Raw genomic sequence first — 245,330 nt, 5'->3', positions numbered from 1 at the left:
CACACAGGCACTTCATCATAGGCTATATTATTAAAGGTGGGATATTATTAAAGGGGTGATACACCTTTAAGTTAGCTTTTAGTATGTTATAGAATGGTTAATTCTAAGCAACTTTTCAATTGGGCTTCGTTTTTTTACAGTTTTTGAATTATTTACCTTCTCCTTCTGACTCTTTCCAGCTTTCAAATGGGGGTCATAGACCCTTAAAAAAACAAATACTCTGTAAGGCTACAAATGTATTGTTATTACTACTTTTTATTACTCATATTTCTATTCAGACCTCTTCTATTCTTATTCAAATCAGTGCATGGTTGCTAGGGGAAGTTGAACTAAAATTAAAGAGCTGCTGAATTAAAAGATAAATAACTACAAAATACAAATAATAAAAAATGAAAACCAATTGCAAATTGTTCCAGAATATCACTCTCTACATGATTCTAAAAGTACATTTAAAGGTGAACAGCCCCTTTAAGCACCCCAGTTTCACCAAATATAGTTTTAAAAGCTGAACATATTTTTTATGTTACATTGAATGAGGCTTATTTCAGTGTATAGATCTCCCCTTGATATTAATAGCATCTTTTTGTACAGTCTACATGGTTAACTTAAATGGCTTTGTAGATTAGGAAAATCAGGGCTGCTTTATTTTTATATAGTCTATGAACTCAATGTTCTACTGTAAATAACATTCTTATAATTGCTGAGTAGTAAAGTCATTCCTCCCTTCTTAAATATAGAGATTTGCCCTTCATTTTGTTCTCTTAACTAATGAGAACTTTCATTCATAAGCTTCATTTCCTTGCCAAAAAAACATAATGTTGTGGTTTTCCTTTGATGGCCAAGCACTTTTATTAAAACATATAACTCGCAAGGGGAAGTTTCTGTTTCTCTGATTTATATGGATTTTTTTCATTCGCTTTTTCATATTCTAGCTGTTCTGAAGATTCACTAGGCAAATCCCTTAAAGGGCATGTAAAGGCGAAAAAATAAAATCCCATTTTTACTTTCTTTAATGAAAAAGAAACCTATCTCCAATATACTTTAATTTGCGTACTGTTTTTATAAGAAACCTGACTGTATGCAGTGAAATTCTCCCTTCATTTACTGCTGTGGATAGGAATTGTAAGATGGTCCCTAACTGTTGAGCAGGGAAACAATCATACTTATGAACAGCAGGGGGAGCCCCCGCCTTACTTCCCAGCCATGCAGAACTCAAGCAACTTTGTTTATGACGATCCCTAAGCAGCCCAGACCCAATGAGCATGTGCACAGTCTTAGTCTTGCAAAGATGTTTAACAAAGTTACAAGATGGTGACCCCCTGTAGCCAACTTTGAAAGCATAAATTATTTGTTTGATTAGGCTTGTGGTGCATTAAGTTCATGTTTATATTTAGTATATAAAATACAGCATTTCTAGCCTTATTCTATTTTAGACTTTACATGCCCTTTAAACAACATAAGATTGTCAGATGAGTAAAGCCACGTCTCCTTATACACCCCTTAAATGGGTGGTTCACTTTTAAATTAACATTTAGCATGACATAGAGAGTGATATTCTGAGACCATTTGCAATTAATTTTCATTTTTTTATTATTTGTGGTTTTTGAGTTATTTAGCTTTTTATTCAGCAGATCTTCATTTTGCAATTTCGGCAATCTGGTTGCTAGGGTTCATATTGCCCTGCACTGATTTGAATAAGAGACTGGAATATATATAGGAGAGCGCCTAATTAAAAAAAGATGTGTGATAGAAAGTAGCAGAACATTTTTTTTTCAGATGGGGTCAGTGACCCCAATTGGAAAGCTGGAACGAGTCAGAAGAAGGTTTTTGAGTTATTTAGCTTTTATTTCATCAGCTCTTCAGTTTGCAGCAACCATGCATTGATGTGAACAAGAGACTGGAATAAGAATAGGAGAGATTTGAATAGAAAGATGAGTAATACAAAGAATCAATAACAATAAAATTGTAGCTTTATGGAGCATTTGTTTTTAGATGGGGTCAGCGACCCCCATTTGAAAGCTGGAAATAGTCAGAAGAAGAAGAAGGCAGATTATTCAAAACTATACAAAAGAAAAAATGAAGGTTTGAATTGAAAAGTTGCTTAGAATTAGCCATTCAAGAACATACTAAAAGTTAATTTTAAGGTGTACCACATCCCTAGTGATCCTAATGCAGTCCTGATGTGTAGAGGCAAAGCACATATGACAATGCTGAAGAAAAATTCCATTACAAAATAATGTAAAGCTTAAAATGAATATTATTAATTTACTTCCTTTACAAGAAAATTCATCCTGACCCACAAAATGCAGAGATGCAGAATCTATTAGAACGGAACGTCCTTGTACATCTATCAGTGCTTTTTCACATGCTGTCTGAAATATGTCTTTGGTGAAGGATGGAGGAGCCAGTAAAAAGTAAAACAATTAATTAATGAATTCCGGACATCACAGAGTATTAGTGAGTTCTAATGCGTCTTGGGCATCGGTAGAAATGTAATCAGCATTCAGCAACACACTCATTTAAATAGTTCATAGTTCATCATTCTACCTTATTACTTTACATTTCATTTTCTTAGTAAGAAATAATATAGTTTTAAGAATATATTCACCATGGGACTGGGGTGTCAGGGGCCCACTGGGGCTACAACATCAGGCTGCCAGGAGCTCACGCCTTTGACTCCATTTTTCTTGCCTTTTTCTGGGCGGAGTGGTTGGCATGAAGAAGCAAATAGCAGTTCTTGTATATCCTTCCATCACAAAGAAGGTCATGCCCTTAACTCCACTTCTCTTACCAGGAGGAGTGTTCATAATAAACAAGGTATTGGGGACAAATGTGTTACAAATACTTTTAAGCTGTAATTGACTCAGGATCTTGACCCCTGTTCTCAAGCCTTGTGCTAGGTGGGGTTGTTGGCATCAACAAGTAAATGGTGGTACTTCTGCATCCCACGATCTCCAAGGTGGACTTTTCTGTACCTTTCCATAACCAAACACAGGGATGTTCTAGGTTGCCCTGAGGCAGGCTTTCCTATACCCCACCACTCACACTTACTTTTAGGAGCTATGACATAGGTCAAGGGGAAGGCAGCATCACTAGTGCAGAGAGCCCAATTTTGTTCTGCACTCCCTTCCAATTTGAATTTTAGCTCTCAAATTCAACAGGAATGTCCCTTGTAACTGGTGGGGCACTGCCCTCTGTGATTCTCAACTTACCATCATGGTAGCAGCACCCCATACCAGACAGGGTCATAGTCTTGACACTCTTCCCATTACTTGTGGGTGGTTGGGTAGGACATAACTAAAATATTTTAAACTTTATATCATATTGTCCATAGACTGGCCCTTCGTGCAACACAACCTTTCACCAAATGTTTATGTAAACCAAATATGGTACTGTATAGTAGCACCCCCACAGCAACAGTAACACCAAAAAACTAAATAATTTTTAAGTAACTAAAATATCATGCAGTGTTGTCCTTCTCTGGTAAGGGTAAGTCCACACTGGGCGTTTTGGGGAGATTTGGTCACCTGGCGACTAATCGCCTTGTCTTTGCGGCGACCAATCTCCCCAAACGCCTTCCCTGACTCTGCGCGGACTAAAATTAAAAAACCCCGGCACTAATCACATGCGGTGATTCGTTTTCCGAAGTTGCCTCATGAGGAAACTTCGGGTGATTTCGGAAAACTAATCGCCAGGCGACCAAATCTCCCCAAAAGGCCCAGTGTGGCCTAACCCTAAAACTGCTGCATTTGCTTCAGAAACACTACTATTGTTTATATAAAGAAGCTGCTGTGTAGCCTTGGGGGTAGTTATTTAGTCTGAAAAAGAATAGAAGGCTCAGGTTACATAGCAGATAAGCTCTGCAGAATACAATGGGTTTAGAGTTCTGTGTAAGGACTTGTGCAAGTGTTTCTGATGCAAACACATTAGTTGTATCAGTGCAGCACAACGGTACATTATATTTTGATTACTATAAAAACACTAATTTCTTGATGTTACTGTTCCTTTAACTTTTAGTGTAACCTATTTCCATTCGATGGAAGCTAGTGGTGGGCGAATTAATTCGTTTAGCAGTCGGCGTTAACAAATTTTGGACGTGTGTCCAAAAAATTTTGTCAGCATTATTCGGACACCCAGCGTCAAAATTGAGACGGGAGCAAATTTTCGTGTTTCGCGCATTTTTGCGAATTTTTCGTCCATTACTAGTGGAAGCCAAATAAAAAACAGACATGAGTAATATATATATATATATATATATATATCTATCTATCTATCTCTATCTATCTATCTATCTATCTATTTATATAGATATATATATATATATATATATATATATATATATATATATATATATATATATATATATATATATATATAGATATATATATAACCAAAGGAATGGTGCACTCCGTAGACAACATTAATACCTGGGTGCCAGCATGGGAAACAAGCAGTGAAAAAGGATTGCGGCACTCACAGGGTTTTAGTGAAAAAACAAAAAATGTTTTATTATTAAGCCTCAACGTTTCGATCCCCCACAGGGATCTTCGTCAGGAGCAAAAACAAACAAACAACTTTTTCACTATCTATATATATATATATATATATATATATATATATATATATATATATATATATATATATATATATATATATATATATATATATGTGTATAATTATATAATTATATGTATATATATATGTGCACATTTACCCTCCTATTTATGCCTGTGTGTTATCAATGAACCTATTAATTCATTTAAAACTGTAGGCCAGCAGGCTCTGCTCAAGCCTTTTCTAGTTTGTCCTTTAGATAATGAAGCGACACTGTGTTATATCAGGGTCACCATTTCTGCTAAATGTCACATGTATCTCTGTGTCCTTGTGACCTGGTTGTGCTACTGACTGCCATGGTCCAAAATTGTGAAAGAGTGACTCAGGCTCTATAATTCGGGCTGTGGCAGAAGCTTTATTTAGTTCTAGTCTGTTTTTTCCATTAGCAGCTGTGAACTAACAACCTTAATAACATATTAAGAAGGTGTTTGATTTCAAAAGTACTAAACAAACATGTGTAACTTGTGTTCAGTCACTTGAGCTCTTGTATCTGCGGGGCCCTCACAGTGACAATCCAGGAAGTGAGCACAGAGTGAGCAGCAAATAACATATAAAACGAACCATCTCAGACACCGGCCTCTGGCTTTTTATGTATTTACGGTGCAGTATCATAAAACCAATGTAAGACGTCAGGCTGGCACAAAACTGGACCACAGTCTATTGTTTAATTTTTATTTAAAAGAGTTTCCAACACTCCTTACATTGTGCAAAAAGATCATAGCCTTACGCGTTTCATGCCTACATGGGGCAATTAATCATAGGCATATTTACCTGGACTCACTGTACAATGTGTATACCACTTTCCTCTATTTGTAAAAAGTGTTATAAGGGGTCGTATCAACCTAAAAAAAGAAACCTTGGGCTATGCTGGCATGACACGTAAAAATACCTTATTTTTATATAAAAAGCTTTTTGAGTGAGAAAACTGATGAAGGCAAGGATTTTCTCTATGAACTATGGAACAAGGGTTTCTTTACTGAGAGTGAAATTGGTTAATGGAATTCTCAAGAGCTTATTATCAGCAACTCAAAGGTGAGGCTCAAAATTAATTGAGGCGCAGGCAGGAGAGATACTGTATTCTACCTTATCAGACACAGACTGTAGATCAGGGGTGTCCAAACTTTTGGCTCGCCGGGCCACATTGGAAAAAGAAAAATTGTCTGGGGCCATACATGAAATACACAAACACGAAGTCCCCCCTCCTCCTATTTCCTCTTGAACCCAGCGTATCAAGCTTGGCCGCATTCATATGCATCCTGGGCTGCGTGTGGCCCTCCGGCCGCAGTTTGGACACCCCTGCTGTAGATCTACTCAATAAAATCTCCAAAAGTGTTTTGAAGGCCCCCACCCACCATGGTTGCAATCAGACTTCAACGAACACAGCAAGAAGCATTTCCCCATACTCATGGTAAAATGTTAAAATCTTAATCTCAATTGCTGGTGACAGGTCCCCATTAAAAATTGGCATGGCACAATGTCTGCATCTCTAGTGCTCTAGTGAAAGGCAGCTGCATCTTCTAACTAACTTACCAACTTCATGAGATAGGGCTAATGTCGGCATCTTTCTTGTCTGTGTGTCACCCTGGTCTGAGACTGCAGAATAGTTTGGGATTAGTGATGTGGGGGTCAGGGAAAACTCAATCCTAACATGCAAAACCTTAACCCACACCCAACCCTAACCTGCAAAATGTGGGACCCAAACCCAACCCATACATAAGCTTTTCCACTCTCTATGCTTCTTCTGTGCTTGCATCAGGTTCCAAGACAGGGAGCAGAGGAGGAGTGTCCTTCCCCAGTCACCAGCACCCAACCCTAACCTGCAATGGCTGCCCAAAAAGTCAACCCCAACCTTCCCTACCAGTTGTAAACCCATGGGTCACCGCAGGTTTCATGTCAACCTGAGCATCACTACCTGGGATGTTCCTGTACTGTATATACTTGCCTCTTCCATAAATAATATTGATTACATTCTGAAAAAAGAAAGACTGCCATAGCACAGACTCACAGAAAAGGAAGAGGATTGGATTTGCTTGTTTATTGAGGTTCAAATGCCAACTAATTGGTGTGAGGTTCTTTATACATAAATCTCTTGCCCTGAAGGGTGAGAAGGTTCAGTTTCCATATTTTATATCCCCGTCCCCATATAATTTCAAGGTCACATATTTACAGCACTCACACCTAATCTCTTCTAATCCCCATGACCAGATGAAATGAACGGGGAATGAGGTCAGAAGAGGCTGTCTGCAGGAAAGGTCCTTAATTGCGTTTGTTTTCAGACATTTAAACAGTTTTTAGAAAATGAGAACCGCAATAGGAGAGTATGGGGACTGATGTCAGAAGATCATATCTGCAGTAAAGGTCCTCAATGTTTGTATTTAAATATATTGAAAAGAGTTCATGTCAATATGAGACAAAATATTACCGATAAAATGTGCAACTGGCACTTTAATATTTTATGCAAGATTTGACAGATTCTTGACCCAGACATGCTTATATCATGGCACTGGTTTACATTTGCAATGTTAAATTTGAATTTTTTACAATGCACATGAACAAATCTCATTAGATATAAAACCCACATTGGATATAAAAATGTAGCGGAGATGGCCATGTATTTCTTGTATTATACCTTCTGTGCATGCTTTAACACTGAATGGCTTCCAATGAATGATCTAACACAGGGGTACCCAACCTTTTTTGGCCTGGGAACCGGTGGACCAAGGGAGGGGTTGGGGGCCGGGGGTCAGGAGGGGTCGGCATCCAATTCTGGAGAGCCTGTGTCCAATTTGACGGTCCAGTTGAAGACTGCGGCCCGGCGGTTGGGGACCCCTGATCTAACATATTTGCTTTCGCTCATTTCAGCTACTTTATTACGCTTGGAATGACTTGTCTGAGCTTCAGTTGTTTTTGTTTTTTTTTTGGCAGTGCAGAATGATTGTCATAGCATATAAGAGAGAGCTGAGATGAATGATTTACTTAAAAATCAGGCACCCACTGTACAGTATCCAGTATACCAATATCAGGTTACCATGCTCTACTAGCATTAGGAGTTCTAACACATTGGTACCTGATATGTTCCCTTCCCACATTAGTAAATTACCTTGTATCATTGTCAACAGGTCCTTGTCAAACTTGACACGATTAGTTATGGGAGAATTTATTCGCCAGGCATGGATTCTCGGAGAATTTTCACATTTCACCGCCTGGGAATGTTTTCGTGAAACTGCGGCAAAAATTTGCCTGTGAAAAACTCGACCACACCAGAAAAAAATTGGCGCGTGTCAAAATTATTCGGATGCCCATTGACTTTAACACATTTGGACAAAATAGTCACTTTTGTAAAAATCGACGCGCGTCAAAATCATTTTGATGCCCATTGACTTCAATGCGTTTCACGAATTTTTCAGGACAACGGGACAGATTCGCCCATCACTAGTCAGGATATCTAAAAATGTCCATTAAATATACTTTGACTTATAGTATTAATCTAGGAAGGAGCAGTGTCCAGCTTCTATTCTTGACTTCCCTAATTCTTTCAGATGAACCTTATGGTGTCCAGTAAAGAAGGCAACCATTTGGGACTTTTACCTCTATGCAAAGGTAAAATTAGGCTCCTTATGAAAAGCATAGTAATCTAGCATTTTGAATTAACTGAATATTAATGATAACAGTACTCAATTGACCAAGATTTGCTCCTTTTAATACAGCTCAATACCTTGCTTCTTCTTGCAGTTACTGACTGGCATTGCTTTCTACAGCCAGGTTTATTATCTACTAGGACTTTAATGTCCTTCTCCATTATGGATTTGCTTGACACAGTTCTATTAAGGGTATAAGTGGCTTGCATATTTTTACATCCCAGGTGCATGACCTTAAATTTATTGACATTGAATCTCATATGCCACTTAGCTGCCCAGATTGCCAGTTGCAAGGATGTCACATCCTGGATGGAATTAATTGGGCTGAATAGTTTTGTGATAATGTACCATTAACAACCACCCTCTGTACCCGATCCTGTAGCCAGTTTCCTATCCATGTGCAAACGACTTCATTAAGACCTTAGTTTAGAAAGCAGTCATTGTGGGGCACAGTATCAAATGCTTTGGCAACATCCAAATAGATCACATCTACTGCCCCCCCCCCACTGTCCAGCATCTTACTTACCTCATAATAAAAAGCAATCAAATTTGTCTGACATGACCTTTCCTTCATAAAGCCATGCTGATTACTACTCATAATGCCATTCACTAGGACATAATTTTGAATGTGCCTTCAAATAACTTCTCCACCATGGATGTCAATTTACTGGCCTATAATTGACAGTCTGAGACTGTAATCCCTTTTTAAATATTGGAATTACACCAGTTGATCCTCCAACCCATAGGTACCATACCAGATGAAAGAAAGCCTCATAAACAGAAGCCTGGCTAAAAATGAACTAAGCTCTCTCACTACATGAGGGTGTATTCCATCTGGCACTGGTGCCTTTTTCACATTCATTTTGAGCAAACCTTTATATACCATATCCTACCACTGACTAGATTGAGATGAGCTACCTCGGTCCCCCTATTAGGTGGGTCTTGAAACTTGGGCTCCTCTATTATATACACTGAAAGGGATTCTGTAATGATTTTTATGGTGTAGTTTTTATTTCTAAAATACACTGTTTACACTGCAAATAATTCACTTTACGGCATACAATGTTATTCCTGAACCAACAGATGTACTTATAAGTTGTAATATTGATGTGTAGGCAGCCATCTCAGTGCATTTTGCCTGGTTATGTGATTTCAGCAAGAGCCAGCACTTCACAATGGAACTGATTTCAGATAAGCTATTGTTTCTCCAACTCAATGTAACTAAAGGAGTTGTGGTGGGATTGTTGAATCTTATTCCCATACTTCTCATGGGAGCACTTTTAGCAATGCAGATGTCAGGGAGCTGTTATCCTGTTACCTTCCCATTGTTCTCCTGATGGGCTGCTGGGGGGAAAGGGGAGGGTGATATCACTACAATTTGCTGTAAAGCAGTAAGGCCAAGTGCACAAGGGGTGTTAACTCTGCTGGTGTCAACCTGCATATTTTTTTCACGCTAGGAGAAGCTGATTCAATCAGTACCTCAGCTCCATTCTGTCAAGGATTAGGTAGGGGGCACTGTAGAGACTGATGAGGCAAGGGCGAGTACTTGAGGTGGGAGCTGTATGTGCCTAGGGAACACGTAAAGGGAGGCAGGAACAGGTTGAAGAGGGTGATGAGCCAGACTGGAACAGGAGCAGAGCTGAACAGGACGGAGAAGGCGAAGATCAGGACTGGACTAGACAGGATGAAGAGGGTGAAGGTCAGGACAGGAACAGACTGGATTAGGTCTGGACGGTGCCGGCGTAGATCAGGAGCAGACTATAAGTATAAGACAGGACGGTGCAGGCGTAGCTCGGGAGCAGACTTGAGATCAGGAACAGGAGGACTGGATAGCAGGAGGAGACTGGAGCAGATAGCAGGAAAGGACTGGATAGCGGAAAGCAAGAAGAGGACTGGATAAGGCAGTGCAAGATGCAGAGCGAGAGGAGGGAAGATAAAGACAGGCACAGGGTACAGGTCAGAACAGAACAGGAAGCAGGAACCAGAAAGACAAGGTCAGGTCAAGGTCAAGGCAAGATCAGGTTTGGAGCAGGAGCAGAGCAAGATTCAGTATAGCAAGGAAAGCTGGACAGGGCAAGGTCAAGGCAAGTTTAAGCAAGGAAAGATCACTGTATAAAGCAGGACTGGAGCACAACTGGAAGGGGAAGGTAAGGCAAGGCAGATAAAGACAGGACAAGGTTCAGAGCCAGGCAGAACAAGACAGGGAAGAGTTCAGACAAGATAAGACAAAGTAAGGCAAGGCAGAAAAGGAAGGCCAGAACAGGAACCCGTAGCTTGGGACAATGCCCCACTGCTAGGATGGGAACCAATGCTCAGGCAAAGAGTGTTTGGAGGGCTGGCCCTAAATAGGGCAGAGTCAGCCCTGATTGGCTGACTGCAACCAATTAGACTGCTGCTGGGCTGGGGCTGCAGAGGCCAGGTAACATATAGTGAACAAACCTGCATTCTGCTCATCTGGTCAAATGGTTAAGGTATCGAACCAGAAACCCAAAGGTCCTTGGCTCGAATCCCAGCAGAGCCCAACAGATTCATATGAACCTCTAATGTGCAGTGGAGGTAGGATGACCTTGGCTCGTTGTAGGTGACTTGTTAATTCTAAAGGGAATAAATTGAGAACAGTTTTGATTTAATATCATTTCAAATGTGAGACATTTCTGTTCTTCCGATTAAACTGACCCTTGGTGAATGTGATAGGGACAGTAGATGGCAAGCTGTACTACGGCAGGGCCAGTGTGAATTATGCGTAATAATAATAAAAATAAAAAGATTAATTATTCATATGTAATTTTATTTTGTGCAAACTATAATGCAAACAGAACCAATCTCCACTACACCACACTGTGTCCTGATATGGAAGAGTATTTGCCTAGTGATACAAGGGGGCAGCGATGTAAGTGTATTATTAAGAGAATGACTCACTAGTCAGGAACAACAGAAATAACAGGTTGCATTTGCCCTCCTACCAACAAACATTTGTGTTTAGCGATGATCTAATGTTCGCTCTCAGCACTTCATGTCACAAGTTCAAAGCCTGCATTGTCTCTGGTATAATTCATGTCACCCTGCATCTGTTTTCACCTTTAATCATTAACTTACACAAAGCTCTTACTTATTAGAGGAATATTGGAGTGACCTGTTTTGGCCCTTTTGAGACATAAACTATTTGCATATAGATTTTAGAATTAGCATTTCAGTACAGCTTTGCACTGATCCATCTTGATGAAAGATGCCATATTTTTTTTGTTGTTGAAAGCTTACATGTCAATTACTTAGAAAAGAGAGAGTAAGAGAGAGAAGTGAAGGTTCTCAAGGGCAAGAATAGGAAAAGATGCAACACAGATGTACTTTACTGCAATGCTAAACACCAGGAAAGGACCTCAAACAATAGTAAAGGACGATGTGACTGCTAATGAGGAATCTGGACTTTGGAAGTCTCTCAATAATGAATAGCCACCAATAAAAAACAGGGAAAAATGAAGCTACTCCAGGTTTGGTTTTTGAGAGTTAGCTAATTAGATGACCAGTGTACAATCCCCCTTCACCCTATGTTCTGACTGTTTTGTTAGCAAAAGTCTATTATGTAGGGTGACCAGTCGGTCGGACAGGTTAGAAAATTTCTGTCGGCTACCGATAATATCTCTGCATGTATTGCCGATATCAGTGGGAGACTGTCAGGGGCAGAACATCGACAGATCTGTTCTTTTACTACTTTATTTGATCTCAAAGGTTAGTGGCAGGTATATCTAGACGTCTATAGGCAGCTTTAGACCTGCCCACACAGCTCTAATCCATTAAAGGAGAAGGAAAGGCATCCTGCACTTGGGTGTGCCAAATGTTAGGCACCATCAAGTGATTGTATTTATTTACTTGAAACCCTGGGCCAGTGCTCCTATCAGCAGAAAACTCCGGGCTATACCAGTTAGCACCACGGAGCGATATTCTTCCATTTCCCCCTTTCCTTCGTGCGGCTGCACAAGCCCAAGAGAAAAGCCAAACTTTGACTAAAAATTCACTATTCTGTTCTACTGCGCATGCGTCTGCCCAGGGAAATTTGAGAAAGAAGAAGCCGGCAGTGGATCTCTCCATAGTGCTCACTGGTATAACCCCACCCGGGGTTTCAAGATAGTCAATACAATGACTTGGGGGTGCCTAACATTTGGCTGCCCCAATTGCAGGATGCCTTTCCTTCTCTTTCTCCTCCTGCTTATTAGTGATGTCAATGGCCATTTTTTCGTGTGACTTTTTTATTTTTACTAGACATTATGTATGGATGGAACGTGGTGAAATATTTTATTCATCCCTACTCTTGATTCATTAAAGGGCATGTAAAGGTGAAAAAATAAAATCCCATTTTTACTTTCTTTAATGAAAAAGAAACCTATCTCCAATATACTTTAATTAAAAAATGTGTACCGTTTTTATAAGAAACCTGACTGTATGCAGTGAAATTCTCCCTTCATTTACTGCTGTGGATAGGAATTGTCAGACGGTCCCTAACTGCTGAGCAGGAAAACAATCATACTTATGAACAGCAGGGGGAGCCCCCGCCTTACTTCCCAGCCATGCAGAACTCAAGCAGCTTTGTTTATTACTATCCCTAAGCAGCCCAGACCACACTGAGCATGTGCACAGTCTTAGTCTTGCAAAGATGTTTAACAAAGTTACAAGGTGGTGACCCCCTGTAGCCAACTTTGAAAGCATAAATTATTTGTTTGATTAGGCTTGTGGTGCAGTAAGTTCATGTTTATATTTAGTATACAAAATACAGCATTTCTACCCTTATTCTATTTTAGACTTTAAGTATAACCCTTTATTTTATACCAGAGAAGCCCTGCTTTACTCTTGCAGTACATTTGCTTGTTTCACGCGTGACTTGCTGGTATTTCAAAAGAAACAGAGTTGATCCATCAATGGAACTGAGCTCCATCAACAGGACAGAGATTGGGAATGAAATGCCGTGCTGTGATCTTCCCAGATTGCTACACTGTGATTTCTGACCTGCTGACAAGCTCTGATCATGAACCAGTTTCAGTATTTAAAGGAAAACCAATACCCCCTAGGTATTTTGCTCCTAGATGGTCATTTGGAATCTCCTTTTTTTGTTTTACATTTATCTTTTTCTGCTGCCAAATGTTTGTTGAAGTTACTGAAAAATGTACTGAAGGGCACACAGTGTTCACTAGTTAAGGCTTTATTCATTCATTTTTGTCGTTACAAAAAATGCACACATTTATCATTATTTTCCCGCACAATTTGGACAAATCACGTGCGGTATATTTGAGGGTTTTTTTCTCATTTTTGCAAGTTGATTTTTCTCTGAGTTTATTAAACTAGTTGAGCTTTTACAGCCTCAAATGGAACAATGTGATTTTAAGTTTTTTTAACGGGGGTAAACATTTTGGAAAGAAACCTGCATGACATCTGTTGCAATTTGGTTTTTCCATGATCACATTTTTGAAAAATAAAAAGCTACAGGAACCGTTCTCCAGAAACCGGTTATCCAGAAAGCTCCAGCTCAGGGTAAGTAGCATTCGGAATACAGTATGTGGTACATCAGCAGATGTAGAGATATTTATGTAAGGTTCTGGTATGGGATCCGTTATTCGGAAACCGGCTATCCAAAAATCTCTGAATTACGGAAAGGCTGTAATCCATAGACTCCATTATAATCAAATAATCCAAATTTAAAATAAATATTTCCTTTTTCAACGTAATAATAAAACAGTACATGTATGGGATCCATTATCCGGAAACCCATTATCCAGAAAGCTTAGATATAAGGAAAGGCCATCTCCCATAGACACCATTTTAATAAAATAATCAAGATTTTTAAAAATGATTTTCTTTTTCTCTGTAATAATAAAACAGTACCTTGTACTTCATTTAAACCAAAATATAATCAATCCTTATTGGAAGCAAAACCAACCTATTGTGTTTATTTAATACTTACATGATCGTCTAGTAGACTTAGGGGCCCATTTACTAAGGGTCGAAGTGAATTTTCAAATGAAAAAACGTTGAATTTCAAAGTAATTTTTGGGTACTTCGACCATCGAATAGGCCAAATTCGCCTTTGACTTTGATTCGAATTGAAAATACTTCACAAAGTCTCTTTAAAAAACTTCGACTTCGCCACCATAAACCTGCCGAAATGCTATGTTAGCCCATGGGGACCTCCTAGAACCTATAGCCAGTATTTGGCTAAGTTTTGAGAAGTCAAAGAATTTTTTTGTAAAATCGTACGATCTTAAAAATCCTTCAACTTCGAATGTGGACTAACCTATTCGATGGTCGAATTTCACTTCGAAATTCGACCCTAGATAAATCTGCCCTTAAATGTATGAAGATCCAAATTACGGAAAGATCCATTATCCAGAAAACCCCAGATCCTGAGCATTCTGTATAACAGGTCCCATACTTGTACCTTAAAGTTGATCCCAACTAAGATATAATTAATTCTTATTGGAAGTAAAACCAGCCAATTGAGCTTATTTAATGATTTTAAGCAGACTTAAGTTATTGTGATCTAAGTTACAGAAATACCTCTTATCTGTAAAGCCCCAGGTCCTGAGCATTCTGGATAACAAGTCCCATACCTTTATAAGAACAATAGAATATATTATGACGATATTAGCCAAATCCTGATATTATAATAATCTTAGGCATAATGAAATGTTGTTGGTAAAATAGGCCAAATTCTTTACATTTTTCCAGTAATATTTAAAATATGTTATGGCATGGAATATATTGCTAGCTCTGGTAGTCATTTTAGAGCCCATAAACCCAACTTCACATATGGGGCAAATTTACTAACCTCCAAAAATTCACCAGCGATGGCTTCGCTCACATCGTAACACTTCGCCAGGCGTAGATTCGCCTGGTAAACGCTAATTCACTAAGATGCGATGCGTCCAGGTCACCGAACGATGGCGAAGTTTCAATAGTGTTAATTCGGCAAGCAGAGCGAAGTAACGCTAGCGTTGGCTAATTTGCATAAGGCGGGAAGTTAAAGTAGAATGGACATATATGTTGCAGCAAATACATTACACTACACAAGCACAGGGAACCTTAATAAAATAAAATAGAGTTGTTATATTGTCCTACACATGAGCCCAGTGTATAGTTTATGTACCATATGTTAGGAAATGTTTGTATGTATAATTAATCCTTATTGGAAGCAAAACCAGCCTATTGGGTTTATTTGATGTTTACATGATTTTCTAGTAGACTTAAGCTACGAAGATCCAAATTACAGAAAGATCTGTTATCCGGAAAACCCCAGGTCCCCAGCATTCTGGATACCTGTACTAAAGTACTAACCAAGGCTCTTTATCTGCCCACCAGTCATAGCTAAGTGACATGATCTTAGAAATATCTTTTTTTCCTCAGTGATAATGTCAATGTGCCTAGAGACCCAAAAAAATACTTTGAAATTCGAAGTTTTTTTTACTTCGAATCCTTCACTCGAGCTTAGTAAATGTCCCCCTTATTGTGTAGGAAAACCAGGTCAGTGGCTTAGGGAGGATTTAATATCTATGTATTTCCATTTTTCATCATTATTTTTCCTTTCATCCCTAGTTTAATGTAGGTAAGTGATCAGATTTAATTGTGTTATGCTTGCGTGTGTGTGAGTATTTGAATAAAAGAATGAGGCTTTGGGTCCAGTCACAAACACCAGTAATGTAGATACAGAAGGACATAATGTCATAGAGAAACACTGCTTCTGCTCCGGGGGATTCCTCTCTGCTCCTGCCAAGGTTCATCTTTTTCTGCTGTGTACAAGATATTAATCACGTTCATTTTGACCTTTTCTTTAAAAGGAAATGGAAAACTATAAATGTATTAATTCAGTCTATTTCATACGATAGTATTCTTATCTTGTTCCCAAAATAGCGAATTTAGCACCAGAGGTCTAGGGATTTCACAAAATAATACACATAAATATGGCCATGGTTCCTATGATAACTGCCATTATATATGTATATATATGTACATTATGCAACTGTGTATTGAAATCTTATTCAGCAACTGTTACTTTGCTATCATGGCCTAATTCCAATGTACAAACTATACTTACTTTAACTATTTACTGATACATCTGCTGTTCTACAGCCCCCACTATGTGTATTGCTCAGGACATTTACCCCCTTTTCATCCATATACAGACAACTCTGGTAACCTGGAATAAGTACAGCATATCATAATAGAAAGTTATATGGTTATAAAGTAATATGGTTATATAATAAGTATATTTGTATGTTATTCTAGTACAGTGATCCCCAACCAGTGGCTCTTAAAGGAGAAGGAAAGCATCTGAAGCAGTTTATTGCCAATAGATTAGCCACAATAGTGCAAGCTATAACACTATATTTATTCTGCAGAATGCTTTACTATACCTGAGTAAACAGCTCTAGAAGCTCTCTCTGTTTTTTTAGGATAGTAGCTGCCATATTAGCTTGGTGTGGCATCATTTCCTGCCTGAGTTACTCCCTGCTCACTTATAGCTCTAGGCTCAGATTACAGCAGGGAGGGGGAAGGCAGGGGGAGAGAGAAAGAGGAGCAAACTGAGCATGCTCAAGCCCTAGCCCTGGAGTGTTTAAGCTGAAGGCAGGAAGTCTGATACAGAAGCCCATGTGTACACAATAGAAGGAAAGAAATCCAGTGTTTCTTCTGACAGAGGACTCAGAGCAGCACTATGTTGAGGATTTACTGGTGTATTTATATAGACCTTTCTGATTAAGCTTACTTCATTTTAACTTTTCCTTCTCCTTTAAGCAACATGTTGCTCACAACCCATTGGATGTTGCTCCCAGTGGCCTCAAAGCAGGTGCTTATTTTCCTGGTTTGTAGGCAAGTTGTGGTTGCATAAAAAACAGCAGTTCTGCCTAACAGAGCCTCCTATAGGCTGCCAGTCCACATAGGGACTACTAAATAGCCAATCACATCACTTATTTGGCACCACCCAGGAACATTTTTCATGCTTGTGTTCAGGGGCGTAACTACAGAGGAAGCAGACCCTGCGGGTGCAGGGGGGCCCAGGAGATATAAGGGGCCCCATGAGGCCCTAATTAATGAGAAATTTCAACACTAATTGGAAAAACAGGACAACCTCTGGATTTGTTGGGGCCCTAAAATGTTTTTGCTGTGGGGCCCAGAAACATCTAGTTCCGCCACTGCTTGTGTTGCTCCCCTACTCTTTTTACATCTGAATGTGAAAGGTAAAACAAGGTTGGGGATCCCTGTTCTAGAGATTCACATTGACAGACATTGTTTTGGACAAAGTAGAAAAACATTATCTAAACTATAACACAAATATGTCCATGTGTAACCCCTAACCCTCCCATATCAGTTCCTGGAAACTTTAGCATCACATGACTGTACAGCACAGGCAGTCGCTATATCAATTCTGGTATTAGAAACTAGATCATCTCGATGATAAGCCTGGGAGTCAGGAGAAACCTAAGCATCTGCTGATATATCAGCAACAGCAAAATATGTTTTGAGACGAGTCTGAAAAATAAGATGTAGCAGTGCACCTTGTTGAAAACATATTTGAACGTATGAAGAGTTTATAGAAGACTTAACGCTGGCATTCCTTAAAAATCAACACAAAAATCAACACAATCCATATACTGTATACTCAATAAAACACAATTCATTGTTTGTAATGGTTTCATTCAGATTATTTGATCTATTACTATTAAACAGAAATAGTATTCACAATATGTAATGAAGGGCAAAACGTTTGCCCAATTGCAGTGGCAGCCAATAAGAAGTTTGTTTTAAAGAGCAAATCAGGGAATGCTTCCTGATTATTAGTTGTTATAAGTAACTGCACTTTGCCAAACTCTGCTTTTATGATAAAACCCCAATACAATGTACTTTATATTGTTGTGTTTTATTAGAGCCTTGAGTAAGTACTGGCATCATGGAAAAGTCTTAATATTGGTTTAGTAGATTTTGTTCTTTTTCTGATGATGTCTCACTTAGGGGCCAATTCATTAACTTCGAGTGAAGGATTCGAAGTAAAAAAACTTTGAATTTCGAAGTGTTTTTTGGGCTGCTTCGACCATCGAATGGGCTACTTCGACCTTCGACTACGAATCAAAGGATTTGAACTAAAAATCGTTCGACTATTCGACCATTCGATAGTCGAAGTACCGTCTCTTTAAGAAAAAACTTCGACCCCCGTAGTTCGCCACCTAAAAGCTACCGAACCCAATGTTAGCCTATGGGGAAGGTCCCCATAGGCTTGCCTAACTTTTTTTGGTCGAAGGATAATCCTTCGATCGTTGGATTAAAATCCTTCGAATCGTTAGATTAGAAGGATTTAATCGTTCGATCTAACGATTATTCCTTCGATCGTTCGATCTAACGATTATTCCTTCGATCGTTCGATCAAACTTTTTGCGCAAAATCCTTCGACTTCGCTATTCAAAGTCGAAGGATTTTCATTCCCCAGTCGAATATCGAGGGTTAATTAACCCTCGATATTCAACCCTTGATGCATCTGCCCCTTAGCCTTTTTACTTTCCACTAATTGTGTTAAATCACTCTCTCTTCTAGTTAGGAAATTGCCTTCAGTTTTAAATAAAATAAAAAAAATAAATAATGACAAATACCAATTAAAGATTGAAAATGATTTATTGGAGCAATGAGATCACTTTCCTTTATTCTTTACCATCTCCCTGTCCAGAAATACTGCAACAAATCAGGCTCCAGTTCTTGAAATCTCACATCCCTCCATTGTGCTGGCCTTAGACGGTGCTGGAGAACAACAAAACCAGACTATTATTGCTGCAGCCCAGCCTGCTATTAAGTGCCAATAAATCAATATTATGGGTTAAGAAATTCAGATATTCTAAAGTATTTAGGGGCCGGCAGACGATAATGGGTGGAATTTTAATGAAAAAATATTGCTTATGATTTTTCTAAGTAATACTGACAAGATTCCTATTTTTCATATGCACAACTTAAAGGAGAAGGAAAGTTGTTTCAAACTTGAGAGTGACAAATGTTAGGCACCCCCAAGTGATTGTAGTTACTTACCTGAAACCCCGGGACGGTGCTCCTATCGGCAGAAAACTGCACCGGTCCGGGGTTATACCAGTGAGCACCACGGAGCGATCTTCTTCCGGCTTCTTCTTTCTTAGAGTGAACAGACGAACTTTAACTAAAAAGGCAACTATTTTGTTCTACTGTGCATGCGTCTGCCCCGGGAATGGATCCGTGGTGCTCACTGGTATAACTCTGGGCCGGTGCAGATTTCTGCTGATAGGAGCAACAGCCTGGGGTTACAGGTAAGTCAATACAATCACTTGGGGTGCCTAACATTTGCCACCGCCAAGTACATGAAGCCTTTCCTTCTCCTTTAAAATTTTAAATTCTTTAAGGAGACCATGGACACCAAATCCGTCAGGCCAAAGAGAAGAATAAGGACCATCCAGCTGGGATATTTTTCAGGAAAGGCCTTGCTTATTTCAGAAAAAGAATTTGGGTGATAAACTGGTCCCCTGCCTGCAGTCCCATCTTGTCACACATTGGCAATTTTATGAAAGGAAAAATACAACAAAGTAAACCCAGAACTGGAGAGCAGTAAAAATGGGACATTGGTCTCCCTCCTCAATTCCACCGTGTTGTTAAAAGAAGAGCAGTTGCAACACAATAGGAAAAGTGTTATGAGACATCAAAATAAAAAATTTCGTCTTTGTACTATTTTGAATGCAATGCGGAGTTTAAATCATTTGAAAATAATACCATTCTGATTTTCTTTATATTTTTCCCACTGTCCGAACTATTTTGGAAGCCGGGTTGTACAAATAATACATAAACACTTCACGGCTTATTTTTATAGTGGGAAATGCAAAGTATAAAGCCATTGTTGTAAAGTGCAAAACCTCCATCTGTGAGAGCAAGAAGCCAAACTCTGTGTACATTTTTTGAGCTATTCTTCATTTTGAACCATTTCAGTAAAACCTTATTTGCAATTGCAAACAGAAGTCACCATATACTAACAGTATACTATCTCAATATATTCAACACATTTTTTATTTTGATTATTAGAATGCAAACATGATATGATCTAGATTGCTAATTAACTTATTTTGAATTGGTTTATGACTATAAAGCCATTTTCTAATAAATGTAAATGACCGTTTAGTAACTATGATGACATAGGCAAGTATATAAAGAGAAACAACAGTATAACAGAACATATAATGCATCACTTCAAGTTGTAGATAATTTAGGCTTGTGATTGTGTACCTCATTAGAACAAAAAAAAAAGTAATCATGTTTCAAACAAACAAAAATATTACTATATTGAGCATATAACAGATAGACCAAATGTGATATAGGGAGCATCTTCCATCAGATAGAAAACATATACAAATAACCAGCGTGCAGGGTCAAAATGGAATATTAATTGAACAAAGAGGAGAAAAAGAAAGACCCATTGGATTTCCCAAGGTTAAAACATAACTGTTATTAAATTATAAAGGTATGTCCAAAATAAACAAAAAGGTTCAAAAATATTAGGAGGGAAGTTAAACAGACTCTGTAGTCACTAGTTTGCAGACAGATAATAGAGGGTCCAATGCCTTTACATAACTTGTCAAAGTCAGTACATTGTCATCCTCTCATGGAAGTGTTGTAAAAGGGATTACGGATGGTCACTGCATCAAGTCGCAGTATTACTGGATTTCCCAGAGTTACGGAGGTTAGGTGAGGGCTATTACAAACAGGAGTTAATCTGTCTCATATGTGTAAGGGGGAGTATAACCTGGTACCCTTATGGGTGTATACATGAGCCGTATCAACAACTCCTGCCTATATTACCATAAAGAGGAAGGTTAATTTGGTTACTTTTGCTGTGGTGTAACGTAACCACATTGATAACTCATTTGCGGCACTTCCCCCTCCCCACGGAGTTAACAAAATTGCCCATATAGTCAGAGATAAGTGCAATAACTGGCGCACTGCCTATATTTCCATTTTTTCCAGCAGCAACCACCACCAGTACTACTCGCATCCACCCTCCCCAGAGGCAATTCATTTAAATCAAATTCCATCGCCCTGCCTAGCAAGTATTGAGCATCCTGCTCCTGCCATGAGGTAAGTTTAACCTTGCCTCAGGCGGCAGTGAACGGCCAGTTACAAGGGGCGGCAAAAAGCCGCCTCCTATAACTTTAAGAGCCGAATTTCCGGTTTTTAAACCAGAAATTTGGCTCTGCTTGTGCAGAAAGCGCTTCTGCGCTAGTGATGCAGCCCCTTTTGACCCGCTCCGACGCTAAACTTTTAAGCGCGGAGCGGGAGAGGGGGGCGGCATCGCGGATCACCCCTGAGCCTGCTATGCCTTCACCTAAGCATGTGGGAGACATGAAATTAAAATGGCAAGCGCTGTTTAAAATGTGTTTTAGCTAATGCTTAGGGCTAGGGCCACACGGGAAGATTTCAGGGAGATTAGTCGCCTCGAATACAACATCGCTAATGAACGGTAAGCAAATGTTAGTGTTAACACCTGCTCTGGAGTTTCCTTAAATAATTTTGTCGCAAAAAAAACGCTTTGTAAAATGTTATTACATACACTGTGCATGTTCACAAAAGCCATTTATTTATATTGTAGAGTGAATTATTATTATGCAGTGTAAACAGTGTAATTTAGAAATAAAAACGACATCATAAAAATCATGACAGAATCCATTTAACTCCTGGCAGGTAACAAAGAAAACATGCTCCTTACAGACATACAACCTTCTAAAAGAATTACTGAGAGATGAAGTATGTGAACATTTCTGAGTGAACATGGTGGGTATAGCCAGCGCTCACTCCTCATTGTTTTAATTGGGGTCTCTAGGCACCTGTAGTGCTCCCAACACATCACTAAGCACAATATTTTATTTTAATACCTTATGCATAAAGGCTTTTGTGTCTGATCAGATCATATTTGTGCCTACCAGGTTGCGCTGCAGATTTCCAGATGTCATGGGTCAAAACAAAGCTTCCGCCATCGGAATATTTTCTAATAAAACACATCTATCCATGAGCAACTAGACACTTTTCCTGGATTCTGTTGTCTTCTGCACATCACAGAATGAAGAACGTATATATACCTGCCCACTGTTCCGATAAAAACAGAACTGCAGCTGTGGATTAGCCAATACATTATTCTAATTAGCCTGCTCCAATAGATAATGATTTGAAAACAAAACAAACAAAAAAACAGCATCTGTGTCCCTTTAAATATTTATCAGCAGTGCACCTAAGTTTACAGCCAGGCAGAGAACTGTGCCAGAAAACAGTCAGACATCTATTTCCACTGTCTGGGTATCCTCAGTGTGATAAAGATTTGCAGCTGAAGTGGAAACTAAACCAAAAGAAAATACTGACTATTGGAAGCATTTTGCTAGGCTGTGAGAGCTCCCCAGCAGCAGAAAAGGCTTTTTATTTTTGTTTATGTCCTGTTTGCCTACATTAACTGGTGCTAAATCTCAGGAATTGCGCTGCAGGCAATACATATGGAGCATCATGCCAAATAATTGGGGAGAATCAAGCTTAATGCATGTACTGATAGATACGGCTGATAGAATCAAGTCAGATAATACCCATAACATTTAGATCTATTGCTTTTTTGGCCGTGTTGTTGAAGTGATTATTTGTTATGTTCCAGCCCTCTGTGTCCCACGGCTTAGCTCTGATCTCAGGAAACTATGCGGTGCTGCCTTCTGTTTGCATTCTATTCCTGTAGCTGTGAGCTATGGTGATATCATTCAGCTCCGGCTGGGATACACGTGTCAAGTTAAAGCAATGACTAATCAGGATATTTACTATAGTCTTCTAAATTTGGTAAGTCCATCTGTAACCCGCTGCGAATCATTTGATGTTTAAACCAATGCGTACAATTGGAAAGACAAAAGGGTCATCCGAAAGAACGTTACAAGGCACAAGCTGAACTTGTTTATAACCCGTCGGGGGGCTGGATACTATCACTCAGCAGAGATGATGCCTGCAGGAAAGAGAGACTGCTAATGCTTTCTGGACAGTACGTCTCATCATTATATTCAAGCTTCTGACGGCAAAGCCACGGTATTCATTTTTTTTTACAAGTATTGCAGCTGGAGGTGAGAAAAGAAAAAGAACTAACCGGCCTGTTAAAATGATTCATTAAGCACGTTATTGACAGGGGCTGAAATTGCATCAGGCTTTTACTGTACTAGGAAGAACTATTGCTAAAGTTACACATTTCTTTCCTTCTTGCTTACGCTCATTATGCATCATGAGTTATTTTTTGGCTTATCGCAAGTCCCATCGTGGGATGGTGTTTACTCAGTACCAGATGCTCAGAGCCCAGAGACAACTGTGCGATGTTTCTCTCATAGTGGATGGGAATGAATTCCCCGCACACAAGTCCCTGCTTGCTTGTTCAAGTGATTATTTCCGAGCTATGTTCAAGGACTATACTAAAGAATCGAAGGCCACGGTCATCCACCTTAAAGTGATCTCGACCACGGGCCTGCAAAACATTCTGGATTTCATCTACACTTCATGGCTGTCTCTTTCATTGAACACTTTGGAGGATACTTTGGAAGCTGCCAGTTATCTCCAGGTCCTGGATGCCATACCCTTGTGCAGTCAGTTTCTCATTAACACGTGTGACTTGGAAAGCTGCTGTTTTTCTGCCAATATTGCATCCAAGTTTTACCTGACCGACACATTGACCGAGGCTGAAAAATACATCATTAATAATCTCTGGAGGCTGTTACAGGAAGACTTGCATGACACTGAGTTGCTTGAATTAAATGTAAAATCAATGGTAAATATTATAAAGTCAAATGATATCCCTAGGGTTTCTGAGAAATGCCTTTTGACTCTAGTGCTGAACTGGCTCCAATACGATCATAGTAGACTTGCTTATGCTAAAGTGCTCTTTGACAATATTCGATATGGACTGCTGCCACTGGATAAATTACGCAAACTCTATACTCAGACTGATGTACCTCTGACAGCATCCATTAAATGTATGATTATCAAAGCAATCAATTACCATTCTGTTCCTTCAAAGCAACCCCTTTTGCAAGATAAATACAGCACCCTGAGAAATCAGAAGGGATGGATAATGCTCGTTGGAGGGACTGCGAACGGCACCTTTGTTGAAAACGTGCTTGGATTTGATGTGTACAGCCACAAATGGCGTTCAGTAACCAGCCTACCCCTCAAAGTTCAGCATCACTGCACCTGTGTAATTGGAAACTTCCTTTTTGTAGTCGGGGGAGAAACTCCAGAAAGGTCACAGAATGGTACCAAGGATTCCTCGTTATCTATAACGAATATTGTTTATCGGTATGATCCAAGGTTTGACCAATGGCTACAAGTTTCTGGTATGTTAGAGAATAGGGCCCAGTTCTCCTCTTGTATCATTGATAACTACATATTTGCAATAGGTGGCAGAGGTGATCAGCAGACAATTTTATCATCTGTGGAACTCTATGATATTAACAGAGATACGTGGACAAAGTCTAAAGATTTGCCATTTAAGATGCACGGCCACGCTAGCACTGTGCATAACAATATCATTTACATTTCAGGGGGCAAGACTGATACTCAAGTCAACAGCAGTAAGGATGTCTATTCATGGAACAGGTTAGAGGGCCAATGGAAAAAGCAAGCTCCTATGAGCATCGCAAGGTTCGGGCATCAAATGGCTACCGTGAAAGATGCGATCTTTACATTTCTTGGAATTTATGAGCCATTTTCAGACATAGAAAAGTATGATCCCAAACACAATCAATGGACCCGCCTGAGGCCGTTGCCTTTTGATCGATTTTGCTATGGCTTGGTCGTGGTGGAGCAAACGGTTCTTCTTCTTGGAGGCAAAAAGTGGCAAGACTCTCAAGAGGTGCCAACTCAGAATATTGTAGGTTATGACACAGACAATGACTGCTGGGAAGAAATATGTAGTCTGGCTTTTCCTTTTAGTGGTTTACAGTGTTCAGTTCTGCAACTGTCAGATGTAACAGAAAACGATGAGAAATGCTCTAAAGCGTATGCTCGAAAAAAAGGACAATAAGGTCAGGTAGAGAGCTTGAAAATGTACAGTATAAACTATAAAATAAAATACAGTATAAGCTATTAAATAAAAATTAATGTTTGATAATGAAGTAATTGGAAAGAGTTGCAAAAGGTTGTTGCAAATGGAAGAAAATACATCCTACAATATTTACTATTCACTTTTTCTTTTTACTTCAGCCTCTCTAAAGTTATACATTGCTAAATGCAGAATCAACACTGCTTTGCCCCCATATACAAAGTTATCTCATGTATTTGGTTTAAGGTGGCATTGCATGGGCTGACTGACCGCTAAGACTGTGGGTAGTGATGAGCAAAGTTTTTCGCCAAGTTTCCCAGCGAAAATGACGCACATAGATGCCAATGGGTGAAAAAAATTGTTGCACATCAAAAATGTTATCGCCCTATAGACGTCAATGCATTTCGGCAAAACAGGTCAGATTCACCAATCGCTTCCTGTGGGTGATTTTCATATAATATTTGAATTATATAGGGTCATTTTTACTATTATGGTTCAGAAAAATTGATTTTGCACTGTACAATTAGAGTTTGTTGAAAAATAATGAAACCATGGATGGTGGCCTTCAGAAGGTCCTGCTTCCAGGTTTACAATCTAAAGCTATTCTCAGATTTGAAAGGGCTGATTTTGATCATACTGTCTGACCACCTGGGCATGTACGGCAAGTCGGGCAAATTAGATAAAGGTGTGATCGTGCTGGACGAGGGAGTATCGGCTGTAGCAGAAATTTTCCATTGGACAGTCTAAAAGAAGTGAAGATGCAGCCCCTCCTCACGCCCTGCTCCATTGATCATTTACAATCAGTGTCGGACTGGGACACCAGGGCCCCACCCAAAAACCTTAGACCAGGGGCCACTCTCCGTAATATTATTCTTCATCTATTCAATCAACCTCTATTATCTTAGTCTCTTTTCTTTACATACTATAATCAATTATTCCATCTATTTAGCCTCTTTGTTCTCATAGAAATAGAGAATGGCCATGAAATAGGCCAAAAGTTTAGCAGCATGAGGGCCCACTGACACCTGGGCCCACCGGGAGTTTTCCTGGTATCCCAGTGGGCCAGTCCAACACGGTTTACAATGTTTTATCTTTGTACTGTATAAGATTTGGCAGAACAGATTCTGCAAAGATTAGAAATATATTTTAAAATATGCCAACATTATAATTTTGATTGGAAAAACATTGGTGGCCATATTAAATTTGTCAGAATTTGTTAACTTCTAAAAATACATGTATGGTTTATGTTATATTTATGTTATATTGTCACACATACAATGCAGGCATTGTGCTTCTGTAATATATTCCGGGGTCAGCTTAATGTTAAGACACATAAAAGACAGGCACTTTGCTTGGTTTGCAGGAAAAATGCACGCCAATAACTTTTGTATAAACTACTTACATTTTGAGGTCTCTTGGGGACAAAACCCATCCTATTGGGTTTATTAAAGGTTTAAAAAATTTTAAAAAATCTTATGGTATGAATATCCAGATTATGGTAAGATTCTTTATCTGGAAAACCCCAGTCCAGAAAACAGGTTCCATACCTGTAGTTATATGATTACTGGGCATCAAACTGTTCAGAAGATCCCTGACATTCATTTTTCGGAGTTTATCTTAGGACATCAAGATAAGACAGCTTCAAGTACAAAAATATTTTACATGCATCCGAAAATGTATGTTCCAATAATATATACATTTTCTGGGGTCAATTTACTGTTAGGGGTCTTTTAAGCCTTGAAATCTAAAGGATGCTTATTTCTGGTGTGGTGCTTTGAGATTTAAGTATTGTACTGCTGAAGGGTTTTTGATGTATAATTTCAGGAGACAAGACACCTTCCAATTTGGTTGTTATTTTATGCATACAATAATTTGTTTGATATTTTTCTCTGTAGGGTGGGCAATAGCATTCATATATCTTGAAACCAAAGTAGAATTTCCCAAATTTCAGCAAATATAATATATTGTCTATTGCATATATATATATATTGTATAATATATATGATGGTATTTATCATGAATGTGTGCTCCCTATATAGAGTAGGGATGCAGCAAATCCACTATTTTAGATTCGGCCGAACCCCCGAATCCTTCACCAAATATTCGGCTGAATACTGAACTGAATCCGAATCCTAATTTGCATATGCAAATAGGGTGAGAAGGGGGAAAACATTTTTTACTTCCTTGTTTTGTGACAAAAAGTCACGTGATTTCCCTCCCTGCCCCTAATTTGCAGGGTTCGGATTCGGTTCGTCCAGGCAGATGGATTCAGCTGAATCTGAATACTGGCTGAATCCACGAACCAAATCCTGGATTCGGTGCATCCCTAATATAGAGTATTTAAATGTATGTAGAAATTGATGTAAAAGAACTTTAACATGTTTTAAAAAAGGCATGTTCTGTTTTATTGCACAATACTGTAGAATATGATGGTGCTTCATAAATATGTGGTTTATACATATGTACCAGTCTCCTTTTGTGTATGGGTTACAGTTTTTGCCAACTGTCTCCAAAAGTAGAATGGATGATCTAACTTTTACAATGAACAACTGGAGAAATGGTGGATACTATTTCTAGAACAGACTACTTAGAGGGGATATGATAGGACAGACTGCAAACTGTATACCACATACTGTGTACATTTAAAAAACAATCGCATGTATTAAATGCATAATATTTCATCCTTTTACTATCATTACCCTTTTATTTTGTTGTTCATAACCTGCCACTTATATTCTAACAGATCGAATAATAAAACATATTTATTATCATTTACTACTCTGGGAAATTGATTTGCTACGTTTGTAGTGGGTTGGTGAGGTTCAGGTAAACATTTATTTGAAACTGTAAATGTTGTGATGGACCCAACCAGTTTCAGTGACGGCAATTGTGAGTAATTGGGGAAAACTTCCATAACTTCCTGCCTATTTGTCCAAGGGTTACAGTATATGGAAGTTGAGGGTGACTCGAATTATATTCCCATGCTAGGCCCCTACTAGGTAAGGGTAAAGGTGGCCATACACGGGCCCATACCTCAGGGTGGGCATATCGGAGAGAGATCCGCTCATTTGGCGGCATCGCCAAACGAGCGGATCTCTCAGTGTATGGCCACCTTAAGACAAAGCAATGTGGGCATAGATGTTCCTAGACCTCTTGGTTAAAAGAGAATAAAAGAATAAAGATATTTTTTATTGACTACTCAATCATATCGAATGGTATTTCATTTTTTTTGAATGTTTTATCTTCACTTAAAATTTGCATTCTTGGGCATTACTGATTCAAAGAAAATGACGTAAATCTGAGTGCTTAATATTTGATAATAACGTGGGTCTATGAGGACCTGAAGGGCGAGGTCCACATCATGCACCTTTGTGGTTCTTGTCCGCTGGGATTTTTAAACCTGCCCAGGGGCGCTCCGCCAATGAGGCGAGTTGAGGCATTCGCCAGCTGTCTGGTTTTCCCTCTGGGGTTTGCCTGTAAAGATTTCCAAATTAGGAAATCCAAACAGGACTATGAAGTCATAGTTCTGCCCCCTGATGTCAGATTCCCTTTCACGAATTGTTACCATACCCCCCCCCCTGGTGTCACACACCCGCCCCGATGTCATCAACACTGGCCCAGGTGGTGAAAAGTTTTTATTGTCCTGTGTCGGGGATTTGTGTTGCTACATTCGATGCACAATAATTACGCAACAACAATCCTGGATTTGTTTTAAATGAGTATTTATATATTTATATGTGTGTGTGTATATATATATATATATATATATATATATATATATATATATATATATATATATATATAGAGTTTCCTTTTCGTCCCGTAAAACAATAAATCTCAACGCACAAACCATGAGCACAAACCATTTTTCATGGGAAAAAAATACAAAGCTGCATAACAGTTTAATGAACAATCTGTAGTCATGCACAAAAAATGGCTATTTTATTTAATCAGTTTCCTTGTTCCCTAAATAATACAAATAATACCCTGGATCTAGTTTTTTTTTTTTCCAACAAAATTAAATATTTATTTCTGAAAACGTTTGGCTTTGATGATAGTTAAGTGAAAGACAGCCAAGGAAGGCCACTCATTCCCCTGTGCAAGTATGCAATATTTATAAAATATTTAGAATGGAATGGCTGTGTAGCAGGAAAATCAAAACATCTTCATTTTTATAACAAATATAGACAAAAGCATCATCTAAGGTTTAAATACATTCTGTGAGATGCACAGGCAAATGCTTATTGCAAAAATATAGAAGCATGTTCTGCAACGCATTCTAATGCTCTAAGCTCTTGCTTGACCTTTATATTGAGTATCAGCCGTACTCTATAGAATTAATACAGAGCAAATCACTCACTCATGCAGCTGCTTGCACAAATATGCACAAACTATATAAATGTATAACTGATATTGGCTGACACAGTAAAGTTACAGCAGATTGGACTATTCAGTTCTAAAAAGGGAAGCAGAGACTGTCCAGGGCTAAAGCAAGGTTAGTGCTTAACTGTGAGTAGATACCACTCATTATGACTAGAAACCGGCCTGTATTCATCACGTTGTGATCTCAATAAAATTAAAAATTGCTACAACAAACATGTTAAAATAGGAAGGTTGGTCAAAGACTATATCTTAAATATTCAGTTTGTGCTTTCCTACAAAGGACACTTACAATAGAAAACTTTGATTTGTGCCATACCTGAAAATGTTTGCATTGCAAATCACTTTTGATTCAGAAAGTCAGAAATAATCTAGGGACAGGAGGTGAATTGTGCCACGAAGAAATTCATAGGAGTGAAGTGCAGAAGTGATCTTTTTTTTTTGTCATGAAAGTGTACTTATCAGTGTTTGTCTGTCTGCTTGTGACTTCCTAATGAATGATTCATTGTGTATTTTGTGCCTGTGTAAAAAGTGCTTGTGTGCCTGTGTGTGAGCGCTTTTATGTTTTAGATTTGCCACCCAACTCGTAATTACCAGCTAGGGTCAGTGTCATAAATTGGCTGGTACATATGTAATTCCTTCCTAGCCTTCTCTATCTGCCCATCTAAGCCCTCCATCTCTACTTCTACCACATCCAGCTCCCTATCCTGACCCAAATAAAACCTTGATCTCGTCCCTTCCAATGCAGGCTGCTACAGGGAAGGTTGCAAACCTCAGTCTTCATAATATAGCTGTGCAGGGTGGCAAAAAGTCGACCCACACAAAACCCTGACCCCCCCTGTTCATGATCCAGCACCCGACTCAGTGGAGGTCATTTATAAACAGTGCGCAAATTTGCTGAAAAAAAAGCCAATCACTGATTGTTTGCTATGGGTTACTGCCCAGGTACAAATTTGCTCAGTGTTTTTAAATGAGCCCAAGGATGTATAGATCCACGGCTGAACCACCCCCTTCTTATTAGGGATGCACCGAATCCACTATTTTGGATTCGCCTGAACCCCCGAATCCTTTGTGAAAGATTTGGCCGAATACCAAACCAAATTCTAATTTGATTAATCATGCGAATTAGGGGTGGGAAGGGGAAACATTTTTTCCTTCCTTGTTTTGCGACAAAAAAAGTCATCTGGTTTCCCTCCCTGCCCCTAATTTGCACATGCAAATTCAATTTGGCCCAAAGGATTCAGCCAAATCCGAATCCTGCTGAAAAAGGCCAAATCCTGGATTCGGGGCATTCCCTAGTTCTTATGTCACAGAAGGGGTGGGGCTCACAGGTGCAAGCCTATATAAAGCGGCAGATGGAGTCGGAAGCTGGGCACTGCAGATTGTGTTGGAGTCAGTCCAAACCTGCCAAACCCATGGGTTCAGCAGGTTTCAGGCCGGCCCACACGTTGCTAGATATATACAGTAAAAGAATTTATTTCTGGGTATGTTTGGCTTATACAGTTCATGATTGTGTAGTGTATTTCCCTGTGCCTTTGTGTGTGCCTATATGTGCCCACATATGAGTGCTTGTGTGCATGTATCTGTGAAAGAAAGCTTGTGTGTGCCTGTATGAGAGAACTTGAGTAAGGGACATGAAGTCTGAGCTTATGTTAATACCAAGTCTATGAGTGTGTAATACTTCAACATCTCTCTTAAAAGATGTCATTGATTATTAGTAATTATGGACATCGGAGGGTTAGGGTATCTAGAGACTGCCCACGCTTATATGGCTATGGATTATGTGCGCTTTCGTGTAAAGTAAGTGCTACTGGTTAGTATGAATTCAAGTGCCTTTCTTAAATTGATAAAATCACATATTTATGAACGATTTATTCAGAAAGTACTTCTTGTTCAGTTAGGTGGGCCTGTCTCATGTAACTCGATGTATTCTTTCTACCCCTCAATGCATGGAAATGTACAAGGGTTGTGTTGAACGCTGCAAGAGAAATGAATCAACATAACCATTTTTTAGAAAGGAACTAGAGGGTGAAATAATTTCTAATTATTAAACTGAACAGCTTTTGCGCTGTAATCCTTCCAAGCCTTCCACATCTAGGAGAGGACACATAACAATACATGACAACATGCAATTCATTCTCCATGCTGACATTTTTTTTTTTTTTTTTAATATCATCAATTAGATCTGGTCACATACTTATGATTGGCACTTGGATACAAATCACATCAATTTTACCCTTCCTGGCTGATATTAACAAGAATGGAACAGAGGATGAGGACGATGCATTTGTCTTTGTCAATATTTCCATTTCTTTGTTTTTTGCGTGTTTTTTTTTCTTAAATAAGCTTCTTTATTCTTTTCTACATCATCAAAAATATAACTGCAGCATTTATATATACTTAGATACCTGTTTCAAGAAGAATAATACAAAATGTATTTTTCATGGTCGCCAAGATCCCGTTTACCCAGAAAAAATGTAAATCTGTTAATAGAAAACTTTGCCCGGAGATGAAGCCTTAAGAAAACTGCCTCCATCGTATAGTTGAACAAATCATTTCTGTACACTTTACTGACCGAATCACGGGAATAACATAAAGCTAAGCACTACCAGCGTAGAAAATATACAATGCCAGTCGAAGAGGATGGCATTGGGATTGTAGAAGAGTTACTCCACATAGATCAGACACATTAAAATATAATTTACCAGACTTTTTTCATATATTAATAGAAAATTCCATTTCTTCGGGGGTCAGGGGCATGAATGAATAAAGACGATTATACATGCGTTTCGATATAAGAGTGCATGTGCGCTAGAGACTGTATAAGTGCATCTACTTCTGAAGAGACGCTTTCCACGTCCTTTGAGTTACTCTTTTGACAGATGTCCAAAAAAAGCTCAAGGTACGAGCTCTTCCACTCCTGAAAGTCCTTCGACGTGAATCCTTGTTTTTCCAGAAGTTTGTCAATAATAGCTACTTCTCCTTCTTTGGCCTGAAACAGATAAAGATGGATATTTGTTTTACTCCTTTTCAGGGTATAAATGTATAATGGCTCAGCTTTTGAGATACGCACAAATAGTTACATTCAATAAAAACAATTAGAGAACCAACGAGGCAACATAATAGCAAAGACAAACAGAAAACCTGGGAATCCAAGCATTGATTTTTCGCTCATTACGGCTAAAACTGATGAGAAATTACAGTAGCGTTTCCCCTGTGCAAACTGCAGGTACAATGAAATTCTAAGAAGCTTAAATCAGAGTTTCACCCATAACATAATGTGTTGAACAGATGCCTATTTCTATAGGGAAAACAATATTTCTTGATAATTCCCTGCATTCACACCGTTTAACTTCCTACTACTGCTACTACTACTTACTACTGCTTATTACTACTACTCCTCCTGTCATTGTTTTTAAAAGTCAGATCATAAGGGCCACACATGGATATTTATGACATTCTTTTTTTAATTGTTTAATGCTGCACGCCTATTATTATATTGGCAAATTTAATAATTTATTTAAATATTTTTACCAAAACGTGTGCAAAGATTTTATAGTTCTAATATGGATGCCCATATAACCAAACAACCTCAAACCTTACAGTAGGGTTACCCATAGCTTTGAGGGTTTCTTCTGAGTACTACAAGATTGTCAATAACCCCAGAAATTACATTGATTTATTATACCTTTGCTTTGATACAGAAGTTTCTTATTTTTATCACACTGTTTCTGTTATCAGCATCCTATCAGCCATCTTTTATCTGGACGGGACTTTGTTTAGACATTGTACATTCTAATAAAGGCCAGACACAACCCTGGCGGTAAAACTACAGGTATATTCAGGTTAAAATATCTTTTTAGAATAAAAATAATAAAGCTCATGTCGATGGGACATGTTCTACACTTTTAGGGTCTGGCCACACGAGCAAATTCGGGGAGATTAGTCTTCGGGGCGTCAATCCCCCCGAACTGCCTTCCCCCTGCTCTCCACCGGCTAAAATTAAAATAGCCTGGGGGAAGTCACATGCGGCGCTTCGTTTTCCGAAGTCGCTCAAAGTTGCCTCACGATTTTCATTTTAGCCGGTGGTGGGCAGGGGGAAGGCAATTCGGGGAGATCGTCGCCCGAAGAAGAAGAGATTTGTCGCTGGGGCAACTAATCTCTCCGAATCTGCTCGTGTGGCCAGACATTTCAGCAGCTGAATCCTGCTCAGAAGCCTGTTTTGGTTATTTTCTGGCCAAAATCCCTTGTCGCTGGTGATAAGGTTTTTCCTTAAATTAATGGGTGGCAGAGACTATGCTGCAAGTGCCATAAGTCTATGGAAACATGTGAAGGGGTGCACAAACACTGTTGCAGCTGTACACTGAACATCACTTGCTTTATCCCATGTTATGCCATGTAAATGAATATATAGTTATAAAGCTATATAATGATTTGATAGGAATGTGTAGCCTCTCAGGTTATACACAGTATTTTGGATTTATTTTCACAGCAGACATTCAGCTTGGCCCATTCAATGGGTAATGATAGGTCGTCTTTGGGTTAAACAAAGCATTAGTCTAAAAAAAATATATTTATAATTGCTTATTTCCATGATTGCCTTAATTCAAACCTAATGACACTTTGATTGGTTTCTTGTGAAACACTTATTTGTAGCCAGTTATTTTCTACTTTAGCTCTGGACAGCCTTAATGCAAGATAATTGGTTATGGTCACAATAGCAACAGCTAAGAAGAAGTCGATCATATTTAAAAATATGGATTATTTGGATGAAATGGGAGTCTATGGGAGACGGCCTTTCCGTAATTTGGCGTTTTTCTGGATAACAGGTTTCCAGGATAACAGATCCCACCCCTGTACTATAGCTATATTCTATTGCTACCATATTATTTATAGATACTATAGATTCTATTATTGTCATGAGAAAGGGCACAATAGTTCTAATACTATAGCACCTACCTAAAAAGTATTCTCCTCATGTTACAGATGTTTTGATTGCAACAACTAAAGCCTACGGTTTAGTTGTTGTATAAAGAGTACAAAGCTCTTCCTTTAAGGAATAAATATGGCTGATTCATCCTATTATATTGCCTATTATAGTGATAGTGATAATACACAAAAGCACTGAATATCTTGTAAATTATATCCTTATGTCCTAAACGGTGAGTTCTGATGTCATCAGTTATAAACGGTGAGTTCTGATGTCATCAGTTATAAACGGTGAGTGCTGATGTCATTTTTGTCACATGACTCACTGAAATTTGTGTATTATAATAAATAAAGTACCCCCAGTTGCAAATTATGAGGATATTAGACGTTACCTCGGAGATCCATGACCTTGTGGCCTTCGGCCTCGTGTTTTTATATGGTCATGAAACTCCTCCGTAAATTATAATATCCTTATAATTTACAAGAGGGGGTACTTTATTCACTATATAATCCACAAAAGCGCTTAATATCTTGTAAATGATATCCTTATAAACGTTGAGTTCTGATGTCATCAGTTATAAACGGAGAGTTCGGATGTCCTTTCTACTCGCTGAAATTTGTAAAATATAAGGATGTTATAATATCCTTCTATATACTTCTAATATCCTCATATTTTGCAACTGGGGGTACTTTATTTATTATAATACACAAACAAGACAGCAAAAAATGTACATTAGAGAAACCACCTTGCGTGATATCACACTGTATTTGCTTGTCCAAAATCAGGGGGATTTTTAGGTGAAATCATTGTATACAAAACTCAGAGTGGAAGATATTTATTTACACCTCATCTGTGTGTTGAAATATACCATAAAGAGTAAGGCTGTGATGTACGATACTGCTGCAAAAGTACACTTCCTGCTAAACCCAAAGGAGTCCATGTGGGTAGAGTGTCGCTATTAATTAATAATACAACTGATATTATTATTGTTATTAAGAAGTGCAACATTGTTTTTCCTAAACACCAACATATTACACAGCATTGTACAATAGAAGAATGTACCCATCAAACATACAGATGATGAACAAATACTGACCAATACAGGAGGTAAAGAAGGCCCTGCTCATAAGTTCTGTATTGTACATATCCTTACTCACGCTCACTGATAAAGTCATGACATTACATGACAAAATGATATCAATAATGATATCACTATACAATACTAATACATTGTCCATCATGTCACTAGTAACATTAAGCAACATTAAGCAACATACCCTATGACATCACAACTTAACAGAGCAACTGTCAATGACGAAACAATAGAAAAACAAAAATCTAGTCATGCGGCCTTGATAAGGTACTTGTACCAACCCCTTAGACGCCATGAACAACTTACCAAAGGACAGTCATAGGATGGAACCACAGTCATAGGATGGAACCACAGTCATAGGATGGAACCACAGTCATAGGATGGCTTATAGACATCTAGCTGTAAACTACCAAGGCTTACACTCCAACCTTAATATATTCTCTCGATCATTAGCACAGTCAGACATAGTAACAGAGTAATCAGACTAAAGGTAACCAACACTAGACCCTGGAGTAAATCTCCTTATGTAGGTTACCCTTCTTACTGCTCACCATGACCACATTTTGAAAAGCAAAGCCAATGTTCTTCTTGATCCCAGAATATGGTGTAAAATGAAGATGGTCTTCTTTTAAAGTAACTAGATTTATCATGTAAATAAAAGCTGGTTTCAGCACATGTTAGGGTAGGGAGAATACATTTGTAAAAACAAATTTTGTTAATAAATTTCAATTTGTAGCTAGAACCTACAAATATCTGAGTGAATGTTTGTTTCTTCACTTCAATGAGTGAATTTCTTCACCACCCTGATGTGGTTCCATGTAAGCAGAAAGAAAGTAACAACCTTTTTTTCCAGCTGGGACGGAGTAAACTATGCTCTCCAGAACTTCAGGGATTCGCCTAGTTTGTCTTTTCTAATATCCTACCTTTAAAGTGCTTTTCAAAATTCGCAGTCTGTGGAGTTTGTCATTGACTACTGGATCACTAGATCTTTTAATAAAAGACTTCTTGTACTCCACTTTGGTTGAAAGACGCCGATCTCCGAGTGGGGACAAACTGGCCTGCTCCAGGGCCCTGTAGAGATCTTGTAATGAGTCTGCTGGCTTCTCGTCTACAGTTTCTGCTATCATGAAAACAGAAGGAATGGAGCAACATTAACTGGTGAGTATTTACAAGCCGGAGCCTCAGCCTTGTTCTGCGATATTGGGTTTACAAACAGCATACTGAGAGAGTGTATCCGACTCATACAAATGGAGGGGATTAGTTAATACTGTGTAGCAGGCAGTGCGTAGAAGTGCACCCTAAACTCTATGCTCAGGCCACATGGTGCTAATGACTTTTCTAACTTATTTTTACTATATATACATACATATATAAAAACTGTAACAATGAATGCAGCATACAGTCCCATATTTCCAGTTCCCCTCATATATGTTGACTCCTGGCATTGCATTGCTGCCCTGCTTATTGCTAAGGTTTTTAAAGGAGGCCCTTTGATATACTCCTCAGTGGCTCACCCATAAATCTAAAAATGTAAGAGTTTACAAACATATTTATTAATATAATGTGCTTCTTCCCCTTTTGCTTACAACTGCTCAATATAATAAAATACCTTCCACAAAATTGTGTGCACTTCAGCTGAACATTTATTTACATGCGCAGGATTCTGTGGAAGGAGTGATCATGTTGGGCAATTATCTGTCATTTTCTAAAACTGATGAGCCAGTCAGGGAGAGGCTCCAAAAACATGGGGCAGCTGAAGGCTTTCAGTTAATACATACAACATATTTTGGGGAAAGTTTTCATTGACTGACAACAATCTTGCTCAGGTCTGGGAGTTTTCAGTCTCTGTTGGTTATAACACAAGGGGACTAATTTATTAACAATAGGCAAATTTGCCCATGGGCATTAACCTATGACAACCAATCAGACTGTTGCATTCATTGTTCTACTTGCAGTCGGCTTTAAAGAAGAAGGAAAGGTCTTTTAACTTGGTGGTGCTAAAAGTTAGGCACCCCCAATCGATCGTATGTACTTACCTGACACCAGTGCTCCTATCAGAAGAAAACTGCATCGGCCTGGGATTCTTCCAGCGAGCACCACGGAACGATCTTCTTCAGTTTTTTTAATTTTTCTTGCGGGTGTGCATGGGCAGTAGCGTGAAAATCTGAACAAGTCGGCTATTTCATTCTACTGCACATGCGTCTGCCCCGGAAGTAGATCATTCCGTGGTGCTCGCTGGAATAACCCCCGCACCGGTGCAGTTTTTTAAATATTAACTACAAGTAAACATGCAGAACTATTTCATATATAAGAGAGAAATACATCTAAATGTTAATTTATTATTTAAGAGGGCACCATTTCTGAAGTTGAAATAAATATATGCGAAATGATCTGCTGTGCACAACACAAAATTAAATATATATTATAGACAGCTACTATGGCAAAGTAGCTCTCCTTGAGGAGGTTAAGTAAATATGCAGAAGGCTTCCCCAGATAAAAGTCACCAATAATAACCAGTGCTCTTCCCCTCCATCATTAACAGTAATCCTGATGCCAGAGGAAAAGAATCCCTTTGGTCGGGTACAGCTCAGCTTTGTAAGTGACTCAAAGCCGCTTTGCCTGAAGGCTCAATATTTGCTCTTATATACTGGGGGGGAAAACATTTGAAGTACCACATTTGAGTGAATGGCATTGTATACTATAAAAGCTGTTGACTATTGACTTTGGTTCCAGTCCCAAAAATATTATATTTAAATCAAAAACTGACCCCCTGCCATTGGCCAATGTGAGTAGAAACAGATCCTAGCCAAGGTGAACCCTCAGTCTCATGCTTCACTATAATATGTAGCCCGGGCCCAGTAAACCAGTGACCCAACACAATGTATTTGGTTCTGGGAATGTCAACAGAATGACACCTCCTCACACAAGCCGGCGTTTTCAGGTCATTACAAGCTCATGTAATATCAAGTATTGGCACAGGATCAATTCCTGTCCGTTTGAGACCTCAACGGGTAGAGGTGAAAGAATTGCAGTCATTCTGAATCCACAAATCAGTATGCACAAGGGCTTTGCAACATTCTTCCAACAAACTGCTATCCTCATTGTCACCTCTAAATATTTGATTCAGAAAAGCCTCTAGCTGCAAGAATCTGATGGCCTGACAAATAACCAAATTTCTCCTATCAGCTACGATGGGCACAAGCCTGTAAGTCAAATTGAACTAATAAAATGTGCACAAAAACACTTTAGTATTTCATTATATGATGGGAAAAGAAGCACAGGCCTATACGGCAATCAAATGTAATCGCTCTGGGCAAACAATGTGAGTGACAGAAAGGAGAACTATTTACCCCTGTGTTTAAGAGTCTGATGATTACACTTGAAATGCCAGTCATTTATTGCACGACCTTGAGATTAGGAGCAGCACAAGGGACTCGAGTGCCGGCGGAATCGGTCAGTGTCACAAGACACAAGATACAGATTAATCAATGTCTGGCGGAAGACAAACACATTAGTCAAGGAGGACATACACATTCCAGAAGTGTTTTTTTTTTCACACCTAACTAAATGACTAGGTGATTAACAACGCATACCAATTAGTAAAGCAAAATGGATTTATAATCTAATAAATCACAGAGGAGAATCTGGTGTTTGCGAGCTCAGTAATATCTCACTGGCAGGGGATGAATCTATTAAAATATATAAGACGCACGCTAAGCACGGCTGAATAGACAGGTTGTTTGATTCAAAATGTTAAAAACAATGTACACTTTTCAGCCAAAAAAAAACCCCATAATCCATATAATACTGTGCAAATGATTAAGGCAAAAGAAATCGAATTAGCAGCACCAAGGATTTATAAGAAAACAGAGCACAAGTTTCTTTCTGTTCATTGTAGGGAGAAGTGTTTAGATAAATCTAAATAAATGTGTAGGCACTATTTTAATAAAACATGTATATATTCTCTCTCTTGTGGAAGACATTGGAAGCAGCACTGAATGCTGGAAGTACATTGATAAGAGAGTACAGTATATGGAATGGATAAGCCGGTCAATCTTACATATTAAAGAAGTAATCATTTTTAAGGGGTTATAATGTTAGGGGCAAAGTTTGCTATACTTCTTATCACCTATAGCAACCAATCAGCAGGCAGCATTTACTGGTCACCTGTTTAAAAAGTAAATATCTCATTGGTTGCAATGGTTTATTGATCCTGAGCAAATGTAATTTCATATAAGGAATAGAATGTTATGGAAATGTTCTGTTCTTAGTAACTTAAGCTCGTTTGACAAAATCTCTCCCCGGTATTCCCACATACAGTAGAGGTGACCAATATCAGGCTGCTCCAATCGTGGCCCTAGGGCCCAACGATCGGATCATAATGTATGTACTATGGGCGGTCGGATCACGGGCCGCATCAATGCACAGATGCAGCTGTGATCCGACCCAGATATCGATCGGGGAAGCCCGTCGGAGGGCTCCACACATGGGCCTATAGGCTGCCGACACAGTCTGTCCGCAGCTTTTATTGGCTGTGTAAGGCCAGCTTGAGAATGGTCGCTGGCTGTGACATTAGGGGCGGGCCAAGGGACAGGTGACACTGTGGGCAGAACTGGTGATTTTGGGGACATGGCTATGATGTCACAGCCCATGTGGCTTGCGAATATTTGGACAGTTTTTAAAGCTTTAAAACCTAGGCAGAAGGTTTTGAGCCAAACTGTTCCATTAAAACCTGGGCTGTCCTGTTCAAAACTGGACAGGTTGCAACCCTATTAAAATTTTAGACAAATACAAAATTCATGTCAATTAAAACAGTCACAGGACCACTCTTAAGGTTACACACATTACATTTTCGGGGATTAGATCTCATTTAAGGCCACAATTAAATAAAAGGTACAAAATCTGCTTTTCAATAATTCACTTTAACTGCTATCTTTCATTTCTAGGCTGGAATACGGTTTTAAAAGGCAAGTTAACCCCAAATAAAAACATTTTTTTTTCCTAATAAAAGAAAACATAATTCTAAGCAACTTTGCAATATACATCCTTTACATTTTTTTCTTAGGTGATTAAGTTATTTGTATATATACTGCTATTGAAAGCAGTGTTTGCCCCTTTCTATTCTCTGCACTGGTGGCTAAGACTGTTGATACAATGTAAGACAAGGCAGCTGATTAACAGACCTGTCTTTGCTGGGGAACTAAGACTTTTGCAACATTGTTTAAAAAGTAACAACCAGGCATTAAGCAAATGTTGCTTTTAATAGCAATTGCTCTTACAAATAACTTTAAAAGAACTGAACATTTTTAATAAATTTATATATTGGAATAAGGTTTTCTTTTTTATTTTGACTTGCCCTTTATTGTGCAGGGAGAAGCAAAAGGCACATTATGGTGTTTACCGCATGAGAACAAGCGTAGTACTCAAGTTGCTGGCACTGGTTCCATAAACGCCCACACAGACTAAGTTTAGTCGCACATTAGAAACAGTTTGCCACTCATAAGAGAAACAAATACACTTCCAAGGCAGGGATCCAGGACAGAGGAACACTCTAAATTAGGAAAAGCCTAGTTCTGTAATAACAGGGGTGACAGACAGTCACCTTGCCCCAGGATCCTTAACCAGACACTAAAGTACAGGCAGCACAAAAATAACAGACATTGCATCTCTAGGCCTGGCAGAAGACTTATTAAAACATAAATCACGTGCAGGTCACCTTATATTTAAAAGAGCATTTATCAGCCTTACATCTCCCAAACTCTGCAGTCCGAGTTTGATTTTTCAACTCTGAACACACTGGATCATCATCACCTTCATTTATTTATACAGAGCCAGCAAGTTACATAGCACTTTACCATAATGTATCATGCACATTGCATATGAAATAGAAATGCAATTCTAAGCAACTTTCAAGTACAGGTATAGGACCTGTTATCCAGAACACTCGGGATTTTACGGATAAGGGCTCTTTCTGTAATTTGGATCTCCATACCTTAAGTCTACTAAAATAACATTTAAACATGAATTCAACCCAATAGGATTGTTTTGATCAATTATATCTTAGTTAGGATTAAGTACAGGATACAGTTTTATTATTACAGAAAAGACAATATATTGAATAATTTGATTAAAACCGAGTCTATGGGAGACAGCCTTCCCATAATTTGGAGATTTCTGTATAACAGGTTTCCGGATAACGGATCCCATACATATATACAGGTACTTTATATCTGTTCTCTTGGAGTAAGTCTTAAAGGGCATGTAAAGGTAAAGGCAAAAAAAATGTAATCCCATTTTACATTCTTTAATGAAAAAGAAACCTATCTTCAATATACTTTAATTAAAAACGGTGTACCGTTTTTATAAGAAACCTGACTGTATGCAGTGAAATTCTCCCTTTATTTCCTGCTGTGGAAAGGAATTGTCAGACGGTCCCTAACTGCTCTGCAGGGTAACCATCATACTTTTCAATAGCAGGAGGAGCCGCCTCCTTACTTCCCAGCCATGCAGAACTCAAGCAGCTTTGTTTGTTTCCCTGTAAAGCAGTCAACGATGGTGTAGAGATTTGTATTGGATTTTATTTTTGCCTTTTCATCCCCTTTACTGTTTCCAACTCCAGCTGCAGGGACAAAGATCATGGAGCCAGATTTAAACAGATTAACTGGGATTCTATTTGGAGGATTATTTTGCTGCAGCCACTGGTTCTGCAGAGTTGGTTTGTTTTAAACAATACAAAAACTATAAAATCCACATTAGATTACATGACAACACAGGACGCAGTGCAGTCTGTATATTCTGATTATTAATCAGTCTTGCGGTATTGGCTTCTGGCAGATATTATTTGACTTGTGCTGTTTTGATAATTTATGACGATCCCTAAGCAGCCCAGACCACACTGAGCATGTGCACAGTCTTAGTCTTGCAAAGATGATAAACAAAGTTACAAGATGGAGACCCCCTGTGGCCATCTTTGAAAGCATAAATCATTTGTTTGATTAGGTTTATGGTGCAGTAAGTTCATGTTTATGTTTAGTATACAAAATACAGCTTTTCTAGCCATATTCTATTTTAGACTTTACTTCCACTTTAAGGCAATAAGGAGTCGGAGTCCTTATTGCCTTAGAAGAATGCAGAGAATGTTACTAGCCTGATTTCAACTGAAATTGCATTACTTTTATCCCACCTTTGAGAAATGCATATTGGAAAGTTGTTTAGAATTACAATTTCTTTTATTATACTGAATACAGTTTTGAGGTTTCCCATACTATAAAGAGCTAAACGACAAGCAAGTTAACACTCACACTGGCACAGAGTGTTCTCATTTATGCAGGAACTTTCCATGCAGTAGAATAATCTGGTGAGAACTAAGGTTACTGCAACCCACTCAAATGAATTAAACAGCTACTGTTCCTGTGCTGGCCTTGTCAGCTTATCACAGCAAGTACAGATGGGCCAAACTATTTTTTTTTTGCCGGTGAAAAGCTATTGAGAAAAAAAAAAAGAAATTAATAGGGGCAGTCATCTTTCGAGTTATATTATGTGTCCTTTATTTATTGCAAAAAAAAGAACAAACCCTTTACATTTGCAACTTTGTGACGGTACAGTACTATAATACACAAAAGGCATGAATAGAAATGGTGCTTAGTGATGTCATCAGTTCTAATTGATGCTTAGTGATGTAATGTGTGTCATATGGCATATGTGATACTCCTCCTATCTGTGAAATATGACAATATTAGAAGTCACACTGTACTTTTATATGGACACGGTCCCAATGATAACTTTTAATATATTACAACTGTAATGCACATTATTCCCTATAAAATAAGCAAAGCCATTATTAACCTGTAGTATACAAACTTATAAACAGCTCTTATAACCGATGGCGTGGCCTGGACTGCCTGCAAAAAATCTTCAGAATGGGCCAAGCGCAAATACTCAGACCCTCAATAACCCCTCCTAGGGGAAGCCTGTAATTTATAGCATCTGGCGAGGGAGAACTACCTTAGAGCAGGTGCCCTTGTAGTGCAGAGCTTGTAATTGCTTTTTCTGCACTAGGTTCAGGTTGTGCTCTTCCTTCTTGTGTCAGCTTTCGCCTCCAGTGTGTGCCTTTTATAGGCTCGCACCTGCTTGGCGGTGCCACCTTCAGTGATATAGTGGGCAAGGCAGACATGGGTCTATAAAGTCATAGGCTTGCTGGGTTATGGGCCGAGTGCAGGTGGAGGGGTCGTGTGTTAGGGTTGGGTGCGGGTTGAGTTATTTCCCACCTGCAGATGAGTTTTGAGTAGGGATGCACCGAATTGTGGATTCGGTTCGGGATTCAGCCAGGATTGGGCCTTTTTCAGCAGGATTCGGCCACATACTTGTGTCTGGCCGAACTGAATCCAAATCCTAATTTGCATATGTAAATTAGCGGCGGGCGAAATCACATGACTTTGCATCACAAAACAAGCCTGTTAAAAAAAAATCCCGCCGGCCAATTAGGATATGCAAATTAGGATTCCGATTCTGTTTCGGTATTCGGCCAGATCTTTTACAAAGGATTCGGGAATTTGGCCGAATCCCAAATACTGTATTCGGTGCATCCCTAGTTTTGAGTCCCAGGAACTGTACAAAACATGTCCAAAGAAGGGATATTTTATTGTCACCACAAGACTCCATCCATCACGTTATATCCAATTCCACAAAGGCACTTTGTAAAAAAAAAAAAAGAAGGAATAAATAAAAATACATACAGACATACCCCCGTAGGAGAAGAGTGCTCATAATTGCTGGTGTTAAGCGGCGAAAAACGCAGACAGGTTTCCTTGGTGATGAAAAACCTTTGCATGGCGAAGAACGCAGCACGTAGATTAGTGAGGAAATTTACAGCAAGGAAATAAAATGCGGCTGCTGAAATATATTGTAAGGCCTGAGGCTTATCAGATGTTATAAAGAAACAAGCATTGCCATAGAAACTGACAAGAATGAAGAATACAGCACTTTTACATCAACTTAGTGAAGTGCAGAATATGTGCAGCTTGGTATCAAGTTGAACAGACTGATTCATTTACAGTAAGTAGAGAAAGTATAGTGGCAACAATGCTGCACTCCTATATAGAGTAACAAATAAAGCCATCCAAATCATCTAGATAAGTCAAATGAAGTAATTCAAACAGAGGATACAGCGCTTACTAAACAGTGATACTGGGCCATAATTGTCAAGCATTTGTCCTATAGCATTGGCTTCTAAACATCAGAGCTGACATCTCAAGGGCATGTGGCAGTTAGGGTTACTACCTTAGCATGTGGTAATCCGGGCAGGTGGTGATATCACAGGGGGCGGGTGTGTCAGCACCATCATTGGGCGGGACTATGACATAGCGATTGACCAATTGTCCCATCAATCTCGGCTAGTCCTGTCCAGTTTTCCTAATTTAGAAAACTGGGCAGGCAGTTTAAACCCGCGCAGCCATTCTGAAAACTGGGCTGTACGGGTCAAAACCAGACAGGTGGCAACCCTAAATTAAACCTAGGCAAAGGGGTTGGGTTGATGATGTTCAGGGTGTGTCAATGAAGTCAGGCTCCACAATGATTAAAGCCAGGCAGAAAGCTTTGAAATGGACAGACCCAGACCCAGGCTATGCAGTGGTGTAACTAGGGGACTGCGGGCTCAGGTGCAAAACCTGCTCCTAAACTGCCCCCACCAGAACATGGATCAGGCGCGGGAGCTTACCTTTGGGCCTCCCCACTGTGATCTCGTGACTGTGGTGGGCCCTATTGGGGGGGCAGGCTGGGTGCAGTCGCACCCATTACTCCCCCAGTAGTTACTCCACTGAGGCCAAGTAGTATTGCTACCCTAGGCACCCCAACAGCCGTCCCTCTGTCCCCTTTCTGCTCGCCAATCCCCGGTCCCACACTTGTGAATTGCCTCGCTGTCACAAACAAGCTTTCCTCATTTCAACTTTCCCTCTCCTCGTCTGTCATTTCTTATTACTACTTGTCGGTGCGGTGCCCCCCCCTCTCCAATGCACCCTAGGATGGTTCCTACCCCTTGTTCCTTGAAACAGCGGGCTGTCAGGTTCAAAATTGGAAAGATAAGTCTGTAGGCCACATTTGGTATAAGAGCAAATGTATATGTATTCCCTATGGAATATATATAAGGAGATCAGCGCCTGTGGCAACAGAAATTAGAAACAAGCATAGCGTAATACGTTCAATTAAAGGGAATATCACCCTGTGCGTATACAAAAATGATTTTTCTCGGGCAGCTATTAATTAGAAAAAGAGAAATAGATCCAGGTTAATATAAGAACAAGAGGTATCCTTCCTGTATAACAAAGGTGCAATCCGATAGTGAAGTGCCTCCACACTATGTATAAAATGCCTACTTACAAACCACTACTGTGGCGTTATGCATATCAAAAGAAATCCTTTCTGGTCCCTCCTCCAGCTCACCGCTCCTGCCAGACTCCGGATTAGAATTTAGAAATAGAATCAGTATTTGCATAATATTCTGTGGAGATAGATATTTGCAAGAGGCAAGGATTATGGGGTCAAACTGCTAGAATTACCAGCATGGCAAGGAAAGTATGATCCATCATTTAAAACCTGTGTAATGAGGAAAGATCCAACATCGGGTGCGCTGAAAGGGAAGTGAGCGCGCTGGAACGCATTGAGTGGAACGCATGGACCGGAAATAGGAGTAGGAGCCATGATACAGCACCGGAACAGACCTTTAAAAGACGAAATAGGAACCCACACGGACTATACCTCTGAGGAAGCTGACTATAACAACAGCGAAACGCGTTGGGTACGTTTGGGGTACGCTTTGGACCCAGGAGAGGCACCACAAGGGAGTCTGAAAAAATCGGCAGGACTGCCCCGAGGGAGCATACTCAAACTTTGTGGGACTGAATGCGTATTACCCAAAGAGGGTAAATGTGAGTGTATTTTTTACTTGATTTTAATTATGTTTTAATAAAAGCAGTATTACACTATCCTCGGTTCCTATTTCTAATCCGGAGTCTGGCAGGAGCGGTGAGCTGGAGGAGAGACCAGAAAGGATTTCTTTTGATATGCATAACGCCACAGTAGTGGTTTGTAAGTAGGCATTTTATACATAGTGTGGAGGCACTTCACTATCGGATTGCACCTTTGTTATACAGGAAGGATACCTCTTGTTCTTATATTCACCTGGATCTATTTCTCTTTTTCTAATTAATAGCTGCCCGAGAAAAAAAGGGGAGCGCACCTCTGAAAAATAATTTTTGTATACGCACAGGGTGATATTCCCTTTAATTGAACGTATTACGCTATGCTTGTTTCTAATTTCTGTTGCCACAGGCGCTGATCTCCTTATATATATTCCATAGGGAATACATATATATTTGCTCTGGACTTTCATTTACAGCTGAGGGACTGTGAAGGGATCGGCAAGGAATACCTAAGAGACTGACATTTTTTACCAAGTTGCATGTGTAAGCAATATATGTTTTATCACATTTGGTATAAGCAAAGGTTGACATACAACTATATAATTCAAAATCACCTTACTCTATGTATTTATTCTATTTTTTATATACTATATACACATATAGTATATATAGTAACTTAGTAACTTGGATACCTGTGCTTTGCACTACAGGCATGGGATTCATTATCCAGAAAGCTCCGAATTAGGAGAGGCCATCTCTCAGACTCCATTCAAATTCAACATTTTTACATCAGTACTTTGTACATGATCCTAACTAAGCTAAATTAATCCATATTGGCGACAAAGCAATCATACTGGGTTTAAATATTTTAATGATGTTAGCAGACATGGAAATCCACATTATGGAAAGGTCTATTATCCGGAATGCTTGAGACCTGGGGTTTTATAATAAAATAAAAGTAAAGAAACATAGGGCAGATGCTTTGCCTGTGGCACAAATAAGCTGCTGACATGTTTAACAGGGAAATCTCGGAGTGACTCTGAAAGATTGATGCTGACATTCAGTCATCTTTAACTGTCACACGTTATGTTCCCTCTGAAGACTGTCATCACCATTAACAATGCTGATATTGATCTTAGGCTTGGCACATATTTTTAGAAATAAAAATACCTTTGCAGCCACTGGAAAAATGTCTGACTCTTACAGAGTGAAATGTTGAAATGACATCACAAAAATGGGTAAAAGGAAGGATGGAATGATTTCCCGTCTTTACTAAAGACGGGAAAAAGTTGATCAGTAGAACAATGGGCAAATGTTTGATGCTGCTGAACTTAAAAAGATGGTTTATTAACATACAGTAATGTCAATAAGGTATCTGCAGAGTATAACAGTGGTGGGGCAATTTAAGAGCTTTATGGTAATAGCAAGAATATGTAGTTTCACATACTGTCAGACCACCAATAGTAACAGGAGAAAGATCTTGAAGCAATCGTCTCACCACCATTCCATCTGGGGTCCTCAAACACAGGCAGGTGTCACCTGGGGAGTTCTAACTCAACACTACTTCTCCATGACAAAGCCAACTACAGTTACCACTATCTCTTACCTTATTAATGTACTTCTTTTTAGTTCTCCAAGGGCTCTACGTTTGGTACTGAATGGTTCTGCTCTAGGCTCCCCAGCACATTCACCTCTGGTCCAGGTGGAGCCTGAAGAGAATGAACCATGTGCTTCATTCCCTCATATAACCTAGGGACAAGCATTACCTACAAAACCCCAGGCTAAATGGGAAACCACCACTAAGCAATATGGTTAAGTTAATCATTTGGGACCCCTGCATAGCCATTAAAGGGGACCCGTCACCCAAAAAAATTATTCCAAATCCTATTTTATCACATCAGTCAAGCAAAATGAACTTTAATTACACTATATAAATTATTTGAATCTTGTTTCCTTTAGTCTGGGAATTCATAATTACAGCAAGTATGCAGGAGCCATTTTGTGGACACTGTTATTAAGGCAAGCCTTGGAGCATCTCAAAAGACCTGACGTCCATCCCCATGGACTGGCCACATAACTAAATGGTTAAGAGAACTGGGGAAATGTGTGGAGAGCAGTGACATCTAGGAAGTGCTGAATGGAAAGTGAAAGTAATTGCTTGCCCCACCTCTATGTCACTGGCATAGAGGAGTGGCAGGCAATATTTGATGACAGCTGAGATTTTTAAATGAGTTTACAACAGCTATGAATGCTTTAATAAAAAAAATAATTTGGATTTCATGTTTAATTTGAAAATAACTTATTATACAGCTTTTTATGTCTGGGTGACAGGTCCACTTTAAATAATAATTTAGATTATCAATCAGGTATATTGTAACATCACCATTCAGTACAGTGCTTGAACCAATATCTGCTCCTCTATTATTGTGCCTTAAATGTGGGCTAGTATATGTGTGGCACCATTAGGTGCAAGGAACAAAGTTCAGGGCACACTGTGGCCCCTGCCTTGAGGAGATCTTCCCTTTAACCATTTCACCTACGCATGCAACGGATTTACACCTACCTAATTGCACACGGTTTGAAATATCCACGCCAACACCGACACAATTCACCCCAGCACTGATGCAATACAACTGTTAAAGGTGCACAATTTGCACAATATTCACCATGTTTTGCCACAAACGTTACACTCAGGGCCGGAACTAGGGGTAGACAGAAGAGGCCACTGCCTAGGGTGCAATGCTGTGGGGGCGCTGGGCATGCGCCTGTTCAAGATTCTTCTGCCTAAGCCTAGTCCAGATTCACTCCCCTCTGCAGCTCTCACCTACCCCCTCTGTCCCTCCACCCCTCTCCTGCCCTTAGGCTTCCCCTTCGTTGCCCTCCCCTATGTTATTTGGAGCACGGACGCATGCACGCAGTGGAGAGGTTAGCTGACCGGGTTGCCTAGGGCGCCTGTTCGGCTTGGCCCAGCCCTGACTGCACTTGCTTGTAAAAGGAGAAGCAGAGGATTCCTGCAACTCAAAATATACTTGCAAGAAGCTGCTTCTAATAGAATCCCTAAACTTTTCTTCCTCTTTTAAAGGGTTTGTTCACCTTTAAACTAATTTTAGTTAGATGTAGAGAGTGACATTTAGAGACAACTGGCAATTGAATTCCATTGTTTATTATTTGTAGTTTTTGAGTTGTTTAGCTTTTTATTCAGCATCAGCAATTTGGTTGCTAGGGTCCAAAATGACCTTGACCACCATGCATGAGACTGGAATATGAATAGGAGTGGGCCTATAGAAAGATGAGCAATAAAAGTAGCAACAATACATTTGTAGCCTTACTGAGCATGTTTTTTAGATGGGGTCAGGTGACCCATATCTGGAAAGAGTCAGAAGGCAGCAAATAATTCAAAAACTATATATAAAAAATGAAGGTCAATAGAAAAGTTCCTTAGAATTAGCCATTCAAACCAAAAGTTAATGTAAAGGTGAACCACATCTTTAAGTATTTGAAAAAACAATTGGTTATTTTATCATTAAGAACTAATGAGAGAGTTGTATTGTTTAGCTATAACCCACTCACTTTAAACACATTAATGTAATTAATTAAATAATTCTGTTCATCCCTGTGAACAGTGCTCATTGGTCGATTTGTAGGAATCCCCCAAAAATTGTAAGTGATCACAAGTCTGCCAAGTTGCCAAATTATTGGGCATCCAGAAAACGGACTCACTGAGACCAAGTACTGAAAGCTGGAACCATGTTGTCTCCGCCTGAAGGGCAGCTTCAGACTCTTTGGTTAGAAGTTCGTTATATAATCTTATGACATGTATACTTGCCAATTACAACTTTCTTCAAATAAGAAATAAACAAGCACATTTGGTAAGGAGGAATAAACAGACCTATGTGGCTAAAAGAAACTAGCCTGTGCCTCAACTTTACACTATGCACTACACTTGCCTGAAGATTACCCCTCTAAATTACAACAGCTGAATTACCAAAAATAAGTGGATGTGAGCCTCCTGTGGAGTCATCATTAGTCAGGGTTAGTAAGGGGTAGCTACATGCTGTAGTAGTCTCTCTAGGAAAGAAAGCCAGATTAGGGCTAACTATATTAAACAGCTTTGGCTCCACCGAGTAGTAATTAAAGGGAATAGATCCCAAGGGCATTGTTGCTTAGTCAGGGAACTCCACACAGGGCAACAGGGACTTAGATAGACCCCCCTGGGTTTCCCCATGAGAAATGTCACCAGAGGAGACGAGAAACTCTGGGTACACTGGTATCTCCCTCTCAGCTCTATTGGAGGGAAGAATGGTCTGAATTGTGAGTATGTATCGACTGTGACACCAAGGTTGCCTTCTGTATCATTGTGCTATTCTCCTATGTGGAAATGTTCTAATAAATCAGTTCTGCACCCATTTACAGTTGTCCAACACCCTGCCTCCAACACCAGGGCTCAACCCCTAGGAATTATGGTCTCATCTGGAGCACATTAGTGGGGTAAAGCTCACAGTTAGAGCAACAGTGCCACTCAGTTTACTATAGGCTTAAAATGTTATTTACAATAAGTCTGGAATCTGCTGTTTTATCCTGCAAGTGCCTAGGTTTTGCTTTTAAACCATATCTCAGCTACCAAATGTTGGTTGTATCACACGTTTATCAACAATACAGAAGAATTAGCCATTACGAAAGCTCAATATTGTGGGTGCACCCTGCTCCTTGCCCTGGGTTTAGGCCACTGGAAAGGAGAATAAAAAATCTTTCCAACTGAACACAAGCACAGCTATGTAAGGAGGCTCGCATTCTACTCACAGTTACTTAATGGCTAACTATCAATCAAAGCTTAAGGAACTATTTCTAAATATGAATTTACAGACAATACAAAATGCTTTAAATGCAGGCTTTGAGCCACATGTAAGGACTGATCTTGTGCACACTTCTCTTTTCAAACTGTCAGTCTTAAATTAAAAGCACTTTCTTATGCTGTGAAAAAAGATAGGCAACAAATACATTTCTCCACATAGACTCTTTAGATAAAACAGCAAAAAAAAAAAAAATGGAATACGCAGGGTAAAGGTTGAAATGAAAGCTCCGCGCAAAAGTCACTACTGAACAGTGAAAATGAAAAGGAATGGGCGTCCAAAAATTGTTATAAGAAAATAAAACGTTACAAGTATCTTCCATGGATGAAAGTTGACCTTCATTTGTAATCACCAGAGCCACAACAAGGAAATGATACATCAATCACTATTAACAGCCCCGCTCAGGGATCCTCGCACACCCATAAGGCAACAAACAAAATGTAAATCACTTCTACTGTAGTTGGACTAACTGTGCCGCAGCTTTTGTTACTCAGTAGCAACTATACCATCACTACACCCTTTTATACAACAGATGGACTTATATAGAAAACAACTTTGGTCCTAGTCACTTTTATGCCCCTAAACTGTACACAATATTGCTACAATAAAAAAATCAAGTTAAAAAAAAAAGGGTATTGAGCAAAGAAATCTTTAGACTTATGCCAACTGCAGATATAAATTGCTGGGCATAATTGTGCATCAGTCCCATGCACCTCGTGGCATTAGCAGGATGCTAGTACAGGTATGGGACCTGTTATCCAGAAAGCTCGGGACCTGGGGTTTTCGGGAGAATGAATCTTTCTGTAATTTGGGTCTTCATACCTTAAATCTACTAGAAAATCATATAAACATTACATAAACCCAATAGAATGGTTTTGCTGCCAATAAGAATTAATTATCTCTTAACTGGGATGAAGTATAATGTAGTGTTTTATAAACTTCTGTTTCTGGTCATATATTAGGTTTGTTGCATTGTATAGGTATGGGACCTGTTATCCAGAATACTTTCTGGAAAAGGAGTCTTTCTGTAATTTGTATCACCACATATAAAAATTAAATAAACCCAATAGGATATTTTTTTTAAAACGGATAATTACTTTGATTTTAATTGGAGTCTGTGGGTGATGACCTTCGCATAATCCAGAGCTTTCTGGATAAGGGGCTTCTGGATAATGGATCCCATACCCGTAAAATCTTAAGAACGAAAGATCGTAAATGCAGAATAAGGGTATAAACTTGTATACAGAGACTCCATATATCAAATACCACTCATGCCAGTCCTGGGACTGATAATTTGGTAGGACATCTGTCCAAACTTGGAGGTCCAGCTCAATGGAACTAAACATATTAAAAGAGAAGGTCTAGGAATGTATTGTCATTCATTCCCATTAATAACAGAAAACTTGCATATAGTACGTGTACAGTATGCACCACTATAAAATGACAAAACAAACTTTCCATTTTCATATTAAGAAGAGAAACCGGAAATGAGGAGAGAAAACCTCACTTCCTTTCACTAAAATGACAATCCCTTTCCAGCACAAGGGCCTCCAAATCAAGAAGCTTTGAGTTAAAGGAATTCTATATACGCAGTATATTGTATTGTATTATAGAGGTCACACAACTTGGGTAACTGACAGCAGCAAAGAGCATGTGCAGTGAATCAGCAGAAAACAAGATGGGGAGCTACTAGGGCATATTTGGAGGCACAGATCTTCACTGATAAAGGATAAATGTGGTCCTTTGGGCTGGTACAAAATCTCAAAAAATTATGTGAAGCATTTCTAGTCTATGTCTTTGTTAAGCTTTGATTTTCCTTTAAATGCCACAAACAAGACAACCCTGTCCAGTACGCCATCTAATGCACAAGTTGTGTGGGTCAGAGGTCACATAACATAACGAGTAATGGTTCTAAATACAGTATTTAAAATATAAAATGTTTTAAAATTACAGTAAACCAGCACTCTGCTAAAGGTTATGGAAAGTAATCTTCAATGCGCAAACCTTCAGTAAACCAGCTGAATTTGGACAAAGTGAAGGATGGAGAAGGACTACTAGGACATCATTAGAGATGACGATGCATCTTCATACAAAATTATATCAGTAGCGCAAAAGCACTACAATGACACATTTGGGGTTTAAGACCATTTATTGTCTATGCCACATGTTTCCATTCAGAATTAAGTCTAGTCCTAATTCATAGCTCATTTGCATTCAAGTGCTATAAGATAACTTTAATTCCCCCACCAAAACAATATAACAAAGCCCACACAAATTTCTGGAATACTGCTCTGTGATAATATGGTTGTTTATATAAAGGGCTACATCAAAATCCTATCCTTATAAACGGCTTCTCAAGCTGTATAATATTTGGAAGAGAACATGAAAAACCTACTTGCATCTTCAGCTTTCCCTGGTTGATCAGATTTTGCTTCACCTCGTGTTTCTCTTTTCGGTGAGGATTCAAGTGGCTCCAGAATACTCACTGGTGACAGTGGAGCACAGTGGCTCAATCCTCCATCTCGTGGGAGTGTAAAACTACGTGGTTTTGCCCCACTACCACTTTGTACTTGAGATTGTTTACCCTCTGCCAAAGAAAAAGGGCCATAATGATCTTGTAGATGGCACTTTTGAGCCGGAAGGGTTGACTGACGTCTGTGATCTGGAGAAACCACAGCTGGCTCCAAAAATACAGAGTCCTCTAGAGGAAGAGTCTGAAGGTAATGAAGTCCTGAGCTAGTTAGCGGGGTCTCAATTAAATCCTGCCAGGAGCGCCTTTGACTGGCCGTTTTTCGTACTGGAGAATCCGTAGTACTTCCTGCTGCTTCCTGTCGAAATTCTTCATGTGAGGACTGGGATTGTGAGGTTTCTGTGGAAGACAGCCTGTGTTTTGGCTCAACAAATGGGCTGACACAACTCATCTGCAGGAGGAAAAGAAAAACAGTTACAACTGGGAGAGTAAGGACTGTCAATAGACTCACAAAACTGATTTCAGCTATAATAAAATAATCTTGGTATAAAAATATGAAAACAGCTGTGGCTGTACTAATTTTGTGTACTCCTTGTTCAAGCGAGTTGAAAAACAGTATTGTGGGTTTGCGCTGCATATGAAAAATGCACTTATAGCAAAATGTAAAAAAGCATGGAGCAAAAAATCTAGGAAAATTCTGGAACCTAGAATGGTAAATTCATATACAGGTGTAGGATCCGTCATCGGTAAACCCGTTATCCAGTGTTCCGAATTACGAGAAGGACATCTCCCATATCCTCTATTTTAATCAAATAATTAAATTTTATTTTTTTCAATTTTTAGCAGATTTAAGGCACAGAGATCCAAATTATGGAAACACCCCTTATCCTGAAAACAGGTCCGGAGCATTCTGGATAACAGGTCACATACCTTTACCGTCCTTGAAACCATACAGACAAAATTGAAACCATAACAGAACAGACATTTAAGGAAAATACAGTATACTAGTTTATTTATTTAGTGAACTTGGGATCGGGTGGTGACTAAAGCGTGACAAAAATAAGTGGGCAATTCAAAGAATGCACCTTTGATCAAGAAAAAATGCAAATGATCCCAACTTTACCTGCTGCCATATTTCTCTCAATGTCAACCAGGAATGACCCACCTGTCATAACCATAGCTAGCTTAGGGAAGATGCAACATGTTAAGACATACCCAGGCACACCAGTGTAAGTAATAGTCGTAGGAGTAGAACAAGCACAGTCATAAATAGAAAAAGAACGCTTGGGAGCAGTTTGGGTACCATTTTTTAACCTCTACTCATTGGGTATATAACTTCAATTTATAACTTCAATAACTTTGACAAGAAGAATAGTCACCCAAAACATTGTTTTCTTTTTTAGTAGAAGAAGATAACTGAACCTTTAAGTAAAGTTACTGGACATGAATTCTGCACGGCTGTTTGATATTTACCTTTGTGATAGCATCTATTTATTTTATTGAAAATGAATAAAACAGTTATATAAAAAAAGTAAAGTTAGTGGAATTCTTCATGGCAGCCCCAACTGATCATCATCGACTATTTATATAGAGTCGACAAGGTATACAGTGCTTTGCCTTCGCTTATAACAAATGGGGAGCAAATGGTGAATAACAAACAAGGGTTTACAGACTACAATAGGATTAGATGGTCCTACTCGAGAGAGTTTACAACTAAAGGTTAGGGTACAATTGAGACATTAGAATTTTAGAAACAAATTTGTAATTTATGATACAGCAATGACTGATTAATTAAGGTACATTGAAAAAGTTTCCCTAAACAGGTGGGTCTTTGAGAGTTTGAAAGTTTGGAAAGAAGGAGAAAGTCTGACAGCTCAAGGCAGAGAGTTCCAGAGAAAAGCAGAGGCCCAAAAGAAGTCTTGTAGACGAGAATGAGTTTAAGTGATGAGAGAAAAAGGAAGGCGAAGGTCAGAAGCAGCGTGAAGGTTGTGTGAAGGAGTGTATTTTGAGAGCAGAGGGAGGGGCTTCACTGTTAAGGGCCTTGAATGTAAGTGTGAGAAGTTTGAATTTGATTCTAAAGGAGATTGGGAGCCAATGAAGGGATATGCATATAGAAGCAGCTGAGGTTGACCTGTGAGATTGATAAATGAGTCTAGCAACAGCATTTACAACAGATGGAGTTGTGAAAGGTGACTTGTTGGAATACCTGCGAGGAGTAGGTTGCAGTAATCAAGGCGGGAGATGATAAGAGACTGATGGAGAACTCCATCTGTTACACATCCTCATTGTACAAAATCATTTCTTTAGTTCCCAATACAGTTCCATGGCAATTACCTTGTATGGTATGTAAGATAGTTGTACAATGCTAACTAATGCCTCCCTTGATTTCATTAACTGTATATAAGCCCTCTTTTATGGCACATCAGATCTTCTATATAACCTCTGAAAACAATGCCTTTCAGAGCAGGCACATATATCTTTAATGCTACAAAATGTCATGTCCTTCCCCAGGAGAAGCCGTAATGAAGCTGCAGTTCCCTTTACACAGAATAAATCTGCAAATCTATAAACAAAATGGACAGCCAGGGTAGTAGGAATAAAAATACATTTTCGGAAAACAAGATACTGAACTTGAGTGATAATTTTAAATAATGTTTATGTAGTGTAATCGTTCCAACATGATCTTGTCTCTTACAGACAATTAGAAAACATTGTTTCACGAGCTTGCAGGAAAGCACAGAATGTCTTCTTTTATTTCTCAAATAATATTTGAGTGTCACGTCTGTTGCTTTTAGGAATTTACTTACTATAGGCTGCACTGTCAGTGTTTCCATGGAAACTAAGAATTTGCATATATTTACATTCTTTACTTCTGGAGTGAGGGTTGCCGATAATACTGTCCTAATAAATTCATTCATTTAAGTGAATATTTTTTCTGTTATATAATAATCTTTTTGCTAGGTTTGGGGTATTAGAGAGAGAGAGAAAAAAAATAACTTCTGTAAGTAAATGTAAAATACTGATATGAATTGCATTAGAGAATAATGGCAGATTTAGAACTTTTTAAAAATTTGGATTATTTGGATAAAATGGAGTCTATAGGAGATGGTATTTCTGTAATTCGGAGCTTTCTGGATAACAGGTTACTTAAAGGGGATGCAAGGAGTTAAATTAACCTAAAATTACCTGTGGTGTAACCTGCTCCCTGTTGGATATGTGTGCTTAAGGACCTAAGGATATTATGGGTATTTTCTAGTCTATAAAAGGGAAGGTATTCCAACAGTTCTGTCTTTTTGAACTCCTTTCTATGGAGGAGGATGGATGCTGCTTAAGAGTCTGAGGCAGGAGGCCTTAGTAAGGACTGACATGTAATTTAGATGGACACCTTTGTGGAACTGAAAAGAGAGACCTTGAGTATTGAGGCTTTAGTAAATGACGGTGTTGCTACTGTCTTTAACACACACCAAGAGTATCAGATAGGTAGGATAATTAGTAACACTGGTTTGTGCTCAGAATAATTACCGTGGGGCAGTTTGGCATTTTACACCCACCAGATTTTAGGGATTCCCAAGGGTAAGGCTAGATGTACAATATTCTGTCTGACTGTAGTAGTGAGTTATGCACTGTATGTTTTAGGCTACCACCGGGAGCCAAACACCGTTTCTAGTTCCTAAGTATTTAATGTGACACTATCATAAGTGATGTCACAAAAGTCTATGCATGCATAAACTTCATTCAAAATTAATCTACTTGATGTTGAATATTTCTGAATTGTGGATTCAATGTAGGAATGGAAAAAAATACTATCTCCAATATTAATTATAAAATGTGTACCATTTTTATAAGAAACTTGATTGTATGCAGTGGAATTCCTCCTTTGTTTTACTTGCTCTGACAGCTGTGGATAGAAACTTCAGACAGTCACTAACTGCTCTGCAGGGAAGAGCCCTCTCACCTTACTTCCCTGACCTCAAGCAGCTTTGTTTGTTTCCCTGTAGAGCAGCTTGCGACTGTGTAGAGATTTGTATCCGTAAAATGAGGGTTCAACTGTATATTAAATAAAGCCTGTTTGTACTTACTGAGGCAGGTCTTGGGTATGTGTCATACGGTGGTGGTGGGCTGTCTTGTTTTGGTGTTGATGGTGTATCAACTTCTTCCTGATCACTCTCACTCCAATAATCTAATAAGTAAACACAGTACAAATGTGTAAGGGAAGATCATTGCAACTTTCATACAATACTACTTAAAGGAGAACTAAACACTAATAACAAATATTGGCAATTTATTTATAATGAATATACTGCCCCAATCTAAAGTTTCTCCATAACAGTAATGATCTGGGCATTCAACATTGTGCTAACCGAATGCTAAAGGGGCTGATTAATACATTATGATTCAAAATGCACTGGTTTTGGAGTTTAAATGAATTGCTAACCAGCCTTATAGTGTGTCTTATTTTCTATAAATGATGTACAATGTGCGTAGGTCCCCAAGCTCAGGGGTAGATTTATAAATTTTCAAGACAGTGGTTTTGCTGAGAATCTTGGCAACCCACCCTTGCAATTCTACTCCAAACTGTGTGATCTAATTCACAATAAAACCATTTGAGGCATCTTTGTACTTTGTGTTTTGTTCTACAACTTGCTTTTGTTCTGTACAGATGCGCTGAAGTTTCAAGAGGTATGATAAGAATCATGCCAACATAGACATATGGTAATTGGAACAATTGAACTCTTTTACAGAAGTACAATTTGCTCAGTTCTGGTGCAAATATATGTTGTATAAGGGTGTACGTGTGTGTGTGTGTATAATCACACAATTTCTTTTTACCCTTCTAAATACAGAGAACACCTACAGAGACTAGGCTTAACCCGCTTTGTAGGACTGTAGATCATGTACTGTATTCATTATAAACATCATATTACTTGTTTGAAAACTTACTTATGCTGCCTTGATCCTGTTTAATCCTCTCTCGCTCTGCATAGCTAGACACTGCGAGGTTCACTCTACTGAGCCACCTGCAACAGCAAGAACAGGAATTACACAAACACTACACAATGGCTTCTTTGCCCTCTTTGATTTCAATACACTGCAAACATTTAATATGGCTGCCGAGATTGTGCCACATTGCAGACTATTACTTATGGCCAGATGTAAGCTGGGATAATTGCGGTCTAAATTAAAGTATAATTCAGCTTGATGTGCCAAAAGTACTTTAAACAAAGAATTCCCTTTTTTTTTTTAAACTAGAGAACCATGAATGAAGACATCAAACATCTGCAAAGAAAATGGGATTGTGAGTATTCAGATAAATAAAATTGCCTTTCCACAAACACATAGCCACTGGTGATTTGCAAAAGCATGTTGTGTTTTCTCATATTTTTCATCATAAGCAGAACTAAATATCAGCAAAAAAAAGGAAATAAAGAAAGACAAGGCTGAAGGCTCAAATGTTGATATATTCTTTATGATCTTACAAAGTGTAAGTACAGGTATGGGACATGTTATCTAGAATGCTTAGGACCTGGGGTTTTCTGGATAAGGGATTTTTTTGTAATTTTGAATCCCCACACCATAAAAATCATTTAAACATTAGAAAAAACCCACATTGGGTCTACCATATTGCCAATCCCAGTCATTATCCCAAGGGACATTTTTTCATGCTTGTGTTGCTCTCCAACTCTTTTTATATTTGAACGTGGCTCACAGGAAAAAAAGGTTGGGGACCTCTGTCCCCCAAAGTCTATGCAATCAATTTATTAGAGCAACAACAAAGATATTCACATACACCCAATGCTGCATTCAGCTCATCATGGTTGGTACAAGGGATGCACCGAATCCAGGATTCAGTTCAGGATTTGGCCTTTTTCAGCAGGATTCAAATTCGTCCAGTTCCTTGTGTCTGACCAAACCGAATTAGAATCCTAAGTTGCATAAGCAAATTAGGGGTGGGAAAGGAAACTTTTTGACACAAAACAAGGAAGTAAAAGAAGTATTTTCCCACGTTTTCCCTTCAGGTTCCTAATTTGCATATGCAAATTAGGATTCGGTTCAGTATTCGGCCGAAACCCAAGTAGTGGATTTAGTGCATCCCTAGTTGGTACACACTTAAAGGGAACCTCAAGACATAGTCCTCTTCTTCCATGACCTGGACTTAACAGGTGTACAACGTGCTGCCTCCAGGTAAAAGGTATTTAATGCTCATGCGCACCAGTTTCCTGCACTTTGTGGCCAATCTGTAAATAAAGGAGCAGTAGGGCACACTGGCAGAACCGAGACGGTAGCTGTAGGCAGATCAAGGGCTTTGCATTATATGGCAAAGGACAGCTGGCCGTTGGTAGTTGCACTGCAGATGTTTGCTTTATTTACCTTAAAGGAGAACTAAACCCTAAAAATAAATTTGGCTAAAAATGCCATCTTTTATATACTGAACATATTGCACCAGCCTAAAGTTTCAGCTGCTCAACAGCAGCAATGATCCAGGACTTCAAACATGTCACAGGGGGTCACCATCTTGGAAAATGTCTGACACTCACATGCTCAGTGGGCTCTGAGCAGCTGTTGAGAAGCTAAGCTGCTAATTATCAAGCAGAAAATTAGGTTGGCCTGTGATATAAGCTCATGCTACAGGGCTGATTATTAAATTCTGATGCTAGTTGCACGCATTTCTGTGCTGCCATGTAGTAATGATCTGTATTAATTACTAATCAGTCTTATATTGTGACATTTTTATTCTATGTGTACTGTATATTGTGAGTGGGTCCCTAAGCTCAGAAAGTGACAGCAGCACAGAGCACATGCAGTGAATCCGCAGAAAAGAAGATGGGGAGCTACTGGGGCATCTTTGGAGACACAGATCTTTACTGCTAAATGGATGTGGTTGCCTTGGGCTGGTACAGAAGCCCAAAACATAATATACAACATTTCTACCTACTGCTTTAGTCAAACTTTAGTTCTCCTTTAAAGCCTGACTGACCTATATGTAGTGTACATACAGCTGGTTACAAATAGGATAATAATAACAACAAATATTGATCAGCTGGGTTAATAATCATTTTTCCCTAAGCCCTTGCAATTTATTTTGCCGATAAATAAAATTACTATGCAATAATGTTGATGCCTAAGCATCCATGAAATATACTGTAGCTATTAAATCAGCAATCTCACAGAGCCACATAATGTCATTTCTATAAGGCTGAGCTGCTGAACGACTTTCAGTAAAACTGCAAGTCATGACCAGCATGTTCTAAGGAACAGAAATAAATATATCAACTGTTCAAATATTTTGGCAAGCGTGTGCATTGTCATATGACAGACTGGCAGTTGTCACTAATCTGCCAACGGGATATGATTACAGATTACATCAAGGTGATAGAATCTATGGAGAGTTCTCTGTGGACTATAAAAACGTAATACTTGTCAGTTTACTCAAAGTACACTTTGAAGTCTTGAATCTTTAAAATACAACTCTTAACAAAGATGTCATACATCAAATAGTAAGCTGCAAGGTGAACATCAATGTCATAGGCACAAAAAATAAAACAGTGGAACAAAACGTTCCTATTTTACACCTAAAAGTTTAGCTGAAGCTGTAGACTCCTAGACAATGTCAAGAATGGTTTACTTTGTATCCACGGGTGACTGACTGGTTCAGCATGTTCTACTTGCTTAATTCATGAGTCCATAAAATACAGGTGGAGTAGGCTTTAATTGTCTGAACATGGTGCATAACCTTTATAGCATTTTATTATTTATAGCGTTCTTTTCTAACAGACTTCTTTTTTTTATAACCAGTACCTCGGGAAAACGGTTTCTATGAAAACCTAAGCTTTCACCAAAAACAACTTGTTTCTGCTCTGGACAATTGTTTTGCTGTAAATTCAGAAAAAGTTTAACGGATTTTAACAAATTGAATGTCGTCATCTGCAAGAGGTCATCCGACTACAATATCTGGGAGTAGGAAATACTCGTCTTAAGATCCAGTAATGGTCCGTGATGAAGCCAAAGTGATTTATTTGTATAATGTAGACAATGTGGACTCCAACAACCAGAGAACATTGTTAAAGGATAACTAAAATTTAAATAAAGGGGTACATGTTAGAAAACCCCCAAGTGATTATCATGTGCTACCAGATACCCGGGCCAGTGCTTCTGTTTGCTAAAAACTGCATCGACCAAGGGTATTTCTGAAGAAGATCATCATTTCAATTGTTCGGGTTCTTCCGTCTTCTGTCTCTCCTGTCTTGGTAGGTACACGGGCAGTAGAGCGAAAGCCTCACTGTCTCCCAAGAAAAGAAGACAACGCCAGCAAGCTTCTACATAAATACCCTGGGCGGGTACAGTTTCTGCTAACAGGAGCACTGGGCCAGGGTATCAAGTAAGTGATTATAATCACTGGGGAGTGCTTAACATTTGGCACCCCTTCAGAGATTTTAACTTACTTCTCCTTTCATTTCAGGTAAAAGTCACAAAGAAAATTGAGAGAAGATCAATGACAAAATATTTCACAATATCAATGGGAATATCCTTCTTAAACTTCCATCAGGCAGATTTGCACTCTTTCCCATCCCCTATTACATTTAGCTAAATTCAGATGCATCTAAACATTGGTTGTCAAACTTTTTCAGTTCATGCCTTACTTGAATGCCCAACCTTTGGTCAGGTTTCCACTTGAAACAGCAACCTATGGTCAGAGCACCACTTGTCCCACCTTAAGCCTGGTCCCTGTCGGAGGTCCAACTTTTGGTCAAGGCACAAATATATGTCCACCCTACTGTCAGGGTCCCACTTGAATGCCCAACCTTAAGTTAGGGTCCTCCTTAATGATTCATTCTTTGGTCAGGGTACCCCATAATGATCCCCTTAGCTCATTAATTAAATACAGATATAAGGAAAATTGGCGTTGGAGTTATTCAGCAATAGCTTACTGAGATACTGATGACTTATCTGACCCTTACTGACCTTCAAGCTTCAGGTGTATCTATAATAACAAATAGGCATTCTTTCCAATTCTAACTCGAATTGGCCTTCAGGCTGAGCCTTCCTCCCACTGCTCCAAGCCCTCTGCAGGGGACAGCAACAGGTTATATTAATTTCTTTATGAGCTCATAAAATGAAGGCTTTCTTCATGATGAGGCTTTGAATCAATGCTCATTTCTCAGCAACAGACACCTGGCACTGAAAGCTGTGCCTTGTCGCAGAAACACATTGACATTTGCAGTGCCCATGCCAATTGCTTTCATTTATGTCTTCGGCATGTAAATCTCTTGCAAATCCCTACATTTTACAAATAACAGTAGGGTTGTATGCTCAGCAGTTTTTTCTCATAAAACCCCGCAATACGTCATCCTTTGGCTACATACACGCAAACAAACTCATCATTTGCAATATTCACACTACAACACCAAACCTTAACTCTCTGACATTATAAACTCTAATAAGTAAACAGTAAATATAATATACACTAGTAAGGAAAGACGAATGTTCAGCTAATAGACCCCCAAGCTATTCAAAAGTATTGACTAAAAATATGAAGTAAATAAAAAAATAAAAATTGAATTTCGAACTATTTTAGTGTACATCGACTAGGGAATAGTCCAAATTCAATTTGAAAAAAATTCGAAAATCTAAATTTATCATGTACCTTCTCTTTAAAACTTCGACCGACCATTTTCCATCTAAAAACTGGCAAATTGCTGTTTTAGACTATGGGGGACTTCCCAGAACCTATTTGGAGTCAATTGGTGGACTCTGAAAAATCAAAGTTTTTTTTGAAAAATACTTCGAATCTAATTCGATCGAATACGATCTTACTCCATTCAGAACAATCGAATACAGCGTATTCACCCGCAGAAAAAAAACCTGATTTTTTTTAAACAAATTTCGGTTGGTCTTTTTTTCTTTGAATTTCGAAGTTATGGGAGTTCAAAAATACTCCCATTACTACAAAGTTCGACCCTTGATAAATCTGCCCCTTAGGGGCACATTTACCAAGCTTGAGTGAAGGATTAGAATAAAAAATACTTTGAATTTCGAAGTATTTTTTTGGCTACTTCGACCATCGACTAGGACTTCGAATCGAACGATTCAAACTAAAAATCGTTCGACTATTCGACCATTCTATAGTCTAAGTACTGTCTCTTTAAAAAAAACTTCGACCCCCTACTTCGCCACCTTAAACCTACCGAGCACCAATGTTAGCCTATGGGGAAGGTCCCCATAGGCTTTCCAAGCAATTTCTGATTGAAGGAAAATCGTTTGATCAATGGATTAAAATCCTTCGAATCTTTCAATTCGAAGGATTTAATCATTTGATTGAACGATTTTTCCTTCGATCGTTCAATCAAACAAATTGTGGTAAATCCTTCGACTTCAATATTCGAAGTCGAAGGATTTAACTTCGATGGTCGAATATCGAGGGCTAATTAACCCTCGATGTTCAACCCATAGTAAATGTGCCCCTTAGTGTCAGCATTCTGTACTAGGCAGTGGCTGAAAAGACTGGAATCTTATTTATCTGTATTTATAAGGAATATATATGCATGCAAATATATGTTAGACCATCATCAGCAGTTTTTGATAATCAGGAGCATGAAATTTTCAATAGCTTTTGTTGTTTGTCAAGCTGCTCCAACACTTTAGCAAAGTCAACTTCTCTGGAGCTATTTAAAGCCAGGTGTAAAACTCATCATATAATCATCATATAATCATTATATCAGAATACGAGTGTAATTGCTGGTTGACTGTCAATCAATGTGAATCCCATTGGAAAAGCAACTACATGAGTATAATTATTCATCGTTATAGCAGGATGATGATCCTAGCTGAACAAAACAATTGCAGATGGGAAAGCCATGTTTTTTTCTGCTGAACCAAGCTGTTTTAATAACCCAGTTAACGGTTTCCAAGCTTTAATTTTCAGGGTTGTCACCGTTTCTATGATGGTCATTACTGTATTTCCAAACCACCTGTTTCCTCTTGTCAAGAAGTAAGCTCTGAAGTCTAACAGTTCTTCATATTCTATAAAATGACTTTTTCAGTCTGCAACCCTCTGAAAGAGTGGGCAGTAAAATGCCATGATCATCCATGACAACCTGAAATGGAATTTGCTCATAATACTGTGAAATGTAATAATGGCCCTATTTCTGTGATTGTCTAAATGTCGGGTTGCAAGAGGAACGCATAGGCAGCATCCCCTGGGCCCTGACTTTCACAAATTCAAAAGGGCATGTGACATATTTGGCAGACAATGTCGATATGTTGAACAACTGGAAACATGTGATGTTGGTAATGCCATTTAATATATGTGAAGCGAGTCATTATGACATACAGTAGTTAACTTGACCAATGGGGGCAACTAGACCTTTTTACCTTTTACTAATTTACTAAAAACTTTTTCGCTATCCTGCATATTTGTTTTCAGAAATCTCATGGTTGAGCATCCATTTTTCTTTGCTTGAGCAATGTTTTGTGTTAAAAAATTGTGACACCTAACCTGATTATTCCGATCCAGGCAGGTCTGATTCAGCCCACGGATGTAGCTGTATAACGGAATATACATAAAGGTGGTGCTCTTATTTAGCTGCTTATAGATGGACTGTATAAATCCAGTAAGGCACAATACGAATGGCACTCACATGTTCTGAAATTTAGACTGTAAGCCCTATGGGGCAGGGATCTCCATCCTTTTGTCTCCTTGACAATAAGCACTTAAAGGAGAAGGAAAGCTACGGAGGCATTTTATTGTCAATAGATTAGCTGCAATAGTACAAGCTAGAATGCTATATTTATTCTGTAGAATGTTTTACCATACCTGAGTAAAAAGCTCTAGAAACTCTCTGTTTGTTTAGGATAGGAGCTGCAGTATTAACATGGTGTGACATCACTTCCTGCCTGAGTCTCTCCCTGCTCTGGGCTCAGATTACAGTAGAGAAGGGAGGGGGTGGGGGGAGAGGAACAAACTGAGCATGCTCTTGCCCAGGGCAATGAGGTTTAAGCTGAAGGCAGGAAGTCTGATACAGAAGCCCATGTGTACACAATAGAAGGAAAGAAATGCAGTGTTTCTTTTGACAGGGGACTCAGAGCAGCACTACTTTGGGGGTTTACTGGTGTATTTAGATGGACCATTCTGATAAGGCTTACTTAGTTTTAACCTTTCCTTCTCCTTTAATATGTATTGGGGAAGAGGGGGTTTTCTTATTAGCTATAAAAAAAGCAAAGATCTAACTGTTTGTTAAAGGGAATGTAAATCCCTACATTCTCGTACTATGTATATATGTTGGGTGCATCTACCCCAGACAAACTGCATAATTTGTACTCAATAAATCCCCTTCATTCACCAGCACCGGATTTTGATTAAGCTGAGCTCAGGAGAAAAAATATGTTTCTCTAGCAGAGTGCAGAGTTTCTATGGAAAACAGCAATGCCATCTCTTCATTGGCTGCTAGACTGGAAGGTGTATTTAGTAATCTGAGTTTAGAAGAACTGAGCATGCTCAGTAGCGAATAGCCAAAGTAAATTCCCAAGGGATGGGGCCTAGTGCGTTAGAGGAGGAGTAGGAACACTGGGGCTCATTTATTAACGCAGCGCAGCGCTAAAAAGAGCGCAGTGGCCTTACATTTGCCCAGCGCATGCGAGTATTTAATAATGTAGTGCACGATACCTTAACAGTGCAATTTGTGCGCTAATGTAGACACAGACAGGTGCGACGTGTGAAACTGCGTATCAGCTGTCGCAGTGCTTATAATAAATTGTGCGCACAGGAAGATACCGCAAAGGTAAGGATTAGTTGTGTTCATGTATGAATGCGCTGCTTTAATTAGTTGCGTCACACATTGCGCATATTGCGTTCACTTAGACGCATCTGCATTTGTTTCTGTGCTAATATTTGTTTGGTTGCAAAGGTGTTTCGCCTACCTGATACCCTTAAAGGAACCTTGGTCAATATAAACATGTTGGGTGGAAGGCGTGGTTAATATGCACTTTACAGGGGTTGTTCATCTTTGAGTTAACTTTGAGTTAACAAACATCCCCACCAACAGCAGCACCATTGTATTTGCCAGAACCCAGTTTAGCAGTGTGGCTCTGCACACATATATAAAATTCTCTTTTAAGCAACATGAAACGCAAAAATGTGAATATACTAGCGCAGCTGGGCAGGAATGCGCATTTTGAAGAGCGTTACTATTACGCCACGAAGAGGCAGTCGTAAAAATTGTGGTGCTGTTGCCCGGGTGCAGTTTTGCACATATACAGACGCAAATCTGCGACGGCCGCAGTGCAAGCGCATTGTAGCCACGCCCACAGCCACGCCCCTAACAACCACGGCATTGTTTGCGACATAAATGCCCAATCTTTTGCGCAATGCGCATAAACAAAACCATCGCAAAAGCTCTGTGTTATGCGCAATATCACGCAAATATATTAGCGATCACGCTTGTGATGGCGCAGACAATCTTTTGCGTCCACTTATGCGCTGCGTTGCTTTAATAAATGAGCCCCAGTAAGTGATTAAGTGGATACTGCCACCTTACTACTAAACTTTTAACAACTAGAGTGGCAGGTATTTAAATATTTCAAAGAGGCTGTTCACTGATTACATTTTTTGTGGTACGTTTACATGTCCTTTAAGGGTTAATAGAAAATGTTAATCAATCAGAACCAGAAATGGCAAAATGATAAAAGATGCAAAGGGGCTGAGTAAAGATGGAGAAATGAAATCTGACTTGGTGACCATGTCAGGCAGTGGTGTAACTACCGGTGGTGTGAATGCACACAGGCCAACACAACCTTGGGGCTGCTTGGTGTCTCATTGAAGATCAACCTGCACATGCGCGTTTGTCCAAAGAAGATCACACCCACTTCCGGAGGGGCCTGGATTCACATCCTGCACCCGGGCCCGGTCAGTGGGAGCTACGTCACTGAGGTCAGGGTGTTAGTTGATAACATTGAATAAACAAAATTTGCAAAACTCAGTATCTGATGGATATTTATTCTTTATATATTTGCCAACTAGATACTGAGAACATGGGCTACAATGATTTGTTTTATGAAAACAGCAGCGGAGAAGCATCATTTGGAAAGTTGCTATATTTTAGCAAATATATATGGCAGCATCTTCCTTTTTGAAATTAAAAACCTCCTTGTCCACAAAGATATGCCATAGCCCCCCCCACTTTGGAATTACTCTAAGTAATTAATGATATGGTTAGGAGGCTTATTTCATAAAATATTCGACAGCCAATCAATAGTGATATTCAGCTCCCCAATGAAATGGCGAGTTTAATCATCAATCTTTCACCAGCTACAAAAGCAGACAGTAATAAAATAACAATTACGGGTTCTGTTTTATTTACCGGCTCATATCATCCAAGTTGTCAGCAGCAAAGTAGAAGCTCTTGATCTTGGGATGGCAGGCTTTAAATGCACTAGAAAGAAATGGGGCAAGAAGCAGCAGTGTTTGAAACAAGAATATATAAAGATAACATTACTACTAGAAACAATATGATACCATAAACTACAATTACAAGTTGTAGAGAACTCATTATCTGCAAAATAGTCTAACTGGTAAAACGTCCTTTCTAAAATGGGGGGCTTGCAAATCAATTATTTTGAAATTGCTGAATTTAGAGCATGTTCGTCAAAATCATCTGTTTCTAACCCCCACATGTCCCTGCTGGGCAACTGTCATTGCAGCAAAGTTAGACTAAACAGCATTGGCCTTCAGGTTAGAAATGGGTGACTGCACACTAATCAGGCCCTTTAATTGGGTGCTCTCAAGTCTGAACTGAAACGTGTATAAAGATATAATGGCAGAGATAAGTACAGACAATGCTTGTTCATTTAACCGTAAAGAGGATTAACACCTTCAATACAGGGGCAATGAAATAAAATAAAAAGACAAGCATCTACACTCTTGCTTTTTGCTCTTGTTTTTTTTTTTAAATAGGTGATTCAATTAAGGTTGTTTTGTTCCGTATATATTGTATTTCATTTTTTTCTTCTTCTGGTGGCATATTTCTGATTTTCTACGTCCTTTAAATATTTTTTCACAGTCTTTTTTTATGGTATCATACTGGCCTTAGATAGGGGCTGAACCTAAGGAAATGCAGGTAGAATAAGTTAAGGTGGCCATACACGGGCCGATAAAAGCTGCCGACAGACTGTGTCGGCAGCTTATTGGCCCGTGTATGGGGGCCCCCGATGGGCTTCCCCGATCGAGATCTGGCCGAAAGTCGGCCAGATCTCGATCGGATGGGTTTAAAAATCCCGTCGGATCGCGGCCGCATCTGTTCGTTGATGCGGTCCCGCGATCCGACCGCCCGTTTTCCGAATGCTAGGATCCGATCGTTGGGCCCTAGGGCCCACGATCAGATCTGCCCGATATTGCCCACCTCAAGGTGGGCATATCGGAGGGAGATCCGCTCGTTTGGCGACATCGCCAAACGAGCGGATCTATCCATGTATGGCCACCTTAAGTGCCCCCATACCATTGCACCCTAGGCACATGCCTATCCCTATTCTGAGCTTCATACTCCATTATAATATTCCTTATTGAGGTGGCCCTGTCTGCTCTTTCTCCCGAACAACAGGGCAAATTCTTAACAACATGCTCCAAAAAAAATGTATTTTTACCAAGAATAAAGAAAAGAGGGATTGCATTAGTTCATGAGACTTTTAACCTTTATTCTACATTATTATTAACACTTTTTTGAGAATGGTCATATGATTCACAAATTATTTAAGGTAAAAACAACAACTATAAAAGGACACACCTCAAAAGTCAATAGCACTATTCCTAACAAACAACAGCAGTTGTTTAAAGTGAAATAATATGTCATAAAGTGAAATAATATGTCATAGCATACAATAAAATAATATGAAATATAATATTAACATTTTTGCATAAAGTTTCTTAAAAATCTTACTGATAGCATTTAAGCTTTTAACCAAAAGCAATAAAACTCACTTTACCAATTTCAACAATGGCATCCCAGCCATGAATATCCTTGGCATCTATACTCACAATTTTTTACGGCATTCACTGGCTCGATCGATTTTAAATTCAGGCAGACTGATGAAGCCTTCAGCTTTTTCTTCCTGAGAATAAACACACATCAACAGATGAATCACTCAGATGTACCGTCACAAGAAAATTAAAGGTTATTTATTGATAAAGTCAGAAAAATACATTTATTTACACCTTTTAAACAAAAGCTGGCTTCAGAAATGCAAACGAGTCAGCAGAATCCTTTGTGGTATGAATTGAAAACTGCTAAAGGGATGAGAGCCCTATACATAAGAACCAGTTCTTTTCATTGTAGATATAACCTTTTCAGCTCAACCTACTTGATGGTCCAAGCTTTAGCCAGGGCCAACTTTCATGGCACCGACTTTAGTCAGGGCCCCCATTAAAAGTCAAAACTTTAGTCAGGGGCCTCCTTTGCTCATTAAATGAGTACAGATACAGTAAAATATGAGCAAAGGAGGCCCCTGACAAAAGTGTGGACCTTTAACGGGGACAGCGTCAGTCATAGTTTTAAGAATATCATGGACAACAATCTCCCCATATCTCACACTAACAAATCATAAAGCTGGTATTTCAGGTACATCTGTGACTGCAAATAACCATTCTCCAAAATTGTCACCCTAAGTGGCATTCAGGCTGAACCCCCCCTGCCACCTGTCCTTGTCTACCCAGAGGGGCAGCCCCACAGTTTTTGGCGCAGGGCCTAGACAAAATAAAGCTGTAATAATGAAATAAGGAAGAGTCAAACTAAAGATGAATACAAAAGTAAGCTGACATAAGAACTCCAGAACAGAGAGCTATTACTGTAAAGTGTCAGGATACAGAAAGGAAAAATATTAAATTATTGGAGGTACAGCTATTGGATCTGTTATCCGAAAAGCTCTGAATTACAGAAAGATCATCTCCTACAGACTCCATTTGATCTCCTTTTTCTCTGTAATAATATTTTTTGTAGGTGTATTAGCATGCCGCAAGACAAAAATGTAGAAAAAAATGTGTATTTGGCTGAATATTCAACCAATGACAAAATATTGGGTTACATACTAAAATAGTTCTAGACTAATTTGCATACTGCAACATCCTAAAAAAAATCAAAATCCTTCAAAAAGTGCTGGGATTTAGGCAAAGCCAAATTTTAGAATCAGTATAACCCTAGTACATTGTACCAACTGATACAAAAACACAAAAATGTAATTTACCTACAGTGTACATGTTGAATATTTTATAGCCTCGGTCTAACAAAGGGCTCCTAGACTCTTTTTTATCATCTAAAGGGATACTGTCATGGTAAAACGTTTTTTTTCAAAACACATCAGTTAATAGTGCTGCTCCAGCAGAATTCTGCACTGAAATCCATTTTTTAAAAGAGCAAACAGATTTTTTTATATTCAGTTTTGAAATCTGACATGGGGCTAGACATATTGTCAGTTTCCCAGCTGCCCCCAGTCATTTGACTTGTGCTCTGATAAACTTCAGTCACTCTTTACTGCTGTACTGCAAATTGGAGTGATATCACCACCCTCCCTCCCCCCAGCAGCCCAACAACAGAACAATGGGAAGGTAACTAAATAACAGCTCACTAACACAAGATAACAGCTCCCTGGAAAATCTAAGAACAACACTCAATAGTAAAAGTCAAGTCCCACTGAGACTGATTCAGTTAGATTAAGAAGGAGAAATAACAGCCTGACAGAAAGTAGTTCCATCCTAAAGGCACAAGGCACAAGTCACATGACTGGGGGCAGCTGGGAAACTGACAACATGTCTAGCCCCATGTCATATTTCAAAATTAAATGTAAAAAAATCAGTTTGCTCTTTTGAGAAATGGATTTCAGTGCAGAAGTCTGCTGGATCAGCACTATTAACTGATGCATTTTTAAAAAAAACATGTTTTCCCATGACAGTATCCCTTTAACATTCAGCACTTGAATGCCTGAACATTTGGAGTATGTGATATATTGTCCACTATGTGAAAGAGTAAGGCAGCATCAGTAAAAACAACTTGACTCTGGCCTCAATCACTGATTTTAACCTACTCAGCAGACATCCTTGTATGGTCAAATCAATATTTTTTAACTGTTCATTTTAGTTAGGAATGCACGAAATCCAGGATTCAGTTCGGTATTCGGCCGAATCCTTGTGCCTGGCTGAACCAAATCCTTAAAATCATGCGACTTTTTGTCACAAAACAAGGAAGTAAAATTTTTTTAGCCACACACGTTTTTTCCCTCCCCCTCACTGATTTGCATATGAAATTTAGGGTTCGGATTCGGTTCAGTATTTAGCAGAATCTTTCACAAAGGATTCTGGGCATCTGTCGAATCCCAAATAGCAGATTCGGTGCATCCCTAGTTTTAGTAGAAATTAGTCGTGTTACTTCTTACCCCACTTCTTAGGGAAACCCCAGCTCCCAATCTACCCTCATAAGACTTCCAAATCTTGTACAGTATCAACACGCAAAAATAGTATTCACTGAATTATACATTTTGTCTTACTGACATATACTGAATATATCTCCGTTTTGGTAAAGGCAAATTAGAATTCACATTTTGCTACTTTCGACAAATTAGTCATGTGGACCGCTACCTTTTTATACGCTTCGAAACATTTCATTACTATACATTTTTTAAGGTAATTACTTTGAGAAAAGCCTTAATTATGGAGAATGTAAATACAGTTCATTTACTAAAACAGAAAACAGGTGTGCCTTTATTTGAATTTAAAAAAAAAACCAGTTCTGGTACAGATGTTTATAAAAACAGAAGATATGAAAAACAAGTATGTTATTACCCATGGTGTACTATTTAATCAGTGCTATCCAACTTTGGATTTGTGGGGGTAGTTCAACCCCTGGAAAAAATGGTATAGTCCCAAGCTACTATAAGGCTTCTAACAACCATTCATTTTAATTCCCACATGTCAAAAAAGCCCACAATCGCAAATCAAAGAGTAGCGAGAGAAGGGGAGGACCCAGGTGATGTAGGATGGCTTTGACCCCCTAGTGAGTATTTGGGAATGTACACAATTTGAGATGTCCAACCTCTAGCTGTGGTTGACTGCACCCCCATAATCCCACTGACAGCCTTTGGGAGCACCCTCTGTTCTATTCTATAATGAACCCTGCACATCAAAGCTGATTAATAGGCCAGTAGGTTTACAGTTTATTACATGTGCAACGTAATAATAGTTGAGAAATTGGCACCATAGTCTCATAACTCCTATCAAACAATCAACAGATAGCTACAAAGAGCTGGTCCCAACTTTTATTACACTACCTCCCAAGGTGTCTTAGAATAAAAAAAAAAAAACAGGTATGGGACCTATTATCCAGAACACTTGGGACCTGTGGTCTTCTGGATATGGGGTCCTTCTGTAATTTGGATCTCCATGCCTTAAGTTGATTAATAAGGATTAATTATATCTTAGTTGGAATCAAGTACATGGCATGGTTTAATCTTTACAGAGGAAAAGGAAATCGTGTTTGAAAATTGGATTTGATTAAAATGCAGTCTATGGGCGATGAGCTTTTTTGCCATTTGGAGCTTTCGGGATAGCAGTCTTCTGAATAACAGATCCCATACATGTAATACAATGATGGGGAATATGCTAGCATTTAAAAAAAACAAAAAAACACACAGCTTTATAGTAAAATTTAAAAAGACGTAACAATGAATACAATTTTACCTATAAAAATATATAAATGTTTACACAGTATTACTTAAATATAATTTCAGTTGTAACATTAAAGGTAAAAGAAAGGAAAAATGATTAGGGGCTGCTAGTTATTAGGCTTCCCACAATTATTAGTTGCTTACCTGCTATCCCTAGGTTGGCACTTCACTTCTTCAAAATACGCACCAGTCTAGGGAACAGTTTGGGTACAGAAATTTCAAGTTCTGTATTGTAAAAGTTGAGAAATTTAGATTCCAGCTGGGAGTCTCCTAGAAGACCATGACGGTACAGTGCTCCACTATCTGTCCCCTGCCTGGCACTGGGTAAAAGATGTGCACTATCCCAGGGTAGCAGATAAGCGACTAGATTCTCTAGTAAGAGCCTACCAACTTTGATCCTCCCCCCAGTAATTTTACCTTTCTTTCTCCTTTAAAATCAGTTACAAACATTATAGAATTACCTCTTCATTTGTGTACCAGTAAAGCGACGTGTCCTTTAGAACAAACCAGTACTTTTTCCACTTCTGGGAGAAATAACTCTTGGCATCTTTTTTCTTCCATAGCCATCCCTCGCAATCACCACGGCCCAGGTCTTTACATGATATTCGCCTTTTGCTTTTGCCAGAAACAGGACCTTCAAGAGAGCGGTGCAGATTAGTGCAGCACATATTAACAGAAATGAAGTATAGCAGAAGCAATGATGTGCCCAACAGTTCAGAAAGGATATTTCAGTGTCAATGCAGACATATTCAATGGATACAATAACCTTTTAAAAAAATTATATTTTATATTACAGGTATGGGTCCTGTTATCCAGAATGCGCGGGACCTGGTATTACCTGGTGTTTTCCAGGTAATGTATCTTTCCATAATTTGGATCTTCATACCTTAAAGGAGAAGGAAAGCTACCGAAGCAGTTTTATTGGCAACAGAATAACCACAATAGTCGAAGCTATAGCACTATATTTATTCTGCAGAATGCTTTACCATACATGAATAAAGGGCTCTACAAGCTCTGTTTGTTTAGGATAACAGCTGCCATATTAGCTTGGTGTGACATCACTTCCTGCCTGAGTTTTACCCTGCTCACTCATAGCTCTGGGCTCGGATTACAGCAGGAAGGGTAGGAGGAGAGGGAGAGGAGCAAACTGAGCATGCTCAAGCCCATGCCCTGGAGGTTTATGCTAAATACAGGAAGTCTGATACAGAAGCCCATGTGTACACAATAGAAGGAAAGAAATGCTGTGTTTCTTTTGACAGAGGACTCAGAGCAGCATTACTTTGAGGGTTTACTGGTGTATTTATATAGACCTTTCTGGTAAAGCTTACTTAATTTTAGCCTTTCCTTCTCCTTTAAGTCTACTAGAAAATCTGGTAAACATTAAACAAACCCAATAGACTGGTTTTGCTTCCAATAACGATTAATTATATCTCCGCCTGGATCAAGTACAAGGTACTGTTTTATTATTACAGAGAAAAAGGAAATCAATTTAAAAAAATTGGATTATTTGGGATACAGTGTTTCTGTAATTCAGAGCTTTCTGGATGACAGGTTTCCAGATAATGGATCCCATATCTGCATATGATATACATACATTCACACACCTCATTCTAATTGAAAACCTGTATTTTGATGCTTTTGGTGGATGGACTTTCCTAGTTAGTAGCTTAGCACAGCAGTTATGTCTATTTTATGAATTCCCCTACCATAAACCCCATTAAGTTCGATTCCAAACTGAAGAGAGTCTGTGTGGAGGCAATATACTCCAATGTATTGTACTTTAACTAAAACTGTGTGAATGTTAAAAGGGCTGTTTTAGTGATGTTTGATGCCTTTGCAGCAATGCCATATTCCAAAGCTTTTAGCAGAAAAGTGCTATTGTTAGCTCCCACTCCATTCTCCACCTAGTGACAGAATGCAGAATCTGTAAACACATTCATATTTTTCAAGTTCTGGTTTATTTTTTAAAAAAAAATATATAAATGAATATAAGTTTTAGTAAATAGAGAAATAACTACATTGCAAGTGCAAATCCATAATTAGCCATATAGTACCAATGTCAGACACACAAAAACAGTATTTATGATATTGTCTTACTGACAGATACTGAATATACAGTAATACCATTTTTATTAAAGGCAAATTAGAATTCACTGTTTTCAACAAATTAGTCATGTGGACAGCTACCTTCTTATACGCTTCGAAACATTTCATCGCTATACATTTTTTAAGGCAATTACTTTCAGAAAAGCCTTAATTATGGAGAATGTAAATACAGTTCAGTCACTAAAACAGAAAACAGATGTGACTATATTTGAATTTAAAAAAAACAATTATGTTATATATATAAAACCATATTTTTAAGTTCTGGCTCATTTTAAAACCATATCTAAACAAATACAAGTAATTAATAGTATATAGAGAAATAACTTTAAACTGCTCAAGTGATGCAAAATAGTATAAGAAAAATTGTATTGGTACAAATGCTTCTCCTTAAAAAGTGTGTGATGTGTACTGATTTTGAAATTACATTTACTTTGGATTATAAGAGACATCAAATCAAGTCTATTTTAAGTGGCATCTAAGAAGCTGGTGACTTATGATAAAAAGAAATAACCTCCAGCTATGTCTGTCTGCCACTCCAGTAATACATTCATCAGTCTTTCTTAGTTTAACAAGCACGCTGTCAGGCTTTACTAAGAAAGGTCATGCTGTATCTTCCGATCCAAGTCATGTTATCTGCACAGTTCCTGTTTGGAACCCAGCATCAGAAAAAAAAGATGGCAACTGATTTCGGTTTGATTACATAAAACTTGCTAGTGCATATCCAACATTTACATCTATTACTGTTAATATATTGTTTAAAGCACATTTTCCCCTGGCAAATGAAAGGGGTTGGAGTTAGCTACATGCCACATTGCTGCCAGGACCTATTAAGTTCCTAGTACAGGTATAGGATGCCTTATCCGGAAACCCGATATCCAGAAAGTTCCGAATTACAGAATGGCTGTGTCCCATAGACTCCATTTTATCCAAATAATCCAGATTTTTAAAAATTATTTCCTTTTTCTCTGTAATAATGAAACAGTATCTTGTACTTGATCCCAACTAAGATATAATTAATCCTTATTGGAAGCAAAACCAGCCTATTGGGGTTATTTAATGTTTAAATGAATTTCTAGTAGACTTAAGGCATGTAGACCCAAATTATGGAAAGATCCGTTATCCGGAAAACCCCAGGTCCCGAGCATTCTGGATAACATTCGTCCTTGCATTTGATAGAAGTGGAGTAGCTCAAAATTAAGCAAATACAGTCAGTCCTATCTAACCCTTTATTTACAAGGTCAAGGGCAAAAAGACTCGGGTGTCCACCATCATTAATATTTTACTGAAAGAGCTCTCAGTAGTGATGGGCGAATTTGGGGCGTTTCAGGAAATTTGCGAAACATTTGCGAAATTGCACCGGCTAATTTTTGCAGCGCTTTCGCATATGTATTCGCCGTCTGCGAATTGCAAGAATTCCCAGCGAATTTGTGCCTGGCGAATAAATCCGACCATCACTAGCTCTCAGAAATGGTAGATACCTAACTAAATCAAGAGCAAGAAGCCCTAACTGAGCAGGATCGCTTCCTATAAGAACACAACAGCCACAGACTAGGCAGAATTAAAGGGGTGGTTCACCATTATATTAACTTTTATTATGTTCTAGAATGGCCAATTCTGAGCAAATTTTCATTTGGTCTTCATTATTTATTTTATATACTTTTTGAATTATTTTATCTTCTTCTTCTGCCTCTTTCCAGCTCTCAAGTGGGGCTCATTGACCCCATCTAAAAACAAATGCTCTGTAAGGCTGCACATTAATTGTTCTTGATAATCTTTTTATTCAGACCCTCTCCTACTCATATTCCAGTCTCTTGTTTAAATCAATGCATAGTTACGAATGTCATTTGAACCCTAGAAACCAACTACAAACTGGAGATTTTGCAGACTAAACGGCTAAATACCACAGATAATAAAAAATGAAAACCAACTGCAAATTATCTCAGAATGTCATTTTTATATCATACTAAAAGTTAACTCAAAAGTGAACAACCCCTTCAATATGTCTGTCCTAGAAAATGCAATTAGGAGACTGCATGGACAAATTAAAGGATTTTGGAATATTCTCCCACCCCCGGCACATACTTTAAACATGGTGGTTCTAGGGGGAATATTACTCAACTCTTAACTGATCCTTTGTTCACACAGGCTTTGATTCTTTCTCAAAACTGCATTTGCACCCCAGCTCAGCCATGATCACAAGCATGAGCCAAAATCTACGAAAATATTAACCAAACGTATAATCAATGTTCCTGACTAATGATCTCAATATCAAGACCTCAGGCTGCGGTAATTGAACACTTGTGGCTTGAATGCAATAAAGCAGTTCTCAGAATAACATGGAATCGTTTGGAGCTAAAGAAAGGCAACATGAGAGATATGTGATTTAACTTCATGGTGTGTTCAGGGAAATTAAACATCAAATAGAGAAAAATCAATGTTGTTTTAAGACAATCTACATACATTCTTACTGAGAAATATATCGGATGCTTCACGTACAGAGTGGAAGCCATTTTTATTGGTATATAGGCTTGAAATATTGCATAGCTCATTACTATATCGCACTTGTTATTGTTTATGCGCATGTGAAATACAGAAAGGAAGACACCCTGCTTCTGTATTGCTGTCAACTTCCTCTGCAGCCATCAAATGCTTCATTTAGACAACTGATCACTGGTTTTCAATGGGAATCTGTCAACAGTGACACAAGAGACTCAAACCTTACCATTAAGTCATCAAGTGCCAGCATGTGATGTACAAGCCCCCCTTCTCCCATGCACAACAATATGCTGGAAGTGGATTGCTCCAGCCTGGATTATGAATGTTAGGGCTGAGCACATGTTCAACCATTCACCACATTTTCAAGACATATTGACAATTGTCTAATCTAATAGGAATCCTCCAGAAAATACTTCTAAGTCAAGATAACTTTTACTTCCTCTTACCTTTATTCCTTTTCTTTGATTTGTGCTGTAATGAAGATTGCTGAAATGTCTGCAAACAGAAATACAAACAAATTATTTTAAAATACTCTATGACCTCATTTTTTGATAATAACCAATGAACAAAGGGTACTCATTTACAAAGGGTTTGCAAAATTCAACGTTCCATACGGCAGCCCTCCTTCTCTGCTCCAGTCAACTACAGATTAGTAACTTGTCCACTGAGTAGGGACCCCTGTAACTACTACTGCATAGAGGAGCAGGTCCTACTTAACAGGGCTCTCTGTAGGCCACAGACCTTATAAAAGGCTTACACATAACCAAAGATCAGAAGGGTAATCTGCTCTGAAACATAATGCTTCTTGGTGTGTGCATTAAATGTAGAGACACATGGTCAGATTTGGGGAGATTGAGTGTCGGACTGGGATGCCAGGGGGCCACCAGAAAACCTTAGACCATGGGTCCACTTTCAAAACAATTTTTCCTCTCCTCTCTCAACCTCTATTCTCCAAATCACTTTTTTCTTTTTATTCAATAATCTATAATTCTATACATTTAGCCTCTTTGTTTCCATACAGAAGTAGGTAATGACAATGAAACAGGCCAAATGGTGAGAAGGAGGGCCCACCAGGAGTTTTCCTGGTCTCCCGGTGGGCTAGTCCGACACTGGGGAGATTAATCGCCCAGTGAAAATCTCCTCTTCTTCGGGGCGACTAACCTCCTTGAAACTGCCTTCCCCTAGATTCCCGCCAGCTAGAATGAAAATCGCCAGCAGGATGGCAATCGGACCACTTCCTTTTCCAAAGTTGCCAGAAGAAGGGGAAGGCAGTTCGGGGAGATTAGTCGCCCCGAAGAAGAGGAGATTTGTCACCGGGCGACTAGTCTCCCCGAATCTGACGGTGTGTCTCTGCCCTAAAGATGGGGGAATGACAACATTTGAGAGCACTATACAAGAAAACTTGAGATCTGAGAGATCAGAGATAGGGGGTGAATAGGAACATTTGGGGTCTCATGTGACTAAGCAAAGCACTAAGGAACAGGAATATCAGTTAGAGGAGAATAGAGAGATGACAAGGTTTAGGAAAAGCAAATATATATACACAACTTTTCTCTTTGAGAAAAAGTGGCCTTCAAAGTGCAACTAGGCCCCATAAGAAAATTTTGCTTATTTTAAAGGGTATGTTCGTCTTCAAGACACTTTTTTGAGTTCAGTTATTTTCAGAGTTATCTCCAGAAATAAAGTAGGAATGCACCGAATCCACTATTTTGGATTTGGTCGAAGCCCTGAATCCTTCATGAAAGATTTGGCCAAATACCGAACCTGAATACTAATTTACATAAGCAAATTAGGGGTGGGACGGGAAACATTTTTTACTTCCTTGTTTTGTGATAAAAAGTCACAAGATTTTCCTCCCTGCCCCTAATTTGCATTTGCAAATTAGGATTCGGTTCGGCCAGGCAGAAGGATTCAGCCGAATCTGAATCCTGCTGAAAAAGGCAGAATCCTGGCCGAATCCTGGATTCGGTGCATCCCTAAAATAAAGACTGTTTTTCAATTATTATTTTCTTTACCGTTTTTTTCCCAGAAGAATGTTCCTGGTCTCTGGTGTTTGAGTCTGGCAGCTCAATAATCCAGGAGCAGTCTGAATTGTTACAATTTGCTACAGTAGTTGATACATTTCTCAGCAGCATCTGTGGAATATTAGCAACTATTGTAACAGCTGCCTTTAGAGGGGTTGTTTACCTTCCAAACACTTTTTCCAATTCAGTTGTTTTTAGATTGTTCCTCAGAAATAAAGACTTTTTTCAATTACTTTCCATTATTTATTTTTTTACTGTTTTTCCATAATCTAAGTTTAAAGTTGAATATTCGTATCTCTGGTGTCTGAGTCTGGCAGCTCAGTAATTCAGGTTCAGACTCTAAACAATTTTGCAGCATTGAGTTGATACATTTCTCAGCAGTATCTCTGGAATATTAGCAAATATTGTATCAATTCTAACAGCTGCCTGTAATGAAACCCAGAGATTCTGCTCAGCAGGGACAAAGATTAGAAATGTATCAACTAAATGTATCAATTTAGAACAGTTCACAGGGTCGGCGACCCCCACTCCCAGAGCTGCTTCAGAAGATGAAAAATGACACTTTACACTTCAATATTAGAAAAATGGTCACACATAGAAAATAGAAAGTCATTGGAAAAAGTCGTTATTTCTGGTGATCTCTCTGAAACCAACTAGTTGTTTGAAGGTGAACCACCCCTTTAATGAAACCCAGGGACTCTGCTTAGCAGGGACAGAGATAACAAATGTATCAACTAATGTATCAATTAGAACAGTTTACAGAATAGATGGCACCTCCCCATCCCACAGCTGCTTTAGAAAGACATAAGAAGGTGAAAAATGAAACTTCAATATTATAAAAATGGTCACAAATAGAAATTAGAAAGTAATTTAAAAAAGTCTATTTCTGGCAGAACCGTCTCAAAACAACTTTACTCAAAAAGTGTTGGAACGTTGTTCACTTTTAGATTAACTTTTAGTATGATGTAGAACATGAAATTCTAAGACAATTTGCAATTGGTTTTCATTTTTTTATTATTTGTAGTTTTTGAGTTATTTAACTTTTATTCAGCAGCTCTCCAGTTTGCAATTTCAGCAATCTGGTTGCTAGGATCCAAATTCCCCTAGCAACCATGCACTGATTTGAATAAGAGACTGGAATATAAATAGGAGAGGCCTGATTAGAAAGATGAAGAATAAAAAGTAGCAATAACAATACGTTTGTAGCCTTACAGAGCATTTGTTTTTAGATGGGGGTCAATGACCCCCATTTGATAGCTGAAAAGGGTCAGAAGAAGGCAAATAATGCAAAAAACTATAAAAAAAAAAAAAAAAAAGAAAAATGAAGACCAGTTTAAAAGTTGATTAGAATTAGTCATAGTATAACATACTAAAAGTTAACATAAAGGCGAACCACAACTTTAGCATAAGTTGACTTGCACCAGTCACCCTTCGAAACAAATGTCTGTGCCCTCTCTACAACGTACAGCCCCCAATCCCTCCCTGCACAGATAGGAAAGTGTGGTTAAAATCAGGAGGTAGAGAGTAAAAGATACAGGTGCTTCCCCAGTCTCCCAGTTACAGGGTTTTCTGTATTGTAGTCACACCATTGTCTCTTATGTCACATGACTTATGTGACACTTGGCACAACTAGCAGCCTTATGCCACAAAAATGAGAGCCTCCAACAACTACTGGAATGGACCTCCCTGTATAGTCAGGGATTCTGCAGATTCAGTAAGCCCTGGGTGTGTCACCAAATGGCCATGCTGGATGCACATGCCCTTTAAATGTATAACTCAATATTAAGCTGGCCATAGACGCAAAGATCCGATCGTACGAATCAACTTACGATCGGACTTTCCCATCTCCCGACCCTCCACTAACCATTCAGATCAAAGTCTTTACCATTCCGATCAAATAAGAACAGATCACCCAATGTTCTGCCCCTGACGGCAATCGTACGATACTTATGTCTGACAACACTAGTGACAGTCTCCCTCTGAAAATCATACGATCGGCAATACACGCAGAGATATTATCGGCAGCCGACAGAAATTTTCTAACCTGTCCGATCGACCAAACGACCGATCTCCGACGGACGAAAAATGTCGGGACTCTCCATACATGGTCCGAAAATCGTACGAATCCACGATTCGTACGATCGGATCTTTGCGTCTATGGCCAGCTTTAGGGCCATTCTGCATAAGATTACATAGCAGCATGTATGGTAAATAATAGATAAGGAACATAAAAATCTGAAACATTGGTTTGCTGCGAAGTAAACAACACTCCACAAAATGCCATTTGCATTTCTCAACATTTCACTCTATATTAAAAATATAAACTGGAATGTGCCATTACAGAAATAAGCTGCCTAAATTTATACCAGTGCTCAGTCTCCATGGAAACAAGCCTAGCGAAATGTACACTTGTACAGGCACAAGGCACAGGCCGTAATAAGGATGAATGAAGCAGCAAAAAGGGGGAAATGTAATAAACGGCATTATCATTTTTACTTTGCAAATAATTAATAAATGGTTTCTGCAGACACCAGGACTCATCAGTCTATGGAACAAAGGCCTGTGCGTCCTGTTTGTGACGTGCTCAATTAATGTAGCGAAAATGGCTTAATAAAGAAAGCAGGTATTTTGTGCATAAAAATGATGTTTCCTTTAAAGGGGACCCGTCGCCCAGACATAAAAAGATCTTAATTAAAAGTAATTTTCAAATTAAACATTAAATCCAAATTCTTTATTCATTAAAGCATCCATAGATGTTGTAAACTTATTTAAAAATCTCATCTGTCAATCAAATTTGCCTGCCCCTCCTCTATACCTTAGGCATAGAGGCGGGGCATAGAGGCGGGGCAGACAATTACTATCACTTCCCATTCAGCACTTCCTAGATGTCACTGCTCTCCCCACATCCCCCCCCCTCTTCACCATTTAATTGTGTAACCAGGGCATGGGGATGGATATCAGGTCCCTCATTCTGGCACAGAAACAAAATTTTGAGATGATGCAAGGCTTTCCTTAAAGGGATACTGTCATTTGAAAAACATTTTTTTTTCAAAATGAATCAGTTAATAGTGCTGCTCCAGCAGAATTCTGCACTGAAATCCATTTCTCAAAAGAGCAAACAGATTTTTTTATATTCAATTTTGAAATCTGACATGGGGCTAGACATCTTGTCAATTTCCCAGCTGCCCCAAGTCATGTGACTTGTGCTCTGATAAACTTCAATCACTCTTTACTGCTGTACTGCAACTTGGAGTGATATCATCCCCTCCCTTTCATCCACCAGCAGCCAAACAAAAGAACAATGGGAAGGTAACCAGATAGCAGCTCCCTAACACAAGATAACAGCTGCCTGATAGATCTAAGAACAACACTCAATAGTAAAAATCCATGTCCCACTGAGACACATTCAGTTACATTGAGAAGGAAAAACAGCAGCCTGCCAGAAAGCATTTCTCTCCTAAAGTGCAGGCACAAGACACATGACCAGGGGCAGCTGGGAAATTGACAAAATGTTCTGCCCCATGTCAGATTTCAAAATTGATTATAAAAAAATCTGTTTGCTCTTGTGAGAAATGGATTTCAGTGCAGAATTCTGCTGGAGTAGCACTATTAACTGATGCGTTTTGAAAAAAACATGTTTTCCGATGACAGGATCCACCAAATGGCACCTGCCTGCTTGCTATAATTATGTATTCCCAGACGGAAGGAAACAAGATTCAAATAATTTAAATTGTGTAATTAAAGTTTATTTTACATGACTAATATGATAAAATAGGATTTGGAATTAGTTATTAGGGTGACTGGTCCCCTTTTAGCTGGTCTCAAAAATACCCCATGAGCAATTAGAGTTTGCAATGTAACAAATTGCCCATTGAAATACTGTAGATACATTGCAATTTTGTAATTTTTATTTTTGTATTCATACAGTCTGACTTCACACAGACCACACAGCACATTCATATCAATGAAAAAAGCTATAATAATGGCACTTGAGCTAAATGTCCACATAAAGTTTGCTCCATCTCTCAGTGCCTTAGTTGGGGTGTCCCAGTCCCTTGCCTTACAAACTTTTATACCTGGCTCTATTAACACATGTATTTTTTTTTCAGACTTTGTGAATAAGATGGATAATAAAGATCAAAGATGAGGATCCATAGAGGAAGGTTTATTCAGAAGAAGTGCTCTAAATCTAGCTTAGGAAGAACAAAAAACAAACAAGTATTTACTATGCCTATAAAACTGGGTCACGAAATGCCTTTTATATACATTGGCTGTGTAACTTTGTTATACAAAAAAAAAAAAAGGTTGTTTAAACTTTATTGCAGCAATAGCTGGAATTATTAGAAAACAAGTCATTGCTACCCACTCAAAACAGCAAAAAAATAGGGCTTAAATGTTCTGCCACCTTGTGGATTGTTTAGAATATGCCCAGTAATGCCTGTTAGTCTTCTAATAGAAATTAGTAGATAATATAATTTTCTCCATATAATGCAAGCTGCAAAATGTGCCTCTCATTTAAAGGAGAAGTAAAGGCTTATTTAATTGGGGGTGCCAAAAGTTAGGCACCCCAATTGATTATATATACTTACCTCACACCCCAGTGCTCCAATCAGGAGTAAACTGCAACGATCCGGGAGTTCTTCCATCGAGCACCACTGAGCGATCAGCTTCCTTCTCCTTTCTTCAAATTTCCCAGGGCAGACGCATGTGCAGTAGAACGAAATAGCCGACTTCTTTGTTAAAGTTTGGCTTTTCACGCTACTGTGCATGCACCCCTGCGCGAAGAAGGAAGATGAAGGAAGCCAATCTGAATTTTTGGCTTGGAGACAAGTTTTGGTTGCATAAAAACCAGATGTACTGCTGGTCTGAATCAGGTCTGTAACCCAGGATTTCATTTATAAATAATTGTCCCATTTTAAAGTGGACCTGTCACCCAGACATAAACTGTATAATAAAAGTCCTTTTCAAATTAAATATTAAATCCAAATTAATTTTTTTTATTAAAGCATTCATAGCTGTTGTAAAAACATTTAAAAATCTCAACTGTCAATCAAATATTGTCTGCCCCTCCTCTATGCCTTAGGCATAGAGGCGTAGAGGCGGGGAAGGCAATTACTTTCCATTCAGCACTTCCTAAATGTCATTGTTCTCCCCACATTCCCTCCATTCTCGTAACTATTTAATTGTGTAGCCAGGGCATGGGGATGGACATCAGGTCCCAAACAAGATGGAGCACAAACAAGATTCTGAGATGACACAAGGCTTTCTTTAATAACAGTGTCCACAAAATGGCTCCTGCCTGCTTGCTATAATTATGAATTCCCAGACCGAAGGAAACAAGATTCACATAATTTATATAGTGTAATTAAAGTTCATTTTGCTTGACTAATGTGATAAAATAGGAATGGAGTAATTTTTTTTTTTTTGGTGATGGGTCCCCTTTAATAACTGCAGGGGCAAATGTTCTATATAAAATAAGATTATAGGGATCTACTTTAAACAGCATGACAACCCATTTTTGAGATGCAGTCTGTTAATAACCTATAAAGGTATAGGATTGACTAATAGTAAGGTCATGGGTATATGGGGCAATAAGAATGGGGCCATTAGAGCAGTTCACATTTCCTACCAATCATATGACAAAAACATGACAAATATGAAATATCACCCAAATGTCCCATGTTCCATTGCCCTAACGATTGTTAAAGCTTTCCATGTATTTTTTCATTCAACTTATCTGTACAGATGAGATATTTGCTTTAGAGATAAAAGACTAAAAACACCCATGTTCCTAAACAAACCTTTTAATTCATCCCCTACTCCTTAAAGGCTACTATGTCAGAGGCTCACAATTCTGTAATAAGTTGATTTGATCCATGCTTAATAAGCTCAGTCTATTACAGAACAATGCTACACCCTCATATTCACTCAAGGGCAGAAACCATAATGAGATGAGATTTGCCAGAATGGAGATTCAATGAGATCTGTCACAAGTGATTATCCCAAAGCCTCAGCCTAAAGTTTGAGGTTAGGAACTACAGAAAGTTAGGAGGCAAATCCAAAGAGCTCACATCAAGTATAACATGTATTACTTGTTAACTAGAAAATACAGCCATTGCTTTTATCCCTGCATATGAAATCAAGCTGCCGTGTAAACATTAATATTCCAGGCCCGCATTGCAGAAATAAGGGGTTGATAATAAAATCAAATGGCAAAACTTAAATTACAGCACAAACAGTGTGTCCTTTGAATACCTCTTAACCTAACAGCAGAAGCACCACTTTTCCAACGGATTGTAATTGCCTAGCTGTGACGGGAATGTGGGTCGTTGACAGCCGATTAATGTACTGCAAAATGCTCACGCGTTCTGCAAAAAGACTAAACAGTTCAAGCAAGGCTTTTCTATAAATTCATCAACGTTTCCCTGCATTTTTACAGGTCTACCCCCCCAAACGTGAGTGATAGAGATTTGATTGGTTTTACACTGTCCCTTCAGGTTAATTCAGATGAATTGAGCAACGAGTGACAGCTGGTGGATCAACAGTATAATATGCAGTGGGAAGATAAGTGATTTCCAGATGTCAGTGCACTTTCTAGAAATGAAAGATAAGGACCATTTGGCCCAACAGACGGAGATCCTTCATAAAACCTTATGTTAAATCTTCCCTTGTGAATATGGCACCGTAACTTCTGTGCCTATAATCATTTGGATGTCAGAGGAATGGGAATTTAAATGCACAAATGTTTCTTTGCTGTGCTGTCAGGGCAATGATTAGTAGGGAAGAAGGAGCTGCAGACATGTCCACAATACAAATTAATAACAGAGGGTTTTTTTTTGGTGCACATCTAAATGCCTTGAAAAAGCACTTGACCCATGCCAAAGTAGCTTTTAATTTAAATATAGCTTTTTCTTAGCAATGGCATAAAATCTAGGATCCTGTTTTATATGCTGTGTCCATGCTATGGACCCTTACACATAATTGCTGGAATGTACTGTATGTCTATTGAGATGCAACAAAATGCATTAAAGTGGACCTGTCACCCAGACACAAAAATCTGTACAATAAAAGTCCTTTTCAAATTAAACATGAAATCCAATTTCTATTTTTTATTAAAGCATTCATAGCTGTTCATAGCTGTTCATAGCTGTTCATAGCTCATTTAAAAAAAAACCCCTGTCAATCAAATATTGTCTGCCCCTCCTCTATGCCATGGGCATAGAGGCGGGGCAGACAATTACTTTCACTTTCCATTCAGCACTTTCTTGATGTCACTGCTCTCCACATATTCCGCCAGTTCTCTTTACCATTTAATTGTGTAGCCAGTGCATGGGGGATGGACATCGGGTCCCCCATTCTGGTGCACAAACAAGATTCAGAGATGATGCAAGGCTTTCCTTAATAACAGTGTCCACAAAATGGCTCCTGTCTGCTTGCTATAATTATAAGTTCCCAGACTGATGGAAACAAGATTCAAATAATGTATACTGTGTAATTAAAGTTTATTTTCCTTGACTAAGGTGATAAAATATTATTTGGAATAATTTTTTGGGTGACAGGTCCCCTTTAAAAACACACAGCTCAATATAAGTTTGTAAAGTGTCAGTTCTGTGTTAATACTAGTTGTGTGAACACAGTACTTATTCTCCAAGTGTTTGCTTCTGTGCAGGTCCATGCAACGTTAAAACTGGCTCACTAGTCACAGCAATTGTTATTCCCCCCCGCAACTAGGGATTTTAGAAATGCGTTGTATCCCTTTGGCTCTTATCAAGTTCTGCCACTTTGCCTTTAACCTGATGGCTACATCTCAGATATAGATTCTGGCATGTGAATTGTACACTGTGCACAACTGTTCCCAGCTGATTTCAAGTTTTACAGCACAATTAATTTGCAATTCCTGTTGCTTCACATGCAGCAAATAATTCACACAGGTACAGCAGTGTCATACTGGGACACCAGGGGCCCACCCAAATACCTTTGACAACAGCCCACCAATTAATCGTAGACAAGGGGCCCACTCTTAGTAATATTACTCACTCAACCCTTTTCTCCTAGTCTCTTTTCTTTACATACTATAATTTATTATTCCATCTTTTTAGTCACTTTGTTCTCATACAAATAAGGAATGACCTTGAAATAGACCAAATGTTTAGCAGAAGGAGGGCACAATGACACCTGGGCCCACCGGGAATTTTCCTGGTATCCTTGTAGGCTAGTTAGCTGAGGTACAGTAAATAATAAGCTTTGCACCAGATTTATAACATTATGTTCAGTAAACACTGATGTGCTTTTATATGGTCATGGAACTTTTTGGTGGCTGATAATACATTTTTATTTTAAAATAGAGGATACATTTATCCTTCTATTTATCTATCTAAGGAATCTCTTTATCTATCTCTCTATCTAAATATAGATCAGTGATAACCAAAAAGTCTTATAGTAATTTTTGTGCAAAAAAACAGGATGCCTAAGCAAAGCAAATAAGTGTATTTCAAGTCAATGCCATAACTCCATCAAGTACCAAAGTTCCTCAGCTTAATAAAAGGCTGAAGTGGGCCTGAAACATAATGGATCATGTTCTGTGCAGCTGTATAGTTTTAAAGTTTTGCAGACTGATGTTTACACAATTGTATACATACTGGATCAGTGGCTGGTGACCCGCGAGGGAAATGGAATTCTGAAGAATAATATAAGCACAAGTGACTCGGGATTTGGTTTGAAATAATTGTAATCCAAGCACTTTTTCCTGAATTTGTACCCAGCCAAATCGGTCTCCTATAGTCATGTGACTTTAACACACTGGACATGGACCGAGGGCATTAAAAATTCACCTGAAACCTATGAACAACTACGCCAAACTCTGCTATCTACAACTGCTCTACCTTGTAAAAAAAAAAAGCAATTCTACTACAGTGGAAATTGGTGTCTCCACCGACACTGGGTTTCTGGAAAGAAATGGTAAATGATTCCCACGTCAAGCAAAAACTGGAAAATTTGAAGGGCTATGGGGCCCTTGGCTAGAACATAGCACTCCAGGGCCTGCTCGGCCAATCATCCCTAATTAGATTCTGTGTGACGGAGCTCAATATGACTAACTGGGCTCACATCTTCTTGTCTTTCCTTTCTTTCATTTGTAACCTTGTTTTCTATGTAATTATGAAAATGTTTAATAAAAAACCTGAAAACAACAGTTATGGATTTGGGGCATCCTTAAAATACAACAGGTGACTAGGTTATTCCATTGCCCAACCAAGGTGTAAGCATCTTAGATGTCTACCTTGGATGCTACTGGAAGTTGGCACAGTTAATTCCCCTTAAAAAATGTATGTTTAGTTCTGAAGAGGGAAACAAGTAATAAATTTGTCTATAGTGCGGATCTGGGAGGATTTTTGACTTCTCAACAGAGGAGTTTGTAGTGCAGTCAATTATCTAGACCCATGTACTAATTTAACCTGGCGTTTACACCTCCATGCAGTACAGTACCTCTGCCTGTTGCTTAGGCTCTTTGTCCATGTCTTGTGCAACTGTCCCTTCCATTTGTCTTGGTGAAGTTAGGGTGAAGACACAGAGAGCTACTAGAAGTTGATATTAGTATCAGCAACTTAGAACAAAGATATTTGGCTTTGCTAAGACATTACATGTGTTTTAGCAGAAACAATTCTCAGTATTGTCAAAGCAAATGTATTTTCTAGCCACAACAAGTAGCTTCTACAAGTTGCAGCTACTTATTGTGGCTACAAAATGCCCAAAAATTAACCCTACCATAGACAATACTGAGAACTGCCTCTGCTAAAACACACGCACAAGTGACAAGTAGCTGTTATTAGTGGCTCTGTGAGTCTTCACCCCAAGAGGCAGATTCGCTAAGCTTCTTCTTCGTTCACATCTCAACACTTCGGCAGGCGTAAATTCGCCCAGACAACGCTAATTCACAAATATACGTCCAGGGCGATGAACGCTGGTGAAGTTGTGCTAGCGTTACTTCGGCAAGCAAAGCGAAGTTGTGCTAGCGTTGGCTAATTTGCATGCGGTGGGAAGTGAAAGTTGAATGGACGTATATGTTGCAGCAAATACATTACACTACACAAGCCCAGGGAACCTTAAAAATAGAGTTGTTATATTGCCCTACACATGAGCCCAGTGTATAGTTTATGTACCATATGTTAGGAAATGTAGGGGGGAACCCCGGTACCCAAAAAAAATGTATGGACTTTTGCAGCCTATCACCCTGAAAAAGTGAAAAGACGCCAGCGTTTTTTGGGACAAAAAAATTGAGAAGTCCTATACACTCCATTGCACAGCCAACGTTCAGTAAAATCCGCATCTTAGTGAATTTGAGCAGTTACATCTGTTCCCCAGAGCGAAAAATCGACTGGCGTTAGAGTGCGAAGTTGCGCTAGTGTCTATCTCCTTCACTAGTGAAGTTACACCTGCGTCCGTTAGTAAATCAGCGAAGTACCGAATTTTCGCCCTTTAGTAAATTTGCCCCTAAGGGTGAGCCAATTCTCACTCATCACTCACTCCCCACTATAGACAGATTTATATTTCCTGCTAGTTTCTTTTCTAAATTCTTTAAATGCTGTAAAAAGTGGTATACTGGTAACTCTTTATTAATAGGAACAACACTGCACTATTCAATATCTTATAATCTATCCTAACATTATGAAAAATGGGGGGTTGAAAGCTTTAGGGAAAACCTGCAATTTAGATTATTCCTACCAAGTTGCTGTACATAATATTAATGAAAAGATTCCCTGTGCTGCAGGATGCCTAGCAATGGCTGGTGCACCATGTTCTCATAAAAGCAAAATGCTTATAATGTCATAATGAAAAACCACAGGAGCGCCTGCCTTGAGGAATCTATACATCAAAATCAATGATATCTGGCATCCGGAATATCAGATTGTATCTTGACAATATCATTACAAGGTTTGGCTTATAGGATAGTTTCGTGATAATATCAAAGTTCTCATTACAACAGTTTCACAGTATACAGGGTCTTCTTTATATAAACTAGAATTTGTATATTAACTTAAAAGGGATGCACAAAACATGCAGATGCTTTGGCAATGCTAAAATATAAAGCACAACAGTAGTAGTAATGGGTTGCAGTATATAATATGGGAAATACTTGAGTATGTATAGCTGCTTCCATGTAAAATAAAAGCACTAGGGAATTTTTACTGGCCACAAAGCACAGAATTTCAGTTGTCCTTTTTTTTGGTTAGCAGTATAGATATTCTGATATCGTGGAACTAGACAAGACATGGCACCAACCAACAATAATGAACCACTCATCAGTTAAGCTCCACAGTCCCCTTTCTTTAGCACCATATTACATACAGTTCCTCCTGCTGGTCTGGCCAAACAGTTTTCTGCTGTTAAAGGAGAGGGAAAGGTTAAAACTAAGTAAGCTTTATCAGAAAGGTCTATATATATATATATATATATATATATATATATATACACAAGTAAACCCTCAAAGCAATGCTGGTCTGAATCCTCTTTCAAAGCAAACACTGCATTTATTTCCTTCTATTGTGTACACATGGACTTCTATATCAGACTTCCTTCGTATAGCTTAAACTTACAGGGCACAGGCTTGAGCATGCTCAGTTTGGTCCTCTCTCCCTCTCCCTTCTTCCCTGCTGCAATCTGAGCCCAGAACTATGAGTAGGAAAAGACTTAAGCAGGAAGTTGTCACACCAAGCTAATATGGCAGCTGCTATTATAAACAGAGAGTATCTAAAGCAATTTACTAAGGTATGGTAAAGCATTCTACAAAATAAATATAGCGTTCTAGCTTGCTCTATTGCGGCTAATCTATTGCCAATAAACTGCCTCTGTAGCTTTCCTTCTCCTTTTAAGTGATACTGACACTAAAAAAACACTTTTTAAAATATGAGTAATTAACCCTCGATATTCGACTGTCGAAGTTAAATCCTTCGACTTCGATATTCATTAGTGATATTCGAACGATCGAAGGAATAATCGTTTGATCGAACGATTAAATCCTTCGAATCGAACTATTCGAAGGATTTTAATCCATCGATCGAGCGAAATTCCTTCGATCAAAAAAAGCTTAGAAAGCCTATGGGGACCTTCCCCATAGGCTTACATTGACTTCGGTAGCTTTTAGGTGGCGAACTAGGGGGTCGAATTTTTTCTTAAAGAGACAGTACTTCGACTATCGAATGGTCGAATAGTGATAGGATTTTTAGTTTGAATCATTCAATTCAAAGTCGATGGTTGAAGTAGCCCATTCGATGGTCGAAGTAGCCAAAAAAACCATTCAAAATTCGAAGTTTTTTTCCTCTATTCCATCACTAGAGCTAAGTTAATGGGCCCCTAAAAGTTACCTATAGGTCTGTTTTAGTAAGTAATTGTTGGAGCCTAAACCTGACTGTTTTGCCAACCTGACTGTTTTGCCAACCTGACTGTTTTGCCAACCTGACTGTCCCATCTCAACCTGTCAGTTAAAGTTTCTAATGCGAACGGCTCCTGCTGCACAAATATGGCAGCTATGGCAGCCCACTCATACAGGAACACAGGGAGTCAGACAGGTAATGGAAAAGCATCAGGCCAATACTTTAAAGAAAAATTATAAGTAGCATGCAAAGCCAATATTACGATAAATGCAAAAACTGTTTTTTTTTCTGGTGTCAGTATCCCTTTAAGTAACTAAATTATTTAAAAGCACCTTCCAAAACAAGTGCTAAATTCTCAGGGGTTGTAATGAGTAGTATCAATTAAATAGCCACTTGGATTGGATTTGTGATCAAAAGCATGAGGTGCGTATGTCCTTAGGTGGGAGAGTTCAAGGGAGCTTTGTTCTACACCTATCTTTATCAGGAGATAACAGATTTATAGGTACACGATAATCATTTGCTCTAAAATCAGATGTCCTTGTGGTACAGAAAATACCTAGATGAACCACAGCTAAGAGTTTGAATCTTGGCAGAGCATATGAATGCGTTTTGTTTGTTTTTGAACGTGTTATTGAAATGATAAACTGGTTAGAATCAGTTAGATTTGTAGCATACTTGACTGCTCATTAAGGGTTCATGAGCCATGGAAACCACATGCCGAACTGGAGTAAAGGTGTTTGTGAAAGGGTAAAACGCTTTGCAATCACCATAAAATTTCGTTGGTTAAGTTGACCCTACACGTTACAATTACAATCTTTGGTCAGAGGAAAGATTGTTGATTGTAGAATTCTATTGTTACCTGTATATCTGACCATTCAGCAGTATCCCCTTTGCCGAAAATATTCCATCTTGGCAGATCAACCAGAAAACCATTATCCAAGTCTTTTGCCGATATTCATCTCCCACCATACAAGCACCAAATATTGTACAACATATAGTTTTGTACGATAATATCTGTGCATGTATGGCCACCTTAAGCAGAGTTCCCACATTATCTTGTTTTAGCTCTGGATTACGGGGTTTTCATTTGAAATTGCAGTACAAAACATGACATATTGACACAGGTCAAGTACTGCATATATTTGCTTGTATTCCTCACCCAGGACTTGTGTATTTTGCAACTGGATTCAGGAAAAGGCTTGGAGAAGAAAGCCCAAATGGCATCTGACTTCCTAATGCTAGGACATTGCTTGATCATCCAGTAATTCAAAATCCTACGGTATGAAGCCCCTGTCAATGATTATCATAACATATATATATATGTAACACATACGGATTCTCCTCAGCCTAATATTTCTAAAAAGCTGATTCTCTCTTGTATTTATGCAACTGGATACACGAACACCGTGCGGAGTGGAAAATACTCAGCATTTTTTCCTCTGCATTCTTCATGAATTGAGATAAAAAAGCCAAGAGGATTTTTGATAATAATTAGGCACTTAGTGGCTGATTTAATGATATAAAGTGTATTATGCCAAAAACTACGAAGGTGAACGTTCAAACAGTTTATACTTCCAACAGAATAATGTGGCAAGTGTAATTCCTATATTATAAAGTCATATACTGTTGTATTTTGCAACACTATTATGTCAAACATTCTTATAAAAAATTGCTTTCCCACCTCTAATTCAGTGTATTTAATGGCCATTTAATGTAGGATAGCCACTGTTCAAGTACAAATTGGTTTAAATTTGTGTATTTCTAGACTGAAGCAATTATTCTGCCCCTGAAGCACCAAGTTAACATATTTCCTGAAAAATCAATTACTCCTAAAGGTAAATGTTAGGGACTGGGCATTGGAATTAAGCAAAAGTTCTCTAACTTTACAGTTACAGAACTTCTGGAACATCCTAATTAAATTACAGCATCTCACTCGCTCTGATAGAATTGCAGCTTTTTACTCTGACTGTGATCTATAGGTTAATAGCATTGCTCCAGACTTTATAACTATTCTAACATAATTTGGCTTCCTTTGAGCCACTCATTGCAAAACCAGGTAAAATAACAGTGAAAATGAATAATGTAAGCTTATTTTTCAACACAGCTGTTTGCCACATTTAACTCACTCCTATGCCCCCCTCCACCTATTAATGTTACCGCCCAAGACCTGGCTCATTTCTTTAATGAAAAAATCGATCTCATTAGGCTGAGCATACCGTCCAACAACAATCTCAGACCAACGTGCAGTCCACTCACATCTACTTTGCACTCCTTCACCCCTGCAACTCTAGATGAAGTTAGCAAACTTCTAGCCTGCTCAAAACCCACCACCTGCTCCCTTGACCCCATACCCTCTCGCCTTCTCCACCCAATCTCTGATACACTCTCTCCTGCACTTACCCACTTATTTAATCTTTCACTCTCTACTGGTACCTTTCCATCATTATACAAACAAGCACTAATCACTCCTATCCTCAAAAAACCTTCCTTTGATCCCAGCTCTCCCACTAACTATTGACCAGTCTCCCTTCTTCCATTCGCATCCAAATTACTAGAAAGGCTTGTTTACAAAAGCCTGATCCAGCATCTCACTCACAACTCCCTCCTCGACCCCTCGACTGAAACTGCACTCACCAAAGTTACCAATGATCTTCTATTGGCAAAGTCTAAAGGTCATTATTCCATTCTAATCCTTCTAGATCTCTCTGCAGCTTTTGACACAGTTGACCATACACTCTTCCTTGACATTCTACACTCATCTGGCATTCGGGACACTGCTCTTTCATGGTTTACATCTTATCTGTCTGACCGTTCCTTTAAAGTTTCCTTCTCTAACTCTACTTCTACTACTTTCCCACTCTCTGTTGGAGTTCCTCAAGGCTCTGTTCTTGGCCCCCTGCTGTTCTCGCTCTATGCAACTTCACTAGGAAAACTTATTCAGTCATTTGGACTTCAGTATCACCTTTATGCTGATGACACCCAACTCTACTTGTCTACTCCTGATCTTTCTAATTCTGTCCTTTCCCAAGTCACAGACTGTCTCTCTGCTGTCTCCTCCTGGATGTCACAGCCCCACCTGAAACAAACTTTCAAAAACAGAACTCATTATATTTCCTCTAAGATCTTCCCCTGTCCCTCAGATATCACTCACCGTAAACAACACCACCTTTCATTCCACCACACAGGCACGCTGCCTAGGAGTTATCTTAGACTCACATCTGTCTTTTTCACCACACATTCAAACACTTAAAAATCTTGCCGTATTCAACTTACACTCACATTCAAGGCCCTTAATAATGAAACCCCTCCCTATATTTCATCTCTAATCTCCAAAAACACTCCTTCACGAAATTTACGCTCTGCTTCTGATCTTCGCCTCACTTCTCCTCTGATCACTTCTGCCCATTCTCGTCTACAAGACTTCTCTCGGGCTTCTGCTTTTCTCTGGAACTCTCTGCCACAAGCTGTCAGACTTTCTCCTTCTTTCCAAACTTTCAAGCGCTCCTTAAAGACCCACCTGTTTAAAGAGGCTTATTCGATGTACCTTAATTAATCATTGCTGTATCAAAAATGACAAAGTGTTTATATAATCCTAATGTCTCAATTGTACCCTAACCTTTAGTTTGTAAACTCTAATCTCTAGGTCCTTCTAACCCTATTGTACTCTGTAATCCTTGTTTGTTATCCACCATTTATTCCCTGTTTGCTATAACTGCAGTAAAGCACTGCGTATCTTGACAGCGCTATTTAAATAAATGATGATGATGATGGACGAATAAATTTGACAGGTGCCAGGTGAAGCGTCGGAAAAGTTGCTCACATCACAACTGTCAGGCATCAGCATTATTCGGATGCCCACTGCCTGCGTCAGGGGTGCTATGTCAATGAGGCAAGTTGATAAACTCACTTCAGGTGGCAGCACCACACTGGTTACCAGAGCAGACAAAAAATGCTGCTCCTGGTAAATTTAATTTAATCTTCCAGTTTTCTAACCGGAGATTCAGCTCTTCTAGCGCAGAGAGGGAAACTATGCTTCTCTGCACTGTTGTCATGGAAAAGTGAGAGTTTGGAAAGGGAGGGGGCAGCAGCAGCAAACCACCTCAGGTGGCAGGCGGGGTCAGGATCTCCTCATTTTGGGACCTATTATCCAGAATGATTGGGACCTGGGATTTTACAAATAAGAGATATTTCCACTATTTGGTTCTGCATACTTTAAGGGGCAGATTTATCAAAATGTGAGATTAGAGTTCACCTCACAAACACTCACCCATGTTCTATTCGTTCCTATGGGATTTTTAGAATCGTATTTATCAACGGAGTTCACCATTTGCTAAATAGGCTTTTTCTGTTGCCCCTAAGTCTACTAAACAATAATTTAAACATTAAACCCAATGGGAGTATTTAGCCACCATTATTACTTTTATCTTAGTTGGGATCAAGTACGAGGTACTGTTTTAATATTACAGAGAAGAAGGAAATCTTTTAAAACATATTGAATTATTTGGTTTTAAATAGAGTCTATGGGAGACAGCCTTTCTGTAATTTGGGGCTTTCTGAATAATGGGTTAACGGAAAACTGTAATATTAACAACTAAATACATAACCAGCTCCAAATCCTAAGAAAGTGTAGGCTAATCAATTAAAATTTTAGCATTAAGCAAGATGCAGTAAATAACCCAAATAGCTCAACCCAATGGGGAGGATAGCCTGGGTGTGTAATCCCCAGGTCTACCGCCTTCGGGACACAATTAGCACAATATAATGAATGAAGGTAAAATCAGCTTATTTGCAGTGCAGTGCCCCGAACCCGTAGCTTGAGGTGAGGATACCACCAGAAAAAACTAACACTCACTCCTGGAGCCAACCGATGAAGTTAAAATTGAAGTTTATTCCATGTTACTAAAAATTACACGTGTTTCGTATCTACCAATACGTAATAATAGGTTAACAGATAACTGAACCCATACCTGTATATACAGGTGATGTGGTGCTGTTTTTCATTAAAAACTAATTCAAATTCATTTCCTAGGATCTAGCTACATAAGAATCAAGAATAGAGTATGCAGCGCCGATTCGTACCTTAGGGCCGCCTGAGGCGGCTCCTGCAATGCCGCCCCCCCTCGCCGACTTACCTGTCGGGAGGGGAGGCAGGAACACTAATGCGGAGAGCACAATTGCGCTCTCTCGCATTCGTAAAGCCGAATTTCCGGTTTAAAAAACGGAAATTCGGCTCTTAAAGGTGCAGGAGCGGCTTTTTGCCGCCCCTGGAAACCGCTCCGGCGTTGCCGCCTGAGGCGAGCGTCTCAGCTCGCCTCATTGGCGGCACGCCCCTGAGAGTATGTAGCACAGAGAGGGTTGCAACAGTAAACAAAAAACATGGAGAGGAATGAGAGATTATAACAGAGTTATTGTAAAGGGAAGTCATACACATTTGTGAAGTATATGGATCTTATTATAGTAAAATACAGCATGAATTCATCTATACCATTTTTTATTTTTTTATTTTTATTTTCTTTATTAGAATTTTGGCACAACATTGTATCCCTCTAGTTACAAGTGGTTTGCATAATAGGATGGCCATGAAGTCTATTAGTTACCGAACTGTGGACCTTGGTACAGTGATTACTTTACTTAAAAATGCAAATTAATGGATACTGTGGTGTAAAATGTAGCCAACAATGGGAGTTTCAAAAAGTTTAGTACTGTATCACTTAAAGGAGTAACTAAAGAAGTAGGCTAGAAATGTTGTACATTATGTTTTAGGCTTCTGTACCAGCCCAAGGCAACCACAGCCCTTTAGCAGCAAAGATCTGTGTCTCCAAAGATGCCCCAGTAGCTCCCCATCTTCTTTTCTCCTGATTCACTGCACATGCTCTATGCTGCTGTCACTTACTGAGCTTAGGGACCCACTCACAATATACAGTACACATAGAATATAAATGTCACAATATAAGTCGGATTAGTAATTAATACAGATAATTACTACATGGCAGAACAGAAACCAGTGCAACTAGCATCATATTTTAACAAATCAGCCCCGTAGCTTCAGCTTATATTACAGACAAACCTCATTTTTTGCTGGATAAATTGTGACAACCCCTAAGCTTAGCTTCTCAACAGCTGCTCAGAGCCCACTGAGCATGTGAGTGTCGCAGGCAGTTTCCAAGATGGTGACCCCCTGTGACAAGTTTGAGTCCTGGATCATTGCTGCTATTGACAAGATGAAACTTTAGGCTGCTGCAATAAGTTCAGTAAATAACATATGGCGTCTTTAACCACATTAATTTTTAGGGTTTAGTTCTTGTTTAAGATACTGTCACAGTCATTTACTGTACACCAGGCTGCCTTTGCAACTACTTTCAAAGTGCAAAAATATTCCTTTATTCAGATATCCATACATTGAGAACCCAAAACACGGCAATGATCAACAGGACCAAGTCACAATGACAGTCATTTTTTTGTACTTTGCCCACTGCAAGGACATTGCTTAAATAGCAACAATGTTTCAGAGCCCAAAGACTTGCGGACTATGCCCTAAATGGAACACAGCCTGCGTAGAGCACCACACCATTCAAGAGCGGCGGAGCACCTAAGAGCTGAGGTGCCCTCCCGCCACCTACCTGCCTTTCCTTGCCCATCATTCTGAAGCTCGAATGTGTGCTCTATATATATGCCAACACTTCCTTCCAAAACCCCTGTATCAGGGGGCACTCAGATAAGACATGGTAGTAAGCACCCACTTCGTTCAAACATTTTGGACATATATCTGATGAATCCTGATGCTTCCAAATTAGAATAAAAGGTTATAAAATGAAGATATAAGATGACATTTATACATACAGCAAACAAAAAGGTTTATGTAATTAAAAAATGATGGTTAACATTAAAGAGAATATCTTGGGCAGGAAAAATATCTTCCTACAGCTAAAGAACATTATTATCCCAAATAATAACCAAATATGAGACTAAGCATGAATATCATTACAGAATCTGCGCTACAGCATTTAGGTATGAGTTAGTAAATGTCTTTTAAACTGCATGTTCCTACAAATAAACAAATACAGGTGGCGACTGGATTTAGAATTATAAATGGATTCCTCCCACTGTTATTTCCTTTTGGTCTGAAACATGATTCACTCCCACGCCTACTCCTGGGTTCTTTATTTTTCCCAGGAACAAACCTCAACTTGCTCAGTAGAAATACAGCAAGTATCATCCTCTTGTTTCCTTTTCTGGGCAAAACAACATAAAATGCCAAGAGATAAGAGCTTTATAAATTAATAGCATTTGCTGCAACTTGAACATTTCCCATCCTAATTATTTTACTTATAAGTTATGTAATGTCTAACCAAGCACCATCTGCATGGCCGTGTCGTCATTTGTTACACACCTACTCAAAATATGGTTTTGTTTACAAATAACTTCACCTCTTCCGCATGGATATTTTTAAAAAAAAGTACAGACTGCTAATTTAAACTTTTCAACAGGCATGAGGTATTGAATCAGTAAAACAATTAATGGCTAGGATATTTATTCTGCTGTATTTATCAACTAAATAATGAATATGAGGTTATTGTATATGACAAGCAGGCTTTCAAGAGCCTCCTTCGCTGCTTATGTTACACAAGTGTCTTCTTGTACAGATATTCAGCATCCTATCCAGATATCTAGGAAGTTCCAAATTATGGGAAGGGCATCTCCAATACAGTCCAATATCAAATGAGGGAAAACTTAAAATCAGGGGATGTAAAATTGAGGTTTTACTGTAATTCTAAACTGTTCTGTTCTAAAGTTTTTAAAATATTTTCTTTGATATTACAGAAACCCCTTATTTGTAAAACCCCAGGCCCTACATTTCAAATAATAGAACCCATTCCTGTAATACAAGACTTTCAAAGATCCCATGCTACACACATAAAATTATCAATTTTAACGCCGCTCAAAGAAACACGGAAGGAGACTTGCATTCTTTTATCTCCATGCAGCCAACTATGCATCAAAGTCACAATACAAGGCTAATTAGTAATGAATGCAAATTCACATTACATGGCAGCTCAGATAACAGTACATTCTGCAAATAATTAGCCCTGTACTATCTTCTAAGTTGGACAAATCTAAATATATGTTTTAATACCCCCTAAAGGTGGCCATAGACGTAACAAAAAAGATCTTTCCAAGAAAGATCGTTCGTTTCAATACACACGTGTAGAGCTGAATCGTCAGATATACAGGTAGATATACGGGAAGAAACAATAGAATTCTACCTGTATCTGATGATTCAGCACTAACAATGGCCAATGTTTGGGTACCTTCCAAGGCACCCGATAAAAATTTTCCGTCCAGCCTGATCGACGAGGCGACCGATATCCAAGTCTTCTGCCGATATCGATCGGATCTTTTTCCACTATACATGTAACGAATATCGGACGAAAGTTTGTTTCGTTTCGTACGATATTATCTGTGCGTCTATGGCCACTTTAAGATTAGCAGTTTCCGACACCGAGCATGTGCAGTATCACTGTTACTCAAAAGATGCCCTAACAAGATCCTAGATGGTGAGGTCCTCTGAAGACCTAGATCATTACTGTTATAGGGCTACCAAACCCCCTGCTGGTACATCAAGTTCAGCCATATTAGTTTTTAAGATTTAGTTTTCCTTTTAGAAATTAAACAAATAATCCTAAATTCCTACCGGATACATCCAGATTCATTTTAATGATAGAATATGTAGGTTAAACATGATGCCCAAAATGTACCACTAGTCATTAGTTATTAACAGTATTCCAAGTCTTGGAGGATCCAAATATAAAGCTACATTAATGAGCAAATATAAACACAATTCTAGTTACTCAAATAAGAGAAGTAAAAGTTGTGGCTTGAGGATTTGACAAATTTAGACATGTACAGTATAAACAGTACACGGGTTTAACATTTCCTTCTTAAAGTGGACCTGTCACCCAGACACAAAAATATGTATAATAAAAGTCCTTTTCAAATTAAACAATCCAATTTCTATTTTTTATTAAAGCATTCATAGCTGTTGTAAACTCATTTAAAAAATCTCAGCTGTCAATCAAATATTGTCTGCCCCTCCTCTATGCCTCAGGCATAGAGGCGAGGCAGATAATTACTTTCACTTTCTATTCAGCACTTCCTAGATGTCACTGCTCTCCCCACATTCCCCAGTTCTCTTTTTACCATTTAATTGTGTAGTCAGGGCATGGGGATGGACATTAGGTCCCCCACTCTGGTGCACAAACAAGATTCTGAGATGATACAAGACTTGCCTTAATAACAGTGTCCACAAAATGGCTCCTGCCTGCTTGCTATAATTATGAATTCCCAGACTGAAGGAAACAAGATTCAAATAATTTTTATTGTGTAATTAAAGTTCATTTTGCTTGAATGTGATAAAATAGGATTTTGAATAATTTTTTCGGGTGACGGGTCCCCTTTAACACCTGCTTTACAATCTGTTCATTGTTGTCATCTACTGTCTATTGTGCGTTATATTATAAACTTCCTAAGTTAGGTTGAAAAAAAAAAAAAAAGGCACACGTCCATCAAGTTCATGAAGGGATAAATATTTGTGCTTTTATTTAAAGTCTCCCACAGACTTAATTTTATCCAAATAATCAAAATTTCTAAAACTGATTTCCCTTTTCTCTGTAATTATAAAACAATACCTTGTACTTGATCCAAACATAGATATAATAATCCTTATTGAAATCAAAACCAGCCTATTTGCTTTATTTGAGGTTTACATGATTTTCTAAGTAGACTTAATGTATGAAGATCCAAAGTACAGAAAGATCCATTATGCAGAAAATCCCATGTCTCCAGTATTCTAGATTACAGGTCCCACAATCTGTATAGTGTTTAATCATAGAAAAAATAAATATTTGGAGACTGCAAAACACTGCAGGTTTATACAGAGCCAGTTAAATGTATGTACAGTATACAGTCTGCTTCCCAGTCACACTCTACTCTCTAGTTGTAATTAGCAACCCCAAAAGTGTTTACATAAAACACCATTTTGTAAATGATTCACAAAACAAGTTGGGGTCTGGTTCCTTACCGGGTATTTCTACCCCATAAATATGAGGTGTTCTTTTAATTTAGCCCAATTAGAGAAACTATTTTCTTAAGAAAGAAACTATAATGTCCCCCCATTATTGAAGATCTTATGCTTTTGGTACAGGCTTACTTTGCACCTCACATACCCTGGTTAGCACTTGGCTGGCAACTGCATGATAATGATGGCCACTTACATGTCAGTATTGATCACTTATGACTCGGAACAGTGCCAAAAAAGCATGCTTACATAAAGTCACTTTGCAATAGGAGCAGTGTCTTTCTAATATCCATACTATATATATATATATTGTACATACATACATACATATACAAGCAGACACAGGGTAAGGAATCTATCGGCAGTCAAATACATTCTGAAATGAAAATCCTACCCCAGGATGTAGCTTTGTTCTGTAAACTGCTGCTCTGGCCCATAGCAAGGATCACAATATAAGTTCCAAATTAGCAGAGGCAGAAGTTGACCTGTCACTCAGACACAAAAATCTGTATAATAAAAGTCCTTTTCAAATTAAACATGAAATCCAAATCCTATTTTTTATTAAAGCATTCGTAGCTCATTTAAAAATCTCAGCTGTCAATCAAATATTGTCTGCCCCTCCTCTATGCCTCAGTCTGAGGCGGGGCAGACAATTACTTTCACTTTCCATTCAGCACTTCCTAGATGTCACTGCTCTCCCCACATTCCCCCGTTCTCTTCACCATTTAATTGTGTAGCCAGTGCATGGGGATGGACATCAGGTCCCCCATTCAGGTGCACAAATGAGATTTTGAGATAATGCAAGGCTTGCCTTAATAACAGTGTCCAAAAAATGGCTGCTGCCTGCTTGCTATAATTATGAATTCCCAGACTGATGGAAACAAGATTCAAATAATTTATACAGTGTAATTAAAGTTCATTTTGCTTGACTTACGTAATAAAATAGGATTTAGAATAATTTTTTTGGGTGACGAGTCCCCTTTAAGGAACATAACCCTCAATTTTGTCATGAACAATTCTTAGTTAGCTCAATATACAGTATGCATTTTTGAAGCTTATGTGCCATTATACAGCCCTCTATTGAGAGTGTGTGGGAGTTGTGTGAAGTCATATTAAATGAATATTTAATTCAGTTCCATGTAAAAGACAATGGATAGACACATTTAGTACATCAGCGGTTGTACAACTAGCATGAATTAAGCCAAACCATTACCAAGTTAAACTAAAGGTTAAGGACCATTATAAAACACAGGATATTTCTAAAAAGCAGCCAGGTAGGTTATCAGATATTAACTTTGGTAAAACAGTCTTGGGGAAGAATTACAATTATCAGCATTTTAGATTTATTTTAAATTTTGACTCATTCCCCTAACAGTATCTTTTGAGTAGCAGTTTTTTTTTTCCTTCACATATTTATTTCATATGTCAATTACCAAGAAGATTCTTGTTAAGTTATGCATGGTGCCAATATAGGGTTCTAACTAACACAACTGGAGAACCTTCATGCAAGTCCTCTACTAGAATGGTTTGGATAGAATGTTTTTGTTCTCCGCTGAGCTTAGATGAGGTTTAGGGAAGAAATTGTAGCTGAAAAAAAATTGATGAATTGCAGAACAATAACTTCTGATGAAGTGGCAGTGAGTCACGAAACACATTAAGCAGGCAGCCCCACAGGAGAGATGCTGCTGTAATTTTTATGGATTTATAATACATTTTGACTTTTTTAACATATTATTCTGGCTCTGCAGTGCTCCGTTCCTGTACATTGATTTTGCCCTCGATTGCCGTTTGGGATAGCGGTCTGGACGTTGCTGCACGCAGAGGCTTGGCTGTGTACCGGTAATTGCTCTCACTATCACTTTGTTGCTGGATTGCAGAACAATAACTCTCTGGGAGAAATGATTTTAATGGAGTCTATGGGAGACGGCCTTCCTGTAATTCGTAACTTTCTGGATAACGGGTTTCCGGAAAACGGATGCCATACCTGTACCAGATTTTTCAACTCTATAAAACTCCCTGTCAATGTCCTAAATTTGTCTAACTACCCCCGTCCCATTGTGCTAATGGAAACATGTACGTACAGGTACGGGACCGGTTATACAGAATGCTCACGAGCTGGGGTTTTCCAAATAACGGACTTTTCCGTAATTTGTATCTTCATAACTTTAGTCTACTAAAATATTGTTTAAACATTTTGCCTACAATAGGAATTAATTATATCTTAGTTGGGATCCCATACAAGGTACTGTTTTATTATTACAGAGAAAAAGGAAATTGTTAAAAAAAATTTAATTTGATTAAATTGAAGTCTACAGGAAATGACCTGTACCCATTCTGGATAATGGGTTTCCAGATACCGGATCCCATACCTGTACAAGTTAGGGGATTTAAATTATAATATATTATAATATTATAATATAGTATAATATATATTTTCCTGTATTTAATGGTGCTTTGATTATTTTAAGAAAAAGCTGAAAAGGACCCTTTACATCCACCTTTAATTATGTACCTTCCCCGAGGAAGATCAGCACGACTAAGGAGTATCTGTTTTCCTTGGCCAGTACATATTTTAAAGCAGCATGTTTACAGAATGTGTCAAACAAGGTTATGTGGTACTGGGAGCAAAAACAAGGGCTAGAAGGCTTGCTATGCTCTGCAGCTTCCTGTGGTTATTGATATAAATGAAGCATGTCAGGTGTCTCTGCTGTACTTTTATTGTAGCTTCAAAATGTATATTGCTGCAGGCACAGCAAAGCTGAACAGTACAGAAGTGCACAAAATAAGTTGATTCATGGCAAAAACTATAATAAGGCGGGAAGGGGATCTGTTATGTCATTTTAATGAAATTATACTTTCACAAATGCTGCAACCTAACGCCGCCTGAAAATAATTATAGTTTAGATAAACAGTCCCATTGCAAAATCCTGATTTTATAAAGTGCTACAGTATTGAGCGGCTTATATATGGACGCAGTATCTATATTTTTACAAACTTGTCTTGACATTTTTTTTAACTTATCTTTCATTAAACTGTTACCGCTATTTAATTTAACAATTTTACAACTGCTCACAACCACAAAACACCAACCCCCCTCCCTGCAATGTCTCAGAGGAACCATGAGGTCCGTGAGGACAATGGAAGTGACGGGCAGTGGCACAAGGTAGTAAGTGGAATAAATGGGAAGGGATTCGTTAAACAGGGCAGGTTATTGGGTATGAGTGATAGAAGGAAATTAGTGATGTGCATGCAGACAAAAAGGTCGACCTGCACCCAACCCTAACCTTCCCGTTTGTTACCTGCACCCAACCTTAGCCTGGCGGGCCTCCAAATCTATAGGCCCATGCCCCCAATTAGATGTCACAGAAGGGGCAGGGCTCACAGGTTAGAGTCCTGTGGGGAACCAATTTTTGAAACCTGAAACCAGACCCGCATTCTTACCCGATTGGACCCGCTAACAGACCCACAACTCGATCTGCAGACCATCAAGAAACAGGAAGTGCTGTCATTGTAAACCGGAAATGACATCATTGGAAGTATGTGTGGTCAGAAAAAAAGGATTAAAACTCGATATTGAGAATACCTGCAACCCGATCTGCAAACCTGCCGACCCGTGTCTATAACCAGACCCGAAAGTTCTACTCGCAAACCTATAAAAAGGAGAGCCTGGAAGCAGAAGCGGATTACAGAAAGGTCGCAGGCAGATGGGCGCATGGAAAAGTTCAGCTCACCCATGAAAGATGTGTGGAAATCGGCTCAAACTTGCCCAGCAAGTGGGTACTGCAGTTTTCGTTATTGCTAAAGTGAAGGTATCTCCCTTTCCACAGTATGGCATATGTGGGGGTGAGGTGTGATAGATGCTATTAGATGCTGGAACCTCATTGCTCTAGTTTTTTTTAAACCTGCATTATTTGTGCTCACAATGATGCTGTTTGGGAAGGAAGAGTCTGTTATTAGCCCATCGGTTATACAAAGGGAGTAAGCACATGGCTCTTGCTCTTTGGACTCCACTCCAGGGTGAGGGGTAGATGCTGCAGGGAAGCCTGGAACATAAGGCCCCAGTATAAAGTAGAGTCCCAAGTAAACCAGCATGTTTAGGGAAGTTGGGGAGTATTGTCCCTGTGAACAAGTAAAGGCAGTGGATAGCAGCTTCTATCATAGAAAACTGATAGGAGTTGTTAGTTATACAGATGAGCTTGTGAGATAGATTTGTAGTTTACCTGGTGACTAACCAAATGTAGTAATCTATGTTGTAGGACTCAATAATACCTTTTGAGACATTCTGCTACATGGAAAGCAGACAGCTGCTTAATTATTAAGAACTTGTATTTGGAAAGTACCATTTGCTCTTATTTTTTGATTAAGAATCACTGGTGCCCAGCCATTTGATGAAATGAATGCAATTAGCTGCAATAAAGCTACCTATAACCTTTCCTCTGCAACTTTGTGAGGGCCTAGCAAAGAGTGAAGCTAGAATAAGGTATTGCTGCCAAGAAAGGGTTACACAACTTTACAGTATTTACTACTCAATCTATTTATCTTCTTTCAATACTGTACAAAAAACAGTTCATTTGCACACTGCCCTATGGTACACAATAGTAAGGAGCAAAACTGCCCTTTTTTGCTTTGCTGAAAAAATCTGTGAATCTGCTGAAAAACTTGCAAAATGCATTGGAGTTAATGAGCTTTTTTTTCTTGTGCGAAATACTGTACATGGAGTCATTGGTAGAGGTGGAAGGTTCTTCCAGCACCACTAGCACAAATGTGAACTTTGCTGCAAATCAGTTGAAACAAATGCACATATATATCATATATCCAACTGTATATTGTACTCACATGATATGATGCAGCGTCTGACACAGATGGGTTCACTACATCATGGCAAAGTGAATCCATTTGTACAGCAGGGATTAGGGCATAATGGCTTGGACTTTTATTCTTCTCTCCTTTCTTCTTGGATTTCTTTCCAGTATCTTTTTTGGTGCCCCTCTGAAGCATGTATTCTTCTTGGATTACTTTGTCATTGCTAATATAGCGGAGCAACGAGCTTTCTAAGTAAGACGAGAAAACAAATTATGATTAAAATCTTGGTTCTAAACAAAACTGCCCAAGCATTTTGCAAGCAAACCGCTGTAAGGTTCTGCTGGGGATTATTGTAGTTAGCTGGTAGGCTTGTGACTTTAAATCTCCTGTTTTGTATTACTTAGATACATCTGTGAATGCAAATAAAAATGATGACTGCATAATGCTACAGTACTTTTGACCAGAGTAAAACAGCATTCAGGCTCAATTACACAAAGTACATGCATCCCCTAAAGGCAGAATGGCAAAAAATGCATTGGGGAAATGCATTGTCCATTTCTAATGATTGTAATGACAAATCTTTCTAGCAATAAAAAAAAAAAAAGACATTAGGACCAAAATAATAGTCTCCACAGGCTATCCAATCTACCTCGCAGCCAGTGATTTCCTCTGACACAAGCGACCAATTAATTTCCATCCTATCTTGGCTATTCTACTTTCTGCTTTTCTGGAGCTTTTGCTTTCAGAGGTAACTGTGCCGCAAGAGTCCAACGGAAAAAGGACATCTATATAGGGATTTTGATAGATTCATAAATTGAAATTAAGTTGTTAGCAATTCAGGTTTACCTGTACGACTCAGGGGCAGGTTTGCTATCATTAGAAATAGGGATTCCTCGCACAGTTAAGAAACCTGAAAGAGTTTAATGAATCAACACAGTTATTATCAAAGCAGATAACAGAGATGCCGAACCCAGATCCAGAGGCGCATTTGGCCATGTCTGCCTTGCCCCACTGTGCTCTTTGCTCCAAACTATTTCAGAGGGAGATGAATTTATACATATCAACTGATCCAGGTTTAAGGTGCAAATTACTGATAGTATGCAACAGGCATGTTGCTGTGGATGACCAGGTGAGTGGCTTAAAAACTTTTTAGGTTCAGTTGTCTACAGCTTGTTCACCAGACTTTTTTCCCCAATTGCTTTTCGTGTTTATTTTGTTACCGTTTTTTCAAAATTGAAGTTTAATGTTCTTACCTCTGGTGTTTCAGTCTAAAGGTGGCCATACACGGGCAAATAAAGCTGCCGATATTGGTCGTTTGGACCGATTTGACAGCTTATCTGCCCGTGTATGGGGGCTTGCGACGGGTCTTCCTGATCGATATCTGGCCACGATATCGATCGGGAAGGTTTGATTTTTAACCGACCCATCGGAGCCCCTTGGCGCATCGTAATTCGATCGTTCGGCCTTAAAACAGTCACAAATAATACATCTTTTTTGCTATTTTTCAAATCCTGAGAGTGCAGCAGCTTTGTTAATTTTTTTTCGTTACTGTGGCACCCAGGTATAGATGTAGTATATGGTGTGCACCAGGTGGACTATATATATATATATATATATATATATATATATATATATATATATATATATATATATATATATATATATATATATAATGTGGCTTTATTAACGTCACATATGTGATTCTTATTTATTTATTAATACAATGCATCTATCTCCAGGTATGTGTGGGTGCAGCTATATATGTATATTCTTATTATATATTTGCGTTAGGAAACATTTTATTTTTGAGTTTTCATCCCCTTTAAATGCTGTATGAGGCCACAGCTTCTACCTATGTGGGAGTGGGGAGAGCAGACTAGTATCTATATTCCAATGAGATAAACAGAAAATGATGTTACTGAGCAGTAAAGCTACAGGTTAAACTACAGATCTATTATTCTCCCCAAAAAAATAGGCAGGCTATTTCAATCCTTTTAGATCTCAACAGTACAATACATGGCTTTGCCTTTTGCAGTCTTTTTGCGTAAGATTTAGAACATTAAAGAATCATATAAAGAATGAAAAGTTATAAAGGTTCCTACTGTTCATTGTGCAGTAGAAATCTTTTCAATAATATTTTAGCAGCCAGTTAAGGACTTAGACAGATAACCAGATCATTCTTGTAGGAGATCGTAGAAATTGTGGGTACTGGGGATGAGATTGTCCAAACGAAAATCCAGATATTTAGACAAAAACAGGTAAAGAAAATGTAATAATATGATTCTCTTTTACTTTAAGGTGCAGATACAGGTATGAGACCAGTTATCCAGAATGCTTGGGACTTGGCGTTTTCCCAGATAAGGGGATCTTTCTGTAATTTGGATCTCCATACCTTATGTCTACTAGAAAATCATAAAAACATTAAATAAACCCAGTAGCTTTGCTTCCAATAAGGATTTGTTTGGATCAAGTACAAGGTACTGTTTTATTAATACAGAGAAAAAGGAAATCATTTTTTAAAATTTGTTTATTTGGATAAAATGGAGTCTATGGGAGATGGCCTTTCCATAAACCAGAGCTTTCTGGACAGATCCCATATATCCCGTATATTAACAAGTTGTAAATACCAGTTTATTAAATAAAGTACTGCTCTTCAGGATTCAATCATACCCATACAGAGCGTTTGTCTGATTTTCTTTGACTTGCGGTATACACACTGTATGAAGTAAACTCCATTGTTATATTTTAGACTTCAAAATTACATACCTCTTCGGCTATCCCTCTTCAGCTTGTTGGGATCTTCGTAATCCCCGACCCAATTATATTCCACAGGCATAGAAATTGGACGCAGTTTTCCTGTGAATAAATAAGTTTTTTTGTAGCTTGGCAAAGAAACCAATCCTTGTGTTGATATAATATAACAATGAAGAATGAGAATGAATGCAGGAAAACTAAACCAATCGATTTAACACAGTCTTACAGTCTACAGTCTTGGTCCAGATTCAATTTGGTGAGAAAAATGTATCTCCTAATTCAATTCAAGATTTATCTATTGAACCAGGTGCAATTCAATGAGAAAAACACATTTCATGGTTTATCACATGAAAACTCTATTGAAGTCTACTGGAAGTGAATTAAGTGAAAAGTTTTCTCTTCTCAAAGTGAATGTCGCCCTTAAGTTTTCACATAATAAACCATTAAACCAGATTTTCTCATTGATATGAATCTGGCCCAATGTGGGTTGCACAGCAAATCGGCAACCATCACAGCCAAAGGGGATTGTGAAATTTTAACATCTGTATTGGCACAGACAGACAAAGCCTGATGAATAGGAAGCTGTAGATTTAAGTGATTATGTTTTTACAGCTGGACATTTAATAGCTCATTGGCTATATAGGGGATTTTATATTCCAATTAATGTATCTCCCCTGTACCAAGCACAGTTCAGACAATTTCATAGAATAGCCTATGCCTAAATGCCCCATGTAGGAACGAAATGAGCCAGGCTTAAATAACAGCATTTTTTTTTTGACTATGGACCTGTTTGTGGCAGCTCACATATGCAAGAATTGTCTAATTTTTCTCCTCAAGCTGAAGGTCTGGGGCATGGGCACCTGGACCCCCTGTGTGATGTGGTGAGTCTATTTTTGATTGGCCTAAAGTAGTCCACTCAAAGCTTCATATTTCTCCTCTATAAATTAACATTTTCCTTCTAAATTCTGCTTACTATAAAGAAATTCCCCTCTATAGGGGACTACTCCTACTTTGTGTGGAGTATCACATCAGCAATGACACAAACCATCTAATTGATTGATCCATGCTGCACACCATAGGAGATTATATATATATATATATATATATATATATATATATATATATATATATATATATATATATATATATATATACACATATACATATACACATACATACATATATATATATATATATCCAAGTTTGGGAGTTTTACTTTGAAAGCAGCTAGTAAGTTGCAGGTAAAACGTATTCGTCCCTTTTATAAAATGTATAATTAAACCATAGAATTCTTAATGAATCAGATGAAAATTGAGCATAGGACTGGCCAGATATGGGATGACTTTGACGTAGTTGGCCAGCTTAAATATATTGCAATATATGGACAAACAATCCCTGTTTTGTTTAAAGGGTAAGGCATTTTTCAGTAGCAGTATGCACAAAATGTCGCTGTCTTAAATATATTGATAATGGGTTGAGTGCAGAGGAATCTTGTATTTGTCTATATGTTTTTTGTGGTCACACCCTCATTGCACCCCCGCCTAATGATTTTAAAAACTAGTGGTGAGCACAACTTTCCCCTGTTTGTTATAGTTATACAGGAGCAGTGACCAGCTCCATGTTGTAGCTCCCACCCCCTCCAACTATAGTCAGGTGATCCCACTGGTGTCTAATAAAAGGGCAGCCAAGTTTGGGAGTTTTACTTTGAAAGCAGCCAGTAAGTTGCAGGTAAAACGTATTCGTCCCTTTTATAAAATGTATAATTAAACCATAGAATTCTTAATGAATCGATGAAAATTGAGCATAGGACTGGCCAGATATGGGATGACTTTGACATAGTTGGCCAGCTTAAATATATTGCAATATATGGACAAACAATCCCTGTGTTGTTTAAAGGGTAAGGCATTTTTCAGTAGCAGTATGCACAAAATGTCGCTGTCTTAAATATATTGATAATGGGTTGAGTGCAGAGGAATCTTGTATTTGTATATATATATATATATATATATATATATATATATATATATATATATATATATATATATATATATATATATATATATATATACATACATACATACACACACACACATATATTTTTATATTAGGGATGCACTGAACTCACTATTTTGGCTTCGGCCGAACCCCCGAATCATTTGCTAAATATTCGTCCAAATACCGAATCTGAATTTGCATATGTATATTAGGGGTGGGAAGGGGAAACATTTTTTACCTTGTTTTGCGACAAAAAGTCACACGATTTCCCTCCCCACTCCTAATTTGCATATGCAAATTAAGATTCGGATTTAGTTCAGCCAGGCAGAAGAATTCGGCCGAATCCGAATCCCGATGAAAAAGGCTGAATCCCGACTTTAATATATATCAAATTCTATTCATACTTGTGTACCCAACGTTTCGGCCCACCTTAGGGCCTTTATCAAGGATAAAGTACAAGAGCAGAAAATGGCTATTTATACCCTTAGGCCTTCCCTTTTTCAAATAATGGTGCCAAACATGACGTCATACATGTGTGAACACAAAATCATTGACATATTAAAGTGAATGCACACACACACACATACATACATACATACATATATATATATATATATACATATATATATATATATATATATATATATATATATTTATATTGTGACAGGGTGTTTGGAAAACACCACTGTCTTGCAGGAAAGTACATGGAAAAGAATACATTTAAACTGCAAGATGTGTTGCAGAGAGATACTCGGCTCAGGTAGGGTTAATATTCCCTCTCAGCCAGGTAATTAAGTGGCAGCTGAGAGAGGATCTACCTGACAATGTAAAAGGGCTGTGTGCACAGTTCAGAGCTCTCCAAGGAAGTGAGGGGCTGTGAGAGACAGAGCTGGGCAGAAGGGTCTTTTCTGCCAGCAAGAGAGTTCCAGAGCTTGGAGTCTAACAGGGGAATGTAATAAAAGTCGCAAAGAGCAAAACAATTCGCACCAATAAGACTAAAAATCCACATCTCGCAATGTAATATTGTTCCTTAAACTGTTATTGCATTGCGAATTTTAATTGCGCACTCATAAGAAGTGCTTGAAGGTGTCGTAATCTTTTGGAGCAAACATAACGACTTTTTCAGTAAGAAGTTTTATTACATTGACTGCGCATTGGCGCAAACTATAAAATTCGCAAACGGTCTTTCACTGTCGGAAGTGGTCGCTAAACAGTTTCCGGGCTCGCAAAAGCTATATTAAATTCGCACAAAGCAAAATTTGTTCGCACAAAGGCATAACTTTTCGCATTGCGAATAGTTTTTCCATTAGCGATTTTTATTACATTCCCCCATAAATCCCTTGTGGGGAAATAAAGAGGAAAGGACTGGCAGAGGCTAGTGAGTCTGAGTCCCAGGAGGGTAAGCCAGCAGGGCTGAGTGTGAAGCCCAAATACTTCAAGGTACAAGAGGGTGAGAGTTTCCCTTGATGGTGAGCGACCAGAGGGGGGGGAAAACCCTGAATGTTTTGCAGTGTATTTACTGAACGTTGTACCCTGCATGTTCTACAGTGAAGTTGAACTGTAACCTGAACATTTTTCTGTTGCCTTTTTGTTGGGAATGTCCAGTGCTTAATAAACCTGTGTTTTTGTCCTAAACCTTGGTGTCCCTGTCTCTAAGCTCCAAAATCCTATGCTGCCTGCTCACCATTGACTAATCCCCCTAAAAGTTACGTGTCCAAGCCGCCAGCTTGCCACAATATATATCCACACACATTATATATATATATATATATATATATATATATATATATATATATATATATATATATATATATATATTTATATATATACATATATGTGTGTATATATATATATATATATATATGTATGTGTATATATATATATATATATATGTATGTGTATATATATATATATGTATGTGTATATATATATATATATATATATATATATATATATATACATACACACATACACATATATACACACACACACATAACTTTACATTAAGAAATTATAAAGTAATTGTACAAGTTAGGATTTATATAAATTAAAACTTTATGAATTAAGCAGCAGGTAGTGAACATGAATTATTTTGAGTTTTGTGAGCTATGTTGCTACTGAGCCCCTTTAGTAGATCCATTAATATTGATATAAAGCGTGATGCAAGTTCCAAATACCCATACTGCATTAGCTTGGTAATTCAGAAATATTCAGGTATATTTGGAACATTGTTTTTAAAGACCAGTGTCAGTATAACATCTACTTGAAGCTTTCTTTTCAAAGATGTTCATTATGGCTCTGGTGATAAATAAGAAACATTACCGGTAAATACATTATGGCTACAGCAGACAAAATTACATACTTTAAAAATAAAGATAGACAGTCTGTTCTTTTGGAATAAATCCACTGTTATTTTAGAAATAAATACCATCTAGGAAAAGCACTCGCAAACACAGTTAGTAAGCGTTATGTGAAGTACTATTAGCAAGGAGGTAAGTGCATATCAATAGCTTTATTGAGACTAAATTGGGAAGATCATGGCCATGGTACATACCAATTACAAAGTTAAGGTATACAGTAGATCAGCATACACTGGATCAACTGGATATTGAACTTGACTGATGACCGCTTTATAGGTCCCTAAGTATGCAGTGCAGCTTTGGGCTCTAGTCCTTAAGAACAACATTGAGCTGAAGAGAACGCAGAGACGTGGAACTAAACTGGTTACTGGAATGGAAGATTTTAATTAAAAGGATCAAGGCACCAGAGACCACCCCTTTAGACAAGAGGAACAGAACTTTCATTTGAAGCAACGTAGGGGGTTCTTAAAAGGGAGGACAGTGAGGTTGTGGAATGCACTGCCGGGTGATGTTGTGATGGCTGATTATATTAATGCCTTTAAGAGGGGCTTGAAAGTTTTCATGGACAAACATAACATCATAGGCTATTGTGAAATCTACAATCAGTATAGATATTGGTATATATAGTTTATGTCAGTGTATTGATAGGTCAATATGAGTGCATGTATGTATGGGTGTTGGGTTTCATCTGAAGGGGTTGAACTTGATGGACTTCTTCAATCCAACTTAACAATGTAAATATGTATAGTGGTCCAAGTCAAAGTCAGGGTCGAATTTTGCACTGGAGCAATTAGAGAGGGTGGTATTACATGGCGTACCAGTTTTCTGCCCATTTTGAAAAAAACTGTGTAAGCTTTTAATAACATCCAGCAGGTATATCTACTACTTTTCTCAGACTCAGAAACCGCAGGCTGGTTCAAACCGAACCATTATGACAAATAAAATCATTCCAAAAGTTTTGAAGACAACCCAAGGCAAAAAAATACACATCTATCCCAGCCTAGAATATGATTAAGTCACCTTTAATGTTCAAAATGGAAGTTTCTTTTAAACATTCGCCAGTCTTTTCCCTTCTCAAGATACCAAATGGTTTAGCTGCAAAAATAAGTCAAATCAACTGGACTTGCTGTGTTTTTTTTTTTTTTTTTAAGACGTTTCACTAGTCATCCAACTGGCCTTTTTAATTGTATTCTGAATTGAGAAAGCCGGTTGGATGACTGGTAAAATGTCTTAAAGAAAAAAAACAGCAAGTCCAGTTGATTTGACTTAATTCTGCAGATATTCCATGACCTGAATATATGAGAATCTTCACAAACACACCAGATGGCTGATTTACAAATGCAGAGTATTGTATAAAGTTCAATATTTGGACACAAATCAACCCATTGCAGCTTTTTTTTTACCCCAGAATTCCAAAGGCTTTGCAGCATTTCCCCCAGAATTCCAAAGTCATTGCAGGAGAGAGCTCAGTTCCATCTGCTGAAATTGCCCCAGATCCAGAGTTCAACTGAACATAATTTTGAAAGTTGCGGCTAACCGTTTTATTGTGGGAATTGCATCAGTTCTAGCTCATGCCAATAAAACTGCATGAGCAGTTAATTCTTTTGGTTCTTTTGGTGAAGACTACCGAAGTTCCAGCATTAAACTAGAATGCTAGACCTTATGTTTCGGGCTTCTGTACCAGCCCACAGTAAGCTCAGCATAAAAAAAAAAAAAGTATTTCAAGCCATTCATTTTTTGGCTTTAGTGCTCAACAAATACTGTATGCACAATCATAGTTTGTACTTGCAAGTAATAATAATATCCTTTGTACCTACCATATGTTGGTGTGCTTTCCCTCCGACCTTGCATGCCAGATCTTCCTTTGTCGTACTCGTAGCAATACAGAATTGCATCTTCTTCCACCACATTGAAGTGCTTTCTGTACTCCTGGTCTAGAAAGGAGTTTGGAGATTCTGATCCCTTTGAAACAGGTTTGCCAACAGTATGTCTAGTCATATCCTCGCAAGGAAGGTTTCCCTTCTCATCTCTTCCACATGCAAGAAAATATTGGGGTAGAGGGAATTAATAGTTTACAGCACACACACAAAATACTGTACATCTTAAAGAGGATGTTCAAGGCAATTTTAAGTGAAAATTTCTCTTGCAGCCCTGGCCTCTCCCATACACTGAAAAATAAAGTTCAGACATGAACTACTACTGCCTTCCATTTCCATTAAGTTGCATGGCTCAATGATACGCAAATCAGGCTGGAAAGTAAGGGCATACACAATAGTGCTTCAAGACCACCCCTTAAAAAGGTGAAATAAAAGTTGAAAGGTGTGTTGAAAACCTTGATTAATGTCAATGTACTAGTCAGTTGTTGGGTTATTCTTAATGTATGACCAGAGGCAGAATGGTTTAATAATGTATGATACAGTATGGGTGGTTAAGTTAGTTTTCTGTGCTCTGCAGTCTCTGCACCCAGTAAAGATTAAAATCTAGCTCCTTATCAAATTCACACACATTATGGTCAATTTTATCAGGAGTCAATTAACTTGCCTTATGTTTTTTTGAGAGTGGGAGTAAACCAAAGTACCCCAAGTATCATAAAGCATGTGGAATACATAGCCCACACAGACAGTACTGGTCAAGATCAAACCAATAATCCCACTGATGCAAGGCAGAAATTCCTACGCTGCCTTAAACTCGAATACATGGAGCAGGTCAGTACTGTATGTACATACTGTAGGTATCTGCAAATTTAAAGCTGAATTACTCCTGTAAATTTATGGGAACAAAGAAATTATTTTAAAGGACATGTAAACCCCCCACAAAAATGTATTCAGTGAACAGCTTTTTTCCAAATATTTAGATACCTTCCACTCTGGTTAACAGTACTGGGCAGATTTATCAAAGGTCAAAGTGAAAATTTTAAAAATTAGATTTGAGCTAATTTTTGTGTACCTCGTCTAGGGAATAGTCTAAATTCAATTCGAATTTGAAAAAAATTCAGAAATTTGAATATCGAAATTTATCAAGTACGGTCTTCTTTGCCGAATTGCTGTTTTAGCCTAAGGGGGACCTCCTAAAACCTATTTGGAGTCAATTGGTGTACTTTGGAAAAAACTTTGATTAGAATTTGATCTTGATGTGCTATTACTTCGATTCACACGATTCGAATTTATCGAAAACGGACCTATTCGGCCAAAAAAAAACCCTCCAATTTAATTTCGGTTGGTCTTTTTGAATTCAAATTTCGAAGTTTTTCAAATTCGAAATTCGACCCATGATAAATCTGCCCCTAAGGCAAAGCTGGGGGGGGCGCCGGGTAAGTACCTGCTCAGTTGTCTGCCCCATATCCGATCCTGTCTCTCCCCAGGCCGCTGCTGTAATTTTAGTGCATAAATGCGCTGCTGCATGTCCGCATGAGCACAGTGTCTGTCCTGTGAGTAAATGCGCTTCTGTGCATGCGCGCACAAGCGCAGTTTTGCACATGCACGCTCAGGTGCAGTTTCGCGCATGCGCAACGGAACGAGCTGTCAGCCGGTGCCATGGCCGGCCAGGTTGCCTAGGGCGCCTGGCCGGGTTGGCCCGGCTCTGCTTCTCAGCTCAGATTACTAAACACATCCTCCAATGAAGAGATAGCATTGTTGTGTCTGATCCTATTTTTTTCTCACCACCTCTCCTGAGCTCAGCTTAACCATTACATGCTCTCAGGGTTGGACTGGGGGGCCGGGCCCACCGGGGCTACTGCCCCAGGGCCCCCCTCTGGCCCCACTGCCGTGCCGGCGTGTACGCCGTGTCTCTGCGCCGGCGTGTGCGGTGTGTGCCTGCGCATGCACTCGGAGCCGAGTTTATACAGAGTGCGCACTAAATGTTTTTGACCGCGACCTCCGATAAAGGGGGTCGCGGCATTAACAGGCAGATATGGGTACGGATCTGGGACGGCGGGGCCCACAAGAGCCGGGGCCCACCGGGTTTTTTCCCGGTGTCCCGCCGGCCCAGTCCGACACTGCATGCTCTACATGTCCTTTAGCAGATTAAGATTTATTGTGCATGGATGGTTAAACATTATAGGTGCCACATCAATGTGCCCATTTTGTGCACAATTCCTCTCCCTGTTGTAGAATTGCTGCAGGTCTCTGGTGTTCCTTAGTGCTCTTGCTCTTCTGTCCTGGGGAAATTTAAGCAACCCCATATATGTCCTTGATGTGGATATGTACAGTCTACTTGCCGTTATTATTATTATTTTCCCATGAAAGCTTGTGCCTGGTTTTCAGTAAATGTTGGAAAGCAATAACCCACAAAGATCTATGTGCCCTATCTGTGGTTTGCATTGGCTTGGAGCAGCCTGGGATTGATGAACCCTAGTGCAAGTTAAGAAAGAGGTGTGCTGAACATTGTGCCTGTTCATCAGGGGGTCTGGTCTAAACCAGCCCAATTTCCTAGTTGGGAATGTTGAGAGGTATTGCAGTATTAGGATAGCCAGACCAAAGACAAAAGGTATAATGCACCAGTTCAAAAGGGACTAAAAAATACATAAGTACAGAATACAGGTCATACCTGGGTATGTAAGGCTCTGCGGGTGGGGGAGGAATAAAGAGGTCCTGAAGTGCTGAACTGTCTCTCTTTGTAGGTGTGCTGATTGTGCTTGATGGAGTGGCAACACCGCTCGTGGGACTCCTTGAAATGAGGGGCTGCAAGGAGAAAAAATCTGATTTATACAAACATGAGAACTTCTTCCCGACCAACAAAAATAACTTATTCTGCTTCATCCAGTTGCTACAATAACAGCTTCACATGTCCATACTGTACTTATGAACTGTAAAGGAATACAAATAAGGGTAAAATACCCTGCATTTTTCATTTTACTATTTTGTTAATGTAAAAAAAAAAAAAGACGAGAACAATGGTCAACAGTTATTCGACCCAAATACCCTCACAATGATCCAAAGACAAAGTGTGGTAGGGATTCTTTGGATCCTCACCCAGATATGTGCTTCTGCACATTTTGATAGAGAAATCACCGACATCAGCCATTCCATCTAATCCACATGAGCAAAATACAGAATGAACCATAAGCCTTAAGGAATACTCATCTCTAACAAAAGCAAAACAATGAACTCTAATAGTGCACCCAAAAGGGTGCACATTCCCTCTGTGCGATATAATGGTGCAGCAGAGTGGAGAGGGTAACTTCTTTATAATAGTGGAAATAGGGAAATAGTGATCTCTGTATAAACAAACGCTACATTTTAGCATTGTTAGGCTTTGAAATAAGAAACAGTTCATTATACAGAGAACTCATTTGTGAAATAGTTATGTTTTACTAGCTTCTCAAAACTGGAAGTCATTTAATAAAGTGCAATAAATAACTATCGATCACTTTAATTAAAAACAGTGCGCAAAAAGTATGTTTAGCATAAACACTGAGCTCAGGTTGAAAGAGGGTGTATAGTACCCATTTAGGATATTAAGGTTGGGGCTACAAAATAAATTGCTATTTTTCATTAACCTCAGAGAATAAAGAAATCTGCAGAAACCCTGACAAAGCACAAAATGCTTTGTAATCCTAATAAGACAAGTTACAATTGGAATTACTGTAACATTACCTGTTAAATTTATGTTTTAATAAGTTAATGTAGGAAAACCACGGGTAGAGAGTCAATAATGGCTTTTTTTATTATGATAGCATTAAAAAGCCAAGAGGTCAGAGTAAAGAAATAAAGATGGGAAATTCTTTTGTAAATGTAAATGTAGGTACAGCAATTACAAGACTTTATATATACCGTTATCTTCTGTTATCTACTAAAAAGCACAAAGGGTGTCAGCTCTCAAAGAATTCTGGGAGATGCAGTTTATTAGCAGATGGAGGGCATCAAATGAGAGAGCAATGGGGAAGGCAGAAATTATATTATAACCATTGTTGGGCATTTAAACTATGAATATATGAATTCAATTATTAATAAACATTTGCTTACAGTAACACCATCTTTTTTTTTAGCTGCTTTATTATGCATTGGGCAAGTATTGGGACACAACTTAGACACATGTACAGATTGACAAACTAGAGGAATGAATGGGGTTTTGGTGGAAGGGGTCATGCTATTCATTTAACCCGTGAACTCTCTAAAGAGATTTATAAATAAAGATGGGTGTAGGGTTATTACAGGTATGGAATCGGTTATTAGGAAACCCATTATTCAGAAAGTTCTGATATAATGGAAGTCAAACTCCCATAGGCTCTAAATAATTCATATGTTTAACAGTGATTTCCTTTTTCTCTGTAATAATAAAACAGTAGCTTGTACTTGATACTAAGAAAATTATTTTGTATTTGGGGGTCAAAACAATCCTATTGAGTTGACTTCATGTTTAAATAATTTTTAACAGTTTTAAGGTATGGAAATCCAAATTATGGAATGACCCCTTATCTGGAAAGCCCCAGATCTCTGGAATTCTGGATAAGGGGTATGATACAGGTAATTAAAAAAAATTGTAATGCGCCTTTTAATTGCATTAGAAACTTCAGTAGAGAGTACCTCATTCTTTATAACTCAAGTTACCGTATTGAAAAACACAAGATACTGTTAAACCCATCTCTTCAATGCATAGAAATTACATTATTTCAAAGTTTAACCCCCTTCCCTTGGCTGTCAGTGCATCAATTAAAATATCTTTCCCCAAGGTTAATGGCTGTCAGAGCAGGGATTTCCCCAAAGACAGCAGCAAGATGGGGGAAAATCCAGCTCTAAATAAAATAAGACTACTGTCATGAAACTATAACTTGTAAATTAAATAAAGTTTTTATATATAAGTATGGGACCTGTTATACAGAATGCTTGGGACCTGGGATTTTCCAGACAATGGATCTTTCCGTAATTTGGATCTTCATACCTTAAGTCTACTAGAAAATCATGTAAATAATAAATAAACCCAATAGGCTGGTTTTGCTTCCAGTAAGGACTAATTATATCTTAGTTGGGATCAAGTACAAGGTACTGTTTTATTATTTCAGAGAAAAAGGAAATCACTTTTAAATATTTAGATTATTTGAATAAAATGCAGTCTATAGGAGATGGCCTTTCCGTAATTCGGAGCTTTCTGGATAACGGGTTTCTGGATAACTGATCCTATACCTGTATATGCAAAATTGTATTAGCCTTTTTACTTTTTGTTTGCATGTGAAGTGTGTGGAAATTTAAAAACCAGGGCAAATTACGGTGTTCATTCTGGACTAATGTATAAAGGAAGAAAAAATAAAATGGCACTAGCAGAATATGAAGGAACTGCACATACTGGTTTAATAGACCATAAAATTTATAAACATAATGTTACAGGAAGGTTTACAATCACTCGCCCACATTTGTTCAATAAACTGCTGCCGCGTAGTTTTTTCCCTCTTCATTTAAGGGAAATCCAATGCTATTTATTTGCAAAAACCACGGTCATAAAGGTGACGTTACCGTGGAGTATATCAGACTCGATGGGAAAAGAAATAATTACAAATGATGGAGCATAGTGGAGTAAAAAATGATAAATAGTCCATAATGCTTGTGATGTTTCTAAATTGTGAGAACATTTTCATCCTGATTTGTAATTGCTTTGTAGCAACAACAGTCCAAGGCAACATTCTAATCTGCATTTGCACACAACAACCTCACCAGTGATGGAGTCCAAATGTCACATACTTGAAGATGAACTCTATTTTATGTCCGTTATCCGTACCTTCTAACATATCATCATTGCCAATGAGGAGAATTAGAGGAAAATGGATGTGCAGAGAACTCCAATTATTGAATTACACAGAGAACGATCAAAAGAGTTATATTGTGTCGTACCATCCATGTACCGTGATAATAGTGTAATAAATAGGAGAAGGAAAATGAAGGAGTACAATTCATAGTAAGAAATTGTTCTTGAACTTACGGAAAAAATTCATTGTGCATCAACTGTGAAAATTTATTTGTATCAAGCCTGTCTGTATCATTCATGTGATCAAAATCTAATGTGAATTCATTGTGTAAATAAATACATATATACAAAAAAATGGCTTGCAGTGAATAAAGTGCCCGGTGTTGTTATGTTATATTAAACAATTAAAACCATAAAGCCGGTATTATTTAGTATATATTAAACAAAACCACCACAACTTCCCATTAAATATACTGTATGGGTCCAATCAGATATGCCATAGGGAAAGTGTTAGCTGTAATCCCTGTGGAATATCGGATTGGTCCCTTACAGTATATTTAATGGGAAGTTGTGATGGTTTGTTTGTTAATATATGCTATATAATACTGCTTAATGGTTCTTTATTTGAATTCACACTACTCCAACATTGTCGAATATATATCCAAGCACATATTTTGTAAAGCGGTTTTTGTTTGTTCTGATGTTAAGATCTAGGCGGGACCAGTTTATTTATCACTGCTATTCAACAGTGTCCTATAAAACCAGATCAATACATCGTAATATTTTAAATTGTTTTTAACCCCATGAATTTTTCTCATTGATTTTTAACAGATTTATTAAATGTTAAGTTTTAATCAATAGCACATGATCGCTGGTCAATATGAACTAATTGTTTCATGAAACATAACAAAACAGGGCACTTTATTCACTGCGAGCACTTGATTTATATTTATGTATTTATTTACGCAACTAATTCACATCAAATTTTGATCACATGATTGACACAGACAGGCTTGATACAAATGAATTTTCGCAATTGATGCACAATGATTTTTTTTCCTTAAGTTCAAGAACAATTTCTCACTATGAATTGTACTCATTAATTTTCCTTCTTTTTATTACACTATAATCACGGTACACGGACGGTACATACCTCTTCTGATAGTTCTTTTTGTATAATACTTGAAGATGAAGCCTCATGAATGCCACAAGGTCCTTGCTGAGTCTTCCAAACCAGAACATTCATTATGAAAACAACTCAGCAATTGCCCATTGTAAGCCGCATGTCAAATTCCCTTTAATACAAGTGTTATTGTGTTGCTGGGAATTTAACTCTGAATTCCAGATTCTACTCTAACCAATTCATTCTACATTTTGTTATAATAGTTTTCCTGGGTTTCTAACTCAAATATAAAGCAAGACATCGCTGTGCTCTGATAAATGATATAAAATGTAAACATACAGAGGCAATAACATTATAAAAGGATCTTTTGAAAAAAAAAAAAAATCTAGAATGAAAAAGCATAAAAAAAAATCTAGAACGATAAAGGGGACTGAAACATCTCTAGATACACGCAACACTGTTATTACTGTAGGTTTAGGTGTCTCCTGAAATTCCCACTAGTGTTTAGAGCTAGTACATGCCATTGCCTGCTTTTGATTCCCACCCTTCAGCCCTGGGTGAATTCCAAGCCAGCTCGTACATTAGAATTGCATAAACTAAAACCATAGGGAAGTAACGTATGACACGCACACTATTGAAAATTTTTGACATGATGGAACTTGGTACATATAGATTTTGAAAAATTGTAGCAGTTGGGAAGATCATAACCAGCCTAATCCGCAAACACTAGGGGGCCGATTCACTAACTTCGAGTGAAGGATTCGAAGTAAAAAAACTTTGAATTTCGAAGTGTTTTTTGGGCTACTTTGACCATCGAATGGGCTACTACGACCTTCGACTACGACTTCGAATCGAACTATTCGAACTAAAAATCGTTTGACCATTCGATAGTCTAAGTACTTTCTCTTTAAGAAAAAACTTCGACCCCCTAGTTCGCCATCTAAAAGCTACCAAACTCAATGTTAGCCTATGGGGAAGGTCCCCATAGGCTTGGCTAACTTTTTTTGATCGAAGGATATTCCTTAGATCGTTGGATTAAAATCCTTCGAATCATTCGATCGCACTATTTGCGCTAAAATCCTTCGACTTCGATATTCGAAGTCGAAGGATTTTAATTCCCAGTCGAATATCGAGGGTTAATTAACCCTCGATATTCGACCCTTTGTGAATCGGCCCCTAGGATTTAATACTGATCCCACTTCTGTTCAGTCAAACAAAATACATTTGCTCCATCTTAAGATCCATCTTTTATATATCCAACATTAAAAACATGTACATGTGGGGAAAGGTCGGGCATAAAGTGTTTTGTGGAAATAGAGAGCCATTTCTTAAGAGGCCATAATCCACAGACACTTCCTATATTATTTAATTACCTTTCCTTTACCTTCTACTTTTTCTACAATCATTCAGGTCATGGTATATCTAGTATAAGTAATTCTAAAACAATTGGACTTGCTGAGTCATCAGTGAAGCCGTTTCAGACTCATTCGAGTATGGTCCTTGCCATATAAACGTCCATGTCAATTCTCTGAAGAGTTACAATGTGCCATTGTGATTGGATTAGTGGAAGAGTTTAGATGCCGAAGACTTCCCATACCAGTTAGTTGAACCGAAGAAGCTGCTCAGATGAGTACTGAAACGTCTTCAATAATTACTCAGCAAGTCCAGTTGTTTTAGAATTACTTCTACTAGATATTGTAGTGTATGATATATCAACAATTACACATCACAGTATTTAAAAACATGAAGTAAAGTGATAAGGAAAAAAGAGGAAACTATGAAAGACTGGAAAACATTGTATAGTTCAGGAATTGCATCAAGTCAAAGTCATTTGTGCTTTTTAATTATTTTGGTGTCCAAAGCCTAAAAAGTTTCAGCTGATATTAACATTTTTATTCAAATGGGAGGTCTGGTGCAGTTTCCCAACCTGTAAAATATAGAGCAAGAAACTGGATAGGCAAATTGCTTCAGCTGAGAACATGTCCAGCCTTGGGGCACTTGGATGTCGGGCTATTTTGATAAGAGAGTCTAAAGTAGCTCCAAGTGCCACTGCTCTTCATCATCTTAAAAACAAGGTTCTGTATTTACCAATTAACCATAGGGCTTTCCAACTTTACAATACAGATATTACTAGTGTATGTTTAAAAGGGGTAAAGTGATCCCACATTACAGGAAACGTGTATTTTTCAACTAATTATTTCCATTGCTACTTGTGCTCTCAGACATTGCTCACTGGCTGCTCTGCTACCACAATGAATAAACAGAATCCATACAATAGTTCATACTTGTTAGTCAAATCATCGAATAACAAGGAATACGAAGATAAATGACTTAAATACAGGTGTGTCACTTAAGAGAATAGATTTTTCTATAAAATGAAGTTATCTAGAAATGTTCCTGGTCTGTCTAGATAAATATGGCCAAGTCTGGTTATTCCCCACATTAGAGGTATTTAAAAAAAGACAGACAAAAGAGAAATGCATACTTTCTCTAAAAAAAAATCTAGTAACTTGAAGTTGCTTACGGATATACGTGTCCAGGAATAAGTTTTCATTTCCTCATCATACCACTAAAAAAATAAGAGGACACATTATCATTCATTTGTGGTCTCATTAGAATTGCAGTAGTTACTTGTCTTGGTCAATATGCAAATGAACAATCAACGCTTGACTATGAAAAATTGCCATTTATGTTTACATTTTGGCTTCTTGAGCAGCTGGATTGAGAAGACTTGGAGGTTAACCATAATTCATTCTTGCCCCATGGATAGCAAATGAATGCATAGTTATTTCCTGCAAAGCTGAGGTCATTTTAGTTGCAGCAGATGATCAAATTCTACTGATGAATTAGAAGAAAATGAAGCCATGAAGCTTAGGCGGGGCCACAAGAGCATGTCATTACAAAAGTAACCCTCAAAGGCGTAAATTGATAATTTTACGCTGCTGAGATGAGGCACATTAAAGCACAACAAACTCTGCCTTAGGCTAATATGATATTGCATGATTTATGGATTAAGCTTTATCATTACCTGCAGAGCAAGAGGCTTCCATCTCATATTTTTCAGTAAAGCTGGTGCTGAGGTAAGCATGCTCTGAGGCCGCTTTTTCAAAGTTAAGATAACACCACTCGGGTCCTCTCGTAGTGCATTCACCAAATTTTTCAACTGCCACCCCACCTGGTAACCAGCAAAATCATTACAATATAATTGAGGTACAGTAGTCATAATGTAATGAGCCCCTAGTCATAATGTAATGAGCCCCTTTTCTGAAGAAAGGGATATATGACATGGATTTCGTTTTGGGCACAAGCAGATCAAATATAAGCAAAATAATCAGCTATTTAATGGCACTAGGACTTTAGATAAATGGGGTAGTCGGATTTTATGTATGAAAAGCAAGTTAATCGTTTATTATCCGGGGAAGAAAAATCTAACAATAGCACTGCAAAAAATGCAATTAAGTTGTTTAAAGATTAAATATAAATGAGACCAGATTCCAATATTAAACAGTTTGTTCATATGCTCGGAGGACCAAATATGCTCAGATAAGCATTTTAATGCTTCCGCAAAGAAAGATCTTGTTTCCTATGATCATTAGGCACTGTGGGCAGCAATATCCACGAGGAAATCTTTCATATTACAGGAAAGATTAAGTCAATATACAGATGTTTGTTGCTCAAGACCTATACCTTGCTGCACAGAGAAACAATGCTACCTGACTACAATGAACTTGCTTTATTTCTGTTGCTGCAACATATAACTTAATCTCTATTTATGTGATTTAATCTAAATTTATTGCAGTACTAGCAAATTTGTTGAAAAGGAAAAATAATTAAATGCCTCTTGTAAGTGCCGGTACTGTGTCTTTTTCTCTTAGAGTTTGAAAAGTCTTCAGTGGCACAATGTGGGAATTTCTTCACTATGTTTTTACACCTCCTATTTTTTGTCTTAAAGGATGCCTACCATACCTTGATTTTCCCTGAATTTATTTACTTTCTCACCAGTGGTTCCTCTCCCTAATTAAACATTGTGGAATTCATTGCAATGACTTTGTTCGGATATGTAGGCAATTGCTTCAAATTGTAAGATGGATTATATATATGCTAGAGAGGAAAAAATCAAAACACAGAGCGGGATTGAGGCAAAAAGAGACTTTGAGAGGTGGTGTAGGTAGGAGAGCAGAACTGAAGGACAGTGGAGGAAAATTGGAACACATTTGGTATGTTAACTGGACCTCACAGTTGGGTCTGTGGGGTTTCTTTGGTTCTATTGGTTGGTGGTAAACAAGATCTAAGGTTCATTTATGGTTCCAATTATTTAAGAAGATGAATAAAGAGCCACACTCCATCAATAGGCACACTCACAGCATTTAACAGGGAGTCATTTGTTAATGGAGCTTAGTCCTGGACATGTATCCAAGAGTTGTACTCGGTTAGCCTTATCGCAGCGTAGTGTTTCCGGGGTTAAGCCTTTTGACATAGTGTAACATTGGCACACAGAAGTTCTACTGTATTTTCTAAATGAAGCAATGATTGTTTTGAGAGGCAAGTCTTAATAGGAGAGGGTTATAGAAAACACATCAGAGTTTGAGTTTTTAGTTAAATGGCAATATTTCTTTAAGAGGTGACCTAATATATATATATTAGGGATGCACCGATTCGGTTTGGGATTCGGCCTTTTTCAGGACGATTCGGATTCAGCTGAATCCTTCTGTCCGGCCAAACCGAATTTGCATATGCAAATTGGGGGAAGGGAGGGAAATCACATGGCTTTTTATCACAAAACAAGTAAAAAATGTTTTCCCCTTCCCAATCGGTTTGGTATTCGGGGGTACGGCCAAATCCAAAATAGTGGATTTGGTGCATCCCTAATATATATATATATATATATATATATATATATATATATATATATATATATATATATATATATAATATATATATATATATATATATATATATATATATATATATATATATATATATATATATATATATATATATATATATATATATATATACATATACATATACACACACACACACAGTATTAAACAACATGTCAATACTCAAGGAAAACAACATTCTGAAAAAAAAGTACATCTAAGAAAGCCTTGGTCATGAGACTGCAAATGCTGAAGCTAATGCATGACACAACTTGGGACTGATAATACACAAGCAAAGCCAATGAAAGGCAATGCTCAATTCCATACAGCACATATTTATAAGTTACCTTATACCTGAATGCCTGACAAGGTATGAACCATTTAGGGAGTAGAACACAAAAGAGCTAGTGCTAAAAGCATTTAGTTCATTCATTAAATGCCTCAAACAGCAAACTGCACAATGATCAGTGTTTTAAGAGGGGCGTGGACAAGAACCTAATCCTGGTAAGTAGAGAGTCAGCCTGTCCACTGAAATGTATTTCAGTGTTTTTTTCACTTCCAGTGGCTCTAAATATTTGTACATTAAGTTAATGCTATGCTTTATTTTATCTTCTGTTCATCTCTGCATGTATTTACAGTTCGTCAGCCATAGAAACCAGTTCAGCCATCACAGTATTGCCACATTTAGTGCCTTGTTTAATAAACACACATACATCATGTATAACAATGCAGCAGATCAATGTAATGGTCAAACATGCACAGCATGCCACACTCACAAATCAAAGCATTCTATGTTATTGTATTATATTTTGGATTATTAAAAACAAAAGTGACAGTGACTAAAATCATATAACAATGTACTTTAAAAAATACCTGAAATATTTGTAATACAGTTTTATACAAAGATAATATACACTATATGGTAGAAATACATGAAATATAGGATTTGCATGTATACCCAGCACTTTGTATCCTGATAAAAAGTCTTTGGCCGAATCTAATCTGAACCCATAAAGTCATGTGATCTAGACAACACATTTTTGTTTCAAATTGAAATATTTCCCTAAAATTGGAATATGCAAATCTGATTTGGAAAAAGTGCTTTGCTGAAACAGAAGAATCCCTGATAAATGTAGTAAATGTCCAAAGTGTAAAAGAGCAGCAGAGATATTGTGAGTATGTTGTGGCGTATGCTCTTTAACGGGTGCCTGTAGTCAAGCTTGAATTGTAGAGAAATTGTGACATTGTGGGTAAAATCATGAAGAATTGTGTCCATTTGTGTTCATTTAAAAGTAAGGATTCATAGTTGCTATGTAGAAACACAACATTTAGCATAAATAGCACATATAAAGCTGCACCAACCACTTTCTTTTGTGAAATACTTTGGACTTGTGCACGTTTAGGAACCAGAGAAGGTTTAAAAAAAGAAGGACCAGGTCCACCACCACCACTTTATAATAATAAAAATTTGGCTTCTAAGGATGTCTTCCCTATTAAAGACTTAGATATTTAAACCTATCAATGTATATACTGTGTATATAAATGTAGCCCTCTTCATACTCAGTGTAAAGCAATAGGTTTTTGAGAAAAAATGCAGGGTGCTCTTAAGCATTTGTGTTTTTTAGGGCATTTTAAAAGGAGCCCTCTGCCTCCCTAATGGCCAGGTGGGAGTAGTGTTCTACAAAGAAGCCAATGGTTTTTTTTTATCATATTATTTCAAAAGAATATGTAGAAAACAGAAAGCAATATATTGTCTAACAAAAACGTAAAAAAAAGAATGGGTAACAGCCGTTAATGTAACATATTTTATAAAGTCCCCTGAGACCTTGCTAATTTTGCTAGGAAGACTCTTAAGTGGGTCTGGCAAACAGTTTGACAAATACAGATGGCAGCTAATTTCATTTTTTACTCAAATTGGGGTGAGAAAGAACAGAATGATAGTGGAATAAAAGGAACAATTAAATAAAGGCCATTGGGGAGAAGAAACATGCATGAAGAGATGGTTATTCAAAATATCTCACCAAATGGAATTTAAATATGGTAAAAGATCTTAACTGGCCTAAGGAAGTACTCATCAGTAAGTACAAGAATGAAACAGTATTAGGAACTGGAAAACAAGAGCCTGACAATTCCCATTTTTCATGGCATGCCCTTTGGTTTACTGTAGGTCAAATCTAATGTGGGTTGTGACAAACCTAATTACATAGATGGCCTAATATTTTCCAAAGACAAACAACTCTTCAAGAATTGGAATGATCCTCGGTTCAGTTTATTCCTTCTTCATTACTGAACATTAAACATACGTATATGTTGCACATATCCCTTTCTATCGAGTAAAAACGGTTTCCTTTGCTCCTACTGAAACATCAGAAGTTTAACCTGTGTCCTTTAATTGCTCTATTAGCCATGTATTATAATAAATTAAAAATAAAAGGTTTTATGCAAACAATATATCAAATACTTAACCTAGTGTTAAAATAAATATGCTTTTGTTAGAACATTGGCTTATAATATTTACAATATCTGAGGAACGGAGGTAACAGTACAAGTCATGCACATCCCCATGCTCTTCTGCAACATACAGTATATGGATTTGTCTGGTTGTTAGAAAAAGAAAGTGCTAGCTTTCAGTGAAAGGTTAAAATACAAGGTTAAATAAGGCAAAGCTATACAAGTATGCAAGTATCAGTGTTTATTTCATGATTTCTTTGGAGTGTTATACATTGATGATTAACATGCAATGGTAAGCAAACTGAACTGACATTAGCAAATCCATGCCTCGGAATCAACATCCAAACTAGAATTTTATCTGGTGTTGAATACAATGTTAAACTGCAGTCCTGAGCATGTGTAATAAGGGAAGATAACCACCATTTATTATTACAGTTATAAATAATTGGTTCCCAATCTTTAATACTTGACCCCAATTAAACAGAAATACAAAGCTATCATTTCCATACAAAATATATGATTTGGAAACCAGTACAAGTGTGGAATCTATTATCTGGAAACCCGTTATCAAGAAAGCTCCGAATTACGGGAATGCCATCTACCACATACTCTATTTTAATTGAATAATTCAAATTTTTAGAAATACTTTTTTTCTCCATAATAATAAAGCAGTTACCTTATACTTGATCCAAACTAAAATATGATTAATCTGTGTACAAGGCAAAACAATCTTACTGTGAAATACCTAGGGGCAAATTCACTAAGATGGGAAGTTGCCCAAGGCGCAACTTCGCCGCACTATGCCGCACTTCGCCAGGCGTAGTTTCGCTAGGGCTCCGCAAATTCACTAAAATCCGAAGTTGCGCACAGGGGTAGCATAAGGTTGCGGAGTTGCGCTAGCGTTGATTCGCTATATAAAGCGAAGTTACGCTAGCGAAGGCTAATTTGCATACGGCGCGAAATTCAAATTTCAATGGAGGAACACGTATCTGCACTACAAATGCCTAGAAAACCTTCAAATCAGCAAATAAAAATTTTATTTTGCCCTACACATGTGCCCACTGTCTAGGTAAGTTGCCATGAGTCAGGAAATGTAGGGGGGAGGAAGGGGAGCCCCAAAAAATTTTCGATCTTTTTCAGCCTATCACCCATCATGTAGAAAACACGCCAGCGTTTTTTGGGACTTAGAAAAAAAATTGACTTTTTTTTAAACAATCCCTATCTACTCTATTGCGCTTCGCCAGGTCTGAGGTGGCGAAGGAAGTCTAGCGTAAAAGGTAGCGTTCAGTACACTGCACAAGTTAGTGAATTTGCGTAGTTTCGTCGCTAGCGAAGATTCGCCTGGCGTAAGGTTGCGAAGTAACACTAGCGAAACTACGCCAGCGTTCGTTAGTGAATTTGCGCAGTAGCGAAAATGCCAAACGCTAGCGAATTAACGCTAGCGTTCGACGCTTCGCGGTTTAGTGAATTTGCCCCCCTAGTGTTTCAGAGTAAAAAAAAAAATATCTTTCCTGTTAACATGATGAATGCCAATGACCCAGTCAGTTTGCTAATGGAATTCAGTCTTTTCATTACTTGCCTGTTACTTTAACAAGACTCCTGCAAGGAATAAAATTTTCTACTTTTCCTTACCCTCTTATGAGCCTTTGAATTACATTTGATGAGAAATAAGCAACTGTATCGACTCCAATAAGAGCAATAAAATTTGTAAAATACATTCTTCCTGGAAAGCTCAGTGGCTTTTTCAGCCATTCCAGCTCTGCACTGACTTTATAACAACTGTTTCATTGGCCTAAAAAAAAAATGTTGTCGGAGGCCTTGATTTTAATTTATCAAGTCACAAAATATAAGGACTGGGGCATGAATTATCTAATGTATCCTTATCATGTGTTGTTAAAACAATATTGAAGTCTATGAATATACTGCACAAAGCACATAAATGCATCAATCAATATTACCCTGGAAAATCCTTATCAATATCCCTGTTTTGTTTAGGGGCATTTTTAGTAGCTCAATGCACAAAATGTCTTTGTGAGAGTGCCTGGTGGTCTAGTGGTGGTGCGGCAGGGACGTTTCACAAATGATGCGTCTTATCATTGCATCTGGTGCAAAATTTGAAAATTTAAAGGGACCACAGGCAATAACTCACTGCCCAATGTAAGTCTATTTTCATAGTTCCTGGGTACTATTTCTTAGTCTTGCCTGTCCCTGACCATTCCTACTTTGCTGCCTGTTCTGACCTTTGTCTGTTTATTGACTACTCTCTTGGATCGCGATTTTCTACTTCGCTATTGTGGTGTTTGACCCAGCCTGTGACTACTCGTCTCCTGATTTGGTACTACTCTGCCCGTTTGCTATTGACCCGGCTTGTCACACAACCACACTCCTTGTTCCCTGTTCCTCCTGCTTACGTTTGGTTCCTGTGTCTGCACATAACTTCCCCCTTTGTCCTCTCACTATAACACTAGATGGCATCTGAATAGTGGAGGGCTCCTCCAAAAGTGAAAGGCGGTGGTTATAGTAGGCGGAAAAGTGAGCCGAGGCCGGGACCTTGGAGTTTGTTATGGATTTGGGATTCCTTATGTAACAGTTTTAATGTCCTTTAATATAATATAATGATAATAGGTTGAGTGCAGAGGAACTCTTGTCTTTGTCTATATGAATTTTATGGTCACAGCCTCATTGCACCCTGGCTTAATTGTTTCAAATGTAATGGGGAGCACAAGTTGTTTGTGTCTGCAGAGAGGGTATATGGTAGTGAAGGTCTGTGTCCTTCAGTTGTCCCTGAAGCTTCCACCTTTTATTATTTTGGTTCTATCTCACTCTCATCCAACCTGATTCAAGGCATTACATAAGCTCAGTGGCGTGGTCCCATGATTGTTTTTTTGTTTTTGTGTTTACAGGTCTAAAGTAAACAAAAGTTACTGTTGAGAAACATTTATCCCAAATAAGTAAATCATTAAGCACCATTTTCCAGTGTTTAAACCTCAACCTGAATTGGAAATGACTATAAACAAAAAATCTAACTGTCTTGTTACTGCCCTGATACATAGTGCAGACTGCACTAATTTTACTCAACTGTACAGTTCACACGCCCAAAACGACCACCAACACCAAGGGGCAGATTTATTAACACTCAAGCAATCTGTTACTACGAGTTAGTTTAGGATTAAGAAAAAACAAAAAGCTCAACAGGTTTTGGGTGCTGAGCTTTTTTAAAAAACCTGCTTGGAGAAAAAATCAGCATCAAATCAAGGAAATCTGATTCAGAAACCACACGAGTTCAGGAACTCGGGCATGGTCACAGTAAACCATTGCTTGAGCGTTAATAAATCTGCCCCTAATTCTTTGAGAATGTAGTAAACAAATAAAATAATGTATTCCAAAAAAACTGCCAAGTAATTGATGCTAAAGTGAGCGAGTTTTTCTGTGGTGAGTGCTAACGTTACACTTTGATAAATCTGCCCCTTAATGAATATTTAATATTTCCATGAGATGAAGCTTATATTCAATTTTCACAATAGTCCCCCCCCCTTTAAAGTTCTCATTTGAAGGTGTTTTCAGTCTGTTTTCTAGGAAAGTCAAATGGGTAAAGCAAGAACTACAGTCATTCCTGGGTTTAATAGCCATTATTATTTCATACTATTTTCTCTACTTCATATATTATTTATAATAATATAATTGGCTAATTATCACCTTCAGTTGTGCTGATTTATATGTTTCTTTTCACACACAAATTTGCTATCGTCTGCTTAAAACCAAAGGTTGAAAAATCAATACCACTACAATTTTCCTTCTCTTGATATTATAAAAAAAAAAAGTTAAAGTTCAGCTTTTCAGTGAGGATGATTGCTCAGTGGTGCTCACTGGAAGAACCCCGGGTCAGTGCAGGTGTCTTGTAATCGGTGCTCCGGCCCAGGTTGGGTTTCAGGTAACTAAATTCGATCTCTTTTGGAAGAGAGAAAGAGAGAGAGAGAAAGAGAGAGAAAGAGAGAGAGATCCGCACTCTCAGGACTTAAATAAAATGTTTTAGCCTTTCTCAAAGTGTGGAAAAGCCCAATATGAATGCCTTAAATACACATGACGGCGGGAAACGTTAATTGGCCGACCTATCAACATCGTAGTATATACACTTAATATAGTTGACTGACCACTGAAATTATAGCTAGTAATGTTTGATATAGATACTATATTTTGCATAACTCTAACAGTCAATAGTTAGTGAAAAGATAATATACAACTGTGCTGTTATATAAACCCACATTCTATGTAGTTTACTTTACATTTCACAGGATAATTATGTGGTGGAAGACCGTAGTCACAGTCTGAGTTTAAGTTTATGGTTAATGTATTTGGTGGTTAGATCTCATTTGTGTGAGTCACATATTAATATATCCTATTCATTCCCTTTGCACATGGACACACCAGCTAAAGTATCATTGCACTACACCTGGGTGATCCTTTAGTAAAATATTCAATCTAATTGTCATCTGGTAAAATAGAGGGATAATACCTCACCAGTTAACATATATAATGGTTTCCTGACCTGGGCTGAGGACCGCACTTACTATACCTACATTTATTATAGATTTTTATGGTGTTAACACAAAAGAGGGTTCTTAATTGCAGACCTTACACCTGTACTCAAGCTCTGCTACTTTGTAACACAAACGGTCTAGCTAATAGTATACAAGACAGGAAATGTTTGTTACTTAGTATTGTTTTTAATTCTACATGTTTTTAATTCTTTAGCTAGCCAAATGAAAAGGGTTTTTACTTATAGCAGTATTGACACAATATATGTTATTTGTTGTTTTTTAATGCTTTTTGTAATGGTTATACGTGTAGTTCAACTGCCGCCGTCACGTGTATTTAAAGGACATGTCAACCCTTAAAACAAGATTTTATTCAGTAAAAAGCCTAATTGAAAAGTCACATACCTAGCATTCCAGTCCTTTTTACTTTAACAACAAAGGAGCTTTGTTGATTTAAGTGTCCTGCAGGTTTCCTCCACGATCTGCCACTCTCCCCCTCCCTTCAGAATCAGAGCTGTTGCTTGGCGTTCTGAACATGCGCAGTTCCTCATTCACAATTTAGCACATGCGCAGTGCAGGGGAATCAGCGTCGGAAAAAAAACGTGAGCCGGAGCAACACTGACCTCTGATGACACGCCTATCCATGCTATCCACCAATCTCGCCATAGCATTGGTGGTTGCTATGGCGACTTTAGAATTGTCAGTGTTAACTCTCTGCTCCCCCAGCTCCTTGCTCATATTTCTGCTGCTGACTGCAGGGAGCTTGGAAGAGAGCCAAAGTCTTTAACTACTTCACTGCTTCAGAGGGATAAAAGATCACTGATCTTCAGAGGGATAAAACATCTATTGGTGTACAGAAACTCTTACCAGCGTTCATTTCAGAGGATTGTATTTTTTTTTTAAATAAAGTTTTATTGAAAAGTTATCAATGAAGAAGTCAGGCGGGCGGGACTTTTGGCGCATGCGCAATAAATCAAGGAAGTGAATAGCATGGACAAAATGGCCGCAGGTAAAAGCTTAGATCTATGAAGATAGAACGCGATGGTGCAGGGAACAGGAGCGGCATTTCCGTGCGCTAACAATGCGGTTCGGGTTGGGCAGAGGTAACATTTGCATTCATACAAAAAGTATAAAAATGGTTGACATGTCCTTTAAGGCATTCATATTGTGCTTTTCCACACTTTGAGAAAGGCCTTGGAGAGGCCGAAACGTTAGTCATTCAATAAAACATTTTTATTTGTATTTAAGTAATGAGAGTGCGGACCTTCTCTGTGTGATAGATATTCTATATTTTGGACACTGCACCCAGGCAGAGGGAAATCTGTGTTTCCCCCAACCACATACAGAGTTAAAGGAGAAGGAAAGTCTTTTAAGAGAGAGAAAGAGAGAGAAAGAGAGAGAAAGAGAGAGAAAGAGAGAGAAAGAGAGAGAAAGAAAGAAAGAAGATGATGTATAGGTATGGGACCTGTTGTCCAGAATGCTTGGGACCTGGGTTTTTCCAGATAAGGGATCTTTCCGTAATTTGGATCTCCATACCGTAAGTCTACTAAAAAAATCATTAAACATTAATTAAACCCATTTGGATTGTTTTACCGCCAATAAGGATTAATTATATAGTAGCTGGGATCAAGTACAAGGTACTGTTTTATTATTACATACAAAAAGGAAATCATCTAAACATTTAAATTATTTTCTTAAAATAGGATGGGAGGTGGCCTTCCTGTAATCTAGAGCTTTCTGGATAATGGGTTTCCGGATAATGGATCCCATACCTGTATTTATTATTTAGGAAATCAAAGCATTCTCAAAATTTAATTACAACCTGCACTGGAACTTATTTTTAATTTACTTAATCAGGTAAGGGATGGCTGAGGCAAAACATCGATAGAACTATTTTAAACTTGCCTTGCACATGGTTCATATAAAATATTTTGTAGACCTGTACCTTCTATAAAATAAAACACCTGCTTATGTGAATGCCATTTCTGCATGCAGTTTAACAGCTGTAATAACAGTGCAGCAAAGCTGCCATATATAACACCTAAATACTACAATATTAAGACTACAATCATTTAGGGGGGTTTTGTTATATTTCTTAAGCAAATCATGATCAAAAAACAAGCCTTCTGCATTAGACAAGGCTTCCTAATGTTAAATACATTAAAAATAATAGCATGACAAAGGATTATTAAAGTGGGATATAGGGGCAAGCGAGCATAGCTTCATTATAGTCCGGGAATCGTATACTTGGGATCAAATCAAAATGTATTTTAGAAAACACAATTGTTTGTGTAGGTCAGACCACATAGAGAAAACAGACACATTATGGTGATTGGGTCTTATATTTGCTAATACTCCACTTTTGGCCTCCAAACTGCATGAACGTATGAGAAGTCTTTGGAATTAAGACGAAATGGAGCTGCAGCACTCAAATGGTGAAAAAAAACGTGTTCATTTGTGCCAAAACTAGGCAGCGTTTCGGGCTGCTGCCCTTTCTCAAACTTCTGAATTTAAGGCAGTCACTTTGCAGCATTTTATTTAGATTTACATGGTTCTATTCTACATATTACAGGGCAGCAATGTAATGCAGGGGCAGTGGTGTAACTGCGGGGTCTGCTTCCTCTATAGTTAACAAGAACTCGCCTCCTTCCCCAGCCGCCACACAGGGCAGAGAGTTGTCATGGGCCGGGCTGAGAGTGGGTGAGACCTGGGAGGAGAGTGGGCAGGGCCAGGGCAGAAAGTGGGCGGGAGGATGGGGATTGGAGTGCACTGGGCACTCTAGTTATGCCACTGTGCAGGGATAATCATTACTAATTTGCAGCATTTAGGTGTAAGGTTCAAAAGAGCTACCATGCAGCGTGCTTTTTATATGGATCAATAATGTTTTTAGGCTTTTACCTTACCATCTGGCGTGCGGAGCTTCATCCTATTTTCTCCTCTACCAAGGTTCAAAGGAGGGCAAAGGAGTTTGTATGGTCTCCCTATGTGTTTGTAAGGTTCCTCCATACTCCATAAATATAAATTCATGTTAACCAACCATAATGTGTGTAAAAAGTATAGTCCTTGGGCCAGGGACTGATTTGAATGATGCATGATCTCTATAAAGTGCTGAGAAATAAATTAGCACTTTATAAATAAAAAATAATAGAACTCTTTGTGAAAGCAGCATTTTAACAATCAAGCACTGCTGTGAGCTCTGTGTATATCGAATATTAAGCCAATTAACATTTAATTATGTTATTCCTATAGGTCCGTGTTTTCACATTTATATAAAAAACATATAAACTCAGATTATAAAATCTTTCTCCACTTCTATTTTTTAACAAAAATATGTTTGACAGCTTTGACCAGTTAAAAAAAAAAGTAAGTCTACAGGGAAACACTGAGGGGCCCATTCACTAAGTTCGAGTGAAGGAATAGAGGAAAAATAGTTAGGATTTTGAATGTTTTTTTTTTTGCTATTTCAACCATCGAATTGGCTACTTCGACCTTCGACTTCGAATCGAATGATTCGAACTAAAAATCGTTCGACTATTAGACCATTCGATAGTCGAAGTACTGTCTCTTTAAAAATTTCTTCGACTCCCCTAGTTCGCCACCTAAAACCTACCGAGGCCAATGTTAGCCTATGGGGAAGATCCCCATAGGCTTCCTAACAATTTTATGATCGAAGGATAATCCTTCAATCGATGGATTAAAATCCTTCGAATCGTTCGATTCGAAGAATTTAATCGTTCGAAGGATTAACGATTATTCCTTCGATCGTTCGATCGAACGAATTGCGCAAAATCCCTCGATTTCGATATTCGAAGTCGAAGGATTTTAATTCGGCAGTCAAATATCGAGGGTTAATTAACCCTCGATTTTCGACCCTTGATACATCTGCCCCTGAGGCAACTACAAAAATGTTTGAGCATCTTATTATTCACCAAAAAATAGAAAATAATGATAAATGCTGGAAATTCAATTCAAGTAATTTTATCACAAGTGCTAAAAATTAAAAAAAAATCCCAAAGGCTCTATATAGCTGTCCCATTATTTTCTTTCTCAAATAAAACCGTACTTTTGATTTATACTGTCCCATATGAACCCTTTTAGTATAAAAGCAACCTTTCTTGTTAAAATCAGGTCACAGAACACACAGTACATTTATAGCAAAAAGAGTTGGCTATCAGAGGGAGACATATATTCCCCTAATACAAACAATATACATTAAAGGGATCACCTAGAATCCAAGAAAAGGTTAAAATCCTTTCTAAAGATTATTCATGGGAAAACAAGGTTAGGCAGGTGCTATTCTGTTGCTTCAAGTTAAAGAAAATGTGGAGGTGTCATCCGTCATGGGGTTAGAGCATTTGGACAAAACTCACAGCATTTGGCAAAACTGTAGGGGAGGATTAACAATTGGCAAATTCTTAGGGAAAGGTTTCTGCACTGCTAGCACTTGATCTGTAAATCTGACAGCCCATTCCATGTTCCAGCTGAGTCAGCCAAAAAATCTCTAACTTGGGTGGGGAGCATAACGGAAAACAATATGTAATGGGATGGATGGCTTGAAATAATTACAGGCAATTTCCAAATGTTGCTGTTCTATCAACTCCATAGAAAAAAGTTGAGCAAGATTGAACCAATTACTGAACCATGCCTTAGGTGTTTCCCTGTCACTGGGAAGTGAACTGTGTTCTTAGTTGGTGGGAGAGACATTTACAGAAGAAAAATTGTTTGTTCAACTGGAAAATATTTTATAGAATGGTCACAGGAAAAATAATTTGCAGGATTATTTAACAACATGGTCTTTATATAGCTTTAGGGATTTAGCACTGAAATAAAATGTTTTTTCAAGTAATACTGTATTTTTAACATGATTACACAGGAAATAAATTTCTATTCTTCCCTTAAATCAAACAATATTCCCATCATGACTGTCCCCTTCTAACCCATCATACCCATCCTGAAGACTTATTTTATTTTTTTTTAATAATTTCCTTTTTTCTACTAACATATAGGGGCAGATTTATCAAGGGTCGAATTTCGAAGTAAAAAATACTTTGAAATTCGACCATTGAATTAAAATACTTTGACTTCGAATATCGTTTGATTGAACGTTTAAATCGTTCGAACCGAACAATTTGACCGATTTTAGCGTACGATCGAAAGATTTTACTTTGATGTATAACAACTTAGAAAAATGGTCTAGAAGGTCCCCATAGGCTAACATAGCACTTCGGCAGGTTTAATTTGGCGAAGTATTGAAGTCGACTTTTTTTTAAAGAGACAGTACTTCAATTATCGAATATTCAAACTATTTTTACTTTGAATCGAATTCCAAGTAAATTCGAAATCGTAGTATCCTATTGGATGGTCGAAGTATCCAAAAAATTACTTCGAGTTTTTTTACTTTGAAAATCCCCTGGAATTCACTTCGACCCTTGATAAATCTGCCCCATAATGAATCCTTATTGGGCAAAACAATACGGTTTTGGTTTATTTACTGGTTTTTAGTGGAGTTAGGGGGTTATTTATCAAAGGTCGAGTTTGTGAGTTTTTTTCTACCTCGAATAAACTCACAACTTGAATGTTTGCTTATTTATGAAAAAAACCCGAATGCAATCAGGGGAAAAAAGCTTGAATACCTCGAACTGATCGAGTTGAGTAGATCTACTTCTACATGACCTTGACAGGTTTTAGCTGGATTATTTTCAGATTTAGGTTTTTTGCAGCTTCGGGGCATAATAAATCTTGAAAAATATGAGGTTTTATTTTTATCCCGAAAAACTTTTGAGATTTTTAGTGAAAAACCTCAACCCTCAAGAAAACTAAAATTTTCAGCAAAAACACAAATCAACTTCTTATAAACAACCCCCTTAAAGTAGTGATCCTATTCACATAAAGACCCCTTAATCTGAAACCCCCAGGTTTCCGGCATTCTGGTTATTAGCTCCCATATCTGTATAATCGAACAACAATAATAATAATAATAATATTAATAATAATAAGATGGAATTTTAACAATTGTAAATAGGTCGGTCTGAGCTTTTTTCATTGATTCAGGAGTCTCCTTCTCGAACTTTAGTTCTGAGTTGGTAATAATATGGATTATTTGCAAATATAGGCATTTAAAATGCAGGTGCCAATCGGGTATTTTCTTTCATTCTCGTACAGGCTGCAAAAAGTACATGCGCATGGAGGCAGAAACCTTACAAAGGAGACTTTTTTTTTTTTTCCTACAATTGGGAAAATGGTAACAAAGCATAAAAGCCAACAGTTTATTCAAACTCTCAACTCTACAAGATCATTTCACTTTTTACAACACTACAGTAGAGTCTTTAGATCACTGTCACTCTAGTTTAACTGCAGCATATTGGCAAATACAATAATAAGTAATGTAATGTAATAAGTGGGGAACATCAAAGTTAAACATAGCTGCTTTATTCAACATGTTTCCCAATGAATTGTATTCTAATTATATTGAAATTTAATTAAAAAGAAAATAAAAAACAATAAGCCAGCAAAAAAATATTTACAGTATATATTCAAAAAATATAAGAATAATACAAATTGTCTTATTTATAGTATCAATATTTCAGTGCCCAACTATTACTGAACTAAATATACTAACCAAATAAGTGTAAGTATAAATAGTAGGCAGCAATAAAACAGGCTAAATTTACATAGAGCACAAAATCCCAATCAGCCATTTGTTTGTGGTTTCCTAGCAAACAATTTACAAGGATTCTGAATCTGAACAAAGAATCTATTAATAGGCCATTTGTTTGAAGAGGGGGAAACGTATAAGGAGTCGGCAGCATTTGGAGAAAACAATCTAGTATGCATTTCATTCTTCATTTCTCCACAATTGTGTTACAGAATACCATTAGGTGTGCAAACATTTCAACCTGATGCATACGCTTCCTCAATCCTTTCTCAGCACAACAAAATTAGAATTGTTTTCTCAGACACAAGCAGACAATCTACAATCATGAAATTGGACGTGTCTGCTTTTGCTATCTTCTATTCTTGTGCCAGGAACGCCCCTTTTTTCTGGAGTTGCCTTCCACATCGAATCAGATCTTCTCCCAATCTCTTTAAAGAAGTTTATGCTTGTTTGTCTAGCATCCATTCAATAACAACTGCCACCTGCTAAATGTCATACTCAATGCCAGATCTCTCATTTTGAATCCCAAACTACCTTCTCCTTTTAGATTCTAATCTCAAATAAACTGGGATATCTTTACCACCTGCATCAGTCTTTATATGTATATTTGATGTATACTCCCTATTATTGTACAGTGCTGCAGAGGCATGTGTCCATGAAAATTATTTTTAGCTGTAGGAAAGAATTTTACTTCTGTAGTTCGAATTATTAGAAGACACCAAAATACGCAATTGATTTTACTATGACATAATGGCATAAAGCCTGTCCTGCTCCAAAATTTAAATTTCTGAGAACATACATTGAGGAAAACATGCATACTTGGCATAAAGAATGTTTTGAAATAATGGACAGTTCCATGGTCTATACTGTAGCTTCTCAATATGTTTTCACCCCACACCACTACTGCAAGTTTCTTATTAATGAGAATTACCCATCCCCGTTCCTGGCCCACCTGTGTCTGATGTGGGGTTACCCAGAAAGTAGGAACTTGGTAAGGCAAATGTTTATTCGAGCAGTTTTTACTAAGGCCTTGAGTGCCATCAAAATCCAGGCCTCGCCTTATATTGGTTACAAAATGTAATGTTTTCGTATTACCTACAGCTGATGCCAGGAGTTACATAGTTAGTTAAATTGGGTTGAAAAAAGACAAAGTCCATCAAGTTCAACCCCTCCAAATGAAAACCCAGCATCCATACACACACCCCCCCCCTACTTTTAATTAAATTCTATATACCCATACCTATACTAACTATAGAGTTTAGTATCACAATAGCCTTTGATATTATGTCTGTCCAAAAAATCATCCAAGCCATTCTTATAGTCATTAACTGAATCAGCCATCACATCACCCGGCAGGGCATTCCACAACCTCACTGTCCTGACTGTGAAGAACCCCCTATGTTGCTTCAAATGAAAGTTCTTTTCTTCTAGTCTAAAGGGGTGGCCTCTGGTACGGTGATCTACTTTATGGGTAAAAAGGTCCCCTGCTATTTGTCTATACTGTCCTCTAATGTACTTGTAAAGTGTAATCATGTCCCCTCGCAAGCGCCTTTTTTCCAGAGAAAACAACCCCAACCTTGACAGTCTACCCTCATAATTTAAGTCTTCCGTCCCTCTAACCAATTTAGTTGCATCAGTGTTCTCCATTAGTCCACATTGGAATCACTGGCTGACATGGAAGTGGGAATAACCCTGTCTCTCTACAGAAACCATATAAAGCAGCACAATACAAAAATTGTCAAATTTCAAACCATTGGTTTGTTAAGTCCATGGGCATGGAATTTGTAACATTACCTTCAGCTTTGATCCAGTTATGCTTTCCTTTACTACATTGTATTCTTATTCTTTATAATATGTATCTCTCAGTCCTACTGTTCCATGCCCCCCTCACCACCACAAACACTACAGTCAAAATTAACCAGAAACCATTTGATAGGCGTGGTTGTGTATATGCAAAGAGACCATGTGCCTTTCAGAATTATTTTCAGAAGGGAATCTGTGCTACTATTAGTAATAAATATGCACCATAATGACATAACTTTATTCAACACCTCCTCCCTTTGACTGCAAGTTTCTTAATATAGAAAATTTCAGTACCTATCCATTTACAGGCCACCTGTGCTACCGTTGTTTATTGCTATAGATCTAACCCTGGTTCTCTAGCCATTTATTGCAATAACTGTTTTGAGAAGATCAATAACTTAATGATTTCCATCGTTGTAAACAGATAGCAAATAGATTCACAGAGATGTATCATATTGAACATTTATTGGATCTAAAGCCTATAATAGACCCCTTAATTGCTACGGTTTAAAATATAGATACTGAATTGTGATCAGCGGTTAAAGGAAACAGTCTTCTGTCTCTCAGGGTACCTGTATAATATCTGCAATATTGATTGCTCCAGTTACTCTGCATAGTTGCTTTGGCAGCATTTTAGGAACACAAAAGCATACTTTTTTTCCTCTGTACTTGAGAGAGCATTCTGTTCTAAATTAAGGCAAAAAGTATATTTGGAGCATTTCTAGAGATCAAAATATTGGACTGACACACTGATAACACTTTTTCTATACGGATTTACTATGCGCATAGCCTAGTTCTAAAGAATAAATGTGTGCATATATCATCTTATAAGATCAATTACAATTCTAATAAAAATGTTTGACTGCAACCTTTGGTTTTAGCCAAAATTCATACAAAATATTATTTTATATAACACATAATAATGCAGAACGTCCATACAGAATTCCAAATGTCACAGCTCAATAGAAGCTTTTATGGGGAAATTGGTTTTCAGGCTAAATCTGCTTTTCCAGATGCATATTGTTGTGCGTGTTAACACAGCAAAAGTAATTCAACAAATCCATAATCCTTCTAACAAGCAAACAAATAAATGGGGAATTCAGAAAGTGAATCTTTTACACATAAATGCTGTTATAAAACAAACATCTTATAAATGAATTCTACTGGAACTAAACATTAGAGGGGTTATTTATCAAAGTTGAATGTTAAGAGAATTTTTTATACCTCAAATTAACTTGAATACAACTTGAATGGTTTCTTAAGAAAAAACTTGAATGGAAAACTTGATTCTTTGATTTTGCGTTGCGAAACCCGAAAATTTGCATTAATCGAGTTTTCCAAAGGAGAAAACTCGAATCCCTCCAAGAAAAAAAAAAAAAAAAGCTTGAACATCACGCATGCTATTAACATCTTGAAATAGTCCAAGGGACCTCTGCCATTGACTCCTACATGACCTTGACATGTTTTACATGGGGTATTTACAGATTTAAGTTGGGTATAAAAAATCTTGAAAAATTTAAGTTTTCATTAACCCAAAAATGTGAACTTAAACTTTAATTTTCGTGGAAAACACAACCTGAACCTTAATAAATCTGCCCCTAGATGTCCTTACTTTGCCCAAGATGTTTATATTTTATTAACTAGTTAATAACAGATTTGAAGCAGGCAGAACTCTGCTTCCATCTTCCATATGCCATCTATGACGTATCTAAGGGAGGCTTAATCCACAAAATCAAATGCTTAGCAGAAGAATGCAAAAATGAGAGGATACTGCTTCAGAACGGAGACTATGCATGGCAATATTTCTATCCAGTAGCTCAAGTTTCACAAGTACACTGGTTCTCCGCTCTTACACCTTCCTGTAGAACTTGTTAAAGTCCAGCTGTGTTCTGCAAGTGCAACTAACTGATCGAACGCACTTTATTATTCTTAAAGAGAGTGATGCGTTTGATTCCTATGACCTGTAGCACACCCGTGAGTGTGTTATGAAATTGTGCTATTGGGTATGATCTTGCAAAGTATACTGGTGACACCCCAGATCCAGTGAACAGACAAACAAGAATGGCAATGCAACAGGCACAGCCTTATTTTATTTAACAGCAGAAGAGTTTATCAGGAACTCTGCTTCTCCTCTCACTGGATTTTCCTCCTGATCAAAAATGGCTGGAAGGCCACAACCCAGGATCACACTGGCTACTGGGACCTTGTGCACTTTCCCTCCAGGGAATAACAGGAACCAACTTTCAGCAAAACTGCAGTGTCTTCCTCTGCAGATTAGTGACAGTTTCTCTTTCTGACTAATCACTAATCCTGGCTGCAACACAACTGCCCCAGTCACTAAGTCTTCCAGCACAGCACAGTCCTCCTTGCTGGTTAATTCCCCCTCCTTTCAGTCTCAACTTTAGCATGATGGGGTCAAGGGGTTGGGCCCCCTGCCAAATCTGTTTCACTCTTACCTTGTCCACCAATTTGGGATCCAAACCCTTCTTTAGCAATATCTGGTGTAGGGTCTTATCTAGACGTCGAATGTAGTCTGATAGTTTCTCCCCAGGCTCCTGATAGGTGTGCTCAAACTGGTATAGTAGGTCAGCTGCTTTTTCAGTTCTGCCAAACACATCCTGCAAAGCTTCCAAATAGTCATAGGCAGTGCAGTCTTGTTTACTGAGCTTCAGATTCCGCACAGTATCCGCAGCTGCTCCCCTCAAACTCTCAGAGATTCTTTGTTTCTTGTGGGCTTCAGGAATATCCCATTCATCCAGGGCCTGCATAGCCTGTTCCATCCAGGACTCATAATCATCTTCCCCTGTAGGGACAGGCTGTGATCCAGAGAAGAACCGCAGCTTGCGATAGCCAAACCCAGAATAGGGAACACTGCTATTGTTGCATTTCTCTACAAGGGTGCCTAGAGCAGTTATAAATTCAGACCCTATGGTTGTAGATGCGGCTGAAGATGACCCAGTAGCAGTGGGAGTGGCATGTGGGTTCTCTACAGGAACGACTAGCTGGGCTTTGTGACCCTCCTTTCCAAACTCTATAGTAGGGGGCACATCCAAGCTTAATATCTGGCAATCCCACTCCAATAATGCATTAGTGGTATCAGTAACAGGGTCTCTTTTCATGCCTCTTATGAAGCAGCGGCTCTGGGGAATTACCTCATCCATTAGCTGATATATCTGTTTAGAAGTCATATCCTTTGTAGGAAGCAGCAGTGCCAGGCAATGATCTGGGTTGGCATTTACAGCTTCACACCACTGTGCAACAGCTTGAGGATCCATATTTAATCTTTAGAATATCTGTTAACTTCTGAGGGAAATGGGCATAGTCAGTACCATTAAGTGAAACCCAATCCCGGACGAGCCCCCAAATGTAGCACACCCTTGAGTGTACTTTTGCTGTGTATTAAGGCTGTGTGTGACCAGGCTAAAACTGCTTGTAGTGTGCCCTGGACCCCCAGTGTACCCGTGCAACTCCCTGCAACTCCCGGTACCTGGCGTAGATCAATGCAGCAGGATATTCAGCCAGACAATTTCTTTGCAGTAAACTATAACTTGTTTATTAACAGAGAACAGTGGCAAGGTTGTAGTTCACAAGCACTTCGATGTTCACAGTAATCATAGAGTAGCTTCAAACAGTAGTATTCCCTCCAGGGGGCAAGGTGCAACAGACGGGCTAATATTCAATAGATATCAAAGGTACAGAAACAATAGACTTGGGGAATAGTTACCACTCTCACTGGGCACTATCCCTCTGGTGAAGCACTTAGGCAAGGGTTTCTCAGCCTGAGGTCTTGTATCTTGGCACCAGACTTGATCCTCACCTCACCCACTGTATTCAGCCTGGGGTCTTGGGTCTTGGTATCCTATCTGGTCCTCAACTCACCCACTGTAGTCCCTGCACTAGTGGTTCAAATACCACGGGGTCCTAACCCCACTATTTCTCCTCGTTGGAGCCACATCTGCTCACTAGCTACCCTGTGCTGACTTTCACTCCTAGAGCGTCTATTACTGTAATACTATCCCTATCTCACGCTTCACTAACTTTTCCGGCAGACCTGGACCTGTAGTACCTCACACTGAGGCAAAGTCCCAGGACAGACCCAGACCGCATGGTGCTAAACCCTTTTATTTTGACAAACAGTGCCATCTAGTGGACAATCTCCATGAACTTATTTGGACCCAGCAAGGGACATAGCTGCCTTTAGTTAACTAAAGGACCCTTAGGTGTCCAAATACTAAAGAGAAATGCCTGAGATAAATACACCCAAATCTCAGGGTCTCTACATTCTCCCCCCACTTAGAAACGTCAACGTCCTCGTTGACAAACTAAACAGTTACTCTCAAGTGCACAATAAATCACATTTTAAATAACATTTACTATTTTTACATCACACTTCAACAGCCTCTCCAGAGGACTGCCCATGGTACAATGGATCCTGTAAACAAAAATATTGCAAACATGCATTTTTCCTGAGCACTGTATCAATACTTTAATGCAACCTCAGACTGGGTCCACGGCCGTGGCCCTAAATCCTATTACCTCGGGATTAACCCTACTATTACCAACACTGTACTTAAATCATTTATTCACATTTCTTTTATTTATGCACTTAGGAGGGAAAAAGGGAATTGGGATTTTGGGACAAGTGTCCCTTAACTATTTACAGTCTTTGGGTTGTTTGCCAAAGTCCTCCTTCCAGGTGGGTGCGATTCACCCCTAGAGTGGCTAAAAATAAAGAACCCACTACAGAGTCCAACATGGTTTCAGTCATGCTGCAGGTCAAACCTGAATCTCTTTTCTTTAGTCCTGACTCCAGGGGAAGCCTCCCCAACTTGAAGTGTCTCAACCCAGAGGTTAATAACAAAAATACAGCTCCATTCCTTGAAGTCACTTGAAACAATAAACAAAGTGCAACCAAAAGACCTACTCCGGTCACTGGGAGTGGTTACTTCACCCTTCCCCCACAACAGAAAACATCACCCTCCTGGGTGTGGCATGGCAGCAAGAGAAAAAAACAGACCTTCTTAGCACAGTAATGGTTTCTCTTCAAACCATATAGGTGAACCGCACCTTCAGATCCTCATAAGGCACATAATACTTTGGGTGCGGCTTCTCCACCATTCCACCCCCGGGTGTGGCTACATCGATGCTGAAGAATCTTGGGTTGGGGTTGTTGCGTCCGCAACTATGCGCCCGATGGCGTAAAACTGTGCGGCCCCACCACCATTCCTTCTCTATGGAGCGAACAAATCGCCAGGATGCCCTTCTCTTGACTGTGTCAGGGTGGGTCAGGGAGTTGCCAATGCTTTTCTCTTTAGCACAAATGTCCTCAACCACCCAATCATCCACTAGCTGCTCCATCTTGTCATACACCCATAACGGGGCATATGGCATGTAATAACCCCACAGCCGGAACACCCGAAAATTTATCACCCGTTGAATGCGGGAGACCCGGCAGAAGATATCAGGATCTGCTTTTCCTGGCAGAACCCAAAAGTTCCTCTCCTCCTCTTTTTTAATCTTCTCGGGTGCCCAAAAGCTGTGAGGTAAATGGAAAAGTGGCGCCTGGGTGGCTCCATCTGGCTCCGCTTCCAACAAATCTCCCTCCCAGACGGAAACGGACTCCGCCCTGAGGGACTGCTGAGGTGTGCACACTCCTGGGGAATAGGCCGTCGCCATCTCTTGGATAGCATGGAGGTACGGAGGGTGTGTAGGCGACTCCTGATCCGCACCTCCCATGGAAGCTGGGTCAGGCTCCTTTTCCTGAGCCTCTGGCACCTCGTGCTCTCCCAGTGTGGCATCCCCTCCTGAGGGTAACAATAGTAGTGGGCTTTTCTTACTCGCCTCACAATCCAGGTTCGCCACCTCTGCAGCGTCATTCCCTTCTAGCGGGTCGTGGAGGGCGGCAAGCGTGGCCTCCAAGGTGTCACCAGGTTCCGCAAGCATAGCAGTAATCCCCCTGACAATGACCGCCTCTCTCTCTTCCACCTCCGGGTGGTTGGACAAACTGGAAATAGTAGCGGATCCAGGACAGGAACTTTTATGAATGGCCGCCATTAAAGCCACTTCTACACCTGGTGCATGATACCGAGCCTCATCCTTCAGGGGTCCCAACCAGCAAACTTGCTGGCAACCGGGGCACTGACTTTCCGCCACATTCAATGCTCTGTAGGCCTCCGATCCACATCCACCACACAAGGGTACAATGATCCGGTCTCCATGTTGGGTGATTTTCTCAGCAAATATCCCCATCCACATGTATCGATAACCGGTATCAAAAGCCATTTCGTCCTTGGGTCTAGTCGGCAAGGAGCAGGCACTGCCTCCAGAAATATCTGACATGCTGTTTTAGTCACAAAAAAGTATCTGCGGTTCGCTAGAATGCGTCCTCTCACTTTTCCAGCTACTCTCGCAATGCCTTGCAAAATGGCCCCCGTGACATCAGCGGTTTAGCTCCTCCCTCTCGCTTTGGCGCCACTGTCTCGTGTCCTGATTCGCCACCAGCGAATTTCTCGATCAGGGAGGAGGGATCAAACAGGGTGGATGCTGCTGACGTATGCACCTACGTCACCCACCAGAGCTTTCGCGCCTTTTCTCTGGCGACAATTTACACGATCCTGATTGGTTCTCCCCACCAATCTGGAAAGGTGGGCACACAACTTTCCAGTCAGCCCTCTCCTTCAGGCAACAGTAAATTTAGGGCGGTCGGAATTCAGGCTGCAAGCTGCGCTAGGCCAAGATGCCTTTTTCCTCTCTGGTCCGGCACTGCAGCGCCTGTCACACTTTTCTCTCACAGCAATGAGTTCAATAAAGAAATCCCGGACGAGCCCCCAAATGTAGCACACCCTTGAGTGTACTTTTGCTGTGTATTAAGGCTGTGTGTGACCAGGCTAAAACTGCTTGTAGTGTGCCCTGGACCCCCAGTGTACCCGTGCAACTCCCTGCAACTCCCGGTACCTGGCGTAGATCAATGCAGCAGGATATTCAGCCAGACAATTTGGCTATAACTTGTTTATTAACAGAGAACAGTGGCAAGGTTGTAGTTCACAAGCACTTCGATGTTCACAGTAATCATAGAGTAGCTTCAAACAGTAGTATTCCCTCCAGGGGGCAAGGTGCAACAGACGGGCTAATATTCAATAGATATCAAAGGTACAGAAACAATAGACTTGGGGAATAGTTACCACTCTCACTGGGCACTATCCCTCTGGTGAAGCACTTAGGCAAGGGTTTCTCAGCCTGAGGTCTTGTATCTTGGCACCAGACTTGATCCTCACCTCACCCACTGTATTCAGCCTGGGGTCTTGGGTCTTGGTATCCTATCTGGTCCTCAACTCACCCACTGTAGTCCCTGCACTAGTGGTTCAAATACCACGGGGTCCTAACCCCACTATTTCTCCTCGTTGGAGCCACATCTGCTCACTAGCTACCCTGTGCTGACTTTCACTCCTAGAGCGACTATTACTGTAATACTATCCCTATCTCACGCTTCACTAACTTTTCCGGCAGACCTGGACCTGTAGTACCTCACACTGAGGCAAAGTCCCAGGACAGACCCAGACCGCATGGTGCTAAACCCTTTTATTTTGACAAACAGTGCCATCTAGTGGACAATCTCCATGAACTTATTTGGACCCAGCAAGGGACATAGCTGCCTTTAGTTAACTAAAGGACCCTTAGGTGTCCAAATACTAAAGAGAAATGCCTGAGATAAATACACCCAAATCTCAGGGTCTCTACAGACCTTTCTGGGGAAACATCAAAATTAGACTTCTTTAGAATGAAAATCATTAGCCCATCTGGATGTCCGAAGAAATCCCAGTGGGTACTATATTAGCCTGTTGCAATTAATGTTCTACATCTACCTGCTTTAATCCTGCAGTGTTGTAAACTCCACCCCAACAAAATAGATTATTGCAGATATATGAACTAGGACCAAAGAAGCAACAGAGAAAAATTTTAGTCGAGGTATAGGCAAGACATCATTTAACTTTTTATTTATTTATTTATTTTTTATTTGCAGTATGTGGGTCCAGGGGGAATGGTTAATAGTAGAAGTATTTTATATTTTGTTCTGGCAAAAAGGCGATCATGTCTTATTCCAACAATGCTTTTTCTGTCAATAATGATGATGATGCCCCCCATACAACTGGAGAGTATGTGCACATATAAATAACGTCAAATTCCATGGTCCTGCAACTACATATGGTGTATAGGAGAGGTATCCACTAACAGAATGTAAAAGAACGTAAAAAAAGCATATTTTATTTGATCAGTCAAAAAGAAATACTGCCACTTTATCAAAGACTATTATTCAAAGAGAAGATGTACATTTATGGGAACCTTGAAACCCCAAAAATGTTTTGGGCAATTACTAAATGGAAAAAAAAAAAAACCTAAAACCCCTAAAAGCTTCAAAGTCTGAATGGCTAAAAACGGACCAATACGATCAGGACCTTGATCAGTGATGGGCGAATCTGACCCATTTCGCTTTGCCAAAAATTCACGAAACTGAAAATTTGCAGAAATGCATTGAAAAGTATGGGCAACAACATTTTGACATGCGACAAATTTGACGCCTGACAATTTTTTTTCATCTATTAGGGTAAGGCGACGAGGAGATTCGGGGAGGTTCTCTCGCCTGGCGACTAATCACCACGTCTTTTGCGCGACTATATCCCCGAACTGCGGTTTTTCCCCAGAGGCTAAGGTGCAAAATCGACTGCGCTAATGCACACGCGTCGATGCGTTTTCAATAGTCGCCCAAAGTTGCCTCAAGGCAACTTTGGGCGACTATTGAAAACTCATTGCCGCGTTGCCTCGAGGCAACTTTGGGCGACTATTGAAAACGCATCGCCGCGTGTGCATTAGCGCATGCGATTTTGCGCTGTAGCCTATGGGGAAAAAACGCTGAGGCAGTTCGGGGAGATAGTCGCGCAAAAGACGTGGCGATTAGTCTCCAGGCGACAAAACCTCCCCGAATCTCCTCGTCTGGCCTTACCCTTAGGGTCTATGGGTGTCATTTTCACAGCAAAACTTAGTGAAAACTTTCACTCATCACTAACCACCCACGAGTGCTTTTACTTGCAGAAGTTTTTCATGGTTTTACACTTTATGGAACAGATTTATTAAGGTTCGAGTTTTCAAGGGGTTTTTTTTGGTTAGAATTTAGAGATTTATTATACCCCAACCGTGGAAATATATTGAATCTGAAAATAGAAAAAACATCTAAAACTATAAAAAATATTGTTATATTATCTTTTTTTTTTTGTACATCTCCTAAATCACAAGTGGAACTTTGTAAACCAACAAACTACTCATCGTTGCCCAAATCGCCCATGTTCCAACTTTGTTCACCTGCAGTGTAGCAATTACAAAAAATAATGCACTTTTGCTTGTTCTGCATTATAATGAGCCAGCCTTTCTAAGTTGAGAAGTTCAGTCCACCCCTCAATTGTACATATTTATTCAGGGGTTAATACATTGTAGGTGAATGTTGTTGTGCACATGCTAGTGCGTGTACAGAGGTAAAGTCGGCATCTGCAACTACTAGGGTAAGCATTACAATATTTCCAGCTGGCATGAGAGAACTAGAACTGACAGCATTAGACAGGTTTGTGGAAAATATTAAAAATAATAAGACTAGAAATACCTGAAAATGAAAATGCCCTTAAAAGATGACAATCTTCCATTACACTCCACCATTTCTAGACACGGTAAAATATGTATTTCAAACTATGAGTTTGAGTCATAAATATGTCGGGGCTAGGGCTTCACTGAGCACAATGGACTCTGTTTTAACAACAGATAAAAGATGGTCAAACACAACAGCAGTGATAGCTAAAAAAAAAATCAAAAAAATCACATTTGTAGAAAATTAAAATGTTAGGACAAATTTTCATTTTTTATAAAATTGGTCCTTTAAAGGTATTTTTGGTGCAGTGCAGGTAATGTATGTCTTATTACTGGTATTGCCAGGCATGCACTGTTTTATGCAAAAGCTCTATAGAATTCAGGCTAAGTAGAGATTTATTGAGAGGCAAGAGGCGACAAGGTATAAAACAAACAATAACTTAATATACACTCAGGAAATTGTTTACATAGGAGCAATTTTAACAAGAAATTTAAACAGTACTATTTTTTTGTCCTACCATTGCTCATTAGGTTTCAAAAATCTCCCAACTTTACCTATTCTCTCACCTTCAATGTGAAAGGAACCTATACATTAATATATTGATGAGCAGGGTCGGACTGGGGGGCCCGGGGCCCACCGGGACTGCTGTCCAGGGGCCCCCCTCCGGCCCCCTGCACCCCTACTAAAATGCGTCGGGCCAGCAACACCGCCGCTTGGCGCGCATGCGCAACAGCGCCGTTCGGCGCGCATGCGCAACCGCGCCGTTCGGCATGAATGCGCTGGTGGCGCTGCGCATCGCCAGAAAAATTTTTTTTTCCCACGATTCTAAATATATAGAGAAGGGTTCTGGCCCGGCGGGGGCCCACGAGGGTCGGGGCCCACCGGGTTTTTTCCCGGTTTCCCGCCGGGCCAGTCCGACACTGTTGATGAGCAAGCCTCCACTTAGCATTATCCTTATGGTTATTGCATGGAAGCAACAACAATTAGATTCTGCTAGTGGCAGGACACACACACTTAACGCCCGTCATATTACCCCCAGGCTCATTTATTGTGCAAACAATCGCCAGGGCAATAACCTCAAACAACCAAACATTGATTTGTATTAGTTGGTTATTGGAAGAATAATAAAATTTTCAGTTTGATTGGCTGTCATGGGCTGGTACTACTGCACTAGTACATATTTTCCTGCTGTTATCAAAAATACCTTGTGTGAAGAAATGCAAGGATTCTAACCTACACTACTTGCTTGACTCCATACATAGATAGAAATATTTTATGGACAGGTATGGGATCTGTTGTCCTGAATCCCATTATCTAGAAAGCTCCAAATTATGGGAACAACATCTCCCATAGACTCAATTCTGATCAAATTAAAATTCATAAAAGTATTTCCTTTTTCTCTGCAATAATAAAACAGAACCTTGTACTTGATCCCAACTACGATATAAATAATGCTTGTTGGAGGCAAAACAATCCTATTGGGTTTAATTAATGTTTTAATTCTTTTTAGCAGACTTAAGCTATGAAGATGCAAAGAATGGAAAGATCCCTTATCCAGACGACAACAACGATCCCGAGCATTCTAGAGAACAGGTCCCATACCTGTACTATACTATGAAGCTGCTATCACAAATCGCCTCCTAGAATCCAATTACACTCAGTTGCATTATAAATTCAATTTCAGTAGGTGTATGAAAAAGTGAAGTTGATTTAAATTTCCTCTGCTCTTGTGTTTCTGGGCTGAAGGTATTCAAGTACAGGCATGGGATCCTTTATCTGGAAACCAGTTATCCAAAAAGCACAGAATTAAGGAAAGGCCATCTCCCATTAACCCAAATCAACATTTTTAGGGCAGGACTACACGGGCGATTCCGCCATTCTGCGAAAAATCGCAGGCATCACGTCGGATGCGACGGAAAAAGGGTAAGTAATGCCAGTGTCGGATCGTGTCTCATTGTTGATGTGACGCGACATGACTGTCGGTTGCAGACGCAGCGTCTGCATCTGAAGTCTTCTAACAAAAGTTGGATTTTCAGGCTAAATGCAGCACAGACAATAAAAACATCAAATTGAGATAGGCGATAGTTCCTGACTTATATAGGACCTCAACAGGTCTGAAATAGCGGATTTTCGGATTCTGTCTTTTTTGCTGCATCAGGGTATAATAGATCTCAAAAAATACTTATTTTTCTAAAAAATTAAATCTTTCTAGTAAAATTTTTTTTTTCGAGATTTTAACACCACCTCACGGTGGAGCTCATTTATAAACACAGGGCAAATTTGCACCTGGGCAGTAACCCATAGCAACCAGTGAGTGGCTTTTTTCAGGCACCTGCAGGTTGAACAATGAAAGCAAACCAAACACCCTGAACCTAATGCACTGCTTCTATTAAACCTAGGAGCAGCTGAATGCCAGCAATGTTAATCATAATAGATAGATGAATAAAATAGATGCCTTTGCTAGGTAAGGTATTACAGCAATTACAATTTATGCAGAATGAAGCAAACAGATCTATACCTAAATAGCCTTGTTGCATAGCATAACACTCCTTTCACTTGACATAAATGAAAGAGTACAGGTATGGGTAGTGATGGGTGAATAAATGCGCTAGACATGGATTTGCGGCAAATTTACATGTTTCGCTGCAAGCGAATTAATTGGCAAAACTGCGGCGACAATTCCCCGGCGGAAAAAAAAATTTAGTGCTCGGCAATTTTAACAGATGCCCATTGACTTTAATGCATTTGGACCAAATAGTTGCGTATATAAAAATTGTCGATCCTATCAAAATTAGTTTGATGTCCATTGACTCTTTTGTGAATTTTTAAGCACAGATTCGCCCATCACTAGGTATGGGATCTGTTATCCAGAAACCCGTTATCCAGAAAGCTCAAATTATGGAAAGGCCATCTCCCATAGGCTTCATTTTATCAAAATAAACCAAATTTTAAAAAATGATTTCCTTTTTCTCTGTAATAATAAAACAGTGGCTTGTACTTGATCCCAACTAAGATATAATTAATCCTTATTGGAAGCAAAACCAGCCTATTGGGTTTATTTAATGTTTATATGATTTTATAGCAGACTTAAGGCATGGAGATCCAATTACAGAAATATCCCATATCTAAAAAAATCCCCAGGTCCCGAACATTCTGGATAACAGGTCTCATACCTGTACTGATTTTAAAGTTGCATATTCTGTTCAAATGCATAACCAGAATACCACCTACTTTAAAGATGGCTGTAAATTATATGTCTTTCTGTACCCCTCAGTACTTAAAGCAAAAATACCACCCCATTTTGTGCTCTCTGCACTAGATATATGGTCCACCTCATCCCACTCCGTCTCCTACATGAAAAAGTAAGCAGCAGCCCATGGAGCACTCCCAGCAAGATGCTAATTGTGCTCTCCCTATTGTCCCTCTCATCAAAAGGGGTAACTTGCAATGTATACTTTCAAATGTGCAGAACTTAAAGGGGACCCGGTCACCTGAAAAAAATATTCCAAATCCTATTGTATCACGTTAGTCAAGCAAAATAAACTTTAATTACACAAATTACATTATTTTAATATTGTTTCCTTTGTTCTGGGAATTCATAATTATAGCAAGCAGGCAGGGGCCATTTTGTGGACACTTATTAAGACAAGCCTTGCATAATCTCAAAATCTTATTTATGCATCAGAATGGGGGACCTGATGTCCATCCCCATGCACTAGTTCACAATTTAATGGTTAAACGAGTGGGGGGGATGTGGGGAGTGCAGTGACATAAGTGCTGAATGGAAATGAAAGTAATTGTCTGCTCCACAGGGGCAGGCAATATTTGATTGACAGCTGAGATTTTTAAACGAGAAAATATTTGGGTTTCATGTTCAATTTGAAAAGGACCATTACTAAACAGTCCTGCTTTAAGCAATGGAAAATATAATAAATTCTAGAGCAATGTATCAAAGCAAGGCACCAAAACAAAATTGCCCAATAAGTGACTTCACTTCACAAGGTGCTATGTCACCCACAGGAGAGACACTCTTCCACTTGCAACAAACAATGTTTTTAATCCGAAATCGTAAATTCTAGATTTTACAAGACATTTCTGCCATATTACTAAACAGAAAATTGCAAAGAAAAAACTAAAAAAAAAACAATTCCACCTGAAAAAATGTTCCCTAAAGATTTTGTTCAAAACCATAGTAGTACATTATGATTACAAGACGTTCATTTTGTCACTGCTTCATTGTCTTAAATGTAATAGCTGAAAAACTAATCAGCAATAAACACTCCCTCCTTTAATGCCAGAAACAATAAGATACAAAACAAACTGAATGGCATGCGGTTTCCATCTAATTTAATGCCAATTTACGGTTTCTAAATGATTATATTCTGATATTGTTTAAAACTATAATGTGCTTGCACCCTTAAATGTAATATCCAATACTAAAACAAAAAATAAACAAAAAACAGATTTAGTAACTTTTAGACGTTTTCCCATAGAAAGCAATGGAAATGTTAAATCTAAAATTAATTTAGTACAGTAAAATTATCCAATTCTATTTCTAATTTTGCAATCAATAATATGTTATTTATCTATTATAAAGGTGTAACAGAGTATTCAAAATTCAAACCATAAAATTGATATAGTATGTATAGAAACATTACAGCCATGTTCGGTCTAAATTTCAACCCTGACTCACTGTCAGTTATTCTCAGTACAAATTTAAAGATTTAGGGGTCGGTTGACTTGAAGGTGGCAGGCAAAATGATGACTGTTTATTCTGGTAATTCTGCTATATCCATACACTGCCATATCCATATACTGCAACTGTTTATTCTGGTAATTCTGCTATATCCCTACTTGTATTTGTTAACCCCAATAACTTTTGTCTGTCAGGCCTATTCTACTTTAGTTCTTTGATAAATATCTAAAGCACACATCTGTGTCCCCTCCTCAGTGAACAAGAGATATTTTTATAGCCCCAAACCTGGTTCTGGTGTCTGTAAAACTCTGCCCTTTGCTAGCTATTTAATTGATTAATTGATTAATTAGGCTCTGGTTTTCCCAATCTGCTACATATAAATTCAGACCCAGTATTGGGGATGGCACTCGTGTCTGGGGCATGGCACGAGTGCTAACCTTTCCTAAGTGCTAAAATTTCACAAGTGCTTAGAAATGACAGTTAAACAAGACAGTTGGACAAGGCATTGACAAGGCAAAAGGAACCGGATTCCCCTGCAATCAACAGTGAACCATCTGGGTTAAGAAGAAAACTGACTTGTTTGTACCTGCTAGTTTGTAACTTCTTACTCCAAACATGCTTTATCCTGCATTTCTCCTCCTTTCACTCTCATGCTTCATAAAACATTTTTCACTACCTCCTCCATCAAATCCCAGTTCTATACAAATCTCAGCCTCTCTACTCTCCTCTCCTTCCCTCTCCACACCGAAGTATCCATCATAGTTAACAATTCCACTATCACCCCCTCTCCCCAGGCCCGGTGCCTTGGGGTTATCCTAGATTCTGCCCTGTCATTCACTCCTCATATCCAGTCACTTGTTAAATCATGTCACTTCCACCTAAGGAACATATCCAAAATACGATCATTTATCACCCAAGACGCTGCCAAAATTCTTATTCACTCTCTCATCATATCGCGTCTAGACTACTGTAACTCTCTATTAATTGGCCTCCCCCTCCAGAGACTGTCACCTCTCCAGTCCATAATGAACACTGCTGCGAGGCTCATACACCTCAGCATCCGCTCCTCCTCTGCCTCGCCATTCTGTCAATCCCTGCACTGGCTTCCGTTACCTTTCAGAATCAAATTCAAATTAATGACACTGACTTTCAAAGCACTTCACAACTCTGCTCCACCCTACATCTCTGAACTCATCTCTATATACTCACCCACTCGCTTACTACGCTCCTCTACTGACCTGCTACTCAACTCTTCTCTCATTACCTCCTCACATGCCCGCATTCAAGACTTTGCAAGGGCTGCACCCCTCCTTTGGAACGCTCTTCCACGGTCTGTCCGACTTTCTACCAACCTTTCTGCTTTCAAAAAATCTCTGAGAACGCACTTCTTTCGAGAAGCCTACCCTCACTCTGCTTAACTATCAAACGCAACACCACATACAATACCACATTTCTCACCCACTCAATTCGATCTTGCCCACTCCCACACCTTGTGTATTACTCCCTTCCCTTTAGACTGTATGCCTATGCATAGGGCCTTCCTCACCTTTTTGTACCTGTATTGACTGTGATGTTTGTTACTCCATATATTCTATATATGTAATTCATGTGATGTAGTTGTATAATCACATTTACTTTACAGTGCTACGCAATATGTTGGCGCTATATAAATACATGTTAATAATAATAATAATAATAATCTCTCACATAACAATCCCAGTTAGTCAAAATCAGTGGTACCAGGCTGATGGCCACAGAACCTGCAAAACCATTTAGAGTCTGGTTTATCCATTTCAGCTTCCTACTGATTGCTATTGCTTAAAAGGCAAGTGTTACGGACAATTCTAGATCAAGGATTTTGGGAGGAACTCCAAAGTGTGGCTCGAGCCGGCACATCACCATGCGACGAAACGCATACAACGTGTAGGATGTCCTGAACATACAGGAAGTGAAAGAAATCGCAGGTAAGAACTACATTTATCCAACTGTCGGATGAAAACGTTTCATCTGACAGTCGGACGAATGCAGTCCTTACCTGCGATTTCTCTTTCACTTCCTGTATCTTCAGGACATCCGACACATCGTATGCGTTTCGTCGCATGGTGATGTGCCGGCTCGAGCCACACCATGGAGTTCTTTCTTAAAGCAACACCCTTGGTGGTATCTTGGTATTCACTTCATCAATTATATGATTGCAGTCTACTACATAAGAATTGTCTCACATGGGGCAAATTCACTAATTTAAGGGCTAATTTTCCTAAGGGACCGATTCGCCACACTCTGTGCCACTTCGCCAGGCACAAATTGGTTACCACTAAGCTAATTCACTAAAATGCGAAGTTGCATCTCAGCAGCCAAACACTGGCGAGTTTTCACTAGCGTTACTTCGGCTGGGTGAGCATTTCATAGTGAATTTTCTCTAGCGTTCATTTCTGCCTAGTGAAACTTCGCTAGTATTCTTGTGTTTAGGTTAATTTGAATAGGACTGGTACCCTATAGTCTTATGGACATTTTTATCAGTAATATTGGTGCAAATGCTTGACGTGGCCACTTTTTCGAACACATGTCCAATGAGTCATAATAAAGACAGAGGAGATATTTTAATGCCATAGACAAGAGCCCATCCTTAAACACGTGGCATGCCCCTCAAATTAGTTTTAAAAAATTCCTCAAACATAAATCTTTAATATTTCAGACTCTTGAAGGCAATCCCCCTTTTAAAAAAAAAAAAAGAAAAGAAAAGTTGCCAGCATTTTTTACAACTTTAATGCATTTCCGACATACCGACATAAGATTGAGGAAGATGTACCTTTGTTTTATAAGTTCACTTTTTCTGAGGTGGCGAAGTAAACTCTGGCAAAAGAGGTAACGTTCAGTAAAATTCGCATCTTAGTGAATTTGCGGAGTAACGACCGTTCGCCAGAGTGAAATGTAGCCTGGCGATAGGGTGTGAACGAACACTAGCAATGGTCTCGTTCGCTAGCAAATTGTCCTCTACGCCTGTTACGATTCCGGATGTCCCTGCGGATGAGATTTCTGGCAAATTGTCGCTAGCGACAGCCACTTCACCCTTTTAGTGAATCTGCCCCGTAGTCTTGCACAGAAATGAATAGATAGTTCTTTGATAGGTTAAGTCATTACTACCATAAAACTTACAATCCTTAGATAAAAGGCACATTGACAAAAAGGCAATTGACTATAAACCACCCCAACCCCTTACAGTGTGCAAGAAGATCCAATCTTGCTTGTAAGGATCCCAGATAAGTACGTGTAAGTTTTTACCCACTTGGCTAAGTGAACAATAAGATTGCATAGGGACCTCATGCAGAATCATTGAGAGAGGACTGCATGCACTGATGTGGTTCTCATTTAAATTAACTATATCCTGAATTGTGAATAGATACCAGACCATGTTCCACCCATATATGCGTTGGATAGGCTGTTGTTTTGTCCTTCTATAATAACCAATAATTTGCAGACTGAAGGTCAGGAGTGGCCAAGATGGTAGCCCTTGTATGACCAACATTAATCTATTTTTATACTTTGATTTCTACTTGTTCCCTGCACCTTTACTCCATTAACCTTTAATCTTTAACTTCCACAAACCACGACAAACTGTTGGAATTCGGAAAGTACCATGCAAAAATATGTCTCGAAAGCAGTTTTAGCAGCCATTATGGTTCCATCCATATTAAACACACATGAACAAGTTTCTGGTCAATGGATATGCATCATAGCAGATTTCTTGCAAAGCTTTGACTTCATGCAGAACAATCCAAATGACAGTGAACTGAATGCAATATACATACCACAGTTTGATGGTTGACTTGGATTACTTCATCTCCGGCATGAATTTTCTTGCATCGATCAGCAGGCGACTATCACATAAATGCAATGAATATAATATATATTATAATTGAAATATAATTTCTTATGGAGACTCTACACTAACAAAAGTCTTCTATAAAAATATACTACAGTATATACAATCACTATGATTTTATGCATGGCTTATATAATATGAATTAATATATTTTACACTTTATTGTTAAGACAATCAATGCTGTAATCATGAAAGAACTTTATGATAAACCAAATTCAAAACAAGTGCAGTTACATTCCATAGACTTCTGTTGTAGGACAATATTATCAGCCTTTGACAATAACCAAAAATTAATATCTAATTTGAATGTCATATTTTTCTATTATAGGGAAATGGAACTAATTTTTTTTACAATGAATTTACTCCACTGAGCAGCCCCTTATTGAATTGGCAAATTCCATCACACATTGGGGAAATTTAATAACATTCATGATGAGAACAAATTTGCCCACAAATAATAAAAGCTTACAATGTAATATTCTTCATTAGGCTTTTATTGCATTGTGAATCTTAATTGCGCTTTGTGAACTTTTAAGACCTGCTTGAAGGTGGCGTAAACGTTTGGAGCAAACGTAACAACTTTTTCATTAAGAAGTTTTATTACATACATTATACTGTGCCCTATTGCAAACTATAACAATTCCCAATCGATATTCTACTATTGAGCGAGGGGCAAAGGGTTTGCAGAATGTTCACAAAAGGAAAAATCGTTCGCAATGACTGCAATTAATTCGTATTCCGAGCGATTTCTCTGTTAGCGACCTATATTACATTTCCGAGTTAGAGAATTTGCACGTGCTAACTGTTGATTTGTATTTTATATATAGCTATGGCTCTGCAAGTCATAGAATAGATATATTAGAGGCCGATCAGTAAACAAAGTTGGAGGGGCAGATCATTCATGTAATGTCTGCTCTACCTTACAGTATTCTGCATATGCTTTTTAAAAAAAAAGGTGCGTTTTTGTGTTCCCCTTTAAAGAGTAAATGGCAATAAATGGTGCAGGTGCATTCTATATGAAATTTTTCCTATTTAAAAATAAAGGCTGTGGAAAACAGGCTCAGAAACCACAGATGCTGTGCTGCAAGGTTTATATGCGGTTTCTGAGCCTGTTTTTCCAAAACCTTTATTTTTCTATTACATGCGCTTCAGTTGGGGCAAAAGTGGAGGTACAGGCATCCAACATGTACAAAACTCTTTTTTTCCCCATTAATTTTTCTTGCTGGAATAAGGTTAAAACAAAATGTGCACATTGGACCCTGATAAAGTAAATATCATTTATTGATCTTACAGTAAATCTAAAGGTTATAAGATTAAAAGAACCCTTAAGTAATCCAACAGCCAATCAATAAATATATCAAATTAACAAAAAAAAAAAAAAAACAGTCATTAAACATTTTAATTAAGGGTTTCTTGTAACCCAATAATTTTAGATATACTGTATGCTCATGACATTTCTGCTATCCCATTACTTTAATTACTATATGTTATCCAGCATTAGGCCTTAGATTACTATTAGCCCACAGTGCTATTTGGGAGGTGATTGAGTTTCTGGGCAGTTTCTGTTTAAAATATATATATTTTTAACAAACATTGACTCTAGCAGCGGGAACCTGTTTAATCATAGTTTTGCTGCAAATAGCAAAGAGCACAGCACATTAAAGCTTTGCCTGTGCAGCATAAGAAATGTTTTATATAAAAAGTGGTTTATTTAAAATACACCTACTATTTAGATTATTATGTGCTGCTTAGTCTTTAAAGGGCTCTCTAACTTTAAGCAAATTCCAACCTTGAAACTTTGAAGGGATAAACACATACTGCTTTCAACTGCATTTACAATACATTATACATTTTGCATTTATAGATACATTTATAAATCCTTGGAACATTGTAATGAAAGTATATATAAAATTGCTTAGAATCACATTTTCTCTTGTTGTGCAAAACATATTTTTGTCAATACAGATCAATATCTTCATCTACAATGGCTTAGTACAAGCATATTTTTCAGGTGATTTAAGCATAGATCCATTACAGGTATAAGGTAACATTTAAAGGAACAGTAACACCAAAAAATTTAATTGTTTTAAAGGAATTACAATATAATGTACTATTGCCCTGTATTAGTAAAACTGATGTGTTTGCTTCAGAAAGACTACTATAGCTTATATTATCAAGCTGCTGTGTAGCCATGGAGGCAGCCATTCAAGCACAGGATACAAAGTAGATAACGGATAAGTTCTAAAGGATACCTTTATATAGCATTGAGCTTAACTGTTTTCAACTGTGTATCCTGTGCCTTTTTCTCTTTTTTCATCTTTGAATGGCTGCTCCCATGGCTACACATCTGTTTATTAATATAAACTATTGCAGAGCGTCTGAAGCAAACACACCAGTTTCACCAATGCAGCACAATAGTACATTGTATTTTCATTACTTTAAAACACTTTTCTGGTGTTACTGTTCCTTTAAGCTTCATTTAAAGTAGGGATGCACCGAATCCACTATTTTGGAACCCCCGAATCCTTCACCGAATACCGAATCCGAATCCGAATTTGCATATGCAAATTAGGGTTGGGAAGGGGAAAACATTTTTTGCATCCTTGTTTTGTGACAAAAAGTCAAACAATTTCCCTCCACGCCCCTTATTGGCATATGCAAATTAGGATTCAGATTCGGTTCGGCCAGGCAGAAGGATTCAGCCGAATCCGAATCCTGCTGAAAAAGGCCGAATCCTAGATTCAGTGCATCCCTAATTTAAAGGAAATATCCCCAAAGATTCCCTTTAGATGCAGTATGTATTTGTATAATGAAAGAAAATATCATTCTAAGCAACTTTACAATATATGAAACAATTGCGATGATTTCAAAGCCATTTGTAAATGTTATTGCAAGCAGCACGTGTTTAACTCTTTCTATCAATTTACTTAGAAATTATTTTTCTTTGCTTATATTAAAGTAGTTACTCAGCGGAGATCTCCCATAATGTGTTCCAGTAACCTTACGTGTATTGACATTTACAGTTGGATTCAGAATCGCATTACAGGTAGATACTAAGCATTTTAATTTTAGAAACTGCCTTACTAAGCTTGATCCCACTGGTGTCTAATAAAAGGGCAGCCAAGTATGGAGGTTTACTTTGAAAGCAGCAAGTTAAGTTGCAGGTAAAACCAAGTCCCTTTGTAAAATGTATAATGAAGCAATAGAATTCTTAATGAATCAGATGAAAATTAAGCATAGGACTGGCCAGATATGGGATGACTTTGACGTAGTTGGCCAGCTTAAATATATTGCAATATATGGACAAACAATCCCTGTTTTGTTTAAAGGGTAAGGCATTTTTCAGTAGCAGTATGCACAAAATGTCTCTGTCTTAAATATATTGATAATGGGTTGAGTGCAGAGGACTCTTGTATTTGACTATATGTATTTTGTGGTCACACCCTCATTGCACCCCCGCCTAATGGTTTTAAAAAATAGTGGTGAGCACAACTTTCCCTTGTTTGTTATAGTTTATACAGGAGCAGTGACCAGCTCCATGTTGTAGCTCCAACCCTTCCCAACTATAGTCAGGTGATCCCACTGGTGTCTAATAAAAGGGCAGCCAAGTATGGAGGTTTACTTTGAAAGCAGCAAGTTAAGTTGCAGGTAAAACCAAGTCCCTTTGTAAAATGTATAATGAAGCAATAGAATTCTTAATGAATCAGATGAAAATTAAGCATAGGACTGGCCAGATATGGGATGACTGACGTAGTTGGCCAGCTTAAATATATTGCAATATATGGACAAACAATCCCTGTTTTGTTTAAAGGGTAAGGCATTTTTTAGTAGCAGTATGCACAAAATGTCGCTGTCTTAAATATATTGATAATGGGTTGAGTGCAGAGGACTCTTGTATTTGACTATATGTATTTTGTGGTCACACCCTCATTGCACCCCCGCCTAATGGTTTTAAAAAATAGTGGTGAGCACAACTTTCCCTTGTTTGTTATAGTTTATACAGGAGCAGTGACCAGCTCCATGTTGTAGCTCCCACCCTTCCCAACTATAGTCAGGTGATCCCACTGGTGTCTAATAAAAGGGCAGCCAAGTATGGAGGTTTACTTTGAAAGCAGCAAGTTAAGTTGCAGGTAAAACCAAGTCCCTTTGTAAAATGTATAATGAAGCAATAGAATTCTTAATGAATCAGATGAAAATTAAGCATAGGACTGGCCAGATATGGGATGACTTTGATGTAGTTGGCCAGCTTAAATATATTGCAATATATGGACAAACAATCCCTGTTTTGTTTAAAGGGTAAGGCATTTTTTAGTAGCAGTATGCACAAAATGTCGCTGTCTTAAATATATTGATAATGGGTTGAGTGCAGAGGACTCTTTTATTTTACTAAGCTTGCACCACAATTAAAACGACTTCTTGGCATCTAATTTCAATGGAAACAAATGATCTTGATTATTTCTTTTTTTAATCAATGGGACTCAACAAGGTGGGCAACAAATCACCTACATCAGTGCTGATTTTGCCAATAGACATTGGTCTGCCTAGACACTGCAATGAATGGACTAATCCTGCTTTATACAGCAACTGGCACAAAATAAAAAGTTACAGTTTATTAAAACATACTTACATTTTCTGTTGTCCCAGTAATCACATGAAGTCCATCATAGGTGGATTTTATGTACATACCCTAAAAAAAAACAAAATTCAAAATGAATGTAGAACATATGAAATAAAAAATCATGAATTGAGAAAGATGTGACTTTCTGTTGGGGCTCCTTCAGCATAAGCAGGTGAAGCAAAAATGCAATGTGGGTAAAGTGTTCAGGATTACACAAGATATTTCATAAAAGAGGGTCTAAAAATTAGGGATGCACCAAATCCACTATCTTGGATTTGGCCGAGAACCCCAATTCTTCGCAAAAGATTTGGCCGAATACCAACCCAACTCCTAATTTGCATATGCTAATTAGGGGTGGGAAGGGGGAAACATTTTTTACTTCCTTGTTTTATGTCAAAAAGTTACGCAATTTCCCTCCCCTCTCCGCATATGCAAATTAGGATTCGGTTCAGCCGGGCAGAACGATTCGACCGAAGCCGAATCCTGCTGAAAAAGGCCGAATCCTGAATTCGGTGCATCCCTACTAAAAATGGCCATTAGAGTTGTGGTACCTTATACTTGATTACCATCTGGAATCCCCAACCTTTAGAACCCATGAGCAACGTTCAGAAGTAAAAGAAGTTGGGGAGCAACACTGGCATGAAAAATGCTCCTGGGGTGCCAAATAAGGGCTGTGATTGCCCATTTAGTAGCCCCTATGTGGCCTGTCAACTTACATTGAGGCTCTGTTTGGCAGTGCACCTGGTTTTTATGCAACCAACACTTGCCTCCAAGCCAGGAATTCAAAAATAAGCACCTGCTTTGAGACCACTGGGAGCAACATCCAAGGTGTTAGAGAGCAACATGTTGCTCACGAGCTACTGGTTGGGGATCTGATCTAAGATATACTTAATCCTTATTAGAGGCAGGACAATCCTATTGGGTTTGATTAATGTTTTAAATTATTTTTTGTAGACTCCAGTTATGGAGATCCAAATTACAGAAAGACACGTTATCCAGAAAACCGCAGGTCCTGAGTATTCTGGATAACAGATCCCATACCTGTACAATCATCATAGAGAGCTAGGCTAGAATGGATTTCACTGTAAACTTAATGGGAGCAACATCGGTATTCTAGGTTATCCTGAATGGTTTTAGGTTCATCACTGGCTATGATAGAAGCCCTGCATCTTGATTCCAAGCTGAAAGGTTCTTTCGTCCTCGATACCTTGCACATGTAGAAAGCAATTCATGATTGAAATAGAGCATTTTACATTGGACCACACTCATAACAATGCAAACTTAAACTTGCCATACTTTCAGTTTTACAATGCAAGAAAAAACAGCCATTGAATCAACTGCTGTATGCTGTATGCTAATATTAACTGTCACAAGACAAATTAGCAGGCGGTGTTATTCAATTAGCTTTTTAGCAGCTGTGGTGTACAGCGCTGCTCCCAATACTTTTGATTTTTGTCCTGCAAAATTGATTGAGATGGCTCAGAACATAAGGATGTAGCTTGCTGTTCAAAGGAAAAAATTATTATTATGCTCTCAGTAATCTTAGAACTTTCTCAGTGTGCGCTCTGCACTGATGTTCCAGCTCTGTGTGAGTCCGACATACTGGGAAGGAAGGTTAAACTGCAGTCTCTTCCCTCTTTCCTGGCTTTTATGCCTTACCACAAAATCACTGATAAAATAGGCTACAGCAATGTTAAATCATGATCTCCTGGCAGTTACCGAGATATCTAAGAGGACTTCAAAGTACCAAATCAGTTGGGAAATAATACAGTTATTATGCATGAGAAAACCCTTTCCTCCACTCTAAGTAAACCGATAACATAGAGCCATTATAGGGAAAGGCATGTCTCGTCTACACCGAGCTATTTAAAAGATTAGAGGAAACGGCACTCACCAATCTCTTATTTATTCGCCGGGTGCTAACCAAATTTGTCAACAATAGTCTAGAGAAAGCACTCACAGCCATGACAATCAGCTGTATATCAAAATATATTTATTCGTGCATGGTGCATCAAAACTCTGTTTGACTATTCATTTTTCTCTATTGGGGAGATATAGGAGAAATGTCACAGCTGTAATGGGTTGTTGGTTTTCATTGCTTCAGGGCTAGAACTAGGGGTAGGCAGAAGAGGCAGCTGCCTAGGGCACAATGATAGAGAGGGAGGTTTCGGCAGCTACCTATGAAATTGTCTTCTGCCTACCCCTAGTCCATGTTCGCACCCCTCAGTTTTACTCCCCTTCCTTCCCTTTGTCACCCACCTCTCCCTTTTTTTCCCTTCCCTCCTGTCACCCTCCCCTCAGTCGCTCTCCCTTCCCTCGCTCGTGCTCTCTTCCCTCCGTCGATTTCCCCTTCAACATGCGCGGGGGGGGGTGGCCGGCTCGGTTGCCTAGGGTGCCAGTCTGGCCTGGGCCGTAACTGCTTTATAAATTCATGTTCAAGTTAGTTGAAGGAATGAGCGCCTTGTTAGATCAGTGCAAGAAGCAGTGGGGTCAATAAATTCTGACTGTACAAGCCTACAAGAAACCACCTTTTAAAACAATATATATGGCTTGGTATTAACATCAGGTATTAATACTGTAAATCTCATTAGCAGATGTGGATTATCATGTGTGAGATGCTGTATCTCACAAAATAATTGCTTGTATATATTAAGGCTCGGGCCACACGACACGGATCTTGGCCTGCGGATAAACTCAGGCCGAGAATCCGCTACCCTACCTGTATCCGGAATCAATACCCCATCTTGGGTGCAGGCAGATGCAGCGGACTTTGGAACCGAAAACGCGACAGAAGCAGAGCAGAATAAGAGAAGAGGAGCAGTGGGTCAACGGATTTTCGGTCTGTGGAAAAGCTGTGTCGAGTGGTCTGGGAATATTTTGTTAATTGTTTCACTTAAATAAGATCGCATTCGATAAAAAAGTCGCACAGGTTTTGTCCGTCCGGATTCTGATAAATCTGCCACTAAGGTGTCAGTTTACTAAGGTGCGATAAGCAGTGATAATAGCCTGCGCCTGAAAAAAAAATTGCAAGCACTTCTGTCATTGCAAATATTCGGGCAAATATATAATGCCTATTATCGCATTCATGCTATGCAAGTTGTCTCGCAGGGTTTACTAGAGATTATCACCAGAATTATCGCCAAATATAGACAAAAAATTTTATCGCCACCCGGAGATTGGCGTTGTGTAAAAAAAAAAAAAAAAGACAGAAATTGTATAGTAAAAGAGGAGTATAGTTAGTAAGCAACATAATCAACTGCAATTAGTGATTGCACTGGGGAAGAATGATACTATAATGTTTAGTGAATTTATTACGAAAAATGTATATAATGGGAAAATTATTTATTTCTGATAGTACTTAATTGGCCATAAGTATATTTTATATCACATTTTAAACTGGTAAAATACTATTTTATATAAATTCATTCATATATACGTATATTCATTAGTGTGGCCATTGACAGTGGTGCCAAAAAAAAACTGCAAGATTTAAAGCAATTATGCAATTAACCTAAATGAGGGCCAAAAAGCTCAATTCGCCAGGTATAACGCTGAAACAAACTGCTATGTTTGCGTAATTAGTGACACTTATCACAAGAGAAATTTGTCTTTTTGCACTGAAACTTATGAATTTGAAGTAGAGTTTCCAAAACAAACATTCAAGGTTTATTAATGGCTAAAGTTGAAAAATTCATGTAGAAGTCAATAGGTGTTGTCCTAGCAAAATTCAAGTGCTTTTTACAGTTTGAGTTTTTCAAGTTGTAGACTTACTGAAAATGATGAGTACAATGTGATTCAGCTGCATATCAATTTTTTACCCACTTCTTACAATCTATCGAGTCTTCCAGATTCAATTTTTAAAAGAAATAAATGCACGTTATTTATTAATAATAAAAACATTAAAAAAATACTCAAATTTGAATTTTGAAAATAGGCATTAAAGTGTCCCACAAAATCTCTTCCTTTATTTTTTTGTTACTATCTACAAAATAACTTTTACAATTCCTACACCATTGCGTCGGATCGCCCCATATACGTCCGTGTAGTTCTACCCTAAGGAGTAATTGTTTATTTGTGTCAAGAGAGTTGGGACACATCCAACACGATAATTTGTCCACCATCAACCAACCAATGCACCAGGCAAACTGATTACCCTGTTTTCCTGTCTGTTATAACCTAGATCAGTACAATGGTATGCACTTTCACCTATAACATATATCATATACCAGTGCAATATGCTTTATGGGATATTTGGGCAGAAATGGTGGCATTATTATATCCTTAACCATAGGAGTATGAATGTAAATATACTTAGGCTAATGCTCCATGCATAGATTTGTAAATGTGTTGTTACATTTGTACATGAGCAGTGTTTGGCGGTTAAGATACACCTCAGTAACCTTTATCACGGTCTGTGTCATTTAATAACACCACACCAAACAGAAGAGTTCAATGTTATTGCAGCGCCACATGGTAAGCACACTGCTGTTTTACGGTTGATGATTTTGCTCAGTAACGGCTCAATTCTTACCAGTCCTTCGCTTGGCTTGATGTTGGAGAGTTGGATGACTTCCAGATGAGCCGACTGTGAAACCAGCGGGTCAGATGAGAGAGAGATGATGTGATCACAGACACTGGAGAGGGTTTTGCACTAGAAGTAGAAAGTAACATTTAAATACATAATGAAAGTTAATATGACTGAAACCATTTAAAAACTCACACCTGTTTTTCACTAATGTAAAATTCATCCTGTGAACGGTATGCCTCAAGGGAGATTAAAGGAACATTAATCTGATTTTCAAATGCATAAAAAAAAAAAATTACAGTGAAACATAGATGCCTATTTACTTGCCTCTGAAGCCTGCCATTGAGGGGTTCTACTTTGTAGTACTCAATTAAAAGCAAGACAGAAATGCAAAATCAACTTCTTGCCAAGAAAATATAGTAAAAAGAGGCAACAAAAATTTATAGTGTTAACCTACCATATTGTATATGATTAGGCATAGTTAGTTATTTTGAGCTATTCATAAAATATGAAAGAGTAACGATGAGTAAAACTTTTCACCAGGCATAGATTTGTAGCAAAATTCTGTGATTTGCCATCAGTGAATTTTTGTACGAAGCCAATGGCAAATTTTGATGTGAGCAAAAAAACACCTACTGACTTCAATGCATTTCATTAAGTGTTGCCATTTGCAAAATTTCCCATGGTTTTGCTAGTTGTATGGCGAATGGAACAGACACTAATTCATGGAGTCTATCATTTTAGAAAAGGGGACCCATCATCCAAAAAAATTATTCAAAATCCTATTTTATCACATTAGTCAAGCAAAATCAACTTTAATTACACTATATAAATTATTTGAATCTTGCTTCCTTCAGTCTGGGATTTCAAAATTATATCCAGCAGGTAGCAGCCATTTTGTACACACTGTTATTAAGGCAAGCCTTGTATCATCTCAGAATCTTGTTTTTGCACCAGAATGGGGGACCCGATACCCATCCCCATGCACTGGCTACATAATTAAATATGTGGAGAGCAGTGACATCTAAGAAGTGCTGAATGGAAAGTGAAAGTAATTGTTTGCCCCGCCTCTATGTCCAGGGCATAGAGGAGGGGCTGGCAATATTTGATTGACAGCTGAGATTTTTAAATGAGCTTACAACAGCTATAAATGCTTTGATAAAAAAAGAAATTGGATTTCATGTTTAATTTGAAAAGGACTTTTATTTTACAGATTTTTGTGTCTGGGTGACAGGTCCACTTTAAAGACTGAGGCATAAATATACTGTTCTACATAAAAGAAAAGAAAAAAAGAAAAAGTTTATTGATCCGATGTTTCTGTCCCATACAAGGACCTTTTCAGGTTAACTACTGTTTATTTGTTAACTTCTGCCTACTAGTTTAGCTATAATAAGTGATATATACCAAAAGATAACTGAATAAAAGTAAATATATATTATAGTTACAATACCATACATTCCTCAAAATATCTACTTATTGAAGAGGTGTGTTCGTAACAAAGAGTTCTAAGGTGATAATTGATATTTAAAGCAAGAACAAAATACTAGAATTAGAGCCAAGAAGATAGTGCTAAACTATGAATTAAGTGAGACAAAAGTAAATTACAAGGCAAAGCAGGGTGCTATAGGAACATCCTACTGTACCATCACAGTTCTTATAAAATGATATGCTTAAAAAAATAACGTCAATGTTTTTATCGCCTCATTTGCCTATTCACTGAACTCATGTTAAACTAGGAGGCTATACTTCCCAATAAAATCCATTCAGAGTTGCCGCCGCCCAGCTTTGACCTGGATAGCCTGGTTTTGTAAGGGCTGCTCAGGTCAAACCCCCCTGCCTGGTTTTCCTAATTAGCAAATCCGGACAGAACTCTTCTTGAATGATGTGGTGATTGGCACCACCAATTGCTAATTAATAGTCCCACCCCCTTGATGTCACAAGCCTGCCCTCTGACATCACCCATTCTACCCCCAACATCAATTACCTGGCCCCTGCCTGGACTTGTGAAAATTAAAAAGTGGAAACCCCCTAAATCCAATCCATTTGTTTTGTTTTTTTTCACTGGAATTTCAAATACTAGGTGCACTTGCCATTTGTACATAATAAACAATTATGCAATCATATGCAGTACATGACATGAGAGTAAAGAAAGGAAATAGAGTTTCTTTTTTCTTTTTTTTTTTTTAAGCACAGTGGATAACACTATAGTTGAACAAAATCTTTGAATTTATTTAGTCACTTCAGAACTGAAAAGACGTGGGGCCCTAGATCAATCTTGGCACTTGGGTGGCAAGTATAAACTTTCCACTGTCAATTTAAAATCCTTCTACTTGTGATCCTAAACTGATCTTTAGTGCAGATACCTCCATCTTTGTCTCAAAATGCTCTTAACAATTAAAAATTTTGCATTTAAATATGAATCTTATTTATTTATTTTCCAGTATTCTATTGATCCCTGCCCATTCCATTATAATATTGTTTTAATCTAACGAACAGCATACACAAGTAGCTCTATATAAAAATAGTCATACAATATAATCTTAGCACCTATAAACCCTCCAAAACATTTTTTATTTTTCCATTTCTTTATTATTTCTCACCTCACTACAAGAAACTTAAGATACCCTTATTCAGCTAAGGATAACATGTCTCCTTGGTCTGATAGCATCACACTGAGTGTCCTTCTATGAAGTCCGTTTCTAAATCTAGCTGGGCATCCTCTGCCTCAAGTAACAGTTTGGTTTCTTCACACAGATTAATATTGGTTGGTTTGTAACATATTCACACCAGCATAAGTTTGTTAGTTAATAATATTTAATTTTTTTCACACGCCTCAAGTTTCTTGCTATTTAAAACCCCCTATATATCCAAATCAATATTAATTATTAGTAAGATCAGACTACTCCAATCAGAGCTGGCCAGATGAAGGTCAGGTATTTTCAAGAACGTTTATAAAAAGTCACATACTATCTACTGAATCTTTACTGAATCCCGAATCCTCCTGCCAACTATAATAATGCTTTTCCTCAAGTTCATACTCAATCCCTATTTAAATTTCAAGTAAACCTGTATATAAGAATTGGAAAGTAGAGGTTTGCACTAGGTTAAGACATTGATTAAATAAAAGGTTGGTTTAATTCATTTAAGATTAAAATTATATTTAACAGGGTTTTCACCTTCCAAAACTTTTTTCAGTTCAGCTGTTTTTAAGTTAACCAGAAAGAAAGACTTTTTTCAATTACTTTTCATTTCCTATTTGTGACCGTTTTTCCAATATTGAAGTTTATGGTTTTATTTTTGACCTTCTTATGTGACCTTCTTATGTCTTTCTGAAGCAGCTCTGGGAGGAGGGTGACCGACCAATTGATACTGTACGCTAGTTGATATGTTACTTATCTTTGGCCCTGCTGAGCAGAATTCCTGCTGAGATGTAACTTGTTCTTGAAAGGAGCAAGCTCTAGGGATTTAATAGAATACTCAGCAGAAAGTAGAGACAAACACAAAGTATTTTAAGAAATACTTTTGGGTACCTCCCATATCTCCCATTATAACAATTTATCTTACACTAACTTTCACTATTATTTTAATTTGCTATTTAGAAATACTGTAGCTATTTTTTTTTTTTTTTAAATAAATGGTATTTGAACTCCCCATGCAGATCACAAATAATACAGTTCATTTAATTAGAAGCAATGAAAATTTTTCTCATTTTGAGGCTGGTGAAAAACTCAAGAAAATGAAATACTGTCTTGGAAACTCAAGAAAATGAAATACTGTCGTGGAACATACTTCCTGAGGAAATAATGTTTGCATTATGAACCTAAAATCATTACTCATCCACTAAATAAGTCCAGGTTTGGATAAACCAATCTAGATGTAGGGGAAGCAGGTAAAATATTAATATATGCCTATATTTTTATCTTCCAGTTCTGAGGTTTGGGTAATATGACTAGGACATTAGGGGGCCCATTTACTTAGTTCGAGTGAAGGAATAGAGGAAAAATAGTTCGAATTTCGAATGGTCGAATATGGCTACTTCGACCATCGAATGGGCTACTTCGACCTTCAACTTCGAATCAAATGATTCTAACTAAAAATCGTTCGACTATTCGACCAGTCGATAGTCGAAGTACTGTCTCTTTAAAAAATTCTTCGACCCCCTAGTTCGCCACCTAAAACCTACCGAGGCCAATGTTAGCCTATGAGGAAGGTCCCCATAGGCTTACTAACAATTTTCTGATTGAAGGAATATCCTTCGATCGATGGATTAAAATCCTTCGAATCGTTCGATTCAAAGGATTTAATCGTTCGATCGAACGATTATTCCTTCGATCGTAGGAATAGCGGTAAATCACTCGACTTCGATATTTGAAGTCGAAGGATTTTACTTCGACGGACGAATATCAAGGGTTAATTACCCTCGATATTTGACCCTAGGTAAATGTGCCCCTAGGATACATAGATCTAAACAATGTCTTCAGATGAATGTTAAGACATTTTACAAGAGGTATTGTTAAGACCAGGTAACTAAAATTAAGATTTAATTCTGCTTTTATGCTAAAATTGCAGAATTTTAACGTTTTCATTTTCTAAATCTTTCTAAAAAAAAATTGTAGGTCCTTCTGTGTTTTTCTCTTTCTTTCCTCCAACGTCATACTATTACATCCACATTCATTTGAAACTGAAGAAAAATTAAACTCACCACATGAAGAATCTTGTTTTCTGTTTCATACACCGTACATTCCTGGAAAGAGAAGAAATAAAATACAATATTTTGTTTAATGGAACCACAATAGCTACAGCAAGAAAGCTGAAACGTATTGCCCCACCCACAACAATTTTGCCACAAATGAGTAAAGGCAAAAAATCTAAGGGACTAACATTTTAGCTTTTTTTTTTTTTCTCCAGCAATGAACATTTATACAGTTTCAAGAAGAAAGAAGACAGATGCAACAAAAATGTCTAGAAAAAATTCTCCAACACAAATATTTTTTCCAAAATATTTTGAAATATTTTGAGACTTCACAAAAGCATAATGTTGCCCCATTTGAGCCAAGTAATTTGTTGTTTCCAATTACATCAAGAACGTTCACACTCATTGCAATAATATGATTTTATACTGTCACTGATGTAATTAGTTCAACTAAATAAGGTGTAAGACAGTCCCAACAACAGGGGGGACATATAGTATGCACATCTCTGTACATCAATACAGTTCTGCTCTGCAGCTCTCAATTCATGAAGTGCCCTCTTTTTGCACTTAAAACTATTAACTACAAAAACAGGTATTTATAACTGTCATCATAAATATCACATTCGAGTGTGATTATCCTTTATCATTCCTGCAAGCTATGATACATTTAATTTAGAACTTGAGGTATGGGAGCCATTATTCTAAACCAGTTATCCAGAAAGCTCTGAATTACGGGAAGGCCATCTCCCATATTTTGTTTTATCCAAATAATTCAAATTTCCCTTTTCTCTGTAATAATCAAAATAGTACCTTGTACTTTATCCATACTAAGATATAATTAATTCTTATTGGAGGCAACCCCAGTCTATTGGGTTTAGTTAATGTTTACATTAGGGATGCATCGAATCCAGGATTCGGTTCGGGATTCGGCCTTTTTCAGCAGGATTCGGATTCGGCCAAATCCTTCTGCCCGGCCGAACCAAATCCAAATCCTAATTTGCATATGCAAATTAGGGGTGGGGAGGGAAATTGCGTGACTTTTCGTCACAAAACAAGAAAGTAAAAACATTTTCCCCTTCCCACCCCTAATTTGCATATGCAAATTAGGGCTCTGATTCGGTTCGGTATTCGCCCGAATCTTTCACAAAGGATTCGGGGGTTTGCCCGAATCCAAAATAGTGGATTCGGTGCATCCCTAGTTTACATGATTTTATAGTAGAAGGTCCAAATTACGAAAAAGATCCATTTTCAGGAAAAACCCAGGTCCCGAGCATTCTAGATAACAGGTCCCATGCCATTTATATAGTAGAGCTGCACAAATAAATAATATGAAAAAATAATAAATATAGCTAAATAGGTAGTGTACATTGCAAAACACACTTAGTGGTTCCCATTATTGTAATATGTACTTCTGTCTGAACTATGGGCCTTTGGGTACATAACATCTTTTACTATCAATATCTTGTAATACTGTCCTCATATTGCTCTACATCTATGATTCCTTCCATTCTGTTTACCTAAAGCTGCAACGCTACCCTTCCTCCTTCTACAGGATCCCAGCCAGGCACTTCTGTCTGGAGTCAGTGAAGTCCTCTAATGTCAACATTATCACAAAGTGATTTCTTTAAAGGGTATATAAACTCAAAAATAAAAGGTTTGCCTAGTAAAGAAAATCTAATTCTAATCAAATTTCCAATATACATGCATTAGTTCTTTGTAATTGTAACCTCCTCACAAAGCAGTACTTGTGTTTTATTTTCTGTTCTTTTACTATTTATTAATTTAATCAAGTGGACCTCGTGCTATCATGACTTCACTTGCTAAACGTTCTCACTACCAATAATCCTCTGAAAGGAGAATTAAGAATTCATTCTTTCACTACATCTGTAGAGCAGGTTACAGTAACCTGAGAGAACTGTCAGATAGCAGAATATCATGCTGTGCATAATTGCTATGCAAATATAAAAACTTGACATTTCAAACAAAAAACTTACCAAAAGAACAATGCTTTCAGTTTATACTACTCGCACAATGGAAAAAAAAGATTCCATAAAAGTATTTTGATCTACCAGTCATAAATGCCAAATGATTTTAGGGCGAAACAAAAAGCTTAAGAAAAGGTCTTTCTATAAGACCCCCATGAAGGTTCCATTATAAAGATGTATCTTGATGAACAGAAGACGATTGTTTGCTTTATCACAGAACATATTCTAATTCTTTGTAATTTTTTTTACTTTTAGGCTAAAAAAAAAAAAAAAAAAACCAAGGCCAATACTGGCATACTCATTAACGAATAATAATTTGACTTGTTTTTGAAATAAGAATCTATATGTAGGTTTAAAAATTATCCACACTGAAGGAGGTAAGCATCTAGTCTAAATATTATGTTTCAAAAGCTTAATGATGCTTGGTCCATCTAATTGAGACACCACGAAAGGGTCTTTGAGATTATTTGATTGTTCCATTATGCTATTGAATTCATTTAGAAGTGTAATTGTCTTGTGGAAAACTAAAATTGCATAATATAGTTATTGAAATTGTCCAGCAACTGCCACAGACTGGCATTCTATAGCACCATGTTTAACATGGCTTGGACCCAAGACATCCTCCATTTTTCACTAAACATAAACCTTGACTGACACGGTCAGGAAATTAGTAATCGTTGACTCATTACCCCAAATTACTTTCTTACTCTCAATTAATGGTCTAGCTTTGTGCCAAACAAACAAAAAGAAATTTTTTTTTTATCACATTAGCCTTGGTCATAAAACATTTCTAAACAGCCTTTCTACTCCATAAAAGCTTTTGTGATGTTCATGCCATACAGTTGTTGTTGAAAGTGAGTCACAGCGGCACCGCAGAAGTTCTAAAGCAAGTTACAAGGTGTTGTTTTTGTCATTTTTAAGAACAAGATACGTTTTGCATTTCTTATTGTATGTATGTATTATATACAAAAAAAACCCTATGGGCTTTAAAATATTATAATTTGTAGTATTATTATAATTATAATAATACAGGTATGGGACCTGTTATCAAGAATGCTCAGAATCTGAGGTTTAACGGAAAACAGATCTGTAAGTAATTTGGATCTACTAGAAAATCATGTAGGGGCACATTTACTTTGCTCGTGTGAAGGAATAAAATTTCGAATGTTTTTTTTTGGCTACTTCGACCATCGAATTGGCTACTTCGACCTTCGAATCGAACGATTCAAACTAAAAATCGTTCGAATATTCGACCATTTGATAGTCAAAGTACTGTCTCTTTAAAAAAAAAAAAAACTTCGACCCCCTACTTCGCCACCTAAAACCTACCGAGGTGCAATCTTAGCCTATGGGGAAGGTCCCCATAGGCTTTCCTATGTTTTTTTTGGTCGTAGAAAAATCGTTCGATCGATGGATTAAAATCCTTCGAATCGTTCGATTCGAAGGATTTAATTGATTTTTCATTCGTTTGAACTAATTGCGGTAAATCCTTCGACTTCGATATTCGAAGTCGAAGGATTTACATTCGGCAGTTGAATGTCGAGGGTTGATATCGATATGTAAATCTGCCCCGTAAACATTAAATTAACCCAATAGGCTGGTTTTACTTCCAATAAGGATTAAAGCGCTATATAAATAAATGATGATGATTAACGGGCTTCCAAATAATGGATCCCATACCTGTATTATTATTATATTTGATGTGTAATAAAATAGTAATAGTAGTAATAAAATTATTTTGAAACTTATGTAGAATAGCTTTTGTGTATAACTGGCCTGTCTGCAAATTCATGGAAAACTGTATAAATTCACAAGATCAGCGAAACTTCAGTGATCTGATCAGCTGGGGCACAATTCAGAAGCCAACTTTTAACAAAAATATTAACAAGAAATCTGTAAAAAGAGAAGGATATAGTGAACATTTCCATCCTATGTGTATATGATATACTTCAGTAGCAATCAATCTTGCCTATTCAAGTATCACAAAATCATGGCTTCAGCAGTAATATTTTTTGATATTTTTATTTTTCTGTGATGTATTTTTGGTACATTCCAAACATCTAAAAACAAATCTGATTATTAAACAAGAGTTCAATGAATTCCCACTTTAAATGCACCCACCAGTAGAATCTAAATTTATCTTGCATTTATAGTTTAAAACAAATTTTGCTGCCATATATAGAATGTTGGTTACTTATGTATGTTCAAGCTTGAGTAACTCATTTGTAATACACATTTCTACCATAAACAATTATCCACAAATGTCATTACTATAGTAGCAATGCTCTCCTCTTCAAAAAAAAAAATCATGCAAGAAAATGTGGAATTTTGCTAAAGAGAATAAAATACTTATAAGGAATATGTATTATGCTTCTGTTCATAGAAATTTTAGTTAATCAGGCGTCCCAACACAAAAACGAAAAAAGGGAGAGTTCGCTTATGCCAAGCAGCTAAACAATGTTTGGTTTACAGTGATCACCTCTGTACTCAATGTTCCACCTAGATATTTAGCTTTCGACACCCTAACTTAAATGGCATTGCTAGGTTGCTAGGTATCAGGAAGATACAAATACTCAAATGCCAACAGCTCTGTAAGCAAAATATACATTATTTGTATCCAGGATAATTCATATTCAACATCAGATCTTGTTATTTGAAGTGTTTTGGGTAGAGAACCTGGTAAAGTTTTTTTTTTTTTTTTTTTTGAGAGAACCTAAAATTGTTGTACAATGTGTTGCATTAACCATTACAAAGGTTCTTTATCATGCCATATACAGACCTGCTGAACAATTGTTGTTAATTCCAAGCACAGCTGAATTACATTATTTCTTGTGACGGAGTAATCTGTCACAGCAGCAAATGGCGATCTGTAAAAATACAACACATTTTTAGCATTTCGATTTTCTAGCATACATAGAATTAAAATAATCTACAGAAAACACAACATGCAATGACAAGGTCATCTAATCTAGCATTAATAATGCTGCTTTAGAAGATTATGAATTTATCACACAGAGTTTCAGATATAGATTTATACAGCAGGCATGGTGAAATGCAGGAGATACATTAAACGACTAAAAAAACAAAGACAAAAAGACATTGCATAACAAAAATCTACACAAAGAAATAATTGGCTGTCAATACAAAGCATTGGACCTAGTCCTCAAATCTCATTTGACCTTGCCTGTGAAGAGTTACTTATAACATCCACATAAGAAAATCCTAAGAATGTTACTCAAAGAATACACAGTCCCATACTCATCCAGACAGCACAGAGCCATTGGAAGCAATATATATATATATATATATATATATATATATATATATATATATATATAAGGAGCCATAGGACTTGACAAATAAATACACTAATACACTCCAGTCCATAATGAACACTGCTGCGAGGCTCATACACCTCAGCAACCGCTCCTCCTCTGCCTCGCCATTCTGTCAATCCCTGCACTGGCTTCCGTTACCTTTCAGAATCAAATTCAAATTAATGACACTGACTTTCAAAGCACTTCACAACTCTGCTCCACCCTACATCTCTGAACTCATCTCTATATACTCACCCACTCGCTTACTACGCTCCTCTACTGACCTGCTACTCAACTCTTCTCTCATTACCTCCTCACATGCTCGCATTCAAGACTTTGGAAGGGCTGCACCCCTCCTCTGGAATGCTCTCCCACGGTCTGTCCGACTTTCTCCCAACCTTTCTGCTTTCAAAAAATCTCTGAAAACGCACTTCTTTCGAGAAGCCTACCCTCACTCTGCTTAACGACCAAACGCAACACCACATTTCTCACCCACTTACTTCTATTTTGCCCACTCCCACACCTTGTGTATTACGCCCTTCCCTTTAGACTGTATGCCTATGCATAGGGCCTTCCTCACCTCTTTGTACCTGTATTGATTGTGATGTTTGTTACTCCATATATTCTATATATGTAATTCATGTGATGTAGTTGTATAATCACATTTACTTTACAGTGCTACGCAATATGTTGGCGCTATATAAATACATGTTAATAATAATAAAAATAATTGTACGAACCAAACTAAATCTGCTAATAATTACGTATATATGACTTTCTTTCTCCTATATAAAGATAACTAAATACAAGTATTAGGAAGAACTAAGGAGATTGGAATGTGCTATCTGGTGGGACCGCCTACAAATACAATATTTTCTAAACAGCGGTGTGATTAAAACTCGCAAAAATGATACCACTTCTCAGTTCAGTCCAGCCACCTGCAACAATTGCATTTTTTTATTAATACAGTAAAAATGGAAATACTTTTGAATTATTTGCATTCTTCTTCTGACTCTCTCCAGCTTTGACACCATCAAAACAACAAATGCTCTATAAGTCTACAAATGTATTGTTAGTGCTGCTTTTTATTATTCATCTTTCTATTCAGGCCTCTTCATATTCCAGTCTCTTATTCAAATGAATGCATAGTTGCTAGGGTAATTTGGACCCTAGCAACCAGATTATGGAAATTGCAAACTGGGGAGCTGCTGAATAAAAATGCTAAATAACTCAAAAACCCCAAATAAGGAAAACCAAATGCAAATTGTCTTAGAATATCACGCTCTACATCATACTAAAAGCTAATTTAAAAGTGAACAAGCCCTTTAAAATGTTGCATGGATTATTAGAGAGTAAGGACAGTTTGGGTCATATAGTAAGTGAATCATAACTGTGGGGATTAGGGTTGGAAATAGGTAAAGAATACCCAGAGAATATGAGCACTGCCCTCAAGCATACTATGGAAGTGAGCAATTCCTCATTTCAACAGTATGTGTAAAATGGATTGAGCTCGACTTTAAAGTACAAGTCAACCGAAAATAAAAATTTGCCTAATATAAGAAAATATCATTCTATGCAACTTTCCAATCTATATTATTACAATTTTCCTTTAGTCATTTGTATATGTATTGCTATTGAAAGCTGTGTTACTCTGCCCCTATTTATTCCCTGCCCCGGTGGCTGAGACTGCTGATACAATGAAATACAAGGCAGCTGATTAACAGACCTGTCTTTGCTGGAGAACGAAGACTTTTGCAAAATTGTTTAAAAAATAACAACCAGGACCCCAGAAGACTGGACTAAGACGTTGATATCCACACATAAAATTTAAACTAATAGTGCAACTTGAGAAATTACTTATAAAATACTTTCAAGGTGGCATATCACCCCAAAACGTAAAAATGCTATACACCCAGACTCTTCCCCACAGCGCTTTAGAGGGTGTGGAGAAGTGGGTGATTATAAACCTTCTTGCCCGATAGTAGAAAACTTCTGGAAAGACATAGTCCAAATAGCCTCATTAATACTAAAGGTCTATCTAATATGCTGCCCAAAACATATTTTACTGAATTACCCCTTATCCTGGTCTACCAAAAGACACTAACTTTTTATTGCTACAATTATGGGCTGCATATAACACAATATGTTTCTAGACTTAATTATATGGAAGAAATGTTGTATCTAACTACAATAAATGAAGACAACAGGGAAGTCCACATGACAAGATGGCAACTGTGGAAAGAATTTAAACACTGTTCTACTTTTCCACTACAAATTACTCAATCTGGAACTATCACACAAACTTAAACTATTAATATAGGATAGATAGTAGTGATGTGCGGGCCGACATGAGGCCCGCAGGACCCGCAGGTCGGGCGGGTTCGGGCAGACCCCTGGACAAAATGCTCTCCCTGCCCGCGACCTAGTACTGCCGGCTTCCGGCACCGGAATTTATAGACTTCCGCCTGCCCCGCCCCTTTTGTGACCTCACTGCAGGGCGGGCGCGGGGGTCTATAAATAAAGGGGAGCAGCGGGCCCGGGTTGGATGCGGGTAGGGAGTGGGTGGGTTAGGGTTGGGTGCGGGTCGAGAAATTCAAAACCCGCACATCAATAATAGATAGGTATAGATAACCCCAGAACAAGTTTAGCTATCTTAAACAAGATAATATCAAACCGATTTGTATTCTGTAAACTGATAAATATCAGATATTCTGATAATATGTAAGTTGGAATATACAAAACGTTTTTGTATGAGGTTTCATTTATTTGCCTGTGTTTTCCCTTTTTTCTTCCTTTTTTTTGTTGTATTCCGTATTTTGTTTTTCTTTTCCTTTTATTATTGTTGTATTCCGATTGCATATCAGTGTATTTGCATTTAAACACTAAAGATACAACTTATGCACCAACAAAACATGCAACAGAAAAGAATAATTACAAAACTGGACATTTATTTGTAATGTTTTGAAATGAGTGTGATTTATTGTTAAATAAATAAAAAGAGAGAAGTAAAAAAAAAGTAACAACCAGGTGTTAAGCAAATGCTGCTATCAATAGTAAATGTTTTTACAAATAACTTTAAAAGCACTGACAATTTTTATTACATGTATATTGGAAATTTACTTAGAATTATGTTTTCTTGTATTAGGCAAAATTGTTATTTTGGGGTTGACTTGCCCTTTAAGGGGCCTATTTATCATGCTGATTAAAAAGGTGGAGATAAGTATTAATGGTGATGTTGCCCAGAGCAACCAATCAGCAATTAGATTTCAAAACAAAAGCAAAGATTATGATTGGTTACTTTGAGCAACATTACTGATAATGCATGATAAATAGATGCCTTCTGATTCTGATCCTCGTATAGTTAATGTGGTTTTTCAATTATTGTTACTTTACTATCTCTACGTTTACGTTATGGCTTGATGATATATACAGTATATAGTGCAGTAAGATAGATTTTGCCCTTATTATATAGAACTGGAACAAAACTATCCTCCCACGATTATGAATTTCTTGTTATTTGACATTTATCACAATGTCTATTAGGGGCAGGTTTAGCAAAGTGTAAGATTAGAGCTCTACTAATTTCTATGGGATTTTAAGAGGCATAGTTATCAAATGGTGAACTCGAACACCGATTGAAAAACATGCCTTTTATTATGGTGAGCTGTAATCTTACGCTTTTTTTAATCTGCCCCTCAGTCTATTCAACCCCTTCCTTTCTTTCTAATATGACTTTTAGGCAAACTTTCTTGCTAGTTTGGATATATCTACCTTTATTTCTGAGCAATGGCTTTATTTTAAAGGCTCATCACTTTGCATCTGAGGATCACCATGTATACTATATATAACTTATAGATGTGAGTCTCAGACTATTTGAGTTCAAGACTACCTTTGGGAACAAACACTTGGTCAAGTCACAATTAGTTCATAACAATAAACAGGCATCTATAAATATGGTGGTGTCAGCTTTTTAAGCCATTGTTTTTAAGAACAGTAAATAGATATTCACACCATAAATCTCCCTCTAATTGAGATTCCAGTAATATCTAAGAGCACTTACTAACTGGCCTTAAGACTACGGGCCAGTCAGCTCTACCGTCTGGGAACCACTATCATATTTGTTAGGGCTTCAGGTAAAACCAACATATTGCTAGGTATGTGACCCATGTGCGACCTGCAAGCCAACTATATTAAGACAAGAAGTACAAAATAAACATATAATGTAAATCTCTATTATCTTCTATAGCTCTATAAAATGTAAAACAAAAGTGATACAAGAAAACTTCAGCAGGAAACCAGTGGGCAGAAACAGCCAGCATCAGCAGAAATCAGATATTGCACATCTATTATTCATAAACATTCCATCCCATAAAATAAGAAATATTACATATATTTAAACAGTATCAAAAAATGTACTTTATTTGTGAAATACAGTATGTGCTGTAATATTCTTTATTTACAGTGAGCTTTATACCAAGAACATTTACCTGTTTTAACCAGTGTTTTGACTGGACTGGACAAACACTAGAGACCAAGATGGTGCTTTAACCTTCTGTAAAAACCTGGAACCCTCAAAAGCAGCCTTTGTTTGCTCTCAAACTATGTGCTTTAGAAATAAAGGTTCTATAGGCTACTCAAAGACTAGACGTACAATAATTTGCCTTTATTAAATATGCAATATCACTATGCTTATAGACTGCACTACCACAATGCAGTTTACTTCTCATCCGAGGCACCACTGGCCATTGGACACACTCAACTGCCTCATCTGCTTGAGACTCTACAGGGCAGTTCTTAAAAAACACCAAGAAATCTGCAGCTAAATTATACTCATGTGAGAAATAATATGCAAAACAGAAAGAATGCTCATTAAATAAGTATCTATGGGCAGTCCTTTTAAGCACGTTTCTGTGGCAGCTAACCAACTTCCTCAGAAGTATTATCCTAGCATATCAGTAATATGATAGGTCGAGCTATACTTTGATACATAAGTGTTTTTTGTATGTATACTGGCAGTAGTGGGGGCACCTCTGCTTTTTATCAATAGGGGCCAAGCATGGATGGTCCAAAATTCATGGAGATATTTCTAGAGAACTTGTTTCAATCTGCTGAAAAAAATCAAGTTGGCAAAGTTGATCTTCCAGAAAGACAATGACAGCAAAGTCATCACTGGCTCAAGAGAAAAAATGTGAATGTCCTACCATGGCCCATTACAAGCTATAATATCCAACAAGCAGAGAATCTGTGGCACTACTAGAAAACTTTGGAACAAAAGCAGCACAAAACTGAACCGCAAATGTTCTGCCTAGAAGAATGTAATTAAGTAGGAATGTGAATGTATAACTTGAATTCAAGGGAGTATATTTATCTAAGAGTGAAGTTAGAGATCACCACAGTCCGCTAGAGTGAAATTCCGCCTCTCTTTCATTTCGATGGGATTTTGAAAGGCATGTTTATCAAGTTATGAACTTTCACTTTCACCCATTGATAAATACTCTTTTAAAAATCCCATAGAAATTAAAAGAGAGTGTCAGTATTTCACTCTAGTGGAGTGTGGTGATCTCTAATTCCGCTCTTTGATAAATATTAGGGATGCACTGAATCCAGGATTCGGCCTTTTTCTGCAGGATTCAGCCAAATCCTTTTGCCCTGCCGAACCGAATTGGAATCCTAATTTGCATATGCAAATTATGGGTGGGGAGGGATATCGCGTGATTTTTGTCACAAAACAAGGAAGTAAAAAATGTTTCCCCCTTCCCATCCCTAATTTGCATATGCAAATTAGTATTCGGATTCAGTGTGGTATTTGGCCAAATCTTTCGCAATGAATTCGCCCGATTCCAAAATAGTGGATTCGGTGCATCCCTAATAAATATATAATAAATATACCCCAAGGCTTTAAGCTTATTTCTTTTCTAAAATACCCCTAAATGTACCCATTTGAGAGGTACTCAAGCTGTACAAAAGTGTGTTCTGTCACCCAATGGCATGGAGGCAGAAAGATCCATCACTAGGCTGGAGTAATACAGTATTTCTATATAATACACAAAAACCATGATTATCTTGTAAATTATATCCTTATAAACTGTGAGTTCTGATGTCATCCGTTATAAACTGTGAGTAGTGATGTCATTTCTGTCACATGACTTGTGTATTATAATAAATAAAGTACCCCCTGTTGCAAAATATGAGGATATTAGAAGCTACCTCAGTGTTCCATGACCTGTATAAAAACACTCGGCCTTCGACCTCGTGCTTTTATATGGTCATGAAACTCCTCTGCAACTCATAATATCCTTATATTTTACAAGAGGGGGTACTTTATTCACTATATATACTCCAGTCCATGTAATGCTTTCAAATTCCATAGCCCAGCATAATGGAAGCTGCTTTTTACTAAGCATTGCCGTACAAGTCTGGAGGGGGTAAGAACTTTGAGCAGCATTGGGGCATTTTTGAAAGATAGAAGCAGCCTTCAAGTAAAAGTTTATATATTTTTTTTTCTTGAGTTGTTTCCTAACATAACATAAAACAATATCATAATGTCAAGTTCTTAGAGAACTTTGAATACACAATCCCTGTGCCTCCCAGGGTGTTTGCTGCTGCAAAGGTACAGTAACCCCTATCAATCATTCAGGGGTTTGTTTTCAAACAGGTGAACAGTAAATGCTACCTGCAGACTGACTGCTTTAGATGACTAGAGACCTACTAGCATTTTTTTCAACTCTTATTGTATTACCTCCTAAGATCTTTAAAGCTCAGTGAACCCAGGCCCGGATTTGTGGTGAGGCTACAAAGGCCCAGCCCTAGGGCGACAAGATTTTAGGGGCAGAATGTAACCAAGTTGCAATATAAGATGCACCGGGGACGCAAACTCCTGTAGACGTAATTTCCAATGCTCAGGCGCTCGCACGTGGGTGGGGGGGGGACACCCTGCCAACTAGGGGCACCCAAGGCCAAAATTCAGGCCTGAGTGTACCTCCAGAATCAGTAAGAGAATGGGAAAGGTGTCTATAAAGGGGCCAAAATGTGGTTCAGCCACAGCATTCTCTTTTCTTTTATTATTCATTTTAAAGTGTTACAAATTGTTACCGATTGTTCATGGTCAGTCTATTACGAGGAACGTTGAACCGGTTACTACATAATCTCCTACGTGTTACAGACATTACTGCCATGATGTTAACGTTTTTAAAAGTATATTAATGACTCTGGTATAGGGTACTTACAGAAGTTCCATTATCAATTTATGACTGAATGAGAAACATGATCGCTAAAACACCAGATGACTTGCACCGACAGGTACTCACTCACTAACATTCCATTGTTAAGGTTAGCGTTAACACCTGCGCTGGAGTTTCGTTAAATATTTTATTGCAAAATACACTTTCCGATTGCACATGTTATTACATATACTGCGATTGTTCACAAAAGTCACTTGGTGGCAAACTTTGCGAGGAAATCATTGAGGTCGGTTATCAGCCAAAACGGACGCAATCGAGGTCACTAACATTCGCAATGGTATTTGCAACCTTTTTTTGTGCCAACAAAACATATTACATTCCCACCTATATCTAAACATGGCAGCAGGGAAGATGAACTAAACTTCACGTCAACACATTAAAACGATACGAACAATTCTAAGGGGAATTCCCCCCCTTTTGCCTTACAAATTTCTTTTACCACATGTGCAAAAAACAAATACAACATGCAAATAAACATGCCACGATAATCATAAATAGAACATGCATTAAGGGCGAAAGCACATCACCAACTGCAGAATACTGCAAGAGTGAACTTAAAGGAAAGCTAAACCCTAAAAATGAATATGGCCAAAAATGCCTTATGTTATATATTGTATTTAGAGCACCAGCCTAAAGTTTCAGCTTCTCAACAGCAGCAATGATCCAGGACTTCAAACTTGTAACAGGGGGTCACCATCTTGGAAAGTGTCTGTGACACTCACATACTCAGTGGGCTCTGAGCAGCTCTTGAGAAGCTAAACTAACAACCAGAAAATTAGGTTGGCCTATAATATAAGCTGATGCTACAGGGCTGATTATTAAATTCTGATGCTAGTTGCACTGGTTTCTGTGATGCCATGTAGTAATTATTTGTATTAATTACTAATCAGGCTTACATTGTGACATTTATGTGTACTGAAAATTTTGAGTATGTCCCTAAACACAAGTAAGTGACAGCAGCACAGATCATGTGCAGGGAATCTGCGGAAGAGAAGATGGGGAGCTACTGGGGCATCTTTGGAGACACAGATCTTCCTTGCTAAAGGACTGTGGTTGCCTTGGGCTGGTACAGATGCCTGAAACATAATGTACAACAGTTCTACCCTACTTCTTTAGTTAAGCTTTAGTTCTCCTTTAAGATACAAATGGCAGAAGTTTGATAGAAAAATCAAGCTTTGAGCGACTTACTTATCCAGTTTATGCCCTATCCATCTTTTTTTAAGGTTATCAATGTCATCCTGATCAGCGTGGCAATACCTATGGCAAGAGAAGGACTTCAAACACAAGAGAAAGCTTCCGTATAACAAATGTTAAGGCTACATAAGTTGTTATTCTTCATTAATAATTCTTACAATGCAGAAAACATTACATGCGCTGCCTTTGAACAAAGTCAACACTGATTTATTTCCAAGTAAACTGTGAATACATTTTTGGGAGGATAATGACCACCAAGGCGCTGTAAATCATAGTTCGCAGAGCCTGCATGCTGTTAAAGTATTTTAGCTGAGCTTATTGAGGGTGTGTAAGCCTTTCACTGCAGATGTTAAAGCAGCTGTCCACGGTTTTTTATTTTTGATCTAATATTTCCTATTTAGGAGCCGCCATGTGCAACGTTTTAGCAGCCGTTTCAGAAAAGGAATGTAGGCGCCTAGCCTAGTTCAGCAAAATGTCTACACTTAAAGGCTTCTTCAAGCTGGATCACCACCAGCCCTACTGTGCAATAGTGGAAATTAGAGTACCTTTAACAAATGAGTATACCTGTGTACTCTGGATTTCTAAACCATTAATGGAAGAATGCAGTAGCATTTAATACCAACATGAGTGTTTACCTAGCTTATAAGTTTCAGTGGCTGAATATTCTCAGCAAACTTACTTGTTGCACTAAGATCCACCCAATCCAGTCTACCTTATTTCCAATGAGCCCACTAGGCAGATTGCTAGAATTATCTGCATTTAAAAAAAAAAAAAAAGAGTGGTGTACAATACGACAATTCTTTTCTAACTTTAATTTTGCTTATGTGGAAGCTGACTGAAGGCAATTATTTTCTATTATAAACTGAGCTAACATGACTTTTATTGTATAATCATCTCAGTCTCTGAAGAACGCATATAATAATTAAATGGACAACATGAATAAAATATTTCCATCACTGCAACTCAACCCAAGATCTTTTCTGATGAATACTGATCTAAAAGGAAATAGAAATATAGCCTTAAAATATGAGGGAATTAGATTTGCAGGAGTCTCGCACACATATAAGGGCTCATTTACTTACCTAGCTCAAGGTGCAAATTATAACTTACATGCACTTTACCAAAGCAAATTCAAAACTTGCATACGTTTAGAAATTGAAGGTAATTAGGCTCGATTGAAGGGGGGACACTAGGGTAGACAGAAATTCTAAGGGCAACTGCTTTAAATAAAATAAATAGAAATCATGATTTGCGCTCAGTGCAAAGACAATTTTCAAAACAGATCATATCAATTTAAGGTATTTACATTAAAGGGGTACTTCTTCAAATTAACTTTTAGTATCACATAGTGATATTTTGAACATTCTGGAACTGGTCTTCCTGTTTTTAATTTTTTTCATTTTAATAGCTCTCCAGTTTGGAATTTCAGCAGTTATTTCATTTCTAGTTTTTAATTCACCTTACCAAATAAGCAACAGTCTGAATGACAGTCACAGTCCGATTTAGAAATCCGAATTTCAGCTCTTGCAGGCTACTGCCCATACTTTTTTATTAAGGGATTTACCAAATGTTATAAACAATTGAGTCCAGCATTCCTTTCATGGCCGTTAACAGCTTAGCATTTCATCCCAACTGCGCACACACCCTTATTTTAATTTCCAACATGGCGCATGCTATATTTAGAAGAACCTGGATTTTATCTAATGAATTTACCTAGCTCGATTCTGGAAGACAAACACGAATTTTAAGCACATGTGGCTAGGATTGACTTTAAGGAGTAAATTACTAAACATACATTTTCTAAATAGCGGGGTCCTACCACTAGTGATTCCTTCTGATTCCTTTCCAAAAATAGATATTTTACTATTGGCCCAATAATCAAAAACCAAGAATGTATAAGTGATACTGGTTTCTTTTTGCCGATAAATTGAATTAAAAAATAAAACTTAAAAATACTTACTAGCCCCTCTACTTACTCCATACATTTTCAACATTCATATAAGAGGTCCTTCTAAGGTCCCACATTAAAAAAAAAACGATTTTACATGAAACTTTGTCATTCAAAAACACATACATATCACTACCACTGTATTTTAGATTTAACAAGCATTGCATTTCTTTTACCTGTCCAACCAAGCCAGGAGGCTCTTTGCTGATCCAATGAGATCCACAACAGAAGTTAAGAAGTCATTAGGTAATTTTCTGCTACTTTTCCCATCATAATGGCCACTTCTCCTCCTCCCAGTTATAAAGTTCTGCAAATTTTTAGCAGATGAATTTAATTTGTGGGAAAGTGTTTTTAGGTTTTCCGTTTCCAATCCATAATTCTGTATCAAAAAAACAGAGGGGGACACGTTACCCTTAAAAATGACCGCTGACTAAAAAAATATTCATGAATATCAAATTCCATCACAAATACTAACATTTTGGTAACCTGTATAAGTTTTTTTTACTATGTACCTACTAATAAACTGTGTCATGGCAGGTTAAAATTCCAGAATGGATTTAATTTTATATTTAGAACCTAGACATATAGCAGACATGCTGTATACATCTCAGGAAGAAGCATTGCCAGCTATATTCGTTCTAAAAATACATTTTATCATGTAAGCCAACTGAACCAAACTAAATTTGACACAAAACAGTTCTAAAGAACTAAAAAAAATCAAAATGTGATAAATGTGCCAACGGATTGATATCAAATGTGAGAAGATTTGAGCTGGCAGGAATCTATCAGGATTCCCCATTTCAAATGTCATACAGCTGCCCCATAATTTAAACATTAGATCAAAGGAGTTTGATTCTTTCACCCTAGTTACTAGATCGTAAATTGAGTATTTTGTTAAATTGCAAGCTGTATGGTACAGAGGACTCCTATGCCTCAAAGTATGGCATGTAACCTTTGTAACAGTAATCTGTGAAATGTATTTTTATTAATTGCAATGAGATATATTTATATATATATCTGTCATGATACCGGTACTCTTAATAAAGCCATTTAGTATGCCTGGGTGCACAATCATCAAATAATCTCTGTCCATTTCCAAGAATTCACACTCACAGGACTTAAAATTGAAGAAAATGCTTTATTGCAGAACTAAAAACACACACATACATATATACTTATACATACACACAAGAATATAAAAATGGACACTTGACGTGCATTTCTTGAAGAGCACAAATGTTGATGAAACACAATAGTGATAGTTGACCAAATACGACATGGGGTTTAGCCATGAATGTAAATGTACAAACATGCAACAGATGTGGCAAACAAGTTATGCTATAATTGATTCAATTTGAAATATATTTAAAGATATAAATGTATTATTTATATGTGATATTTACCAATGCGCACAGTAAATCTACAGCCTCCAAAATAAGTTCCTGGTGTCCAATCCGTGTGACTCCTAATTCCTCAAGTTCTTGGTGTGTGATGCGCAACAACTGGTCCCCTGCTATCTTTTCTCTTTCAAAGTTCTTTATGTACTGTTGCAGGCAATCATCCAGACCTATGGATAGGAGGGGGAAGAGGAAACAAGGAAGAAAAAAATACAGGTAATAAGACATTTGTCAAACACACTTCACGGAAAACATGTTTGATCTTCTTGATACCCAGACACTACACGTTATTAACATTACCTACTGGATTTTGTTACCAACAAACCTTAGATGCCCATAACACAATATTGGGGCTCATTTATCAACACTGGGCATATTTGCCTATGGGCAGTTACCTATAGCAACCAATCAGTGATTAGCTTTTTAAAGCTGCAAATAGAACAATGAATGCAGCCATTTGATTGGTTGCCATGGGTTACTGCCCATGGGCAAATTTGCCCAGTGTTGATAAATGACCCCCAATGTTCCTTGTTGCAGCAAGGTGATAATGATAAATGATTGGTACCCCAAATGCTTTGTTCTACATATGACTTGGGGCAGCTGGGAAATTGACAATAAGTCTAGCCCCATGTCAGATTTCAAAATTGAATATAAAAAAATCTGTTTGCTCTTTTAAGAAATGAATTTCAGTGCAGAATTCTGCTGGAGCAGCACTATTAACTGATTCATTTTGAAAAAAAATAGTTTTCCTATGACAGCATCCCTTTAAAGTTTGCATACAAACTGCAGAATAACCAGCACCTTTCTTAATGCCTGAAAGATCAGTGAATGTCTATATTCTATTCATGTTAATATTCAGACCCAGGTTCCGTTATATGCTTTTTCAGGACATTCATGTTTTCCCCTCTCCGTCAACTTAAAAATAGTAGTTGTATATTGTTTATATCTGCTTCCAATACCCGTGTCTTATTCCCTAATTTCTATCGGTGACTCACATGCCATTCAGACATTCAAGATTGCGTGTTTAATTACAGACTCACAAATTACAGAGCTGAATTCTGCTTTTAATAGCAGTAACATTTTGTCAATTACAAATGGAAATAATGTTTAAAAAAAAAATTACCTATGTAGAATTGGTATCATTATTAGAGTTAAGATCATATTGATATGACCCTAATAAGCTGTGGAAGAGAATGTTAACCAGGGCCAGAAATATAGTAAACGGTTACCCTTGGTAAAACTGTTGAGGGCTTGCTGCAGAAACACAAATTCAGTCTCTATAAATAAGCTGCTGTCATACAGGCAGCCATTTAAGTTAAAATTGGGCAGTGGGTTTTACAGTAGTGATGTGCGGCCCGGCCCAATACCCGCGGGTCTGTCGGGTTCGGCCAACCTCACACCCCCCGTGCCTTCACCTGCTGGCTTCCAACTTCCGGATTTATAGACGCACATCTGCTCGCCCCGTCCCTTTTGTGACATAATCGATGGGACGGGTCCATAAAGGGATGCCGGAAGTTGGGGTCAGGCGGGTTAGGGTCGGGTCGGGAAAAACCCGACCCGCACATCACTAGGGCACAGGTTTACATAAGAGACAAGTTGTACGGAATACATAGGTTTTATTTCTTATACTGAAAGCCATACAGGGGTCAATTTCCATTTGTGACTGGCTACACAATAAAAGCCTCTCATATAAAATAGGACATTTATTGCAATAAATAGTCCATAGTAGAGTAAAGTTAATCTTTACTGGCCCTGTAAACTCTGTAAGAAACCTCATTGTAGTACAGTGTACAATTTTTTTAAAGGTGAACATCAAGTACAATTATTGCCAGTTTGACTAATTAAATGCCTGGAAAAGATAACAAGACTCCTTTTTTACTCACAGTTATTAATAAATCTTCAGTTTCCAATAGTTTTAAGTTTGCCCGCAGATAAAAGAGAATACTAAACTTAGCAAACAACGTGCAGAGAAAATAATAAAGATTATAAATACAAAATATTTAATTGAATTACAATAATCTTCTTTTTAAAGGCATCATTTAATTTGAGTCAAACTGCAAGCACAATTGTGTATGTTTTGGCGCATCAGCCACAGCCTGAAGCATGACCACAATTACACTGGGACTATTGAGAAAAAAAAAAAACATTACAAAATGGGCTTTGCACACTACAGTTGTGTTCATAAATGACTCTTACTATTTTACAGTGGAATGCAAAGAGGTGCGGCAGATGGATACTTAAAGAGCTCCATTATTTTTGCTATCCATCTCCTCTACTTTGGGAAATGAGTGCTTGTTAAAACAGAGGTGGCGAAACATAGGTCACCCTCAAGTTTAAGCAGAGGGAATGTACCATATCCACTATTTTGCAATGCGGCCTTTTCCGGAGGGGTTCATATTCAGCCGAATCCATTTACTTGGCCAGTTTAAATTCTGATAATTGTATGACTTTTCGTCCCACAAAAAAGTCTGAAAAAACAGTTCTTTTTACCTCTTAATATCCCTAATTTGCACATGTAAATTAGAGTTCTGATACAGTTTGGGATTCGGCCAAATCTTTAATGAAGGATTTGGCAGAATTCTGAACCATATCTGAAGGAAGGGGTAAAAAGAACCGTGCACTACACGCACAATAAGAAAAAAATGTTTGACTTCATTGTTCATGTGACAACGTGATCACGTGATTTTATGGATTTGGATTGGCCAGGAAAATGGATTAGGCCAGGGCCGGAACTAGGGGTAGGCAGAAGAGGCACATGCCTAGGGCGCAGAGGTGGAGGGGCGCCAGGCACGTACCTCTTCCGACGCCTACCCCTAGTTCCAGAAGCTGTGGCAGCAGTTTTTCTCCTTTTCTGGCGCATGCTCATTCGCGCATTTCATCGGCGCATTCGCGAGGTTTTATCGGCGCATGCGCTTTTCAATACAGCAGGGGGCCATGTAGTCGGCCAGGTTGCCTGGCCGACTTGGCCCGGCACTGGATTAGGCCAAATGCTGAACTGAATTCTGGATTCGGAGCATGCCTAGGTAAGCAGTGGATTAACCTATGGCCAGCAACTCCTCTGCCTTTCCTTATATCCCATCTGTCTTCAACCTCATAATCAACAGTCCAGTTCTATAGGGTATTGTATAGGAGGCATAACACCACTCAACCCAGAGTAGTAATAAACTGAATAATAACAGAAAAAGAGAACATATATGAGTTTCTTGTTTCTTAACAATCAAACCTTCATGCCAATTGTGGCACAACCTATTACCGCTGCTAGACAAGAAAACAATCCAATGCATTTCATGTCTGTAAGGATGCCTGTAAGGTCAATGGCTCCTTACACTATACAGAAAACTCTTGTACATAAAGCAACATTTCCTGGTAAGTATTTACCTTTCAACAATTATTCACTTATAAGACTGCATAGTATAAACCAGGAGCAAGTACCACAGTACCTCATGCAAAGTAAGGATGAAGACTGTTAATGCTCAGAACATTGTCACTATCTTCTGTGTGGCCCCTTATATTCATTTAAAAGTGTTCATTTAAATTCGAGTGAACACTTCTAGAACCTACGGTCCCCTATGAATATTTCATGTAATCCCTTCATTTTCCTTGGAGTGTGATCTACCTACTAAACTGCAGTGTTCTTTCAAGTAAGGACATTTTAAGAAACAATACTTCATGTTAAGCCCTTATTGCAATACTATTTTCTTTATTGCTATGGTTACTTTGCTAAGCCTCATCAGGCAATCATCTCAGAATTACATAAGGAAATGTTATTCCCATTAGGAAGCCTGGTCTTCTTTGCAGAAAAGCAAATCCAATATTTCAGTTAGAGTTTTAAAGAAGTGATTCGTAGCAATGCAACTATTTTTAAATGTGGGTTGGCATGAGAACGATAGCGACCTTGTGTAGGACCACAGATGGCAGGCATTTTTCCCCCACTTGCAGGAGTAATCGAGATACTAGAAATGAGCACATAATGACAACAGCACTGCTGCATGACTAAAGTGCTATGACTAAAAGCCATGTTTTAAAGGAGAAAGAGGCAACAAACACTGGGGAGTTAGGCACCCCACATTCATTTATCTGATACCCTGGGGCCAGTGCTCCTGCACCAGCCCAGGGTATTTTTGTTTGAGCTCCATGGAGCAATCAAAATGTGACAGGAACACTGGCCTGGGGTATAAGGTAAGTGATTACAATCGCTTGGGGTGCCTAACTTTCTATTCTATTTCTATTTTCCAAATGTTGGGAGGTATTGTCTTAGCATCCTCTGCTTGTGACACCATTCTGCTCGATTACAGGCAGGGAAGCAATCCGATTGGCTGTGTGTCAGGATAAAAGCCTAAAGCTTGCTAGGAGCCCCTAGGTACATCTGAGAACAGAGGAGGACCCAGGACTCTGTCTGTGTGTGCCCTACTTTGCCGGTGTGTGCCCTACTTTGCCGGTGTGTGCCCTACTTTGCCGGTGTGTGCCCTACTTTGCCGGTGTGTGCCCTACTTTGCCTGTGTGTGCCCTACTTTGCCTGTGTGTGCCCTACTTTGCCTGTGTGTGCCCTACTTTGCCTGTGTGTGCCCTACTTTGCCTGTGTGCAACATACTCTACCTGTGTGCGACCAGTGTCGGACTGGGACACCAGAGGCCCACCAAAAACCCTTAGACCAGGGGCCCACCCAAAAACCTTTAGACCAGGGGCCCACCAAAAAAACCTTTAGACCAGGGGCCCACTCTATATATTATTTTCTTCCTCTCCTCTCCTATTCGCTTTTCTTTACATACTATAACCTATTCTTCCATCTATTTAGTCTCTTTATTCTCAAAGAAATAGGGAATGACCATGAAATAGGCCAAATGTTTAGAAGCAGGATGGCCCACTTACACCTGGGCCCACCAGGAGTTTTCCTGGTATCCCGGTGAGCCAGTCCGACACTGTGTGCGACATACTCAGCCTGTTGAACATAATCCTGGTATTTGTTCTGGGGTTTGTTAGCACCAAAGGTGTTTAATCATGTGCTGGGGGTGCTGTGTTATCCACATTTAAGGGTATGACAACTTTTTTCATATATGAGTGATAAGTGATATCCCTGCAGTGAGCACCAACCATTTGGTTTTTTGGTGTGCTACCACAATTAATGTGGAATTTTTTTCAAAGGTTTGCCTTCTTCTACTGACTATTTTCAGCTTTCAACTGGGGGTCACTGACCCCCATCTATAAAACAAATGCTCTGCAAAACTACGAGTTTATTGTTATTGCTACTTTTTGTTACTCATCTTTATATTTCAGGTCTCTCCTATTCATATTCCATTATTCAAATCAATGCATGGTTGCTAGGATAATTTGGACCCTATAAACCAAATTGCTGAAATGGCAAACTGCAGAGCTGCTGACCCAGAATAACCCAGAATAACCCAGAACCCACAAATAATAAAAAACGAAAATCAATTACAAATTGTGTCAGAATATCACTCTCTACAACGTATTAAAAGTTAACTCAAAACAACCCTTTTAATAACCATCTCAGATTTTATGGTAGCCTTATTTCAGGTTTTCATTTAAATGTACAGGTATGGTACCTGCTATCCAGAATGTTCTGGGTTTTTACGGATATTGGATCTTTCTGTAATTTGGATCTTCATACCTTAATTCTACTAGAAAATCATGTAAACATTAAACAAACCAACAGGCTGGTTTTGCTTCCAGTAAGGATTAATTATATCTTATATAGGATTGAGTACATGGTACGGTTTTATCATTACACAGAAAAAGGAAATAATTTTGATTATTTGGATAAAATGGAGTCTATGGGAGGCTAACTTTCCGTAATTCTGAGCTTTCTGGATAATGGGTTTCTGGATAACGGATTCCATACCTGTAATATAAATAATAAACCCCAAAAAAAGACCCCTACAAAAAAATTAAATGCATAATGAAAGAAAATACGGTTCTAACAACTGCTGGTTCTGAATCTTAGAGGCAGCCTCCTCCAAAACCTGCTCAGATTCTTACAATGCCTTGAATGCTTCTTCATAGCTTTTGTTACATTGTTTAATAAGTCAAAACCAGCAGTGCAGAAATAGAAAGTGATAAACATGTGCTGCTTTGCAAGTTTCAAGTATCTTTCACATCAATAAATCTTAAAAAAATCCTATTTTTTTCCCTCAAATCACAGAAAAAAAATGCAATCTCAAATTTAATATATTTGCTACACAGTGTTGAGCTGACCTCAAATATATGAAGGTGAAAACAGTACCTTTGAAATTTTGATTCTAAGCAACTTTCTAATATACATTAACAGATTTTCATGGGTTTTAAAAATGTTTAATGCTTTTAACCTTACATGTGCTTTAATGGTTTTAATGAAATATATTGGATAGTTGCTTGGAATTACATTTTCTTTTATTACGCCAAAAAGGGGTTTGGGGTGGCTAAAAGGGAAAATAGGATTTTGGGCACTTTGGAATTTCACAGACAGGCCAAACAAAAGAAGTTAGTAAAAAATGTAAATAAATAAAAATAAATCTTTATTGAATAGTCATATCAAAAAGCCTTATGCGTTTCGTGTCCATCTGACACTTAGGGGGTTATTTATCAAAGGTCAAGTGTTGAGTTTTTTATACCTCAAATGAACTCAAGTTAATCAAGTTTTCTGTTGGAAAAAACTTGAAATGCTCGAATTATTCGCGTTTTCAGTCAAAATCCTCCAAAAAAAACCCTCAAACATCATCAAGACTATTAATATCTTCAAATGGTTCAAGGACCTCTGCCATTGACTCCTACATGACCTCAAAATGTTTTAGCTGGTGTATTTTCAGATTCAAGCTATTTCAAGGTCAGGGTATGATTCAGGGTTTTTTTAAACCGAAAATGTGAGTTTTGACCAAAAAATACAACTGAATTTTTGTGGAAAACCCAACTCGAACCTTCATAAATCTGCCCCTTAATCATAAGCTTAATCGTGTACATAACCGTACCAGTATTTAAAAGGCGGACCACCAAAAGGAAAAGAGGGGAGGGAAAAACCTCTAATCTAAGGGAACAGCGTAGCCTTAAATATTGTTCAAATATTGTCACCCCCCCAAACTGTTCTAAATTGATACATTTCTTATCTTTGTCCCAGCTGAGCAGAATTTTATTACAGGCAGCTGTTAGAATTGATACAAAATTAATACTCCAGAGATGCTGCTGAGAAATGTATCAACTAAATGTTGCAGAATTGTAACAGTTTAGAGTCTGCACCGGAATCACTGAGCTGCCAGACTCAAACACCAGAGACACGAACATTCAACTTTAAACTTAGATTTTGGAAAATAGTACAAAATAAATAATGGAAAGTAATTGAAAAAAGTCTTTAATTCTGGGGAACAATTTGAAAACAACTGAACTGAAAAAAGTATATGGAAGGTAAACAACCTCTTTAAGTATATAACTTTCTTTGTATTACAATTAATGTATTGTCTGATCTTCTCTAGGACTTATTTGTAATGGAAGAGATGAGATGACTATCTTAACATATATAGGGACAAAGCACACAGTGTGTGGCACCACATCTAAATGTGCCTTGATGGAGGAGGCAGGTAGGTGTACTTTTCTCTTCACCAATTACAATGCTTGGGGATAGATTTTTTCCAAGGGTTCTACACTTCCTAGTGACAAAGCTGCAACCTGATCCCAAAACTGTTTTAAGCTTGGCTCAGTATGTAATATAGGATGGTATTTATTTACAATTCGTGTAATATGGGGAAACCAAGTGCTTTATGTAAGGATGCATAGTGGCGATTTGGAATTGAAGGTCTCTTATGATCTATGAGCAGTGTCGGTCTGGGAAGCCAGAGGCCCACCAGAAAACTTTAGACCATGGCTCCACATGGTCTTCCTCTCCTCACTCAACCTCTATTCTCCTAATCTCTTCTTTTTATTCAATAATCTATAATTCCATCTATTTAGCCTCTTTGTTCCCATTCAGAAGTAGGTAACGACAATGAAAACAATGACACTTGGGCCCAACGGGAATTTTCCTGGTCTCACGGTGGGCCAGTTTGACACTGTCTACGAGAACCACTGATGGTTTCCAATAGTGAACTACTTGGAGTTCTCATAGCTCCACTTAGAGAGAGTCTCCACATAGTTCACTATTGAAAAAGCATTATTAAGGGTGAACTCTCCCTTGACCCTTCAATAAATGTACCCCAAAGTCTCCAGACTTAAAAACAGTAAGCTTTTATAGTCATTGACTTATTTTTAGCACAGCCTCAGATGGATGTCAAAGACAACCAATGGTCAAACAGATATAGGTTCAGTGAGGGGTTGATGGGCACCACAAACTCTACCCCACTGGACAGTATCCAACACATTTATAAATTCTACTAGGTCTAAGAGGTGCATAGTAGACAAATAGTTCCTGTCCAGGGCAGCTATCTGTACTGGGCTGATTCCCATTTCATATACATTTTGCTCGCTCTCTATTTAAAACAAGATTGCTTCACCAATAAACTATTAAACTATGCGGATAATGTTCTCTAGTGGATATGAGTTTAATAACTCATTACTTGAGATAATTAAGATAATGATTGCTCTTTGTAACCTTAGAACATCAAAGTCATTGTTGCTGAATACATCTCATATTGATTATTTTACAATAATAAGAGCATCAAGGTAAATCTAGAAGTATTGATTTTCTTAGGTGAAGAAAAATGATGAGCATCAGAGAGGTCAGGGTGGAGTTTAGTCAGCCTGATCAGATAAAGAAAAGCACATTTTTTCTCTCAGGCCTTTCTTATGAAAAGCCTAGCATACTTACATTCCCAGAGATAAGGAAAAGGAAGACTGTGGAAGGAGCTCTGTGGTGCTCACTGGAAGAACTGAGGCTAGGGCAGTTTTCTGCTGATAGGATCACAAGTTCAGGGTATAATGTAAGCGAATACAATCACTGGGGGTGTCCTCACTTTTGGCACCCCCTAGTGATTGTTGCCTTTTATTTCTTTTAATGCTGGCTTAGTACTGAGTCAAATGTGCATTACAATGGTTGTGTGGTAAAGATCTAACCAACTATCTGTCTGGGAAATGAAAAGATTCTGATTTAAAAAGAATCAGAATGCTTGAAATAAATAAGACAATAAGTAAGGCACTAAAGGCAGCTTATTGGGCAATGTATGGGGCCCTCAGACTGGCTTCCCCAATCGATATTGGATGGTAGAGTCCTGCGCGGAACCAATTTGTTAAACCCAAACCCGACCCATGACCCGCAACCAACATATTTACCCTCTTGGACCCGCGACCCGACCTGCAAGTACCTTATCCGCAACCGGCTGACCATCAAGAAACACGAAGTGCTGCCATTGTAAACTGGAAGTGACATCATTACAAGTTGGCGTGATCAGAAAAAAAGGAGTAAAACTCGCTATCGAGAAGACCCGCGACCCGAAACGCGACCCGCAAACCCCGAGAACCCACGTCTATACCCGCTCCCGAAACCTCTACCTGCAACCTGCGGGTACCCGACCCGCTGCAGGACTTTATTGGATGGGTTTAAAAATCCTGTCTGATTGAAGACTGCATCGGTTCGTTGATGCAGTCCTCAATCCAACTGCCTGTATTCTTCTTGGTGGGCATATCTCAAGATGGGCATATTTGGGAGAGATCCGCTTGTTTGGGGACCTTGCCAAACGAGCGGATCTCTGTATGTATGGGCAGCTTAAGTTGTAACTGATCTGAATCTGGTTTTAAATTGCTAATTGTGATACTGGTTTCCATACACAGCTTTGGGAGCAATTTTAATTTAATATATATGTATATGTATGTACAGTAAAGCCATTTCTGCTGCGCCAAGAGTCGGGTTTATCTTTCGCAAAACAAATCCGATTTGATTACAGTTTTACCTTGAATTAAAATGTTAAAATTGGTAAAATCTCTGCTCATTTTTGTGATCTTGCCAAGTTTATCTTTTTAGATATGGCCAGCTTTACCAGGTAGACCCTTGAGCATACATTACTGCCTGGTACTTTTCTGGCCTCCGGTTATAATCTGTGCTAGAATATGTCCATGTAACTATACTATAAAATGATACTATACATAGAATAGGTTATCCTTCTTAACCACAGGAAAAGCAGAACATTTGCGATGCCGTTATATCCTAGCTACTTTAAATATATTGTTCCAATTTTTACTAGTTAATACTTTATGACTAGACCATCAGACTGCTGAGTATAGCCAATTTACACACCTTCTGACTGTTAAGCCATTAAACAAAAATCAGGTTTATGCAGGCTCTATCTCGGCTGCAAGTAACTCCTTATATCTGTAAGATTCAACTGAACAAAGCACAGAGTAAAAATAAATTAGTACAGTATCTGCTTTAGCCTGCATAGAGGAGCTTACTGGTTTTGGACATGGGCAGGGGGTATGAGGCTGCGAGGAGGTCAGCCTATATTAGTCAACCTTATCAGTGTCCAATTTCGCTGGTATACATAGGAAACCAATGTCACAGTTAGAGTAGTGTAAGATCAATTGAGGATTTAGGATGGAGATTTCTTTGTAGACGTGTATATAATGACTATGAAGATTTTCATTCATCCAGGTCATAGTATATCTAGTATAGGTAAATCTAAAAACAACTGGACTTGCTGAGTAATCAATGAAGACGTTTCACTACTCATCCGAGTAGTTCAGTTGAACTGAAGAAGCTGCTCGGATGAGTAGTGAAACGTCTTCATTGATGACTCAGCAAGTCCAGTTGTTTTTAGATTTACCTATACGTGTATATAATGATTAGATCTAGAAGCTAAGCTTGCAACCCAGCTGGTATTTCACACCAAGTAAGTCACCATCAAAGATGGGTGTTACAACTTTGTCAGAAAAGTGTATATCCTTTCTGCAGTCAACACTCTCAAGCCATCCAACAAGCCCTTGATATTAGGGATGCACCAAATCCACTATTTTGGGATTCAGCCAAATCCTGAATCTTTCATGAAAGATTTGGGCAAATACTGAACTGAACTCGACCCCTAATTTAGGGCAGGCCAAATAGAAACGTGAGTGTAGCCAACAGTCAAAATTTTCTTTTTAACTTCCTTTTTTGTATGATGAAAAGTCATGTGATAGGATTCGATTCGGCCAGGCACTTGGATTTGGCCGAATCCAAATACTGCTGAAAAAGGCTGAATCTTTGTTGAACTCCATACCAAATATATATCAATCCATGCTTCCACCATATCTAGGTCCCTAGATTCACCTCCCATTCTCCCAGCCCCATTAAATCACCCCCCCAAAAAAAAAATTCCATACTGTATTCTTATCTTGGTAAACTACAAGGACATTAAATTTTAAATTCATCATCCCTGGATTGTGGTTCAGGGACAGGCCAATAGTTAGAAAGGCAAGATCAGTTACAGTATAAATAGAGCAATTTCATACTTTATCATCTCTCTAATAAACTTGACTATTGTTTAATTTATAAACTGCTTATCAATTGTGTTGTTAATTTTTCTTGGTTTACCGCTTACTTAAAAGAATTATTCAGTGTAAAAATAATAACTATGTAGATAGGCTATGCAAAATGGAAAATGTTTTCAATACAGTTAGCCAAAAATGTAATGTATAAAGGCTGGAGTGACTGGATGTGTAACATAATAGCCAGAACACTACTTCCTCTTTTCAGCTCTCTTGGTTTCCACTGATTGGTTACCAGGCAGCAACCAATCAGTGACTTGAGGGGGCCACATGAGTCATAATTGTTTGCTTTTTGAATCTGACCAGCATGCGGAGGATCAATTGCACTGAACAGTTATTTCCCATGTGGTCCCCCTTATAGTTACTGACTAAATCAGAGTTAGAGAGCGGAAAACAGGAAGTAGTGTTCTGGCTATTATGTTAAACATCCAGTCACTTCAGCCTTTATACATAACTTTTTTGGCTAACTAACTGTATTGGAACATTTATTTTGCACAGCCTATTTACCCAGCTTTTATTTTTACACTGAACTGTTCCTTTAAAGGTATTTACAGAAATTTGTTTATAGCAGAGTATTTATTAAGATTTTTTGGGGGGGGGTAATATTTTGCCATTGGTGGGGGAATAAGGATTAAATTTGGACTCAACGCAGAACATACTATGACAATGAATAACCGATAATTTCTATATCTTACCTATATGATTGTCTACATTTTGTCATGGATTCACATTCAGAAGCTCTCATACTTCAATTAAGCTCTGAAAATGTACATAGCCAGGCAGTGAAAAGAACAAAATGCTTTGAAGTGACTTTGATGAACAAGTCTAATTAAATATATCAATTGTTTTTTATAGATTGTCAGGAAGAAATGGATTAGCAGTTAATTTGTTCATTGCAGAAACTAGAAGCTTGAAGCATTATGTGGAAAAAATGAATTTAAAAGTTGTAAATAGCTTTCCTATGTACAAGTGACATGCTGCATGCAAATGCTTTGTACTCAAGAAAGCCTAAAATCGGCTCTGCACAACTGCCGAGGTTATGCCGACTTATCATGCTATCTGGGGTTTACATAAGTATCAGATATTATTGATCACCACTATAAATGGAATGAAGAGAGGCGAGACACATACCCCCTGTATGACATCAACAAAGAAATTAGAAGAATTTCAATTCTGATTGGTTGTCTGGATAGAGCTCTACAATTAATAACAATATTCAGAGGGTGTATTAACTATTACTATCTTCCATGGAGTTCAAGCATACAAATTCAAGCATATCACCCTGTTGAGGCAGATAAACTGTAAGGCCAAAAGAATCCAGACACCAGCATGTTCAACACCTCACTCCAAATCAAGGGATTCAAGGGGTTGTTCAATTTCCAACACATTTTTCAGTTCAGTTGGTTTCAGATAGTTCATCTTTGGCCCTGCTGAGTAGAATTCATGAATTTCATTACAGGCAGCTGTTGGAATTGATACAATAGTTGTTAATATTCCAGAGATGCTGTTGAGAAATGTATCAACTAAATGTTGCAAAAGTGTAGCAGTCTGCACCTGAATTACTGAGCTGCCAGAAGACAGGGACATCAAATGGTTTGAAAAAACAGTAAGGAATAAAAAAAATAGAAAGTAATGGAAAAAAAAGTCTTTATTTCTGGACAACAATTTGAAAACAATCTAACTGAAAAAAAGTGTTTGGAAGTTGGTTCTCCTTTTGCTGCACAAAAAGCCTTAGCCCTTCTATCTGTCTGGGAAGGCTTTCCACTTAGAAACAGCGTAGGACAGGCTTTACATGATTAGCACCTTACAGCAGGCCGGAACTAGCGGTAGGCAGAAGAGGCACATGACTAAGACGTGAAGCTTGAGGGTGCCAGGCACGTAATTTGTATGTCGCTGACCCTAGTCTGGCCAGTGTCCCCTCACTGACCAATTACACTCCCCCAAGTAAAAACTTGCATACACGCACTTATACTCGTGTGTGTGGGACGGTCTAGCAGCAACACGGCCAGCCGGGTTGTCTATTTGGATCTCCATGGCTTAAAGGAGAAGTAAAGATTAACTAAACAAGTAGGCTAGAAATGTTGTACATTATATTTTGGGCTTCTGTACCAGCCCAACATAACCACAGCCCTTTAGCAGGGAAGATCTGTGTCCCCAAAGATACCCCAGTAGCTCCTCCTCTTCTTCTTCTTTTCTCTTCTGCTGATTCACGGCACATGCTCTGTGTGGCTGTCACTTACTGAGCTTAGGGACCGACTCACATATATGTATACATAGAAAAGTCACAATATAAGGCTTAGTAATTTATACAGACCATTACTACGTGGCAGAACAGAAACCAGTGCAATTAGAATCAAAGTAATAATCAGCCTTGTAGCATCATCTTATATTACAGGCCAACCTAATTTTCTTCTTGATAATTTGCAACAATCACTAAGTTTAGCTTCTCAACAGATGCTCAGAGCCCACTGAGCATGTGAGTGTCACAGACACTTTCCATGATGGTGACCCCCTGTGACAAGTTTGAAGTCCTGGATCATTGCTGTTATGGACAAGCTGAAATTCGAACTTTAAGTCTGGTGCAATAAGTTCATTATAAAAAAAATATAACATTTTTAGCCATTCATTTTTAGGGTTTAGTTCTCCTTTAAAATCAACTAAAATTATTTAAACATTAAATACACCCAATATGTTTGTTCTGCTTCTGATAATGATTAATTAGATCTTAGCTGGGATCAAGTAGAATGTCCTGTTTTATAATAACAGAGAACTTAAAATGCTAATTATTTGTTTAGAGGAACAGTAACACCAAAACCTGAAAGTGTATCAAAGTGATAAAATAAAACGTACTCTTTCCCTGTACTGGTAAAACTGGTGTGTCTGCTTCAGAAACGCTACAATAGTTTATATAATTTAGTTGCTGTGCAGCTACAGGGCAGCCATTCAAGCTGGAAAATAGGAGGAAAGGCACAGGTTACATAGCAGATACCAGATAAGCCCTGTAAAATGCAATGGTGTTTTATCTGTTATGCAGCTACACAGCAGCTAAATTATATAAACCATAGTAGAGTTTCTGAAGAGAAAACACAACATTTGCTAGTGCAGGGTAAGAGTATATTATATATTACGTTAAAACACTTTCATTTTTTGGAGTTACTATTCATTTAAAATGGAGTCCCGTAATTTGGAGCTTTATGGACAATAGGTCTCTGCATAATGGTTCCTACACCAGTAGTAGTGTTGCCAAAATCAACTTTTATCTAAAAACAAGTTATAAAAACACAGCTTAATTGTGATCATAAGCGATTGAATAAAGAAATGCATTTTCTGCTACTCCTTTGAACTGTGGATACTCAGATTCAAGTGGAAATTTTTCATAATTCACAAAGGATGGATGGATTAAACTTTATCTGAAAAGCCAGTTTCTTTTTACCAATCTGCTGCCTATGGAGGGCTGAGTCTGGATTAGATACCAGAGCGGAAGAAATAAGGAAATATAAATGAAAGTCCGCAAACAAACTACCAAACTTGAAAAAATAAAGTGAATACATTTATTAAATCTGAGCCTATAGGGACAGATCATGAGAGTTAAAAGCTTTTATTTGAAATATTTTTTTTCCAAAGGGGGGTAATTACATGATGTCAACTTTAATAGTGGCTGTATTGTTACTCAGAGTGTGAGAAATGATGTCCATGAACTTTGGAGCATCTGAATCTTTTTTTGGATGCACAGTAATAGGAGGGGTTTAATGGTTCCTTTTTCTTGCTTTGCCAGCCACTGGACAAAGCTCAATGAACAACGACTTCCTACTGGGCTCCTCTTGTTTCTCCCCTTTGATTTGCCCTACATGAACTTGCCTCCCTCCCTTCCATGCAGAATATTTCCTTATCTCCTTGGTCAATTCCATCACAAATATATTCAGTGCTCTCCTTTAGAATACCAGCAACAGCTAAGATGCACTGGGATTAACACATTTTATACTGCTACTTCAGGTTGTCTTAGCTGTTGCCGTTATTCTAAAGCAGAGCACTGAATATCTTTGCGATTGGATAGACAAAGGAATATGAGATCCGAGATATTCTGCATGGAAGGGAGGGTGGCAAACTCATTTAGGGTGAAACAAAGAGGAGAATGGCAAAAATGAGTTAAAAGTAAACTAGTAGTATTCACAAAGGTACAGAAGTGTAAGTGATGGGGCTGAGCCAAAGGAGAAGGGGGCAGATAAGTAAGAAGTCCGGACCTGGAAACACTGCAGCACTTGAAGTGAAGAGCACAGAATGGAAGAAGGAAAGGAATGGAAGGGGAACAAGAAAAAGGCAAAGCTGTAAATAAGGAAGCAGAAGTCCAATGGTAATAGAAAATGAGGAGAGAAAAGTAAAGAAAGAAAAGTAAACTTGAAAAGGCAAGGGCAACATTTTGTCTTTGAGTGACAGCTGGAGGCATAGTTTTAGGATTGGTGACTGTTGTCATGGGTAGTTTAATAGTACTCAAACTTTCTGCTGCAATCCTATAGTTTTGTCTTCAGTTCATGGCATGCTCAGAATCCGTTTACTACACTAATCTGTATCTAATCTAATAGTGAGGTGACTAGCTAACAAAGTGCAACACCTTTATCTGGGGCTATTGCAATGCTTATGATTTATTATCCATTCTTGCAATGATCTTACTGGCAGGACTGGAGTTAATGCAATGCACATTATTTATAGTGAACTTTCTGGCATGCCTAGAGTTATTGTAGTAGTTACTGAGCCCATTTTCTGCATTGATATTTCTGGCATAAATGTTAATAAATGCAGCACGTAAAATGAGCCCTAAAATTAACAGCTCCTTAAGGCAGGTGTTCATTATATAGCCCCCTGTATCTGTAAGCCCTTTACTTTCAGCAAAGAGGATGCGACTGTCATATCAGTGTAATGAGAAAGTGTTTATATTTGCACAGTGCACTGGCATTTCAAAATAAGCCCTCTAACCCCCGTTAGGTGTTGTTTTTGTTTTATGCAACGTCCCCACCCCTAAAATAAATATATTTCTTCTAAAAATACAGTAGAGCTATTTTTCTGTATAGGAATGCATGGGTTTAAATGGAACAGCAGGTCCCCAAGGAAGCAATTATTTTAGCTGGTGAAACTAAAGCAAAACTGCTAACTAGATAATGCCACAGTTCTTAAAGGAAATCTATAATTGCAAGGATTTTAAAGTAATAAAATAAGAAAGCTATTTTAATACCATTCTTTAAAAAAAATTGCAATAGAATTTGTATGGTTACTGTCTGACCAATATAATAAATAATAATAAGATGCAAGGCAATTGAAACAAAGTCCTTGAAAAAAAAAAGTGTTTGGATGGTGAACAACCACTTTCATGTTAAATTCCCAGTTGTGGAGTATCAAAGGGATACTAATACATTCCATTATGTTACAGGAGCTCTTTGCTATCCAATAAGTTTATTGAAGTTTATATGCTCTCCCCATGGTTCATTTAGTTTCCTTGCACACTTACACAAACATCTATAAAGCACAGTTGCAATTTAAAATGTCAGTGCACAGAAAAAAAAGAGGGTTGTGATAAAAACAAAGACTTTTTATTTGATGTTCACTATTGAAATAACTATATCTTATATCTAGGTTTTATCAGACAATTCACAATACGTCTGAGTGGAACTGTATCTGAAGCCTAAAGCTGGCCATAGATGCAAAGATCCGATCGTACGAATCATCGTACGATCGGACTTTCCCATCTCCCGACCTGCCACTAACCATTCAGATCAAAGTCTTACCAGTCAGATTAGTAAAAGAACAGATCAGCAATGTTCTGCCCCTGACAGCAATCATACGATATCTATGTCCAACCAAAGCTAGTGACAGTCTCCCACTGAAAATCGCACGATCTGCAATACATGCAGAGATATTATCGGCAGGCGACAGAAATTTTCTAACCTGTCCGATCGACCAAACGACCGATCCTCGATTCGTACGATCAGATCTTTGCGTCTATGGCCAGCTTTAAGGTAGTAATTGTCAGACTTTCAGTTCAGTCCTTTGGTCAGGGCCATTTTTATCCCAGATTTTTGGAACCAAAAGTGCCAGGTTTTTGTTTGAAATTGAGGGTGCTTTGTAGTGAATCGATGGTGAAATGGGGCATCTGAGGCAGATTGGGCTTGGCCTAGTTTGTCCCAGTTTTGGATAGTGCTGACTGGATAAATGCCAGTGTATTCCTATATTCCTATAGTATATGTTATGCATTGGCCAGTCAGCACCATCCAAAACCGGGACAAACTAGGCCAAGCCTGATCTACCCCAGATGCCCCATTTCACCCTCAATTCGCCAAAAAGCTACCCCTATTTCAAATGAAAACCTGCCACCTTGGTTCCAAAAACTTGATTTTTAAGCACCACTCAAGAGAAGGTGTAAATTTTTTTTTGACAATGCAAATAAGAATGTGGACACGGTTTGGTTGTCAGTTGATTCTTTTGCAAAGCATTGTATATCCCCCTTAAATTCCTTCTCTTCTCACACTGACTGCCGATTTAAGCAGTAGGGAAGCAGATCATAGTTTAGAGTGATAATATCAATAATGCATTTTATGTTCACGTTAAAACAACTTTTTTAATTAAAATAACAACAATCAACAAAATATTGCAATGTAGAGCTGTTCTGCATGATTAAGCTGCTGATCTGTATATTCAGAGAGATGCTTTTAACATTCTCCACCTTATATACATTTTTAGTCAACATTACGCGGGGAATAAATGAAGTAATGAAGGAAAGAAAAAGATAAAAGATTCCATTACACAAGGTAACATTCATTTATTTAATGAATTTCTAATTTAAAAGGGGAAAGAAAAGGTATAATCACTGGTGGGAAACAAAATGTTAGACACTCTTTATTGATTATTTTTGCCTATCCAGGACCCTGTGCTGGTGATCACCATCACTGAAACTGCACCAATCCTGGGTACTTCTGTAGGAGAACCATGTTGTTATCTTCTGCAACGTGATGCTGTTACAGAAGTACCCCAGGTTAGTGCACTTTTAGTGAACAGAAGCACAGTCACAAGGTTTCTGGTAAGTGATTATAATCACTGTGGAGGGGGCCTAACATTTGGGACACCACTGGTGATTATACCTTCCCTTCTCACTTAAGGGGTCATGCAAATGAAAAATACATCAATGACTAAAAAAATCTATGTGAGCCATACCACTAATAATCCCAAAAAAATGTTTTCAAAAAGACTGAGGCCTTTCAGTGTTAGAGCTCCCTCTGAAGGACACATTGTTCCCCATCACCTCTATGTTTTAACACTGGAAAGAGCTCAAATGTAATTTTTTTCTAATGATTGCTAGAGGGTTGCTCATACCCTTAAAGCTTGATAATGACCAAGGGGCACATTTACTAAGCTCGAGTGAAGGATTAGAATAAAAAATACTTCTAATTTCGAAGTATTTTTTTGGCTACTTCGACCATCGAATTGGCTACTTCAAACTTCGACTCGAACGATTCGAACTAAAAATCTTTCGACCATTCGATAGTCAAAGTACTGTCTCTACTTCCCCACCTAAAACCTACTGAGCACCAATGTTAGCCTATGGGGAAGGTCCCCATAGGCTTTTCTAGCAATTTGGGATCGAAAGAAAATCGTTCGATGAATTAAAATCCTTCGAATCGTTCAATTTTCCTTCGATCGTTCCATTGAACGAATTGCGGTATACCCTTCGACTTCAATATTCGAAGTCGAAGGATTTAACTTCGATGGTCAAATATCGAGGGTTAATTAACCCTCAATATTCGACCCATAGTAAATGTGCCCCTAAATGTTAAAAAAATATATAAATCAGTGTTCTAGTATAACATCATTATTCTTTTATATAGCACGGATATGGTCCGTAGCTCTTATGCAGATATGATCTATTATTATCAGTTCTTGCCCTAGTGGAGCTTAGACTCGAAGATCCCTACAAGCCCAGAGAGAGTACAGACCACAATGCTGCTTGGTATAAATGATAACCATTATGCCAACGTGTTGCCACCTGTCTAACAAATTTAAATGGTGCTCACAGTAATTCCGTGAACAATAAAATATTGTTTGGAAGGAGAAATGTATTTCCATGGGGGGGGGGTGCACTTAGCGGATCATATTGCTCTATGTGCATGGTGTCACTGGAGTATTTGTCAAGCCTGTTCCTTTACAAACCATCACTTGGCATTACACCAGGCTTCCTCCCTCATAACAGCTGATAAATGGTTGGCTTTAGAAAGCAAAAGAACAGCCCTACTCTTCCTCAAGGATAACCAACCTGTGATTTAATTAATTCTTGAAATAAAGCTTGCTTCCACTTTCATCACCCTAATAGCTAAGCCAACTAACTCACACATAGGGAGACAGTCACTGTCTATGATAAAAGGAGAGATCACACAAAATAAATCTACTAACATTTGTACTTGCTTTGCGTGCAGCTAAATTGGCCAGATGGGCACATCGACCCGAGAGTTTGCAATTGAAATGCGGTTTTGAAACAAGAGCCTAAATCAAAAAGAGAAAGATTTAATGTCAAATAGAAGTGACTGTTTCCATGGCTGCTTAAGACCTCAACGGATTTCCATCCAATACAAAATTCATTGGCTTCTGCTAAACTAAACTTCTTTTGTTTCTGATAACTTCGAGGAGCGAAGAAATTGTAAGTAAATGAAATATAGCTTTATGGCAATTTCCAGAATGGTTGAGATCTCTGACAATATATTTTGTGAGTGTGTATTTTTATAATCCTTATAAAACACTTATCCTAACTTCATAGAGGGTTGACTCTATGGTGCGGACACAGAGGTTCCAGCATTATAGATTAAATGCACCCCAGTAACAACAGAGTCAAGGTGCAGGTCAAATAAAGTGTATCCACATTTTATACAACAAACAAAAACACTCAAAGGGATTCGTCACCCGGAAGGTGTTCTTTACCTACCATACTGGTAAATTCATCTTCCCAGTAAGCCATTTGATACATGGCATACTGGACCACCACATATACTGTAACTGATCACATCACAAGCTTTGGTAAAAAGGCTTGCAGCCTAGTGCCTTTATATTGTGATGGATATCCTTGTATGCATGTATTAAACACGCATGTAATATATTTATCCTATGAGAGATACAGAATAGTTTGGTATCTATATAAAAGCTGGCTTCTGTTGCCTTCAAAATTGGTTAGAAATTCCTTTCCCTTTATAATTCACCTCCATGCTTTCAAAGGACAGTCTAATGTAGTATTTGCCACCTCCAGTGGAAAAACAGCAGTGAAATTGCAAAGTCACCTGGTGGTCTAGTGGGGTCCTTGACCATTTCTGTCTGCTGCCTGAACCGACCATTGCCTGTTTACGGACTACTCTTCCTGATTTTGATTCTGTACTGATCCGGATTCTGCACTTCGCTATTGTCCCCGGCCTACGCCTTGCTCTAACACCATTACTCCTTTCACATGTTCCGGTTCCTTGCCTGCCCAGAAATCTAGCCTTAGTTCTCTCAATTTAAGTCCTGACGGCAGTTACAGGTAGAAGCTTGAGCTGTGACCGTAACCTTTGCGTCTGTTCTGGATTTTGGGATACTGAATGTGACAGATATGTCTTGCATGCAGGAGAACAGTCCACAAATCAACATATATGTGACCAAATAAACAGCAGATATATTTTGTTATATTATGATTTTATATATTATGAACTGTTCCCTTATTCTAAAAACTGGAATTCAAAATGGCAGCCGTATGGCAACCATCATCAAAAGAGCATGTAGAATAACATGCGGAACATACAGATAAGCAAAATATCTGGCATTACATGGCACATAGCTCCCAACTATCAAATTTAAAGGAGATAGGAAGGTTAAAACTAAGTAAGCTTTATCAGAAAGGTCTATCTAAATACACCAGTAAACCCTCAAAGTAATGCTGCTCTGAGTCCTCTGTCTTGGGCTTCTGTATCAGAATTCCTGTTTTCAGTTTAAAACTCCAGGGCTTGGGCATGCTCAGTTTGTTCCTCTTCCCCCACCCTTTTCCCCCCTCCTTGCTCCCTGCTGTAATCTGAGCTCAGAACTATGAGCGAGCAAGAAGAGACTCAGGCAGGAAGTGATGTCACAGCAAGCTAATATGGCAGCTGCTATGCTAAACAAACAGTGTCTAGAGCGGTTTACTCAGGTATGGTTAAGCATTCTGAAGAATAAAAATAGCGTTCTCGCTTGCACTATTGTGGCTTATCTATTGGCAATAAACTGCCTTGGCAGCTTTCCTTCTCCTTTAAGGACTGGCCCTGACTCCCACAGTAAATGTCCCACATTTGTCCTAGAACCTCAGACCACTTTCAGACCTTGTGGGGGCTGTACAGAGAGTGAGAGAATTTATATTAAAACATCTTGTACTCACTTTTGCATTGGCTTCCCCTTCTAGTGAGTTTACAGTTGGCATTAAAAAAAAAGAAAACTTTCATATTGTATCATTTCGTTATTTACAATTTTAGGATATATCTGTGGCACTTTCAAAACAAGGGTGTTGGATGTCACTGAACAGCAAAGCAAGTAAACAAAAAAAGTGCACGCGCTGTATCTATTATTCAGTTACAGAAATATTTCTAAAAGAATAGCTCTTGGCTTTCCTAACACTTAAAGAATCTTGGCTATTTTGGAGAAAATCTTCCCAGTAGAGTTGAATTGCTTTAATACAACGCTTCAGTGCTACATCAGCATCAGAACACAGGGAGAAGGAAATTGCTTGAGAAAACATATTGCAAGAGCAGATTTGCTCAAACAGATGTTTCATAGGCACAAGATGTGACATAAAATCCGTAAGTGCCGGTGCTAAAAGGGACAATTTAATTAGTTTATGTGGTTTAATGTTCAAAGAGCTTCTCTGCCTCTGCAAACGTAACCCATCATCACAGCCACATAAGTGTCCACATTTACTTTTTCAGACAGAGGATCCCATTAGAAGCTACTCAAGCAGTCTAGGCTAGTGATGGATGTACTACAGAGCATTATAAAAAAGTCGGGATTACAGAGGTATCTCCATTAACATTCGTGCACATGCATTATATAGTGAATAAAGTACCCCCTCTTGCTAAATATAAGGATATTACAAGTTACCGAGGAGTTTCATGACCATTTAAAAACACAAGGCCGAAGGCCGAGTATTTTTATACAGGTCATGGAATGCCGAGGTAACTTCTAATAGCCTCATATTTTGCAACTGGGGGTACTTTATTTATTATAATACAGAAGTTTCAGTGAGTCATGTGACAGAAATGACATCAGAACTCACCGTTTATAACTGATGACATCAGAACTCACCGTTTATAAGGATATAATTTACAAGATAGTCATGGCTTTTGTGTATTATGATGGGGATACACAATTGCAAGCGGTATTTCCATAGGGATACATTCATCAAAAGAACTGATGAAAGTATTTGAATATGTTCTCAATGACACCAAGCTACACGTTTATCTTTCGGGAACACAAAAACACTTCACACTCATATGTGATAAGGCAAAGATGTCAAATTCATCATCATTTTGCTGTTGAGAACTGCAACTCCCATAATCCAAAAACCGAGTGAAGCTGCACCTTCTAGCTATGTTCTACAGTATGCTAATCACTGGAGATCACTGATGTTACAGGTGGGTGCACTAAATACTCATTCATTGCACTAGGAATATTGAATAGGCTTCCCTGACACAGTGTTTATATCATTTCTTTCATTAGTACTTAGGAAGGTAAACTATAAATATTGAGGCCATTCCCCTGCCTATCGCAGTCTTGTAGCTCTTCCTCGGTTAAAAGTGATCGATGTGGGAGTATGGCCTTGAATCAAAGGCTTAAACATCACTGCTGAGCAAAACAAATAAGCAACACTTCATTAGTCACATGAATTACAATTATTGCATCTTTGAAATAAATAAAAAAATAATCAAGAATAGGGTTTTGAAGGTTGTTGCCATGTAATGTACGAAGCTGCATATACAGGTATGTGGCCGGTTATCCAAAATGATCAGGAACTGGTGTTTTCCAATTTTCCATAATTTGGATCTTCATACAGTACCTTAAGTCTTCTAAAAATATTGTGTAAACATTAAATAAACCCAATAGACTGGTTTTGCTTCCAGTAAGGATTAATTATATCCTAGTTTGGATCAAGAATAAGGTACTGTTTCATTAATAAAAAGAAAAAGGAAATCATTTTAAAAAATTTGGATTATTTGGATAGATGGAAGGCAGCTTTCCATAATTCTGAGATTCCTGGATAATAGGTTTCCGGATCCCACACCTGTACAATATATTGCATCATTTTATCATATTCCATTAATTCATTTGTTTACCAAAACTACCAACCACATTCTTTCCCCCTTATATTTGGCACCTAAACTATACAGTGGGCACATGTGTAGGACAATATAAGACCTGTAATAAATTTTATTAAGTTTCCCTGGCCTTGTGTAGTGTAATGTAGTTGTTGCAGCATACACGTCCACTTTAACTGCACGCCGTATGCTAATTAGGCATCCTTAGTGTAACTTCGCACTGCTTATCGTATTATTGCAAGCGCGACTTCGCAACTGTTTGGTAACCTGTGCACATCTTCAGGTCTTCTTGAATTTGTGCAGCCCAAGCATTCTGAATAACAGGTCCCATACATGTATATATTTCCCTATTGCATTCTGTACCCGACATCTTAAGATAGGAGCTTAGTTACAGTCAGGGGCGCTCCGCCAATGAGGTGAGCTGAGCCGCTCGCCTCAGGCGGCAGCGCCAGACAGGATTCCAGGGGCGGCAAAAAGCCGCTCCTGCACCTTTAAGAGCCGAATTTCCGGTTTTTAAACCGGAAATTCGGCTGCGCTATTGCAAGAGAGCGCAATTGCGCTCTCCGCAATCGTGTTCCTGCCTCCCTTCGCCGACAGGTAAGTCGGTGCGGGGGGCGGCATTGCAGGAGCCGCCTCAGGCGGCTCCTTCCCCAGAAACGGCGCTGGTTACAGTCAAAGGTTTTTTTCACAGAGCTTGAATACTGTTATGTACAGGTAAAACCCCTATTTCAGAAATCAATGAATTGCCTCTTTAATATAATTTTTTTATTTCCCCTGTGGATTTAGCTAATGGAAATTTTAAGAGCCGAGGCCATGTTTATTTTTCTGTGATATTTCCCAAGCTTCTACAAAAGCATTACTAGTTCAGAGTGTAACGTTGGCCTTCCATCATCTGCCACTTTCTCTCAAGCCGACTGCCAGCGTGAAATATCACTGTGGGCACGGTCAGTCAAACTGGGCTGTAAATGGTAGGTGGCCATTTAAATGGTAAAAACATAGATCATCATAAATAAAATACCATAAACATATTAGTCACCCATACTATTCCTCTGAAGTGAGCACTATTCTGCGAGTGCACAGTTAAGCCTGCACTAACGTTTACTTAATGTGATAAAAAGCAAAGTATAAATTATACTGGGACTCCCTAAGAACTATTCACCTGTGTGTCAAGGGTACCATTTACACAGAGTTTGTATGTTTCCCATCTGTCTGTATGGGTTTCCTTCTTGTACCCAGTTTTCTCACACACCCAAAAATGTTTACGTAGGTTAAAGGGAAACGTACAACTTTTAGTTTCCTACCACACTCGAAAAACATACAGGTGTGTTAACAGGCTCTTAATGCAGTTGACCCCACTGCAGACATGAAAGGGACCTTCGATTTAAAGCTTCACTGGGGCAGTGACTAATGTGAATGATGGAAACCTCTGAAAAAGTGTTGGGTTAAATGTGTCAGCGCTCTATAAATAAAGATAATTATTAGTATTGCACCAGTGATCTGCAGAAATTCACACTGGTTATTTAGAAACAGAAGGATTTAAATGAACACCCGTGAAATTGCTCCATGACACACAACAACATTTGTGCCACACTCATTATGTTCCATTAAGCAGGGAATAAATATACAGATATATTATTCTGGCACATTTCAGTAATACATTTTGGGGTTTTGCGTTTTTTTTGCTCATGCTGTGTATATTATATTATATTTGCATAATTCAGGTATGTGTCTGCAAATCAGACACATTTCACCTTTGAGTTAACTTTTAGTTAGATATAGGGAGCGATATTCTTGGACAATTTGCAATTGGTTTTAATTTTTTATTATGTGTGGTTTTTGAGTTATTTCGCTTTTTATTCAGCAGCTCTCCAGTTTGTAGTGTCAGCAATCTGGTTGCTAGGGTCCAAATTACCCTAACAACCATGCATTTATTTGAATGAGAATATGGAATATCAATAGGAGGGGGGGTCAGAACAGAAAGAGGAATAATAAGTAGCAATAACAATAAATATGAAGTTTTAGTGAGGGTTTGTTTTTAGAGGGGGTCAGTGACCCCCTTTTGAAAGCTAGAAAGGGTCAGGAGAAGAAGACAAATAATTCATAAACTATAATAAATAAATAACGAAGACCAATTGAAAAGTTGCTTAGAATTGGCCATTCTATAACCTACTAAAAGTTAACCTGAAGGTGAATCACCCCTTTAAGTCCAGTTGCCATCATGTAAAGCACTCAGCATGAGAGGAACAAGTCTGGCTGATTCCTTAGGTGCGAGTGTGCTGCAGGCCGCTGTGGGAACCTTGGAGCTAACAGCATGTTTGGAGGAGGTTAGTAGCTCCATTGTTCCATTGCATCAATAGCAGGGGCGTAAATATAGAGGAAGCAGACCCTGCGGTTGCAGGGGGGCCCAGGAGTGTAGGGGGCCCAGTGAGACCCTAATTAATTAGCAATTTTAATATATCTTGGTAAAATAGGCAAACTTATAAATATTTTGGGGCCCTAAATTGAATTTGCTATGGGGCCCAGTAACAACTAGTTACGCCACTGATCAATAGGCACATGTTTGCTTAATTCAGAACAGGAGGAATGCAGCAGCACAAATTGAAACTGCAAACCCCTTATATCCCTGGATTCTTACAAAGAAACACGTCTACTTCAGGGTTCAGAGAAAACTGAAACAGCAACAACTTCAGACAAATCTAGGACAAACATAAACATAAGAATGCACAGTGGCCTCTTAAGTGTTTATCCCATGTGTAATAAAAGGCCCGGGTACAGTAACCTATAGCAAAAAAAAAATTAGCAAATACTACCTGCTGACTAGTTGCTATAGATGATTAGGCCAATAGCAAACTCTGCATCTTTTAATGCATTTCAGATGCAGAATTTTTAAATGTACAGGAGGATTTAATAAAATGCTAGATAGCCAAGTATATGAGTAAATGTTATAACGAATGTCCTGATTCTGCCATATTCCTCCCAGGAGGAAGATTGTGTAAAATTATGTTCTAATCTAAAGCACAAGAACCAGCATGACAAGAACAGTACCTGGCAGCTTAGAAAGCCTCTGCAGCCATGACCCCTGTCCATGGTACTGAACAGCAGTTAAAATATACATTATTAAAACTATTCCAGCTCTAAGTATGAAGGGGTTTTATAGGCACCTCACACACTGGGACAAATAAAGACTAAAAAAACCCTACAACCAGTTAAGCTGTCAAAAAAGATATTTGCAGCGGTGTATAAATAAATATGTTATGTATGTAAGACAGAGATTAATATGTATAGTGTAGCAAAGGTTTTCCCACCTGTCCAACTGAAGCTTATAGACTTCTTCAGTCCTTAATAATTGATGAACATGCACAGTTTGTTAAATGCTACATATTAAGGGGGTTATTTACTAAACCAAGTTTTTTCAGGTCAGGGTTTTTGGGCAAAAACTCAAAAAACACAAAGGGGCAGATTTATCAAAGGTCAAGGTCAATTTTGGAATGAAAAAAAATCGAATTTCGAGCTATTTTTTGTGTACTTCAACTAGGGAATAGTCCAAATTAAATTCTAAAAAAAATGAAAAAATGTGAATATCGAAATTTATCATGTACTTTCAAATAAATACGCCCAAAAAGTCAGACCCCGAAAATCCGCTATCTCAAACCTGTCACGGTCATGTATAATTCAGTGGGAAATGGCCCTATTACAATTTAAAGATATCATGATCTACACTGGGTTTTGTCCAATAATCTGAAAAAATTTGGGGTTTTCATCGATAACCTGAAAAAAATCGAGCATTTCGATCTTCAAATCCAAAAAATTTGTTTGATTTTTTGCTCGATTTTATTGGGTTTTTCCCAACCTGTCTTTTTTGAGTTATTTTATTGATAAATCAGATAAAATAGGGGATGGGAGTTTGGTCGAGCTTGGTTAAATAAAAACATGAGACAAATGAGTTGTAGTTAATAACCCACTAAAAGTCCTAAATAAACAGATTGTATTACCAATCTAATAACATAGGATTGTTGTGGCACTTTTCACCAACAGCTCTTTTGACAATATAGTTAGACCCTAATTTACTGTGCACCCCAGAAGACTTGGAGACAATTGAGCTGCACTGTGAGAATGCAGAAGGTAAGTTAAGGTAGCAAAGGGGTAGAAATGGAATAAAGATCTAATTTTTACAAACCTGGTGGTCGCTGGAGTGCGTGCCTTTCCACACATCTACTTAGCAAAGGGGTAATCTAACATATTTGATATTTGGCTGATAGCTATGGGAAGTTATCTAGCATCCCTATGCTATTATTTAAAAACAACCCAACTTGTGTTTTATTCAGGATTTAGTTGTCGACTAATGTTAGTTAGGATGCTCATGGATATTTAGATGCTCAAAGCTCATGTACAATGTTTGTGCATTCGGAAGAAACTATACTGTGGTAGGGGTTAAGAACAAATTTGAGCATAACAGAGTTGTATTAAAGTTTTTTCTCCAAGGAACCTAAACAGAATATGACCCAAGTTTATAGATAAGTTACGGTTTATAGTTGATTAGAAAAAGGCTGTAAGTTCCAAAATTCGACTTTAATGAAGAGGCTTTACAAAAGAGCCAATTAACCCTCTGTCGCAGCACCCACATAAGTCTGCTTCTCAAAACGTATTTATTAGTAATCACCAGAAAATATTTTGCATGGGGTACCCACTTTAAAGGAGAACTAAACTCCTCTCGATGTTAAGTCCCCACTGGCCCCCTCCCTGCCTCCCCTCTGCACAGTCTTACCCCAGAATTCTGTCCCCTCTTGAAATAGTGACCGCACATGCAGAGTGAGCGTAGCAGAGCTCATGGGCGTCATCTTACTCTCTTCGGTAAGAAATTAATAGCTTAAACATGAACTTAATTCTATTGCATGTATATATTCCTTACACTGTAATCATTGCTATTACTATTGGATATAATTACAGTAGAGGAAACCCTCTGATACTCTCTGGAGAACCCTCTGGATTTGTATCTCTCCTTTTTTACAGTCATGATTACTGGCTAGCTACTCATCATGGCTCAAATACATGACCATGGAAGCTTCCATTTGGCTGCAAATGTTGTTCACGGCTAGCAGCCCCCAAGCTAACCAGCACATTGCATTATTGCATTTAAAAGCAAACATCTGATTGCAACTATAGGTTACTTGTCCTGAGGGAAACATTTCTTTATTGTAATAAATGGTGCAACATTTGCCTAGGTGCAGTAACCAAAAACAAGCAACCAGGTAAATTCCACCTGCCGATAGGTCTAGTCACCTATAGCAACCAATTAAAATACAGGTCTTTGATCAGCTGTGCTTGGCAAAGAATGATTATAGAAGGATTCCAACATAGGAGACTCTAGAGATGAATTAGAAAGTGGGGGCTCTACTAGTGAACTTTGCATCTTTTACTACAAACCCCATTTGTGTCTTATTTCTGCCCTCTTGGAAGCTGAGTCAGTGCAGTGGAATGCAGAGTCCCACAGCAGATGAATGACCTGCCATCTCCCCCCTGCCAGCAGTTGAAAATAAGGAAAACTGAAAAGTCCCATGGTAAAGCTATTTGCATAAGATTATTTTCATTCTCTCATTTAATCCCAGGAGAGAATCAGATCATTCAGATTTTTAGCTGCTCAGCGCGGCAGGATTTTCCATTCAGATTCATTTATTCTAAGCAAAGACATAGGGGGCAAGGGGATTGACTCTTCTAGCGCTCAATTCCACCTACTCAATGCTGCAAGCATTTCACTATAGCGTATTCCAAAAGACTGACACTGCAAGGGTGAGTGGATTGGCATGGCATTTTTACAGTCAATGAAATACAATTCTAATTGGGCTGAATGTACAAATAGTGTCATTGTCCATGCAGGGGAGTTTCACATAAAAGGGAGAAAGCTTTCTTGTTACGCACCATACACAATTTCTTAGCTGGCATGTTTGTTCCTAGAATAGGTAAGAAACGTTTTCATTCATTAGGGCGTCTAATTCCCAAGGTCCTGCGCTAGTGCTCGTGCAAGGAAAGATCCATGAGAAACTAAAGGTAGGACAAACAGAAATTGACATTCCTAAATACAGATAGATAACCCAAGTATACACAAAGTATATTCCATAGACATCCATGAAAATTGAAAGCACAACAGCATATCTGCTGCAAAGCAGAGGCTTCTCCACTTGTCACCTGCAGCAGTTGCACCTATCTTTTGTAGAACTCTTTGCCACCTATAAGGGCAGACCACAGAAGGTGTATTCCTTAAAGGAGAAGGAAAGGCTTGCAGCACTTGGGGGTGCCAAATGTTAGGCACCCCCAAGTGATTGTAGTTACTTACCTGAAACCCCGGGCTGGTGCTCCTATCAGCAGAAAATTGCACCCGCCCAGGGTTATACCAGTGAGCATCATGGAGTGTTCAACCTCAATCGTCTTCAAATTTCTGGGGGCAAACGCATGCACAGTTGAACGAAATAGCCGACTTTTTAGTTGAAGTTCGGCTTTTCATTCTACTGCGCATGCACATCGGCGCAAAGAAGGAAGAAGACGGAAGAAGATCGCTCCATGGTGCTCACTGGTATAACCCCGGGCCGGTGCAGTTTTCTGCTGATAGGAGCACCGGCCCAGGGTTTCCGGTAAGTGACTACAATCACTTGGGGGTGCCTAACATCTGGCACCCCCAAGTGCTGCAAGCCTTTCCTTCTGGTGGAGCTCATGGGTGTCATCTTCGGTATCTTTGGATTCTCTTCTTCCCTTCTGCAATTTTTGGAGCTTTCCAGCACATGCACAGCAGGCACAAATACCAGGCTGCTCCAACTGCCAGCTCGGTGTCGGTGGTCCCTTAGCAACGGAATCAGAACACATATGAAGATGCTGCTCATGAGCTCCGCTACTCTGCATGGATAGGTCAAGTGTGATGTTCAGGGACACTTTTTTAAATAGACTATGCGGTAAAGAAGCAGGGAGGGGGGTTTATTTCTCTTTTAAGAGTTGTTTGCAGTTATTCATCACAGAAGTGAAAGTCATGTTCTCACAAGGGTTTTGCAGGAAGCCAACAATTACTACAAAGGTCACGGGTTACAATTCCAGCAGAGATGGATATAATTAAATAATTGCTACATTAGAATTTGTCAGGTTTTTGGTTGGATAAACGGTCTGAACAATAACACTGAACATGACATTAATACAGGGAGGCCCATTTATCAGTAATCTCATTTTAGTGGTTTCAGAGATTTTTGAAAACCGAGAAAAAAAAAACTAATTTTCTCTAAAACGAATGCCAAGTAATTTAATAAAAGATTCAACTGTAAAAAGCATGATTGAAAAAAAAAAAAAAAACGGTCCGAATAAGACAATGAAAACCTTCAATGCCTCTAATTTTCTGTGCAATTATTAGCAGAAATAACCCAAAAACCTCTAAGAGCCAGAATAAGGCTACATCCAAAACTCCAGACAGAACTAAATTATTATAGTTCTTAGGGGCCAGAGTTCAACCACACCTGAAAGCCCATGGGTTTGGATGTTCTCCCAACACCTGTGTGGGTCTCCTATCACAAACAATACAATATACAAGCAGATTAATTGGTTCCTTATAGAGCTGTTCTTAGTGTGGGGTATAGAAGGGATCTTAGACTTTAAAGGAATAGTAACACCAAAAAATTAAAGTGTTTCAAAGTAATGAAAATATCTTGTACTGTTGCCCTGCACTGGTAAAACTGAACTGTTCGCTTCATAAACACAAATATAGTTCATATAAACAAGTTAGTGTAGCAATGCCAGAAACTGAAAAAAGGCTATATGGCACAGGTTAAATAGTGGATAACGGATAACACCATTATGTTATACAGAGCTTATCTGCTTTGTAACCGGAGCCTTTTTCTCCTTCGAATGGCTGCCCTCATTGCTACACAGCAGCTTATTTATATAATAAGCTGTTGTGTAATAAGCAAACACAGCAGTTTTACCAGTACAGGACAACACTACATTGTATTTGGATTACTTTAAAACACTTTAATTTTTTGATGTTACTGTTTTTAAAGGGCATGTAAAGTCTAAAATCGAATAAGGCTAAAAATGCTGTATTTTGTATACTAAATATAAACATGAACTTACTGCACCACAAGCCTAATCAAACAAATAATTTATGCTTTCAAAGTTGGCTACAGGGGGTCACCATCTTGTAAATTTGTTAAATATCTTTGCAAGACTAAGACTGTGCACATGCTCAGTGTGGTCTGGGCTGCTTAGGGGTCATCATAAACAAAGCTGCTTGAGTTCTGCATGGCTGAGAAGTAAGGCGGGGGCTCCCCCTGCTGTTCATAAGTATGATTGTTTCCCTGCTCAGCAGTTATGGACAATATGACAATTCCTATTCACAGCAGTAAATGAAGGGAGAATTTCACTGCATACAGTCAGGTTTCTTATAAAAACGGTACACATTTTTAATTAAAGTATATTGGAGATGGGTCTCTTTTTTATTAAAGAAAGTAAAAATGGGATTTTATTTTTTTGCCTTTACATGCCGTTTAAGCTTTACTGGAGCTGAAACTTATTTGAATCTCTATAAAGAGTTGCATAACATAATAGTTCTATATTATATGCAAGACGGAGCCGCACAATGTGTCTTCTCTTACTTTCCAGATTCCATTAGTGAAGTCCTCGGTCTTCTGGATTTTCAGGGTGCAATGCTTGCATGGGGTGATAGCCTTGAATGCTTGTTACCCATGTGCATGTGTATTGTGCATGTGTATTGTGCACATCATATACTCTGCCTGCAATGGGTGCACAGCATAGATGTGAAAGGTTGTGGTGGACTAACTGAGGAAGGTATGGTGCAGATCAGATACTGTTGTGTATGTTTGTAGCTAATTTGGCCACATCAGTTACATCATTGTGTATTTTTGTACTTCAGCCAATCTGATTACATTTATTGGTAGAAAGGCCCCAGCTTTAGGTAAGGTTCTTCAATCTAGTCTATTCTCCACCAGACCAAAGAAGGGAGAAATTTTACAAATCTGGGGGGGGGGTCCAGGATGTGGAGTAGCATATGATTCTAAGCTATACCACTGGCAAAAAGGGTGTAAAGTCGTTTGTCTGCTTGTTTTCCACAATTAACACTTGGAGGTACTATGGTTACACTGCGACAGTTGTAAGTGTGCTCCCCTTTTTTTTCTCTAAATTGTTAACTTCACACTAAGGGCCGATTCATCAAGGGTCGAATATCGAGGGTTAATTAACCCTCGATATTCGACTAGGAATTGAAATCCTTCGACTTCGAATATCGAAGTCGAAGGATTTAGTGCAAATGCTACGATTGAACGATCAAAGGATTATTCCTTCGATCGAACGATTAAATCCTTCGAATCGAACGATTCGAAGGATTTGAATCCAACGATCGAAGGAATATCCTTCGATCAAAAAAACTTAGGCAAGCCTATGGGGACATTCCCCATAGGCTAACATTGAGTTCGGTAGCTTTTATCTGCCGAACTAGGGGGTCGAAGTTTTTTTTAAAGAGACAGTACTTCGACTATCGAATGGTCAAATAGTCGAACGATTTTTAGTTCGAATCCTTCGATCTGAAGTCGTAGTCGTAGGTCGAAGTAGCCCATTCGATGGTCAAAGTAGCCCAAAAAACACTTCGAAATTCGAAGTTTTTTTACTTCGAATCCTTCACTCGAGCTTGATGAATCGGCCCCTTAGTCAAGGGGTTTGAAAGGGGTAGCACTGCCAGAAAAGTGTTCCTGAGACATTCTGAGTATATCAAATACTATTCTTTTGTTGCATTTAATTATAAGGTTCAATCTAAATTCATCAGCTGGTGTAAATTGTAATATCAGCCATTAATATGAATGAAAAAGCCTTGGGTAGGGCAGGATTCTTTCTCACATATGCTTTATATTCTATGTGATAGTTTAGGTCAACTTATGAATAATAAAATATTTTTTTAGCTACTTCTGAATGAAAGTCATCTTTGTACTGATACAGGTATGGGACTGGTTACAATTTTAATGCTTGGGATCTGGTGTTTTCCAGATTCTGTAATTTGGATCCTCATACCATGTAGACATTAAATAAACCCAATACGCTGGTTTTGTTTCCAATCAGGATTAATTATATCTTAGTTTGGGTCAATTACAAGGTGCTATTTTATTTTTACAGAGAAAAAGGAAATTATTTTTAAAAAAAATGGATTATTTGGATAAAATGGAGTCTGTGGGAGAATGACATTCCATAATTTGGAGCTTTCTGGATAACGGATCCCATACCTGTAGTACATTCAGATGGTATGGGGGGGACACACCTTTTCATTATTGGATTCCCCATATGGGCCTGGCTCTTAAAGGAACAGTTCAGTGTGAAAATAAAAACTGGGCAAATAGATAGGCTGTGAAAAATAAAAAATGTTTCTAATATAGTTAGTTAGCCAAAAATGTAATGTATAAAGGCTGGAGTGAACAGATGTCTAATAAAACAGCCAGAATCCAACTTCCTGCTTTTCAGCTCTATAACTCTGAGTTAGTCAGCGTCTATTTACCCAGTTTTTATTTTTACACTGAACAATTCCTTTAAGCACCTGGAAAACCATTTGTTCTGGGTACATATTGCTTTGCAAATGAAGATAACAAAATTTTTTAACAATGATGGCCTACATGGCCACAAATCGGAGCATATTTCTGCCGATCTTAAATGGGTTGTTCACCTTCCAAACACTTTCTTTCTATTCAGTTGTTTTTAGATTGTTCTCCAGAAATAAAGACTTTTTTCAATTACTTTCCATTATTTATTTTTTACTGTTTTTCCAAAATCTAAGTTTAAAGTTGAAATGTTCGTGTTTCTGGTCTGGCAGCTTAGTAATTCAGGTGCAGACTCTAAACTGTTACAATTTTGCAACATTTAGTTGATACATTTCTCAGCAGCATCTCTGGAGTATTAGCAACTATTGTACTGATTCTAACAGCTGCCTGTTATGAAACCCAGGCTGCTCAGCATGGACAAAGATAACAAATGTATCAACTAAATGTATCAATTTAGAACAGTTTACAGAGTCGACGACCCCCCTCTCAGAGCTGCTTCAGAAGGTGAAAATTACACTTTACACTTCAATATTAGAAAAACGGAAAGTCATTGGAAAAATTAATTATTTCTGGTGATCTATCTGAAAACAACTAGTTGTTTGAAGGTGAACCACCCCTTTAAAGCTTTTTGTATTATGGCACAGGGCTGCCACACATGTGCACTGGCACAGTGGCCTAATACAATAAAAAGGAAATACATTTTTCCTTTTCAGAGGCTCTTGTTATCCTATATAGAGATACTGTTACATAGTTAAACCCTTCTTGTAGACATATTTAAATCTTGTATTCCAAGTGGAATAGTGAACAGTAATTTTGTTTCTTTATACCAAAACCAGAGTTCTTAATTTTCCATTCTGAAAACAGAATCACAAAGACTTTGGCAATAAGCAAAGTAAATAAGCCATGAATCAAGCGTCTCTTTCTGCTCCAATATTCTGATGAGGCCTTATAAAACACATGAAAATACAGCGAAACCTCGATTTTAAGTGCCCTGATTTTAAGTTTTCCCTCATCTTACATTTTTTATTTGTGGTCCCACCAATTTATAATGCATTTCAATGGGTGCATTTCCTGGATTTTAAGTAATGTTTTCCCAGATTTTACATTAAAATTTTGTCCTGATGTATGCAAAAACTGCTTTTTTCCCCTCTATGAATGTTATTATTTGTGAAATAAAGAGGTTTAAAAATACTAACCAGATGTTTATTTTGCCATGGTTCTTCCTGTGAATAGCCAATTGCAATTAACCTGCCCCTTACACAGTCCCGCACCAATTACTTATTTCTTTAGGTTATGTATGTGACTGACAGAGAGTCTTGCACATGCCCCCTATAGTGTTACATTAATGCTGCAAAGCTTAACCCTTGTTATTAACACAGTAAATATTGTATCTCAAAGTAAAACGGACTCCTGTACTTATATACTTTCAGTACTTGAAGAAAAAGTTACTTTAACATATTCCCTGATTTTACATTTTTGAGTATTTTACATGCATTTTTCCTGGCCCCCTGAAAAACATAAAATGGGGGTTCTACTGTATGGTCAGAAGCGCCATACAGGTATATATTTCCATGCTCCAGTGGGCAAACTATACAGTGTGGGAACCAACTGATTCTGTTCAACGGACCCTTTGAGGCAAGGACCTCACCAGGAAAATACACAAATTCAATAACAGACTATAACTTATAAAGCTTTTTTTCTACAGAATAACTTCTTACCATATCAGACAATTGCTTCCAGGTATGAATAAAGAGCATTCCGAGGTCAGTATTTATTTGAGTCTAGATAATAGACAGTGAAAGTAGGGCTGATAATGCTCTCATTGAGCCAATCGGCACCTTGAATAGCCATTTAAACAGGTGGATGGCCAAAGTGAACAACATCTAACCAAACAGCCAGTGGGCTGAATAATAATCAATAACCTCAAAGTCATCTTCTATAAGAACTCCTTTAGTTTTCAGCCTCTTTGATTACTATCAAGAACGGGGTTAAGAATCATCACAGCATCAGAGGTCAATTGATAACTTGCACCTAGGTGATTGGGTAAATCAAGGGTCTGCTTCATGATAGGAAGAAAAATTAAAATGTATTCCCAGCACAGATAAAAATGTCAGGAGATATGTAATTAAAAAAAAGGAGAGAATTAAATCTTTGATTCAGCCCAGGGGGGCAAGATTCAGAATAAATCTGGGTGTCATTTAAAATAGTTAATACCGTTTGCACCTTAGAGTTTACAGCCCTCTCAGTAAGAGATTAAACTCCTTTGCAGCCTTGAAACTATGCATCAGACTCAGAATGAATGCCGGCTGCTCTAACTAGCTGTCAAAAGACTAAATCTTATAGGAAAACTATTTTCCAGCAGCAACTTAAGCCCCTTGCTGAGGTCTAAAAACACCGTCAGTAGTCTATGAGCAAAAGATAACACTGCCCTCACGAGTCACACAAAAAAGTAAAAACACCCACAAAACTATTTTTTTTTGTTTTACTGTAAGCACCAAATACACAAATTATTTTGCCAGACCAGAAATAAGATACTATAACAGTAAATTTGAAGAAAAAAAAAAAAAAAGTCTTTAGAAACAGAGCATGTGAAATAAATTACTGCCTTAACAACAAGATTTATCATCAAAGCTGTTCTTAATGTGCTTGTGAAATTCTTGCTGTAAGTAGGAGTGGGCGGATTTCAGTACCAGATTTCAATAAAAATGCCATCAAGCACAGTGCCTGCTATTTAAATTCGTTCTCAGGCTTCTTGCAATTTCAAATCCATTTGTGTAAGGTCCAAAAGGGGAACTCCGGCTTCCAAACCAAAATTTGATAAATAACACAGAAACCCCTAATATATCCATCACAGTTACCTGTTTCTTTCAAAAGTATGAATAAATGCCATTTTCTATGCTGAAATCCAGCTGTTTAACAGTTCTTATCTTTCTGCATCATTTGAAATCCTGGTAGGGAAGGAGGGACTAAAACACTGATGTTACAAATTGTAACAACTTCTCCACAGCTTACAGACAGCATGCAGGAACTACATCACCCACAATGCATTGCACTGTGATGTTCCATTCCTTATTAAATCATATGTGATGGGAATTGCGGGGTTTGGAGGATGCAGGCTGAGGACAGGTGGCTGTTGATACAAAGTAACAGTAGTCAGCCAGATCAGCAAAGTAGTCAGAGAGATCAGCAGGAGAGCAGGGGACTATGCTTAGGGAACTGTAAGAAACCATTAAAAATCATGGAAAATCTGAATATTTTTTAAATGATGTATATTGCAAAGTTGCTGAAATTGTTTATTTTTCAAAAAGCTCAAAGTATGTTTTTGTGGAGTTCCCATTTGAGCATAATATGTTTGTCTAGAATAAAATAGCCATAACTGAGTCACTAGCCTGTTCAACTGGAGGCCTGTAGACTGGAAGTGGCCATCCAAGGGATTTACACCATCTCCGTCTGTTCTGGGGCTCCATAAATGAAAAAGAAACAAAACAAAAAGAAAAGTTGGACAGCACTGATCTAAAATATCCTATATTAATGAAATACAACTGCAATCTTTATCATAAGTTTCATTCAAATGTACAATCATATAGTTATAGGACCTGTTATTCAGAATGCTCAGGACCTGGGGTTTACCAGATAATGGATCTTTCTGGAATTTGGATCTTCATACCTTAAGTCTACTAGAAAACCATGTAAACATTAAATAAACCGAATAGGCTGTTTATGCTTTCAATAAGGATTAATCATATCCGAGTTGGGATCAAGTACAATGCATTGTTTTATTACTACAGAGAAAAAGGAAATCATTTTGAAAAATGTGGATTATTTGGATAAAATAAGAGCTTTTGGGAGATGGCCTTTCCAGTGACAGCAAGCACATTCAAAGATTAAAAATGAAATTGTTCTTATTTTTCATGTAATACAGGTATGGATCACCTCTTTGAGAAAGTTCTAAATTCAGATACAGTAGAGCAAGACTGAAGACCCATTACCCACTCAAAACTCTTGAAATGAGCCGATTAAAATAAGCAGCCTAGCATTTCTAAAAATGGCTTTATTCCCTTTATATTTCATTTTTAACTAGTGTTCCAACATCCAAAAAGCTATTTTCAAATTGGCTATGAAAAACCAAGGCAAAAATTGCCTGGAACTTCACAAAGATATGGTTCCCAATAATAAAGGTGGGTTGAATATACACCTACACATAACTGCTAGCAGAAATTTGGGCGCACTGAACATTAATGGAGATGAAGAACAAAAGGACTAAAACTGTTTATGTACATATATAGTAGCATCCAATCCTATTGGGGGCTGGCTGATCAAAGTGCTTCCCTCGCATTAGATGTAGGTGACAGGATAACTGCTGCCGACGTCAGTGGAAACAACAGCAAGATCTCTGCACGATTCATACAATGCTATTTAATCAACTGAACTTATAGTGCGACAGATAATAGAATACATTATCCACTGAAGCACCCTCCAACACATATGTTAATTGTGGAGACTATAACTGCCATTCAGCACAGCAGTGCTCTCACAACTACAGTCACATTGCAGTGGTATTCCTGGCATTTATTGGTGTGTTATAAGATAACCCTTCCTTACAACGCCAATTAAAAAATATTAAATGCAATGAAGAAATTGCATAGCAACAAAGAAAGATCATAGAAACAAGTAGAAAGAATGCTGTGGGGAGTGGGCCAGGAACTGGGGAACCAGTGGAGAATAATGGGTGTTGTAATTGCCTGTTAAGAAGGGTGGAAACATGAGGGGTTTAACTAAGAAGGAAGTGAAGGGTGTGTTCTACAGCTCCCACCCTACCTCTAGCTGAGTAGCGGCAGCGGGAAGGGCTCCGCTGGGGTGGAACCAGTGATAGTGTTATAAAATGTAGAGTGTAACATGGGTTAGGCCGGGGGCCAAAGTGTTGGTAAGGGTTTGGTGGAAGGGCCGTGAGCTACAGAGGGATAGACGGGTCCCTCACGCTTGGTTATAATTGTTTGCAGCCTTCAGCGGCTATCGCAGGTTACAAGAAAATTAATTTTGAAATTCTATATAAATGTCATTGTATATATTACCCTGCACTTAATTGACGTTGATATACAGTATGTTGGTTGTTCTAAACTTTAATAAATAACCTCAGCCTTTTTCACCCAAGGTATCTCATGTAGTCTGGTATGTTATCTTAAAAGGCAAGCCAACCCCAAAATCAATTCTCAGCTACTTTTCAATATACATGTATTAAATATCTTCAGTGCTTTTAAAGTTGTTTGTAAAAACGATTGATATTGAAAGCAGCGCTCCCAGTGGCGTAACTAGATATTACTGGGCCCCACAGCAAATTATTTTTCAGGCCCCCAAAATGTTTAGAGGTTGACTTGTTTCTCCAATATTTATTGAAATTGTATATGAATTAGGGCCTCATGGGGCCCCTATATCTCCCGGGTCCCCCTGCAGCCGCAGGGTCTGCTTCCTCTATAGTTACGCCCCTGAGCGCTCCTGCTTGTTACTTTTTAAACCATGTTGCAAAAGTTCCCCAGCAAAGACAGGTATATTAAACAGCTGCCTTGTCTTAAGCTGGCCATAGATGCACAGATCCTATCGTATGAAGGATTCATATACGATTTTCGGATTGTGTGTGGAGAGTGCCGACATCTTTCGTCCAGCGAAGATTGGTCGTTTGGTCGATCGGACAATTTAATTTTGACCCGACCAATCCCGCCGGAGCCCATTACGCATCGTACCATTACCATATAACCATGCTCGTTAATGGCATATCGGGGAAAGATCCGCTTGTTTGGCGATGTCATTTTGCGATCTTTGCGTCTATCGCTACACTGTATCAACAGTCTGATGAATCAGGGCAGTGAATAGAAGGGACAGAGAAACACTGCCTTCAATTGCAATACATATACAAATAAAGTAAAAACCATAAAGAATGTATATTGCAAAGTTGCGTAGAATTATGTTTTCTGCTATTAGGCAAATTTTTACTTTGGGGTTGACTTGGGAGGAGTAAATTTTCATATTATTTTTGTGTAGTATCGGACACTATATTGCAAACAGAACCCAGTTTCCATGGATCTATACATATTAGTATCTTTATTGGGTCTCTAAGAGAATAACTGGGCACTGCAAGTTAGGCAACTGTAATGGGCATATTTATCAAGGGTCAAAGTGAAAATTCAAATTTCGAATTAATTTTTTCGTTTTTTTATGGTCAAAACTGTCAAATTCGACTAGGGAATTGTTAAAATTCGATTTAAGGTTTTTTTAATAAAGAAATTGAATTATATTTTCGAGATTTATCATACACTGGCTCTTTAAGACCTCAAATTCGACTATTCACCACCTAAAACCTGATTAATTGCTGTATTAGCCTATGGAAAGTTTCCAAGGATAAATTTGGAGTTGTTTGCAGCCTTCCAGACATTCAAGTTCCGTGTCGGACTGGCTCACCGGGATACCAGGAAAACTCCCGGTGGGCCAAGGTGTCAGTGGGCCTCTTGCTTCTAAACATTTGGCCTATTTCATGGTCATTACCAATTTCTATGAGAACAAAGAGGATAAATAGATGGATTAATAGATTATAATATGTAAAGAAAAGAGACTAGGAGAATAGAGGTTGAGTGAGGAGAGGAAGAATAATAGTACTGAGAGTGGGCCCCTGATCTAAGGTCTTTGGGTGGGCCCCTGGTGTCCCAGTCCGACACTGTGTGGGGGCCCCCCAAGGTAACAGTCCCAGTGGGCCCAGGACCCCCAGTCCGACACTGTTCAAGTTTTTTGCACAGAAAAAAACTCAAAATCGAGTTTGAAAAACTCAAATCGAATTCGATTTGAGTTTCGGGGTGATCCTATTCACCCAACTTTGAAAAATTGCTGTGGCAACCCTCCAGTGCGTTCTTGTCAACTTTACCTGTCATAACAACTTGTACAGAAAAAAAGGCATCAAAAATCTGGTCTATGGGCCACTGGAAACCCTTTATCCAGAAAGCTCTGACAAACAGAAAGACCATCTCCCATAGACTCAATTTTAACCAAATAATCCAAATTTTTAAAAGCAATTTCCTTTTTTCGCTGAAATAATAAAACAGTACAGGTACGGGACCAGTTATCCAAAATGCTCAGTAACTGGGGTTTTCCATAGAATGTAACTTTCCATCATTTGGACCTTTATACATTTGGATATATCCTTAACATGTATCTCCTCCAGAAAGTACAACCAGATTCCAAATCTGGGATTTCCATTTTAAAACAACATGTAATTTTTCTACAACCACATTTTATATGGGAACTACAATGTAATCCATTTGTGCACCCTGAAGCTCCGGATGCCTCCTTCTTGTGGGCTTGGACACCTGTAGAAATTACAATGGCAGACATTCACTTTGGTTTGATTCCCAGTGAACAGGAAGCCCGACATCTTGTTCAGCACATAAGTGGGCGATAATCTAGTCATAGGCAAAAAGTGGCATTTCCTACTGAAACCCATTCAAGGCAGTACTGTTTTAAACACCACTTCAAGTAGAAATTTGTTGAACTTGGGGTTTGATCATAGAACTGTTCTGTTCACTTGAGTCAACAACGTGTAGATCTGGAAAGACATTTGTGGTTCCTAATACATTCTAATCTGCACATCCACCCACTGATAAGGGGCATTGGCAGATTTACACACTGAATCCCTTTAAAGGAACGGCAAAAATGCAATCTATAAAGACTGGAGTGACCAGATGTCCTGCTTTGCAGCTCTCTTGGTTTCCACTGATGGTTACCAGGCAATAGTGATCTGTTCTGTAATGATGGACATTCGGTCACTCCAACCTTTACACATTAAATTTTTTGGATAATGAACTATATTAGAAACATTTTTTTATTTTGCACAGCCTATTTACCCAGTTTTTAATTTTTTTTACACTGAACTGTTCCTTTAAGGTGAATTTTAGATGGTTTAGCAGTATGGTAAAGGCTGCTGTGGGTTACCCGAAATGATGCAACTACCTGTGCAAGAATCCTTAATTCTTTAAAAACTACCGATCGGTTGTTGAAGACAAGAACTTTTATTGGCAAAAAGAATTGTTTTGTTTTCGGTTGTGCAAAGGCAATAGAGATTTCCATGGGCAACAGGGGAAAATCTGCTTTTTTTAAAGCATCTGTAATTAAAAGCAACCAAGTAAACAGAAGGGAAAGGGGATAAGCAGGTAATGTGATAGCTGCTTGCTTTTGTAAGACGCCAGGCATGCCCCATTGATTCTGTTTCGAGACAAATGTGCTTCCTTGTGCTATATGTTACTCCAGCGCCACAGCTGAAACTCACCCAATATTATAGGGATGGTTGCCACAAAAAACAATTACAAAATGTCTTTCTCGTAGTCTTGTATACCTGTATAATCACAACGAGTACCACATCACTCTGCCCTTGTAAGACCTAAACTGAACTTCACTCCATCTGTCATTATGGGAGGTTAATTGGCAATTAAAATGTTTCCAAAGGAAGCTGGTTTTGCTCAGACAGGGGGAAAAGCCAATTTCGTACTATTTAGGATCCAGTTTTTAGGCGGAACATGTCAGAACACAAGGCTGGAGTGCTGAGGGTGAAATGTTGCAGCCAGCAAAGCCTGGGAAATAAGAGAGCCGATAAGCACATTAAACAGGCTCCTACTTAACAGAACAGTTAAGGGGAAATAATTAGACACGGCCTCATAAACAGCCTCTGCCTACAGTCATGCACTAAGGGCTAGGCAGCTCTATGCAGGGTAACATTGAGAAAAGAATATAAAAATAGAAGTCATTTATCTGTCTTATAATACAGGCTTGTCCAGGAAGAAGATCTTTCTAAATTCAACATGAAGTCTTTCTCTTATTCGATGTGGCACAATTCTACCGTCCCAATTTTTTTTTCTTCTCCAGTTGAAATCCCATAGGAATTCCCGTCTTATTTAAACCTTAAGGCGGAATTTCACAGATTCTCAGATACAGAGTCTTCATTAGCACGCTAGTCCTAATTGGCTAGGCAAGTTAACTACATACTTATTATTTTCCAAGAAAATCCCCACCCTGAAAATGGTCACTGATCTATTGCCCAATATTAGCAGATCCTACTTGTCGGCACCTATGGGAGGTTATTGCTTTGGGTTAATTTGCATGAGATGCAAGCGCAGCAGCTTAAGGCAGCAAGGCAGCTAAATCATTGATTGGGGGAGTCCAGTTGCTGCCCCCCAACACTATGAGTAGTCGCTGAACTACAGTAACCCAAGAACATGTGATGCTTTATAATTAAATAATAAATAGTAGCAGATGGGAAGCAGTAACAACTGTCACAACCAGCTACATGTTAAGTTCATACTATATTTTATGACTATGAAGATTTTCATTCATCCAGGTCATGGTATATCTAGTATAGGTAAATCTAAAAACAACTGGACTTGCTGAGTGAATAAAGTACCCCCTATTATAAAATATAAGGACATTTTGAAATCACCGAGGAGTTCCACGACCATATGAAACCACTAGTCACCACTGATGACATCACTAGTCACCATTTATAAGGATATCATGGCTTGTGTATTATATATATATTAACCAGCCTCACAGACAAAATCTTGGTCCCTGCTGCAAATGATAGTCAAGAGGGAAAAAGACCTCATTACACCTGTTAGATTGGGAGGTGGGGAGAACACAAACCAATACACATTAATATCATGACAGTGATTTTAGCCTAGAGACCTAGTGATGCGTTTTAACGCATGAAGGCAGTTTTGTCGCAACGGGTTGCGGTGTAAAGTCCTCTGGGAACCTTACCCTTCATCCAGTCCACCACTTGACTCGGAGTCCATTTACTCACGGGTTCCATGATCAAAGCCATAGTTAAACTTTGGTCGGTCTTCTTTCCAGCCTCAGAGATTTTTTTTAAAAAAAATTGGATTTGTGACAAAGTGAATGTATAAAGTGTGACAGGAGAATGTGTCCCCCTGGGCTCAGCAGGGTTGCGATTTGGCAGCAGTACAAGAGCTCGCTTTGTTCCGCAGGCAGCTGTGTGGCTGTAGCAATGCTGAGCCGCCTCTTGCCCTGTCCCCGCTCACTACGCGCTTCCCACACACAACATCAGTTCCCCGGCTGCTGGACAGTAGATCACGCCTCTCCTCCACACTGCGCCGCACACGATACTAATGCACAAGTCTCTGGTTTCCTTGGAGCCGACTTTCCCCCGCCTATTATCCCCTCCCATCATGACATCATTATCCCGCCTCTGTATTCACTTTTAGAGATAAAAAAATACCGCTCCTTCTTTCCAATGGTGGTAACACATTTGTTCTTTCTCAGACGAGGGCATATAGTGTAGAATGTAGCTGTTACATCCAGCTTTTCCCAGTCACTTACACCTCATAGTACAGTGCAGTCTGGTACAATAAGGGTAAGGTCACACCTTGAGATTCGGGGAGATTTTGTCGCCCTGCGACTAATCGCCTCTTCTTTGGGGCGACTAATCTCCCGAACTACTTCCCTGTGTCTTCCACCGGCAGGCCCGGATTTGTGGAGAGGCCAACAAAGTCCGGGCCTAGGGTAACAAAATTTTAGGGGGTGGCATGCTGCCCAACCACACCCACATTGGTTCAGAAACACTAGGGATTAAAATAGTTTTTAAACATGCACCAAACAGTGGCATAACTACCGGGGGAGCAGGGGGTGTGATTGGGCCAGGGCCCGCAACCCCTCAGGGCCCCCCCCCGGCAGTTCACGCTCCACGATTCCCGGGCAGTTCCGGGTGTACGGAGGGGGGCGGGGGGCCCGGCAGCGCGTCCCACGCCAGGGCCCGCCCCCCTCTAGTTACGTCACTGGCACCAATCCCCATTGCTCCAGTGCCGATGCTGAAAATTTGCGTGAATAAAGGGGGAGGGGATGGGGGCGACAAACAGCAGCGGGCCTAGGGGGCGCCGGTTATGTAAATCCTTCCCTGTCCACCGGCTTTAACGAAAAAACACCTGCGTCGATGCACTTGCGGCGATTCGATTTCCGAAGTGGCCCGAAGTTTACTCGTGCGGAAACTTCCAGCGACTTTGGAAATCGAAGCAACGCAAGTGCATTGGCACATGCGTTTTTTTCATTAAAGCCAGCGGAAGAGATGGGGAAGCAGTTCGGGGAGATTAGTCGCCCCAAAGAAGAGGCGACTGAATCTCCCCAAAGCTCCAGGTGTGCCCTTACCCTAAACAGTGACTGATAGGCCCCTAGGCTACACTTTCCACAGGCCCCCTTCTAGGATACTATGGCCGGATTTACATAGCGGGAGCCCCTAGGCCCGCTGCTGTTTGCCGTCCCTTCTCTTTTATTCGCACAAACTTCATCTGGATCGGAGCAATGGGGTTTGGCGCATCCCCAGTGTTTCTGAACCAATGTGGGTGTGGTTGGACAGCATGCCACCCCCTAAAATCCTGCCACCCTAGGCCCCAGTAGGGTTGCCACCTGTCCGGTTTTGACCTGGACATAGGGTTGCCACCTGGCCGGTAAAAATGATGGTTGATCCCAATGTTATTAATAGGGAGAAAAGATAAATATATAGGAAGGCCGGTATTGCAGGGTTGCCACCTGTTTTTGGTTTTGACCCAAACAATTTGTTTTTTCTAAGGCCTGTTCGGTTCTGAACTTTCTATTCAGTTTTCAACCTTATAAAATCTGAACAATAATAATGTACGTGAAAAGCATTTAAATACTAAGATACTCACCATTCTTATTATTACAGAGAGAAAAAAAAGCAAATCAATAAAAAATAAGAATGCTTTTTTCTAAATTAGCATTGCTGTATTTCGGAGCTTTCTGGATAACTGATTTCTGTATACAAGATCTCATACATGTAATTAAAAGATTGGGCTTAATCATCAAGCAGAATATAGATAGAGATGGGGTTGCCACCTGTGTGGTTTTGAACTGGGCATCAACACTTTCATCTAAGTGATGCAATAACCTTTCCCTGGTGTCCTAACTCCACCAACATCATTGTGCCCACCTCTGATTTCATCATGCCTGTTCCTACGTCACTGCCCACCCTCTGTGTTCGGGTTTAGCCATAAACAAAGGTGTCAACCCTACAGTATCGTTTTCCAGAAAAGATGGCAACCCTACCAGGACAGCCCAGTAATTTGAAGGGCTGCCCGGGTCAAAACTGCGTCACAGCCCGCCCCCTGCCCTGTCTCCACTGGGCTAAAAGGTGGCAACCCTAGGCTCGGGTAGGGTTATCACCTGTCCGGTTTTGACCCAGACAGCCCGGTAATTTGAAGGGCTATCAAAACTTCCTGCCCTGTTTTCCAGGAAAACTGGGCAGGATTCCCCAGCCCCTCTGTGTCACGGCCCCACCCCCTGCCCGGTATCCAACAGCAGAAAACCCTTGGCCCGAAATATAAATATAGCTTTTTTTTCAATTATTATTTGCATTTTCTTTTCTATTGTTTATTTTCTTTTAATAGGATGTGAGGCCCCTAGGTTACACTTTCCACAGCCCCCCCCCTTCTAGGCTACTCCCACTCCCAAAAGTTGTTCAAGTTATTATTTGTATTTTCATTTTCTTTTATATTTATTTTAATCTGCACTGCCAGGGTCAGGAGCGTGTCAAGAGACACAAGGGGCCTTTCTAGCTTTTTTTTTTCAATTACTATTTGTTTTTTCTTTGCTTTTATTTTCTTTTATATTTATTTTTTTACGCTGTGCTGTGCCTGGTCCAGTTTGGCTCTGTTTGCAGTTGGTAGCTGCTTGCTGGGTGAAAATTGGGCAGTAACCAGCAAGGCATGTGCCTGCCTATTGGGCTTGTGAGCCCAAGCAGGTACCGTACCAACAATGCACAGCACCTAACCGGACCCAGACCCAGCGCTGCAGTACAGATAAAAAATGTTTTTCCTTTTTTGTGTGCAATCACACCCCCCCCTAGTTACACCACTGACTAAGTAGAACAGCTAAATATCAGAAAGATATATCTTTCCTCATCTATAGTTTTATTACACTGCAGCTAAAGGGCAGCTAAACACACTGTCTATACAGTTTTACTAGCAGCAGCTAGTAAAAAGAACAAAATATATCCTATTTGTGTTTTGTGCATCAAACTGAATATGCCATATGAGGTATTAGAACTAACTACAGGCAGGGAACTTTTATATGCATTTAAGTCCACACAGAGTATTGTGATGCTGCAGTATGGATTTTAGAAGCTGCAAAACCAAAATTTGCAATAAGCAATCCACTGTCCACTGTCAGCTGCTTGTGTTCCGGCAAGTGGATAGCATAAGGGGCAAGAAAGGGCCATTCTGTACCCACCAAATTAACTTTGGAACAGTAGCTAAATGCTGACACAAAAAAAATGAAGTAACAAAGTAAGTTAGTTTGAAAAAAGACACACAGCCATCATGTTCAACCTTTTAATATAGATATAACCTGCCTAACTGCTAGTTGATCCAGAGGAAGGCAAAAACCCCATGAAGCCTCTCCAATTTGCCTCAGAGGGAGAAATAAAATTTCTTCCTCACTTCAAGATGGCAATTGATAAACTGGATAAATTGATAAGTCATTGGATAAACTTGTACTGAGCTATCTTTCATAACCATATATTCTCTAATTTTCTACAATGCCATCCAACCTCTTCTTTAAGCTATCTTATGTATCAGCGAGTACATAGTTACATAGTTAAATTGGGTTGAAAAAAGACAAAGTCCATCAAGTTCAACCCCTCCAAATGAAAACCCAGCATCCCTACACACACCCCTCCCTACTTTTAATTAAAATTCTATATACCCATACCTATATTAACTATAGAGTTTAGTATCACAATAGCCTTTAATATTATGTCTGTCCAAAAAATCATCCAAGCCATTCTTAAAGGCATTAACTGAATCAGCCATCACAACATCACCCGGCAGTGCATTCCACAACCTCACTGTCCTGACTGTGAAGAACCCTCTACGTTGCTTCAAATGAAAGTTCTTTTCTTCTAGTCTAAAGGGGTGGCCTCTGGTACGGTGATCCACTTTATGGGTAAAAAGGTCCCCTGCCATTTGTCTATAATGTCCTCTAATGTACTTGTAAAGTGTAATCATGTCCCCTCGCAAGCGCCTTTTTTCCAGAGAAAACAACCCCAACCTTGACAGTCTACCCTCATAATTTAAGTCTTCCGTCCCTCTAACCAATTTAGTTGCACGTCTCTGCACTCTCTCCAGCTCATTTATATCCCTCTTAAGGACTGGAGTCCAAAACTGAACTGCATACTCCAGATGAGGCCTTACCAGGGACCTATAAAGAGGCATAATTATGTTTTCATCCCTTGAGTTAATGCCCTTTTTTATGCAAGACAGAACTTTATTTGCTTTAGTAGCCACAGAATGACACTGCCCAGAATTAGACAACGTGTTATCTACAAAGACCCCTAGATCCTTTTCATTTAAGGAAACTCCCAACACATTGCCATTTAGTGTATAACTTGCATTTATATTATTTTTGCCAAAGTGCATAACCTTGCATTTATCAACATTGAACCTCATTTTCCAGTTTGCTGCCCAGTTTTCCAGTTTAGACAGATCACTTTGCAAAGTGGCAGCATCCTGCATGGAACCTATAGTTCTGCACAATTTAGTATCATCTGCAAAAATAGAAACAGTACTTTCAATGCCCACCTCCAGGTCATTAATAAACAAGTTGAAAAGCAAGGGACCTAGTACAGAGCCCTGCGGTACTCCACTAACAACACTGGTCCAATTAGAAAATGTTCCATTTACCACCACTCTTTGTAGTCTATCTTTTAGCCAGTTCGCTATCCAGGTACAAATACTATGTTCCAGGCCAACATTCCTTAATTTAACCAGTAACCTTTTGTGTGGCACTGTATCAAATGCTTTAGCAAAGTCTAAGTAAATCACATCCACTGCCATCCCAGAATCGAGGTCTCTACTTACATTCTCGTAAAAAGAAATTAAGTTAGTCTGGCAAGATCTATTACGCATAAAACCATGCTGGCACAAACTCATAGTATTATGATTTGCTATGAAGTCCAGTATCTTATCCTTTATTAACCCTTCGAAAAGCTTTCCTAATACTGACGTCAGACTAACTGGCCTATAGTTTTGAGGCTGAGAACGGGATCCTTTTTTGAATAGAGGCACCACATTAGCAATTCGCCAGTCTCTTGGCACAATACCAGATCTCAATGAATCCTGAAAAATTAAGTAAAGAGGTTTGGCAATCACAGAGCTAAGCTCGCTAATTACCCTGGGATGAATACCATCTGGCCCTGGACCTTTGTTAATCTTAACCTGTTCAAGTCTCTTTTGAATTTCTTCTTGTGTGAACCATGCATCATTAGTTGTATTACTAGAATTGGGAGTGTTAAGAAGGAAACCTTCACTTACTGGTTCTTCATTTGTGTAAACAGATGAAAAATACGAGTTCAGAATCTGCGCTTTTATTTTGTTTTCATCAACCAGCTGATCCCCCTCTGATAGTAAGGGTCCCACCCCTTCCTGCTTCATTTTTTTACTATTGACATATTTAAAAAATAATTTGGGATTTTTTTACTGCTTGCTGCAATATCCTTTTCTATAGCAATTTTAGCTTGCCTTATAGCTTCTTTGCATGATTTATTGGCCTCCTTGTACCTTATAAATGTTTCGGCTGTACCAGCTAACTTGAAAGCCTTAAAAGCACGTCTTTTCTTACCCACCTCAACACCAACGCTTCTATTGAACCAAAAAGGTTTTGCTTTGCAACGACGTTCCTTGCTTACAAGTGGAATATACTGACAAGTATATTTATTAAGCAGCATTTTAAAGACTTCCCATTTTTGTTCTGTGTTTAACCCTGTGAAAAGCATTTCCCACTTAATATGTTGCAGAGATGCCCTTATACTGTCAAAGTTTGCACGTCTGAAATTTAGTGTTTTAGTTACTCCCTTATAGAATTGCTTCTGCAACAGAATCTCAAAGGAGACCATGTTATGATCACTATTCCCTAAATGCTCACCCACACAAATGTTAGAGATGAGTTCAGTATTGTTAGTTATTACAAGGTCCAAAAGAGAGTTATTCCTAGTAGGTTCTTGAACGAGCTGGAATAAAAAGTTGTCATTCAGCATATTTACAAACCTACTAGCTTTTTCTGTCTTAGCAACCCCATTACCCCAGTCAATGTCTGGATAATTGAAGTCACCCATAGCAACAACTTGACCCAGCTGTGAAGCCGCTTGTATCTGCAAGAGTAGCTGGGCTTCATACTCGACACTTATACGAGGTGGTTTATAGCATACACCAATGATAATTCTTTTTGATACCTTTTGCCCAGTCGAAATCTCTACCCAGAGTGATTCTACACCCTCACCAGTGCCAGCTATTTTTATTTCTTTAGCGCATGGCTTTAATTCAGGCTTTACATACAAACCCACTCCTCCACCCTTTTTAATCCCTCTGTCCCTCCTAAAAAGGGTGTAACCATTTAAATTCACAATCCAGTCACATGTTTCATCCCACCAGGTCTCAGTGATACCAATTATATCATAATTTTTAGAGCATGCAATTAATTCTAGGTCTCCCATTTTACCTGACAAACTCCGTGCATTTACGACTTATTCAAGGAGAGAATTCCACATCCTTCCAGCTCTCGATGAAAAAAAACCCCTTCCGAAATATTTAGCTGGAACCTCCTTTCTTCTTCAGAATGGGTGCCCTTGTGTCAGCTGGAAGGACCTATTGTTAAATAAAACATTAGAGAAATTACTGTATTATCCCTTATATATAAATTATAAATAATTATCATATCACCCTGTAAGCACCTCTTCTCTAGCGTGAACAACACCAACTTGGCCAGTCTTTCCTCATAACTGAGATTTTCCATTTTTTACCAGCTTAGTTGCCCTTCTCTGGAACCTCTGTAATTCAATAATGTACCGTTAAAGCGCTGGAGACCGAAACTTTATGGCATATTCTATATATTACCAGAGCTCTGTACAGTGGAAGAATGTACTCTTGAATCTATGCCCCTTTTAATACAATTCAAGACCTTGTAGTTGCAGAATGGCTTGCTTGCTACAGCCAAATGTATCTACAAGATCTCCAAGGTCCTTTTCCATTATGGATATGCCTAGTGCAGTCCCTTTAAGGGTATAAGTGACTTGCATTTTTCTACATCCCAGGTGCATGACTTTAAATTTATCAACATTAAATCTCATCTGCCACCTAACCGCCCCCAGATTGCCAGTTTGTCAAGATCCCGATGCAAGGATGCCGCATCTTGGATGGAATTAATTGTGCTGCAAAGTTTTTTGTCATCTGCAAACACTGATACATTACTTACAATACCCTCCCCTAAGTAATTAATTAATGAGCACGTTAAATAAAAGTGGGCCCAATACACCGCCCTGAGGGACCCTCCATAAGTATCTTACTCCAAGTAGAGAATGTACCCTTAACAACCACCCTCTGTACCCGATCCTGTAGCCAGTTTCCAATCCATGTGTAAACAACTTCATTAAGCCAAAAAGACCTTAGTTTAGAAAGCAGTCATTTGTGGTGCACTGTATCAATTGCTTTGGCAAAATCCATATAGATCACATCTACTGCTCCCCTGCTTACTAGCACCCTACTAACCTTGTCATAAAAACCGATCAAATTTGTTTGACTTGCCCTATCCTTCATAAATCCATGCTGATTACTGCTCATAATTTACTAGGACAAAGTTTTGAATGTGATCCCTTAACAAACCTTCCAATAACTTGCCCACCACAGATGTCAAACTGGCCTATAATTGCCAGGCTGAAAATGTTATCGCTTTTTAAATGTAGGAATTAAATCAGCTATCCTCCAATACATAGGTACCATACCAGATGAAAGCGAGTCTGAGAAAATCAGAAATAGGGACTGGTCTAAAACTGAACTAAGCTCTCTTATAACCCGAGAGTGTATTCTATCTGCCCCCGGTGCCTTGTTCATACAAATTTTTAGTAAGCATTATGAACCACATCCTGAGTCAGCTACTGACTAGACTAAGCTGAGCCAACAGTGCAGCTATGAGGTAGGAGGGTCTAGGAACCTTGACTCCCCTATTGAATAGCTTTCAACAAAATCTTA

The 245,330-nt window shown here is 38.5% G+C and overlaps 2 protein-coding genes across 8 annotated transcripts; one reads left to right on the top strand and one right to left on the bottom strand.

The window, feature by feature from the left end:
* The first annotated feature begins 22,189 nt into the window (after nt 1–22,189).
* Nucleotides 22,190–25,714, top strand: klhl34.L (kelch like family member 34 L homeolog). Its single transcript, XM_018245460.2, has one exon. The coding sequence runs from the start codon at nt 23,527–23,529 to the stop codon at nt 25,315–25,317; it is 1,791 nt and encodes a 596-aa protein (XP_018100949.1). The 5' UTR covers nt 22,190–23,526; the 3' UTR covers nt 25,318–25,714.
* Nucleotides 25,715–31,838: 6,124 nt separating this feature from the next.
* On the bottom strand, nt 31,839–237,455 carry cnksr2.L (connector enhancer of kinase suppressor of Ras 2 L homeolog). 7 transcript variants are annotated; one of them, XM_018245021.2, is made up of 24 exons: nt 237,043–237,455; nt 192,915–193,078; nt 191,688–191,890; nt 189,558–189,626; nt 180,591–180,678; nt 175,836–175,877; nt 171,140–171,259; nt 166,618–166,677; nt 161,917–161,985; nt 126,482–126,628; nt 125,978–126,022; nt 119,199–119,332; nt 116,471–116,682; nt 110,311–110,400; nt 107,578–107,792; nt 78,721–78,769; nt 74,134–74,306; nt 69,999–70,072; nt 68,329–68,400; nt 58,916–58,992; nt 58,054–58,154; nt 53,900–54,425; nt 36,662–36,855; nt 31,839–32,707 (listed from the first exon to the last, which is right to left on the bottom strand). In XM_018245021.2, the coding sequence occupies exons 1-24, from the start codon at nt 237,104–237,106 to the stop codon at nt 32,492–32,494; spliced, it is 3,204 nt and encodes a 1,067-aa protein (XP_018100510.1). In that variant the 5' UTR covers nt 237,107–237,455; the 3' UTR covers nt 31,839–32,491.
* Nucleotides 237,456–245,330: the final 7,875 nt, after the last annotated feature.

This window comes from Xenopus laevis, chromosome 2L (genome assembly GCF_017654675.1).
Source record: "Xenopus laevis strain J_2021 chromosome 2L, Xenopus_laevis_v10.1, whole genome shotgun sequence".
Lineage (NCBI taxonomy): Eukaryota > Metazoa > Chordata > Amphibia > Anura > Pipidae > Xenopus > Xenopus laevis.
The sequence above is the reverse complement of the archived record's forward strand: the minus strand, read 5'-3'. Positions and strand labels throughout refer to the sequence as shown.

Bases quoted from the DNA above. Each gene is read 5' to 3' on its own strand.
- klhl34.L (XM_018245460.2), top strand. From the start codon at position 23,527: ATGAGTTATTTTTTGGCTTATCGCAAGTCCCATCGTGGGATGGTGTTT.
- cnksr2.L (XM_018245020.2), bottom strand. From the start codon at position 237,106: ATGGCTTTGATCATGGAACCCGTGAGTAAATGGACTCCGAGTCAAGTG. The intron at 161,986-166,617 runs GTAAGTATGTTT...TTTATGTGATAG, and splicing joins TTACTGGGACAACAGAAAAT to TCGCCTGCTGATCGATGCAA. The intron at 126,629-161,916 runs GTATGTATATTG...GCTGGTTACCAG, and splicing joins AAGTCAACCATCAAACTGTG to GTGGGGTGGCAGTTGAAAAA.